The 288,358-nt window shown below is 41.6% G+C and overlaps 3 protein-coding genes and 2 long non-coding RNA genes across 24 annotated transcripts; 2 read left to right on the top strand and 3 right to left on the bottom strand.

Annotated features, from left to right (window-relative positions):
* Positions 1-47,749: 47,749 nt before the first annotated feature.
* CD44 (CD44 molecule (IN blood group)) lies at positions 47,750-119,925 on the top strand. Of its 17 annotated transcripts, none has more exons than XM_079950933.1 (24): positions 47,750-48,008; positions 79,481-79,646; positions 84,896-85,032; positions 88,116-88,187; positions 89,956-90,126; positions 90,419-90,544; positions 94,020-94,124; positions 94,522-94,650; positions 97,338-97,424; positions 98,363-98,539; positions 100,790-100,933; positions 102,663-102,851; positions 104,084-104,257; positions 105,618-105,788; positions 108,306-108,485; positions 108,966-109,139; positions 110,502-110,666; positions 111,901-112,083; positions 112,341-112,493; positions 113,643-113,789; positions 115,268-115,453; positions 116,356-116,454; positions 117,664-117,742; positions 119,060-119,925. In XM_079950933.1, the coding sequence occupies exons 1-24, from the start codon at positions 47,942-47,944 to the stop codon at positions 119,265-119,267; spliced, it is 3,489 nt and encodes a 1,162-aa protein (XP_079807059.1). In that variant the 5' UTR covers positions 47,750-47,941; the 3' UTR covers positions 119,268-119,925. The 17 variants fall into 17 exon arrangements, with proteins under 17 accessions (XP_079807059.1, XP_079807058.1, XP_079807056.1 ...); XM_079950932.1 differs by having other exon boundaries at positions 47,751-48,008; positions 100,790-100,963; positions 105,621-105,788; XM_079950930.1 differs by having other exon boundaries at positions 47,751-48,008; positions 100,790-100,963; positions 108,309-108,485.
* Positions 48,019-71,769, bottom strand: LOC307202867. The gene is made up of 3 exons (XR_013833038.1): positions 71,193-71,769; positions 67,980-68,152; positions 48,019-48,675 (listed from the first exon to the last, which is right to left on the bottom strand). It is a non-coding gene; the product is annotated as an uncharacterized lncRNA (long non-coding RNA).
* An 843-nt stretch (positions 119,926-120,768) lies between the features above and the next one.
* LOC307202772 lies at positions 120,769-127,589 on the top strand. The gene is made up of 2 exons (XR_013832991.1): positions 120,769-122,983; positions 123,301-127,589. It is a non-coding gene; the product is annotated as an uncharacterized lncRNA (long non-coding RNA).
* Positions 127,590-129,655: 2,066 nt separating this feature from the next.
* Positions 129,656-221,955, bottom strand: SLC1A2 (solute carrier family 1 member 2). Of its 3 annotated transcripts, none has more exons than XM_079951664.1 (12): positions 221,836-221,955; positions 220,603-220,883; positions 159,893-160,032; positions 154,298-154,450; positions 153,354-153,604; positions 145,006-145,168; positions 143,952-144,078; positions 141,512-141,745; positions 139,724-139,918; positions 138,974-139,108; positions 136,110-136,341; positions 129,656-132,389 (listed from the first exon to the last, which is right to left on the bottom strand). In XM_079951664.1, exons 2-12 carry the CDS (start codon positions 220,617-220,619, stop codon positions 132,315-132,317), a joined length of 1,722 nt encoding a protein of 573 aa, XP_079807790.1. In that variant the 5' UTR covers positions 220,620-220,883; positions 221,836-221,955; the 3' UTR covers positions 129,656-132,314. The 3 variants fall into 3 exon arrangements, with proteins under 3 accessions (XP_079807790.1, XP_079807789.1, XP_079807791.1); XM_079951663.1 differs by lacking the exon at positions 221,836-221,955 and adding an exon at positions 221,562-221,717; XM_079951665.1 differs by lacking the exon at positions 221,836-221,955 and adding an exon at positions 132,518-132,567 and having other exon boundaries at positions 220,603-221,361.
* A 12,615-nt stretch (positions 221,956-234,570) lies between these two features.
* PAMR1 (peptidase domain containing associated with muscle regeneration 1) lies at positions 234,571-279,336 on the bottom strand. Of its 2 annotated transcripts, none has more exons than XM_079951308.1 (12): positions 278,927-279,336; positions 268,461-268,637; positions 266,603-266,731; positions 261,264-261,378; positions 259,942-260,159; positions 257,037-257,144; positions 244,374-244,544; positions 241,576-241,788; positions 239,784-239,850; positions 238,368-238,600; positions 237,987-238,279; positions 234,571-236,004 (listed from the first exon to the last, which is right to left on the bottom strand). In XM_079951308.1, exons 1-12 carry the CDS (start codon positions 279,000-279,002, stop codon positions 235,468-235,470), a joined length of 2,337 nt encoding a protein of 778 aa, XP_079807434.1. In that variant the 5' UTR covers positions 279,003-279,336; the 3' UTR covers positions 234,571-235,467. The 2 variants fall into 2 exon arrangements, with proteins under 2 accessions (XP_079807434.1, XP_079807435.1); XM_079951309.1 differs by having other exon boundaries at positions 278,922-279,335.
* Positions 279,337-288,358: the final 9,022 nt, after the last annotated feature.

Here is a 288,358-nt window from a genome sequence, read left to right as displayed (position 1 = left end):
TTGCTTTGGATGCTAGCCTATAGAATTCCAGCTAGCCATCCCTGTTAGGATATATAGCAGCCTTCCCCAACCTGGTGCCCTTCAGATGTTTGGGGCTACAACTCTCATCAGCCTCAGCAAGCATGGCCAATGGCCAGGGGTGATAGGCATTTTAGACTAAAACATTTGAAAGGCAACAGGTCGTGGAAGATTGGTATACAATATGCAAGTGCAATAATTTTAATAATCAGAAATTGTGAAAGAAGCTGTGTCATCATTGAAGTAGGCAATGAGTGGGCCTGGCAGCTGAATGGTCCCAACTCCCTGAGCTTTAAGAAAATTGTTAACTTGCTACGGCACATTTATGCAGTTAATGCCATTGCTTATAATTAATCTGGCCGACTTTTAAGCAGAGTCACTCCCCTGGCATTCAGATGGATTACGCTGCTGCTTTTGGCTTCACTCAAATATATGCAGTTGAATTTACTGTACACAAAGCTCAGGTTTCTAAGAGATGCATAATTTAAAGTGGAGCCTGTTAAAAAAAATGGTTTGCCCTTAAGGCAAGAACAAAGAAGAGAAGCAAACTCCCTGCTTCCCCCAGATTCTAGAGCGATCCTTCAGGGACTTAAAATAAAAAAATAAAATCAGCACTGCAACTTTATCAAGATTTGTGTTATGCTGGGACTGAGAAGCAACATACAGTCAAACCTCGGTTCCCAAACGCCTCCGTTTTGGAACGTTTTGGCTCCCAAATGCCAAAAACCCGGAAGTAAGTGTTCCTGTTTTCGAATGTTTTTCAGAAGCCAAACATCCAACACGGCTTCCACTTGAGTGTAGGAAGCTCCTGCAGCCAATTGGAAGCCACACCTTGGTTGTTGAACATTTTGGAAACTGAACGGGCTTCCAGAACAGATTACGTTCGACAACTGAAGTTTGACTGTACAGTGGTACCTCGGGTTACAGACGCTTCAGGTTACAGACTCCACTAACCCAGAAATAGTACCTCGGGTTGAGAACTTTGCTTCAGGATGGGAACAGAAATCACACAGCGGCAGTGGGAGGCCCAATTAGCTAAAGTGGTGCTTCAGGTTAAGAACAGTTTCAGGTAAAGAACGGACCTCTGGAACGAATTGAGTTCTTAACCAGAGGTACCACAGTATACTAAACGGTGCTTCCAGTTTTATAGTAGTCATTTCTTAGCTGCCGATAGTTCTATTTTTTCTAGAAAAAGAGGTGCTCACCATGAACACCTCCCTTGTTCTCTTAGAATGGCAATGGCTCCCACGTGAGAGGTGCTGGAACTGAGTTCTGGCTGAACAAAAGCTCTGCCTGCCGCTAACGAATATAAATGAATTTATTTTGCCAAACTTATTGGAATTTTGTGTGACCAGATACAAAGGACAGGATTCCTGCTCCTTCAATAATTACAGAGCAGCACTTTCCACTGAGATTTCTTTTGCAACAGTTCAGGCACCTGGTTCTTTGTATCTGGTCACCCTACTGAACAGGAAGCAGATAGTCATGGACAGTCTTACAATGAAGAGATATGGAAAGTAGAGTCCCCCCTAGGCTCAATATTAGCACCTGTGCTTTTTGACTTGATCATTAGTGATCTAGAGAAGAGTGAGCAGTGACATGGCCAAGTTTGCTGATGACGCTAAATTGTTCAGTGTTATCAAAACAGGAGGAACTGCAAAACAGTATATCCAAACTGGGTGGATGGGCAGTAAAATGGTAAATGTAATTCAGTGCAAGCAAGTGTAAAGTGATGCATATTGAGGTAAAAAAAAAAAAGAAGAAGTCTTAATTTCACTTATACATTCAATGGTGTGGTTGAGAACTTGTGGTTGTTGTGGATGGCTCAGCTGTAAAGAATGTGAATTTGAATGTTAGTATCATTATGAAAGGGATAGGAAATAAAACAGCCAATGTTATAAAGCTGTAATGAAACAACGGTGTGATTAGTTCTGGTTACCTCACCTCACCTCAGAAAGGAGATTGTAGAGAAGGTTCAGAAAAGGACAACCAAAATGATCAAGGGAGTGGGGCAACTGCCCCATGAGGGAAAGCTAAACAGGCTAAGCTTTTTAGCTTAGAAAAATGCTGAGTCGGAGAGGTCATGACAGAGACATATAAGATTATGCAGTGTGAATAAAGAAAATGTTTCTCTATCTCTCACAACCCTAGATCTCAGGAACATACAACAAAGCTGAATGTTGGAACATGGGGAATTCAGGACAGAGCAGTACTTTGCCACACATAGTTGGGTTCCTGAGATGTAGCAATGGCCACCAACTTGAAGGGGTAAAAGATAATACAAATTTATGAAGGAGGTGGCTTTCAAAGGCTACTAGCCATGATAATGATATTCTGCCTGTACTTTAGGAGCCAATGGGAAGAGTGCTCAAGTCTTGTCTGCGGGCTTCTCATAGACTGCTGGTTGGCCACTGTGAGAACAGGATGTTGGATTAGATGGGCCTTTAGCCAGATCCAGGAGGGCTCTTACGTGCTTAAAGGAGAGAAATTGAATCAACCATATCTGGTTCTTAGATTCATCAGCATTGGATCCATTAGCTTCCTTCTTCCTTCTACAACAGTGCCTTATTCATTCATTCATTTATTCATTTCATGAAATTTATACAGTGGTACCTTGGGTTAAGTACTTAATTCGTTCCGCAGGTCTGTTCTTAACCTGAAACTGTTCTTAACCTGAAGCACCACTTTAGCTAATGACGCCTCTTGCTGCCGCTGCGCCGCAGGAGAATGATTTCTGTTCCCATCCTGAAGCAAAGTTCTTAACCTGAGGTACTATTTCTGGGTTAGCGGAGTCTGTAACCTGAAGTGTATGTAACCTGAAGCGTATGTAACCCGAGGTACCACTGTATACACGAAATAATGTAGGGAAGACAGAGAAAGTCAGAGAGATGCATGTGATTTAATCCATGAGAATTAAATGAATGAGGAAATGTTTCCACAATTCAGGTGCCTGGGTAATTTATTAATGGGCGGTCTAACAGCTGTGCTTTCTGCAAGATTGCTCTGTCTGGTAGTGGAGAGAAAGAGGTGGAAGCCCTCTGACTGTCTAACCCAGAGAATATGTTTCTTAAGAAAAACTCTAGGTTTTGAAAGTGGCCCACGCTTTCTTTATTTGAAAACAACGGGAAATACCTTGCAGAAATAAAAGGCGCTGCTGGTACAAGAATACAATGCTATTTCTGCTCTAAACATCTGAGGAACAGAGTCTGCTCTGAGCATGTGATTTCTGCTTTAACAGCATGTGGGGCTATGCACTGCATCTCTGCATGTTAACTTTTAACAAGAGCCATATTTTAAATTGAGCCAAGGTCGAAGGGTCAGCTAGAGCACCTGAGATTTCATGTGAAACCAGGCCCGTTCAAAGGGCTCCTCTTTCCTGACACGAGAAAAGCTTTTGCACAGACCTATCTTATTCTGCACTTGAGCCAATCACTTGTACAAAATGGGTTCTTTACTCTCCTCTCCCCCAGCAGCACTTGAATTGGCCCGTAGACATCATAGCAACAGGCTCCCATTTTGTATATCCTATTTTGTATATCTTGGTTTGTGATGGGAGTCTACATACAGTGGGAAGGGAGAAGCAGTCAGGCAGAAAACAGCCATGTACTCTATCCTGAATGCCTTAGAGGAACAGCGGTCTAAAAGTACCACAAGTAAATAAGGGGAGAGTATTATTATTATTATTATTATTATTATTATTATTATTCGGTATTATCACTGTACATTACATAATTCTTCCAAAGCTCTGTTCCTATTCACACTAGGGGGAAATGAAGCTAAAATGAGTCCTTTGCCTGTGTCTCTGCCCAATAAAGGCGGATTTGGGATTGGTTCTACATGAGGCAAGAGAGAGAGGCGCTGGACCGGGCTGAAATAAGCCCCCATGCCAGGAGTTGTTTGTTCCTGTTTTATGAGAAACAACACAGGCCAAATTAGTGTACTGGCATGTTACCCGGTAGTTTTTTTGGGCCATCAGAGACCAAAGAGTTAATCCTATTTACAATAACAACTGCTATGGGACTTGGATAGCCTGCCTGGAGTTGGTCCAGCCAGCTAATTAAAGCCCAGGCTAGAGGAAAGATGGAGAACCTTAATTATTGCTCATAAAACCAGAAGGAAGGAAATCAGGGGAAGAAAATACGTTACTGAGGAGGTGGGCATTGCCTTGTCAAAGTGCACCGTTTAATCTGCTCTCGTTTTTCTTTTCTTTCTCTTGCTCTCCTCTGTCTTCGCCATGTACATTTCTCTTTGAGGTTCTTGTTTATTTCTCTCCCCCCCCCCTTTCTCCTTATTGTTTCTTTCATTGTTGGGCATTCATTTTTCTTCCTCTTTTATTTTAGGTATTTCTTACATTATTGCTTTCATTTTCTCTTTTCCCTTGAGTAAAACATTCTTTTCTTTCATTTATGGGTAACCAGCATGTGAGCTTCAGTTAAAGCTCGCAAGCTTTCACCGCTTGACGCCTCTAATTATGGCTTTCAGGGAGTTTTTTTGTTCATTTGATAATGGCATTTTCCTTCCTGGGCCTCCATGAGTGATTGGGCCAGTCAACATGGATGTTTTTCTTATGTGCTATCCAAGAGAAACATCTGAACTAAATTTTCTTTCCAGGTTTGCAGAGTCCAAGCAGTAGCCAGAGGACTTCCCAAGCCTCCACAATATACAACAAAAATTGGCAACACATCCTGTCCCAGGTTCCAGCCAGAAAAACAGCAAGCACAATGAGCACACTAGCGGAATGGGAAGGGAAATATACACTGAGCCCAGTGGTGGGAGAAATAACTCCCACAATAATGACCCAATTATTCTTATGCCTGATCTATAAAGTGGTTTAAGTCCCACCTTCTTTTGTGACTCAGGTTGCATACACAGCATACATTTAATGCACATGTAAAGTATGTTCCCCAAAGAATCCTGGGAACTGTAGTTTGTTAAGGGTGCTGAGAATGGTTGCTTTGTGGTGGGTGAACAACAGTTCCCAAGATTCTTTGGGGGGGAAATGATGTTCTTTAAATGTATGGTGTGTACGCAGCTTCAGAAGGGCCCAGCAGAAGGTTAACACAGTTTGGGATTAATACAGTTTTGCACGTTGTATATATGGAACAAGCTCTCAAAAGTGCATCTTAAGGGTACCTCATGACTCCTAAGGGATGGATTCAAATAAATAGTTGCACTAGTGGGAACCTACACAATGAGTCCCACTAGCGCCATGGGACTTGGCAAACCTTTTCCTCCCCACATGCCTCCACAAATCAGCATGGCTGGGGCAAGGTATTGGGAAAACCCTAAGAAGAGCGCATGAGGGTAGAAGGGGGAAGATCATTCCATCCAGCAAGGAGAAATGCTTGTGCTGATGAAACAATCCTATCAGCATGACGTTGAATTCTACCCCATGTGTTTATTTAATGTAAACATTTATATTCCGCTTTTAGAAGAATTTCCTCCACAAAGAGGCTTGTGATCTCAATTAAAAAGCAACACCATCTGGAAATGAGGATACAAAACTACGAAATACAATGTTGTTGTTGTTTAGTCGTTTAGTCGTGTCCGACTCTTCGTGACCCCATGGACCAGAGCACGCCAGGCCCTCCTGTCTTCCACTGCCTCCCGCAGTTTGGTCAGACTCATGTTTGTAGCTTCGAAGACACTATCCAACCATCTCGTCCTCTGTCGTCCCCTTCTCCTTGTGCCCTCCATCTTTCCCAACATCAGGGTCTTTTCCAGGGAGTCTTCTCTTCTCATGAGGTGGCCAAAGTATTGGAGCCTCAGCTTCACGATCTGTCCTTCCAATGAGCACTCAGGGCTGATTTCCTTAAGAATGGATCGGTTTGTTCTTCTTGCAGTCCAATAAACCACAATAAAAACTGGAGTACAGAAATAGATTATAAAGCATAATATACATAATAAAAAACGGATTAAGACATTTAAAAAAACACCAATCTAGGGCAGTCCTGCCATGCAAACAGATCAAGGTATGGAGGATTTGTCTTCCAAGAAATGGAATGCACTCTCTGGATTGTAAGCCTTCACCAGAAGCCTTCAGTGGGCATTCAGTTTCTGTTGAGTATCTTCCTCTGGCTGTTAGCTGTTGCTTCAGGAGATATCTGATGAAATTGTTTCCCCACCCCCGTAACTAGCAGGATCAAGTAGAAAGAAGGGCATAGGGAATGATTTAAAGGGGAGGGAGGGAGGGAGAGAGAATGAAGTAGTATTAAGACAGACTTTACATTGCTCATAAGCTACCCACGTATCTTTGGGGTTTTCCTTCTTTTTAAATCATGATCATTTTGCATGTTTGACCAGTTAGCTATTCCACCACGTTATGTGCTATTGGTCACCCTTAGATACTGTTGCTAGCTGTATTGTTTATTTTAAACAAACAGTCTCTGAGTTCTGTGACTAGAAAAAGGAAGTGATATGTTATCTGTTTGACTTCATTGGTTCATTGATACTCGTGGGCCACTGGAAAGCAGAACTTGGTTCTTTGAAACCAGTGATGTGATGATTAATCAGCAGCTGTTCTTAGGACATCTTGTGACTTGATGTTTTAGCTAGGCTTGCCATACGCCAGGAAAATTTCTGACATGTCCTGGTTTTCAGGTGTAAAAATGGCGTTGGGAGGGTTTCTTTAAAAAAAGCTCAACTGCTAAAGATCTGGGGTAACAGAATTTTGGGGTGCAAGGGCACACATATCTACTGGAGTTAGCAAATGTTAGAAATAAATAAACAGTAGAATTTATTGAAGGGAAGATGCCAGGCCAGGGCCTCACCTGGGATGGAAGTTGCTAAGAATGACAAAAGGTGCTAGAAGCAAGTCATTAACACATCCATGAAAAACATCAAGAGGGCACGAGATTCCTTGTGTGGACAGAGTGGGAGGTTGACAAGGTTCTGGGGAGGGTGCATGATGTCACACACACAAAAACCTGTGTCCTTTTGAAATCTAGAGGTGGGGTGAGAAGGGAGAGAACTTGAAAAGCTCCTGTAAAGGCCAGAATCATCTTGGTGCACTGGCTGAAGGCAGGATGAGAAAGAAGCACAGAGAGGTCTGGGAATCCAAGGCTGGGCTGTTGTGAAAGTGCTCCTCTTCCTGAGATGTAAACGCTGTGAAATCCATTTTCTCAAAAGGAACAAGGTCCCTGGTGAATCTTGTGCACCGCTTGGCAAAGACTGGGTGGCAAGTAACAGGACTTTATGGCATGAATCATGTTGTCAGAATGGGTGCCCTTTATGAGTAATGGGCTGTAGAATGCATGACTGAATGCTATTCCTTAACAAAAACAAAAGTCTCTCTACCACACTGAGGCCTAGATTTCAGGGGAAAGAATTCCTACCCATTCTTCTTCAATGGCTACTAGCCATGATGGCTCTGGTCTGCTTCCACAGTCAAGAGGCAGTAATGCTTCTGAGTATCAGTTGGTGGCAAACCAGAGGGGGAAATGCTGCTGTGCTTGAGTATCTTCATAAAAGGGGAGCGGGAGGGAAGAGAAGGGAGATAAACGATCAGGCTGAATTCAAATTAAAGGCCAGGTGGAATAGCTCTGTCTTACAGGCCTGATGGAATGAGGTTAAATCCTGAAGGGCCCTAGTCTCATAGGACAGAGCATTCCACCAGGTTGGAGCCATCACTGAAAAGGCCCTGGCCCTGATGGAGGATAGTCTGACTTCCTTAGGGCCCAGGACCTCTAAACTATGGTTATTCATGGACCTTAAGGTCCTCTGTGGAGCATACCAGGAGAGACGGTCCTGTAAATACTGAGAGACACTTCCACACGGCCAATGATCTGTAGATGGGATTCAATCGCATAGCAGCAAACTCAGATGGAGCAATTAAAGTGGATCTGTGTTCTTGCACAAGAAGCTGCTTTCCACTCAGCCCCCAAATTGACCTTTTTGCAATACAGAAAGTGACAGGGAAATGCACCAGAGACGGTGGCATAACCATTTCTTGACGCAACGCATTGTAACCTCCTGGAAAACAACTCAGAATAACTGCTCACTGAAATCCTGGTGACATATAGAGTTTGCGAAATGTGTAGCAACAAATAGTGATGAATGCTCAGTAAATAGTCTGGAAGCGACATGGGGAAACAGGAGGGGAAGGCAAGGCAAGAGGACTTATCCCCACCCACCTGCCAGCAAGGTGGGTTTTAAGGAGGGATTTGAGAGGCGTGGCATCAAGAAGATGCTTGAGAAGGCGGGTCCCAGAATTCAGAGCACCAAGGAAGAAAGGCTTATTCATCTTCAGATGGTTGAAAGTGGTGGAGATGGAACTGCAGAGGCAACTGGCAGTGATTTAAGGAGCTGGGTGGGGGGTGGGCAGGGAGCCAAGTGCATGGAGGAATTTGAAGATAACGCCCAAGGAGACTGTATCCAGGACCAGACAGGAAGTCAGTGTATGGATTTAAGGAGGGAAATGAGGTGACTGGTGACAAGAGAAATGGATGATTTTGGCAGGAGAGAATCAAGGGAGGCGTTGGGAATGATGGTGCATGTGCTCATGCGTATCTTGTTTCATAAGAACCCAAGTCAGGTTCAAAATCTGAAAAGGAAGAGAAGGACATGAGTTATCTCAGCAGCCTTAATTCAGCAATGACTTTACAAGCCAGTGATACCCTGTTTGCTTCCCATACATACACAGACGATTTATAGCTCAGGGATGTCATGCTAGACTAGCATAACAAGTAATCCAAGGTTGCTCTAGCCGTACGTAGTTATTTTTAATTAATTAATACATTTTAACCCTGCACTTTAGCCAACAAGGCTCTCAAACCAGCTCATAAGATCTGTGGAAATATAGTTCTGTCTTCAGGCTTACAATCTAAGACATGACATACAAGGAAAGTGGGGTGGGGAGGGAGGAGGGGGGGAAAAGTTCAGGCACCCACAGTTCTTATAATGACCAGCTGCAATGGAGACAACTCAGCAAGCCTGATTGAATGCCTGCTGGTGGCGATAGTTGAGGGGAGGGCGAATGGCAGCCGGTCTCTTAGCAGGGGTGACAGAACAGCCCTGATTTCCTTCTGCTTCTCTGCTCTGTAGCTTGATGGAATGGCTGCCACTAGGTGTTTACTATGGAGAGGTCATTCGCAGGTTAGTTGTGTTTGCATGAAACTCTGGCTGGATCCAGACACATCAAAGAAGCGTTTTGGTTAAATGCGCTGTAAACTTTGTATGAGAAATCGGGTAGGCAGAAACGGAACTCCACAGCGACATCTGGTGTCGCAGTGTTAGAATGCATAAACAATGTGTATAAAGCGCTTTTTCTTTGCCAGTGTAGCTGAGTCCTCTCTATCGCAGAATTGTAGAAATAACTACAGTATCTTGCATTTCCACAATCACTTAGAATACAGCAAAGGTGAATTGAAACCATCTACACTACAGCAGTCCTTTCCCATTCTTTTAGCACATAGCAACTTCCATGTATATTTAAAAGAAGAAGAAGAAGAAAAGGTGGTTTAATGCAAGCTAAGCGGTTGTTATTGAAGGATAACTGACTGTGTGACGAAATCATAAATGTGTGGCTCCTTATGTTCGTTCATCAGAACTATCACAGCTAACTTCATTAGACTATCGTGCACGACAGAGCAATGTAGCCAGCACATCTAAATATATCTAATGGATCTTGTGCCCAATTTACAGCTAGGAAAATTGGAAATGACTGGCCAATCCCGCAGCAAGAGAGATCTGAATAACTCAAATGCAGTTAAGTATTGTTGTGACTACTTAGACACTTCTCTGTTATTACGGATGCTGAAATAATAATTACATTTGCAGACATTATGTTTGATGGTCTTGCATGTGTATAATCAGTCTGCTCAAGGCAACATGCAAGCATCTTATAACACTTCGTGAATGTACTCTCGTCACTTATGAAACCTGACACAGGAAACTACAGCAAGGCCTATTTTGCATGTGGGCAAGCAGTCATTGATCTGGGACAGAGAATTAGAATCAAAGCCAGTTCCGCAGCTGGTCTGGTAGCTTATGCTAAATGGCTTTTTTTCTCTACACCAGAAGAAGGAAGAAACAAAGTTTTTGATTCTAAATATACATACCTGGAAGGAAATCTTGATCTATTGGCTTGTGAGCCTGCATCAACTCAATGCCAAAATGCTTCCTCCGGAAACTGCATATGCGGGGAAACCAAGAATATTATTGACCGACAAAGGTGATTACATCATGACATCTGGAGTTTGTCTTGTACGTTATCATAGGTGGTGCCATTCTCCTTTAGAGTAATTCCTGCCTCATTTGTGGGGGAAGTGCTACTTCTCCCCATGGCAGAGAACTCCTAACCTTATTTCTTTCTTTGGGTGAATTACATCAGCTTAAATGTCTCCACACACAGCTGGGTCTGGCAAATGAATTCCATATGGAGGCAATATGATATTGGATTTCCTACTGTAAACTTCTGTACGTTTACCCCTGATGAGGAGGTAGTGGGCCTCTTTCCAGGGTTGCCCCCCCCCCATATATGTTATCAACTCACACTTCATATGTATGTAATTATCTTTCTGAATGTACTTATTTATAAGAGGCCCTTCTGTGAGTGACATTTTATACTGTTGCTTTTAGATTTGAATTAATTTTGATAAATGTCTGGTAGTCAGCAATTTGCAATGAGATAGAAATGGCGTAATTGTTGGTTGAAGTGTAGCAGATAAAATGTTTTCACATTTGGCTTTGTACAAAGTCTCTCGCTCTCGCTCTCTCTTGGCCAAGATTAATGCAAATACCCCTGATTTCATTCTTAATTGAAATTCTGAATTTTCTACCCAGGACAGGTTAGACTGCTTTCCACAAAGGCTGATAGTTTTGCTAGCACATTATCAGCAGCTTTTTGTACAGTAGATAATCGTTTATTAGAGCAATCTCAAGATCTTCAACTACCAGAGGCAATACTGATGTTTATATAGACCATTGGTATAAGAATCATAGAATCATAGTTGGAAGTCATCTAGTCCAACCCCCTGCATTGCAGCACTCCCAACCTGGGTCCCCATCCAATTTGAAACCATATTGGTCCCTGCTTAGCTTTACAAATGTGCTAGTAGTTTTACTGATACCCCACTAGGAGGCTGCTTCCTATTTTTCCCAAGTGGTGGGGAATACGGGCTAAATCAATTCTTCCTGCTTCTGGGCCTGCAAGACATCTACCCAGTAACATCTGCATAGAGCTTAATTCATAAACGCCTATGTGTACTGCTCTGAACAGTGTCATCATCAACCCACAAAGTCTTATAATTCAGGCCAAGAAACTTCAGGCTTTATATACATTGATCTATCCAAACAATAGAGGCAATTTGTACAGTGGATCTCAAGGTGGGGTAGGCACACAATCTCTGTATATTTATTCAGAATTGTCACAGTTTGGGCCAGTCACAAGTATCCAAATCAGGATTTTAGTCATTAAACCCCATCTTCTTTCAAAATTGAGAGAACAAACAACTTTGCAGAAACTATTGGACATTTCCAGTGTAAACATTAATTTAAATGTATATTTGGGGATATGTTACTAAAATAGTTACATATTACATATTGCATATTACGGCAAGCCCTAAACCACAGAGCCTAGGGCTTGCCGATTGGAAGGTCGGCAGTTTGAATCCCTGCAATGGGGTGAGTGCCCGTTGCTTGGTCCCTGCTCCTGCCAACCTAGCAGTTCGGAAGCACGTCAAAGTGCAAGTAGATAAATAGGTACCGCTCCGGCAGGAAGGTAAATGGCATTTCCGTGTGCTGCTCTGGTTCACCAGAAGCGGCTTAGTCATGCTGGCCACATGACCCGGAAGCTGTATGCTGTAAACCTTTTTAAAGTAAAATAGATAAATAATATATTAGCATAGGCTGTAGACATTATCTGAAGAAATTATAACTTTAAAAAATGAATGAAAAGGTTTTTGTTCAGAATTGTTGCCACCTCATGAGCTACTAGAGCATAGAATATAAGGTTTTAAGAGATACAGAGGGAAGCTTCCTTTGCTGGTTTCTGGAATGACCTAGTATCACAAACTTGATGTCTTTTTGTTCTACAATGAGTTAATTTCAGGAGACCCAAAATACAAAGCTGTGTTTACATAGGACCTTCTGAAAAGGGAGGCCTGGTGCCTACAGAGAACAAAACTGAAAATGAAGGTAAACCAAATAAAAAGCCATGAAGTTCCTCCAAGCCTGCAGCAAAGAAAGCAAAAACTGTTAAAACATTTTTCCATGCTTTCCGCTGGAAGAAATTATTTTAACGCACATCAGAAATGCTAATTTAACACTGGTGCAAAATAAACGAAAGGAAGATTCTTTGGCTTATTTACATTCCGTTCCGGATTGCTGGATGGGCAGCCTCAGCCTGCTTAGCTACATCAGCTGATGCCAAGGAACTCTTCCCTTTATCCCTACACTTTTCACATGTGGCTGATGCAGGGCTAAGTTTTTATCTGGATCTTCCATTGTTCAAGGAAGGGTCGGAACCAAGGTGGGGCTGCCTGAAATGTTGCTAATGGGAGAAATCATGCAACACAGGCTTAGAGATGAGGTCTTCCCTGTGGTGGCCCCATATCCAAGGAGTCCCCTCTCTGGGTATGTATGCTTAGAATCCATCAGTTCTTTTAAACGCACACTAAGTGTTGTGACGTGGGGTTTGTTATTTCAGTTCTCTTGACATAATATGCTGGAGACAGTTCTCTAGTAACACTTCTTTATTAAAGCAACAAGACTGAAGACTGAGGAGGGGAGAGCTACATTTATAGGGACAGGGAACTAGCTAGAAAGGATACATTTTGGAGGGAACAATATCAGGCAATCACAGTCCTGCCTTTTGGAGGAAACCAATAAGACAGAGGATCCAAATACAGCAGCTTAAATGAACCAATAGTAGCTGTACCCTCTGGAACCAAAAGGCAGTTACTTTACCCTAATGCAAATACAGACAATAATAATACAGATATAAAATCCTTTGACTCAATACACAACAAACAGGTCTTGGCTTTTGAGTTGCTTTGACCTGTAATTTTAAGCATTTAATGTTTTTATTACTGCTGATTTTGAGTTGTTTTAGTTTTATATGGCTGTTGCACTTGGGTCGAAAATGTTTTAAATCTTTAGAATGAGACTGCCATTTTGTTTTATTCTCATACGTTAAGCATCCTTGGGAAATATTTGAAACGAATAAGCATTCAAATCACTACTGCTGCCCTTTCCTGAGAGCATACAGAACTTGCAGAGTTCTTTTGCATATGGGAAGCAGATGTTTTCAAATTCAAAAATTATTTACTTAAACCCGCAGAGTACAGAGAAAGAATGCTGACTTATGAGAGGAACACAAACAGTAAAAATCAGGACATCGTTCATTATTTAAGTTGTTGATCTCAGTCAAAATTGACCAGACTTTTTTTTGGGGGGGGGGGCCATATTTAGCAAGCCTAATCTCTCTCCCTCAAGCTTTACACCTGAAAGTGAAAGCATTATCTTCTGTTCCTGTCACATGGCCTGTTAGTCGAGGACCTTCCTGGCTTGTCTCTTAAAGAGACAGCACACAACATCCCTTATCCACTGAGCAGTTGTCCATCTCAGCTGGAGGACTCTGCACTCACTGGGGCCTTCCAAATAGGACCTGACTCCATACTGGCCCTGGCAGAGGAAGTCTGGAGCTTTTCTGCATGTTACATTTGGATTTTTGGGGTTTTTTAAATTTGGCACCAAATGTCCCAACTTCCCAAAACTCCAGTGTGTTTCTGCAATCAATCAATCAGCAATATTTTTAATGACCTTATGATTTGTTTTGCTCTTTTTGAATTCAACAAGTGACCTAAACAGATGTTATTTAGAAAATGCAAATAATCAATATATTATTATTATTATTATTATTATTATTATTATTAAAATTTCTATACTGCGCAGATCACAGGGCAATTTACAATATAAAAATACAAAAACAAATACCCTAAAAACAAATAAAAACAATACTACCACCCGCTCACAATTTAAAAGGCCATAGATTGTTTAATTAGCCAAAGACCTGGGATGTAAAGATTCCAAATTAGCCTTTATTTACAGCGTCAGATCATTCTTTTGGTTTTGGTGTTTGTATTCTGATACAAACAATAAATCTTTCTTATTTTTGTGGTTTGTGTGCTCTGGTTCCCACACAGCTGAAGCAGCTGTATTGTCTCTATATCAATTCTACCAGTAATCATATTTATTTATAATAAATTAAAAGTTGCATAGCCCTGTCTGAAGCAAACTTTGCTGCCATTAGCTGAGCTGCTATGAAAACTTGTCTGTGAACTTCTAGTGATACCACTTCAGGGAAAATATGCCATCGGTTGCTGACAAACAGTGTAGCATCTGTGAGGGAAGTGAAAGTTCAGTTTGTCTGGGAAAGAGTTGTGTGGGCAGCGAAACGAAGTAAAGAGAGGCCACCGGAAAGACGCTCAAGATGATGGCTGCATTCAGCCACAACATGACTCGTTGCTAGGGGAACTCATCGAGGTACGACTCTAGTCCTCTGAGTGTGCACTCCCTCGTCCGAGCACAGGGAATGTGAAGCCTCAGTCCGTAGTTTGTACTGAAACTACAGTTTCAGTCATGCTGCAGAACGAAAAAAAATACATTAGCCCCATGCAGGCATTCTAAAGGTAAAAGGTAAAGGACCCATGCATGGTTAAGTCCAGTCAAAGGCGACTATGGGGCTGTGGTGCTCATCTTGCTTTAAGGCCAAGGGAGACGGCGTTTGTCCACAGACAGCTTTCCGGGTCATGTGGCCAGCATGACTAAACCACTTCTGGTGCATGGAACACCATAAAGAGTGCCAGAGCGCACAGAAGTTGGATCCTCCTAACAGAGGGTCCATGTTGTGCTCGGCCCTGAAACTCTTCCCTAACCGACTTGTGGGCGGGGCTTGCCCCGCTTCAAGCTGGTGGTCTCACAGTTATGCCAATGGCCTTTAGCCAATCAGCAGCGTGGCAAGGTTGGGGGCATCTATTTGGCAGCGCGACATAGGGATCTCCTTTTGCTTTGCACTGCCGAACACCCACCCGCCCACCCGTTAATTAGGTTGTGTTTGGCCTTGCTTTGGACTTCGGTTGGTCGCCTGTTTTTGGAATGGGGGCCAGGTAGGAATTTTTTCCAATGTGGCAGATTGGCTGTGGCCACTTGGTTTTTGCCTACCTCTTAGCAATCGTCACAACTTTGTAAGGTTTGGTGGTTAGGCATTGGTTTAGGGGAATGTGGGGAGGGGAGGTGCGGCCATCACCTGCCCCTCCAATGAATAGGGTATTCTGTTAAAGGAATCTGGGGGGTCTGGATCTCGTCTGAAGCCCGGAGAGGGGCTAGGGCCATGCCAGCACCCCCGGGAACCCCAGGGGTGAGCACCAGTCTATATACACTGATGGAGATCCCCCTGCTGGTTATTTACCCTTCTAGACTTCCTGCAGGGTGGGGCAGGAGTCAGATATAGTTTGATACCAAAGCCAATACCAGTCACATTTGTGAATTTTAATAAAGTTGTGGCCAAAATTTGCCCATTAACATTTAAACTAAATTCTGTCCCCACTGTCTTTATTTCCATTCGGGATGGGTTTGAGGGCTCGAAGCACAAAAACCGTTTACATCCTTACCACAGCGGTATCTATTTATCTACTTGCACTGGCATGCTTTTGAACTGCTAAGTTGGCAGGAGCTGGGACAGAGCAACGGGGAGCTCCCCCCATCACAGGGATTCAAACCACCGACCTTCTGATCGGCAAGCCCAAGAGGCTCAGTGGTTTAGACCATAGCACCACCCGCGTCCAAATGGGTATTTGACTACAGGCATGCTGTGTCTGGAATGGGGCCTGTATTCTTTTGCCTTGTTCCCTTGCCATACCTCACTCTCACACATTGCATCTGCACAAAAGTCCCACATGCACAATGCTTCCAAACAGCAGTTGCTGGAAACCCCAGGAGGGGAGAGTGCTCTTGTGCTCATGCTCTGCTCCCTTGTTTCCCAGAGGCATCTGGTTTGGCCACCGTGAGAACAGGGTACCAGACTGGATGGGCCACTGGCCTAGTCCAGCAGGCCATTCTTAGGCCCTTCCACCATATCTTCACTGTAGCTCTTTTGAACATCTCTCCCCAGATTGGATTAGGATTCCTTAAGAGGGAAAATGGATGCTTAAGGGAGATGGATAATGGAAGATTAGGAAGGAAGTACAGGGCCAGCTCTACTGTTAGACAGAGTGATGTGACAGTAGATACAGGGGCAGTGGGACAGCAGTTTCTCTGGCTGTTTGGCCTGATCATTCCCATAGCTGAAGCTGGTCCCCTGGCAGCCACAATGCTTGCTTGTTGTTGCTCTGGGCATCCTGCCTAGTTGCTTTCTCTCAATGTATCACTGACAGTGCTATTGGGGAAACCCCTGACCAGGCACTCCCCACATTCCCAGACTATCTTCCAGTCATTTCCCCATTGATGAAATCACTTTTTAAAGGTTCTACAGTATGTGATTTTATTCCCAGATAGGAAAATCACAAATAGTCACTGCATCTCCAGTTCTGCTCCTTCCATTCGCTTAATGCAGAACCTGTATTCTAGGAGGTAGCAGAGGAAGAAAGAAAATTGTGGGTTGTGGAAGAGGAGGATATGAAGTGCAACATTTCTGTGCTAGAAAAAAGAACATTGGTTTCAGTGCATGGATAACCAGACAGTGCACTGTGTCCTGTTTAAACTGGATCTAGTCACAAGTTCATTTGGTGTGCTGCCATGTACAAAGTCATAAAAGTCATAATGATGACATGTGAATAATGTTATAATTTGGGTGTCCTTGTTTTTCAATTTGATTCTTTTACATGGTTTTGTATGTTTCTGGTATTTTATTGCTTTGTGATTTGCTGTTATTTTTGTTGATTATACATTGGTAATTCTTTATTGTAATTGATAAGTGTAAGTGTTTAATTATTATGTGCTGATGTTTACTGTTTACTATTGGATTCTAATGGGTTATTGAATATTGCTTTATTTGATATAAGTTGTTCATATAAAGTTATTGTGACCTTTTATATAGGATCTGATTGTTACTATTAATATTTGATGTTTTATTATTATTTTTATGTATGTTGGGAGCTGTCCAGAGTGACTGGGGTAACCCAACCAGATGGGCAGGGTATAAATTATTATCATCATCATCATCATCATCATCATCATCATAATTATGTAGATCTGATATGCCATACAGGGTCAAATAATGCAGCAGTCTATGAATTTCATTGCAGAAACAGCATCTGGCACAGAATCCCATGCATTATGCAGGCTATTGGGATTGTAAAACCCTTTAACATTTTGTTCTGATTTTTAAAAGATGGAATACCAGAACCCAGCAACTGATAGCAGTACAATAATGTATTATAACTAGCAAAGGAGGGCTCAGGGCTGTGCAGGAATTGTTGAAACCAAAAGCAGTATTTTTAAATGATAGTGTGACTTGAGAATTTTGATCTGGCTTGCCAAAAGTCACAGCAAAGTCTCATATTGGTCCACCATATTGATTCAAAATGGCACCTGGCTCCAAAACATCAACAAAGGCTGCTGCCCCCTCCTCAGCAACCCTCATGCCAAATCTCAAGAGAATCATAGAATTGTAGAGTTGGAAGGGACCCCAAGGGTCATCTAGTCTAACCCCTGCAATGCAGGACTCTCAGCTAGAGCATCCATGACAGATGGCCATCCAACCTCTGCTTAAACCCACATTTACTTACTTACTTACTTACTTAACTTTGTATAGAATCCCGTGGCTACCCAATTTCTTCCTTTGTGTTTTTCAGAATGAACAGATAAATTCTATAGAAGTTCCAAGGGATCTGTACCTCTCCAAATGATAGGAACTGCCAGTTCCTCTCTAATTGCTTTAATTAGTAGAAGCTCTCAGAAGCTAACAATAAAGGCTCTTGTTTTTGCAATACATCTTTCTTTTGGGAAATGTACAGAAACTTCCTCTTTCATTAAGCTTCACAGCTGGTAAATGAGATATTTTATTGTAAATCCTCTGCATTTTTGTTTACCAGTCCGTCCGTCCCCATTGTATTTGTTGGTTTCTACACTACTGAAATGTAAGAGAGCCCTGCTGGAGAGCCCTGCTAATCTAGTCCATCATCCTGTTCACACATGTAGCCTATGGGAAGCCTGCAAGCGGAGCACGAGGGCAACAGCACTCTAGCAACTGGTTTTTAAAGTCATACTGGTTCAACACTGCAGATGGTACACAACCATCACGATTAGTATTTTGTTCCATTAGCAGACCTTCCAATTGTCCCTATTTTCCTGGGATGTCCCTGATTTAGAGAAATTGTCCCGGTTTCTGATTTGATCCCAGAATGTCCCACTTTTCCTTAGGATGTCCCTATTTTCATTGGGAAAATGTTGTAGGGTATGGAGATATCCAACCCCTGAGCCGTCTGAAGACAATCCTGTATAGGGCAGTTTTTTAAAAATGTTTAATGTTTTATTTTGTTTTTATATATCTTGGAAGCTGCCCAGAGTGGCTGGGGCAACCCAGTTAGATGTGTGGGGTATAAATAGCATCCCAATTTTCATCAGAGAAATGTTGGATGCTATGCATTAGTACACTATTCCATTAGAATACTATTCTATTATATTAGTATACTATTCCATTAATTTGTCTAATCCCCTTTAAGCCATTTACAGTATTTGTATAATGGCATTATTATATTGACAGTTTTATTTTCAATCTCTTTCCTAATGATCCCTAAAATGGAATTTGCCTTTCTCATAACTGACACACACTGGGGCTGACATTTTCATAAAAACTATTGACTAGGTAAAGGGCAAAGGGACCCCTGACAGTTAAGTCCAGTCGCAGATGACTCTGGGGTTGCGGCGCTCATCTCGCTTTACAGGCCGAGGGAGCCGATGTTTGTCTGCAGACAGTTTTTCCGGGTCATGTGGCCAGCATCACTAAGCCACTTCTGGCGAAACCAGAGCAGTGCACGGAAATGCCTTTTACCTCCCCGCTGGAGTGGTACCTATTTATCTACTTGCACTTTGACGTGCTTTCGAACTGCTAGGTTGGCAGGAGCTGGGACTGAGCAACAGGAGCTGACCTCGTCACGGGGATTTGAACTGCCGACCTTCTGATCGGCAAGCCCAAGGCTCAGTGGTTTAGACCACAGCGCCACCCACATCCCCTAGGATCCCAGAAAACATTGCTTTTCTGGTCAGTCACCTCCATTTCAGATATCACTAGCATGCATGTAAAGTGATAATGTTTTGCCCTAATGTGCATCAGTTTCAACTTGCTTACATTGAACCACAATTTAATGCCCATGCTCCTTCCGTGGAGAGATCAGTTTGTAGCTCATGGAAAGCCCTTTTTTGTTTTTACCACAATGAACACTTTGTGTCATCAGCATCACCACACTGCAGCTGAGTGCTGTGGCCAAGTGGTGCTGCCTTACCTCTGGCCCTCTGGTGTCCTGCGTCGTCATGACTTCATGATGTTAGGTGGGATACACAGCACCCACAGTGCAGGGCCCAAGTCAGCGCCCCTGTTTGAAGCAGTATCCTACCACTTTAAACATTCATGGCTTTATCAAAGACTCCGAGAAGTGTCATTTATTAAGGTTGCTGAGAATGTTGGGAGACCCCTATTCCGGGTATAGAGCTACCATTGCTAGCATTCCCAGAGATGGCAACTGACTTGTAATCTATTCTATGGCTACAGTCAATTAACAATGTCATTTTATTGTGTTTTTTGGTATTCAGTTGGGAGCCTCCCAGAGTGGGTGGGAAAGCCCAGCCAGATGGGCGGGGTATAAATGGTAATAATAATAATAATAATAATAATAATAATAATAATAATAATAATAATAAATTGTTCCAAGTCTTAAAAATTTGAAAAAGCTGCTAAGGGCCATAATGTTGCCATCCAATCGTTGTGTGGCGCAAATGACCAAATTACCTCAGAATCTACTCCCATGTCTAAAAACAGTGAATTTCTTCTCATGTCCAGTTGATATACTCAAAACAACTCTAAAAGGGTTAGTTAGATGGGATTTACCTTTGAAGAAGCATGCTGGTTCTTTTTTAGATTTGTTTCTCAAGTGTTGAATAGTGGGTAGACATAGCAGACGACACAGCAATTCTTCCAAAGCAGCTCTTTATTTGTAACTGGAACAGAACAGAACAGCAAACAGCTCAGCCGGCCTGCTTTTATAGGCAGCCAGCTGTCAACATTACAACAACCCAGGGTTTCCCGCCTAAAATAACTGACGTGGACCTGAGTGAAAACTACATACACAATACTCCTGGTGGCCAGGGTGAGAACTTCAATACATAACATCCAGAGTCTTGGTAACTTGGTATCTGTAACAACATTTCCTATGAGTTTCACCAGAAGAAACAATAAAATAATAGGCCTATTAGAAATTTTCCATTTCTCCACTCTCCAACCTATTTTTTCATTTAAAAAAATTGTGTTACATTGACCCCTTTCCAGTCCTCAGGTACAGAAGCCAATTTTTGGTATGTTACATCTTTATGTTTGAAGATTACCCATTTCACATTTTTAGAACCCTTGGGTTGGTGTCATCGAAACCCAGTGATTTGTCAATTTCTAATTCATCTGTAAATTGTGAAACTTCATTTCTGGTCACCAGTATTTGTCTCAGTGTAGTGGAAACTAGAGAAAAGCAAATTAGTTTTAAATGAAGTTTGTACATTCTTGCTGTCTAATCACTTATGGTACCTATGACATTTTTGCTATATGTTTGGATTGTTTCCTATGTTCTCATAGAAATATTAAGAGAAAGGATGAACATGTGAGTTATATTCACTCTCATATTAAGCTTGTTATCTTAATCTCTCATTTTTGCCTTTTTTATCCTGTCCTTTTCAATCTGTTGTTTCTTCTTAGCTATCTATCAACATGGCCAGCAACCTGTTTGCAGTTCATCTGTTACATTCCTGTCTCCAGAAGAGTGAGAATGACTAAGGAGCTGAACTTGGTGAAGCTAATACTGTTAATATCTCCTGTTGATATAACAAGATGAACATATAGTGGAAATCTTTTTGTAGCATCAAAGCACTTATATTGGGGATCACATAGGGAAGGATGTCCTATCTGACCTGGAATCAAGTGTTTTCTTTTAAACCTTAGTGACCTACAGACAGTTCATTACTGGAGAATAATGATCCAAGACAATTTCCAATTTCTGCTGATCTATATTAGTTTAAGGCTCTCAATATTAGAGCAGGTTCAGATAAAATCTACAGAGGCTTTCCACACTTTAGCTCCTCACATCAGCATGGCTTCCCTTCTCCTCCTCCTCTGGGAAAAGCTTAGAGGAATCATTTGGGTAAGACTTTGAAAGAAAGTGATACTCCTTAGAATTCTAAGAAAACTTTTGAAATCTGTTCTTGCTTATTAGAACCATCACTACTACAATTTTTAAATTAAGTTCTATGCAGTCATACCATATGTTGTTATCCTTTAACAGTATCCTTTAAATACTGTTTGATCTTTTAAAGTAAATTACTTTTCGTAACACCATTCTCTCAATTTGATTCATATTTATTGTTTTACAAAAGGGTTTCCCAAACTTGGGTCTCCAGTAGCGTTTTGACTACAACTCCCATCATTCCTAGCTAGCAGGACCAGTGATCAGGGATGATGGGAATTGTAGTCCAAAAACAGCTGAGGACTCAAGTTTGAGAAACCCTGTTTCACAATGTCACCAGCTCACATCTGAACACAGTGGACTGAAAATGTCAAGCAATGAAAAAAAAACAACCCTCCTCAAAGTCTCAAAGCCACACTCTTTCCTGCCTCACATACATTTTGTACTTTCTTGAATTTACAGAGGCATTTCTGCCAATCTCCTGTTCTCTGACCAATCAGCTCTCTACACTACACAGATATTCCTAATCCAAAAGATAGGTGTGGCAACGAGGTCCCTCCCATGTGTCTCTAAGCAGAAAAACCATGTGACTGATTGGGCTGCTGGAAAGTCAACAATTGTAGGAAAGCTCCTGCTCCATCTGTTGCTTTGAGTACTGTCCAGCACAGATTATATTCCAGTGGGCTCAAGATAGTTTTAAACCTTTCATTGGTTACTCAGTGGCTGGAATCTTATTGTCCCATCTCAATAGAAGCTATTCCCCTCTGATTTGTACTGTTTTAAAAGCCATGAATCCAGTTCTGCTGGCATCATTTCAAGAGAACAGAGATGACACATGGAACAAACATATTTTAACAGTTAGCAAAGAAAACTATTTATACATTTTTCCATTCCTTTTTAACAACCCTTCAGAGTTTTCTGGCTTAAAAAACATCACCTAAAATATTTAACGAGAAATGGGAATAGATTTATGGCTAAAGAATAGAGAATAAAATGCTCTTCTTGGGGTCTGGAATGTTTAAAGGGGGACTTGAACCAGACTTTCTATCCTGCTGTAGATTTTGTTTTCAAATGGCAGAGGAAAAATACCCTTGGTAGTTAGCCAGATTGCTAAATTAGCTGCCAGTGTTGCCTTCTGAATTGTGTGGAGTAATTTTAACAGACACATACTCTTTAAAACTGGGAAAGTCCAACAGTAGCACCAGAAAGCTGGTGTTTATTGTACAGCTAGTTTAAAAACTCCCATTTCCTAGTAATTATTTCAGACTTCTTTATCTTTCTTTCTGCTTTTTCCCTTTCTTCAGTTTCTTTTCCACCTTGCAGTTCTAACATCACTCTCCACATTTTAAAAGTGCATTGCAAGAATTAAAAAGAATTAAAAGTGTCATTGGAAGAATTGCATCTTGTGGTAAGATGACAATCTTCAAATAAATAAACCAGATAAAGGCTGCAATCCTTAGCCCAAGAGTTAGTCTGATTGAAATCAACAAGACTTACTTCTGAGCGGTCATGCCTAGGATTGCATTGTAAAGGATCTACTGTATATTTCATATCACTTTCATAACAAATAAGCATATGTCAAATCTCCTGCTTATGAATGAGAAAAATGAACTTGAGGGCAGGAGACTCTTAAGACTTCTGTTTTCACAGCTGAGGACCACACACTTCATAAAGGCCATCTCAGGATTTGCTTTGTTAAGGACTGAGCATCTAATAATAAAACTGTAAGGAAATTCAAAGGTTCAAGTGCCACAAGAGAAACAGAGAGGCAAAGATACGGTTTTAAACATGCTTCAAATCTATGTCTCAAGGCTGTGAGAATACTCGGTTTTTGTAATGTAATTGTAACAGAACGCCCCAGAGGGCTAAAATGGCTGTTCTTTGTATTATTGGACAGAGCCATGCATTATTTAAACTTAGGCCACCTATTGCTCAACAGTATTATGAAAAGCTCACTAATGTATGGTTAGGAAAAGTGAGAAATAAGTGTTTGAAAAGTGTCTTTTCTACAATACGTTGAGTTTATCAGAGGGAGCTGGACAGGCTTTGGGAGATGTGGCAATAGTCCTCATCTTCAAACTTTTGGAAGGCAAGGACCACCAATAGCTAAGATGTCCCCCAAGCAACCTGTTTTCCATGCCACTCATCTCTGTGGGCTGTGCCATCTTTTCCATGCGATTCTCCCAAATGCTGGATGTTGAATTGACAGGGTCCACAGAATGCAGAAACCCTCAGGATGTCCTGCTACACCACATGATGTGGCCCAGATGTATGTGTGTGATTGAAGCGTGACTGAGGCATCTGTATGTTTAACTGAATGGGAAGAAAGGTCTGTAGATGTGCTAATGTAATGAGAAGTGAACGAGTGTGTGTGAACTGAGATGAGGTGTGCATAACAATGTGGAGGATGTATGTGTGCGTTGCTTGGGAAGGGAAGGAAAGGGAAGGATGTGCTCTATGAGAGTAGAGTGAATTGTGTGCAATGAAAACCATACAGTTGGGGATGTTCATTTGTGTGCTGTGAATATAAAATAGTAAAGAACAGAAGTACTGTACGTCATTTAGAGGTCATCTTGCTTGGAATCCAGTTATCCTGTGTATATTCCATTACTGTTTATCTTGTACAAGATCTTAATCAGCTAGATCTTGGACAACAATATTCTCAATATAAAGTGTTATCTTTGGTAACATTGTTATGAGGAATATATACTATTTGGTGGCAAATGAAAAGAACAAAGAGTATTGTGGCCCTAGGCAGTGTTGTTTTTCACATATTATTTTTCTTCATATCTTAAGTCCAAGACATGAAGGAGGAACTGAGCCATTACACCTAGTTTCAGGCTGGGTATTTGTTTTAATCGCTTTGTAGTTACATTTGGTGATACATAACTATACAGCAAGGATCTGTGTGCCCTGGTTGTACATAAATGCTGCAGTTTATTTCATGGACAAGTGCTACATACTGAAGGCATTGGGTGTTTGGGGGTGGAATTCTTTTCTTTTGGGATAATGTTTTCAGTTAAGCAGTATCATGCTGCCAGAAAGGATGGACAAATCGAAGGGAGTCACAACAACCCAGGAACTGGAACTTTTGACTAATAGAGAAGATAAAGTTATAGCTGTATATGACTTGGCTAAGGGATGACTAAGAGGGAGTCATCCTTCTTTGAAGGGTGTTAACATTAAGGAGGGCAACTAATTCTATATTTTGATATTCAAGGCTATTTCTAGAAGAAATGATATGAAATCAATTGAATAAAAAATGGGTGAATCTTGGGACTCCTTCCAAGGAATTAGATACATTAGATGTAAAATATCTGATTTTGCAAAGTAATTGAAACATTGGCCCTCTAGGCTTTCATAGTGGATTGGACAAATATCTCAAAATATTAGAGGAATGGATATTATGCTTGGCCAGTTGACAGATGATGCTAGCCATTCCATCCTCAAATTATTCTCTACTTGTTTTATTACTAGTTATTACATATACCAGATTTTGACTCCCCGTTTCCTGAAGCTCGGTAACATTTTAAAACATCAAGATTGGTTTTGTATCAATGATAAGAAATGGAGACCTAAATGGAAAAAAACAGAAAACTGGGAAGCAGGACCAAGGAGAAAATAATTAGAAGAACTCCCAGTGAGGAAACTGGGCAAGTGAGATGAGAGTTTTTATGTTGGTAGCAGGACAATTATGGCTGGTGAAAGAGATATCTGTGGTGGTTGGGCCATTATAATATAATAATAATTTAATACTTATACCTCACCCATCTGACTGCATTGCCACAGCCACTCTGGGAAGAGTGAGTAACAGACTGATGTGATAGAGAACCTAAGTACAAAACTTCAGTTAGCCTGGTGAAACAGAAAGTCAGTAGTGGTGTTCAAAAAGCAAGATGTCAGGGCCCATATTAAACACTACTGTTGCAGGTGAAGATATGAAGCTGAAAAATGGTTTGAAAAAGGCTTGCCTTATATTTTTTTGACCCAGTCGGTGTAACAGAAAGACACATTAAACCACATACACAGGAAGTCAGTATCGCAAACAAGAAGACAAGCCATATAAACAGGATTTCCATTAGCTGTGACATTTCCTTCGATGATAGGAGAGTTCTTTGTCAAGTCACATGAAACCATTCACAAAAGAATAAAGCTGTTCCTCAGAACTATGTTCCCAGAGCATGATGCACATTAGACTTGGCATTTCTCGTGCAATATTTTAATGGATACAACAACAAAAAGGGAACAAGGAAGAAAAGGACAAAATAGTAGGAAAAGGGGAAAACCACATCTGAACATAAATGAGTCAAGTTTCGCAAAAGCTCCCACTCAGGCTGAATTTTTCAAGTCACAAGTGGTTCATTGTATAGGTTCATATTAACAGTAGACAGTAGTGAATCCAGATTACTTGAATTTAAAAGACGAAAAGGGTCTGAGGGAGGAATTCAATGTCACACTAAGGAGATTGTTCCATCAGGGCAAGCATTTTGGCTTATATCCTCTGTTCTGGGGGTTCTTCAGACATACACACCCTGAGCCAATGTTGGGGTGTGTGAGGAGGAGAGTGGGGAAATCCCTGTTGCACAAGCAGAAGTCCCTGCACAGGGCTTCTGCTTATGGGATTTATTAGCTAAAAACCATCCAGAGTCATTAAACACAGTGCTTAGTAGAGCCTTTGGACATAAATATAAATACATAGTACAAGTAACACTTGTTTACCAGGTGTGCTAACAGGATTTTCTGGGCCCAGTACACTGTATGCATCAGGAACTGGACTGAGGAGGTGTGATGGCCTGGGAATCTGATTCAGAGGCTGAACCGGAGGAATCCCAGCCTGCCCAGGAGGCCCTGCCTCCAGGGCCAGCTGAACTGGGGCAGGGCCTTGATTCTGAAGCGCCTGCACCTGTGCCGGATCCTCAGGAGCAGGCACCAGGTGAATCCACTCTGGCTCCGGAGGTGGTTGAGGACTCAGTGCCTACAGGTGAGTCTCCCCCTGGGTCCAGTAACCCTTCAGCCTCTCCTGAACTGCAGAGGCTCAGGGCAGAGAGGCGAAGGGAACTGGTTTCTCCCAGGAGGAGTGCTCGCCTTAAGGCCAGGAGAGGCGGGTCTCCTGGGGGCCGGGACCACCCCTGGCCTCAGAGAAGATAAAGGCCAGTCAGCCCGGTCCCAGGTTGCGGGAGCAACGTCGTTGATGAGCTGTTTCAGCCAGCATGCAGTCCTGTTCCCCCAGAGTTCCTGTCCTTGCCCGGCTTCTCGCTGTGAACCCCGCTTCGCCCAAGGAGGACTGTCTGCCGACTCTCAACTCAGGCCCTGGACCTCGCCCCATGGTATCCTCCCCCCTGGACCAGCACAGGAGGAATGGTGGAGACCGCCTCCCCCTTCTCCTGAACCTTCCCAAATATAGGAGGACAGTATAGATTTACAACAGTGGTTTGCAGAGGATCACAGCTCAGAGATAGAAGAGGGGCAAAGCTGGGAAATAATGGGAGAAGCAGAGCAGGAACAGCTGGCTGACACTTTATCACTAGAGAGCATTCCAGACTCCCCTTCTCCCAGAACACAGTGAGCAATGAAAGTAGGAGAGCAGAGAGCCCAGAGACAATTGTCCCTAAGCAGACACCGTAAGCATAAGGGAGGTGGGGCTTTTGACGACTGAGAAGGGAAGTGGGGAGGAGATTACTCGGAGCAACACCATTATGCTAGAGACGGCATCCTGCGTCTCCATCTGTGAATACTGAATAAAATACCTTGGTAAGAGCTTCTTGTCTTTCCAATTACTAGCAGCCCGCTGTGATGGAGGGGGATCGGATTCCCTGAAGCCTATATGTGGTATGTTGATTGGGCCCTCTGACCCACTTGCAAAAAAATACACAAATTTGCATAACATATGCACATGCTTTCTGTCATATGAAAAATTATGTTCTTTTTTGTAATATGGAGTAGCCACACCCATACTGACAGACAGACAGAATGTGAACAAGTGATGGTATTCCCATATTTGTATTCCCACACTAGAAAAGGATTAACCTGCCTACCACACAGCTGTTAAAGAAACAAGAAGACTACTTCCCCATAATGCCAACCCTAAACTGAAGCCTAGTCTCTGCATACCTGGGAGTAAAGACACTTCCTTCTTGGTAGACATGTATACTTTTGCACTGCAGGTTAACTATACAGTGAATTCTTATTGAGTGCCTAGAATTCAGCTGTTGCACAGCAAGGGACATGTCCTTACCTTTATGTACAAATTTTTCATAAATTGCATTGGCCATTGGGAGTGGGGAAATTCTTTAACATCCACCCACACATACTGTGCATTAGTATTTTCAGAAAATAACTTCTAAGGAATGCCTCATTCTTTTATGGTTAGAATTTTAAATTGCTGGAATTTTAAATTCTTAGAAACCCAAAACTCTGTCATGATTTAAAGAGTTGAAAGAGTTGAAAATATGTATAAATAAGAAATATAAATTTTGCATTCACCAATTCACACATATTTCACCTTAAGTATGTCTCAAAGGAACAATTGCAATTTTGTTTTATTTTTTACAGAACAAGTTATATAGCTAGGAAAAAAATGCAAGGGAAGATCAGATATAATGTGGGGAAGAAATTATGATACTCTAGATTGGCAAAAGGGTAGCCTTTGCCACCCTAGATGCTCCCAGACTATTGTCTGTGTTGGATGGGAATCCAACAACTTCTGAAAAGGTGGAGGTTAGCCACTCCTTCCCAAAAATAAATTGGGGCTCTTATTTTTTATATTTGAGTCATCTCAGCATCTGTCACTTGTCTTAATGCATCTCCGAATCATGAGTTGGCATGCCCTTTCCTAACCAACACTGAAGTCAGGATTGGACAAAGTGACTCATGATTTGGAAATTAGATCCACTCCACTCCCTTTCTGCCAACTTGGAATATATTTTTCCCCCTAAATAAGAGAGAAAGAATCCATCTGGACTCAGTTAGGACTACCAACGTTTGAGTCCTATAATACTCATTATAATAATAATAATGGCTCCAGGGTGGGGCCAAGAGATGAAGCCAGTGTGGGCAGAACTAAGAATCTGCTGGGTTTGGGATAGAGCCAGAGAATCCGATGAGCCATCATCAGATCCTGGCAAAACTGCCTGCACTGGTTACCTGATATAACATGGTTTTACTGGGGAAGGGCTTTACCATAGATCAGTATCTGCTTCCCAGGTTCAATTCTTGGTATCTCCAGGTTGGGCTGGGAACAATTCCCAGCCTGAAACCCTGGAGATGCACTGCCAGTTAGTGTAGATAATACTGAGCTACATGGACCAATGGTCCTTCTCAGTATAAGACAGCATACTGAAAAATACTGGTATGCCAGCAATTCTAGGAGCAGGGCAAAGTGTGCTGGGGAAAGCTGGCTTTTTGGTTGCTGACAGCACAAACAGCTATGGCAAGCAGTATGAAAATGAAGATCCCGTGCTCAAGCGGAGTGGTTGCTTTATAATCTCAAAAGATAATTGGCTTGGCTACTGTGAGTCTTTGGAGCCATGCCGCTTCTTCTTAGTATATAACCTAAAAAAAAGCATGAAGCAATATGAAGATTAAGAAACAGACTGATGTGGTGAAATTTTCTAATCCACCACAGGCTAACTCCCAAACACACACACATACACACACCTCATGTGTGTATGTACCTAATTCAATGATATTTTGCTTGAACAGAGAAGGCTAGCAACTAGTCCTGTGGTTAACTTGTAGCTGCCTTGGATATCCAAAGGTGTACTCTTAATTGCCTTAATTTGGGAAGGAAAGCATGGCAGGGTTCTTTATTCTTAACTAAATGTAAATCATCTAACAGCAACTCTACATCTAACTGTTGAGAGCACAGTAGACTAGTGCAATGTTTCCATGGAAGGAAGCTGGGTTTTTTTAAAAAAAACAAACAAACAGAAAAATATATTTTGGTGGATGGGAAGCAAGGCGGGAATGTGGTCCAAATCTCCATTAATACATTATTTTCTGCCTACCACAGGTTGAGTGAACTTTTACTTCAATTCAGAGACATTGAGTAGACTATTCTCTGACCTATGATGAAATTGCCTCCTTTCTTATATTCTGGAAGTTCAGTCATAGCTTCTTTCCCCCGCAAAAAAAGATGGCTGTTCTGTCTGGAGGGTAGGAATTATCTCATATCGGAGCTTGTGCATGCATGTATAGTATCCTGAGTTTTTAAGACAGAGGATGAATAAGACCAATGATGCCTTCCAGTCAGAGTCAAGTCACTTCTGACTAGCAATCTGTTCTTTTACCTTGCAAAGTCCCCTGGAGTCAAGTTGCTCTGAAACTTTGAATTTTAAAATTATATAACACAATTTGAAATTAATAGATTAGACTTGTTTACAGCCTTTTTCAATGTTATAGAGGTGCATTGAAGCATTCTCAAAATATTCTCCGTTACAAATATAGCCATAAGTGTTTAAATTCAAAAACATTTCAAAGGAATGTTGAAGTGCTTCCTGTTCCCTTAATCATAACTAGACGTTTCCTCTTCATGACATGAATCTTATCTTGTCTTGTTGTACACCGAATAGTAACTGTCCCAACTTGAATTCATTCAGATTGTGCATTGCTTGTTGGTTGCCATGTCATTTTTCCTTCATGATGTATCGTCATATGATATCTTAAGCCATCTACTGTTCAGAACTGCTATCTCCAACTGAACAAATCTCTCTTTCAAATCTACATTTTGCAAGAGCTTCCTTTTGACTGGTGATTAGATTGCTAACCTACATGCCATTTTCGGATAACTGAGTGTGTGACTATCATGATAACATTAGCGAAAACACTGTCTGATTAAAGGTAAAGGTACCCCTGCCCGTACGGGCCAGTCTTGACAGACTCTGGGGTTGTGCGCCCATCTCACTTAAGAGGCCAGGGGCCAGCGCTGTCCGGAGACACTTCCGGGTCACGTGGCCAGCGTGACATCGCTGCTCTGGCGAGCCAGAGCCGCACACGGAAACGCCGTTTACCTTCCCGCTGGTAAGCGGTCCCTATTTATCTACTTGCACCCGGAGGTGTTTTCGAACTGCTAAGTTGGCAGGTGCTGGGACCAAGCAGCGGGAGCGCACCCCGCCGCAGGGATTCGAACTGCCGACCTTTCGATCGGCAAGTCCTAGGCGCTGAGGCTTTAACCAACAGCGCCACCTGCGTCCCCTACTGTCTGATTAAAGGTAAAGGTACCCCTGCCCGTATGGGCCAGTCTTGACAGACTCTGGGGTTGTGCGCCCATCTCACTTAAGAGGCCAGGGGCCAGCGCTGTCCAGAGACACTTCCGGGTCACGTGGCCAGCGTGACATCGCTGCTCTGGCGAGCCAGAGCCGCACACGGAAACGCCGTTTACCTTCCCGCCGGTAAGCGGTCCCTATTTATCTACTTGCACCCGGAGGTGCTTTCGAACTGCTAGGTTGGCAGGCGCTGGGACCGAGCAGCGGGAGCGCACCCCGCCGCAGGGATTCGAACCGCCGACCTTTCGATCGGCAAGCCCTAGGCGCTGAGGCTTTAACCCACAGCGCCACCTGCGTCCCACTGTCTGATTAGGAGAACATAAAACACAATACAGTGGTACCTCGGGTTACAGACACTTCAGGTTACAGATGCTTCAGGTTACAGACTCTGCAAACCCAGAAAGAGTACCTCGGGTTAAGAACTTTGCTTCAGGATGAGAAATCGTGCTGTGGCGGCAGCGGGAGGCCCCATTAGCTAAAGTGGTACCTCTGGTTAAGAACGGTTTCAGGTTAAGAACGGACCTTCAGAATGAATTAAGTTCTTAACCGAGGTACCACTGTATATGGATAGGGTATTTCCCAAAGGAAGCAATTATCTTCTCTCTCCTGATTTAGGGCAAGTAGGGGATAATCCTGTGTAGAAATGAACACAGAAATATACATGATAACTTTTTTTTTAAAAGTAGCTTCATTTTTTCTTGATTTTGCTCTGCTAAACTCATTTCTTCTATGACAGCTCCCCAGCACAACCATTCGGAAGATGTGATTGCATTATGCCTCCTCTTTTCTTACACTGCCTCCATTACGTGTTTAAAATGCAATTAGAAGTCCCTTTCAGACCTTCCTGCTAAAAACTGGAAAACCAGGAGCAGGCAGCACAGAGTCAGTGCGTGTCACACACATTCTTTTGAATGCAGAAAGAGGGCTATTATGTTGCATTTTCCTCCTCTTGAAATCGAGCTCAGATGTGTGTGTCAAGCTCAGATTTGAACTTGAAATGTAGACTGTAGTATGAATGTGTGTACTAGACTCCATACCAATATTTCAGTCTTCAGTAGAGTTGTTTTTGTGTAGGCAGAAAGCTAAAAACAGGCTAGATGACTCTCTTCCTGGCCAATGTTCTGCTCTTGGTCTTCTGTATGCATTGAAGTGCTTATTGTAGTCAGAAAGGAGTCCTTTTCCATAATCATAAGTTAAAGATTTTTTGTATTAATTGGATAAAATTGGTATTGTTATAATGAGGCTGCTATTGGAATGATATTGGAAAATCAATAAAAATGTATTATTATTATTTTTTTTTTAAAAAAAACCAATTAAAGATCTTGTGCCAAATTGTTATTTGCTCCCTCTGTCTATCAGACGGCCTATTTGTACAGTGGTGCCTCAGGTTACATTCGCTTCAGGTTACATACGCTTTAGGTTACAGACTCCGCTAACCCAGAAATAGTGCTTCAGGTTAAGAACTTTGCTTCAGGATGAAAACAGTAATTGTATTCCAGCGGCACGGCAGCAGCAGGAGGCCCCATTAGCTAAAGTGGTGCTTCAGGTTAAGAACAGTTTCAGGTTAAGTACAGACCTCCGGAACGAATTAAGTATTTAACCCGAGGTACCACTGTACAACTTTAGTACAGTAAATAGTTCCTTTACCTAGTATTAAGCTGTATAATGCATGCTAGGTTTTCCAGTGTGGCACAAGATCCAAACATCATTTAGCAATCATTATGTTGCCTGAAGTTAATAAAATTGCTCCCCCTTCTAGAGACAACTCTTTAAAGTCTTGCTGCACTGTTTCAGTTCCTGCCTTCCTCTATCACCTCAACACACCGTGGTGCCACTGAAGGCAGGTCGCTTCACTCTGCTATCCTTACACAATGATCATCATAGTGATTTCTTGGGGGTAGTAAATGCAATATATTATTCATAATGCCAAGTCATTAACAATCTCCTTGTAGCTTCCCAGAATAGCTGGCAGATTAAATTTCACAATAGGGACTTTACTGAACAGAAGTGGAAGCAAGAAACTAACTCAATTTTGAAGCTGAACTTGGTGTAGACATTAAGGATATTGAATGATTCATTTTTACTGAGAGCCTAAGCAGCTGCCTGCTGTGTCTGTGATTTCATGGCTGTTACACTATGCAAGTGCAGATGGAAATTCTAATCCTGAGAGATTTCCAGTTTTCACCATTTTCACCAATTTAAATGGGTGGGCCTATCTTTCCATGGTAAAGCTGTGGGACTTTAGTGCAGAATTTGTTCTGCACGAAATAATGTGCTGTGGTTGTTCTATATCAGAACAGTCCCCTTTCAAAGTCGCTAACCGTTCACCATCCATACAATATTAATATTTGTAATCTGTCTCATTCTTTTGTCTTGGCCCAAAGCTTATTTCTGTTTCAAAAATCAGGATACATACTTATGACTGAACATATTTTCACCTTTAAAAGGAGGGGTGGGGAACCACAGGCCCAGGGCCTGAATGTGGCCCTCCTGGCCTTCCTATCTGGCCCTTGGACTATCCTCAGACTATATCCCCCCTCTAGAAAGCTTGGTTTGTATGTGGAAACATTTATTTCAGTTCCTACTTAGCTATGTAACAAAACTCAGCGTGGAAGGTACTGTCATAGACTAACTTAGTTCACTTGGTTGGGAACTAAATGCTGTTCTGGGTTTCTCAAAGGAAGAGTGAGATGGAAATGTAACAAACACAACAAATAACTACACCGTAGCCCTGTGAAATCTGTTTAATTGAATCAGCTAATTGTGCCGAATGTACCATTCAGTAGCACTTCCTGTGTTCTTAGTTATGTTAAATCCTCCGATCGCATTCCAGGCTCAGGTGTGCATTGGCCTTTAGTGCAGGTGCTTCTAGCAATTTAGGATTATCATAACATATATTATTAACCTCCTTATAAATTAATTTAAGACAAAGCCACTTCCAAATTACCCACTGAAATTAAGGAACTTGTGCCCACACGTTGCTGGTCTGACTTTGCATGTTCCAGTAAAGCTTTACATCAAAGCAAATCTTGGTTCAGTTTTACAAGTAGATAAATTCAGAAGGTTTTGTTAGTTTATTTATTTAAAGGAATGTTTCTGTTGTTAGCATGTTATCAGAAGCACTACAGAATATAAATGCATGCCCATGAAGGATGTATTTTAAACTGTGTATCAGTATGCGTGCAAAATAGCAGATATAAAGGCACATACAATCTCACGGTTCTGGGTAAATTTAACCACATGTAGATTTCTTCCTTCCTTTTTCTGACTTAAAATTTGAGCATCAACAGGAAAAGAAACCCAAGATGACTAATGCTGTTGACTTGATAGTCCTTAAATTATACCTTTAAAAGAAAAAAAAAAAAAAAAAGGCCTGGGAAGCAACAGCTGAAATGGAATTTGAAATATAGTTGCTCTATTTTAGCACACATTGCCCCATGAACAACAATGACCCAACCAGAATTACGTGTTTACCTGTCTCCTTCTGTTCATTTTCAAATGCTGGATGTTGCTTAAGGGATATTTAATTACACTACAGTCCTATGCATCTTTAGTTAGAAGGAAGTCCCACACAGTTCAATGAGCCCTCCTCTCATTTTGAATATCCCATGTTTTGTAATTTGAATCACATTTGAATACATTATATTGCATTATTTATTGCAGACCCTCCACATGTCCCTATTTTCCAGGGGCAGTCCTGGATTTACAGAAGCCATCCCAGTTTCTGATTTGATTCCAGAATGTCCTGCTTTTCCTTAGGACGTCTCTATTTTCATTGGATAAATATTGGAGGGTATGAAGTTATGCGACCCCGGAGCCTAGGAGATAAGTAACTATACAACCTTTAAAAGACATCTGAAAGCAACTCTGTATAGGGAAGTTTTTTAATGTTTAATGATTTATTATGTTTTTATATATGTTTATATAAGTCACCCAGAGTGGCTGGGGCAACGTAGACAGAATAATAATAATAATAATAATAATAATAATAGCAACAACAACAACAAAACAACAACAACAATCTACAGCATTGAAACTTAAACAGTATTTAATATAAGCCATCAAAAATATTACATCCATAGGTTTTTAATTACAATTCATTTCAGTTTAAAATGTTTCCTTTCCTGCATCGATAGCATTCACAAGAAACGAACTCCTGATTTTTGCCTTTGCTAAAATAATGCTATTTATCGGATATTTAAAAGAAACTTCCAACTACTTAAAATCTCACATTCACCATAAATTTCTAATCATTTGGAATAAGGCATTGCAAAACAAATTGTGTAACCTTGCCCTCTCTTTGTTTCTGTTTAATTAAAGCTCTGCTGTTCTCATCTGATGTGCAATAAGTTGACTATAATAGAACAGTTTGACTTTCAAACCCTCGGCAAGGTTATTTCTTTCTTTTCCTGACTTGTCATGTAGTTACATGAATCTGAAAGACAGGATTGGACTAGGAGGAGATGTGAAACGTGTGTTGTTCATTTGGAAATAAAATTGCTTGTAAACCCTGAAGCTAATTTAGATTCAGTTTCAAAGGTCTTTATCTCATATGTAAATAGGTGCTTCTTTTATGTAGCAAGTAAAGACCTGTACAATTTCATAGAATGGAAGGGGGGGGGGGAGGTTTCAGAGCCTAGCACACCACGATTGGTGGTTGACTGTGAAACATGTTGGGCCCATCTTTCGACTTTGGTGGCAGATGTTACTTTTACGTGGCCTCGTTTTGCCCCTAGAAGTCAATACATGCCCCCAACAGAGCAGGGTGGGTATGTATCAACTACTTATCCGTGTATTTTCATGACTGAGAATCACTAAAGCAGCTGTTTGGTGTGATGCTGGCACCAGATCTCGTTTTTAAAGATGATTGAGCTTGACACTACCTCCATGAATTAAGTTTTTTTTAGTTTAGTTTAGTAGTAGTTGTTATGGTTCTTATTTAGCGGTTTGGTGTGTGGCTGTCATGCTTCAGCAGGCGTTCTCCAGGGAAGTAGAAGCCTCTTACCAAGACACTCAAAGAGAAAGCCATGATGATGCATAGGGTTACCATATTTCAAAAAGTGAAAATTCTAACCAAAATGAAGTTATTAAGCCCCCCCCCCCTTTTGGAAAATTTCCAAAAAACAAAAACCCAATAGTTCTTAAATGGACTGCCATACGCTTGGAATTTCCTGGACATTTTAGCTGATTCACGGAAATTCTTCCCAGATGCTATTTTCGACAGACAAATCCCAGATATGTCTGGGAAATTCTGGACATATGGTAGCCCTAATGATGCAGAACTGTCCAGACAAACTTGGTCAAGCACAGGGAATCAGTTAAGGTGCAAAGTGTATCCAAAGGCCAGGCCAGAAGGCCAAAGGTAATTCAACACCAGAGTTCATCCAGTCAAGGTGCAGCACAGCAAGGAGGTGCAACCTGTGTTGTTTTCAGCAGCTGGAAGACTCAAATAGGAGACCTGATGTACTTTGACTTTTCAGAACCACAGTTCAGAGCCCAACCACAGCTGCTGCTGGTGGTGAAGGTGTTTGAGAGATTTCTTGCTCTTGAGGAGATCCCTGACTCTCAACAAGTCCTCTTCTCCAGAGTCGTACAACTAGTCTGGGCCTGTACAGTACTATGTCGTAGCTCAGACCTAGTGACACCAGTGTTCTTGAGGGCCAGAGGGTGGCTCAGTCTCTTCTGACAATACCCATGATTTTTCCGCAATTCTCTCTCCTGCCCAACGGCCCCTCAAGGTGTTATCAGCACTGGCCCTAGGAGGCCCTGTGTGCTTCCCAAGGTCCTTGGCCTGTGAGATCTCTGGTTTGTCCCCTCACAACTTTGTGTCCATTACAAGTCAGGGCTAGCAAAGGTACTTTAATTTAGTGGCAACTCCTTGTATGCTGAGTAAAGTTGGCTGGGGGAGAGAGAGAGAGGTTCAGGTGGTGAGGAGGGAGAGGTCTTCCACCTCTGAAGGGAAAGAGCCACTTCATGACAATTTGGTTGTGGGTCTAGAACAGTGCTTCACAAACTTTTCCCCCATGGACCACTTGAAAATTGCTTGAAGGTCTTAATGTTTTTGGGTGTGTTTTTTTTGCCTGTTAGAACAATTGTAATGTACTGTGTTCGCTGCTATATGACTTTTAATTTTATTTTTACAAACATGCCACAGACCACCTGAATGAAGCTCATGGAGCACTAGTGGTTTGGACACTCCACAGTTTGGGAACTCCTGAGTTTATGAATTTTACCTTAAAGGTGTGCATGGTTTCTGTACTCCCCCAGTTCCCATTCTTGTTGTACTTTCTTTGGTTGAATCAATTTCCTTCTTCTTTAATTAACCTTTCTTTTAACACTGTGACTGCTTGGGGCATCTTGACAATGCATTTGCATTTGTCTTCCCTCCAATACCTCTCTAGGTGTTCTTTCACAGTTTACATTCTGAAAAATACTGATTTCTGCCTGGAGAGATCACATATCAAGAACAGCATTTTCTAAAGGAGAGGTTTGCAGCTACCCGACATGATTCATTTTAACAGCAACATCTCTAATATAAAACATAAGGTAAATGTTTGTTTAGCTAGAATGCAATTACCTGGACTGGCACATGGCCAGTATTCCAGCATTTATAAGTACACCTACCTCATTCCTCCCAAATGTACTCATTTAGAAAGGAAAGCATTTTGATAGATATGGTGCCAATTTTTAATGAGAGCTACCTGCTGCTCATGTTTACTCAATTTGTGTACCAGTGGTAGTGCAAGTAACCATCAGGCAATATAACATGGGCCCACAGTTCCTGCCTTAGTTGACTAGCAATACATGCTGTATGCAAAGGAGATCCTTCACCACAAAGGATGTGAGTTTGTTTCAAAAATGTATACCCCATCTTTCCACCATATTGGTGTCCAAGATGGCTCCTCCAAGGTGTTTCTTCTTTCGGTCCCCAAATGATGATGATGCTGATTTATTAAAGTTATGTACTGCCTTTTATCCAAGGATCCCAGGGCAGTTTGTAGATGGGGAATACACTTCTCTCCTGAAATCCAAAGGCAAGAGGTGTTTTACGCCATCTAGATGTAAAAATGTACCTTGTCTGTTTCTGAAAACAGCTGATTTTGATAATAAAATTTACCAAGCACCACTACTTTCCCTAGCCTCTCAAAAGGATAGTGTCAGGCCCCACGGTCGTAGTGATAAACATGTTGCTCGGTAACAGAACACTTGATTTGTCTCCAGAAGGTTAGAAAATTAGGTTTGCAGAGATTACCATAGAAATTAGGATGGGAGAGTTATCTGTCAATGTATGGACATCTAGGGTGATTAAAAGCAATACATACCTTGAATAGTGCCTAGTTTCTCTTCTGGTTTCTTCCAGACTCTGTTTGTTTCTTCCAGCTTTTGTGTTTGTTTTTGTTTTTGCCCCCTGACTAGACCTTGATCCCCTGAGACGTCTTGACCCTGAATTACAGCTCTTGGCCATACATTAGGTTTGATTTATTCTCATAGGTGCCTGTTCTGTTTCTGAACACCTGGTGCTGCCGCTGACTCAGCTGACCTTTAACCAACCTTGTCTACACCATTCATATTGACATTATACATACACGCAGAGCTAAGATGCAGACTCTGTACATAAATAGCAGAATTCTTTCCATGTAAATTTGCTGTTGCGAAATCAATGACAATTCACAACGTATCTGTGGTATTGCTGGGTATCAATGAACATTTCAGACAATTCATTATCTCTCTAAATTTTGGCTTACAGGTTTCAATAAAACAATATAAAGTAGTAGTCATGAAAGCATATATTCGAATAGTAACAAAGAAACAGTACATAAAAAACAACTTGTCAAGAGAAGCATCAAAATGAATCATATTCGGCACAGCAGCAAAATGCTGAACTGAAATAAACATGTCTTAACTGCCCTGTGAAAGGAGCAGTGATTGAACCAGGAAATCTCCCTAATGGAGAGCAGTTCATTGTCTGAACACCACAACCCAAAATTGTATACAAGGATTTAGGATTTAGAAGCTGATGCTAGCGATTCAGTCCCAATTCATAAGCTCCTTTGCATGGTTCACCTCCTTGTATACTACTAAAAAGGTAAAGGTAAAGGACCCCTGGATGGTTAAGTTCAGCCAAAGGTGACTATGGGGTTGTGGCGCTCATCTCGCTTTCAGGCTGAGGGATCCAGCATTTGTCCACAGACAGCTTTCTGGGTCATGTGGCCAGTATGAATAAACCGCTTCTGGCGCAACAGAACACTGTGACAGAAGCCAGAGAGCACGGAAACACCTTTTACCTTTCCGCCACAGTGGTACCGATTTATCTACTTGCACTGGTGTGCTTTCGAACTGCTAGGTTGGCAGGAGCTGGGACAGAGCAACGGGAGCTCACTCAGTCACGAGGATTTGAACCACCAACCTCCCGATCAGCAAGCCCAAGAGGCTCAGCGGTTTAGACCACAGCATCTGCTTCCCTTGTATACTACTATGCTAGTGATGTCACATGATTTATGTGAAGGGCCAATTGCACAGAAGCCCTGTTTTATCTTATATCTTTCAAATAGAGGGAACGGAAGAACAATGGTGTCAACAGGTCTTTGCATGATCAGGTGTGTGGAAGCTTCAGCTCGTATATTAGGTCATCTACATGGTGGACAAAAGGTAAACACATTCCTTCCATTACCTGAAAGATCAGGTAATGTACAGTAACCTGAGATTCTGTGTTTCTGTCACCAGTTATAACATTTATTTTCTAGCCAGGGATTCAGAAGTTTGGTGTTGGCTTTGTTTTCACTATCTTGAAATGTTGGTGCTGGCCGAGTGCTTGACTGTTTTTCAGAACAAAGAATGTAATAATAATTTTTCTGGGTTATGAGCTTTTGTATTTGTAGGGTGTTTATGTGTGTGCATATATGTGCATTAACAGTTTGCTTTGAATTCATCATGGGAAAGGGATATAAGTGAAAGGGCCTTTTCAGCTGTGGCTCCTTGTTATGGGACACCCTCCCTAGTGAGGTCTACCTGGCACCTTTGTTGACATCTTTTCAGCCAGGTAGAAATTTACCCTTTTCCCAGGCTTTTGGTGGACTATAATGCTGTTATCTGCTCTTAGTGGGCTGTTGAAGTTTTCTGCTGCTGCTGCTGCTGCTGCTATGAAAGATTGCCTTGTGTATTTTTTATGACCTGCGTGTGTTTTGTGTCAATGTGTTTCTATTATAATGTGTTTTTATTTCTATTTATGTTAAAAATCTCTTGGAGATGTTTTTTGTAATAAGTAACCGAAAACACTTATTATTAATAATAATTATTCCAATTCATGTTATATTTCCTTGTCAGTGCATAACTTAAAATTTAGATTTGCCTGTATAGAAAAGGCAGACTTTTGATTTTTATTCTGGGAAAGAATGGTGTATTTATTAAAAAATATTGTATTGATTTTTCAAAATAACATGGCATAGCGATCTCCCCCTGCAATCCCTTCCCACATGCTCTAAACAAAGGATGATGGTGCATTTCTGAAATCTTTTGCAGATTTCAGAAATGCAGATCAATAGAGAGATGATAGATAGATAGAAGATAGATAGACACACACAAGCATGAACAAAAAAGGGCTAGTTGTTTTCCTTGTACCAACATTCTTAGAAAAAAAATTACATATTCAAATTCTTTTTTAAAATCTTATTCTGTCCATCACATGAGTCACTTGTGTTTTATTTAACTCAACACTGCATGTAACCAGTTATTACCTGAGTCAGTGGAAACAAGTGGATGTCTATTATTTTCTCTAAACATACAATGTTATTCGTTTGCTTTCCTCCTACACTGGGGTCACATGCTGGAGATCTGATACAGTGCCTGTTTCTACACAACCTGTGTATAGTCTAGCGAAGTGTTATAACAAAAACAAGGGGGTTGAATTATCATTCTTGCATTTTTTGGCACGTGGCATAAACAAAGCTGTAATGGTTAATGGAGTTGCACCCAGTCATACTGTATAATCAGTAAAAGACACACATGGATCTAAGAAGAATTTACTTCCTCTGGCTTTGTTTTTTGTACGAATATACTTCAGCTTCAGGTTGCTTTGGATTTCAGCAGGTAACCAAAAGTCTTTTCTTTGTCTCCAGAATCCAACAACACCCCCCCCCCCAAGCATTAAAGTCCATTTCTCCTGTGGAGCTTTTTGGTTTTAACCCCTTTTTCTACTTACCAACTGAAACAAAGCTTAACGCTGCAATCCTTTGCACACTTTCTTGAGAGTAAGGCTGTTTAAACGGCCCTGTTTACTCTGTATGCAGTGTGCTTCAACCACTGGTTCAAAAAGTGGTGTACACATGAAGTTAGCCACAATCCTTATCTCACCGGTTCTCGCCCACTCTCAGCGGTTATGTGGTCCCCAAGAGATGATGAATGTGTTCCTTGAGGAAGGGGGAGGGGGAACTTGCCCACTGCAAAATTTTAGATTTTTCTGTGGCAGGTTCAAAGCAATTGCTGGGGGAAAGAGGGATAAGTCAGGGGCTTCTCTGAGGACCTACAGTGGAAAACATATTTTATTTCTGCACTATATAGTAACCTAGTCAGTTTCTCCATAACAGATTTTGGATTGCTTCATGTATTACCATTTTGTTCTTTGGCTGGGAGCCAATGCTTGTGTACAAAATAAAAGTACACAGTGCCATTCATGAATGATGTTTACAAGAGGAAATAATGACTTTGTTTCCAAAATGCATATAACATCCAACTATCCAACTATGAGTCCAACTACAGTGGAACCTCGGGTTAAGTACTTAATTCGTTCCAGAGGTCCGTTCTTAACCTGAAACTGTTCTTAACCTGAAGCACCACTTTAGCTAATGGGGCCTCCTGCTGCTGCCACACCGCTGGAGCACGATTTCTGTTCTCATCCTGAAGCAAAGTTCTTAACCTGAAGCACTATTTCTGGGTTAGCGGAGTCTGTAACCTGAAGCGTATGTAACCTGAAGCGTATGTAACCCGAGGTACCACTGTATTGGTTCTTTTAACCCAGTTCTGTGTACTGTGACTGGCAGTCTCTCTGAAGGCTCTCCAGCAGTTTCCTTGCCTTTCTGGTATTGATTGATTGATTGATGTTTCTATACTGCTTTTCATTCAAATGAATCCCAAAGTGGCTTACAAAAAACAATTAACATTAGTGTAACAGAACATCACAAATACAGCATAAATCATATAGTATAATTAGCAAATTGTCTGTAAAGCAATTACAAACCATGAATAAAACAATTACCATCTGTGAAACACTATTAACAAAAAACCTAAAAATAAGCTGAACATCAGAATGACACCAAAAATCATATTATAGGATTCACAAAGTACTATATCATGCATGATCTTGAAAACAATATTAACAACACTAAGAAAATATCAACCAGGAAACTAAGCCCTGTTGAATTTGTACACATACTCTCCCTGCCGCCATGACTCACGAATGTTTCATGGGAGCAATTACTCTACATGTAAAGCACAAGCTCTGCTTGGCAAGTAGAAGGTACTAAATGCTGGCTTCAGCAAATAACATGAAAGCAGCATGTGAAAAAGGATGTCGTTGACAGGCAACGATAATAAGTTACAGTTACAATGCAATCCTCTGTGCGTTTGGAGGTAAGTACAATTGTGTTGAACAGACTTACATTCCAGAGAAATGTGTCCAGGATTATCGTATTGCTGTGAAAGCCTATATGTGTTTTCAGGAATTTAATGGGATTTACTCCCTGGTAACAATTGCAGCCTGATACACGGGTGTCATTTATCAGTTGTGCTGTGCCTGCATGCTTAATAATTTCTTGAGAACACCATTTACAAACACAAAGTAGTCCAGCGTAAGGGATGCAACAATAGGTGATTGAGGCAGTGGCAAAATGCCTTTGCATATGTGCTGAGTTTGTAAGCTGCGTGAGATGGCCAGAGAACCATCCTTTGGCCCACACTTCATTACATTGAAAGGAAATTTAAAGGGGTGGTATAAGAACAGCTGTTGAAATGGTTTCCTCCAGTATTAATTGCAAACCCAGTAAAGAAAGGAAACTGGAAGATGTGGAGGTTGTGCAGGATTATTGCTTGTTTCCCTTTTTGAACATAAACTACTGGAGGCCATTGTTCACCTCCTTGCTGCTCTGCAGGACACAGCCCATAAATTACACGTGGGAACAAAGTGGTTGGCAGGAGTAGAAATGGATGCCTGGCTTTCCAATAGACTTCTCTGCCTTCAAGCAAACAAAACGGACTGTCTGGCTCAAAGCAGCTCAGAGCACACATTCTGTTATGGAAGGCTTTTGGCGCCACAAAGAAAGGGCATTTTTGCTGTGCCATGCAAACCGTTAGTGGAGAAAATAAAATCTAGGCACAGAGAAAAACAACAAAAGAAGCATCAATCTGGGCTCATTTGCAGATGTGAACAAACCTAATATAGGAAGCAGGCCAGACACTCATGAAATTGGCAAGCAGTGCCATGGCAGTGTAATCTAGTGAGAGTTACTTGCACAAAACTACCCTCTTCCCATATGCTAAGCCTATATTTTAGGACAGCCACATTTGCCAAAAAGGAGGAACAGCACCACCAAAAAAAGAGGGTGAAAGAGAACACAGATTTGCATAGAATTTGCATATTATATGTATAGATGCTGATTTAGAAGAAATGCTGTCATTTAGATGGAACTACAATACATCTTCTCACTATATTGAGGAAGATTTTTGACTAGTTGACTGTGTACCTCCTGTCAAGGTGCGAACTCTTGTTGAGTAACATCAATCTTCTGACTGGCCTTTATTTTTAAACTGAACTTGCACCAAGCAACCCTTCAAATGGGGGCAAATGTCCATCCTAGTATATCTACGCTGCATATCTCAGGTGCTTCTCTGAGTTCGTGTTTTATTATTTTCACCAACATGATGAAGTTTTACATAGATATAAATCTAAACAAATTTGAAATAAAAAAACATTCAGGAATCAATAAAAATGGATGCCACCTAGAAGCTACTGGACAAAATTTATTATCAAAACCATTGCATTCTTTATTTTCTAGGGAGTTATAAACATTTATATGTTCTGGGCCTTGGTGAGGGGGGGATGAAGTCATATCTGGTACGATCATTATTAATGCATCCTTTTTAGTCACAGAGAGCCAGTGTGGTGTAGTGGTTAAGAGCGGTAGTCTCGTAATCCTGGGGAACCGGGTTCGCGTCTCCACTCCTCCACTTGCAGCTGCTGGGTGACCTTGGGCCAGTCACACTTCTGTGAAGTCTCTCAGCCCCACTTACCTCACAGAGTGTTTGTTGTGGGGGAGGAAGGGAAAGGAGAATGTTAGCCGCTTTGAGACTCCTTAAAGGGAGTGAAAGGCGGGATATCAAATCCAAACTCTTCTTCTTCTTCTCTTCTCAGTAAAATTCTTAGATACACTTAGGTCCTGAAAGGTGATCTTTAGAAACAAAAACAAAATCCCACCTTGTACCCCCCCCCTTTTGTAATTGTTATGTATTGGAAATCAATAAAACTGTATATATGTATTTACATTTACATTTTACATTTTACATTTATTGAATTTACATACCGCCCTATACCTGGAGATCTCAGGGTGGTTCACAGAACAAAACTATATGTAAAAAAAACCTACATGTTTTTTTTAAAAAGTGGTATTTGGGTCCCTTTTAAACCTGCTTGCATATAGGCAGTCCAATTGTCAACAACCTGATGAATGCTAGGTCAGTTCCCTCTCAAGTTTGACATGTTCCATGCAAGAGAGTCAAGCTAAGTGCAGACAGGACTTTGAGTTTCTAATAACTAGAGTGCATTTCTTCTTTCAGTAATTATTTGCCTGAAACAGAATTTATACCAGGACTGGATTTTTACACCATAACTCACAAATTCCAGGTTTATCAAGATCATTGTCTGAGGAATCTGTCCATGCACGGCACTTGGATGCTTCCCCTGCATATATAAAGGTAAAGGGACCCCTGACCGTTAGGTCCAGTCATGGACGACTCTGGGGTTGCGGTGCTCATCTTGCTTTATTGGCCGAGGGGGCCAGCGTACAGCTTCCGGGTCATGTGGCCAGCATGACTAAGCTGCTCCTGGCGAACCAGAGCAGTGCACGGAAATGCTGTTTACCTTCCCGCCGGAGCGATACCTATTTATCTACTTGCACTTCATGCTTTCGAACTGCTAGGTTGGCAGGAGCTGGGACTGAGCAACGGGAGCTCACCCTGTTGCAGGGATTCGAACCACTGACCTTCTGATCAGCAAGTCCTAGGCTCTGTGGTTTAACCCACAGTGCCACCCATGTATATAGTGCATATATAGTGAGAGGTAAATTTTATGTGAACCACCGACCTTCTGATCAGCAAGTCCTAGGCTCTGTGGTTTAACCCACAGTGCCACCCATGTATATAGTGCATATATAGTGAGAGGTAAATTTTATGTTTGGGAGCATTTATTATTATTATTATTATTATTATTATTATTATTATTATTATTATTAATTCAACTTATACACCGCCCTATACCTGGAGGTCTTAATTTTAATTGAGAAAACAGCACAAATGAGCTTTATATGTGTCAGATTCTTCCGCAGCTTTATTTTTAAAAATTTAAACACCCCAAAACATGGGCTATGTGATCACAGATCTTTCACATCATGTTTACTTTTGCCTTGATAAGAATTCACATCTGAACTCGCCTTGAACCTTCCAATGATTTCAAGGATAAAGCAGCCCCAACTCTTGTCCTTAGCCTAGGTCAATAGTAATTGAAGAAGTACAGAAATTCTGATTTATGCTGTCTGGATCAATTGTTCTCAGCTTGAGGGTAGCTTCAGACATGATGAAAATTAGGCTAGAGGATGCATGAGTAACTAACATTTGCTCTTTGGGGAGGGCTCTTTCAGGTGTAACATCTGTAGTGGATTATGGCACATATCTACCTAAAAAAAAAATGTGGCTGTGTACACACTAGCCAGGTTTGTAACACCATTTATTTCATTTTATTTTTATTTTTGCTGAGTCTGGAATTGCTTGTGCTTGTCCTCAACATGTTGCTTTCAATCTAGATTGATGTTAGATTGTACTATCTACAAGGGTGGCTGTGGTTACTTGGTGTGGATTTGAAACCTGCCCCTTGATTGGATGATCCATGCCTTTTCGTCTCTGCGCATGCCCTGGGTGAATGAAGACAGCAATCTTGGTATCCGCCCACCCACAATGTTGTTGCAGTCTGAAGCCACATACATGTCCAAGCACTCATATACACACTGCTGAGAGGTTTAGGATCTTTGACTGGAGTTATGAAGTGTGTTTGTTATGAATATGCGGTAACCCTAAACCTTATGCCAAAAGAACTTCTCACACCAAAGGAATAAAAAAAGCTTGGCTTCTTATATGAAATACAAGAGACAGAATATAGAAATGCTTCTTCAGACTGCACAATTACAATTTAAGGAGGCAGCAACTCCTACAACACACACACACACCCTTGATCTGAAGGGTGAAAGATTCCCTATGCTGAAGAGCCTACAGAAATGTGGGTGTGGCAATTTTGCCAGCAGGGCCCACGCTAAGAGCAAGAAACGAGAAGGAAGAATATATCTGTCCTTAAAGTGAAGCAGGTGTGTGTGCTGTTACCCTGGAGCTAGGATTGTTAGCTAACTACTGGGAATGCTGGGGTTCTTAGCTCATGCCTCCAAGGGGGAAGGTAGGGGCTTTGAGATGAGCAATTGCTGCCCCCCCCCATTTCCTGCCCGTTTCTCACCTTGCTCATCCTAGTGAGAAATGGCTAAAAACTGTCTGCTATCCTGTTTGCTTCTCACTCTCTGTGTTTTGCTTAACAAAAGGGCGGAAGAAGTGAGCAGTTAACTGAACCTGGCCATCTCTTTTTCTGCCTCCCATTAACTTGAAGGTCTTGTCAGGAATTTGAACTGCTAGCAACTGGATTTGCATGTACTGACCTTCTCAAGGTGTGAAGTGTTTTCCAGAGAGGAGTCCAGTACCAGGTTTGTACCAAGTCAGGATGAAGAACCACATGTCATGTTTAAGTTATGTCAATCTTATTCTTATGCCATGATCTACAGAGATAAACCATGTCGTAAGTTCAGATTCACACACTTCTGTTCACAGTTTTATTGGGCAGGTGTGGATACACCCCCAGCACTCCCAATGGAATGTTTTCAAATGGACACACTGTAGGCTAATGCAAACTCAATGCAATGCAATCAGTTTTTAATTTCAGAATGAAGCTATTTGCTCAAGAAGCCTTTTCAGAGAGTCTAGATCGGGCATTCCCAAACTTGGCCCTCCAGCTGTTTTAGGACTACAACTCCCATCATCCCTAGCTAACAGGACCAGTGGTCAGGGATGATGGGAACTGTAGTCTCAAAACTGCTGGAAGGCCAAGTTTGGGGATGCCTGGTCTAGATTGTGTGTGAACCACATAGGGGAGGGTACTCAGTATCCATCAATTCTAGAATAACATGTGTGAGAGGTACCCACCTCTGGAGCATGCACATTTCACCATGGGTTTGATGCACTGATGTTCACTTTGGATTTTAGCCTCCACAGAGCACAAAAGTATTAATGATCGAAAAGTGGCCTCCCTCTCCCCTTGCTCACTTCTGTGAAATGTGCAAGCAGCTCTTAGCAGAACATTAAAAATAAAATAAAATTATATGCTCTTATGTCTTATGCAGAAGTGACTGGATCGGGATTACTGGGAAACCTACAGAGAAATGTCGTTCTTTGTTTTAACTCTCTACCTTGTGCTGTCAATTCACAAGGAAAAATATATATATTAAAACGGACGTACTTCTAAAGCCTCAGTTATTCCGGATCTTTTGTACAGACTTTAGGTCTTTGAGGGCAGCTTCTCTCCTCCTTGCTAAGTATGAAGAATTGCAGACAATTCCCAGCACAGCTGCTCCAGTAAGGCTTCCCTGTGATGAGTAAAAGACATTTGGAGCCTCCACTAATTGCTGCTGGTAACTGCTTACTCATAAGTAGTAGCCTTCTCCCCTCCCCTTTTTTGCCTAGTCACTTTTGTTTCAAGATGGGTGTGACTTTTGATTCCGCTCCCCTCCCTGTTGTGTCACTCCTTCAGTTACTTTGAATTGGAATAAAAACTGCAGCAAACTTCCGACGCTGCCTCTCCGTGCAGTCTTAACAAGACCTGGGACCTTTTTTCTCCTTCCTTTTGCTTCCTGCCCCTCCTTTGTGCAGGCAGGGAGAGAGGAGCTCCTTGACTTTTACACATTAACTCGAAGAGAGGAAACAATGGCCAAGGTCTGGTTGGGTGCAGCTGTTGGATTTTACTTGTTGCAGCTTTCTTTAGCCCGGATAGGTAAGTGGCTTATGAATGAAATCCCTTATACTAGCCGATGAGCGTATGAGATACTTCGGAGAGCAAAAACTTCCTCCGGCTTGCCAGCTGGACTGTTCAACTTCATTGACATTTTACCGTGCGTTTCCCGCGTGACAAAGACACTGAAAGGGAACCTGTGAAATTTTTTATTACAAGAGGGATGCATGGGTGTGTTTTGTGTGGAGGCAGGATAGAGAAGTATAGAAGGTTCTTTTAGCTTGAAACACTGAGGTTTAAAGCTAACAATGTTTGCTGGACAGAGAAATGAGCTTCTGCACATCTGGCCATATTCAGCCTTGCGAACCACAGTTATGTATTTATTTTTGCTCCGTTCCTTCTGTGAAGCAGACATCGGAGGGAGGGAGGGAGGGAAAGGAAACCTTACAATAGCTGTATTCTTGAGCTGCAGGAGAAGCAAGCGCTTGCATGCTTGCAAGATGCAGAAGCCATAACGACTTCTCTTCTCCACGCTGGGAATGAAATTTGGAGAGTTTTCAGGGCAGAAAGTGAAAAGTGCTCGCTGGCTTGCAGAACTTTAATTTGAGCATGACTAGTGAGGAGGTTTAGAAGCAAACTTTAAGCCAGTCTGGCAGGAATGGGCAGCTCATTTCCCTCCTTGCCCCCCAGCTAGCTTTCCGAAGTCTGCCTGTGAATAATAAAACGAAATGCCTGTTTGGCAATGAAAGTGCTCATGCATATAAGAAAATCACATGCCCCGAATGACAAAATAAGTCTTTAAAAGTTTGATGTGATACAGAACCACAAGTATTTGCGAAGAAATAACTGTGCCTTCAACAGAGACCCATTGTAATAGAAATTGCCATGAGCTGTTTTGAAGGGAATCTATTATCCTTATCCACCCCCCTCCCCCAGATCATTGGAAGCTTACAAAATACTTTTTTTAAAAAAGTCTTTGGCGCCTTAGTGTTTTTAATACTTATTTGAGCATAAAGAAGTAAATTGGATAATAGGTTGCTGTACTGATTCCTAAATGGGTGTGTCAGAGTGCACAGTTCTAACCACGTTTTCGGAATTTCCAGAATTTTTTGAAAAAAATTGCAGCAGAACTACTTCTTCGGTGATCAGGGTTTTACTTTATAACACACACACATGTTACCAGGTACCCAAGTATGCACTTTTCAAACATAAGGAGGTGTTCTTGGTTTGTGATATATGAGGTGTGGCTAACATTTTGGATTAGATATAACATGTGTATGTACATATGTATACTTTAGAATGGCTATGTTTCTTATTTAGTAATTCCTTGCTCAGCTAATATTCCCTTTTATGAACTGCCAAACCTTCTATAAATAAGCGCAGCCTGCAATTACTCTGGGTTGTGTTGCATTTTAGCTGTAGAAAAGAGAGAAGGATCTCCCCTTCCCATCTAATCCTCGATGTGGTTAGGAAAAAACATGTCAAGCCGCATGTATGTCTTGCAGGAGAGTTTCTTTAGGGGTTTAGCAAGGTATTAGATTATAGCTACATTATATTTTGGTCGGTATGCGGTACATTCCAGGCAAGCTTTATAGTGACAAATGGCTTTGCAACTGCACTTGGTTCCCTCCTCCACCAGCACCACCCTGAGCTAGAGACGGGCAATACAGTAGTTGGTCTTTTTCAGTGAGAAGATTTTATATGAGTAGAAGCAATGAAAACAGTTGGGGAGGCAGACAATGCATGGCATGTAACATCTCAAACTGTTTTCAACTCTCTTCAAAAAAGACAGAACTGTATCTTCCTATCTCGGTGTATCTGAATACAGACAATCCTACAGGACTAGATGGAATTCTCTTTAGCATTTCTGTCGCTTTTCTGACAGGTCGTGTAGTGGGATATCGGATTCTAGTCCACAGCCAGAGACATGCTCAGCTATAAAGCCTTGTGGATGTCCTGGGGCCCACTACTGTCTCTTAGTTTAACCTGTAGCTTGCCAGATTCCTCTTTGATAATGCCGTATATGCTGCCATGAGATTTGAGAAACAGGAGCAGGATTAGGATGTGACAAATGAGTTACAAAGTACTTTATAGTCCTTGTTACCTTGCATTGATTCAGACCATTTGTCCAGCTAGGTCAGTATTGTCTAGACTGAGTGACAACGACTCTTGCATTTTCCAGCTCCGACTGAAGACGTCAAAGCTTGGAAAGCTTTGACTTTCCCCCTTAAAATAGCTATACAATTATTTCCATTTTGCTGAGGCCAAGTGGAGACTTGGTCACTGAGCAGCCATCCTGATTTGTTTGCAAGGAGATTAGATGACACTTGCTTTGTAATGAGCATTCCTTCCGATTTGTTTGCAGAGAAGTTAGATGATGGCTGCATCAAAACAAATGCCCTTTTCCAGGGCATTTCCCCATCACTTTCCTTATTGCATAAGGTCCGGTCTTTTGGGAGAACAGGTTTGTTGCACAAGGGGCTATCCTTTTAACAACCTGAGTTTGTGTGTATGTGACTGAAATAATGACGGTCTGTAAGTACCCTAAGAAACAGCAGATTGCACAAAGCCACCCATTCAAGTAATTTAAACCCAGATCTCCCAGTTCCCAGCTGCCAAAGGCTACAGATCCAAATTGCCTCTCATTCCTATGCCTGGGGCGATTGACTCTTCAATAGTGCAATCTATTTAATCTAGAACCTTTCTGATACTCAGTTTATATGCTCCTGGAAGTTGATGCAGCATGGCTCCTCAACCACTACTCCTGGAAACATTCTATGGAACCAAATCTGGGTCAGCAGAGCTAGTGACACATCATTGCTTCCCATATTAATGTTTCTGTACCATGAGGCATGGAGAGGAACCATGTGCTGGCCTTGCTTTCTTGAATTCCTTCCTTCAAATGTTAGGCGCAGCATGGGAGTGGTTGTGCCTCTATCGGTAGTGTATAGGTTGGGCCTTGCAATGAAAGTGAAAACCAGCCTCATTTGGGTGTATCCAGATATCTCCAGGGTTTGGTAATAGAAGACTTGGGAGTGCCAAGAAATAGCAAGGGACACACAGGAAGGCAAAGTCTTTGTGCTGAAGAGGCAGTCTAAGTAAGGTGAGGTGATGAAACCAGAAACGTTACCTGTAGAAGAGAATGGGATTCTGTCTACTGTTCTTAAAGAGGGTTCTGTTTTTCTGCCTTCTGAACAGAAGGCTGTATTTTATACGGTATGCCCTTTATTCACATTTGTAGTGAATCTAATATCCTTTCTTTATGCTGGTTTTCATGTGCTGTTATTTTGGCCATTTCATGAACAGACTAAGGTAATTAGGTGTATTAAGTGATATGCCTGAGCTGGAACTTCGCAAAACCACACCTTGTCAGGTCTGTGTTTCCCTTTGCATTCTCATGTGTCCATTTCTGGGCCCAGTTCAGAATTCTGGTTTTGATCTTTAAAGTCTTGATTGGTGTGGGACCAAAGTTCCTGGAAGATTGCCTTTGTCCACATGTATGTACTCTCACCTTAAGAGCTTCTTCCCAGTTCCTTCCTTTGGTGCACCCACCAGGTGAGGTCCTACTGAGACAAGGGGCATCTCAGTGGTGGTAGCCAGGATATGGAATACCTTTGTCACAGAGAAAGCCCAGTGCCTACCTTGATGCCATTTGGTGCCAAGCAAAAATGTTATTGTTTTCCTAGGGTTTTAAATCATTTTGCTTCTGCTTCTTGTTCTTATACTGCTTTTATATGCTTTATTGTTGGCCTGCCTTCTTGTGCATTTGAATTTTTTTCTTGTTGTAAGCTGCCCAGGAGAACTTGTTGACACATACCCAGCTAAAAGAATCATAGAATCATAGAGTTGGAAGAGACCACAAGGGCCATCGAGTCCAACCCCCTTCCAAGCAGGAAACACCATCAGAGCACTCCTGACATAGTACATGAATAGAAATAGTACATGAATGTTGTCGGAGAACAGTTATGGATTTTTTCCTTCCTTATAGGCACTGTTGGATTTGGGGGGGGGGGCAGTCACTCTTTTTTGGGTAGGGTTGAGAGACTCTAAGTATTTAAGTTACCTTTGGGAATTTCCTCCCATTAAATATTAGGCTCCTTCTCTGCTGTCTCTTTTTGTGCCTACTGAAAGCCTGCCTCTTCCAACAAGTTTTCTTTTATGTAGAGATCTCTTATAGTCTGCATATGTATTGGGATTTTTCAGATGTTTTATTGTTTGTGGGTTTGCCATCCTGGGCTTCTTTGTAAGAAAGGGCAGGGTATAAAATAAATAAATAGCTATGAAAAGCTTCCCGCATACTGGGGATGCCCCAGATATGATAATAGCATGACCTGCTACCACAAAATGTCAAAGTTGTATTCTGGTTTTCGCAACTGGCCGAGGGAATAATCCTAGCAGCATGAATGAGAGTGCAGCAAAAATGCAATCCAAGCAAGAAGTGTGAGGTCATTACAGCTGCAGTTGTGGATTCCTGGATCTGCTTGAGAGAGGGACTGGAAGATGATACTTTCTGGAAGCAAGAGGGGTAGAGAAGGGGGGGGGGAGGAGCAGCAAAGGAAGAATTGAAGATGGTTACAACACAGTCCCAAGCAATGCTGGAATGGGTTTAGTCATGCTGGCCACATCACCTGGAAAGTTGTCTGTGGACAAACGCAGGCTCTTTTGGCATGAAGTGAGATGAGCATCACAATCCCATAGTCGCCTTTGACTGGATTAAACCATCCAGGGGTCCCTTACCTTTTACACCAAAGTTATGGTTAAATAAATTTTAAATTGCAAACCAACTAATAAAAAACCCTCATGCCTCATTTGAAAATTAAAGGGTCTCTTCTGGCTGTATCATGAGAGTGATCATAATATCACAAAAGTTAAAAACACTGGAACTAAAAACAAAAACTTTATCAAAAATTAAAGCCTGAAATATTTCAAAGCCTTTATTTATTTATGTTACCCCGCCTTTTGTTGTAATGACAAAATGGTTGCAGTTCAGCAAATAAGTCACAACATGGAAATAATCTGCTTTTGTTAGGAAACAATACCTTTCAGGTTGAACCTGCTGTCTGTGAGCTATTAAATAACAAGCATCAGCAAAACTGGCAAAACTGGAGGGAAGGATGGGAAGGACAGATGTATCTTAATGAGAAAAAGTTTATGAAACATTGGATAATTTTACTTCTATTAAGACCTTTCCAGTGTGTTCAGCTTTTTTCCTTAGGATACATGTCCACAGGATACCTCCAGTGAGCAGAAATCTAGGTGAAGAATGCTACAAAGAGTTAATGAGAATTGGTTTATGCATTGTCGTAACTGAATTCAAATACTTCTCTGAGGTAGAATTTCATAAGGAGGGCAATTATAGAATCATGTGGCTTGTTCCCTTTTCCACCCCTTTTCTCTCTTAAACTGGGTACAAGGTTTTCAGCAGGAAAATATGGCTCATGGCTCTCTCTTCTCTGTTTCATTTTTTCTAAATATAACCTCTCAGATACAAGTGGTGCAGCCTTAAAATTTAAAAGAGTCTTTTAACATCTAACCTGCAAATGAAAAAGCCACCTAGTCTTCTGAACATTCAACTACTCAAGAGCAAGACACAAATGTGTGGCATAAACAGTTTAAACTTAAGTTTAACAACACTTGCTCTGAATAGATGTTGTGGTTTGACTGTTTCCTGCAGAGGATGGCCAAAACAATGATTTTTTCCCCCTTCAAAAGCCATGGAAACAGTTACCTTACAGTGTACACAATCGCAACTCTCTTTTTCTCATTCAGCAGTTACAATTACAATGCCTACAATTCAAAATAGAATGGTGTTCCAGTTTATTCTAGTTCCAACCTGGTCCATGTTGTTTGCATGACTCCAGCAAGGGCAGAACACAAAGTGTGGGGCTGGATTCACAGATTAGTGTAGTATTTTATTAGTATTTTCCTGAGAAGCTTTATATTTATTGAGTCATTTTAAATATTTACCCTCCACTTTTTAGGGCAATGTTCTAATGAGGTGGCTTTTCACCAATAAATAAAGAATAATTACAGTAAAAATAGACAATGTAAATTAATGGAAACTAGACACCAACCAAAAACAACACAAATCCAGAATGACAGAGTTCCAATCATGAAGTCTTAAGCATAAGGATCCAGAGAGACCTCATTATTAAAAGTAGTAAAAATTAATCAGAGAAGTCTTAAGTAAAACAAATGAGTCATTAGAGCTGATTAAAAAGCAACCAAAAGGGGTCTGTCAATGATGGGGGGAGGCAGTTCTAAAGATTCAAAGCTAACTAAAGCTCTGACTTTGTTGTTGTCAACCTGTTTTTTCCTGGCAGACCAAGAAACTCTGAGGTGAATGATCCTAAGGTTCAAGCAGGTTAATATGGGCATAGGCAGGGTACAGGAATGTGTGGTAGCATCTCAGCTCCAGGGGTTTCTGGATGAGTCAGATTATCTAGATCCATTCCAGTTTCAGGCCTAATTATGGGATAGAGACGGTTTTGATCACCTCGGTAGATGACATCTGCCAGCAGTTGGATAGGGAGAGTTGTCCCAGTTGGTTCTGTGGGACCTTTCAGCAGCTTTTTATACTCTTGACCATGGTATCCTTCTGGGCTCCCTTGTTTCTGATCTGGCCTCCGCACCAGCATGCTGATGGCACCTAACTATTACAACAAATAGCACCAGGTCCAGAAGGCCATCCAAGATGTGTACCTGATTCATCAAGGGCAGTGCAACTCTATCCAGAACGGGTTGCAAACCTCCATCCAGATGGGAACTTTCTACGCAAACAGTACTCTCCACCCCCTTGTATTTCAGCTTATTTGCCTTCCTCCAACCACAGTCAGAGTTTAGTGCTGCAGCTGGAGCCATGATACATCTTTGGGGTCCACACAACAATGCACAGAGTGGATTTTGACAGTCTTTTCTCCCCGCTTTTCATCCGTTTTCTTCTGGAGGCCATCACTAGCATAATGGTGAAGACATGCATTGCACCTTGGATTCCTAGGTTATCTGGGGAGTTCAAGATGGGAGTTCAACACTGCACAGCCACTAGCTCTTAGCAAGCTAGCTGATTACAGCTTGTCCAAAACATGGAATTTCAACGGCAGCCGTAAGTTGCTTTAAGTAGAACACATTTGATGCTTGGAAGTCACTTACACGTGGAGAAAAGTACAAAATCTGAAAAGTACCTCACTGAAGATTCCTGAATAAGCTTAGCAGTCATGGAATAAGAGGAAATGTCCTCTTGAGGATCAGGAACTAGTTAAGTATTAGGAAGCAGAGAGGAATAAATGGACAGTTATCCAGATGGAGGAATGTAGAAAGTGGACTTCACCAAGGATTTCTATTGGGAATATACTTTTAAACTTGTTTATGAATGACCCAGAGTTAAGGGTGAGCAGTGAAGTTGCCAAGTTTTTTATGATATTAAGTTGCTCAAACAAAAAAGGTTGTGAAGAGCTCCAAAAGGGCACCTCCAAACTTAGTGAATATGGGGTAAAATGGCAGGTGCAAGTCTGTGCAAACAAATGTAAGGTGGTGTATGTGTTGGGGGGCCGCGTAATTTCACATACAAGCTCAAGCGGTCTGAACTGTCAGTGACTGACTGGGAACAAGACCTTGGGATAGGATCGGACAAATTACTTGAAGATAAAGGCTATCATAGGCTGCTAGGGTTGCCATACATCTGGAATTTCCCAGACATACCCAGAATACTGCATTCGGAAGCAGTGTCCGGGCGGAAATCAGCAAAATGTCTGGGAAAATTCCATGTGTATGGCAACCTAGGTTGGTAGTGTCGTTTTTGCTGATTTCCCTTAAAAATAGCTCAAAACTGTCCATTTTTGTTGCGATTTTCACTTTTTGAAATATGGCGACCCTATTGGCTACTATCCATGATAGCTATGTTCTGCCCCCATGGTCTGATGCAGTACGCTTCTGAATATTAGTTGCTGAAAACTGCAGGAGGCGAGAGTGTTCTTGTGCATGTGTCCTGTTTGTGGGTTTTCCACAGGCATCTGGTTGGCAACTGGGAGAACCAGATGCCGGGCTAGGTGGTCCATTGGTCTGTTTTTATCCATTACAGTTTATAATACACCATAAAGCTTATGAATTTGTTGCATTTTAGCTTGGACAAGATGACCCTCATGGTCCCTTCCAACTCTACAATTCTATGATGGTATGAGCAGTGGAATAGTGCAGTCAAGCACACATAGTGGTGCATGCATGTACTAGCCTTTTTTTAGACAAAGCGAAATGTTTTCAGTTTATGAAATTCATATATCAAGCACTCTTGACATTCCCTTAACCAACATCCAGCCCTTCAGAGTTATAAGATAACTTTTCTAATTTCAGTCACCCATTGTGGGATTTCAGTTGAAACCACCCAACTTTTTTTAGTGTGGTTGCACGATAAATTTCAAGTAAACTTTCACAGGGCTATAAAAACATGTTGAATAATATATATTTGACAGTTGATGCTGCAGATAGAATCCCGGCTGGAAAGAGGAGAATGCCAAATCTGACAGCTTGTCAGTTCCCCGATCTTCAAACCACAAGCAGTCACTCTGGTAGTGTTGCCTCTACTGTATCATCAGCTGTTGCTGGCTGCGATTTTCCTGCTCCTGGCTTTTGCTGACCCCACCCACAGCATGAAGGGGATGTTTGGATGTGAATTAAATAATGTAGAAGAAGAAGCTTGAAAAGATCAGAAAAGAAATAAGAAAGCGGGTGCCTTAAATGGCTTTCTTTTAATTCCATTTAATGAATGTGCAGTTTTACACAACTCTCTCCCTTTTGCTTCTTAAGCCTTTATTGGTATACACAATGTGGACAAATATCCACGTGCACATTTCCCTCGAAGTAAACTGAGAGAATTTTTTTGTTTAAATATGTGTTGTAAGTTCTAAGCACTTTGCAAACATCCTCTTAACTAACTTGCCAAGCCATGGAACGCTTCTGAGGAATTCTGCTCTAATCCTGAGCTCAGCTGTTGCATGCTTATTTTGTGTATAATTTTTATTTGATTTAAAAAAAAACTATTAATTGCACAGGTAATTATGCTGCCAAAGATAACTCTTTGGGGTGACCTTGATTTGGGGGGAAGGTTAAGCTCATGATTCAGTTTTCCCCACGGAAATATGTTGGGCTTAAAAGTGCTGAACAATGGCTGGCTTATGTCATGCTCATTCCTAGGAAACTTCAATAATTACTGGTATATGCAAGCTTGAAACAAAAAAACACAAGTGGTGATACGCAAGACATGAATGATCTAGTTGAGATTCCTGCATTGCAGCGCGTGGACTAGATGACCCTTGGGATCCCTTCCAACCCGACAGTTGTATGATTCTATGATTCTGTATTTGTCTACGCAGAAGTAAGGCTCATTGTGTTTAATGGGTTTTATTCCCAGTTAAGTGTCTAAGACTGTAGGCTAAAGGGATAGCACTGTCCAAATAGATAGACTTCGTAGTATACTAATCTGTAGTATCCATAAGTAAGTAACTACGTTAAAACTCAATAAGGATTTAAACTCGCTCAAAAGATGAACCAAAACTTTTGAGCTTGCAGAAAATAACTATCAGGCATGCTGTGCTAAAAAGGCTGCCTTGTTTGCTAGGGATGGCACTATTCTCAAGTGATTCCCGCGTTGGCACTTAATTTGGAGAAGGGTATGGAACGGAAGGGTGGTGCTGTGGGTTAAACCACAGAGCCTAGGGCTTGCCGATCAAAGGTCGGCTGTTCGAATCCCTGCAACAGGGTGAGCTCCCGTTGCTCGGTCCCTGCTCCTGCCAACCTAGCAGTTCGAAAGCACGAAGTGCAAGTAGATAAATAGGTACCGCTCTGGCAGGAAGGTAAACGGCGTTTCCATGCGCTGCTCTGGTTCTCCAGAAGCGGCTTAGTCATGCTGGCCACATGACCCGGAAGCTGTACGCCGGCTCCCTCGGCCAATAAAGTGAGATGAGTGTTGCAACCCCAGAATCATCCGCGACTGGACCTAATGGTCGAGGTCCCTTTACCTTTACCTATGGAAAGGAAATGGTTGATTCTGGCATTAACAAACTCCCCAAAAAGGAAAAGGGTCTGCAGTATACTTACTGCAAGTCATGACATGATGCTTTGATTTTGGAGAACTGCTGTGCAAGGCATTGCCAAAGGGAAGTGAGTACGTGATGTCGATTTTCACTTTGTGGGGTTTTTTTTTGTTTGCTTGCTTCTGGGTGTGGACCTAAGCAATCGGATGCAGCATGCATGGGCAAATATCCTAAGCATTACAACTTCGTTTTTCATGCCTCAGCTTCCCATACTGAAATGTGTGTGACTTCCACGTGCCTGGAAAACTTTCTGTATTATTTAGAAAATGCCAACATGACTGGGCAGGGCTTTTTTTTAATTTTAAGGATGGCTAAACCCAGAGCTGTCAATCAGGCTTAGTCTCTAACTTCTGCATCTGTAGGCACAGATGTGCTGGTGCTAGGAGGACCTTTGGCAGTACTCTTTGGCACTAAATGAATAATGGTGAAAGTAGTTAACAGTGAGCTAGTGGCATTATCTCAAAAAAAAAAAAATCCATAAAATTTTATTAATGTTTTTTCATAATACAATTAAAACACGTATCTAAATAAAAACAAAAAGAGAAAGAGGAAAAGAAAATGCACATAGCTGTCAAAGATAGCTCTTAACCCTTGTCTCACACAAAAAGAGGTGGATGCTTTCAGATTTCACGTGGGAGCTTTTCAATAGATATATATTTTCAGTAGGAGCACCTTCTAGCCTACCAGAACCTTGTGATCTTCATCAGAAGTCCTTGTCTGGGCCACACTAGGTTTGGGATTAGGTGGCTAGTGACTGGAAGGCTAGTGACCTTCTCACTCGTGCATTTGTAATATCCTCACCAGAGAAGCTCACCTTCCCCCTAGTTTAATGAATTTCTGGTACCTGGTGATAACTTTAATTTTCAGGCATTTTAGTAATTTGGATTGGTTGACATATGGCAACCTGACAGATTAGGTGGCCGAGTTGGGGAAACTGCAGGGGTCCCCACACCTGGAATGCAGTGGATGAGCCTACCCTAGAAAAACCTTCATGATCAAGGTATCTCCTGTGCCAGATAACCCAACTACTTCTAAAGGCTGTTGCCCTAAAATACAAGAATTTTGCACCAGCAGCAAAAAGCCTGCTGCACTGCACTTAAATGTTCTGCTAACAGAATCTGTGATGCTGCATGGGAATTATCAAGAACCAGAAGTTCTCAAAAGAAGATAACCAGAAGTTATCAAAAGTTAAGAAGAAAATTCAAACCATCAATTTCAGGTATCTGGAGTCTGCAATGTTCAGCAACAGATAAATCATGTGAGATGTCCACTTATCTGTTTCAGCTCTAATGAAGAGTTTGCTTAGATCAATGGCAAACTCCTAAATCATATCACCACGACAATAATCAAATGTCACCCATGTGTGTGGACTGTCTCACCAAGAGATTTGTCTGTACCAATAGTACAGCTTTTATTGTCACCTTGAAAAAGTCATTCTCCTAAATCTGAGGGAAGTCGGGAAGCGTCTTGAAACTTAGATCTGATTTTTGCCGACAGCAAGTTCCAGCCCTGACGTAACGATAGCTGCTGCCAAACAGCTTTTAACTTGCACAATCTTTTAGGACCCTTAGAGGACCCTTTGCTAGTTAAATAGCTATAACAGAAGAATTGCAGGTCTGACTCCTTGTATATCCAGTTTTAAACACATTCTTTCATTCTTTCAAATATATTTCTGAGAATGGTGAAGTAATAATACAGCTTATTTGGAAAGCAGTGTTAACATGTTTCATACACCATCCTTTGGTAGGGAATATGGAATGGGGTCCAAGCAATGTTATCAGCATTAAATATTTGATCACAAGAGATAACTGGTTGGAGTGTAATTAAGAAGGCAAAGTGGGTTCTACTTCATAGAGAGCATGTGTTGCGGTGGGAGCGACCATGACATCCCCTATTGCTGGGCGGGTTAGTTTGGCCACAAATTTGATTGGCCACCTTCAATTGTTGCTGGGGGAAATTTATTGTTGCAATTTTATTTGATTGATGGGGGTGCTATATATGTTCCCTGTGCGCAGCGTTGAGCTTCCTCTTTTTGCTGCGCTCATCGGATTACCCGCCCACCCTCCCTTTATTTAGGGTTTGTTCGCGCTGACCTTGCTATGCCTGTCATGGGGTCGTCTGCTTTGGAGCAGGGGCCTGGTAGGAATTTTACCATTTGGCTGATTGGCTGGTACCATTTGGGTTTTGCCTACTGTGTAGCAAATTGTCACAACTTGTAAGGTTGCCGTTAGGCATCGGTTAACTTTTGGTTGGTGGAGGGGCATGGATTGGCTGTGCCTGCCCCTCCAATGCTGCTGCTGCAAGGGTATTCTGTTAAAGGAATCCATGGGATCGCCATTCTTTTGTCCGAATCCCTGTCAAGGGACTAGGGCCACGCAAGACCCCTGGGAGCATTTGGTGAGAGGTGTGAGCCTGGCACCCAGCTTTATTCTCTCCCCAAAATTGTTTACCCTTACTGATTTCCACAGGGGTGTGGTTGTCAGTTCTGTTCCTACCTCCAAATGGGAACAGATAGTCGCTAACCAATGCCTAAGCAACCACTCACATACTGTAATTCAATAAAGTTGTGGCCAAAATTATGCCAAAAACCAAAACAAAAATGATGTGTGAAATGTGTTGTTATTCGGGGGTGTCTTGGGGGTCCTCGACACGCAACAATCCTTGGTGCTTTGATCTTTTCCCCGCAGGCCGTTGCAGATTTATCTGGTGGTTTTTAAGATGGTTTATGTTGTAAATCGCCCTGAGATCTGCGGCTGAAGGGCAGTATACAAATTCAGTAAATGAAATAAAAATAAAATAAGAATCTAACTAAACGTTATGTAAACTTGTGTATTGAAACCCATCTCTCCCCCCCCCCCCCATTTCAATGTAGTTTTTAAGAAACCCACTTTTTTGGGTCAGGAAGCTTCTTAGTGACAGGTTGAGTCAGGGTATGTACACATCATAGTATTCTAATCATATTCTTTCTCTCATTAATTCTGGGCACTGTCTTTTATCCTGTACAGAGTTATAACCTTTAACAAACTACAGTGCCCAGAATTATTTAAGTGAAAAGATATGCTTTGAATGTGCATTAAAGGTATAGTGCATGCCCAGCCTCAGAGTGGAGAACTGACAGGCAGAGGTATACTACATCCCTTCCCTGTCCCTTATTTTCTTCCTCAAACTGCTCTTCCTAGGAGTCAATGAATCTGTCAGTTTTGGCACCTTTCAGTTTCTCATGTTTCCAATTTTAAGTTCAGTTCATCCCACATTCAAATAAGTTCACGTAGAAAGAAAATCAAAAGGCTTGTATGAAAATTTGTATATTTTTCATATGCATTTCTCCCCATATATGCATTTTTTGCATGCAATTTTGCCAAGTATGTGCAACTTTGCAAGCAATTTCCCCCTAACGCAATGCGACATCACCCCCTGCAACAGCCCAGTAGGCAAGCTGAATCACAAGTAAGATAGCTTTCATTCAGGAAAGTACTAATGCAAATTAGGGTCTACATGCTCTAACTTAATAAAGAGCACTAGGGTCACATCAGCAGCCAAACTTTTGTTTCACTGACATATAAAGGAGTTGAAAGATATAATGCTTTATGCTGAATCATATTACAGGGTCTCTTGCATCTCTGGCATGCAATGTGCACTCCTCTGCCAAGATTCATCTGTAGAGATAGGGGCACACATAAACAAGCAATGCAAATCAGAATTGTGGGTGTTTCTTTTTTCTGGCACTTCCAGCACAATACAGAAGCCTATGAAATTCAAAGAAACACTTTTATGCCTGCAGCATAATCTGTGACAGTGGGTAGACTGTTGTTCTGTTTATATTAACAGTGTATTCCATCTGACTCAATATATAGTGAAAAGTTGCCTATAGTTTGAAATGCCCAAAGCATTGATTTTGAGCTTTCCAAGTGAATATCTGGGAGATATGCATGTATAGAAAATGTCCCAACAAAGGAGATACACAGTATAAGATGAAATCGGGAGGAAAAACTAGGATGAAGGTGTTACTGGACTGAGGAGATTTCTGAAGTAAGGATATTAAATGGGAACATAGAAATTAAGGAGGGAAATGCCATGGAAAAGTCAATAAAAGTCTGCTTGATTGTAAAATGGTGACAAAATCAATGGCAGAATTTGAAATGGGAAAGAGGATAACTTGACTGATGTTTTGAAGTCAGTGCAAAGTTCTTTAGAGAGATTGGAAACATCCCTTAGCAACCACAGAGAAGATTTATTTCAAATTGGAATAACCCCCTCCTGAAATATCTGAGACAATTCACCAACTAAGGAGAACACATCACTGCCAGGGATTGGCAGAAAGACGTGTTTATGTCTGCCAAATGATAATAACGTTATCTAGTAAATTCTCAGACACATTTCACTCCGAGGGTGTAGGATATAGATGACTTCACCCATGCAAGGTTTTCACAGCACCCTCCTCATGTTGTTGGTATCAAAATGCCAGCCTGTGTTTGTTCCCCATTTACTCCAGATCTACCCTTTCTGCTGTTCTGCAAGGTGTTCTGCTGAACTGGGCCAGTGAACAGGTAGTCATGTGGAATCTATGAAACTATTGCGTGTCAAGGTACACAAGCCACCCCAATAAAACACAATTCACACAAAATTTTTGTTTAAGGTTTTTGGCATAATTTTGGCCACAGCTTTATTAAAATACAAAAAAAGTGAGTGGTTTGCTTAGGCATTGGTTGCGACTATCTGTCCCCACCCGGGGACAGACTGACATTCACATGCCTGTGAAAGGGATTTTGGGGAGAAAGATGGAGCTGGGAACCATGCCCTCACCTCTCCCCAAATGCTCCTTGGGGCTCTTGCGTGGCCCTAGCCCCTTGACAGGGGTTCGGACAAAAGCATGGCGAGCCCCTGGATTTCTTTAATGGAATACTCTTGCAGCAGCAGCATTGGAGGGTCAGGCACAGCCAATCCATGCCCTCCACCAACCAATTCATAAAACCAATGCCTAACTGCAACCTTACAAGTTGTGACGATTTGCTAAATGGCACCAGCCAATCAGCCAAATGGACAAAATTCCTACCAGGCCCCTGCCCCAAAAGCAATCACCCCAGTTACAATCACCCCAAAAGCAATCACCACAGTTACAAATTTAGAGATTGAAGGAAGAAACATTCAGAACCCTGTGGATATTAGAAAGTGCTTCCAGAGATATTTCAAAAAATTATATACCCAAGGGCCGCAAGATGAGAATGAGATTAAACAATTTTTGGAAAAAAATGGACTGCCAAAATTGTCACAAGAAAATAGATCAATCCTGAACTGTAAAATAACACGACAAGAGATGGAGCAAGCCATTCAAAATATGAAATTGGGCAAATCTCCAGGACCAGATGGGCTGACCTCCAAGTATTATAAGACATTAAAAGACTATTTGATACAACCACTGATGGAGGTTAGCAATGAAATTATGGAGGGGAGGAGGGCGCCAGAATCGTGGAAGGAAGCTTTTATCACATTGATACCAAAATCGGAAGCTGAAAAGACACAACTTAAGAACTATCGTCCCATCTCTCTTCTAAATGTGGATTACAAAATTTTTGCAGATATTATGGCAAGTAGATTTAAAAAAGTTTTAAATGAAGTAATTCACAAGGACCAGGCGGGCTTTCTCCCAGGTAGACACCTGTTTGCTAACACAAGGAATATTATTGACATTTTGGAACTTTTGCAAACAGACATAAATACAAAAGCAGTGTTAATTTTCATAGATGCGGAGAAGGCCTTTGACAATATCTCCTGGAAATTTATGAAGGGAAACTTAAAAGAAATCGGAGTGGGACGGGGTTTTGAGAATGGGATTGATGCAATATATTCAGAACAAAAGGCTAAACTGATAGTTAACAATGTGGTTACAGAAGAGTTTAAAATTGAAAAAGGAACACGACAAGGCTGCCCTATTTCCCCTTTGCTATTCATTTCGGTTCTGGAAGTGCTCCTGAATATGATTAGAGGGGACAGGTTGGTGGAAGGAATTCAGGTCGGAGCGAAACAATATAAACTTAAAGCTTTTGCAGATGACCTAGTTTTGACCCTGCAGGAGCCAGAATCTAGTACGAAAAGAGTATTACAATTGATTCAAGACTTTGGTCGGGTGGCGGGATTTAAACTAAACAAACAGAAAACCAAGGTATTGGAAAAAAATTTGACAGTTACAGAGTCGGAACGGTTTCAGAGAGAGACAGAATTAAATGTGGTTAAAAAAGTAAAGTACCTAGGGGTAAACATAACAGCAAAAAATCTGAGTCTATTTAAGGATAATTATGAAAAATGTTGGTCAGAAATTAAGAGAGACTTAGATAGTTGGACAAAATTGAAACTTTCTTTGCTAGGCCGAATTGCTGCTATCAAGATGAATGTATTGCCAAAAATGTTGTTTTTGTTCCAAACACTACAGATTGTGGACAAGACGGAGTGCTTCCGGAAGTGGCAGAGAGATATCTCTAATTTTGTCTGGCAGGGCAAAAAGCCCAGAATTAAGTTTAAGATATTAACTGATGCGAAAGAGAGAGGGGGCTTCGCCCTGCCGGACTTAAAGTTGTACTATGAGGCCACAGCTTTCTGCTGGCTAAAAGACTGGCTACTTCTCGAAGACACTGATGTATTGGATTTGGAAGGTTTTAACAATGCTTTTGGTTGGCATGCATACTTATGGTATGATAAGGTTAAAATCAATAAGGCCTTTAAAAACCATATTGTCAGAAAAGCAGTGTTTAATGTCTGGACAAAATATAAAGACTTATTGGAAAATAAAACTCCAAGGTGGCTATCACCTCTGGAAGCTAAGGCCCGAAAAAGACCCAATATGGAGGCCAAATGGCCAAAATATTGGGAAATTTTAGAAAAAGATGGAGACAATTGGAAATTGCAGAGTTTGGAGAAAATGAAGGATAAAGTGCGAGACTGGCTACATTACGCTCAGATTAAAGAAGTTTTCAAAAATGACAAAAAGTTAGGGTTCCAGGTGGAGAAATCGAAATTGGAATCAGAACTGTTAGAACCTAAGACTAAGGTACTTTCAAGAATGTATAACTTGCTGTTAAAATGGAATACACAAGATGAAATGGTTAAATCGGCTATGATAAAGTGGGCACAGGACATTGGGTACAATATCATGTTTGAGGACTGGGAAAGGTTGTGGACCACTGGGTTGAACTTCACTGCATGTAATGCTTTGAAGGAAAATGTAATGAAAATGATATATAGATGGTACATGACCCCAGTTAAACTTGCCAAAATATACCATTTGTCTGATAACAAATGCTGGAAATGTAAAGGGAATGAAGGAACATTCTTTCACCTCTGGTGGACGTGCCCTAGAGTGAAGGCCTTCTGGGAAATGATATATAATGAGTTGAAAAAGGTATTTAAGTATACTTTCCCTAAGAAACCAGAAGCTTTTCTCCTGGGTATTGTCGGCCAGAGGGTGATAAAGAAGGACAGAACTTTTTTCCTGTATGCAACAACAGCAGCAAGGATACTCAGCGCCAAGCATTGGAAAACTCGAGATCTACCCACACTGGAAGAATGGCAGATGCAACTGATAGACTATATGGAACTGGCTGAGATGACCGGCAGAATCCGAGACCTGGGAGAGGAAAGGGTTGAAGAAGACTGGAAGAAATTTAGAATTTATTTACAAAAATATTGTAATTTGGTTGAATGTTAAGAAGGATGCCAGACTATAAATAATTGAGCACCACTAAAATAGATGTAATCTGGATGACAAGTGTGATGGAGGGAAACATAAACCTTTGGGAGAACTATTAGACTAAATTAAATGAACGGGATTTAAGAATGTAAACAAGATGATAAATTGCTGGTAAAAGTTTATAATGATGTAAGTGGGAGCGGGAGACGTGAGGGAGTCCAAAGAAGCTTTGAAAATATGTTATGATACATGTTATATTGTTTATTATTTTTGCATTTTGTATTTAAAAAACCTTAATAAATATTTTTTTAAAAAAACCAAAAGCAATCACCCCATGATAGGCATAGCAAGGTCAATGCGAACAACCCTAAATATAGGGAGGGTGGGTGGGTAATCCAATGCACGCAGCGAAAAGAGGAAGCTCAACACTGCGCGCCGGGAATATAAAACTTCTTGGCTGTCAGTCAAAAAATAGCAACAACAAATTCTCCCCAATGACATGAGGAGCCCAATCGCAATGGTGGCCAACTACCTTTACCCGCCCAGCAACAATGGGATGTCTTGTAAGACCCCACTGCAACACGTGCTCTCCATGAAGGAGAACATGCTCTAACAAACAGTGTATGTAGCTTATAACTGATCTCCCTAGCATTGCTAAGAAGCCAGCTGGGTGGTGCCTGTGAAACCTTAGGCACTATGTAGGTAAAAAAATAAGCCTGTCTTGTACTAGTCGTCCCTTGCATTACTTCACTATACTAACAGTGTTATGCTACTCCTTCTTCCGCTAGGTTATGATATACTGATACTGATTCACACAATAAAGAATGAGCAAAGCCCTTACACTGGCAATGCATGATCTCTGACATAAGAAAACAGCTGCATCACCAGTTATTACTACCTAATGTGTAATACATGAATCATAACAGAGCTCCTTCACCAGATTTGTTAAGGCAGGTTTGAAACACCATCCTTCAAGACAAGGTTCAAATGTGCTGTTGAAAGTCTAAAATGGCAATAAGATGTTACCCTCTTGCTTAATGTTACCCCCTTCTATATATAAATAGATAAAAGTTTTTATTCGTTGAAATAGGACTTTGTTTCAGCTATCTTTGTCAGACAACTGCCTTTTTAGTTACTATGCCCCCTCCTTAATGGGTTGCGTAACAATACACCCACACTTGGAAAATGATGAAACTTGAAGCTCCCAGATGTCTGCATGCTAGAAATATATACCTACAAGATGTCTCCAAATTTCTATTGCTTCACAATTTCCCTTCCAGCGAAGATTAAAGGACAGCTGCCACAGACCAAACAAGCAAGCATCCACAATAAATGGAAACACTCCATAGCTGACTGCAGTGTTGGCTATGTTGCAAAACCGTGTTGCCACCCTCTTCTGGCATATGTAAAAGTGAATGTTAATGCTGAACATCTATTTCTATTTGAATCATAAACGAACTGTTTGTAAGCTGCAGCTGGTCTGGAACATTGATGCTTGTTTGAATTAAGGTGTATTTCTATATAGCTGTTTTCTCTAGAACCGGCATTCATTTGTTCACCCAATTATTATGGATCATTTGGATGACATCATTGCCATCCTGTTGCATTGCAGTATTTATGGTGGTGCTCTTGTCTTTAGTCAGACCTGGTTCCTGCTTATTGCAGTTCCAGGAAAGGCTGACAAAGTGTTATTAAGGTGCCTGGTGAAGGAACAAGCACAGGAGAAGATGATGTTCCTGGTGATGCCCCACCTTTTCCTGGTTGTATTGCTAATGGGCTATGTGGAGAAATACATTTACTGGGACAGGGTTTGTTTTATATACAACATAGAAGAGTTGCTGTGTATGTGGAGTTATGTAAAGGGTTAAGCTTGTAATATTAAGTAGGTGGTTGGCAGCTGGCAGTTAGTTGTGTAAGACCAGACTGCGAAGAGATGGGTTCTTCTTATACAGAAGTAGTGGGCTGTAAAAAAATTCTTCTGATTGGCTTGCTAGGTGAAATTTTTGGGAACTTACTGGATTGGAAAAGTGGTCTGATGAGAGGGAGAATGCTATGCCATTCAAATTTGATTGTTAGAAGGGCAGGTTGGCAAATAAAAAGGCCAGTTCTACCACGGTTCAGGGAAAATGAGACTAGGAAATGCAGTGGAATAGAAGAAGGAGCTGGGTGAAAAGGCTAAATATGAAGAATACAGGAGAAAAGGCAGAATATGATGGAAGGCAGGAGGCTACTGAAGTTGGAAAATACCTGGCAGTATAGTCTGAGAGAGCTGAATTTCTTAAGCTGAAGATTGTCAGAGAGGTCATTGAAGGACTGTGAGCATGGAGGAAGAGTTCAGCCAGGAGCTTCTGGAGCTGACCAAAGAGAGAAAAGTCTAGTCTGCAGATTCCTCTGTACCTGGTGGTGTTGAGATTGACTGACTGGGGAGAAGAGACCAAATGTATCTGGTATATACATGTAGGAGAAGGAGCTAAGATTTTACCAGCCGTTTTATATAAGCTTCTCCAATTTCAGACAATTACAGGTCTATAGATGAAGGTAAACAGCATAGTACAGGTATATGGTGGCAGTGGTTAAAAAGTGTGAGAAGTAAGTGCCATGGTAGGAGTAAAGTAGAAACTCTTGTACACACTTGGTGAATCCGCAGTGTTAAATAGAAGCTGGTTCTCTAATATGAAGTGGAGACTGCCCATGTTTTTTTAACAACACTTAATTGTTGTTCCAGAATGAGTGAGGTATACACTACTGGGAATAAGCAGAGTATGGTTTTTTAAAAAAAGTATTTTCTGTTCCTGTGGGTTTGCAACAACACAACTGCAGTTTACCCTGCAGGTCTGGGTTTGGTGCAGCCACTCCTTGACTTTGTCTTGACAAGGGGAAAGACTTGACAAATGGGTGGTAGTGGTCAGGTATTGGTCAGGTATAGGCAAGTGCAGCTAAAACGATGCTTGGCTAGTTCAGGGGTGAAGGTGCAAATTTGAAGGTTCTGTGACAATCCTAGATCTAACAAGAAAGAGAATGAGGAAAGACCTAACTGTAAAACTAACCAAGTGAAGGAAGAAGAGTAACTGAAGCAGTCTGAGTAACCAAAAGACTAAACTGAGAAGGAAACAAAATTAACAGGAAACACACCTAACCACAAACTTTGCTGTGGATGTTATTTGGAATGAATCATTTGTTCTCATCATCTTCAAAGTAACATTTTCCCTTCGATTCTTCCAATTAACTGTGTTCTATCAAAAGCTCATAAACAATTCCATGTAAAAATTCTGTTGAGTCCCAAGAAATATGGTTTGAGTCTTTCCAAGCATAGGGTACCTTTACAATTAATGTGAAAAGGGCTGAATGGGAGTGAGCTTGAAGTCCGTTATGGCTGTGCCATAGTTTGGTCTTTTTGACTGAACCAAGCTTTCACATACACCTAACTGTTCTCTCACTATTTTCAGATTCTCCACAGCTCTCTTTTCTCTTTACATGCCCTCCAGGGAGGTTTGATGGTCCTATGCAAACATTGCTATGAAAGTGAGCAGCTTATCAGGACACGTGGAGGCACCGTGAATTCTTCCACAAATTTGTTTAATCCAGATTTATTTTTAAACCACATTCTCCTCCCGTCAGTAGTTTCTGGGGCTTGACTTCTCTTTCCTTTTTCAGGCATAGTCTAGTCTGTTTCATCCTTTTTGTCAAGGTTGCTAGTGGACGTAATGTGCGTTTGTATTAACTGGCTGGTATTCAAGATGTTTAAAAGTCATCTAAAGCTAAAACCTCCCCTTTGCTCCTGTTTCTGATACAAAAGCTTTTAGTGAAGTCAACAGATGGTTTAGCGTTCAGTGAGTGCTTTTTCTTTCCTCGTACTTTGCTACTGTCTGTTTTTTCTTCTCTAATGAACTTTCCATTTAAGACTGTTTAGAAACAAAACAGTCCGTATTGGATAGCTCTGTGGAACTCTGATGGAAGCATTTAACAAAGCATTTTACTTCTGAATATGAATGAGTGTTGCCTTTTATTTCAGTTAAAAGTTATTTATAGTTTTTCACAGTGCTTTTTAAATCGATTGTGCAAAGATGCTTGGCCAATAGCATGAACAGTAATTGCATCATGGACATTTTGAATGCAAAAAAGGCTGCTCACTTCACATTGTCTGCTTTTGGCAGAAGGCTATGCTATGGCTTTATATGATTATTCATGGACTTCCTTCTGGCTACATAGCCCAAATGAGTATGCTTTGTTTTGCTTTTGTTTTGTTTTAATCTAAAACAATTGTTCACATATAAATTTCGGTATTCTCCCAGCTTGCATTTCCCTTAAGTGGCTTCAGCTGAATTCTTAGAAGAGTGCCAGAAGAGGTTAAAATCTGTGACCCCCCCCCCTTGCATAGTAACTGGGATTACACCAAAGGTTCTCTGTGCTGTGAGTTGCTTTCCAGTAAGGTCATTGGTGCTTGGCTATGCTTTTAATGATCTCTACTTCTCCAGAGGCCATGCCTGATCATTGTCTAAATTGACAAACAGTGACTTCACTGCCTGAGCTCTTCAGTTTTCCTTTGCAACATCTGCTGCAACTGCACAGCTGTGCCATATTCTGATGCAGCTCAAAGACTCTTGTTCTATTTTGAGGTGAAGCTATTGTAAATCGCATAATGTTTAGCATAGCAAGGAAGGGAGCTTGGCCAGCGTTTTGACACCGTATGGACGATGGCGGTGTGTTTACCCCAACAACGGTTGTCATACAGATTAAGCATATTTGAAACTCCTGTTAGCAGCATTAAAAAAAGAGAGAAGGGAAGAAAAAGAGAAAGCGGTTGTTGCTTAGGAAATGAAAGCAATGTCTTGTTCCTACTTGTACCTACACAATGTGTCTCCATTTGCTTGGCTCAATGTTCCTTACTTCATCTCCATAAAGCTGATTTAATGTAGTTATTTAATGTGCCAGATTAGATTCTGTGGCAGTCTAATCCACGGGCAGCCAGTATGGTTTTGAACCACAACGCCCTTCGCCCCAGGCTATTGGCCATGCTGGCTGAGTTGTAGTGTACAGTATCTGGAGAGAACCACTTTGTCTGTTCTCTGCTCTACTCATTATGAATGCACATACATATACAAGGTAAGCCATTGTGGTTTGGTGGTCAGAGTATTGAATTAGGAATGGGGAGACCTGGGTTCAAATCCTTACTCAGCCTTGAAGCTCAGTGGGTGAATTTGAGCTCATCGCTGTCTCCTAACTTCTGAAAATAAAATGGGGTGTGGTGGAGGGAGAAGAACAATGTATGCCACTCTAAACTTAGAGGAAATATAGGGTGACAAAGTAGAAAGGATAAAATCTAAGGCCTTCATAGGATGGCTTATCTTACTTTCAGAATTAAATATGACTCACTTTTTCTGCACTACAAAGTGCTAAGCATGATATAAATAACTTGCTTGGAAACTGCTTGGGAGACTCTGGATTTCATCAGAAACTTACCTGGTTCCTCATTGAAAAGGTCAGTCAGGGTTCACAAGTTGCACTGGAATAGATTGCTGGCCCATTTCTGCTGAGCATAGCTGCTAGGAGGTATGGTGCTCACCCTCCTAGAATATTGTCCCTAGCATTCCGGAATGCACCTGGGGTTCCATTGCCGACAAACTGATATCAAAAGGGTTCCCTAAAAGTAAGAACAAAAACAACAAAACTTTAGAATGGTGTTGGAGACATGTCCAAAAATCCACAAATGTTTTTTATTAGTGACACCTCAGTGGCAAGTAATGGCAGGCAGACAAGTTTTTCTGAAAGGCAAGTCGGCCATCTTGTTATCCAGTGTACAACTGCTGGGAATTTGGTACATTCTCAGGCACAGGCTCAAGCCTCACCAGCAACCAGAAAACAAATTAAACATGCCCCAGAATACTTTGCAGTGCACAGAATGTTCTGTGGTAGATACAGCTAAGTAGCACTTTTTAGAAGTATGAAGCTTTGAGGAACCAACATAGCATGATCAGCAGTTTTGATGCCATTTTTGTAAGGTTTTTTCCATTGCTCATTCCATGTTCCCAGTGCTCAGCAACTATGTCTCCATATGTTGTGGCAAGAGCTTCCTTTCCCAAGAAAATGGCTTGGGTCATTGACACAATCGCCCCTGAGCGCCCTCTCCTGCTTTGTGGAGCCTGCTTGGCTCCCTGGTATTCTCCAGAGCTTTGGGCGAGGACACAAGCTCTCTGTGACTTGTTTGCAAAGCATTTTGAAGATAAAATCACTTGTATCAATCAGGATCTTGACTGCTGTTACAGCAGATGAATCTCCACTCCCTGTCTCTCCCATTTCCTTATTTGTCATTCTCATCATTTCCTCTATGGGTGCCCTCTGTCTTTGAGCTCTTTGCTCTCCTACTTTCAAGGCTCGTCGGGTTTTGGGAGATGGAGGGGCTGGGATGCTTTCTAATGACACCGTGTTAGTCAGCTGCCGCTCCACTTCTGCCTCCTCCTGTCCCATTATTTCCCAAATTTTCCTCTCACCTGCCTCTGAGCTGTGACCTCCCTCAAACCACTGTTGTGAATCTATACTGTCTTCCTCTTCCCTGGAAGGGTTAAGTTGGGGAGGTGGTCTCCACCATTCTTGCTGCCCAGTGCCTGACAGTGGGTGGCATCACTTTGCGGTGGTTCTGGTCCTACTTGGATGGTCGTTTCCAGAGGGTGATGTTTGGGGAGTGCTCTTTGGCCCCGTGGACTCTTCAGTGTGGGGTTCATCAGTGTTTGATTTTTATGGAAATAATGCTGATTTTCTATGACCTTTTAGATCATTTTTGTGGGAGAGGAGTTATTGGTTCGTTTTGGTTTTGTGTATTTTGTGTTCTCATTTTGTATTTTTCTGTTGTGACCTGCCCTGTGATCTTTGGATGAAGGGCAATGTGCAAATTTAATAAATCGTCATTGCCATCAAGGTGGCATACATCAGCTTTTGCTAACTTGGTGCTCTATAGATGTTTTAAAGTACAACTCCATAAACCCCAGCCTGCAAGGGTTACTGGATGTTACTGGTGAGAGTTGGTACCATGTTGGTCAAGGCTAGCACATGTAGTTTCTCCATTCTTTAGGTTAGCCTGAGTCACAAGTGTGTGACCCAGTGTCATACAGTGAGTTTCATGGCCTGGTGGTGATTTGTCTCTGAGCATATATTGCCACTCTAACTGCTACACTGTGCTGGCACGTACATCACTCTGTGGTTTGATTCATGACGCCATTCTCTTTGAAATTGCTAGTGGACAAAGAATTGAACGTTGCTTACAGGAAATAGAGCTTGCTGGTGCCCTTCAGCAAATCAGTCTCTCTTAGCCTAAGTCTGCTGCCTAAGTCTTCACTGATATCTTCTTCTTTGGCGATCACTCATACCAGAGTAAGATTGTCTTCCATAAACTCGGTCTTAACAGTGACTCCATAAATGACTGTGGAGGCCAATTCTGGATCCACACGTCCTTCCACAGTGGGGACATAGGTTTCTGGGTGGGAGTTGATCACGGTGAGGGTTTGCCAAATATGCCTTCCTCTTAGCATGTTTCTCCCTTTCATCCTGAGTTTGCGTGTCTTCAAAGCTCATGATACCTTTGGTAAAGGCTGTTCTCCAATTGGAGCGCTCGCAGGCCCAGTGTTTCCCAGTTATCAGTGTTTATACTTAATTTTTAAAGATTTGCTATGAGAGATACTTTAAACCTCTTTTGTTGACCACCAGCATTATGCTTTCCATTTTTAAGTTCGGAATAGAGTAGTTGCTTTGGAAGACGATAATCGGGCATCTGAACAACGTGACCAGTCCAACGAAGTTGATGTTGAAGAATCATTGCTTCAACACTGGTGATCTTTGCTTCTTCCAGTACACTGGCATTAGTTCGTCTGTCTTCCCAAGCGATGTGTAAAAAATCTTGGAGACACTTCAGCATATACTTCAGCATTGGTCTAGGCATGGGGCAAAATGTGGATATTAATGCTTTAATATTTAAATGCCATGGTTTATACCACTCGTGCTTATTGTCCATGGATAATAAATCATCCCCCATGTAGATGGAAAATCATCCTCAACTTAAACAAACCACAATGGGCGACAAACAAAGCAGATATACTCAAGAAATGCAAGTCACTTGAGGTGACTTTCTCAACAAGCTAAGAAGCTAAATGGGAAGACTGCACCCCACGCAACACCCTGTGGAATTTTACTCAGACATATCTCCATGTCACCAATCATCCTGTCTGTGGTACTATTTTATTACTCATAGTTGTCTGTAGCCATTATCCAGTGGAACATCTAATCCTAAATACGCTTGCCAATTCATATGTCTGTGACATTTGTGGAATCTCTCTACGGTATCTTATTATCTTAAGTTTTAAATACCACACTTGTTGCTAGCCAACCTTTTTTTGTAAAGAGATGCTGTCACCCTCTTGAAACAAACAATACGGTTGAAAACAAAATATATCTTCCAAAAGTAAAATACAAAGTAATACAATGGTCTCAAGCTGGTTCATGGATGATGTCTTTTGGGACAGGCTCACCTTTAGGAACCCAATTCTCTGTTCAGCTTCAATAGAACAACTGAAATATTGGGAAATAGTTATTCTTTAGTCACCATGGGACGTTTGTTTTAATTGCTATGCATTGCCAGAAGTAGTTGTGAAGCTCAGCTTGCATTGTAAAGAGCAATCCTGTTTTGTGTTTAGAGTGCTTTATTGAGAACCAGGAGGAAAAGTAAAAAACCTGGAATGGTATTGCTCAGTATTGTGTATAATGCTGAATTTCTATTTTGATGTCTTTCAACAGTGGGGTGTCAATAAATTAAAAAGATGTGACCTTCCTTTTGCCAATTCTTTGTAAAAAGGGGGGGGGGGAATGGTCCCGGTTGTTCATATATTAAGAATGCCAGAAAGAAATTTTTTACTAGGTTGTGTAGGCCTGGCCACTGTAGTCACTGGAACTAAAGCATGCAGTTCCACCCACTTTAAAGCACAATAATTTTATTTCAATGAAATTTGGGGTTGGTAAACTTCCTTTGTGTTGCACCCAATGACTTTTCTCCTGATAGTGATTATATTAAACCATCTGGCATATCTGAGTCAGGAAACGGAAACCAGATTAGAGAAAAATGTAAACATTAATCAAAGTTGGATCTGAGATGAATTTCATACTACTCAATGCATATTTTCCTTGTATTTATGTGCTGTGAAATCAGACATAATTCATCAAGAAGCCATTGGGTTTTTCAAAGCTTCACACTGCAGCTTGGTTTTATCTGTAGCCCAAATAAATGGTAATGAAGAAAACACAATTATTGTAATGAATCTGATTTAACAGATACATACTGCACATACAAATATGAGCGACCAAACTAAGGTTCGTGAACAAGGTGTGTTTGAAAAGCAGTTGTGTGGGTGTGATAAATACTTTCAAGGAGCCTGAAGTTTGGGACAGGAAGGTTAATGAGAGGCCAGAATTACTATAAATGTTCCAAGTTGCCAGGCACATCTGTTGTTAAAGACACTGGTAAATGGCCTAAAATGGCTAGGAAATAGATACCTCTCTGAAATGTGAGAGCCAGTTTTAGCAGAAAGCAAGTCTTTCTCCCCCACTCTCCCTGAAACAGAAACACAAATTGCAGTTTTGAGTGGGGCAGAGAGAGAGGACCAGCCTTGAACTCTGGAAAGCACCCTTTTGGGGACTGCCTCATTCTGCAGAACCGACAAAGGGCAATAGATTTTGCTGTTTGTGGTAGATAAGCTGCGCCTCCACCAAAGCTCAACCTCTGAAAGGAAAGAAAAACCAGTCAAACTTAGTACAATTGAGAGAGGCGAAGCACATGTAACAATACAATTTAACAGTTTGTGGGAGATGTGTCTAGTGGGCATGCTGTAATTTGACATAGGAACTGCAATGGGAACTTAGCCATGCTGTCTGATAAGGAAACAACCTGTGGAACTCCATTTTAACCTGGTTCCATTTCCAGATATATAAAGATTCAGAAAGCAGCATAACTAAATGCAAATGGTTTAGAACAGAGGTGGATGTTATTTTTCTCCAACCATATCTTCTTTGATTATTTGCCATATTGGCTGAGGTTCATGGGAGTTCTCAACAGCACCTGGGAGGGCTACATGTTCCCCACCTCAGAATTCAACAGACTGAAAAGATAATTTAGCTCATGCTTGGCTGTACAGAAGCTTTACAAGATACTAATCCATAAAATGCCTATTGGTGCTCATATTCAGGGACAAATAACACAGCACAACAGCTTAAATCTGAATTCATGTCAAACATATAGAAGAACTATGCTTTGCGGCATCAGAACCCTAATATTATTGGAGCTTACAGGCTCCACTTCTCACATCCTGCCCATGTCTCAAACATTCTGCTCTGAACCGCAGAAACCAGAAACGAAAATCCCAAAGTTAGATGAGCACTTCCTGGTCCCCATGGCAACCATCTGCAGTTTTGCATGCTTAAATACTAGTTCTCTTTGCCTTTTTTTTCCATGAAGCAAAGCAATATTTCTGCAAATACTTTGCTGCTGCAGTCACTTTGATGTGCCTACACATCTCTTAATTACATGGTGCACTAAGTTTTAAAATATAAAATGGTAGCCTGTCTGAGTGTGAAACCTGCTGGTTCTGTACTTAAAAAGGAAAGAAAACACAGAGGGAAAAATAACCCTCATTATTATTAACATTCAACATTTGTCATAGAGAAGCAATGTTTGCATATACTTATTTCAAGTAACGGATGCAAAGCCAGGCTGTTGTGAATGATTAGCTCTGTGTGGTTATGTTAGCAGGGATGAAAAAGACTCTTCGGCTCTTACATTTGAGCCCTTGGTTTCTGAAAGCCTCATGGCAATTTCCTAAACAAATATCACTTCTTTGTGGGAAAGTTGGGTGTACTGTATCTGTTCCCCCACGTCTGCATTCACTGTATGCAGTGGCTTCAGGCCATTGTGCCTTACCCATGATGAAAAGGAGGCCTTAAACATGTTGCTTTACACAAACTAGACACCATTTTCCCACATGGAAGGTGATATCCATTTAGAGTATCATCATATGGGAAGTGTCTTTAAAACAAGGCACAGAAATCTCTCTGAAAGAGAGATAGTCACTTGGAAAGGATTCAAATGTGTACTGTATAATTCAGCCTAAACTGCAGCTTTTCCTGAAGAAAAATAATGGCCAAGTGACAAAGAACAGAAAATCATCAGAGGTGTTGACAGAAGTCTAAAATATTGTATAAGATGAGAAGATATGTTGTATGACTGTTGGAATTGATATGTTTTTTAAAAAATCGATAAAAATGTATAATAATAATAATAATAAAATAATGGCCATTGGGAAGCTTATTGTAGTAGCATTTATAGGGTTGCTTAACAATCCCCCCAGCAGCCATTTTTCCTATTCAGCTTGCAATTTCAAGCCATTGGAGATGTGGTTGGAAGCGGGTCAGGTGGAAACAAAGACCCAATTGTTTCCTGGTTCTGCCAGGAGTGGGGCTTTTCAAATCTGTGTAGGGAAGGAGCTAATGGAAGGCAGGTTCCTTCTTTAGGTGAGGGCAGAATCACTGATAATTCTCCATCTTGCTTCTGTCATATCCTGCCACAGTAGTTGCCAGCAGGAATCAGAAACACGGAGGGAGAAGAACAAGGAATGTGGCTCATGGAGGCCAGAGGGATAATTGTTCCTGAGAAAAACTAGAGTTGTGGCCTGACTTCAACCATCTGGTGGACGTAGAGTTTTGTTGCTACTGTCCTCAGAGCTAAAAGCTTTTGCTCTGTGTTAGGACTGAAATGTGAATCCATTGCAAATTTCACTTCCAATTCAGATGGACCCTCAGTAGGAAGTGCAGCAAAATCCCTGCTTCATTCTTTGTAAGGGATTGTTGCCACCACTTTGCCCAGTTCCCCTTCTTTATCAGCCGTGGGGCCTACAGCTGACTAGCAATGATCTTACAGGGCGTTCTGCTGCAGAGGTTACAGGATACAAGGCAGATAGAAGAAAAAGAAGACAGGCAAAGGCTTGGCTACGAAGGCTTGTGCTTGTGGGTTAACGATCTCCATGCTCTTTAAAATCTGAAACATGCTCAGGGGCATTTCATGGTTTCATGTTGAATCACCAAAGTCTTATGGGCTGGCCGAGATTAATGATTAGGACAATTACAGCTTGTTGTGCGAGTTTTGCCTCTCTTAAGAGCCATTATTAAACAATATTGGCTTCCAGCTATGGAACATCACATGGTGTCAGGAAAACAACATTGCCATGCCAGTGCCTGCCAACTACGAAGGACAAAGGAAGAAGAAAATAGCTGAGGCCCAATTTCTGATTGCATTGCAAATGGGATGGAACACTTAGGCAACATGAGTCCATCATGCTTAATGGATCAGCAACGGACACCATTTAAGGGCACTTCTCTCAGATCACATTTGAGAGGACTTCCCTTAGGATTTCCACTGGCCCCTACTCTTATCTCCTTAACAGCAGCTTTCTCTGCAGACATTAGCAGGTAATATTTCCATGCTGTGAGAAGCATTACCTGCTCCCTACCTCTGCTATAGTCAGTCTTTCTTATTAGGGAAGGAGAATATTTAGGACGGTGCTAAGGGCCTTAGAAGGACACCATTTACCTCCTATATGTTTGGTTGCACTATATTTTCTGACACAATGGTTTATTTGATATAAAGCCAAATTATTGGAGAAAGGCTGTAGTATTAATACTGAGAATGTAGTCAGGAATTAAGTCATGATTTTAAAAAACCTTCCAGAGAGAGGGAGAGGGAAACTGTGTGTGTGTGTGTGTGTGTGTGTGTGTGTGTGTGAATCTGAGTTCCTCTCCCTCATACTATGACTGGTTTATGCCACTTGCAACTTGTGCAGTAACACTTTGCAGAATTCCAGTTAAAGGAATGCTTGACAAAAGTTGTGGACAACTGCAAATTTGGCACATGGACTAGTCTTTACTAATTGTGACTTTACTAATTGGTGAAGCACAAGTAGAGATTTATGCATTTATTTATTCCTTGGTACGCTTGACAAGGCCAGTGTTGCCTTGGAAAGGGGAAAAAATAAACTTAAAGAATGTTGGGTAAGAATGCCCCACTTGCTCCCATGTTGGAATCCAAGCACAGTTGAGATTCTGCTTGTGGAAAATCCTTTGCACTTGCAAGTGCTAGTTCTCCTCATTAAATAGTGAGCATTCCATGCTTACAAAATCCTCAAAACCCACCTTTGCATTTCAAACTAATACTTATTTCAAACTTGAATGAGGATACAAACCTTGAACATTTCCTCTCCTCTTGACATGTTCTGTTCAGAAAATTTTTCTGACGCAAAAAAAAAAAAAGCATTTTGAACCAATGCCAGTCCTTAGAGAAGGTTTATGCTAATGTAAATAGATATGTTTCAGATTATATAGAAGGTATTATCAAGAGGAAACTAACTCCAACATGCTCCTGTCATGGAAAACTTCATTTGTAACTTGAAAGAACTACTTAATATTTCCAAGGCCCTTTTGTGCAGTGCTGCCCACCAAATTCTCAGATACGTCTTGAGTGTAAGGTCAAAAACGTAAAATCTCCTCTGCTCCTTCCAGAATTGTATGGTTTGCTTAAAGTGGTTTTGGTTAAATAAATGGTTCGGTAATGCCAATAAATTTTTTACTAGGATTTTGAAACAGCCAAACATCTGATATGGTATTTAAAATGTAATGGCCAGTGTCATTGTGTAATCAGTTCTTTGTTTTTCTCTAATTCACAGATTTGAATATAAGTTGCAGATATGCAGGTGTTTTCCACGTTGAGAAAAACCGCCGTTATAGCCTTTCAAGAGAAGAGGCCATTGAGCTTTGTAAAGCTCTCAACAGCACCCTTCCAACATGGGACCAGATGCAGAAAGCTTATGACCAAGGATTTGAAACCTGCAGGTAGGAAATCTACAGGTGTACTTTCAAAAAGTTTTGGATAGTTTGTTTTTAGGAATTGAAGTCCAGTAACATCTGAAGCGACACCGGTTCCCCACCCCCTGCCTTAGAACAAGCCTGTAAAATAGAACAGCATAGTAATCCCACATCTTTCATTCAGCCCCAAGGGTTACATGTACTGGCATATGCGAAAATTGTGTGTAGTCAAACGCTTGGAGCTGCCCCACGGCAAGCAGGTGAGGGGGAGAGAGAATATCCCCAGCACTCTCAGAGCTGGTGTGCTGAAGGGGCCTTGCCCAGCAAGCCAGGTGGAACACTTAAAAGTTCTCTTTGCAACAGGTCCGCTTGGCTTACCCAGCATGAAAAGAGATTTTAAGCACTTGGCTGTGCTTGTGGGACAATGCCTGGTCAGTGCAATGGTTCTAGAAGGCTAGGGATGCTCCTGCGAGATCTTGCTGAGCATCCCATAGCGTGCTGAGCAGGTGTAGCCCAGCAAGCAAGGTGGAGAGCTTAAAAGCTCTTTTTGCACTCCGTAACTCCAAGCAGACTCAGCATGAAAATAGCTTTTAAGCTCTCTTCTGCCTTGCTTGGGGACTTGTGCAATTTCAATCAGCCTGCCTTCAACTGCATATGGCTGAAATTGCACAGGTCATATGCATGTAAGATGCGGGATTAATGTAGCATTACCCCATGTCAGATGGAGAGACTGAGAGAATAATGTTTTGTTTGCCTTAAGGCCACCTAGGCAGTACCCAGCCAAGGCAAGATTTGTGCGAGACTTCCCATCTCCTGCTGCTAATTACCCTGTTAGTCACTTTGCTGTGCCAAATATCATCATCAGCATTGCGTATAATTACAACAAATATTTACCAGCATTCCTGCCCACCTGCAGAGATGTACGTGCCACAGGGCAGCTTCCACATTGATCTGGCAGTTGGGTTGTCTGGAAGGGATTGTTACTTACCTTGGGCAACTACATGGAAGCAGAACCACAGCCTAAGGACAACATATGCCTCATTAACTTAACATATTAAATTAGCTTAGGCCGTGTGTGTGGCACCATTACTAATAATTAAATTTTATGAACATGCAACTGAGGGAAAGCAAATTGATAAAGCACCACCTTCTTGTCTATAACACAACCACCTAAGTACTCCTAAGTCCATTCTGTCAAAAGGTTTAACTGCGTTGCTTTTGCATCTTTATGATGTGAATTTTATTGCTGGTTTGTGAGCTACACGGTGGTTGGACTTGAGTAAGAGTTCAAAATACGCGGAGTAAAGGCAAATTCATTGGTATGGAAAGTAATCAGACTAATTAGCATGGTAAGTAATTAGATTAGTTAGTTTCTGATGGTGCAATTGTTCAAAAATATTTAACTGTGTATGGAATAAATGTCAAGCAGAGTTATTAATAGTTGCATAGTCTCCAGGAAGCATTAGCAAAAGGTTTTCACAGTCTTGTTTTCCTTAAGGGCCTGAGTTGCATTATTATTCCTTTTTGCAGGGTATGGGATATAAATTAATGGGATAAACAGAATTATAGTAGAAAAATATGAAGGAACCATCTTATCCAAAATAATGGTCAATGAAGTTATAGAAAAGTCTCTTCAGGCACAATTGGCAAAATTCTTCTTTTTTTTTAATGCTGTGTTCTGGCTTTTTCCTACCCACCACCCCAAGCTGGGAGGTGTGGGGGAAAGCCCTGTTGTGTAAGTCCTCGTGCAGACTTCCGCTAGCAGGACTCATTAGTTGAATCCTGCCCAAGGAGCAAAAATGATTTAACTAATTCCTTTTTATTTTTAGCCCATCCTTCCTAAGGGGCTCTGGAAAGGTTATTGCAACTCTAGATAGGGCCGGGATTGTGTGCCTTCTTGCAGTAATGGCAGTGGTGAGACTATCTACCCAGTAGATCTTTTTTCCTATATTTAAAGTATTCGAACAGAACACATGTTCTCTTAGATCACAGCCACATGTAGTAAGGATGAGATGGAACCTTAAAGATCCTTCTAAATTTCAAAACTTTCAAAACGGAGAGATTCTTTCCATAATGGACAGCTGAATATCCCATATTATGATGTATTTTCTTATGCAAGGGGTTTAAAAGATTAGTATGGTGCCTAGGCTTGTTACAGAGGATGAGACGGTTCAGGGTTCCTTTGCACATACCATGTTAACAACCCTGGCAACTCTGTCACATCAGACATGCATTGGCTCTGAAGTAACAGGTTCTGGCTTGGTAGATAGTGTTGTTGGACTCACATTGGCAACAGCATGTTTTGCCAATGTTTTGCAATGCAGTGACCTTAATAGTACAGTGGAAATAGTTATGATCAAGAATTACTCATGTTTCTAAGGCCCGGACTGTGGCTCAGTGAGGAAACTGGGACCTAACTGTTGTGTTCAAGTTCCACAACTGGAAGGGAAAAGGCTCCCGAAACTGTGTGTTGCATGATATTACCTTTAAGCCTTGCTAGTTTATGGGAGATGATTTCTGAATATTTAATGCAATGAGTGCCTAAGGAAGATCCTAATTCAGGTCATAATGAAAGGGTGTAGGGTGAAACAAGAAGAGACTGGTCAGGTGGGCGGGGGGAATCAGAGCTTCTGCACCTTTTGTGGGGCAGGGAATTTCTACAGGTTTTAAGGCAAGCCATTAAAGAAGCCCTGTCATATTTTGCAGGAAACTAGTGCCACAATGCCAGTGTCCCTGTGCATTCATCTGAAAAGGGCTTCACTTTCTGCTTAAGTTGATCTGTTACTAAAAAGCCATTGCTATAGCACAGTGGCTTTACTGTACACGTCGGGAAAAAAGAAGTAACACTTTAACAGCCTGATTCTACACACATTTACTTGGAAATCAGTCCCAGGTTGACAGGGATCACATTAATGGAGTATAATTTTCTGCACCTCAATCCTGAACCAGAGGATTGTATCCAGCACTGCATGAACAGCATTCCACTCATGAAATAAGACGTTTTATTCTTCTCCTGTCTCTGCACACCCCTCAAAATCAGTGCTAGCTGCTACACAACCTCTCTTTGAGGTTGTGCAGTGGACTAGTTGCACTAGTGGGTGATAGTTGCACAAATGGAACAGCAGCATTCTATACAAGCCAGAGTTTCAGCAGTGGCTGCCTTAGAGCCTGTCCAAATTTCTGCTTGTGCCTCTGCTTTCCCACAAGGAAAATCCACTCTTTACCACTGAACTGGATCAAATGCTGATTGGGTTTTACGCAGATTGATGCTTGCCTACAATTCAGCAGGTTTCGAATGGAAAACCTTTAGGACCTGTGCTTTCTATACAGAGAGTAAGCGGAACCGTAGATGAGTCCTTACCTGTCTCTCCCCAATCAAAAGACATTTTTTAAAAGGGGAGGGGGGTACAGAGATGTTGATTAACTTTTAATAAACCTTTTCGGCAAAGAAGATTTAAAGGAAATCGGTACTAAATGTACTAGAAACTCAGGATAGTATTGCAAAATAACCTTCATTTGTTACATAATTTTATTAACCACATGTTCCACTGAAACGTTCATTGAATCAGTTTATGGAGTTCCATATATGCTGGAAAGCCCTATGCTCAGTATAGAACAGCAAGGGGGACGTTACTTATTTTAGCCAGCATTCCATGTGTAGATTATTGCTACATTTCAACATTTTATTGAAGCTTTGCAAGTTTAGAGCATGGTATGTTTTTCATCATCCTTGCTTCTCCTTCATTTTTGTGCTCTGCCCTTTCTTGCAATAACCCCGTCAGTTTCTTCTGCTGGTAAGTTAGGAAAATATAGAGACTGGGTTAATGGAACACAGACCGGAAAGAAATCGCATATAGTATCCCTAGTATAACCCTTTGTGTAAATATGGGGCCATTCACCCTTTACTATTTTATCCCCACCCACCACAGTGACATCTGGAATTCAGAACACAGCAGCTTACACAGCAAATAGCTTCAGATGCCCCAAGACAGTGGGCCTGCCAATTGTGCTGCAGGAAAATTCCTTCCCTTTCCAAATCCAATGTCCTAATGTCATTCCTAATGACCAGTACACACCTGACAAATCATTTATATTATTGTTACCTCCAATTAGTCAATGACGCCACCTAATAATGAATCAAGCCTTTAGTACTTTCAGTAGCACCTTAGAGACCAACTAAGTTTGTTATGGGTATGGAGCTTTCGTATGCATGCACACTTCTTCAGATACAATGTGCATGCACACGAAAGCTCATACCCATAACAAACTTAGTCTCTAAGGTGCTACTGGAAGGAATTTTTTTATTTTGTTTCAACTACGGCAGACCAACACGGCTACCTACCTATGACTAGCTCAGTACTGTCTAAGCTGTGTGCAGTTGCTTTCTAGAATTTCAGATAGCACTGTTTCTCAACCCTGCTACCTGGGATTTTTATTTTAAACAAGAGATATCAGAAGTACATGGAGTCAGATGCCTGCATGTTCTTTCTTACTTAAATATTGTCCCTTCCATTTCCTACAATGAGCATTTCTATTTAAAAAATAAAACAAAAGCAAAACATCTGGAACCCATTTTAGTGTACACATATTCAATACAGCAATATTAAGAATAACAATAAAATGTCCCATCTGCTGCTCCACCTGCTGTCTCTAGAAGAGCAGAGTTTCTGGGACTCTAACTTGGACCTTCCAAAGCATTTTCCCAAATGGTTGAATCCACTGCAGTACTATAGTGCCATAATTGTTCTATAATTCGTTTAAAAGATCTAGTAGAGTGCAGGATGGATCATGGCTTGAAAGATACACACATCAATTATGTGGACAGAATCAGAGTCAGTCTACAGTAGTAGTAGTAGTTGCTGCCCATCTGACTGAGTTGCCCCAGCTACTCTGAGCGCCTTCCAACAAATTATAAAACCACAGTAAAGCATCAAGCTTTAAAAACTTCCCTAAACAGGGCTGCCTTCAGATGTCTTCTAAACATCAGATAGTTGTTTATTTCCTTGACATCTGACGGGAGGTCATTCCACAGGGTGGGCACCACTACTGAGAAGGCCCTCTATCTGGTTCCGTGTAGTTTCACTTCTCGCAGTGAAGGAATTGTCAGAATGTCTTCAGAGCTAGATCTTAGTGTCTGGGCTGAATGATGGGGGGAAAGATGCTCCTTCAGTTTGGTTGATGTGGTTCCTTCACAGATGCTTTGTGGTAGTATACAATTCTGTATTCATTGGTTATATACCTAGATGCAACAATATGTTTATGCCTCTTTTTCCTAGATATGGTTATATAGAAGAAAAAATTGTAGTTCCTCGACACACCCCTTATGCGCTCTGTGCAGCAAACCACACTGGGATATACGTACTTTCATCAAATATATCCGACAAATATGATACATATTGCTTCAATTCATCAGGTATGTTTGGGTTTGTTCACATGCTACCTAAGAGAGATATTTTGCCGCCGCACATGCTATGTTTCAGTTTGTTGAAATAAATGTTATATCTTACAAAGCAGAATATGCAGGAGACATATGCTAAAAACAGATTTTTTGGCAAGCCTGCATAACTGCTGACACACCAAGTTGAACATATTCAACCAGGGGACTTCCGGGTTAGCGCCATCGGAGAGTGCTGACTTTTTCCTGAAGATAATTGTACTCAAAAAATACCCGTGAGTAAAAACAGAAGATTTGATTGAGAAAACTACAAAATCTACGAATTAGGCACGAAGCGGGAAGGTCTAAACAGGAAGTCCGCCTTCCGCTTTTTGTAGATAGATTGAAGCAAAGACCTTATAAGCTAACTAGCCTGGAAAATTGATTTAAAGACTGAAATTTCCTGCATTCATAAACAACAAAACCCCCCTTGACAGCAGGGGAAAAGGGGAAAAAAATTCTGATTTTCTAAGCCTGCAGGGAGAGAGTAAAGGAACATAAGTCTCCGTCATCCCAAACCTGGGGACGGGGTGTCAAGACAGAAAGTTTTGGAGATGCCCATCGATTGAAAGTGGTTTACTCTTGACAGATAGTAAAAAGAAGAGAAATAAATTAACTTTAATGCCGCTTTCTGCATTTTGCATGTTAAGGAAACAAAGTATTTGAAAACCAAAAGTAAATTTTCCTTTGTTGGATACATTTTAAAGATGGATGTGAACTGAAACTGTGTCCCCTAGAGGGAGCTTGTCAATTTGTTGCTGCAGTTTATAGTGAAAGTCTACAATTCTGGGAATTAGACCGTGGGACCAGCCGCCTGACCTTGAACAGCAATGTGCCGGGAAGAAACCTTGTTGTCTGACCTTGGCAGAATAAATGCTAAGCTACAGCAGCTGCATGAGAAAATGGACTTAATGAATGAAAAGCTAGACTCTATGTCTGTTATAGCCAGTAAATATGAACTAACAGAAAAAGCTCCACAACAACTAACTCAGGAAACTCGCTTGACAGGGCAAGCTCAAGGGCAGATGATGACAGAAGAGGTTGTGATTGCACTTCAAAAGATACAGATGGAGAAACCTAAAGTCCTGCATGACCAAAAGTCACAGTACTGCAAGATTGAATATGATGTGTCTCTGGAAGTGTTTGGAGTTAAGGAAGCTTTCAGCTCTGGCGGGACTTTGGAACGGGTCGACAACTATTTTTGGAACAACTACCTTTTGGATTACAAAATTAACCTGGGGGAGTGGGACTCTGGGGAATGGGCTGGCCTGATGAAAGAAAATGGAGACTATTACTGGTTGGAGTTCCTCGGAAGCCCACCTCCCAAGGAGAAAGGGAAGAAATTACGAAAGAAACCAACAAGGGACAGGGAAGGGTGTAAGAATAAACAGGAACAAGAAAATCTGCAGAGGGGGCATGGAAGTGACTTAAGGGTCTCGGATATCAGAACACCAGATTGATGGACTGGACGTGAGACTGAAAGGACTGACATAACCCGAAACCAGGAAGAAGGGACGTTGGATAAAAACTTGAGAACTTCTTTTTATTTTTGGAATTAGTTTGGTATTAATGAAATAACAGGGAATTTGTTGGAAAGGAAACAATTGGCATTAGTAGAAAGGTTTGAAGAAGTTAAGTATAAATATGGTTTAAATTTTGAAATTCTATGGGAAGAAATTTAAGGACTATTTGCAGAAACAGTGTAAAATCAATGGATGTTAAAATGAAGTAGGAATGAAATGAAGTGATCTCTAACAATAAGGTTAAAAAGGAATATGCAAAAAATGGCTTGATAATTTGATGAGAAATAGAATGATATAATATGTTTAAGATAAAGAACGAAGAGGGGAAAAACAAGGAGGGAAAAATTTGCTGAATTAACTATTTGAATTGGAATACAAAGAAGGGAGGTGTGAGGAATTCATGGAAATAAGTAAATGAATTATAGGACAGAGAAAGAGGGATTTGTTTTTAATCTGTTTTTATTTTCCTTTTGTTTTTTATTCTGTACTTTGTATTTTTTTCCCTTTCTTTTGGACTATGTAATTTCTTTCTTTTTTGTACTTTTTATTTTTTCTCTTTTTCTTGGAAATATCAATAAATATTAATTTTTTTTTTAAAAAAAGAACATATTCAACCAGTCATCATATATTGTGGTCCAACCCCTCCCCACTTGTTTGCAATTTCTAGCAGGCAACAAAAAAACCCAGTTTGCAGATCAGAAATGTAGAGGCCTCCTCATGCATTTGGTGTACTTCTCCACAAAAATTGCTCCAAAACTTGGACTCTACCCACTGTTTAATATATACTGTGGCAAACCTCAATAAATGGCTAAGGCCTCAGTGTACAGCAGTTGCAATCATATCCCGTTTGGCTAATGAAGTCTGGTGGATTTAGGCAACTGAGGCAGGATCTCAGTGTCCTGAGAAATAAACATTTGCATTGCGGTCCAGATGGGGCTGATATGTCCTAAGAAGCTGACATGTGGCTGAACGGTGAGAGTCCTCTCCCTCCGTCCCTCCCCACAAAATTAAATTTTCGTATGATGCTGGCTTAAAAAGCAGGAAAGGTCTAACTACAACATTCTTGAGTGTGTGGGGCAGTTAGGAAGGAGATGATGCTTCTGATACACACAAACAGTTACAGACCATGCAAATTTTGAAGTGCTGTCAAGGTTTTAAGGATTTATCTGCTTTACGTTCTAATTATGCATCTCAGCTTCTATTTTTTAACAGAAACTCACACTTAGCATGATTACAATCTGCATTTGTATTGGCATTGTTTTAAATACGTTTTATTACTTGTTTGTCAGCTTCTGTGGTAGGAAAAGTGGGATATAAATTTAGTAAGTGAATGAATGAATGAATGAATGATTGTAGTATGTATGCCAATTCCAAATTCAAGACCCTAAACCTACAAGTGTGGAAGACTTACTTTTGTCCATGGGATGGTTGAGTTCTCGGCTGAAACTTGTTGCATAGCCACTGCTTTAGTGTCAGTTCTCATTTCCTTTGTTGCTTCTAACAAAAATTAGAAATAATATTTTGCTCTCCCCTTTGTAGAATCAAGGGACAAAGTTTGTGACCCCATCATAAAGTTATACTCCTTTTGGCCTGATGAAGATAGCAAAATAGGTAAGAAGTGAATTTCATACATCTTTGTGTTGAGCTATATTTTGCAGGCTCTGAAACAAACCTTTGCAAACTTTTAATGTGCCATAAGAAAGCATATTCAGAAAATGTATAGAGTTTTGTATACATTTTAGAATAGAATAACCTCCTATAGGTATTTAGTATAATCTAGTACAACTTCATGGTATAATCATCTGCCTGATTTTTAAACTATTTGTTTTCCATTTATCTGCTAGAATTAGGCCTTATAAGATCATTCGGAGGTGATAAAAAATCAGCCATATTATTATCAAATTAAATAAGTGAGACCCTGCAGCAAAATTTTGTGTGTATAGGTGTTTCTGCCCTCTGACCTCTCTCCCACTGAGTATTTCTTGGCTTAGAGCCTTTGAAGCACATGCATTCATCTCCATGTTCTTTTTGGTACATTACATGAAGCATTTGTGCATCTTCTTCCTTGATGGATGTTTATTTTAACACGCACTGCCTGCCTTGGTTGAATCCAGAACACATTGTCAGACTTGAATAAGTCACTGTATTGGATAGTTTATCAAACATACTGATTATCCTGTCAAGGATACAATGAAGTTGATTGTTACAGGCGGCAGACAGTTCTTGAATGTAATATTCACGAGACACAATAATTGTTTTAATATATCTAAATAACTATCAAACTGTTTTAATATATCTAAATAACTATCAAACTGTCTATCAAAAGCACTGAAGATTAGAAAGAAATAGTTTCAAGCTGTAGCAAAGCACATTTAGATTGGCCATTGTACAACGAGCAGAACAACTGGAAAATGAAGGAGCATGTAACACCTCTTCCCCTACGATCCTTTAAATGATAATCTGTCATGGATAGTTCAAGCCTAGCAAATTGTTCTCCAAAGGATTTTTGCTACATACTCCTTCTAACTGATTGGGTTTATGAGTCTCCTTCAAAAAGTAAGCACCATAGGGAAGTCTGCAGGTGCATGGCCTTCTGTATTGTACTTTGTTGGAAAACATTTTACTATCCTAGCAGCATATGCCATTGCATAGACAGTGCATGCCACAATTCAGAGTACAAAAAAGTTCCCACAGGGCAGAGTGTGCACGATAACCACAAAATGGCTACGTTTTACGAAGAAGAGATGACTTGTACAATGTGCATCTAACTACTTTGTACATAAAACATTCTAAAAGTGGTCAGGAGAGTATAACCACTTGTTTTCTTATACGTATGCATATGTGGAAAGGTTTTCCTCATCATTTGGCAGGATCTTGACATTAGCCCAGTTTGGGCACAATGCTAAGCACAGTTTAGGACTATGCAAACAATCCTTAGGCTTGTACACTCCAGCTTTCTCTCTCCTCCTGTATCATGCCCATGAGGAGATTGGAAACACCCATTGCTTCTTTTTAATTAACTGCAGTTTATCATTAAGCCTAAGAAGCATAAACTGTGGTTAGTCTAAACTTAAATTGTTTTTTAAAAACAAACCAGAATCAAATCATAGTTTATCATCCTGGCTTGTTTAAAAAACCATATTTTAGTTTGAACTAATCAGAGTTCCCGATTCAGATGTAACAATAAACACTGGTTGCCTCTTCGTAGAACAGATGGGAGTATGTAAGTGTGACACTCACTGTTGCTTAAAACAAGGTTTGAACTTGGCTCTAAGTAGTTGAAGGCACAGGTGAGATAGTACTGCAACAGGACAGCTATCTTGCTAGAAATGTTCCTCTGTTCAGCTATGTTTAATTCTTTACTTCCTCTTTCCGACAGAAATATACAATCCTGATGGATCACACTATATTGATGGAGAGAGATTCACAAAACAGCCACCCATTACTGAAGATGAAAATATTGGTGGCAGTGGTTCTGCAAATGACAGATCAACGACAGATCCCAATGTTATCAGTCCGGGTATCTCGTCACGTTTTCCTCATCATACAGGTATCACTGGGATTTACTATTTAAGTCATGATGTGAAAAAGTAGCAACTATCAATGAGGATAATTTCCTTCTGCCATAAACAAAATAATATTGTAAATGATTCATCTAACATAGTGCCGATAAATTCTAGAGTAGTGCCCTTGCTAGTCTATTATAGCAGAAACTAGAGTACTGCTCCAGTAATATAATGAAACAATGCACAAAGTTGTTCGAAGAATTCATAATGAAAACAGTATGGGTGGTAGGTCACTCATTTATCCATTATGCAACTCATTTATCTATTATTACACAGATGATGGTACTTTTACCTCAAAAGAGCCTTTTGCGGAGAAGGATGAAGATGCAACTGATGTTCCAAATACACATGATGGCCACCATGAAGGAGGACATTCTAAAGACCAGCAGCCCCAAAGTCCTAGTAAGTGTAACAATTGTATTAGGTACATTTTATGTAAACTTTCCTGTGCTTCTGGAATAGACAAGAAGGGAAATCTGATGTGTGGTAGAAATAAGATTGAATAAGGATTAGTTTGCACAATCCTTATGTTGTGTAGTTGTGTACATTGTTGCAGTGGTGAGCTCACGATCAGTGTTGCTCTTTGTCCCTAGTGTGGCATGTCTGATTGGTCCAGAGGCATGATATGTCTCCCTCAAAAAAGGGAAGACTGATCTCATGGTTAGTGTATGTATGCTGATCACAAATAAATTCTACTTGTAGTGGTGGACTGTACATGGGCCTGATACCCACTCCATGAAGCAGTGCTATGTAGAATGTACAAGTTTGCCAAATCTAGCCTCTACAAGTCTGTGTTTAAAGTTGTGATTAATTAAACTATTGCATTAATATCTCCAGTGTGCTATTGTGTCAGATGTCCAAGAGTTCTGGAAATATGCAATTAGGCTCTTCAGAAAGCTGTCTTTCATTTGTGAAAGGCATTTTTCCTTTTGATACATACTGCATGAGTATGTGGTTTTCAGTTAATTGAGGCCATACTGACAGAATGGTGCTTGAGGATCCCTTTTTTCTCAGTTGGACAATATAGAAAAACTAAAAAATATTCATTGAAAATCTGAAGGGTAGTTCTATGGCTATTTGTTTGAATTAGAAGAAGTCTAGATTCATCTGGTCATTATTATCTCTGAGGAATGGAGAGAAGCCTCAGTTTGAGATTTTGTGATCCAGGTTTTCTTGATAGGAGTTAAAAATGTTGCTTTTATCTTGGGGTTCTTTGTATGCACTTAATTTTGTGTCTCCTGAAATATATGTGTGTGTGTGTGTGAGAGAGAGAGAGAGAGAGAGAGACAGAGAGAGAGAGACAGAGAGACTGAATTCTCTGACCAAAGCCCAGATGATTTTGATCTCTCTCTGGATCACCACTTTTCACATGAACTACTATTAAGGTATCATTTTCCTTTATTTGTATGATCATCTCAATACATGCAAGTTGGCCAGCACTGCCATTTAAATGGGCTTCTTTTGATCATTCACTGAAATGTACTTTTTAGCTGCTGAACGATGTGGTTGACATTGCAACTTTCTAGATAAACCTGTATAGGTTTACTTTGGGACTTCTTGAAGAAATAATGAGCAAGAAGGAAATTAGCTGCAAGCTAGCAATAAAAATGTATTTTAATGGTCTCACACAGTAGTGTCACTAGTTATTTCCTGCTTCTTAAAATAATGTTAATTCTCCCCCCCCCCTCAGTGCAAGGTAACTCCTGATGTTGAGTAAAATGTAAAATTTGCACTGGTGGTGGTGACTTCCCTTCATGTAGCAATGCATAACATGGAGAAAGGCTTCACTAACAGCTGATGCTTCGGAAGCAGGGGCAGGGCATAAAGGTGCTGGAAGGAAGATTGGTATGTGTGAAATATGTCCTGCATGCTGGGACAGCAAGAATTTGAGGCCAATACCTGCAAAAGCAATGTGTTTGAATCACCAGCTTTACACTGCATGTGTATTGTCATTCATAACTGCACAATTTAAATGTTTGCATCAAAACGTAGACAGCAGTACAGATTTGAACCAGTTTTGCACATCACTTGTATAGTTGCCTTCACTGGAAAATCTTGTGCAATTCACACCACAGCTATTTCTTTTCACAGATAATAGTTGTGGGTCTGCTGCTTACATGTCATTCTAACTTGCAACAGTAGAGTTGTGGAATTGGCAGCGGAGCAGAAACTTGTGAATACGTGTGCGTTTCTAATCTTGATCTCAGCTTTCTCGCTTCAAGGGTGGTCTAAGGAATTATAGCGATTGGAGATTCAAACCAGCTTTTTGAGAAATGATGGCAAGTTCATAAGCTAGATACTCCCAAACTATATAAGTTCATGAAAAGGGCAAGCTGATATAAGGAGTATTAAAGAGCCAGCCAATAAAACCACTTAGCACTAATCTAATTAGTCCACTAGCACGGACCAAACCAACTTCTTGATTTTATAAATGTATAATTAATGGTACTTTAAAATTGCTGCAGCTGTTTGATCTAGAATTGGTTATTTATTTATTTATTTATTTATTTATTTATTTATTTATTTATTTATTTATTTGGTCTCTTGTTACAGTTGTCCGTGTTGCACATTATCACCAGGACATCATCTGTAAAATAAATAATTGTTTTAAGTTGTTCTGAATTTTGAGGCTGAATTAAACAGTGGTCTTTTCTCTGCAGTTCTGCTCTATAACTAGATCAAAGGTCATCCTGAGCCTGTTGATCTTTGCACTGGTGCAGCCAGGGGTTGGGGATCTTCCTCTTAGCTGCTTCATCCTCTTGATGCACCCCTGTTGTTTCTGGGGGGGTTTGTGTTTGCGAAACAATTTCTCCTGCCTAAGATTTCTATTTTGTCAACCAAATTGCATTCCAACCAAGCACAGAATACATTCTGTTGTATGCTTAGTATGTATTTATACCATACATTTCTGTACACTAAACTTTGGTTAGATGAAACCTTAAGTTTGGGAAGAGGCTTCAGTTGACTGCTAATCCTGCTATGCTTGTGTTGCTTCTTGGGGAATGAACCCATCTGAAGTCTAGTTCCATGCTTCATTTAAGAAGAGGCTGGATGGCCATCTCTCATGGATGCCATGGTTGCAGCCTGCACTGAGCAGTGGGCTGGGCTATATTGCCTGCAATACCCCTTCCAATTTTGTCTGATTCTGTGAACCTAATAGATAATTGCTGATTGCCAGATGATAATGAATGTCGCTGTACTGGAAATCATCCAAGAAAATGGGCAATGTTACACTCTGGGTGAAGGATAAATGCCATTCCTTGCACATGTTTTGGGAACTCAAAGCTGAAAACTAAGAATTGCCATTCTTAGAATAAACATGAAAGCAACAAGCTGTCATTTGGGGAAAAAATACATGAAAGAATTTCCAGCATGAACATCTTTGCTGTATTCACTCATATTTTCCATTGTGCTGAAATGGAAAGATACCGCTTGGTTTGTCTTCTCACCAGTGAGATTTTTCTTTCTTCTCATTGATCTCTTCCTCTTCACCAAGGCTTTCCCCCCTTTGGATTGCTGCTGCTTTCCCTCTTATCATTGAGAATGCTCTCCATCAGGTTTACATCTCCTCATCTCACAGAGTGATGTAAATGAATGGATGAGGAAATGATAGCGCTCTTCTCTTTCTCTGCACTGCCACAAGGAAAATACCAAGACTCAGCACTGGAACAGAAGTAAATAACGATGGAAAATGTTCAGCAAGTAACTCCTTAAACCATCCTTATAGCAGAAGAGGGAAAATCCCACGATGGGTCCATTTGTGCTCTAGCACAAGAGTACTAAATTCCAGTTTTGCTTTTCCAGTTATGGCTAAATATTCAAATGTGTTGTGGATAAAAATGAAAATCTTTACAACCCTTTAACTTCATCACGGCAGATTTAGACTCACATGAGAAGCAAGAAGATCCAACAGAAGAATACAAAACACCTGGACAAGAAGGGGATAAGTATGGCAGAAAAACTCAGCTTTCTCCTAGTATCAGTAAGCATAATTCTTTTTACTGGGAAAATGGCCTTGTAGATATTTTCTGAAGCTTACTCATACTTGCTTATTCTCCCAACATACACTTAGCCTTCACATCTTTAATTTGCACTCACATTATTCATACCATTTAGTGTGTTATTCTGGCTTCTTTTCTCTCTGTTGGTGCCCCTTTATATATTTCCCTTATTTTGGATTGTGGCCAAGCTGAGGACTATTTGCCTGTGTTGTATAAACAAACAAACAAAATCAACATTAACGCCATTCAAGAACACAGGACGTGATCCTTCATTCTCCATTAAGAGGAAGTCCTGGTGATGGTGATGGAAGACAGATTAATGGAGTTAATCTGCCACAGCATATATCCAACCTGTTAGTTACTCTGCCATCATTACAGCTGGTGAAGTGTCAAACAGTGAGAAGCACCCTGAAAACTCTACTCAAGTTCGACAGGTTCCTGAAGAATTCCCTTTATGGTGGCAGTCGGAGGAACACAAAGAAGTGCGCAACACAACTTCCAGGAAGGGTAACGCCTTACAAATGTTCTAGTCAGTTTGCCACCTCCCGCTCTTAAAAATGCTTGGGCAAGAAACTCATCTTCTCAATGAGAAGTTGCTGCTAGTCTTTTGTCTGCTGTGACTGAAACCAGCATTGCAGCCGCCTCCAGCACAGTGACTATTGTGCGTGAGCACTGGCAATATGAGAGGATGCAGTCATGTGGTGGCCAGACATGTAGAACAGTGCACAAGTTGACCACAGGTCCTCTTTTCTCCAACCACTTGTACCACTGTGCGGAAGCACAAATCAGCATACTGTACTGCATGTAGCCACAGGAGAACTGCCAGTGGAAGCGCACAGCAATTACTATGCTGGAAGTGGTCATGTGGATTGACCTAGCAGGTTCATTGTTGTTACCTGGTTGTAGCACAATGCAACAATTCCCTCTGGCCAAGAAGGTATTAAATGCCTCAGCTTCGCATATGTGCCTGTGAAAAGGGTACGCGCATACTGAGCACACACATGCATCTTTCCTTGCAATGTGCAATATGGGAGGCCTTCTGCAGAACTGTGCTCAATTCAAATATTTCTAAATAATATGGATCATTTTGAAATTGTTTTAGATATACGCAATAATGGATAAAAGTTAGTTGTGAAAATAAGAATTAGGGTAAAATCTTTGCTGTGTAAACTAGCTTTATCAGGTATCTTCCCCATGTAACTGTAGAAGAGGAACTAGTTCCATAGTCTTGCATTGTACTCTCTTCCATTTGCTTTGCCATTATTTTCAATAATTATAATTTAGTCATGGCTTTCTCCTTTCCACTTCTCCTCTTTTAGGCATCAATTAAAACTTCATAGCTATATTTTTCTGAGAACTGTCACAAAAGCCCGTTGACATGAAATCATTATCTTGTCAAAACATTCACCGCTGTAATTGCCAGTCATATTCTGAATCCAGAAAGGCACTGTTTTGGCTTTCTTCATTACTCTTAACAATTTTATTACACTGTGATACCTTAGCCTGGTATTATACTGTAGTCTGGTATAACCTAGATGATTTTCACATTCACTGCATTTGCACATAACGATAAGCCATGGTTTAGGTGCACAAACCATGCACGAAGTGAAGGAAGCTTCTGTGAGCCTTGGGCATGCTTGTTTTCTACTCTCCTTCCATGTGGCAGGGAGAAGGCTTCTGGAGCATTTAGTTCCAGTTTCAAAGAATCTTAACTGATAACATATGAACCAGAGATTGTTGTAAACCAAACTCTGATCAGTTTCTGAACAAGCCAACTTCAAACCTTGAGTTATGAACCAGGCTTGTTTAAATATCCACAGCTTCTCTTAAACCACTGTCCCTGGTTCCTACATAATGGCAAACCAGGTTTCTCAGAAAATGAAAATAAATATTCTCCCTGTGATCAGAAGGAATGCACAAGTGCAAGTCTCATGGCAGCTCTTTCTTGCTCATGAATGTAGGACTAAACCATAGTCCAGCGTTATTAGATAGTTCTGGCGTTACCATGGTCCAGAAAACAGTCATTATAACTGATCTTTCTGTAGCCTTTAACAAACACATAAAGCCTTGTATTTACTTCTCCCTATTTAAGGATTCTTGACCACATCAGCTTGACATTTCTCTTTAAACCAAATCAAAGTGCAAACAGGAATAAAAAAATAACAGCTTACTGTGGCCAATTAGCAATGGGAAACAAGAGAGACAGAAAATGGGCAAATGACTTTATGGGATCCAGTTCTCTTAGTGATCTTTTGAGGACAGTATTGTGAGCAGTGCTTCTTGGCCTGACACTTTGTCCTATTTTTCTCTTGTGCAAGGTTTTAACAGAGGAAACTCTAAAATCAGAAAAAAATAATATAGTCAATAACGGGCAACCTTTTGCATACATACATACATACATACATACAGAAAGGAATTCTCGTTCTTACCCTTCCCTGAGCTCATGGAAGGGCTTTTGATCCAGTGGTTGAGAGGAGGAAACATTTGCTGATCTCTTCCACAGTGCCCCTGAAAAACAGCTCCAGAAACTTGGGGTACCTTCCAAATCACAGTATAAGCTATTGTGGGGAATGGATTGCAGGACAAAGAGTGAATTGGGAAAAATCTTTTGCCCTCCCTGTCCATTAGCAGAGGCACCTGCTGAATCAAAAGCCTTCTGTTATCATAAGTGCCCTGATTGGATTCCAGCCATTGTAAGCACAAAAATACATATGGTAAAACTTTGGTGGGTGGGTGTGAGTAAGGGCTTTGGGATTCACTAAAATGGCTTGTAGATGCACCACAATTTAAATAAAGGGATTCAATACCCTCACTTAATTTTTCCTTCACTTTATTTTGCTTCCTTATTGGTTAATATTATATTTGGCTTTATTTTATCAATGTCCTGCTCTTTTTCTGTGCCCTAAGCTAACTTCTCTCTAGTGTATAAATAAACACTTCTGATTTTGATAAATACTACAAGGTTTTCAATTCCTGTGAGAAGTCAATGCAAGAACTATAGGAACAGACCCCTCTTTCTTGAATTAAGCACCAAACGCCTAACTGTTAAGCCTCTTTCTCCCTTCCTCTTATTAATCTTATTGTTGGCAGGCAAGTTGTTTATTCAGGAAGGTGTTGATGGATAGTAGCTTAGCTGGGAAATGTTGGCGTAACAAATAAAAATATCATATCTCATTCCTCTGTTGTCTGAACAGCTGTCAGCCCTCATCACAACTCACATGAGAAAATGTCCACCAGTATTGATTTTAAGGAGGTGCATCAACCCATTGAAGGAACTTGGGGTAAAAAAATTAACTGTTAACAATCGTTTATAATTGTCTAGAATACAAACTTAATGGTAGCATCAGAAGTAGTGTGTTGATTGTAGAAAACAGCCCCTAATTCCGTAAGGATTTTTCTATTCAATAAAGCCCCACTTAGACAGAAATCTTTGGATCTGAATATACAGTTCAGACTGAATATGCATGAATATTCATTTGGACTGAATATGTATCCTCTATTGCTACATCTATGTATTGCTGAGATCCCCTGCTCTTTTAATAACTCCTCAAAGCATCCTAATATTGGGTTGCTTTGTCAATAACTTTATTTCTTCTTATCCACTGGTTGTTCTTAATGCCAGCTCCATTATTTGTGGTGGCAGTGGGATGCATAAACTGAAAATTCTCTTGTGCTGTCTCTAACTTCTGTGTAACTGTCTCTTTTCTTATGGTAGCAAATTATACAGCAAGAATATAGCATTTCCACTGAGATTCTTGTCAAATCACCCATATTCAGAGCTCCAACTTTTCTCTAGTGGGATCCAAAGGATCTTGTAGTGCCTCCCAGGAGCATATCCTGGTGTATTGAGTACCTTGTAAATGCTCTCTCTTCTCTTTATTATATCACTCCCAATGCCTTGTGTGGTGTTACAGTGATACAAGGCAACTGTAACCAATTCAGCCATCTTCTTGTCATGCACTGGATCACAGACAGTCTTATTGATTTGATGCCCACTGTACATTGTTGCACCGCCACCACTGGTTGATTTAGTTCCACCCAATAAATCTATTACGCATTATTAATCTCTTACTCATTATTCATCTCTAACGAGGAGCTCTGAAAACACTGCCACAAATAAGAAAGACAAGGATAAGGATGGATAATACTTACTTTGGTGATTGGGAAATGGATAATGATATTAAAAGCTTATCGTAGATTTACATAATCAAATCACTAGATAAGAGTTCTGAAGAACATCATGATGTTGTTGGTGATGATGATGATGGTGGCGATGATGATGATGGTAGCGATGATGATGATGATCATAATGGAGAAGGGTCTGGGCACTTAAATCCTGAAACCGTTTTTGAATGGAACAGCAGTGGTGATAACGAACCTCGGCCATCAAAAACCAGTAAGCATTAATTCCTGTAATGTATGCACTGCGCTATAATGAAAGTCATTAGATGTGTCTCAGTAAACAATGGGATTTGGATGTATGTGTACATATTAAGCACTCTAGAAGTAATCAATGATAATCTATAAGGAATAATTTAATTTGTACCATACATAATTCAGAAATACAACAGCATTGAATTGAAAATTAATTTATAATGTTATAATGAAATTCTGGATATAGTGGAAGATTACTGCTTAATAATAGACATCACAAAGCAAAGAAGGTTTAATTGAGTACCATGAATTATATTACTCTGCCATTTTTTCTATGCATATCCTACACTGGTATAATCCTATTGGCTTATTCTGGAAATGGAAACTTGGATGCATACTTACAAACAAAAGTCTCATGTTGTGTTTTATGCTTGAACTTCGTTTAGCTCTGAGTTGCCTTACCTCCTCTCATTGGTGTCTGTTAGGCATTTGTCCTAGGAATGCATATTATGAAACTACACTTTCCTTGGTAAACATCCTTAAACTACTTTGGTTTCTTTTGCATTGGATTAGCTCTATGATGGGGACATTGCAAAGTGTGCTGGTGCCTTCAGTTGTATTTGGAAAAGTACCATTCCTATCAGTACATTTAATCTCTAGGCTCTGACTTTTATCATTCATGTTATTTGTGCACAGGTGGTCTATGAGGTCAAATTTATTTTGCTATGGTGAGATGGTGGTTGTTTTGTGGTGGTGGTAAAAGCTATTCTTTGGGTTTAGCAACAAGCATCAAGTTATATGCTAAACTAACATATGTTGTGCATATCTTCCTGGATTATTCTTTCTCTAATTGTGGAAAATGCAATTTAGTGAAATCAGTCAAGCGGCTTGTAGTCATTTGTATCCATCAGAAGTGTAGTGGGTCTCATTGTATTGCATGGATCATGCATTTTGCTATAGTTCTTCCATAGTGAAGCAAAGCAAATCGTAAGTCAAAGAGTGCATTTCAAAGAAAAAAATTCTGTGGATCAAAACTTTATTTTACTGTTTTCCAACATAATTTTATACAGTAGTTGGAGACATATATTTTTGTGCCTTTAGCAACAGCCTTACTTGCTTGCTTGCTTGCTTACTTACTATTTTTATTTAATAAAGCCATTGTTATCCCACACTTTACAACCTTTCCATTGCATTTAAGACTGATTTTTAGGAGAAGCAGATTTGTTGCACAAAACTTGCTTTAATTGTATAACCTGAGTTTGCTGGTACATGACTGAGCAGCACCCAGGAGTAGGGACAGTGTAGAAGTACCCTTGCTTTTCTGTATCAAGTTGCTGTTCAAAGCACAGAACCAATCCCAGTTTTTGTTTTAATGACAACCTTTGGTTATAAGTGGAAAGGTTAGTATGCATAGCACTTGATGGTAACAGAAGGGTTGAGTTTGGATTTTTGTAATGATCTCTGAAACTCATCAGTGGCCATGATTGCAATTTTCTTCAGCAGTAGTACAAAACTAGTGGCACTATTGTGCGATTGCCCACCTGAACTTAAAATAAACGCAGAATTTGTCTCTGCCACTCTGATGAAAAGTAAAATGTTAAGTTTCCAAAATTCTATTTTTCCAAGACATTTGAGGGCAATGATCCTGACATTTGCCCATTGATGTGGGTTTTCCAGAAGTGTTTGCATCAGAAAATTTTCTAACCTAGCATATTTATTGTACTTGTGTTTAAGTAAATAGAACAAAACCTTTGAAACGTCCAAACTTTCCCAATATTACATTTGCAATTGGCAGCCATTCATTGCCACTTAGGAAACAGAAACTAGAAAAATTTTCATTTGGGAAAATTTTCTATCCTGTATCATGGGTTTTGCTTGCAGATCTACTACTCTTGCAACAATTTTCAGCCAGAGTGAATATTTGCAATATAAAGAGGACATACTCCTGATTCATGGTTGTTTATTTATTCAGTATTTGATGGCATTCAGTGGACATGTGTGAACTGTCCACTGTAAAGTATTGCATTTGATTTCAAATTGTTGTGCCTGCGATGGTGAATTTCAGAGGGTTCTCTCACACATGTAAGTTTCCACTTGATGCTAAAGACGAAACGACATGGATATGTGAGCTGTGCATTAAAAATACCTGTACAATATAGATGGCTTGTGTTATACCCATGTGTTATACCCAAGAAATAATACCAATGTTAATTGGTTGGTGGTAGTGTGGAATATAGTCAAATAAATATCAATTCAACTATTGTCACAACAGCTGTGGTCTCCACCAAAGATGTCAAGCATGATGACTCGGCCCATGATTCATTTCTGCATGGTGTACACTCTGAAAAAGACAGTGAAGTCAGATATTCAACAAATGGCACAAGGGAGGATGTGCTACCCCGAATTGTTCCTCTAGGTGATGATGAACATTATCCAACAGCTACTGGTATGACTACTAAAGCATGATCTTGACACTACCTCTTTCTTGTCAGCATCAACTCTCACAGTATCAAAGTCTAGAAGTTAGTTAATAACTAGAATCATGGTGCAGTGCTACATCTGTAGTATATCTGCTACTACATCTGCAGATAATATGCTGTGATTACTTTAAAAAAAGAAAGCAGAGCCACACATTTGAAGGCATTCCCCCCCAGATGTGTTCTGTTAAATCTTAACAAAACCATGAAACCAAAAGCTCACGTGTTATTTGGCTTTGACTAAGCAAGAGTGAGTCACAAATCCCAAATCTGAATTTATTTTAGACTCCAAAGTTCCCTGAAATTTGCAGAAGTTCCAAACCAACATGTCATCCCTGTCTAACCATATCTTAAAGCAGTATTTTTTAAAGTGCTGTCATATGTAACCACGTTGGCCTCAGTTCAGTGCTACACAAAGGAAGTTTGGCAGTGCTAAAGTACACATAGATCAGACACGCAGCCAGTAAAAGTCAGTACAGAAACATGATGAGATTGGCCCATACAAAATCAAGTTGCTGCTGTGTTTTTCAAGTAGCCAGTGCTTATAGACTTCACAAAATTGGCTCAAATCAGTTCCTTGCTTAGAAAGTTGGGAGCTAACATGAGCTCATTTTGTGATGCTTCACTTTGTTTTAAAGAAAGAACTATATAAACTGCTATTCAAACACATGAAAACAGAGTTCTTTTGAACCAAAGGGCATAGATTCGCCAACATTAGAGGATGATTGCAATATTAGGGAATGAAAGATGAATAAATGGCATTTATACAAACACATATGCAACTTGCATTGCAATTTTGGTTTGGTTTATTATGGAAATGTATTAGCATTTTCTCTTGCAGATGGGGTCTACCTTGCTTTCCTATTCCATAAGGCTTTCTGTGGGCTTGGTGTTATTTCTCAAAATCTAAAGCATGTTCTCTTGGGCTCATCTCAGGCAGTCATCATAATGTTCAACACATTATGCTTCCTGCTGAATGCTGGGAAAAGGTTTGACTCTGAAGGAAAAATCTGGTGGTGTGGTGGTGGTACCTCAAGACGCTTCTGACAGTTTCCTTGGATTTAAACAGCAGCACCTTTAGAACTGTATAAGGCTATGCTGAAATGGTTCAACTACATCTCACTCAGAATGCCAGCCAAAATATTTTTCCCCAAGTTGAATGTGTGAACCAACATTATCTATCTGCAGCATTTGGCCTTAGTGCCTGGAACAAATGTCTAAACATATTCCAAAAAGTACAATTTCAAAGAAAAAGGAAGAAGATAAAGAAGGCAAGAAAGAGAAAGTTTATGGACTTACGTCGGTGCTGTGATTTCAGTTATACAAAGCCTTGGCATCTATCAAAGATGTTTGATAGATCAGTTAAAGGTGCAAGCTGTTGTCACATCTTTTCTGCCTATAATACTGTTACACGCCTTTCCGCTATTCCTACTAGTCTCTGGGGCACTGTCTGGAAAATCAGCAACTTCTGATAATCGAGGTGATGACACTGGGTGGCTGTGAATTCAACAATACTTTCCAAAAAAATTATCTACTTTCCTCCTCCTCTTGCTTATGCACATAATTGAAAAAGCAAGCCATGTCTAGTTTAACAAGATAAAGTGAACAATCTGGATGGTTGTTCAGCAAGCATAACACTGCAACTGATTCAAAACATCATCATAACAGCTGGGTCCTCCAGTGATGATTTCTTCAAGCAGGAAGACTCAACTCAGAATCCACTAGATGGCGCTCTCTCTGGATTAGAAACTGAAGACACATTACCTACAACCACAGATTCAGATGTATTGCATCCTGTGCTTGTTTCATCAAGTGAAAGAGAAAGAACTCTGGAGGAAGAATCTTCCCACCATACAGGTATCAGAACCAATAGTGAACTGTAGAATTAGATTTTCATTTGGATTGTTTGCTTTCATTTCCTGATCCGGGTTTCTGGAGAAATGATGTTTAACCATACTTAAAAATAGAACTTTTAGTCACTGGGGGAGGGGGGGGCGTTGTGAGTTTCCTTTAGTTATTCTTCCATATGTTGGAGATGTGAGTTCCAAACTGTTGAGAGTTTTGCTTTTCGCAGCCATTCTTCTCCCATTATTTTTAGTTACATTTTAAATAGATAGGTACAATCTATTATCAGTGTCAAACGTACCCCAGATATGTCATACCGATAAAATTTATGTTTATACCATTTGCTAGTAAACCTATATAAATATCTAAAAGTAGACTGTACTGGGCTTGATGGGCCAGTGGTTTGACTGAATATTAAGGATGTGCCGTGTGTGAGAATACAGAGGTATAAATCAAGACCACTTTGCTGTTTGGTTATTCTGAAGTTATCTGTGTGTTATCCCTGTTGTGGCAATGCAGCAGCTTGAGTTGTATTGGTTGCCAGACTTATTGCTACAGTATGCAAATTGAAGAATCTGGGTTTAAGCTGATGTAAGCCTACTGAACTCAGTGGAAGTAGCTGATTCTGTAAGAAGACTGAATTTTCATCCAAGCATTTTGGCCGAATTGGTTTGTGCATTAGTCATTCTATCCATGTCCACACAGAAAGAAAAATTATATAAAATGATAAAATTATACCTCTTCTTGCACTAACTAGTGATTAGCATGCCATCTTAAACATAGGAAGCTGCCTTATACTGAGTCACGCCACTGGTCCATCTAGCTCAAGATGGACAGTCTACACTGACTAGCAGCAGCTCTGCCAGGTTTCAGACAGAGTCTTTCCCAGTCCTATGTGGAGATCCTAGAGACTGAACCCTTCTGCATGCAAAGCAGATTCTCTGCCACTGAGTCAAGCTTCTTCCCCATGGAAGGTTTGAACTATACTGATTCAAATAACCACCTCAGTACAGTGACTCCTTGTTGAGGTGAGAGTTCTGACAGGCAGAATGGGCTTCCCTATTAACTTCTGTTGAGGTGGTGATTCTACTGCATAAATAAGGTCTCCATCCTTTGGTGAAACAATTGGGGAAGCCTGCTTCCATTGGAGTTCACACACAGAACTTTCTAAGTCTCTCACTAACACATGGAAATCCAAAATATTGAGTTACTGATTCCTGCATTATTTATCATTGCTACAATAGTTCTAGCCTTCAATGAAAGTGCTGAACATGAAGAATCACATCAAGATCAGTTATCAGCAGTGGGCAAACCTGGGCGGAGAAGTGATTCTGCCACAAACAGAACGATCCTTGGTGTCCTAGAAACACTTATTCCTCAAAGTGAGAAGGTTCATGACAATGAATCTTCTCAGACAGGTACTGCCTGCAGGATGTTAATGTAATCTTCCTATGTTCAGTTCTATTTCTCTTTTATGTCAGCGAATAGGAAGGCTTTTATGTCTCAGCGAGAAGTCCAGCCTTTATTAGAACTGGAGTCTGATGCTTCTCCATTTGGGGTGAAACATGGCTTCAAAAACGGAAGCCATTTTTATTGTGGTAATTGCACAGGAGGAAAGCAGCAGCCCCTCCTATGTCACGGTTCCGATCCAGTTCACGTGCCCCTTACATGACAGCTACATTCACAGACCTGCATCTCACATATATTTTGGCCTTCTTACTACCCTTTAAAGTAAATTCCTAGTATTCCAGTATTAGGGCACTAAGATAATCATGGCAGTCTGACAAAACCTTCCATTAATAATGGATTGTTAGCATTCCCAATAATGGATGGCATTACCGCCAGTCCATGGAGGCCCAGCCTCCAAACGGTGCCATCCCTTCTGTAGGCTCCTACGCACATTTCTCTGTCTTGCTACCTCAGTCAGTGTTAAGAATGGTGGACCTATGTTCTTTTGCCTCAGAGGCACCTAAGTTTTAAAAAGAGGTAGCTTTGAGAAGAGCCACTATTCCATTCAAACAGATAAGTCACATTTCATCATCTGAGTAGGGCTTTATATCATATTAGTTTTATTTCATCTTGACACCACCACCCCAATATAATTCAATCTCTGACACCAAGAATATTAGTGTCATAGTGCTTTACACACAGTTATTTTGCTTGGGCCTCTGTTGAGTAGATGCAGCCCATTATGGTTGTTTTAGCGTTTCTTCAAGTAGAAAATACTCCACATCACTAAAATTATCTACAGTATTTACTAATTTGTATTTCTGTTGCCTGCTTTACCATCACAACATTGAAAGAACAAATTTGTTTTTACAAATACTTGGTAGTTGTGCCATAAACAGCATGTGTCTATGAGGAAGTCAAAATACCTCATGTGCAAGCTTATTTCTTTCTTTTTTTAGAAACCTAGCTGTCTGCAAATAAGAAATGAACAAAATATGTTGTCTTCAAACCAAAATCATTTTATAGCTGTGAAATACAAAATGCTTGCTTCACATGTACATAATAATGGCTCGATAAGATATTGTTTCAAAGGATTTAACTAAAATGAATTAACTGAAATATGAACTGGGTTTTTTTTTATTGAAAAGTGCTTATACAAAAAGTGGTAATAGAGAATCTTGACTTAGTGACAGATAAACAGACCCCTAAAAGGCACCCTTTTTCCTTGAGTGCCACCAGTGTAGTTGGATTCATATTGAACTGCAAGATGCATGTACAATAGACAGTGGTTCTGCATATATTAAATTAACAAATACTTCACCACAAAAGCAGATAATGGGATGAAAGTTGAAGAATCCACTCAAGGCCCACCATCTCATGGCATATATCCTGAATGGTCCAATGAAGAAAGATACCCTACAAACTCATCGAGCAAAGAGACACTACCTGAAATTATTCATCCAAGTGAAAATGAGCAAAAAAATGAATCCATTTATACAGGTATATCTCAGAAAAGTTCTATTCAGCCCCAATCATTAATTATTATTTCCTACGAAGGGTGTAATCCTGACTCCTATGAAGTCAGCATGAATCAGGATTGCAGCCTTAACTACTGATACATCCTAAGAAAATTATTTAATCTACATAACATGGGCCTGATAGTGAAAATGTGGTATTGATTCAGTCATCATTGTAGCAGTTGTGGTCTCCACAGGTAAGATTAACCGCGAAGACTGATAATCATGGTATATAGATTAATGAGATCCATCTTGGTGGGAACAATGAAAATTGATATCCTACAAAAACATCTAAAAATGGAATTATGCCTGGTCTCATTTCAAGTGTAAACAAGCATGAAGAGGATTTGGAAATATCTCATTCAAGTACTAGGAAGAAAAAGAAAATTCAGCATTGTTAAACTTTTCTACACTTTTAAAATTCATTTAATAAATGTATAGTCACCTTTCAAAACAACAACGACAAAACTTCCACAAGATGACTGACAAATATGTAAACTCAAGATCAAACAATAAATTAAAAAACAATTTAAAGGTAAAGGTACCCCTGCCCGTACGGGCCAGTCGTGACCGACTCTGGGGTTGCGCGCCCATCTCGCTTAAGAGGCCGGGGGCCAACGCTGTCCGGAGACACTTCCGGGTCACGTGGCCAGCGTGACGAAGCTGCAGCTGGTGAGCCAGCACCAGCGCAGCACACGGAAACGCCGTTTACCTTCCCGCTATAAAGCGGTCCCTATTTATCTACTTGCACTTAAGAGTGCTTTCGAACTGCTAGGTGGGCAGGAGCTGGGACCGAACGACGGGAGCTCACCCCGCCGCGGGGATTCGAACCGCCGACCATACGATCGGCAAGTCCTAGGCGCTGAGGTTTTACCCACAGCGCCACCCGCGTCCCTCCCAAAAAAAACCAACAAAAAACAACAAAAAATTTTTTTAGAAAACCCCAAATCCACAAGAAAATAGTAGCAAGCTTGCATAGCACATCAGTAAATTTCTAAGCAAAACAGAAATGTTTTTGAAGTCTTCTTGGGTTGAAGTCCTCTTAAAGATGAAGCCATGCATACTTCTTTGGGAAAAGAATTTGAGAAATGTGGCATGTTAGATTGGAGGTTATTGTTTCCCCAGATGGAATTTATTACTTTGACAATGCATATGGAGTTCAGTCTTAACCTAATAATTAATACTGCTTAAGCCTTAACCTAATATTTTAATTGACTTCACCTAAAATTCTGATAGTGCCCGTAAAGCTAGATAAGATGGGCATCAAATAATTATGAGGAGGAAACTGCTAACATAGGGTATTGTCTAACTAAATCAAGAGCTGATCCACTGAAATGAATGGAGTCATGTTATTCCAGTCCACTGATTTTAATGGGTCTATTCTTTATCAGGCTACCATTCGCTACCATTTGTTGTCTTTAAAACAGATTCAGACATTATTATAGCAGCTGTTGGAATGAACTACAAAGATTCCTCTCATGATTCACACATGTAGGCTAGTTTATATCCTCTTGGGCAGTGAAGGCAAATTTATTGCAGCTAGAGAAAAAAAACATGAAAAGGTTTTTTTTTAAAAAACCCACCTATTCTTGCCTTTTCCTTTTTTAGACTGGGTTACTTTAGTCTTCCATTGAGGTTGATGACCAAAGGCCTATGTTGACTTGATCTGGACAAGTATTTATAAATACTCCAGAGTCCGGCAAAATGAGTGCTATGGCAGAAAGATTTGCTTTCCCAGACAAGAGGCTTCAAAAGATTCATGAAGCAGAGATGGTTGTATATGATCTTGTCTGGGACAGTGATAATAAATACCTTGCAAATGCATCTAAATTTAATTAGCCACCTAGAATCATTCCTCAGAATAAAAAGCGAGTAAAAAGGAAATGCCACATACAGGTACAGGCAGTGATTCATTATCATTAAATCTTTTAGCTAAATTAGAAATAATAATAATAATAATAATAATAATAATAATAATAATAATTAACCCCCCATCTGGTTGTGTTTCCCCAGCCACTCTGGGCAGCTTCCAACAAAAGATTAAAAATACATTAAAACATCAGTCATTAAAAACGTCCCTAAACAGGGCTGCCTTCTGATGCCTTCTAAACGTCAGATAGTTGTTTATTCTTTGACATCTGGTGGGAGGGCATTCCACAGGGCGCATGCCACTACTGAGAAGGCCCTCTGCCTGGTTCCCTGTAACTTTGCTTCTCGCAGTGAGGGAACTGCCAGAAGGCCCTCGGCGCTGGACCTCAGTGTCCGGGCAGAATGATGGGGGGGGGGGGGAGACGCTCGTTCAGGTATACTGGCCCTGTTTTCTGTGTAGATTTTATAGCCATAGAATACGTTTTGGATAGAGCTATAGTTCTGTCTCATCTAAAACGGCTATTGTGGTTACTGATTTCCACTTTCCATGTTAGGGTTAAGTAGAATTGCACTTAGTGAAGCGCATGTGAAAGCAGAGAATTCAAAACTGACCCAGCCATCTTTGTAACAGCAGTAGTCTCCAGTGATAGCACTGACTATGAAGATTCCGGTCGGGATACAATGTTGCACAGTGAGCATTCTGGACAGGATAATGAAGAAAAACATCTCACAAACACATCTGGAAATCATTTGCTGCCTGGAATTCTTCATGCAGCTGAAAGTGAGCATGAAAATGAACGTTCAGACACAGGTATTGACTGGAAAAATAGTAAAAACATTTTACTTCTTTTTTCAGTAATCTCTCTAGATAAATTAGAAGCTATCTCAAACTATGTAAAGATCTAATCCTGACTCCATTTAAATAAATGGACTTTCACTAAACACAGGAAGCATGGTGTGATGAAAAAGTATGCAAAATTTGTTTGCTGCTTGAGATTATCTTCTGCCTGAAATAACTCTTCCAAGTTGAAGCAGTCTTGAAATGGAAACACCTCCTTGGGTGTCTTCCAAGTACAGGAATTCTAATGGCTTTTAATTCTTCTGGTGTTGGATGAAAGGTACTTGAACTGTAAATCATAGTAGGTAAATGCCATCAGGCTAAACGTAATTATACTTAAAAACCTGATACGATATTGATTCAATTCAACAAAACATAGCACTTAGTAAGAACTGATGAAAAGAACGATACCTATGTAACATTTGAAAAATATTCAAACCATCATTACAACAGCTGTTGCCTCCAGTGATAATGGCAAGCAGGAAGACACCACACAAAAACCACATGCAATGCATCCTGGGTGGGAAAGTGAAGATGAAGATACCACAAACACAACTATGGATAATATCCCACCTATAATTATTCTTTCAAGTGAAGGAAAGCATGAAAAGGAGACGCATCATACAGGTACCTCCCAGGAAATAGAACTTTAATAAATTTGCAGTTCTTTGTATTATTTTTCAAATGTACTGCATTGTCACCGTACTCCATTTGAAGAGCTATCCCAACTACTCTCATTCTCTCTGCCAGTTGATAATAAAGTTCCATTCATTTGCAACAAAATAATGGTATTCATAACCCACTTAAAAGCAGAGTCAGTAATTACAGGAGACGACTCTCCATACTTAGCCTTCAAACCCAGGTGTGTGTTTTTTATGAGTCACTGTTAGAAGGTGGGTGTATAAATGCAGAAAGTACAGAAATAAATTGCCATAACTACGACTTTCAGGGATGACAGTGACCACTGACTTATGAATGGAGTAATTTAGTGGTGGAGTAGTAAGGACAGGTAAAATACAAATAAATCTAGGGCTGAAGGGCTACTTGGCATTATGCCTCCAAGTTACAAAAACAAAACAAAACTGTACATGAATAGTCTTGTAGAGATACAATTTTTTTTTGTTAAACCAATCTGTTTCATTGAAATCTTTTGAAGGAAATTCTGCCATCAACATGCCCTTTAGGGATGCTGATGGGCTAACATATGCATTATTTAGAAAGAGTCAGAAGCCTCCCAATACATAACCATAGAACTATAGAGTTGGAGGGGACCTCCAAAGGCCATCTGGTCCAAGCCCCTGCAATGCAGGAATCTCAACAAAAGTTTCCACAACAGTTGACCATCTAATCTCTGCTTAAAAACTTGAATGCTAATGACGTTGGAATGAAATGAAGTTCTAGCAATAAGGAAAAATAAGAATATGTATGAAGGGATTGATATAAGATGAAAATTTGAAATTTGAATATGTGAAGATAATAATTAAGGTTAAATTAAGAGGGTATGAATTTGCTGAATAAATTTTTAAATGGAATACAAAAAAGGGAGGTGTGAGGAAGTCAGGAAAATAAGTAAATGATTGGAAGACATCAGAAAGAGGGATTTTTTCTTTTTTCTTTTTTCTTTTTATGTTAAATCTTGTTTTTTGTATTGAATTTAGATTTTCTTTATGTGATTTTTGTTAATTGTTTATGCTTTTTCTTCTGTTTGTTAAAAAACTTAATAAATATTATTTTAAAAAATAAAATAATTGCTTAAAAACCTCCAGTGAAGGAGAGTCCCTCACCTACTAAGGGAGTCCGTTCCACTGTTAGGCTACTCCTATTGTCAGAAGGTTCTTCCTAATGTTTAGCTGGAATCTCCTTTCTTGTAACTTGAATCTATGTGCAGTAGAAGGCCAGGTAATGTGCCTCTCAGTAAACAATTTTGTAATAGATTACATAAGCATTGTAATAAATGAATGAATGAATGATCTAACTATATTGTGACAGCTGTGGTCTCTGGTGGTGGTAGTGACCATGAAGATTCTACTCAAGAAGCACATCCTGGCCAGAACAATGAACACAGGCATTCTTCAAACACGTCAACAGATTATTTTGTACCTGGAATTATTTCTTCAGTTGAATACGTGCATGGAAATGAAACTTCACATATAGGTACAAGCAAGAAGAAGAAAATTCAGATATTCTCTTTGTTACGTTCTAGATGAATTAGGCTGCTGTATTGAGCTAGATAACAGGTTGCAATTTTAATCTTACTGAAATCAATTACAGTGGTACCTCGGGTTACGAACTTAATTCGTTCCGGAGGTCTGTTCTTAACTTGAAACCTTTCTTAACCTGAGGTACCACCTTAGCTAATGGAGCCTGCTGCACTGCTTCTGCACAATTTCTGTTCTCAACCTGGGGCAAAGTTCTTAACCCGAGGTACTACTTCCAGGTTAGCAGAGTCTGCAACCTGAAGTACCACTGTATAGAAATTCATTGACATTAAACAAAACAAGGAAGATGCTCGTGTCATGATAGGGCACAATGGTCTGTAATTGATATGAGAACTGGCCATGCAATCATAATATTTAAACTTGATTCCAGCATCATTGGAATAGCAGTGGTCTATAGTTAAGGTGGGACGCGGGTGGCGCTGTGGGTTAAACCACAGAGCCTAGGGCTTGCCGATCAGAAGGTTGGTAGTTTGAATCCCCGCGATGGGGTGAGCTCCCGTTGCTTGGTCCCTGCTCCTGCCAACCTAGCAGTTCAAAAGCACATCAAAGTGCAAGTAGATAAATTGGTACCACTCTGGCGGGAAGGTAAATGGCGTTTCCGTGCGCTGCTCTGGTTCGCCAGAAGTGGCTTAGTCATGCTGGCCACATGACCCAGAAGCTGTACGCCGGCTCCCTCGGCCGATAAAGCGAGATGAGCGCCACAACCCCAGAGTCGGCCACAACTAGACCTAACTTTACCTTTACCTATAGTTATGGTATAAGCCTTGAACATCCATTTTTCATTCATGCACACAGTAAAACTTTTAAGTAACAATAAAATACACTGCAAATATCTAGAGATAACTTGCTACTTAGTAGTATTCCTCTATCAGAAAGTTAGAATAAAAAGAAAACATTTCATGTAACTATAAAGAGGAAGTGTGCATTTTTGTTTTGTTTTTGTTTTTTCATTCTGTTGATATATTCCAAATGAATTATATTCCTTTTGTGTCCTGGTTTGTAAGGAAACTAAATTTGCATTGAGATCCACTAAAATGTGGTAATGGATATCCATTAGCAATACTAATTTTAAAAAATTAAATGCGATGCTAAGCAAATCATGTGGGATGTAGTTCTGCAAATGTTACAGAACACTTAACATTAACCCAACCCAACCATCATTATCATAGTTGTGGGTTCCAGTGATGATATCAAACATGAAGTTGCTACTCGTGATCCAACGGTACATGATATACATCATGAATCGGGTAGAGAAGATGATTATTCTACAAACAGCACTAAGGATGAAGTACCCATAGAAGTTATTCCTCCAGCTGGAAACAATAACATAGATAATTTCTATCATACAGGTAGTTGTGGCAGATCCATTCTTAATTATGTGGTGACTGGTGATGGTGTGGGGAATCACATTGCTCACAACTGGATTCTTATTTTCAGTCAGTAAATATAGTTGAACATGTAAGGTGCACAAGAAATGTAATTGCATGTAAATATGAGTAAAGCTGAGAATATTGCACAGTGAGTTATTGGGAGGGGAGTGGCTTGCAAAAGCCATCATTTTGTATTTTAACATGTCCAAACCTAAGTTCATCATTGATTCACCAAACAGCTGTCATACACAACGATCATGAAGACTCAACTCAACAACCATTACCTCCCATTCATCAGCCAGGCTGGGATGCTGAAGAAATATATCCCACAAATACTTCTAGAGATGGTATACCGATGGGAGTTGATTCAGATAGTGAAAGCAAACAAACAGGTATTGCGCTGAATAATCTATTCATTTCATCACAATGTATGAAATGAAGCACTGCTTTTGAAACAAAGAATTTGTCGTTCTTTAAATCTGTACCCCGCCTTTCCACCAAATGGAAATGTTGATTAATGTCTAGATTTTAAGGTTGGAATTCTAACCTAAGAATATTATTTGTTCCTTTTAACATAAGGTTTCTGTTTTCGGGCAATTTGAGAGGGACTGATTCTTTGGGATCGATGTCTCATGCTCTAGGAAATCCTCTGATTTTAACTTTTGTATTCCTTAATAATAATAAGGAACAACTCCTGTTCTAAGAGTTGATTTTATGCAAACCCCATTTAAAGGAGATGTTCCTCCCATCAAGTTTATATAGCAGGCTCCAGAAAAAACAGGCCTGGCAATATAGACAATAGCATTCATTCCATGACACAAGAACTTGATAGTACCTGACCAGATATTTCTATGCTGATGTTTTGTTTTGTTCTCAAGCTAGTCTGTAGGGCATAATGTCCTTTGGTTTAAATGTCTGATCATGTGTAGAGCTTGTAGAACATAAACAAACAAGATATACAAATATGGTTCTGAAACTAAGTCTTACATTTTAATTCTTTATATCTCATTCATTATGATTATTATTTGCATATGCCAATCACCCAGAGTCAATTAATGATGTTTGCTGTGATGATCATTTAATTATGACATGATTTATAATAAAATTAGCCCAAGTTAAAACCTGTAGAAGAGTTGAAATGAGTGTGTGAGAAAGGGAGTGGTGAGTAGAGAGCAGGTTGAAGAACGTGGGCTCTCATCCACAACTGACAAGTACTTGGCTGTAGCTCATGAATAATTTTCTCTTCCATCAAAAGTATATAACACAAATGTCATTGTCAAGTTGATGAAATTTTCTGCATGCCTAATCAACTGTCAGTGTCAGCTGGTGATGTCAGATGTTGGGTCAGAAAATAAAACCAAGGGGGAAGCCAGATCACTGTCAGTCTTTTGGAATTTCTGAATTGTAGCAAATCTGGCATCCCAGCATATTGTTCGGATAGAAATATTCTGCTGGTAGAGTAAGAAGTCAGTGGATCAGAGTGAAAAGCAGCTAATAGTTTTGCTATTTTTACAATCTCAATTCATTTACCATTGCCATAGATGTGGCCAAAGAAGATTCAACCCCAGAACCAGTGAGGCAATGGGGTCATGAAGACAAATACACGACGAAATCAACAGCAGATGTCTTAGTTCCTGGAATTGTTCCTCGAAGAGGAATAAGTCAAAAAAATAATACTGATCATACAGGTATTCAGTAGAATGGTGGTGGGATTCCTTTTAACCCTGTCTATCTTAGGTGAGATAATCTCATGTTGTTAATTTTCATGTCTATTTTAAAACAGACACCGAAAATTAAATTGCATGTAACCTGAACTTATATAAGGTCGAGGAACAGAAACTAAATTGTTACCTTGGCCAGGACCTTATTGGTAAAATGAATGTGTTGAAGTTGCTACTTGGGGACTGTACCATGTGGAGATCACCTCATAAAATAATGTCATAAAATCATTTGTAAGCAGTTGCAGTCTAATGACATTTCCATATCTTTGAACTTCAGTTTTGAAATTTCCCTGTCAAAATTCCTTGCTTAATATTCTTTAATTGTGGCTAAGGGAGCACATGTGATTGTGATAGCCATGACCATTTTGATAGCCACCAAGATTGTGAGTAGTACTTGTCTGTTTGCCAGGCACTGCAGGTTTACACAACGTAAATTTGTTGAAGGAGTATTGCATTTTGAGTTGTGATCAAATTGACTGTTTCCCAAACATATGTTATTTTTTTTGCGGGGGCGGGGGGGGGCGGGAGAGTATGATATGTACAGGGGAATAATTTTCTAAAACAATTTAGGTCATGATTTCTCTATTCCGTTCTGCAAATATTTGCATTTATTGTTTCAATTATGTCATTTTGCTATCATGTGAAGCTAATGATCCTTCACAAAATGTATCTATTATGCTGTCTGCTGTTACATCTCCTACTTGAGAGCCTAGTGATGTCTTTAAATACTGTCTTTATGTCAGTATTAATGCCAAGATGTAAGGTTTTGCAGGATCCTTGCTTAAACATGGCAGTGTGTTGAAGTTTTTTGTGTACTTTAGAGACTCGTTTCCTTCCTAGTTTCAGTGGCTAGTGTTTCTTTTTAGGTAGACAATTAGAGCATCTCTTAATATCTGTAGTAAGAACTGATATATTGATTATTCATTTCACTTTGTTGTTCCTGGCATATTCTTGGGCTTTCCAAACTGCTGGTGTGTTTTACATTTCTTGAATATTTATCTCTGTAGAGATAAAAATCGGACTGAATTTGAGCCAGTGGGTTTGTTTAAGTTTTGAAAAAGGGAAGGAAATGACAACACCTTACTTCCCAAGCGTGGTGCGGGTTAATGGGCTTGTTAGCAGGAGCCATGCATGAATTTTATTATTAGACAATATTTCCATGTGTATGCACACTCTAATGTGGCATCTTTTGCCAAATGGTCCTTGGATCCAATGTTACTTTGATCGGAGCTGCTTCTGGCTGTTGATCACTTGAGTCTCTGTCCATTACTACTGGAAGGTTTCATGAGCAGATCAGAAACATTGCAACCTTCCCTATTTTGTTCTTTTTAAACTTTCAGTATAGTAGGAATTTTGTAAAACAAAAAACAAACAAACAGGTTTTAATTCTGCAAATTTCAAGGTTAATTGATAGTTAATAGTTAATTCAACCATCATTACAACAGCAGTAGTCTCAAAGGATGGAACCAAAACTGAAGAATCAACACAAGATCCACAGTTACATGGATTGCATCCTGAATGGAGCACTGAAGATGAGCCTGTTGTAAATGGCACTCAAGATTATGTATTACCTGGAGTTTTTCCTGAAATTGACAGTGGTTCTGACAGACATCCATCATCGCCTACTGCCAGTAAGAGTTATAATTTCCAGGAACTTCAGCTAACCTTTACTTTTCCATACATCAAAATCCTGGGGAAATGTGGTGTGGAAACAAATAGCTATTAGATGGAAATCCTACTGTGATTACATTCTGTTTATTTCATGGCTTCTTGCAAAGATGCATGATCAAACTCTGATTTTAATGAATGCGTTTGCACTAGTCGAAGGAAGGTGTGTGATCGTTTCTCAACAATCTTTCTGTCTCTTCAGTTTTGGAGATTAGTTGATTTTTCTCTCTTTTCTCACTTATGGGAACTATTTTCAAATTAGTAACAGATTAATACATATTTCTATAAGTATCACTACAAACAATTACACATAGCAATATTAGCTAATGTATGCGGTGTTTGCATGCATTTGATAAGTGTATGTGGTGTTATGGAAAGACAGTTTCACCCTGATTGCTACAGGGATACACTTCACAGAAGAACTCAAAATACAGGGCTAAAGAATACAATAAATATAAACTAGCTGGAAATTTAAAAGAAGAAAGCATTTTATCATGGTTTGGAAAACTGATTTTAATTTTCATAGAGTAATGGATCCCCCTTTTCCCTTTCCTTAGCATAGCCTGCCAGTATTTTACAAAAGAAGGCTTTTTGAAATGGTTGGCAAACAAGGTGTGATAGGGAGAAACCCAAATGAAAGCTCTGAGGAAACTATGGTTTATATGGAGCTTAAGCACTGCTGTATCCTTGTACTTTACCATTCCCGTGTCAAGGAATAGGGCCTTGCTATGAAACTCAACGCACCTGTGTTTCCTTTGACAATATCATGTATTTTTTTTGTCTGTGAAAACTCAAGGGCTCCAGATTTATATAACACAGCTCTAATGTTTTGTGAGCAATGCATGTTTGTTTGTTTTTTATCTAGGTGATAACCCAAATGACCCGAAGGGGTCCGGAAGAGGGACACACATTGACCAGACAGGGGAATCGCCAAAAAGCGAGCCACGAATGGCTATCATACCAGGTTGGTGTCTTTACTTTTACCATTTATGTTTATTATAAAGTCCTAGTGGTTTGTGATTGCTCCTCTCACTGCCACCACTGGAAGTGGTGAGCCTCTAGGTCAGTGGTTCCCAATCTTTTTATGGTGATGCCCCACCTCAGCATCTCTAAAATCCTAATTCCCCACCCCGGTGACATATAATTCTTATTATTTAAGAAGTGAACTCCTATTCACGTGGAGGAAGTTTAAAAGGCCATTCACTGTTAATAACTCGTTCTCAAATTGCCCCCGTGTGGGGCATGTGCCCCACTTTGGGAACCACAGCTCCAGATGCTTTGCGTGTAGAACTTCTTAGGTTAAATACTGAGAAATTAAGTTAAAGGTTCAGTCTAGGCAAGACCGTCACCTTACATTTCAGGATCTTCTGCCAGGCAGACAAGGAAAACACTTGGTTACATTGGCCACCAGATTCATTATAAAGTGGCTTCATTTTTGTCATGTATTTGCAAGGTCCGTGTAGCAGGAAACAGGAGGGAAAGTCTCAGGAACTTAGTTATCAGTTCTTGGGGAGCCCGGGGGCAAGTCGCTCTCACTGGTCTCCCTCAGTGTCATTGTTGCTAGTTGCCACTGCCAGACAGAGCCTGTGAGGAAGCAGGAGGCAGCAGCTATTACTGTTTCTTTTCAGCACCATCGTTGTTTGCTAGCTTATCCTATCTGGGTCAGAGATGGGGAGTCCAGGGGCGGGGGCAGGCACCTGGCTGAACCCATCTTTATAAATAATATTGCAGCACCATGCTAGTTCCTTGCACGTATTTACTTCATGCAGCCTTGTATGTGGATACACAGCCTTGTGGAGAAATATTAGCACAACAAAGGAAGAACCTGGAAACAACCAGCAGCCATTTTCTTAGTCACAGCAGTGCTGTGTACCAGCTGTTATGATCAGGTTTCTGTATGCTTCCCACTTCTCACAAAAGAGTCTCCATACAGTTATTTTTGCCATTTATATGGGCATGCAGGGGAGGAAAGAATATTTGTGAGCCAGACCTGAGAGGAAACCTCACTCTGTTGCTTCATACATTGAAAGAGAACAATAAGCATGGGTCCTTTAAGGAAATAAAGTGGGGTTATTAATGATACTATGTCAACTACTGTGTCAACTCTCTATCCAGATGACTAGCCAGTAAAAGTTTCCATGTTTTTTTCCCTCCCTTGAACTTCCACCCACAGATTGGCTTATTGTAGTTGCTTCTCTCTTGGCACTGGCATTGATACTTGGTGTTTGCATTGCTGTGAACAGTCGAAGGAGGTAAGGAATGGCTTTTGTAAATTTCCACTGGTTAGTGCCAGAACTTTCTTTTAGTCTTGTTGCTGGGAAATTCCAAGATCTGACATCTTTAAATAATACAAAGGAGAAAGCAGCTCCTTCTTTCAAGAGATGTCCATTGAAAAGCACACGTCAAGGCACACAATAGTGCATTTATACAAAAGTGTGGCTGGTAAATATTTAAATAAGTAAGCAATGAAGGAACTTCTTTATGCTTCTGAATATCTTTTAACCTTGCAACTGTAATAGTTAGCTGGTAATCAGTAAGTTTAATTTTTTCTTGTTTTTATAGTGGGTGTGTGGATGGATAGATAGATAGATGAGAGGGAGAGAGAGGTTGTCAACTATGTATTTTTAATGTGTTTTTTTCCCTTTGACATGAAATTGCACTATACAAGTATTTTCCTAAAGGATGCTCAGTCCTGCATGTGGGCATCCCATAGGCATCTAGGTGGCCACTGTGAGAGCAGGCAGGCACAGGAGGGATGGAGCTCTCCTTTCGTCCTATGCAACCAGCATAGAAACCAAGTAGGCTGCCAAAGCAAGGAAGCCCTGTATAGAAATGCAGTAGGTTAGAGGAGAGATGGAGCTCCTTGTCATCCTCCTTCCAGCTCTCAGCACGATAGTAAAAATTGCAGGCTTGTAACTTTCGTGGGCTTCTTTGCCACGCAGCAAAGCACCCACCTGCCTGTAACTGTAGATGATCCTATACTGTTAACCCATTTTAAGTCATGAGCGGACAGCTCTCCACTGACTGTGGACTGAGAATTACTACCTTGGCTGCAATCTGCATTCCAGTCCTATCAAAGTCATGTTACTTCATTGTTGTTGTTTTTATCTTATCTACCACACAGAAGGTACTTTTCAGAAGTATTTCCTGCTAGTTTGTAAGTTGATGCATGGATCTAAGTGTGGACATAAACATTTACTAATTAATGATAGTCTCTGACCTTTCATAGCTGCTGTTTTCTTCCTTTGTCTTGAAAGAAGCAGACAAGCACAGACCAACCATGATCAAATGCAGATAACATTTCCTTTAAAATGGTTCAGTCTGGAAGCTATAAATCAAAATGGCATCCTAACTGAAAACATAGTTTTTCTTTGAATATCGTGAGATAAAATACTACATGCATACTTGCAGGTTTCCCATGGGCATCTTGTTGGCCAAAGTGAGGACAGGATGCTGGACTTTTCTTATGTTTTAAAGCTTTGATTAACCCAGATAGAATCAGTGAGTTTTACTTCACTTTTTAATGTGATTGTATGCTTTGACATCCCATGTTTTTCCCTTTCCATTAGATGTGGGCAGAAGCAAAAACTTATTATCAACAATGGCAAAGGAGGCATAAATGAGAAAAACAAGGGTGGTTTGAATGGAGAAGCCAGTAGATCTCGGGAAATGGTTCATTTGGTGCATGATGAGAAGCCAGAAAACCAAACAGATGAATTCCAGGCAATTGATGAAACACAGAACCAACAAGAAGTGGCCTTGAAGAGTGGCGTGTAAGAGAGCTGCGCCAATCCAATTTCATCAGAGGTGAAGAAGCAAAAAAACAATGCACGGAACTGGGACTAGAACTCACAAATGCAATGAGCTACTGATGTCTTTGAAGCATAATTAAGCATACATTTTCTTCTTTCTCTATTTTTAATGGTCAGGTACAAGATAAAAATGTCGTGTTTCCTCTGCTCAAGATTGCTTAATTTTGCCCGGTTCAGATGGGCGACCACCAACATCACCCGTCTCCCAATTGTGGTCTACTGTTTGATAAGGCAGAATACCAACTTCAACTTATTTTCCCTAACTTGTGCAGCTTTCCCCTCATTATATTGTAATGGAGTCACCAGGCTCTCTAGCTAGTGCCTTTAAGGCATTAAGGTACTGAGCATAACCTTGAGGCCTAGAACGTCAATATTAATTGCAATGGGAGACTTCAGAACAGAATTCTTATTTGTCACTTAGCCCTGAAGGATTTGTCATCTTTTTGAATCTCACTCACTTCTTGATATTTGGAATTGTGTGCTGAAGTAATTGAATACAGAAAGACAAATTTGTCCAAAAATTCCAGGAATGTCCAATAACAATTTTTAATAGGGTGGAAAGGCGAGTAAGAATAAAATTGATTTTATAGCAAATAAATTTTTATTCTCTATAATCTAAATAATCTGTGATGTTGTTTTTGCATTTCAAAGTTGCATATCTGTTGCATGGTTCATAGTTGGAATATTTGTTAAAAGTATTAATTCAGCTCCATTTGACTACACCACATTTAGATATAATGGATGTACAACAGTAGATTTTCTATGGGATCCTTTGTATGTTTCCAATGAATTGGGGGTCTGAATCGAAACCCTATATGTCTGGGTGTTGTGTCTACTTCAAATAACTCTTTCCATTTTGGAGTTCCATGCATGGTTGCCAGCCTAATGTCAGAAACAGCACATGTAACTCCTAGTTAGATGGTTGGGTGGGGTGATGGCACTCATAAGTTGTATCACAGCTGCTTACTAGGAAGAAGGGGAGGCTGGTGCAGTGCCGACACACTAGCAGAGGTGCCAGATTGGCTCTGCTGGTACATTTGCACCACACTTAACTCTCCTTTCCTGAAAGCAGCAGCAATGTGGCTGATCAGAGGTCAGGTGAGTGCCATTGCTGCAACACACTGTCTGCTACTGGTAGCTCCAAGAACCATTCAGAGGTCCAAGAACCACACATGTGCAGCATTCCTTTGCATACACATTTCCCATCCTAGCAGGCCATGTGTGGGCAATAAGTTGCTTTTGTGCATAGCAGCACTATGGTGGTGGTTGCACTCTGCTGAGAATATGTTCCTTCTTAGGAAACTAGCATGTACACAGTCCATTCGTCTCATATTACCTGAATCATATTTGCAACATATTACCTGAATCATATTTGCAACCAACTGCTGTGGTTATTTTTATGTGCCCGGTGCAATCAAATGAAGTGTCTGAAGGAAAGGTTAAAACCCGTCTCCAACATCGAGAGGGGTTTTAACCTTTCCTTCAGACACTTCATTTGATTGCACCGGGCACATAAAAATAACCACAGCAGTCTCCATATGCCACAGAGATGAATAGCAAATGATCGCTTCCTTTCCAGTAGAAAGCTATAAATGGCCTGTTGGTTACACATGTCAAATGCTATGAGAAATACAACTCACCTGTAGGACTAAGAAGAAACTAACATAAAAATCTCTGAGAAAATCAAACACAAATATTATGAAGCTGAATAACAGTAAATAGTTGCAAATATATCACCACAGTTCCTTGTTCTTCTTATGTCCAATTTTCTTAAAAGACATATTTTTTAAAAAACCTAAAAACTCCTAATTACTTCCTAATTAACACCATGCACATTATCATACCAATGCAGAAATGTAGGCCTGTTTGTGGAAGGAGTGTTCCATGCATCAATGCTACAGCTTGGGGTAAGCATTGACATCTGTACCACATTGTTAATCTGGATCATACTACACTGTGTAGACGAACATCAGCCCTCCACCCTGCTCTGGCTGTTTAAACATGTTTGCACCTTGTCAGGTAATAACACTATGAATTGTTTCTTATTTTATTCACCATTGCCACTGCAAAATCCTAGTTTTCTTTACAGTCAGAAATGCTATGGATTCCTAGCAGCATACCCTCTTTTTGAACCCACCTTTTAAAAGCCCCCCCTCCTGTGGATTCTTTCCAAGTGGAGAGAACCATTTTTACTGTTTTAGTGTCATGTGGGAACAATTAGAATGTCATTCATTCACTCCCTTTCCAAGGCACAGTGGTGTCAGCAGACGTCTTTTAGATGTCCTTGAGTCACTGGCAGAGGATTTTCTTCTAGCCAGCATATTCAAACAGCTGTGGCTTATTTATTTCATTGCTCTCCCCCCCCCCCCATTTGTATCAGGGACACTGGTGGTCTCCAAAAGTTATAAACACTTACTGAAGCTTGGCAGTTTTCTTCTACAGAAAATAATCTCCATTGTTTTCTAAGTTGAAGCCAGATGATATATCCTTTAAACAAAAACACCCAATATCCCTGGTCCTGACATGAATAAAATAATAGAAGTAGTTTTCCAGCCCTTTTTTGTTCACCAACTCCCTAACTGAAGCATCACTGCTTAGGAGTTTAAAAATTGGTTTTCCGCTTCTGTGCTGGACATAATTAGCTGCTTAAGAGACAAGTCTGCTACCCAAGTGCAATGTCCTTCAGCTGCCATTGGTTCACCTGCTTTGATGTAACAGTCTGTGGTGCATGGACAGCATTGGCCCAGAAAGCACGTTGCACTGGGACAACTGGAAACCTTTGATTTTAGATTATTTATTCTCTGATCAACTATGGCATATCGAAACCACAAAATTTAAGTAACATGGCAAGCTTGGTTGTGTCAGACGTATGGTTTCAGACCTCTTTGCCAGAAAAGGACAGACTTCCTAAGCTGATTCATACTCAAAAAACTCCCCATGTATAAGTAATTTAAAATAGAGATTTACATATACTAAGTAGAAATAGTGTTGGGGAATAAAATACTTTGCACAAACACATCACATATTCTTTTCAGAGTTGAAAAGTAATAATTGACACTCGCTCTAACCGTTAAAATTATGAATCCACATTTATTGATGATATGTACATAAAAAGTACAACACTTAGTGAAATATTGTCTTTGCTGATTATTTCCAGTATATAAAGAATGTCCAGTTTTGTTTTATACATAAGTTACGGAAATCAGTTCACACAGTAAGAAAGTATTAAAAGCAAATACTGTAGTTACTAAAGGAGGTATAGATAAAGATTAGAAGAATTAGAACTATAAACTACAAAAAAAATATATACTCAGTAAATGAGGCATTCCCATTACAATATACAAGAAAGTAACCAGAGTTAATAGAAAGTTTTCGCATCTGCATTCATTAGTCTTTACACAAAATGTGGTACAGGAACTGTACAAGTACATCATTTCGATTCCCAGATGAACACTTCCAATCAATGTCAAAGACCAGGCTTATGGTTTCTTTTGGATGTATTCTAAATGGATCACATCACATTTCAAGGGAAGAACTGCAAATTGATCATATACACAATGGCCATGATCTCAAAGGCCCTGAGCACAATAATTTCCCTAAACAGCACAGTCCTATACATTTCTACTTGGAAGTAAGTTCCATTGAGTTTAATGTAACTTACTCCCACATGAATGCTTTGATGTCACATAGAGGAGGGAGAAAGGTTGTTTTCTGCTGCTCCAGAGAAGCGGACACGGAGCAATGGATCCAAACTACAAGAAAGAAGATTCCACCTAAACATTAGGAAGAACTTCCTGACAGTAAGAGCTGTTCGACAGTGGAATTTGCTGCCAAGGAGTGTGGTGGAGTCTCCTTCTTTGGAGGTCTTTAAGCAGAGGCTTGACAACCATATGTCAGGAGTGCTCTGATGGTGTTTTCTGCTTGGCAGGGGGTTGGACTCGATGGCCCTTGTGGTCTCTTCCAACTCTATGATTCTATGATTCTATGAATGTGTATAGGATTTCGCCCATAGTTGCATATGAAAAAGAACACATGCACAGATCTTGAAATTTTGTGGCTTTCCCCTTTTGTTGTCTCACACACTTGCGGTCATCAGGTTCAGAGTGATTTGCCACTTCAGCAATTGCTAAAGGCAATTCACAATAGGTAAGCCGGAATCGAAAAAAGGAATAGTTATAGAGTACTTTTAAGGCAGATGACAACTAGCTTCCGTATGGGATATTTTATCCCATGGAATATGCCACATTAAAGGTGCTACATTTATTGAGTGAAAGCAACAGTGAATCCTGCCAGCCTTTCCACTAGTAGCTCTTTTTCAGAGAGCTTCTTTATTATCAGAGACATTCAAATTCTTAATATATAAAAAGTATGATTACTGGTGCATGGAAATTCTGAGATACAACACAACAGGTAAAGCACACCTCAAAAACACAGTTGTTTGTCTGTTTCCAAAACTGGCATGAATGGGATTTGTTATAATTTTTCATATGCTTACTTTTGAAAAATGGAAGCAGTATTTGCCTCTGTTCTTCTGGCTAGCTGGTGTAACACAAATCTTAAGAATGATAATGATAGGCTTGCATCCAGCATTAGATAAACCCAGAGTAGATCCATTGAAATTAATGGATTTGGCCAATTTGGGTCCATTAATTTCAGTGTGTATATTCTGAGTAAACTTAGCTGGAAACAGTCCAGTGTCTATAGTTAACAGGCATGTCTGTGCCTTGATTTAAAGCAAAATGACAGGCTCAGGTTATGCAGATTCTTCAGTGGATACTGTTGTCAGTGAACAAGTGAAAGCAAATGAACATCAGAGGAATCTTGAAATGTTGTTGGATGACAGCAGGAGTCCATGTTGCAAAGCAGAAACAGACATTGCAATTGCAAACGATAAGCATGGCATCCAAAGTAAAGAGTACAGCAAGGTTTGTTTTTACTTCTGACCAATGAGCTAACTGATGCAGCGACTTACTAATAATCATGTCTCTACATTTCCAACATATCAGGTATACAGACGAAAATATATTAATATTATAAACTCAGAATAATATGCCTACATTAATTCTTTAATGTAGCAGTGATATTGCATTCACAGTGCAGCAAAATGAGACGGCCAGTCACATTCACTAAGTGCCAGGGATTTACAAACATACACACACACTCGCATGCTGCTGGTTAGATATATAAAAACAAAGACTAACATATGTACAATGAGTCGGCTGCAATAAAAGGTTCCAACAATTATTCAGACTTTGACATGCACCAACATGTTTATATTATCAACATATAAAACCAGTTATCTGCCTATGGAGATTATTCTGATAAATACCTGGGGATGGAAATACTGACAAGCAGCCAACCCAACCCAAATTCTTTTCGGAACATATTATAAAGTTTCTACTCCAGCATAACTGATGTTAAATTAAAAACCAAATGGCAACTATTAATACTGTATACACAATTTCACTGAAATTACACGAAGATAAGCTACATTATCTACACAAAGTGCGGAGAGGCACTGTTCTTCATGCGGAAAACAACGCACCAAGACTGGTATTCATAAGAGTGTCATGCTTTGACAGCTATCATTAGTACTTTTATCTTACCACTAGAACACATTTGGCTCTAATTACGAGAGTATTTGAAAACTCTGCTTTTAAAATAGAAGAGGATTACAAAATAAGTTTACATTGACAACATTCTAGATCTACTGTACAGTTTGCTCACCCAAACGCAAGGCATGTACAACAGGTTTCTCTAGTTAAATATACCTGTTTCATGGATCGTTGATGGTTTCAGTACATATCCTCTGCTCTGTGTGCTATGCAGTTGGTGTGCCAAGAGACAACATCTACATTGTATTTAAGCTGTTCCTCAGGTTTTAATAACTCTTATTTGCTCATTCAATGTGCTTGGGTAATAGCAAGGCCATAGGACTAGAGATACTTTATAATTAACTGCTAAGGAAATAAAAGAAAAACAGATCTCATTCATCCTGGTGAAAAATATACCGCTTGCTTTCTTATAAATGTCTTAAAAATCAGGAGGTATTTCTATATGTGCAAGTCGATTGACATGGTCCCATAAGAATGTTGTTTGGTCCTTTTGTACAAAGGCAAAGACATGAAACACAGTTCTGCAGTTCCTTACATTGTCTGAACTTGTATAAATATCATTTTACGTGACAGACCCTGCAACCCTATGATCACTGAGGTGTTCCATGGCCATAAAACCGATTCAATTTCACACTATAAGGGCAAAGCTCTGCCCTCCAGAGGAAGATCCAACTTCGTTGATACTCTCCCTGTGGAAACCTTTGTGTCCTAGCCTAAAATAAATTCTTGGTCAGGAAGAAGACAAGGAAAAACAAAAGATCCATTCCAACCTCACTTCTGACTACACCAACAGGCCATTGAATGTGGCCATTTGCCTGTCTTCTGTTCCCTTCCCCCTGCATAAGAACCCACATACCCGGGAATAACCCCCCTTGAATTCAACAGGACTCACTTCTGAGTACACATGGCTAAGTTTGGGCTGTTATTCATTAAATAACTATGACCCCTTATTGGCTTTGCTGCCGCCTCCTTTCTTGTATAGTATTTGTCGAGCAGCAAAACTTGTGATCTGGCTTTGAAGTGAACTGGCAAAGCCTGTTACTTTAGCCAGTCTAGAAAAGACTGTGGAGGAACTGCAGGCCTGGTCTCTGAAGGCTTCTGGCCAATCCAGCAAACAACGTCTGTGCACATAAATAAATACAGATGCTCATCTCCTTCCACGTTCTGATTCTCACCCAAGCCACTTTGAACTAGCTGGATGCATCACTTGATGCCAATTACGGGACACCAGTTCTTATGCCTGATGGCCCATGACTACAGCTGGATCAGGGCCTTATTCAGAAGCTGCAATCCTAAAGTACACAGACTTTGTAATTGATTCCATTGGAAACATTGGGGACAACAGGAAAATGCAGGCAGGAGAAGGGTTGGGGGACAAAATATACTGGTGAATAAATTATTTTGGATCAGACTCTTTGTATATTGCAGGGTGGAGACCCTTCCTAATTCTCCTGGTAAAGACACCAGGTTAAGGCTGTGATTCTAAACACACTTACTAGGGAGTAAGCACTGTTTAACACAGTGGGTCTTTTGTCTGAGTAAACATGCATAGGATTACACTGTAAGTATCAAAAATAACAGATCAATCATTTGTTCATCTGATCAATCTTAAGATTATTATAACAACATAGTGTTCCATAATGAACTGCAGCATTTAAAGACACCTTTATTTCCTATTTGTGCTTTGCTTAGAGGTTATAAATAAAGTTTACAGGCTTACGTTAATTTAATATAACACAGATAATTTTTACTAATCTATATATGTTATAAGAAAATTTTCCATTTCCCCTTTAATATGGATTCCCTGTAAATATTGTAGCTTTCTCTCTCTGTCTTATAAGGTTGTATAACAAAATATTGGTATGTCTGTAAACAGTATAAGAAAATATCAGTATGTCTGCAAATTACAGATACTAAATTTGTTAATTCAGTCTACACTGTAGTTTGTGGCTGCTGGACAAAAGGTATGAATAAATGCCTACATTAGAATTGAAGATGTATTTAGCAGTAGAAATACATATTTTCCTCATGCATTCCATAAATTACAGTTCACACTAGGAAGGACAGGAAAGAAGGGGATTTTTGTTGTTGCAGTATTCAAAAGGAAGCTTGAAGAAGAAGCTTGGAAGAAGTTAAAAAATGGAATGTTGGAATCTACAGCACTGACTGAAAAATATCAACTGGTAATCAAGATTTGCAAATAAGCTTTCAAAGCTGTAGAAAATCAATGAAAAAATCCCTGTGAAGCATTATGTGTTATGTACAAAATACTGTTAATGTGAAAGACTCACGGTATTAAATTGTGCCCATGTCTTGAATAAATGTGCACAAACCCTGGTTTTAAAGACAATAGTTGAGGGATCTGTGTGCCACTGACTGAAAAGGAACTTAATTTCAAATAATCTTCTTGTTCCAGCAATAGATAAGTTTTGAAGGAATAAATCAGATCCCTCCAGTTAATGGAATGGGGATCCCTGAATATGTAGAGGTCCTATGTGCACATATTTGCTTTTTGCCTTTTAGGAAATACTGTAATAAACCCAGCAAAGACTGGGTTGGATAATGAATTCTCTTTACCTGCTGGTTAAGGCTGTTCCAAGACAACTGAGAGAGTGTTGGGTGGCTTAGAGGCTGCTTCCAGTCAGCTGAAATGTAGGTAGGTTGACTTGTGTTATAACCCAACATCCAAGCAAGTGTGTGATGCCATTCAGTGCATATTAGGCAAACTTGCAGCAACACAAAGCTTGGTCTGGCTAAGAGCTTGGCTTAGTCACATAATCAGAATGAATGTAATACTGGTGACTAGATAACTACACATGTATTATGCCGAACTCAAGCCATTTTAACCCAAATTAGTGACATAAAATGCTACCCCACTGAAGTTGTGTGGACAATAAATGGAAAACAATACGATTAATTGTGACAAATGTTGACCAGTAACACTGGAGGACTGTCATCATTCCGTTTCATTGCTTCATACCTCCATTACATATTACATATCATTACATATTTCATACCTCCATTACATTACATATCTCAATGAACCTCTGCCCAGCCCACTGATTTTCAGGCATCATAAAGTTCTCTCTCCATGTAGAGAAAATAAGAGCATTAGAGATGGAGTTACATGGCTAGAGTGGCTGCTTGAAAAAATGTTAGTAGCTGCAAGATAACAGGTATCACAATGATGAGCAAGAGAAAGATAGAAGGAGCTCCAGGCCCAGGGTCATGTCTGGGCAGGAAGAGAGGGGGGGGGGCTTTTTGTTTGTTTGTTTGTTTTGTTTTGAGAAACTAGAGAAGTACAGGTAAGACATTTGGTAGAAGAAAAGATTAGAGGAGATACAAACGAGAGGGGAGGAGAGCCAAGGAGCTATGGGAAGAAGAGGAGAAACTCCAGTTTCTTGGGAAGAGGAGGGTTAAAGTAAATAGGAATAGGGCACAAGAGTTTGGATCCTTCCCCACACTCAATAGATTTACTTATACAAGTATGAATTACTGATTGTGTCCTATGGAAATCCACTGAAAGCAGAACATCAATGGAATTGCCACCAGCAAAGACCAAACCTCAGCCTGCTGTCCTTGAAATCTAAGGAAGATACCCACCCAGGGGTGTATCTAGGGGTTGGTCAAGTTAAGTAGGAGCCCACCTGCCTGTCCACACACTCCCCAGGCTGCTTCTTCCCTGGTCAGGGAGACCAGGCGACATGTGCAGGATCCTCTTGCAAGGGTGCAAGATAAGAGGAGGATGTGTCTCCTTGCCAAGGGTGCAAGGGAGCCTAAGTACACCTGTGTACCCACCCATTAGTTATAGTCCGAGCAGACCCATGCAAATCAATGTACTCAGGTCTGCTCTGAGTATGACTCATGTTGGATGTCACCTTATGCCATTAATTATTTTTTGAAGTCCTTAAATGGTACTAGCCAAAGAACAAAGCCAAGCCACCCAAGAGCAATACAAAATTACAAGCTGGTCACCTTTTTTCAAGCGAATGGGATGCTACAGAAGGTCTAATGCAAAGTGCTCAACATCCTTCATTTCCCTTGATGACAATGTGAGGCAGATTATCAGCATTCTGAAATCTTAGATCCCTTTTATAAAGAATCTACAAAGAGGTAAAAGCAAGGTCCTCTTAATTATGCAGACTAGCAAGCGAGACCTGAGCAAAGAAATCATTTCATCCAAAGTGCTGGTGCAAAATTAGTCGAGAGAAGCAAATGAAGTGGAAATTGTTTCTCACCTGCTACTTACTTAAGCATTCACCTGCCCAAGAATGACTGAAACAAAAAGGGAAAGGTTTTGAGCCTAAGCAGGGAAAGCACTAAAACACACACATGCTCTTACTACACACACTCATGCTGGAAAGAGCTTGAAGTGTTGGTGAAATGTCAGGGTCTTCCGTATAACTTCCTACAAATTATACTTTTAATTGTTTCCTGTCACTGATTCTGTCTAGATTACTATCACAAGTCTGGGCAGAAGGGACAGTTGGAGATGGGAGATTAGGTTGCACAGATGATTACAGTTGATTTTACATGCCCCTTGGTAGAAGCTGCTTCCTAATAAGAGAGGAATGGAACATAGTATTGAAAGATGGCATGCCTCAGGCTAGTAGGAAAAAGCATAGTGTGCAAATTCATGTTGAAAATATAGAACATTTGCAAGTTGAAAGAAGTGTCTATTAAAAAAAGGAATGTGCGTTAGTGTTGTGACCACTTACAAGGTTCATTCCCCCCCCCCCCTAGTTTAGCAACCTAGATTCATATTGGCTAAGCAAACTATGAAATGGCAGCTAAGGATATTTAGACTTCATAATTAAATAGAAATACTTGTGGACAGTCAGTTGACCAGTTAGAACAACAGAATTATGTAATAGCATCTAGAAGATAAAATATGCAGGCCTCCAATATAATAGTTGCTTCCTTCTCCCTGTTTTATATTGTTGGGAAAGGAGTATCGTAAGATTGAAATTCCCTGAGTTATAAAACATACAAAAATCCCTCCCCCCCGCCCAGTTTTGTAAAAGGTATTCTTTCTGTTGATATCCATTCAAAAAATTTTAACTCTGCACACATGCGGAATTTATCCCCATTTCAATTTGAGAACGTCTTCCTAGTTTATAAAATAAAATAAAAGCAATGGGGTATTTTTTTATTAGTGTTGCTCAAACCATTACCCTAGACAGGGGTCTGGAAATCACATTGCTTGCTCAGTACCTTGTTTGCTCATTCTAATTGTGCACTGAACAGCTGCCAAGTATAAAGTGATGTGGGGAAGAATAGAAATACGTATGTAAGCAATCCCCATGGTACCTCATTGATGTTAACATGAACATGTGCACAAAAGATGGGGTAGGGCCTTCAATTCTACAAAATGTATGTATTCCATGAAAAGTATAATATCAGAATATAAAAATCCACGGGTAGATTCCTTCCCTACAAGAGCACACTGCCTTTATGTCAAGGAATCAGCAGAGCTGTTTCTCCTCTCTCCCTTCAGTGTGTCAAATTAGTTGGGAATTGAAAGATATGAGCACAGCTCTCCCACACAGCCTACCCCACCCCATCTCTGGCCACTTAGTTAAATTATATGACCTCCAGAATTCAAGGTGATCAAGAAGAATGGGTGCGCAGGCTGGTTTAATGGGAGACAAAGCCAGTCCTCCTATGACCCAGCCTGCGAAGTTATGTTCATGTATGAACAGAGCAAAAGGGAGAAACATGATTCTGTTGAAACCTATGGGAAATCCTTCATGCCTGTTTGGCGAAGGATAATACTCTGTATAAGTCTGCAGGAAGGCAAACATGTTCAGAGTGGCTCAGTTAGTAGAGCATGAGACACTTTATCTCAATATTTTTGGCTCTAGAACCATGTTGGGCAAAGATTCCTGCATTGTAGATGGTTGGACTAAATGACCCTCATTGACCCTTCCAACTCTGCAATTCTATGATCTGTCAACAAGAGATTAAATCTTTCCTGCTCCAACTTACAGATATTTGCTGTGGCAGTGTGTCCTGTTATGATGGGTTGTCAAGGAATTATTGCAGTTTGGGCATCACAACAATTACTAAATATAATTCTGTTACAATTCTGAATGGATATTCTTTACCCAAACCCATTTGTACAAACCAAGATATAACTGACAAGATTATTACCATATCTTACGTTTCAGTTCTCTGTTCACAAGGACCAAACATATAAAACATTTTCGCCAGTGTATAAACAGCTTCCAGCTGTTAAACAATATTAAACTTGCTAAGTTTGTTTTTAGCAAAATGAATGCAAAAGATGTGATTTATTAGCAGACATTTTATCCCTAAAGAATAGCACCTTGTTCCATCCCAGGTCTCAGCGAAAGGGTGACAAGATATTACTTGCTGCAGATTTTCCTGCTGAAATACCAGTGATATGCATCTATATGGTACTTTGACGTTGCTGGATTGAGACAGTCACATATTGCAGTCTATGTTTCTCCTTGTATGGATAATCAGAATTGTGCTAGTTGCTAGTATGAATAGCATACAATCTGGGATGGTTTATTAGCTCTGAATACTACATATTTCACACCTAAATTTATATACTGGCAATACAGTCCATTGAACTCAATTGGAGAAAAAATCATGGTCAAGCCATGTATACATGCTGCCCAGGGATTAATTCATTTTTGGGGACCATGCACACAGGCATTCACACCCATCCACCACTATAAACTGCAAATCATTTTTCCTATACCTTCAAGTTTTGGGTGACCAAAATGACGATATCCCCTGGGATCTGGCATGCATGGGGCTCTGGATGGTTAAAAGAACTGGGATATGACCATCGATGTGAGGATGGCATGAATAATAGGGAACTGAGAATATCATATGCCACGTATTAATAAAGCACATATAAAACATTTACAGTGATCCTATATTACAGTCCACAGTGCTAACTGTATTTGATATGCACCAAGGTGCTGGTTGACATCTACAGCAGGAGAAGAGGCATTGCAAAAGACTGCACCCTTTACATTATACTTAATGCTTATTAGCCAGTCTCACCAGCCATTGGGGCTTTCTGATCTTTCCTCTTTTGCAGCATCTACATTCTCTACGTCTTGAGTTGAACAGAGGAAGCCCAGCAAAAATACATCTCTTGAACTGACAGGGTGTCCTTCAGCCACATCCATTCAAATGGTGACACAATTGAGAGAGATGGTTATGAATTATTTGGCAAAGATGCTAAAGGAGCAATGACTTTATGAGACTGTTTCTAAGTTTCCGTTAAGAGCATTAAATAAGTGAATAGTTTTTATACTAAATGAAGACAGTGAAAAATCTTCTTGAATCTTGATACCAGCTTTTACCACAAGACAACTTCTGGGGCTTATTAGAGGTGGACCTGGATTGTTCCTTCCTTATTTCTCATGTTTCCAAGGTTCTTCTTCAACAGCATTGAAGTCTGCAGATTTGCCGTTTGTTGCCAGGGTGACCTGTAAATAATTGTCATCAACACCTAACTTAAAGTTCAAGGCACTTTTGCGAGAAATGTCAAGAATTAAACAGCAAAACTGAATATTTACAAGATTTACATTAAATCTATGTGTGAAAATATACATACGTGTTTTTATTTTGTACTGAATCAGTTCTGCCCTTTCAATGTTTCTCAATCTGCAGGAAGAACTCAAAATTACAACAGTGCTCTGTCCGCAAAGCAGAATGTTGAGAAATCAGGTCTATAGGCCTGATGTGCACAGAGATACACATACATATGTGAATCATACACACATACATATGCACATATGTTACAAAAAGCTAAACAGTAAACGGCAGAATTGATCCTCCACAAGGACCTGCTGGGAAACATCACTGTTCACTACTGTGTCCGATCGTGTAATGTTGAAGGTGCAGTTACAACTGAGTCAAACCATACTTAACAAGGCTGCATTTTACATACAAAACCACAAACAACCATATCAGAGTCTCAGCTAAAGGTTCACACTTCAATGTTAACTTGATAACAATTGTGGAAGACCAAGAATGGTAAATCATTCCATGGGAAATACTGGCTTGTAAGCAACATCTCAGCAGTCAATATTTTTTCTAAAGGAAAAAAACAACAACCCCACAGCCAGCCAAGCGCCATCTTTTTTCCCCAGTGGAGATGTGCTATGCATGGCTAGATAAGCCAAAATGGCCAATGTGCTTGTTTGACTGGGCAGAAATGAACTGGACCTTTACATAGTAAGGGAGTCTTTCATCTAATTCTAAACAGAACCCCATTATTTCCTAGCTTACCTTTCATGTTACTGTCCTCAGCTTCGCATGAAAACTTAAAGACAGGACTGATATTCCACATGATGGACAAACTGGACGCATGGGAGCATTGGGACATGAAATCATGACAATGTACCCATGTTTGAAACAAAGCCAGCCTCTTTCTTAGATAATTAAAAGGGAAACACATGCATTATAAAGAACAGAATACACCACATATTTGGAACTGAAATTATAGGTTAGTTTGCAAAGGAAGTAATGTGAATTGTGATTTTAAAAAATAATACAGAAAAACAGCCCATGCAACAACAATCGACATAGCTTGCTAATAAAGCATATATTAGCTGTGCAAAGCAATCAAACTAGGAAGCTGTTTAGAATATTAAGTAGAAATGACATGTCATTATATTAATACTTGAGACAAAGAAACAACAACAACAACCACTGACCAGAGTTGCAGCAAACTTTTCTCTTGCAGGGCATTTTCTACAATTTCATTCACTTACTTTTCTGCGCTGCTTGTAATTTTTTAAACTTATCAAGAATAATCCAGACAAATTTAATAGGGTTGCCACACATCTGGAATTTCCTGTACATAGCTGGCAATCAGCAATTGGAAACTGAGTCTGAGCAGGAATCGCTGAAATGTCTGGGGAAATCCGGACATATGGCAACCCCTGTTGGCATTGTCGTTTTCAGTGATGTTTGATGAGACTTTGCATGCAAAAAGACTCAAAAAGTTTGGTCAAAACTTAAAATAATAATTTTAAAAAGGCTCAACAACTTTTCTGTCCAGATTTTCAATATGCAGTATTTAAATGAGCATGACTGAACTATGTGCTTAACTCAAAGGGGCTCAATTTTTTAACCATGGGATTCTTCTACACTTTATTATTATACATAACTATGTGATCTGAGAAATGTTTAAAACAGTAGATGCCTACTTCAGAGAAATAAACTCAGGTCCTAGGCATAATGTCAGAGCAATGGTGCCTTTCTTTAGAACTGGCATATTTATAAAGCCTTTCTGTCAGATTGTTTTTAGTTACAGGCAAAGCTTTGTTATTTTTAAATTACTTGTGTGATTTTAGAAACCTGATGTTGTACGCAGCCATCAATGGTTTCTCTCCCCTGTTCTCCCTACTGGGACTTAGAAATATCAGTATCAAGTAAGTGAGCTTGATGACTATCCAGCTGAAACATTAATCAAAATCTGAAATGGCTATGGAAATCCTTTAATGACAGCACATTAGGGAAAACTGTAGATCTACCTAAAGAAAAACGTTTGTTCAGTTCAATTCTCCAGCCAGGCCCAGTCTCGTCAATGGCTGCATTCAGACAACATGCTAAACAACAGTGATGTATCCACAAGGATGAGTTTGGAAGCAAGATGCAATGCATCCAAATTAGTTTCTCATTCAGCCATGGAGTTTTCTCAAGTTCATGTAACTCTTGGTCAGGACAATTCTTGTTATAATCTCTTCTTATACCAAGTAATTTACAAACAGCAATAGACAGAAATCACAAAAATGGCATTGGAATGGCCCACAATGAAAATGAAAATAAAGCATAAATATTACGGCGAGCACAAGAGCTCTCAGTTGCTGAGGACGAGGTACAGTGCATGTGTCTCTACAGTGTGTCATGGAAAGCATCGATCCACAAAAGGACAGGCTTTGCATTTATTTGGGTGTCAGGGGAAGCATGAGAATGTGCTTCTTTCTTGTGCTTATCTTTGCTTCCCCTAACTGTATATAAATAGAAACAGCTTCATATTTTCTCCTCCAGGTTCCTTACAGCCTGATCTTAATTACGTTCACTTGGAAGTATCTGCCGTTGATTTCAAAAGAAGCAAGGAAGTGTGCTTCCAATTTCTGCCTTTTTCTACTTGGGAAAATGGCAGGCTCCTGGAACATAACCCACTGAAACAAATGACTTTTGTGTTGCTTCTGCTCCTCCCTGTGGGATGCACAAGAAAAATCTCTGGATTTGACTGAACTTCTGTTTCCAAACAGTTAACTATCTTGCGCTCTGAACTGTCACTTTTAAATATCATTTAAAAGGCCAAAATCACATTTGGTTGGCCGAGGGATGAGAAGAAGTGGAGGAAGTGCCATTCCACCAGTGGAAAGAGAAGGCCTCCAGCAGAGTCACACTTACGATGCTGGAGATCCTCTGGTATGGCCTGTCAGTTGTGTTCCATCGGTGGTGTGGTCTGAATCATGGAGTTCAGGAGGCATGTTGGGGGAGGTCATGGACCTACAGGATTTCAAGTCCCCTCGTTCCCCTGACACACTTCCCCAAAAGCCCCCAAACTATGTCACCCCTGGAATTGGTGTTGTTGACCCCCTTCCCCACCTGCGGTCCATGAGAGGGGAAGGAAAGAAACAGAAGATGCCAACAGAGAGGAAAAGCCTCCTGTTCAGGCTATAGCTACTCAGCAGGGCTTTAAATGTGGTAGCTGGTCCATCATGGATTCTCCAAACACACAAAGGCAACAGAATTGCTCTGATCTGGAGGAGAAAATGGTGGAGACTTTTTTTGTTTTTAGGCAGTTTTAACCGTTCTCATTGCCACAGCATCAATTCTCCTATTTATCTATAGGCCTTATTAACTGGATTTGCAACCTTTCTTGTAATGGAAAGCTGTAAGAATGCTTAACTGGACAATATTCCCCCATTGCATTGCACTGCCTTCCAAAACACCCTGTAGAACGCAATGTTATTTGTAAACATGGCATGCATTAGCAATTTAAATACTCAAAGAAAGCAAACAATATATGTACCCACGTCTTTAAACTGATCAACATAGCATGCAGCATTGTCCCATTATTAGTGATACATTTTTTAAAAAAATACATGCAGGTTAAAAAACAAAGGAAGATGAGGTATGATTGACTAGATGCAAGTCTCAATATCCATAAATGTGAAAGGTACCTTGCACTCATCTATTATGACAGAGTTGTGGGCTGTATAAACACACTGATTTGAGTTGTTTTCCCTGTGGTTTTTCATGTCATCATAAATGGACTGTGTCTTGGTCATTTCAATATCTTCGTGTCCTTTGTGATGGGCATCAATGTTTTCCAACTCTGCCTTGGAGAGGTGATAGACAATGCCAGCTCCAAAGGAATCGCCCACAACATTGACAGAGGTTCTCATTCGATCTCTGCAATAGCAAAACACCAGCAGGATGTTAAAGTAGACCTGAGTGTCATATCTTACACCTAAAGTGGTTCCTTTAACCTTTACTAGCTTTATGTTCTTTTGAACATTTGAAAAAGAATTATAGTCAAGAGATCTCGTAATTTGCATCACCCTGATGCTGCAAAGGAAAAACTGGGTAGTTCCCACAGTCTCTTGGGATTTTTGAGAAGCTGCACATGCTCATTTTGTACAGAGAAATCCAATCATGAAGTGAAAACAATGTGGCAACTCTTTTTCTTTTAAAGGTTCGTCTATGTAATCAAATAGTGACATGACTGTAGATTTTGTCCTACTGAAAAAAAATAGGTAGATGACCAATGCCGAACCTTCTATAAACAGGTGCCAAAATAGCGTTCAGCAGCAGGTCAGTTATAAATTTCAGTTAGATTGCATGAAACAATCCACTTGCAGCACCCAATCCTTGATGTGTGGATATGAAGTATACATTGTGAAACACTTGCCCCAAACAAGCCTGGCATCTGTAGGTGTGGCGGTTCACTTACTACCAGCCCAGTTTTAATAGGGGTCAGAGAACCTTTAATTCAACTGCTTCCCATGACGACTGTATCTGTGTATCATGGCAGCCAGTCATTGTGCCAATCAGGTGGTTTTCTTCAATCCACAACAATCATTTTGTAAGTTTGCAGTGAGATGGAGAAACATCCCCCTTCTGTGAGGTGCTGCACTGCATACTGAAACCTTCCTATGTGGAGAAAGCTACCATAGAAAGTAATTTCAGACAACCTTCATGGTATGTCCATTTCATTTACATAGGCCCTCATTGTTTCTCAATTTATTATTTAGCACCAGGCCTAAGTACTAAAAATTAAAATGTGATTCCCCCAGGCGTTTTTCAGACATAAATCATGGTTTTTTTGGCTTGGTTTCACAGAACTCTAAAAGGGAAGAAAAATCAGGTGTTCGTGCTAAATTTGCAGTGGTAGCTCTACATTTCAGCAAGCATTTTAGAAGCTGAACATGAACCATTTACACAAGAAGGCCCTTTCTAATTCTCCATTTCTTTGGGCATAGCATCTCTGTGCTGGAGACCTTTCTGTGACATTTGCTAAGCTTGTCAATTTCCCCTTTGGAAACTTGCAGTTCTTGGCTACCACTAATGACTCTGGATTAATTCCAGCTGTGGACAAATAACAATGTTCTTTAAAATGCCATTTTTGTTCACTTTGGAGTGGAGGAACAGCAGGAGATCAGAACACTTAAAAAAAGATTTCCTTGTGAAGTCTGTATATATATCTTCCCTACACTAAACAGAGCAAAAGAAATAAAATAAAATCCAGCAATCTAGACATAACATGCATAACAGCAATACTCTTACTGGGGACATGTTCTTACTATTTCTTCTCTCTTTTTTCTGTTTCGGTGGCCTAATCCAGCCTGCCAGTCGATTTAATTCAGCCCCCATGGCAGTAAATGCCCTGGGATAAAATCCAATAAAAAGCTCAACAACTTTGGGGTAAACTTCAATCCTCAAAAAAGCTTAAGAACATTTCACAAAAAAAATTCAATTTCAATTCAATTTCATTTCAATTTCAATTTCAATTTCATTTCACAAAAAAGCTCAACAACTTTGGTCGGCCCTCACACTTGGTCGGCCTTCACATCAAATCTGGTCCTCTTTGAAAAAAGTTTGGGCACCCCTGATCTAAGTAGACTAATCATGGGCCACTTCACGTTTAAAACCGGTGCACAGAAGACCTGTCTCAGAAGAATTATTTTTAGGGTGAAATAGCCTTTACAAGAAAAAGAAGAGAGGAAGGTCTGTATATTACATGACCATACTATAAAGCTGCAATTATTTCTAACAGTATTTTATTGAGTATTTTGTACAGTGCACTCTTAACACACACAAACACATAGTAAAGTGAAACTAATTTGAAAGAAGGCCTAGGGAAGATTGTGTGAATCAGTGTGAAATCTCTCAATTATTTCTCAGGAGATGCCTAGGACTGTGCTGTGAAAAGCCCAGATACTCCCATCAATTCCTCTATGGCATTAATTCCACTATGGAAGGTTTGAGCTCCTTTTCCTTTGCGCTGCCATGATATTGTCTTGCTCAATCTGACCTTTTCTAAAGAAGCAAATGTCAGCAGCACAATTCGCCACAGGGCTTACTTCAGGGGACAGGGATTTTTTACCACATGAGAATGATCAGAAACACAATGGTAAGCCCTTAGCCCTACCCCCTCGTTAACACCTTGCCTCTGCAGCTGAATTATGGCTTTGTCCATTCAGGAGGCAGGACGTCTCCATCAAGTGAAATGTTTTTACTTCAATGACATTTCCTTGAAACAGCAAACAACCACATGCTTTAAGTTAACATCCTCCTACTGTCTGCAAACAATGCTTGCCGATTTCTGCTCCGCTCCAATTTCGCTACAGTTGGGTATCAGAAACAATCTGAGTGCATTTCCTTTAAATGCTTTGTTGCATAAACATTAGTCAGCTGCTGCACATGCAGGAGTGCTTCTTGCAGCAAGCATTATTGATCATGAAGGAGTTGACACCTGAGTGGGTAGTTAAGCCACAACATCACTGTCTGGAGAAAGGTAACAAGTTTCTTTAATGTTACTTACAAAAGCCAATCTACAGCAACAAGTAAGCTGATGTCCTGTGTGGGAAGGCCCACTGCAGTGAGGATGAGAAGCATGGTCACCAATCCTGCACTGGGTATACTCGCAGCTCCAACACTCGCAAGCGTAGCTGTCAGACTGTGAAATTAAACACATCCACTTGTTTAGCTGGGCCTTCTTTTAGTTAGTGTTTCTCTTACAAATATGGGAACTGCTTGATCACTCCAAGTTCTGTAGGAACACATTCCCTGTTATTTCAGTGCAGCCTCTAATATCATAATTTAGAAGATTTTGACTGAGTTTAGTTTTATTAACACACCAGTCTTTTGATTTTGCAAAATAATAATAATAATAATAATCATTTGTTTTCCATAATGATTTTTGATTAAAGCAATATGTGATTCATTTAACTCATGCTAACTTGAGTATATTTATTTTCCATTATTTATAATCAAGTACAATGAAAATCTCTACACAACACATTAACACTGCCTCTGAAACCAGGTTATAGACAGAAATCAAGGTCTGCTTTCATGTCTTACAAATCCCTACACAGAAATTACTTCATGTAGAAAACTGTGTAATTCCCATGTAGGCTGCAATACGTGATGCTCTACTTGGGAACTGGCAAAAGCAGCCAAGGCTTTTCACTGTTTATTACAATGGAGGCTCACAACTTTAAACTGCTTTGCAATAGGCAAGGTCTGTAATGTTCATGTTTTCACCATCTCCAGTGTAGGGCAAGAAACCCACCTGACAGTGACTATCTGTCCGCCATCCAGCGCAATTCCATTCATCTGTGCTATGAAGATAGCTGCCACAGCTTCATATAGGGCAGTCCCATCCATGTTAATAGTGGCCCCGACAGGCAAGACAAATCTTGTCACACGCTTATCAATGCCCAAGTTTTCTTCAAGGCAGCGAAAGGTAACAGGCAGTGTACCAGCACTGAAGGAGAAAGCAAAATGAAAGGTTACAGGTAAAATTCAGACTTCCAGGGACAGATAGCTCTATTGACACTCTGGGCGAGCAACCAGGCATCTTACACACACATTCATCAGGTCTCTGTCTGTCCACAGTTCAACGTCTGCCTCTTCCGTCCTGGAACTGATGTAAGCATGTAAATTCTATGGTTGTAAAACTGCTTATGCACAGTGTTTTGATCAAAGCTTGTGCATGCCCCTGAAGATGTATATATTTTGACAGTTGTTGAATGAGGGTAAAACCAGATGTGACAACATGTGCCATTAGAAACCAAGGCAGATAATTTATTTAAACAACCCAAAATTGATAGCAGGCATGATGGAATATTTCATCTGAAGCACAGGAACCCTTACCTCCTTAGTTACAATTCCAACAAAAACCATACCCCTCGCATATGGCAATGAGCCACAAAGTAAAATCTCACTTTGGCTCCAATAAGGTCTTTAGTTTTTAAGTTGCAGGACGATTTTTTGTTGGGAATGACAATCTTTAGTTGCAGGACAATTTTTTGTTGGGAATGCAGCTGGGGAAGAAAAAATTAAACCTCACTCCCCCATGTTCAGAAGAAAATCCCTCCCCCAATGCATGATATTGTACAATATTTTAAAAAACTCTGATATGATTTCTAATAACATAACTACTCCTGGTTGTCATAGGGACTAAAGAACTCAGCGAAGAAAAGGTCAGTTGGCAGAAGTGCCTTGGGAAGAGAGGGAGATGACAGCTTCCTGTTAGCTATAGTGGGGAGTGGGGGCATATGTCTGAAACCTGAGAAGGTTCTGTTGGAAAAGCAGAGAAGATCATGACTAAAAGTCAAAGTGGAAAGCCTTGCCTGATTGGAGAGAGATCTCAGACTTCTAAAGAGGAAAACTAGAAAAGCCCCAGCAGTTATTGGTGCTAAAGACAAGTCTAGGACTGGATTTAGGGCAGGTGATCTAGGCCTGGGGTGCTGGGCTTATGGAAGGATTTCTGTCATGAATGATCTCCATTCACCTTTGTAATCGTATATGAGATGAATCCCTCATCATACGAATTGTCCATCCAAGTTGTGAATGGACTAACAAGGCATTTAGATGTTATATAGTAAAATGACCAGTGCTATTTTTCTAGAAAAAGAGGTGCCAGAACTCACCATGAATACCTCCCTCGTTCTCTTAGAGTGGCAATGGCACCACCTGAGGGGTTCCAGAACTCAGTTCAGGACTGGGGAAAAAGCCCTGAAAATGATACTTCCAATGCAGTATTTTATGGTCTAGGACAGCCCTGGAGAAGACTTTCACCCAGCCCCCAGTTCCTGCAGGCAATCCCTGAGGGAACAGATGTCACCTGAACCAAGTAGCTGGAATCACAGCAGTTAATGCTATGAACCAGGTTTGAGTTTGTGGGCACATGAAATCCAGTTTACACCTTTTCTTCATTTTTAGGTTAATTGATCAGCTCACAGGTATTGCTAATCCACACAATAAGTGTTCACACATTCAGCTGAGTAAGTCTTGTTAGCAAAGTATTTATAATGGCCCTGAACGTGTTGCTAACTCTGCATTTCATATCAAATACCTCGAAGCAGTGCCTAGCGCAGTAATCCATGCCTGAAAGATGCCCACAAAGAATGAGAAGGGATTTTTCCTTGTTACCACGAAGTACAGCAAAGGCAAGAAGATCCCTCCATGGATGATAAGGCCTATGATCACAGTTACCATGTACATTCCAAGTTGCCTAGCAACTACTTCCAGGTCCTTGATTGCAATGATTTTTCCACAGATGAGGCAGGCAATGCCCAGTGGCGAGTACCTAGAAGAAAACGCGGCATTAAACAAGAATGCAGTTGCAGAAGTCTGTGTCTCAAAACAGAAATGGCATCATAAAGGCAGTTGATAAAGCTATACCATGCAGCTTGAAATTACCACCTTTTGATGGAAAACCTTTCAGCCCCAAACACCCCCACTATTGAATGATGGGACCAGGGGCTGCATGGCCCTATGCTGCAGAAACTGACACTATCCTGTTGGCTGGATTCAGTCCACAATCTTGAGGACAGCTTTGAAAGTGGCTGACTGATAGGGGACCAGATCCACTTTTACCTTTTAAGAAGCAGATGGGGGTGGCTATCAGCCACCGGAGCATCTTCAGAGCTCTTCTGCCTGAGGATTGGCACGTTTGAAAACTGATCTGTGCCTTCAGAGGTGAAAGTGCAAATAGGCTGGCTTTCCGTCAGCACAAACTGCCAAATTTTAAAGCCCTTTTGAGACAGGACTGATGCATTTTCCCCTTTGTGTGCAGGGGGTGCTGGTAGCAGTACTTGATTTATTCTGTGTGTCAAGGGCTCTTGATAGAAGAAGAAAAAATTATCCACGCCTAATAGATAAGCACTGTGAGAGTGGCTACAACAGAAGCAGTACTGAATTATTAGAGCCCTGATAATTTCTTGGACCAGAGAAAGCCATTCCCTTACAGTTCCTAAAAGTCTAGTGGTGGCTTTTGCCAGACAGTTAGGATGGTTAACTGACTCAGCTGAGCTTTTCATTGCTTGTGCCAGTACACGGCTTGTGCCCAGACATTAAAATGTTTTGCAGACCAGCCGAAAGCTTGCTTGCTGAGAAACCTAATACATGCTGATAATATCGTAGAAGCAAGCCTTTTGTTTGATTGTTTTCTTTCCTATGATCCATCCCCTCCAGCAGTTCATAATGACACCACTTAATGAATGGGTGCTTGCCAGACCTCCCACAAAGAGACTCACTGGCCCTGCCCATACCCAGGACTCAAGCTACTGAGAAGCTTCCAGCTGGGATTCCATGCAGACAGGAATAGAGGTGAAGGTTTCAACAATGGCCTTGAAGCAGGAGTGGCTACCCCATGTCCTGTGGGCTATATCCAGGCTCCCAAGCAATTTCTGGTGCCTACCCACCAACCAGGGTTACTGTGTCAGAGAGCTTTATTTATTGTTGATGGTGATTAATTTTGCTGAGCAGCAGGTGGCTTAAAGCAATCTCCACTCTTATGCTCTATATTAACTTACTGAAACTTACTTTTTAATAGAGAGATAGATTTAGGAAGCAAAACTGGAACTGGGCTTTTTAAAAAAAGGAATGTCTGCTCTCCATCTGACCTTCTCATGAACCATCCAAGCATTGCCCAGAAGCAGCAAATCAATCAGAAGCTTCTATGAGCTTCACACAATCCCCATTTTGCACAGTTTTCTCAGGTGCCAGGCAGTCTGCTTCCTGAAATGGTCACTGAGGATAATCCTTAAATAAGGGTTATGAAACATCCTTAGCAGATGCCCAATTTTGTTTTATGTCATTATGGTGTGCACAAGAGTTTCATAAATCACCAAAGCTGCTGGAGGGGGTGGATCTTTTCCTAAGAGAGTAGCCATAAATAATAGGAAAGAATGTCCCTTTGGATATGAAATAAAGGAATGTGTCTCCATAGACTAAATGTTCTCTTCTATGCAAATGAACAAGAGTCATGGGTTGAAGGTAAGCCTTCTGTTGATGCATCATATTAGGAATCGGTCCCAGCAGTGATGCAGGGACAGTGGCTGTGTGAAGATGAAGTTCTTCTGGGGCCAATCCCATGTGTTCTGATAGAAGAAAGCCCTGAGCATCTGCAGTAAATTAAATATGCAAAAACATAGCAACAGCCTCATTTGATTCTCTGACCAAATGTGGTGTGGTGTGGCACTTCTGAACTTGAACTGATGAGACCTCAGCTCAAGCATCCCATTAACTCCCCAGGTTGAGTTTGGTCCAACCTCACACATTCTGTTCTGGCTGCCTAGCTGTTGGGGGGGGGGGACTCTTGTTTATGCCATTCTGAGCTTTGTGGGCTAAGGGCAGGATACAACTGTGAAAAGCAAACAATTGAAATAATTGCTGTAGCTTCAGACCAATATAGTGAGGTAGGTCATGCAGAAATTACAGAAAAGCTACAAAATGATGTCCAGAATACAACTGGATTTAGTGTGTCTTGGCAGATGATGACTTTGACTCACCACATAATCATGGTCACCAGCTTCATTACAATCTCATTCAAGATATTGAAGAAGTCCACCATCATCTTGGCTTGTTCTCCCATCTTGCCCATTGCAATACCAAAAGCAATGAAGAACCCAATGAGTCCTGTTGAAAGAATGCTAAAATATTAAACGCTACTGAGGCTCTGTCAAAACGAAGCACCCACACTCCTGCAATCCTATTAATTAATTAATCAAAATATAAATAAATAAATAAACCTTGCTAAATCAGGCTTCAAGTCAGCTCAGACTATTTTTGTGTCATGAACATGTTGCAGAATACACCCCCAGTAAAACACTGGTCTGGAAGGGCCCTAAGTGTTCCTCTACTCTCAGGAGAAGCTTTGGGGGGGGGGCACAAGGAACAGAGTGGGGAAAAGATAATGGCAAATTTCCCTTGCACAAGTGATGCATGTGATACAACCCACTGCTATTAATATCTTGCTGTAACCTGTTATATGATGACTTGGTGCTCTTCAGGTGTTTTGGCCCATAAGTCCCATCAGTCCTGCCCCATGCTAGGAAGAACAGTGTTCCTAGGAAAACTCAAGCATGCACTGTTCTTATTTTATCTCCTAACAAATCTATCATAATATAAAAGATTGCCACGATGACCAAATGATATAAACATATGCCGCTTGTAGATGGATAACCATTCATCTGTATATGTGTGTAAATGCTCAATGATTGGCAGTTCTATTTTCCTGAACAGATTTGGATTCTCCTGCCACCATACAGATAAACAGAGGAGGATACGCAAAAATGAATATGTAAATGTGAGTATATGTAAAGGATATGTGATATGATTTATTGGACTTGAATATTGCTTTACATATATTTTAAATTTAAAAGTCTGAAGGCATTTTACAGCATATATAATATGAATGAAATAAAACATTTAATCATTTAGTTAGCGTTCTTACCTTAATGTCCCAGGGTGGGTTATGACAAGATAGCAATATATTCAAAACAATGCACAATATTGCTACAAGAATAACTGTGAAGCACACATACACTAAAAGTGTTTCCATACCTAAGACATTCATGCCATCCTTAAATTCGAGGCCTTTCTTAATGATTAGCTGAGGTTCAGGCGTCACTTCTGTTTCATTCAACATGTCAAAGATGGAGTCTGTTGCATTGGCTGGTTCATCGATCTCTTGAGGGACAAGCACTTTCTTGGTTACCGTTTGAATCTGAAAGAATCAAAATACAGGGCTTCAAATTCAGGTGTAAAGTTGCCTGCTACATAAGCAGTGCAAAGTCTGAGCTTGAAATCTCCCTTCTAAATTTCTTCTGGCACCTGCCCTTGCAAATCACCAGTGCAACTAGGTAAATTTAGACCCTGGACTTTATTGTCTTCAGCAACCTTGCACAAACACATTTACATAGCTCTATGTTACTGCAGTACACAATTACACCATTTGCTTCTTCCCCCATCTCCATTCCATGCTTTACAAGAGCTTTTGTATCCTTGTTATGTTAGAGCAAAAATTAAACAAAAAGCAGTTTGTCAGCCCTAATAAAAAAAGAAGTACTTTGAACATGTGCCGTTTCCCATTTTAAAGAACTCATTTAATTAGCATCGTCATGACTACAGAAGGAAAATGTACTGTGCTTCAGCTGCCCTGATGATAAACTCGAGATTCAGCACGATTTTGTTGTAGACAAAGAATAATATATATTTAAAGTAAAAATAACATGAGCATCTGTAACCATGGACATGCTTGGCTGCTGCCTAACTATAAAAGGATGTTAAATTAAAGAAGGAAAGGATGCCGTGGTGGTGGCGAGTGAGAGTCCCAGCATGCCCTTGTTGGCCGAGATGCTGATGCAAGGCCTGTCTGCTACTGCCTCCATCACCTGCTGCTCTCTGGGTGGTCAGTCAGGGCTATTGTGGTTTGGGGAGCCCTGGACATTGCCAGTTTTGTGTATGCACCTTGCTGCTCTGTGCTAAGGTCTGTGGACTGAGACACAAATCCAACTCTGCCATTAGAAAGCACAACAACACAAGACATCTCTGATCCTTCCTAAAAACCACCCTTGGGGAAACATCACTATAATAAAGCAATAACTCTACCCAAATCAGGAGGGAATTATATGGGAGCAAATCCAAATGCAGGTACAAAGACTCCCACAATGTTTACTTTCATCTTTGGATGTACAGTGGTACCTCAGGTTAAGTACTTAATTTGTTCTGGAGGTCCGTTCTTAACCTGAAACTGTTCTTAACCTGAAGCACCACTTTAGCTAATGGGGTCTCCTGATGCTGCTGCGCCGCCGGAGCACGATTTCTGTTCTCAACCTGAAGCAAAGTTCTTAACCTGAAGCACTATTTCTGGGTTAGCAGAGTCTGTAACCTGAAGCGTATGTAACCTGAAGCGTATGCAACCCAAGGTACCACTGTACTAATATTTTTATCTATCGTTTCTGTGAGAAGTAGATAAATAGTTTGGGTTGTATCAAAGAAAGTAATCCCATTCACACAAGGATGAGCACATGTACGATGGTATCTCCCATGCCTGTCATCCCTCTGTGCTCCCCAAAATCTCTTCTGAGGCCCCCCCAAGCTTCCAGAGCATATTTAGTGGGGCACATAGGGAGAGGAGAGGAGGAGAGGGAGGGAAAGTTTCATTGAGCAAGCAGGAGTCTTTGTGCAAACAGGACAACTTTGTTGTATACAAGCCATAATCTACGAAGTCCATTCGAAGAATGACTTAAAAGGTCTAGCTGGCAATGGAACAGAGGCAGAACTTCTAATTCTAGTGGATATTCAAAAATAGGCTACCAGTCATTTAAAAATGCTGTGTGTCCTTCTTAATATGCAGTGGGAATGCAAGGCATTCAAGTCTGCAGGAGGTACTTCCTAAAGCGTCTGTGCAAAGTTGATTTTGTCTTGCTGAAATCACACATGCAGTTTGCTCAATGAAAGGGGAAGAGTTAATTCCCCAGACAATTTAGTCAGATAGCAAAGTTAGCAAAATCAGCCAACAGTTATATTTGTTCTTTCTGCTAAGCTGCCAGTCATAGCGGCATCATGAATGATTAAGGGAACAATGCAGATTACGCTAACCATTTTACTACATTCACATCTTATTAATAATCTAAAAAAATGTGCTTGAGCACCCTGCGGAAATGTGTGGCTTTGAAATGCAGCGAGCAAAAGCAGAAGCTCTTAAGCAAGCCAAAATTCCTACATATTTTCATGGAGCTGATTATTATCTTGAGAATTCTGTCATCTTTAAAACATTACAAAGGCTCTGAGAAAAGGAGAATTTCCTGCAACTGAAGGAAGACCTTCTTGGAAACAAAGCAAAATTATGAAGTTTTTGCAGCCTTGGTGAGACCAGGCCTGTCGTTATCAGGGACTGTCACATCAGGATTTATTCTCATCACTAAGGCACTGTATGCAGCTGTGGGAAAAGCTTTAGTCACACTGACTTCCACCTGTTCTAGTACGCGCTGAGTCAGTCATGCATGCCCAGTGCAGGCTGGTTTTAATTCCTGGTATACTGACAGGAACCATAATAAAAATTCAGTGGCTACAAGTGCAATGTCCCAGAATGTGCAAAAATGTCTGGGAGTCAACACAAGTTAGGCTTTCCTCCCCTGTAACTACAATACAGGCCCTTGTCTTAAACTTCTCTTAACAACACTAAGGCTTTGATACGCAGCTTGAAATTCCATTAATTTGTATTAGATACAGGGCGCTCTAGTTCGTCTCCTCGTCAACCAGTCCCTTCCATTTGATATTCTGGACAAAAGTAGACAAAATGTTAAATTACTTATTGGACTCAGTAACATACGAAGAGCCCTGCTGGATCAAAACAAGAGTCCTCGGTCCCATGTCCCATATCATGTTCTCACATAAGCCAACCAGATGCCTACAGGAAGCCCACAAACAAGCAGGACATGGAGATATTTTGATCTTTCTGGAATAAAAAAGCCCAGCCTCAAATTTCTCTTGCTGTATATTTGGGGATGGGAAATGTATCTCCTGAATTTCTAATTAACTTGCACCTGTTAAAGTCACAGGAAATGGAAGAAAGTGCTAGTTCAAAGCAAATGAAGGCACTCTGAAAACTCTTGCAAGCTGTGCAGATTTGTTAGGAATGAGTCAAACTCACCCTGTTGAATTTTCAAAAGCTGATAGGCAGAAGCAGCTGATAAAGTGGCTTGCTAGGTAAAACTGCTAGCAGAAATCATGTGGGAAGAGAGGAAAAGGTAAATTCCTGACCTTGAACCTGGAACCCTTTGAAGGCAAAGTTCTAACACTCAGCTACAGCCCTTCCCCTAGAGGTGCATTGCCATTTAACTGTTTACCCAGTACCTATGCTAGGCAGGTGATGAAAATCATTGAGACAAGGGCTTCTATTGAGTTCCCTGTAAGCCTATTTGGAAAACATTTATTCTTGAAACAGAAGGCTGTATATTATGATTATGGTTATGATTATGATCACTACTACTACTACCACAATGTGTGGGATCCAACAGATGGCGAGTGCAAAGTTTAACTCTTGCACAGTACAGTGGTACCTCGGGTTACAAACACCTCAGGTTACAGACTCTGCTATCCCAGAAGTAGTACCTCGGGTTCAGAACTTTACCTCAGGATGAGAACAGAAATCATGCAGCGGCGGTGTGGTGGCAGCAGGAGGTCCCATTAGCTAAAATGGTACCTCAGGTTAAGAACAGTTTCAGGTTAAGAACGGACCTCCAGAACGAATTAAGTTCGTCACCAGAGGTACCAGTGTATAAAATTAAAAGTTGTGCTAGAGCCTTACCATTAGGCACCAGAGGAGGTGGGAAGTCCCACTGTCAGTCATATGCAAGTGCAGAGTTGAAGAGTGGAGTTACCCCTGCTGATGTCAACACCCTGCACTCAAATCTGAGGGATTATCCATTCAGAAATTGCACCATCTGGCCCTAACATTAGACAGAGTAAACACCTGTCCCTCATGAAATGGCAACAAGTGGTTAGCTATTTCATTATTTTTTTTAATTGTATTTCTGCAGTCAGAAAGGGAGAGATGCTTGTAGAATATTCAGTCTCACATGTCAAAATATCTTAATAATGAATATTATGTAACCCAGCTTGCCAGGGCATTTCCAGTTCCCTCAGGCAACCAAATGTCTAGGGCCCAGACCAATCCCTACCTCCAGTTCCTGGTGCCAAAAGGTGAAAGTGGAAATTCCCTTTCTCCCTCTACTGCTTTGCAACCACCAGCAATAGTATTTCCCCCCCTAACAAACGACCTCACTGGCTGCCACTGTTGACAGGTATGTCTACCTGCAGGAGGCAAGTACTGTTATTCTTGGATTTTTCTAAAACCACAATTCTCAACTTTTTGAGCTTCAAGGAGGGTTTCGTGCTGACACAGGATTCTTGGAAGAGTTCAAGGGTGACACTCAGTTCATACAGAATACTGAGCCTGTTGTACATCACTGTCCCTGCAGGTGAACTGATAAGGCAAGGAAGTTGTTTTTCTTGTTGAGGGACCCTAGAAAGTACTCCAGGATTCTGCAGCCACCACTATGAAAACTAATGTAAGAAATGAAAGCTATTGTGCAGACAGGCAGTAAGAGTGCACATGATGGGCCTCTGTTGGCCACCAAGCTGAATCTAACATCTTTCCTAGAAAGGATCCAATAAGCCTTTTCCTTACATACAGGTAAAATTGTATACATGATCAGATAAAACAGGAAACATGGTTGTATAGATTGGCAAATTCATAGGCCCAGAAGAAAGAAATTTAGCCATTTGGCCTAATGTCTGTCTTAAGAAGGTTCATAAGATGGTACGTACGGCAAGGGATTCTTTTATTTAAATAAGTAAAATTCTGGAGTTAAAAAAGGGTCGAAATGCAAATTTTATTTGTTGGGCTGCCACTTGCTTAGGGCTGCAAACACGCTGACCTGTGAGTAAATGCCAATGAAAGCTAACGGCTCAACTCTAACCCTTACCACAGACGCAACCCAATAGAAGGGGTTGTGACAACCATCATATCCAGAGCCCAGCCAAGCATGCAGGCTGGAGCTGGAGCTGGGGAAACAGGTAGTTGTCTACAGTTGTCTACAGAGGCGGAGCATCCTGCTCTGGTACCCGGATCGGCGCTCGTCCCAGGGGGCATGGCACACCACCCGTGGGAGGCATGGTGCACGTCTCAGGGGTGTGTTGAGCTGCCCGGGGGGCGTGGTGCACGCCTGGGGGGCGTGCGGTGAGCGGCGCACGCCCTGGGAGGTGCTGCCAATCAGAGGTCGGCATTCTGTCTCCCCCCCTTTGGAATGACACCCGGGGCATGCTGCCCCCGCCTCAGAATGCCCCTGGCTGCTGCAGCAATCACAACCAATGACACCACATGACAGAACCTGGATCCGAGGCCAAGCCTGTCTTTCCCCACTTCTGTAGATCGTGGCTGACACACAGTGTGGGCAGGGAGTAGTATTCTGCTAGCTTTTACTCTGAGTAGACCCATTGACATTAATAAACATGTCTAAGTTAGGTCCATGACTATGGTCTTTTGCCCAACTTGGGGCTCCCGCTCACGACCTTGAGACTAAGAGTGTCGTGCTTAACCAGCTGAGCTATCCATCTTAACCTTAACAAATACTTGACCGAAGTGACTGTCGACGAACAAAGAAAGCTCAAAAAAATAGTGAAGTAATTGAAAGGAGCTGCTTGCCAGAAGACATTAACATTACAATCACCCTGAGATTTATAAAAGGAGTGAGAGTGCCAATATAAGAAGTTAGTAGCTTGCTTCCCAGTCGGCCCATTTAGCCAGTCTTTCAGCTTTCTACCAGTCAAGGGGGCGATTCCCACATCCTGTTAAGCACAATTAACTGGAAAGGGAGAGACCAGTGCAACAGAACACACATTGTTCTACTTTTTGGAACACACTGTCTACCCATGTGACTCTCCTTTTGATGATACCGTGAATAAACATGTCTTTCAATATTATAAGCACCGGGAGGGTGATAAAAGGACTGATGGGGCTAATGTAAGTTAGCTACTTGCACCCCTTTCAGCCCACTATCCTATTCCTCAGCTTTCTACCCATTGAGGGGCCCAGTTATCACTTTCAGTAAAATACAATTAGCTGGAAAGGAAGAGTTCATTTCAGCGTTTAATGCATGCTGTTCTAATTTTGGGAACGTACTGCCTCATATTTGACTCTTCTTTTGATGGTATATCGAATAAACATGCCCTTTAAAGCTACTCAGATTTGATTACAATTCTAAGCACGTTTACATGGAAGGTAGCCCCACTATAATCTGTTAACTTTACTTCTTGGTAAACATAGTTTAGGACCAGGCTTTTAGGTGGTCCTGGGTGCAAGGAAAGAGAGAGGGAAAATGCAGCTAGCTTAGTTCTGCAGCAGTTTGCATCTGTCTCCCTATGTGGTCCTGTCCTTCCTCTGCTCCCCACCCACACGGTACAGCCTAGAGCTACGACCTCAGATAACATAGCACTTAAAATCCTTTAAATGGTGCCATTCAGGCATACTTAGCAAAGGTTTGGCAGTGGATCTTGTTGGATCATAAAAAAAAAAAGTCTGTGTAACTGTCAAATAATTTAGCTTCAGGAAAAAGGCTGCTCATACATGTGTGTAGAGCTGAAAGCATGAACAACATGGCTAACATTCATACCACCCTTTAAAAAATCATGTTAATATACTTTTCTGATGAAATATGACTACAGCCTGAAATGTTTATCTACTTAGTAAGAGTAGAATAGGCAACTGCAGGAAAAACTTCCTTCCCTCCCCAGCAATCACCCTGTGACATGCCTCACCCCTAAGTAGGTGAATACACCCACCATAGGTTTGCTCAGTGCCAAGAACTTTTGACTGCTTGGGCACTTTTCTTCCATTTCCCCCCGTGCAACAGTGGCCACGGTGGCATTGTATTCTCTAAGCAATGTGCTGAAGAATAGAAACAGCCTTCAATGCATCAGATTTTACAGATATTTCTGTATGAATAATTATAATATATCCCCAGCCCTAAAGTAGTTATTTGCTGGAGATGAAATAAGGATAATGCCTCTTTATGTCTTTACAGTGTTCTATAATTACTAACTTCTGGACTATATAAATATGATTGTACGGAAAAAGTTAAAAAAATTCAGAGAACATTCTTTTAAATTATATTCCTATTACATGGAAGCAGAGAATGGGACAACAAAAATGGATTCCATGTGCCCTAATGCTGGCTAAGGGACTGATAGTGATGAATTGGAAGAATAAAGATATGATCCCTTTTAATCAATGGATTGACAACCTGACAACACTCACAATTTATGAACGGATTGCTTATAGACACAGGCTTTGTGTGGATGAACATATTGACATTTGTTATGAGTTTATACAGAATGCAGTAGGCTATTAATAACCACATATGTAGTAAGATAATAATATTGTTTATATCTATATACCAATATGTGGAAATGTAATTGATTTTACTAATTGTATTACACTGTACTTTCTGCAGTTTTATTTTCCAAACCCTTCTTTTCTTTTTCTCTTATCACTTTATTTCTTTATAAATGAAATTATTATTTTTTAAAAAAAATAAAAATAAAAAATAAGAATATACCGTATTCCCAGCCCTGTTAACTGAAATACATGAAAAATAAATGTCTGGGTGGAGTAAGATATAAAGCATGCTCTGGTCAGATATGTATGGCCCAAGACATTTTGCTTCCTGGGAAGCAACTGGGCCTGCCTGCCCTCCAAGTACACCAGACCTGTGAAGTTATTTAGCTACCTAAGGCAGAAAAAAACCCTCACAAACACTTCACCTCCAGTCTGGCAATACAAACACAATAATAACAAATTAGATCATTAGCAATATGCTGCCCTTCCACGATGCTCAGAATTGGCTGCCTCACTCTGCCTAGTGATAGGGCAGGTCTGGATCCAATCAAAGCTAATCATATTAAGCTTAACTGACTTTAATTAAAACCAGGCAAATTAGTTCAGAGCGCATGTTCATTGAGGGAAAATCTTTAATTGAAAAGCTCGGCAAATGGCATGGAAATCAAAAGTATTTCTGTGCTTCTCCTCTCCTTCCACACAAAAGACAGACTTTTAAAGCTGCAGGGAAACAAAAATAAATTCTGAAGCTATATGGAGTAGTAAAGAAAAAACTGAAGAATGTTTTTATCAAGAATGAAGCACTAAAATAAACTACAATGCAAACTGAACAGTGCAAAGAATGAGGAACTCAGTAGAAGCACTGATATTTGTTATTTTGTACTGATAAGTATAAAACAAGCTAAATTTACAGCTGCAAATCTAGTTTTAGTTTCTTCAGTTCTTTTTTTAGTGTCATGGTTTTCACACACAGGATATTAGTGGGAGGCAAAGGTTTGACATTCACCTGCTGAAAGCATGCTTGTACGAGGTTTTCTGGGAACAAATTTCGGATAAGATCCAAGAAAGCATCAAGGCTGGACACTTCGTCATTCTTCTTTCCTTCTCCCAGCTGTTTCTTGAGCTTTGGATTGCCTGGGTGAATGGCTAAGACCAGAATAACTCCCAATATAGCAGCAATGATCGTCGTGGACATATAGTAAACCATAGCTCTTGTACCTAACCGACCGCTAGCCTTGGCATCCAAGCCAGACAGACCTGTATAAAAATGCATTGTGGTGAGTTAAAGATGTTGTTCTGCAGTTTGGACGCATATGAAAACATCAGGCAGGGAGCGATGGGAAGAGGAAAACAACAACAAAGTAGAACAATTACTCTGGCTATTAAAACCATGAGGTCAGCTTGCACACAGTTCTAAGATGGAGATCACAAGCTGAGTAAGTCCCGCACAGGTACTATATCCATAAGGTTACACACTGAAGATTCTGGGATAAAGAATCAATGGCTGCTTTCACTCTTCTTGAGAAAATAAATCCCGACTTATAACCCTGATGTCTAGATGTAACATATTTGTGTAACATCTTGCCTGATGAAGTGTTCCGGCAAACTCAAAAGCTTGCCAAAATTTTGCAATCCTTTCAATTGATCTTAATAAAGGTAGTACACAACTGCGGACTTTGGAGTTTTTTCCAACTCTGGAGATCAGAAAAGATTTAGCAAGTGCACAGAGTGAGGGGAAGGAGAAAGTCCAGTTGCACAAGCAGAAGTTGTTCCTCTTGCACAAGGAGTTACTTAGTGGTGCTTTGGAGACAATTTTCAAGGCTAATGCCGGTACATTAATATGAAGAACACACACACTGTTATGAGAGTGTATAAAGCTGTGAACATGACTCTATAGGTCTTAATCTCTCACAAAAGATTAACCTTCTAATTGTTTAGAACAGATCTTACCTGTGATTAAGCTTGAGATAATTAAAGGAAGAATCAACATTTTTAGCATCCGCATCAGGATATCTCCTGGGAAGGCTATCAACATGATGACATCAGGATTAATAGGTGCTGCCATGCGAAGAAGTGCCCCACACAATGCGCCCATGATGACACCTGGATAAGAAAGGGAGGGCACAGAAGAAAGGATTTGAGTAATTGAGTTTCAATTCACCACATAATAGAATAATCCTGTCAAAACACAGTTTTGGACCAGAGCTAGCTATGCCAATAATGGCCGCTTACCGATCCTCCTTGGTGAGCGGTGGTTGCAGCCTTCCCTCCCTTGCTGCCCGGATGCAACGGTCCATTTTGTGTGCAGCACGTCCCCCTCGGCCTCTGCAGAGGCTCACGGGTCCCCGTCAAGCCCACTGATTCAAATGAGCTAATCCGCAGTGGCCTCAAGGGGGCATGGCTTGGCGGGCGGACCTGAGGGAGGCAGGCTTCACTCACCAACAATAAATCCTGGCTAACCCTGAATGTTGTGGACTCTCACTATCCCTCTCCAATGGCCATTTTGGTTGAGGCTGATGTTTTGTAGTCCAACTTTGGCTAACCCTGCTTTCTCCTCCAGAAATTCGCAGTGAGGAGTATAGGGATAAAATTACAATCAGTTGACTGTCTTTTATTGGTTCTGGCTCCACCTACTATTGGTCTCCCTGCCTTCCATCCTAACAGTCCCAAGGACTGACACCAGTCACTTCTGACCACCTCAGAGAAATCACCTCCAGATACTTGAGGATAAAGCAATCCTATATACAGCTGGAAAACTGAACACAGTGGAGCTTATTTCTGGGTGGACATATAGGATTGCACTGCGTGACTGGGTAGGTGTTCAGCCTTCAGTGTCCTCCTAAAATTACCAATTCCATCTTCCTCCTAATAGCTATTTATATTATTCTGTCCAACCATAATGGCAAGCATTCCAATGTGGCTAAACCAGAAGGTTGTATAGCAACCAGCAGTGTCTATTTATATGAGCTGAGGAAAAAGGGAGCTATCTGAGATGAAAGGTCACATGAACAGCTTTTTCTTTTCCAGCCAGGGAGACCCTGGCTTCCTGCTTTCACTTACCTCTACAGGAAGCTCCCTCTTCAATTACTTCCCCTTGACCCAGGAACTAACTATATACACAGAGGACTTCCAGAAAATGTATATTTTCTAGGGATTTTACACAGCAGTAGGGAAAATGACGGTCATAAATAAAAGCAATACCCATTCCTAGGCCATGGTTCCAATAGGGGTGAATGAGAAAATACCAGATGGGAAGAGCCTTAGCTCAGTGGCAGGGTATCTTTGCATTCAAAAGGTCTCAGTTTAAGTCCCTGCTGTCTCCAGATAGGAACTGGGAGAGACTCCACCTGACATCTTGAAGAGCTGCTGCCTGTTAGTATAAACAATATTGAGCTAGATGGACCAATGGCCCGGCTCATTCCCAGCCTCCTGTGTTATTGCTCAGAGGACATTGAAATGAAGAGGAGATGAGTGGGGGTGCCATGGCCCCAGAGTCTAGCAGTGACCAGAACATTGAGTTGGAGAAAGAATTGTAGCTCAGTGGAAGATCATTGTCCCAAGTTCAATCCCTAACATTTCCAGGTAGGGCTGGGAATGGTGGAGAGCCACTGTCAGCCAGAGTAGTTGGTAAAGGGACCCCTGACCATTAGGTCCAGTCATGGCAGACTCTGGGGTTGTGGCGCTCATCTTGCTTTAATGGCCGAGGGAGCCGGTGTACAGCTTCCGGGTCATGTGGCCAGCATGACTAAGCCGCTTCTGGTGAACCAGAGCAGCGCACGGAAACGCCGTTTACCTTCCCACCGGAGTGGTACCTATTTATCTACTTGCACTTTGACGTGCTTTCAAACTGCTAGGTTGGCAGGAGCAGGGACCGAGCAACAGGAGCTCACCCCGTCGTGGGGATTCGAACCACTGACCTTCTGATTGGCAAGTCCTAGGCTCTGTGGTTTAACCCACAGTGCCACCCGCATCCCCAAGTTGACAGTACTGAGTTATATAGATCAATTGTCAGACTTGGTATGAGGCAAGCTCCCTCGAATATTATTGGATTTTGTATAGAGAAGATGGTTAAATCTGAATGAAATGAGGAAAAACATGGGCTGTCATTGTGATATCAGATTCAGGTAGGTAGCCATTTGGTCTGATGCAGTCAGAATTTTTTTTTGTCCAGTAGCACCTTAGAGACCAACTAAGTTTGTTCTGGGTATGGAGCTTTCATGTGTATGCACCCACACAAAAGCTTATACCCAGAACAAACTTACTTGGTCTCTAAGGTGCTATTGGACAATTTTTAAATTTTTTATTGTGATATCAGTAACTCATGCATGCATGAGGAGCACTGATCTCACATATACAGTCACAACTCCACCTGGCAGCACCCTTAGCTTCAATAAGGTAGCAAACTCATGCACCCTCAGTCAATTTCTGAAAAACTGAATTTTGTGCCTGTTATTTCTATACCCCTCCTTCACAGGCTCAAAATGTAGCAGCCTCCACAACAGGGCTATCCATCATTAGAGTGGTGTGTAGATTTCCCAGGGTGCAGCTTTAATCTAACCAAAAATAATTGTTGTGGGATCCTGCTGGGAAAGGCTCACAGATATCTCACAACTATCAATCTGAGCCAAGAGCTGATGTCAAAATAAATACACCATTTCAAAATCTTTCAGGACAGGAATATATTTAGTTCAGGCTATCTACATAGCCTTCTCTTCTAACAGCACAGCTGTCCATTCAAGCTGAAGTGAATAAAGGCAGGCTCTGTGAAGGCCATGCATTTGGCTGTTAGACTCACTGTACTGTAACATTAAAAGAAAAAAGAAAAAACAATCTAGTAAGCCTGGGCATGAAGCCAGTGAACCACACTAAAATGTCAAACTGCTCCATATTTGGAAGCTGCGATACCCAGAAGGCAATTGAGAAAACTAGATCACTGTATCACTGGCCTAGTCCCTAGTGCACAGCAAAAGAGTGAGCTAAAAAGTATCAGAGGCTTGTAAGGGGAGGAAAGACCAGGGATAAATTTCTTTTCTTCCTCCTTTCTCCTGACAGGAGAGAGATCTCTCCCTTGCCTCCATATTCAGCCCTGGTGAAACGAACTAAATTGAATTTCCTAGAGAACAGTAAAATTATTTGAATTTTGATGCCCAGCATGGCCTGTTCCACTATAGGATTCCTCTGAAACAAGGACAGGGATTTACATTTCTATCAATGGGCCAAATTCAACTAAGTTGTTGGGCTAGCAAAAGCCAGCACCATGAGTTCCCCTGTACCCACCCCAAATCTGCTTAGGAGGGTTAGAAGAATGCTTTGATCAACATGCAGAGGGAGGAGAGGGCAGATAACTCCATTGGGCAAGTAAAAATGTTTGTGTTGATCTCCTTAGCACAATGCTGAATTCCACCCTGTATTTCCAGGGCTGCTCATCTAGGCTGTGATGTTAAGCTGGTGGCCTATGAGAGTGAGAAGGCAGCCAATCTCCAATCCTGTCTTGGCCCTGGGACACTTAATCATCACCATCACTGGTCTTACTGTATGCCACTTTCCTACAAAATTGTTCCCAATGTGGCTCACAAGATATCAGATGAACAAATGTAACAATTTTTTTAAACAGAAATAATTAGAAAACAATGATTCAGGAACTAATAATAAGTAACAGTAATAAATAAATCAGTCTTTGCATAAACAATACAAATAAACTACCCTAATTTAACAGCTTAAAACTGAACAGCAGGGAGAATAATACCTAACACAGTGATAAAATGGGGTGTAGGGGAGATTGCCATTAAAAAAAAAAGCATTCCACAGAGGTCCACCATAATTAACTTGAATGCATTGGATGGTAACCAAATCTCTTGCTTGTGGCAGGCTACCCTCCCAGCAATCATCTGCATCTCCTCTCCATCTCTTACTAACGGAGGTAAAGATTGACATCCTTCTTTCATACCCCATATACACTCAGTTTCGATAGTATTCATTCTCTCTCCACCAAACATCCCTTCCAGCCATGTCCATGAGGCACTTAGAAACCATGGTATGGATTCAACTAAATTGTTGAGCTAGCAACTCAACAGCTCCTGCTACCATAACAGGTGGGGATTCTTTTTCAGAGTCTGGCCTTCTGGGCAAAAGCCTTCTAATGCCATCCTAGTCTGCTGCAGCAGGTAGCGTTGTAACCTCTGAATTTGTGTTTTTATATGTATATATATTAAGGAAATCTACCAAACTATGGTAGCAGTGCAAACATTCCCCTAGCCATCTCACCCAGAATGCCTCAGTTCTGAAGAAGGACCTATTCTCTGTCCTTTCGCAAAGTGATGTGAGGCAGGAAGGAGAATATGGAATTGACAGTGTTGGAGGAGAGCCTTGTCTTGTGTTGCGGGTAATAATATGGGAAGCAAGCATCCCAGAGAAACCCACCACTGGAGAAAATTGTCTTATTCTGCCTTATGACTGGAATAGTCCTGATTTTCTACCACAAAATGATGTTTATTCCCAAATAAATGCATCAGAAGTACAGTAAATCTCATTTTATTTCATTAGTCACAATGGTGCTAAGATTTATGTGAATTAAAAAACTGAAACTGCACACACTCAGAATATTTCTTTCTTTCTTTCTTTTTACCAGGCTTGCCAACTTTTTCTTTTTTCTTTCTTTTTCTTTTTTTTGCTCCCTCCCCCCAATTATTTTTGGCTCTAATGTAACTGCTTCTACATCTGTTACAAGCATGGACCAGAGGTGTGGGAGTAGAGAGGAAAAGAGAAATGCTAATGGTGTGCTTCACAACTGAAGTAATACACATAGCCATCTAAAGCTCCCACCCTGAAAGACCATAACATCCAGGGTCCAAAATTAACTAGCTGCGCCCAGGGGCAGAGGAAGGGGGTGCGGTGGAGGTGGTCTGCCCCAAGTGTCACCACTAAGGGCGGTGACAAAATGCCGGGTGGCACTCACCGTGGGGCCTGCAGCGTGCCCGAGCCACGCATCTCCCCTGGGAGAGACATGGTGGCTTGGGCATGCGCAGGCTCCAACGCTGCTCAAACGGTCCACCCACTGCCTCCCCCTCAGCTATAGGGCGGCTGAGTGGGAGGAGGCAGGCAGACTCCAGAGGCCCCGCAGAGCGTCCTGCCCCGGCTTGCCCTGCCCCACAGGCAGCTGGCCATGCCCCTGGGTGCAGGATACATGTGCAGCCCCAGACACTCAATCGCCTTGCTCCGCTGCTGGCTGCACCACTGTAACGATAACAGAAAGGGAGGTACAGTGGTACCTCTAGTTACGAACTTAATTCATTCCACAGGTCCGTTCTTAACCTGAGGTACCACTTTAGCTAATGGGGCCTCCTGCTGCCGCCACACGATTTCTGTTCTCATCCTGGGGCAAAGTTCTTAATCTGAGATACTACTTCTGGGTAAGCGGAGTCTGTAACCTGAACTGTTTGTAACCTGAAGCATCTGTAACCCGAGGTACCACTGTATAGGATTATAAGAGGAAACAATCCAGCTGCAAAAAAGAATTACCTTCATGAACCAGAGAATTTTACTTACCAAATACAGTAAGTGAAAGGAGCAGATTTTTTCTGAGCGAAAGGCAGAGCCGCACACATATGTTCTTCTTCCGAGCCTCCACTGGACTCAGGTGGCTTTCATGCATTCGCACTTCTACCTGCTTTGGCATGTTGTTGGCACTAAATAAAAGAAGCAGGGGAAATTAAGACACTGTAAGGTTGGAGTATGCAAGACTTTATGTTGTCACAAAGGAGAAATCAACCAGTTTACTATCATGTTGTTCACCATGACTTCTTAGTGTTACAAAATTATTTGTAGGTTTCCTTCCTTGGAAGCTAAAATAGTAAATACAGGAGCTAAAATATTCTTACTTATTATATGCCTAACACAACTATATTCTGCACAGAAACTGAAAACTAAGGTCTTCTCCATGTGTTTAAAATCTAAATAGGAGTGTTGAACCTCTGGCCCAGAAGATGTTCTTAGATTACAACTCTCATCATTGGCCATTCTGGCTGGAGGGACTTAGAGGACACTGATATCTGAGGACAGTGGCAGACACCACTTGCCACTGATCTAAAAAAATCAAATACAAGAAATCGGGGGAAATTTCTTAAAATGAGAAAAATTGGAGGGGGGAAATGAACATGCCTATATAAACACTGACAGAAATCAGTTTGGAAAAGCAAATGGAAACATTGGAGGGACTGAACAAATCGGATCTCCACAGCAAACAACCAGAGATAATGTTCACTGAAGAAAAGAAAAAGGAACTACTGTTCAGAAAGCCAGAAAGAATCAGAAGAATGTATAGAGTTGGGCGAGAGCAGTGCTTCTCTTCCGGAGTTCTCCCAATTCCTAAGTCTTTCAATTCAGCTACTGCATTGAAGCTAAAGACTTCCTGCTTGAGTGATGTGGAGCCAGCTTGGCATGATTCAAAGTAGCTCTTTAACCACGTTCTTCAGAATCTGAGGTATAGCCTTCTCTTCTCTTTTTTCTTTTTATGGTGCCATCTGCCTCATCACAGCTGCCAGCCCCAAACGTTAACTTTTTAATGAGATTGAAATATGTACTTTAATGAGACCAAAAACTTTTAATGAGCCTCAAAATCAAGCATAAGGCTTGCGCTCCCAACAATTCTACTTTATGTGATAACTGAAGTATTTCACGAGTTGTTTACAGCTCAGGCTTAACTTATTATAGATTGCATCTCTGTGTCTCTGTCGGCCAACACATCTGAACATTGCTGCGTCAGAGCTGCTTCACATTAACTGAGGTTCAACAGAAAACGTGTTGCCTAAATACCAATTCCCAAGGATGAACATGGATGGGAAAGAGACTGCTTCATACTACCCACAAAGACAAGGATTGTGGTTCCTGACTTTTCCAGCATTCAGCTTCCAGATCTAGAACTATGAAAGAAAGAGAACAACTTTTCTCTAGCCACCTTCTCCACACCATACATAAGAAAACAAAACACCTTGAATACAAGAAATGTCTGCATAAAAGGAAGGAGATGAAGCATAAGTCGACATCAAAGACAAATCAGTTTTTGTTTGTATATTCATGTCAAGGTTGTTATTTTCCATTGTGCAACTCATGAGATAAGAATCACCAGGATTTGAGCAGGATAATGATGACTGTCTGCCCTCCACGAAACAGCTTGGACGTGAAGAAAAACATGCTTTCACACAAAAGAAGTTTGCATTTGGAAAATGTGAAGACTATCTTGTGACTTTATTTCTATGATGTTCAACTCCCTAAAGCCTAGCAACTTGACCCTTTCTGCAGAAGTTTATTGAGAATCAGAAAATCCATATTCAGATCTCTGTTCTAATTCAAGGGGCACTGAATCACTTCTCCATGAGTGTCCAGCAACATGGCTTGGTGGGAAGTTTATCATCATGGAAATAAAGTCACACAGTACACTCTTCACAATTTCCAAATGCATATGTGACAACATTTAGCCTAAGCAAGCTGCCCCCCCCCATATGCTTTGTAAAATGTGGATTCATTTCTGTCAGCGCCATCTTCATTTTGTATGTACTGTTGCACAATTAACACATCATTGTTTTCCTGGACATCTGTCTTGTTTTAATCAGCCTGCATTTTGAAAGAGGATTCTTTGATTTTAGAACCATTGTATCAAAATTCTTTCGTTCAGAATCTTGTATTAGTTGCAACTGCACTGTGACCTTTTATTATTATTAGGGGTTCAATGTCCAATTCTCCAAAGAAACTGTATTAAGTCCATGAATTGCAGAAAAGATACAGAAACACTGTGGCTGCTTTTCTGGGCATTTCAGCTGGACTAATGTGCCCCACGGGGCTAAAAAAACCCAAAACTTCTTTCAAGTAAGTATGCACAATATACGTGGGGGGGGGACCCAGGGTAGAATAGCAACCCTGAAGTGTTCATAATTAAAACAATATTTGGTTTAATAAATTTGTCAGGGGCAATAAATAATGGCATCTTTTTCTTTCAAAGAAGACTTTTTCTTAATAACCTTTCTAGATGGTTGCTTCTCAGGAACACCAATCGGTTGCTAAATGGTTGTCTATATTTACCCAGAATCTGATGAAGCATTGAGCTCTAGTTCAGCTGCAACAGGCATGTTTATGAACATTTTGGACATTTTGTTACATGTGGTGGATTGTAGGTCAATGGCTGGTTGCTATAAGGCAATTCTAGCCACTGAGGCTACCTGGGCCTCCAGTGACAGAGAAGAATCCAAAACCACTACCAAACTGCATATCTGCTCCTTCAGGGCAATTGCAACCGTGTTCAGGGCACACAACTGATCAATTTCTTGAACATGGGACCCCTCACCCACCCATCTCACCAGGATTCAAGCCCTGCCAATTTCCCCTCATCCATCCCAACATTGCACCCTGTCTCTCCTGATCCAGAAGTTGTGATGAAATAGAGTGGAGTGTCATCACCATACTGATGGCACCTTGCTCCAAACTCCTGATGACAATTCTCAGCACCTTCATGCAGATACTAAACAGAATTGGGGGTAGTAACTGCCTGGGGCCCAAAAAGCACTCCCCTAGTGCTACTCTCTGGACTTGGTCCCTTAGATAGGAACAGAACTACTGTAACACAAGGGCCACAATTTCCATTCCATGGGGTCAGGAGGATAACATAGTCAATGGTAACAGAAGCCACAGAGATCAAGAAACAAAAGCAAGGTTGTGCTCCACTATGTTGATTTTAATATAAATCAACATGGAAGGAAATAAAGATAAAAAGCGTAACTTCTATGAGTGCACTCATTGCTATTGCCAACAAAAAAGAAGAAATGGCCATTATCCCATCTTAATACTGATGGGGAAAACATACATTGGAGACGAGGGTTGCAATCTGCAAAGCAAATGAACTCTAAGCCTGTTCCTTCTTCATTTCACCACATCTCCTATGCCAGATATGTTTATATCATAGTTAGAAGAAACTTGTCTGCTGTAAATTGTCTCCAGTTAAATGGTAAGGTTTCACAAGGAAACTGATACACTTTGGGTAAAATAGTGGACTTTGAGCATATGCCTTGGAGAAGATGAATAAACTAATGAGAAAAGGTTTTTCATCCCTAAGACTGACCATCATGGACAGATGAGTTAAAACTATTTGTGCAACATGAAAAACACAATTGTTTATCTATCCTTTTATCATCAGTATCAAAAACAATGCAGCTATTTTATACAATTTTGGAACGAGAATGTGCTCCAATGTGGAATATGTGATGCGATGTGAAAGTTGAAAATGCTGATCAAGTTCAAGTCTTGATTAGGAACTTGGTGAGGTCCACTGCATTGAGTATGTGAGCTGTAGCACCAGATGGCTCAAGTATTGAAGTTCTGCCTTGGCCTACCAAGAAAAAGACAAATACAGTACTGTATTTGCCCAAATGACCTTGACTTCTAGCACTCCAGCATTCTGGTGAATCTTAGATCCATGTGTGAACAGTTCAGATCCATTAATAAGGACAGCAAAACATAAGAGGAAGGCCTCATTTCCAGGGGTAGCCATTCCTTGCAGTGACTTGGAATAAATATGAACTATGAAGTAACGACTGCTCAAGATTCTTCTCATACATCTGCATTTTATTACATGGGATTTAAGCATGTTTCCACTGTTCTTTCCTTGGCTGCTGTTGTCTGTGCTTCTCATAGATGCTGCCAGGAGATTCTTAGCTGCAGAATAGAAACTTATCCAAATGCTCCCCCCTCTGCTAGCTCAACTAAAGCCAAGATAAATACTGAGATTACTTGTTTAGCCCATTCACTTACTCCACGAGAGCTTCTGTGTTTCAAATGACATATATGTCTAGTGAAACATGCATAGGTTAAACTACTGGACTTTAGAGGGATCTGCACACAAGGTATATATTATTGACTTTCTATCTAATGATCGATCGATTGATTGGATAGAGATCTTATAATACATAGATATATAGCAAGTGGGGAGTGAGCCAGGACCTATGAATTCAGGGTGGGTATCTATACTTGCTGGGTACCCAGCACTGGGAAACTGCTAAGACCCCAGTGCTCCAGCAGGGCCTACTGCTGCCACTTGCCCTGAGCCCCACATATATATATATATATTTTTTTAAAAAAAATAGCTTGACGCTCTTTGCATCATGGATGGTTGTATTTCACTGACATATTAATTTCCTACAATGGCACTTGACCCTGCTTCCAGTACTGACCAGAGTGCTGCAGCCACCAAGCAGGCCTGATAGGGCTGACCGACTGAGGAGAATCTAGATGCCACTTTGCGTACAGCCTTCTCATCCCCGGAGCTATCCCTGTATGAAATGCTAGGCTGTGTGGTCCAGACATGGCGGAGAAGATACAATGATGGCCAGCCTACCAGCACGGTTGTTGTGGTGCTGAATTGCTAGTCAGCTTATCAGAGCTTGCAGGGGATCAGAACTTTCAGGGCAGCAGCTGAAGAAGGAGCAAAAAGGGTTTTCTTGTGTGTGTGTTTCTTTGTGGCTGATTAGCTACTCTCCCTGTGCAAAGGTCAGAGGGGGCAGGGTTTCGGTTGAGGCAGGTGATTAGCTGTGGGAGGAGCTTATCAGAGCTTGCAGGGCAGTGGCGCGTGCCTAGTGGCGCGTACAGTTTGATCCATCTTTTAGATTTAGGGGAGCTAGTCTCAAACATTTGTTGGGGAGACCTAGGTTTTTTGGGGGGGGAGTTATTTGTCCTGTCTTCACGCTTTTTATGATGGAGGACTGCCGTAGCCATCCCCAACGACACGTTCTCAAGATGGAGGGTGAGGGAACAGCTGCAGTCGCCTGTGGTTCCTGCGCAATGTTTGCCATCTTGCCTAAGGTTGCAGGCAGCTTTACCTGCAGCAATTGCATGTTGATTGCCCTCTTAGAAGACAAGTCCAGCAACTGGAGGAACATGTAGCTACGCTCCAAAGAATTAGAGAGCTGGAGCTCTTCTTGGAAGCAACAGAGCACACCGTCTCCACCAAGGAGGAGACAGGGACTCCCCTGAGAAGGAGGCTAGTTCACCAACACAGGAGCCAGATATATGGAGAAACGTGACTCAAAGAAGTAGGAGGCTCAGGGTTCGCTCTGATTGTTTAGAAATACACAATCGCTTTGAGGTCCTCTCCCCTAGCATGGAAGATGAAGAACAGACTCCATTTGAGGATCTCTCCCTCATTACAGTCGATCAGGTATATGAAGACGAGCAGCAAAGTCAATCCTCAGGAAATGTGCAGGTGACCTTGGAACGGACAGCTCACGGAAGAACCCCGACCAGACCTAAGAGGAGGCGTGTAGTGGTGATAGGGGATTCCCTACTGAGGGGAACAGAAGCAGTGATCTGTGAGCCTGACAAGATGTCTCGGGAAGTGTGCTGTCTCCCCGGGGCTAAGATCCAAGATGTAACTGAACGACTGCAAGGAATCATAAAACCCACTGACAAATACCCCTTCCTCTTGGTTCATGTGGGAACCAATGACACTGCAAGCAATAGCCTCCAGAAGATCAAAAAAGACTACGACTGCTCTGGGCAGGAAATTGAAGCAATTAAATGCACAAATTGTCATCTCATCCCAGTTGAACGACGTGGCCCAGGGAGAGAGGGAAAAATAGTGGAAGTGAACAGCTGGCTTCGCAAATGGTGTAAACAGGAACGGTTTGGATTCTTAGATCACGGACTGCAGTTTCTTGAAGATGGACTTCTGGCAAGCGATGCGCTGCACCTCACAACGGCTGGGAGGAATGTTTTTGCCAAAAATCTTAGAAACCTCATCAGGAGGGCTTTAAACTAACTAATATGGGGGAGGGAGACAGTGCTCCTGAAGGTAGGAGTCTATCAATTGATGAAGATGATCATCCAAATGTCATAGACCAAATGGAGCAAACATCACGCAGACCTAGTGGTGGGAGGAAAAAATCCTTAAATAAGAGACACGGGGGGATGATTAATGGACTTCAATGTCTGTACACTAATGCACAAAGCATGGGAAATAAACAAGATGAGCTTGAGCTCTTGGTACAGCAAACTAAATATGACATAATAGGCATCACTGAAACCTGGTGGGATAAGTCCCACAATTGGAATGTAATAATGGAGGGATACAATCTATTTCAGAGAAACAGACCAGACAAGAAAGGAGGAGGAGTTGCGTTATATGTCAGGGATGTGTATACCTGTGAAGAGATCCAAGATTTAGAACCTCAAAGCCAAAGTGAGAGCATTTGGGTCAAAATTAAGGGAGAGAAGAATAACAGGGACCTCATTGTGGGAGTTTACTATAGATCCCCAAGCCAAACAGAGGACATAGATGATGCCTTCCTGGAACAGATGGCCAAGCATGCAAAAGGAAGGGAGATAGTAGTAATTACCCGGATATTTGTTGGATGTCAAACTCAGCCAAGAGCATAAGGTTAAACAGATTCCTCACTGGCCTTGCAGACAACTTCATTGTCCAGAAAGTGGGAGAAGCAACAAGAGGAACAGCCATTTTAGATCTGGTCCTAACCAATGTTGATGACCTGGTTAGTGGGGTAGAAGTGGAAGGATCATTAGGCGCGAGTGATCATGCTCTTCTGAAGTTTACTATACAGCGGAAAGGAGCAGCCAAGCATACTAGGACTCAATTTCTTGACTTTAAGAAAGCCGACTTCATAAAACTTAGGGAAGTGCTGGGTGAGATCCCATGGACAGTAATACTAAAAGGAAAGGGAGTTCATGATGGCTGGGAGTTTGTTAAGAGGGAGATAGTAAAAGCACAACTTCAGGCAATACCAATGAGACGGATACATGGAAGGTGCCTAAAGAAGCCAGGGTGGCTATCTAAAGAACTTTTAACTGAGTTAAGATTAAAAAAGGATGTGTACAAAAAATGGAAAAGGGGGGAAAGCACCAAAGAGGAATTCAAACAAATAGCCAGCACGTGTAGACACAAAGTCAGAAAAGCTAAAGCACAGAATGAACTCAGGCTTGCTAGAGAGGTTAAAAGCAACAAAAAAGGCTTTTATGGGTATGTTCGTAGCAAAAGGAAGAACAAAGAAACAGTGGGGTCACTCAGAGGAGAAGATGGTGAAATGCAAACAGGGGACACAGAAAGGGCTGAACTCCTCAATGCCTTCTTTGCCTCAGTCTTCTCCGATAAAGAAAACAATGCCCGACCTGAAGAATTTGGAGCAAATGATTCAGCAGAGGAAACACAGCCCAGAATAACTAAGGAGATAGTACAAGAATACTTGGCTAGTTTAGATGTATTCAAGTCTCCAGGGCCAGATGAACTGCATCCAAGAGTATTAAAAGAACTGGCAGATGTGATCTCAGAACCACTGGCAGTCATCTTTGAGAATTCCTGGAGAACAGGCGAAGTCCCGACAGACTGGAGGAGGGCAAATGTTGTCCCTATTTTCAAAAAGGGGAAAAGAGAGGACCCAAATAATTACCACCCAGTCAGTCTGACATCAATACCAGGGAAGATTCTGGAGCAGATCATTAAGCAAACAGTCTGTGAGCACCTAGAAAGGAATGCTGTGATCACCAATAGTCAGCATGGATTTCTGAAAAATAAGTCATGTCAGACTAACCTGATCTCGTTTTTTGACAGAATTACAAGCCTGGTAGATGAAGGGAACGTAGTGGATGTAGCCTACCTTGATTTCAGCAAGGCATTTGACAAGGTGCCCCATGATATTCTTGTAAAGAAGCTGGTAAAATGGGGTCTTGACTATGCTACCACTCAGTGGATTTGTAACTGGTTGACTGACCGAACCCAAAGGGTGCTCATCAATGGTTCCTCTTCATCCTGGAGAAGAGTGACTAGTGGGGTGCCACAGGGTTCTGTCTTGGGCCCGGTCTTATTCAACATATTTATCAACGACTTGGATGATGGACTCAAGGGCATCCTGATCAAATTTGCACATGACACCAAACTAGGAGGGGTGGCTAACACCCCAGAGGACAGGATCACACTTCAAAATGACCTTGACAGATTAGAGAACTGGGCCAAAACAAACAAGATGAATTTTAACAGGGAGAGGGAGACTTCCGGCGGAACGCAAGCTCGTTGCAGGAGGGGATTTGCTGCGAGGAAAAATCCCGAACTATTTTGGGGAGAGAAGGGGTGCCTAAGGGCGTTGAGGCCCCCCAAACTACCTCTGGAGGGTGTCCAGAAGGCGAGGATCCCAGCAAGACCAACAGCAGCTCGCCCAGCCGTCAGGTTACTTCAAAAAGAAGCGAAGAGCACGGCGGAGCAGAGCAGCAGGTCAAGGGAAGCCATTTCCTACCCCCCGAGTAGCGAAGCCCCGACCCTGCCGAGAGAAGCGCACCGCTCTCCAACAAAAGAAACTCCGGATTAAACTAAAGTTCATGAATAATTTAAGAATAAGAGTAATACGGGGTGAGAAACAAGAGAACTTAGGAGTTCAGCCTTCGCCCGGAATCAGCACGGACGCAAGGTAATTCACGGAGCGGGGGAAAAAAGGAGTGAAAATACCCTAGCGATGTTTCTTTGTTTCCCTGAAGGACCTTAACTTTCAATCTTCAAAGTATCCAAAGGGAAAGACACTTAACATTAACATTAAGAGACTGATTGACTTAAACAGGGGACAGAAAGGATAGTTTGTAAGCGAGAAGCACTCAGTGAACTGAAGGGGGGAAGAGAGAAAGCTCCCCCTCTAAGCAACTAAAGAGCAAAGAGCAAAGTCAGCGAAAGCGGAAGAGAAGGTTCCGACGCCATTATAGAAACCGAAGCGTGGTGACTAATAACTTATAACAAACAACGCACTCTGATAGTCTGTATTGAAGTACGTTATCTTTACTCACCAGCCTATGAAGGATATCTTTGAAATGGGGTCTTAGTAATATTTAACAGAGATAAAGTGGAAATTTGGACATACCCGCTAGAAGCCTCTCTTCTCTTTTACAAACCTTACAAATTCTGCTACCATAACAGACGACATCTAGTGGAGAGAATACAACACTGCAATTTGCTTTTTTCTTTTTGTTTTCTCTCCTTCTTTCTCATTGACTTTATTTAAAGTCTCTCATAGACTTTATCTCTGTGACCTTTCGTGACCCCCCTATACCTTCATATGACGTTCAACTAACAGGAATACACCTTATAGCCAACAGATAGACTTTATTTGGACATCAGCGTTTTTTTATGATTACTTCAAGTTTCTTTTTTTTTGGAAGGGGAGGAGGAAGAAGACTGAGTTAATACGTGGAATAGCCTGAATAGAGGCAAGAAGAGGAGCAAGAAGATTGCTGACCTACTGAAACTATTACTGGACTATATTGGCTATAGTGGTATTATTTGGGGTCGGTGTAAATTTGGGGTGTCTGCAAATTTGGTTAGGGTATCCAACAGTCAATTAGGCGAGGTGTGCTGATTTCATAATTGCAACTGGGCGATAATGTCGAATACAGCAAAGAGGGGGGAGGGGGGACACCTTCCAAAAGCAAGGGATCTAAGCAAGAACAAGACTTCAAGGCAGATATACTAAGAATGTTTGCGGAAATCAAACAAAGCGAAAAAAATTTAGAAGTAAAATTAGAACAAGTAGACAATAAGATAGGGAAAATGGATAAAAAGATGGACGAAACAGTTAATGAACTAAAAGGTCAAATAAAGGAAGTGTTTAGGAGAACACAGGTAACAGAAGAGGGGTTGAAAAAGACGAGAACAGAACTGAAGGAGGTAAGACGAGAGGAAGAGAGGATCAAAGTAGAGGTAACAGAACTAAGCAAAGCGCAAGAAGATTTGAAAGATATAATTGCTATGAATGAACTTAGACAGAGGGAGGTTAACTTAAGACTTAGAGCAGTGCCAGAAATACAAGGAGAAAACATCAAAGAGAATTTGATAGTAGAATTAGCTCAATGGATGGAAATACCAATAGAAGAGATGGCAAAATCAGTACAAACGGCATTCAGATTAAAAATAAAAACAACTAGAGCTAAAAAATTTGTAGGAGACTGCCTGATTACATTTAAAGAAAAGGAAATGAGAAATATGATCTTGCAAAGAAACAGAGAAAAAAGATTGTGTATTAATGGGAATTATATAATAATTTTCAAAGACATACCAATCAGAATTCTGAAACGTAGAGAGCCGTATAAAGCACTGGTACAGACGCTGAAGAAAAATAATATAGAGTTTAAATGGGAGTACCCGGAGGGCATCTCATTCATGTATAGAAGTAAGAGGCATAGATTGGTAAGTCCAGAAGAAACTAGCAAATTCTTAAGAAAATACAAAGAACTGAGACTAGAAAAAGAGGAAGATAAAACAGGAGAAGCAGCAGGAGGTGCAGAGGAAGAGACAGAGGAGGTAGCAGAAGGGTCACGAGGGGAAGAAGAAGAACAGGACGAAGAGGAATTAGCTGAAATATATAAAAAAAGAGGTAAACTAGGTAGGCTTAAACACTATGGTATTAAAGATTTGGAGTTGGAATATTAATGGGATAAATGAGAAGAAAAAAAGGAATAAAATTGAACAAATCCTGAAAAAAGAAAGTGTAGACATTATTTGCTTACAGGAGACTCACATAGCAAGAAGACATAAAAGAATTTTGATAAATAAAAGACTGGGAAACGAGTTCATATCATCTGACAAAGTCAAAAAAAGAGGTGTGGTCATTTATGTCAAAAAACAAATTGAGGCTCAGCAAATCTTTAAAGACGAAAACGGAAGGATAATAATGGTACAAATTAAATGGCATGGACAAAACTTAATTATAGTGGGGTTATATGCCCCAAATGATAATAAATCTGAGTTTTATAAAATCCTGGAAGAAAAACTAGCTGATTACGCAGACCAAAAAATGATCATACTGGGGGATATGAATGGGGTGGTCTCATTAGAAATGGGCAGACTTAGAGATGGAGGGGGTAAGGAAGGGAAGCTGCCCAGAACCTTTTTCTCATTGGTTAAAAAATGCAACCTAATAGATGCCTGGAGACTTAGACATCCACTCGTAAAGCAATTTACGTACTACTCTGAGCCCAATCAATCATTGTCCCTAATAGATCAGATCTGGGTCTCGAATGAATTAACACCAAGAATCATACGGGTAGAGATCCAGGCTAAAACAATATCCGACCATAACCCAATAAAGATGGAACTGAAAGGCTTAGAAGAAGGTACTTTTAGATGGAGACTGAATGATTATCTTTTAGATGATCAAGAAATAGTCGAAAAAGCGCAGAAAAGGATGAAAGAATTCTTCAAGGATAATATGAATAAAGGCACCAAAACTAAAGTGGTATGGGATGCAGGTAAGGCAGTGATGAGGGGCTTTTTCATTCAGCAGAATGCCATTAAAAATAAAGGAAGAGAAAAAGGGGAAAAGGACATTCTGAAACAGATAATGGACTTTGAGGGGAAGTTAGTTAAAAAGCCTAATAATAAGAGAATAAAGGAAAATATCAAAGTATTGCAAGCCCAGTATGCAACATTAATAAATAGGGAAGTGGAATGGAACATAAAAAAACTAAGACAAAGTACGTTTGAGTTTGCGAATAAGCCAGGGAAACTTCTAGCGTGGCAGACCAAGAAAAGAAAGGAACAAAGCACAATAAATAAAATTGCAGCGAACGGAGAAGAAATAACTAATCCCAAGGAAATAAGGAAAGTTTTTCTGGACTATTACAGAGGATTATATAAAAATAGAGAGAGAAATAACCAGAGAAAAATAGAAAGATTTTTGAAAGATAAGCAGGTACAGAAGATCCCAATAGAGAAAAAAGAGCAATTAAATATCCCAATAGAGGCAGAAGAAATAAAATCAGTAATAAAAGAATTAAAAAGAGGGAAAGCCCCGGGTCCAGATGGCTTTACGGCAAGCTACTATAAAGAAATGGAAAATATTTTATCGACACCACTGAGAGAAGTAATGAATAATATTTTGAAAGAAAAAGAAATACCAGACACATGGAAGGACGCATTCATCACTTTAATCCCAAAACAAGATTCGGATCTGCTGCAAGTTAAGAACTACAGGCCAATTTCGTTGCTACATGTTGATTATAAAATCTTCGCAGGAATACTGGCAAGTAGAGTTAAAAAGATATGGCTAGAATATATCCATGGAGATCAGGCGGGCTTTCTGCCGGGCAGGCGAATGAAAGATAATATTAGAAATATAATAAATACTATAGAATATCTGTCTGCCAGGTATGATAAGCAAGCCATATTGATGTTCGTGGATGCAGAGAAAGCATTCGATAATATAGTTTGGGATTTTCTATTAAAACAGTTAGAATACATGGAGGTCGGTTCGAATTTCTTTAACGGAATAAAGGCAATCTATACGGAGCAAAAGGCTAAACTGATTATAAATAACGTGGTGTCAGAAGAAATAATGGTAGCGAAAGGAACAAGACAGGGCTGCCCACTCTCCCCGCTGTTATTTATAATAGTACTGGAAGTACTTCTGAACTCAATAAGACAAAATAAGAAGATAAAAGGGATAAAAATTGGTCAAAACGAATACAAAGTCAAGGCGTTCGCAGATGATCTAGTAACAACAACAGAAGATCCTTTGAGCTCGATAAAAGAGATATTGGAAGAACTTGAACAATTTGGCAAGGTGACTGGCTTCAAGCTAAATAAAAGAAAGACTAAAATAATGGTGAAGAACTTAGACTCGAAGGTAATTGAGGAAATACAACAACAAACAGAAATGTTGTTGTTTAGTCGTTTAGTCGTGTCCGACTCTTCATGACCCCATGGACCAGAGAACGCCAGGCACTCCTGTCCTCCACTGCCCCCCGCAGAAATAGAAGTGGTCAAAAAGGTGAAATACTTAGGAATATGGATAACCCCGAAAAATATAGATTTATTTAAGAATAACTATGAGCAGGTATGGAAAGAGATAAGGAAGGACCTTGAGAGGTGGGGGAAGTTGAGATTGTTATTCTGGGGTAGAATAGCCTTAATTAAGATGAACGTGCTCCCGAGAATGTTATTTTTGTTCCAGAACTTACCGATAATTAAGGGCACTAAGATATTCAAAGAGTGGCAAAGAGAAATCTCAAAATATGTCTGGCAGGGCAAAAAACCAAGGATTAAGTTTAAATTGCTAACAGAAGCTAAAGAAAGAGGGGGATTTGCTCTGCCAGATCTGAAACTATATTATGAGGCATCGTGTCTTTGCTGGGTGAAAACGTGGATAAAATTGGAAAATAAGGAACTATTAGATCTGGAGGGATTCGACAACAGAGCAGGATGGCACGCGTACTTATGGCAGGGGAAGAGGAAACACAAGGGTTTCGAAACACACATCTTTAAAGGCCCTCTGATAGAAGTTTGGGAGAGGAATAGATTCATATTAGAACCTAAAGTACCACACTGGCTATCCCCATTGGAAGTTATGAGCGTGAAAAAAGTAAATATGAGAGGTGATTGGATAACCTATGAACAATTGTTAATAAAAATAGGGGGGACATGGAAACTGAAACCGTACGATCAGGTTAAAGAAAAATTATTTGATTGGCTACACTATTTCCAAATAAACGAAATGTTTAAACAAGACATCAAAGAGAGAGGTTATGCGGACAAAGAATCTAAATTCCAGACTGAAATAATAAATAATGACTATAAAATCCTTTCTAAAATGTACAATCTGCTACTGGAGTGTAATTTGATAGATGAGGAAGTGAAGTCGGTGATGATTCATTGGGCAAGGGACATCGGTCATAACATATATTACGAAGAATGGGAGAAACTTTGGGGAAAAAACCTCAAATTCACAGCTTGTATAACGTTAAAGGAGAACCTCATGAAGATGTTTGACCGATGGTATATAACTCCTGCAAAATTAGCAAAAATATATAAAACTTGCAACAAATGCTGGAAATGCAGGGAAAAAGAGGGATCCTTTTTCCACATGTGGTGGGACTGCAGAAAGGTCAAAGGTTTTTGGGAAAGTGTATATAATGAAATGAAGAGTATATTAAGATACAACTTTGGAAAAAACCGGAGGCCTTTTTGTTAGGACTAATAGGAAGTGACATAAAGAACAATGACGGCAAATTCTTTCAATATGCATCAACGGCCGCAAGGGTCCTATTAGCTCAAAATTGGAAACAACAGAACATACCGACGCTTGAGGAATGGAGAGTAAAATTGTTAGACTACGTGGAGATGGACAGATTGACGGGGGAAATTAGATATTTAAAAGACAAAAGGTTCATTGATGACTGGGGGAAATTTGTGGAGTATCTGGATAATATAAGTGAGGGTCAGATAACGCTAGTTGGGTTTAAAAAGGCTCTGTGAAAAGGTTGGAATATTGTCTAAAGAGAAAAAGAAAAGGAAAGAGAAAATAATGTCAATATATACTAGGATTTGTGTGAATTTGTTAAATAAGGGTATGGATGATTCAAGGGGAAGTTGAAGGAAGTCTCAAAGAAAGGAATCTGTGATAGTAAGATGTAAATTGTTTTATTTTTCGTTTGTTATGATCTAAAAACAATAAAAATCATGTATGGAAAAAAAAAGAATTTTAACAGGGAGAAATGTAAAGTATTGCACTTGGGCAAAAAAAATGAGAGGCACAAATACAAGATGGGTGACACCTGGCTTGAGAGCAGTACATGTGAAAAGGATCTAGGAGTCTTGGTTGACCACAAACTTGACATGAGCCAACAGTGTGACGCGGCAGCTAAAAAAGCCAATGCAATTCTGGGCTGCATCAATAGGAGTATAGCATCTAGATCAAGGGAAGTAATAGTGCCACTGTATTCTGCTCTGGTCAGACCTACTGCAATGAGCCTCGCTAGTGCAACTGTACCTTTCTTCCTCTTTCCCCCCTGTGCACCCCCACCCCAAATTGGCTTGGGATGCGAGTGTGTCCAGGAGAACCCCCAGAACAGTATACCAGAGGAGGTGAAAGGAGATTATCCCGTCTAGTAAGGAGAAATGCTTGCACTAATGGAATGATTGTAATAGTACAATACTGAGTTCCATACTTAAGCACACTTATCCTGCCTGATCCTACAGCTCCATGTCATTAACACATCTTATTTCCTAAATTATTTTCTCTCTCTCTCTCTCTCTCTCTCTCTCTCTCTCTCTCGCCTGCCTTCATACTTAATACCTTCCCCTCAAAAAACCCCCAACAACTCTAATTGGGGTTGTTATCATCACTGTGATTTCTTACCAGGCAGCATCTCCCTTACAGAGTCATTAGGCGTAGCCTGCTTTCATTAGTTAGAAGGAGCAATCCCATTAAGAGCCATTTGGATACTAGACGATGAAAGCAAAACAACCCCCACCCTAAATCCCTTCATTTTTGAGGATGTGCTACCTTTCTGTGAGATGTTAAAAGGATTACAGAAATCAAGTGTAGCATAATAGAATCTCTTGTGACAAATTATTTTAGGTCCTAAAGCTTAGTATGTACGGCTTTATCCTTTTTGACAGCTGTTTCTTGGAGCAAGTATATATGATCACAGTGCAGCCTGATTTGATGAGTGCATGCCATCTGGTGGAACCAAAAAGGCTTTTTGCAGAGGGAAGCTTTGAAAAAACGATCCAATTCTTCTCATCTAGAGTAAAGCATTTTTCCTAGTTCCTTCCGTAGTTTAACAGCAACCTTCTTTTTCAGGGTTCCTCTTTACCCCTCCTTCCCTGCCCCCACTCTCAACCCAATAGAATCCTATCCTTCACACACTGATAACTGAATGCACTGCTATAAAAAAGATTGAAAGGAAGCCTCAAGGCCCCCTGGTGTGTATGTGAAATGAACCGAGTGGCAAACTAAATAGGTTACCCAGGTGTGCTATTTTTATACTCAGCCTTCCTCAGATGTGTCTGAAATCAGAAATATATATATACCGTATATACACTGAACATCAACAACAAGTACCGTATATATTTGTCACATTGTCACTTGGTGGCAATACAAAAGTGATAGTACCCACTCTCTGAAATGCCTTCTCTCAGGTAATTGATGAGCTGGAGACAGTAATGGTCTTTAAACGCCTTTTTTTTAATAATATTTTTATTAGTTTTCCAATTTTAAAACAAAACAACAACAACAACATAAAAACGTCAACAAATACAAACAAACACAGAAATATAAGTTCTTAACCTCATTTTCATAAACCTCCTTTCTCGGACTTCCCCATACCTCACCCTTTTTGCATCCTTATTTTACAGTTTTTCAGCAACCCTTTTAGCCAATTAAATTTAAATTTGTTATCTTTCTCAATTTCACCTTAAATCATCAAACATTTTCAGCTGTAATTCTGCATCTTCCTTCACCTTGACATTTTAGCACTCATCAATATTATAACAGTTCTTAAGATAAGCTTTGAACTTCTTCCAGTCTTCCTCCACCGTCTCTTTCTCTTGGTCACGGATTCTGCCAGTCATTTCTGCCAGTCCCATAAAGTCAATCACTTTCGTCTGCCATTCTTCCAGTGTGGGGAGTTCTTGTGTCTTCCCTTTAAACGCCTTTTGAAGACCAATGAGTGGGATTCAACTAATGAGTGCTTGTCAACAGAAGCCCTGGACAAGGAAGTCACACGTTCCCATTCTCTGGCCCATTGGACATATAAGGTAACAACCTGGGAGCTTCCAGCTGTTATTTCAACAATGGATGGCTGGGGATATGTTTTTGCCCAACTTTTACAGAATCTTGATCAGGACTGGAATATGGAGAGAGGCATTTCTGGGGACATTAATTGTCCCCTATCTCTAGTTGCTGCCAACACTTTTGTTCCAATGGGAGATTCTTTCAATATAACCAAAGAGAAATGAACACAGAAGAGTTCAAGGCCCTGTTCCAGTCAACATGCATTTGTTCTCGCTGATTCCCACGCCCAGCCAAGTATGTTTAAAAATTTAGAAGTCTTGTGTTTACACTGAACAGCGCTTAACAGTGTTGTTGTAGATTGAAGAGTAAATTCTTTGCCCCGATTTTTAGCTGGAATTATTCTCAGTCATCTCAAAAATGACAAATTGCATAATATTCTCAACTTCAGAAATGTTCTCTGTGACTGCATGTTTTCTCTTGCAGATTCTAAAGTGCATTATATAAACATAATCTAGGATGAAATGGAGAGTCATAAGGCAGAACTTAAAGGCAATGACTAAAAGGCAGCATAGCGTGATTAAAGAACTCATGTGTTTACACAGTAGGCTTTAATTCCAATGCTGATTTTTCACAGGAACCCATCTACAATTATTATTATTATTTATTTGATTTATTACCCATCCTTCACCATAAGGCATTGCTCATGGACTTCTGCCTCACCTTGCCTTTGGATCATGAACAGGATATCTCCCCACCTCCTGGACTTGAGAACTTGGAACACATAACATCTCTCCCTTTTCAAGATTCCACCTCAGTTTATTGGCTCACATCTAGTCCGTCACTGTCTCCAAGCACCTCAGCTGTAATGTATTTCAATGTATTTATTTCTCTTTCCTCTTAGTTTTAATGTATCTGTGTGGAGTTTGTTATCTGGTTGGTTGGTTGGTTGGTTGGTTTTAAGTCACTTTAGGTTGTTGTGGGCAAGATAAAGCGACTGACAAATTTAATAATAAATAAATAAATAAATAAATAAGTACTGCCTCTCCTGACTCAGATGGAGTAAAGCTGGGTGTCATCTGTATTTCGATGACAGCTCACTCCATATCTCCTGATGACAGCTCCCTTGGTGCTCAGCAGTGCACCCTCCGAATAACTACTCTCTGGAAACTATTATTAAGGTAGTTACGGAACAACTGAAGAACAATGCCCCTGACCCTCATCTCCCTGTCACATTCCACAAGTATTGAGTGGTATTGAAAGCCACTCAAGGAGAAAGTCAATGGTACTGGAAGCCACTCATTCAAGGAGAATGAGCAAGGTTGCAGACCCCACATCTCTTGCCTAAGAAATGATCTCTCCCCCAACAAATGTCATTTACCAAGGTGACCAAGGTGGTTTCAGTGCCAAACTGGCCCTAGAGCCAGACTGGAATTTCTTTCAAGCATTCTTGAAGCTGAACCACCACCCCCTGAATGACTTGAAATTGTATTCAATGCTCCCCTTCCATTCAGAAGTAATCATTTAATCCATCAGAAAAGAGCTTTCATGAATAGAAAGGAGAGGGGAGCCCTTTTTGCTGATTCCCTGTCCCCCTTACAGTCTGCTCCCAAGGGTTGGAGTGTGAGAGATGACATGGAAGGCTGCCATTTTGGACCAGGTGTAGGGAAGCCACACAAAGAGTATCAGCCAGTAATCTAGTCTTGAAGTTACCAAATTTCTCATGTAAGGTAGACACAAAGTGTGTCATCCCAGTTTTCCCTTTAAGAGTTAGGAGCCCACACCTTTTGGGTTGAATTAAGACTCCTGCAAATATATTTATCTCATTGCAGATCACTTTAAGTTGTGACCATTTGTTAGTCCCATAACAGTCTTGGGTCTTCATCGCAGAGCATGAGTAATGTGCTCTAAAACATATCATCATCATCATCATGATTTTGAAAGAGCATTTAGAAAGCCCTTTTGCTATCTATTTATTTTGTAACACTATTTTAAAATTGCAAGCAAAAGTCTGAAATCATCATTATGAGCTGCAATTTTAAAAAGTTTTATTAAAAGGGGGTTTGCACATGTTTTAAATAATAATTTGCTTATCATTACTTAACAAAAGGTGCATTCTTTTCAAAGTCAGCCATGTGTCAGATGTAGTCTATCAAATTCAGAAGACCTTGCATTCATAGTGACTTCATGACAAAAGTTTAAGGAGCAAAATGCATCCTATTCAAAACTCTGATTCATGACTAAGGCAGTGATAGACAGATTAAAAATGTGATAATTAGGTTACATCAATAATCATGCTGTGAGCAAAAAATATCCAGAAAAGATTCAGTTCCACACTGGGAATTCTGCATTTATGCCATAGTGTTTGGGCATTGTCTCATTGAAGTTCCCTGCTTTGAAGTGCCAAATATTTCAGCTGGGGTGATTTAAATCACATTCTTAACTCCCACTGATATCAATGGCACTGCAAAATGCTTAAGCCCATTGTGTTATACTTGGGAATAAATCCAATTGAACTAAATGGGACATACCTTTGAGCAGGCCTGTTTAGGGCTGTACAGTAACCCTGGGTGGATTGTGCCCTGCTTTTCCTGTTATGGTGACTTTCAGTACTAGAGGCTTTTGAATGGGATAGTGCCCAGAATCTGGGGTTCTCAGAACCCTGCTTTTCTGCCATAAAAAGCAACTTTCTAGAAGACTGATTAGTTCTTAATAATAAAAATGCCCACGCTCTAAATATTTATTTTTAGAAAATGTCACTTTATGCACATTTTTAACACTTCTTGCCACAGCCACTTAACCTTTAAAAGGATCTAGGATGGAACACTTTGTTTCAATTTGCATTACAGAATTTTATAAGATGAAGTCTGGTGTTGTTAATGCTTACTGCTCTCTGAATATTTTAAACACTCCAGCAATTGTGTTTTATGACTAAGGCCTTGACGTTGTTAAATCATGTCTTTCCCCTCCGTAGTCATGGAAGAAACAGGGCTAGGTTTAACCATGTTTTCTCAATGTGATTGTGGGAGGGAGAGATTTCTGCCTCTCAGTTTTACAAAAGCTTCAGGTAGGGTTTAGGATTTTGTTTGGCATCACACAGGGAACAAAAAATCATGTAGATGTTTTGGGACTCTGAGATTGGAGCTCCCCACCCCTTTTAAAAAAAACTACACCAAGATTCCAGCCATCATAATTGTGTAAAGATTCCTGAAATTTATGCCAGAAACAAGAAATTGCCCAGCGGGTCTTTCAGTGCTTACACTTCTGTCAGTGCTTGAATTATGTGTGCATCACCAAGAAGAGAAAAAAAGAAGCAAAGATTTGCATTAAGTTTGTACATACGAATATATGTACATACAAATATATGTATTTATATGTAGTGGTGCAAGTTTAGAAATTATCATTACAATTTAAATAGACATGCAACATGCACCACCATGGTAGGGAAGACTATGACTTGGTAACCTGTGTGGCTATTCAGTGTGATGTCCAGATGTTTATGGGTAACTCCCTTTGTATGGTTCTTTATCTTTAAACTAGACTTGAACCAGACAGAATTTTAAAAAGAGGACTCCATCAAATAGAGGACAGCCCTTTAACTAGAGGGTTGTCCTCTGTAGGGTAGGATACATGGCCACTCTAAGCAGATGGAGATGTTATATACATGCCTTATAGCTGTGGTCCACAACAGCTTGTGACATAATAAATTTGTTTGTTTCTAAGATGCTACAAGACATTGCTATTTTTGGATTTACATTCATTGACACATAAGTCAGAGGCTCTGCCCATTTGCAGCAACAGAGAACAGGGACAGCTTAAGGTATATCCAAATATTTTTAAAACTTGTCCTTCAAGAATCCAATTCCTTTTTAAAATAAATGCCAGATCTGTCACCCCATGGCCTTTTTGTAAATTCATTATCCTTTCAATGAAAGTGGGGACAAGATTTACTTCCTACGGAACAACTGGGTAGAATCCTACCTGCATTCTCCCTCTTTGGCTCCATAAGTTTATATTCCAGCAAAGCTTTTTCATTCACATAGGTTTGGCTGAGAAAGGAACCTGGCAGCCAGACTAGCAACCGGAGGCTTTTGCAGGTCAAATTAATAGTGTGCCTGTTACACTTTGTGATATCACACTACAGTTGTAGTTGTTGAGCTTAATTTAGGAGTCCGTAATTTCTTTCAGAAATGGGTGGTGTGAGAGGAGTTGATAAAGGCCACCAAAAGTTTTCACTTAGCACAGCAGCTGCTTTTCCCTTATGGATTGCAACTGCATGTCCAAATAATAGCTACCGTACTCACTGATGACAATAAAGCTAGGGTTTGCTCATGCATTACTTTCCCCCGAAGGTGCTGAATAAACCCAGAATGTATGGAAATGATGGCAGTATTGCTTCCTCTGCACATGCACGCAAATACAACTGACCCAACTTCAAGTCAGGCATCTGTATACACTGCGGTACCACAAATGCACATTTCCCTTCATTTTTTATCCTCATGCATAAATAAAAGATTGGATTGTGAATCAAGCTAGACGCTACATGGCAGCCAATCTCTTCAGTTAACTCGGGATAAGAAGATTAATGGGGGTAATCCAGACTGTTTAAAACACCTGTTTCTTCATAAGATCATTTGCTACACCAATATCTCCTGTTTCTGATAAGCAGCACTAGAAAGGGAGCCCATCTCACCGAGTTGGACTTGTAACCGTACAACATACTTTTCTTCTTCCAAAGAAGCTTTCCAAAGTTAACCGAGGTCAATCTGTGTTCCTCTGTCTCTCACTCAATATGCCCCTTTAATCTCCTTATGTTTTTATTTCTCAGACATAAGACACACCATTTGTGTTAGTTGATTCAGAGATTTGGAGTATCACATAACTCAGCTGCTGCCTTCTGTCATTTCCATAGGTGAGGGAAGTTACTTTCAGTTATACAGACATTCTTCTTGGCCTCATGTCCCTAACATTTAAAACTTCTAACAACATAGACGGATAGATGGATAGACAGACAGACAGACAGACGGATGGATAGATAGACTTATAATGGCACAAAATAAATAGAAAAAAGGAGTTTAAAATAAAACTTCATGAAGATATAAGCCGTATTTGGGTTTCCTCCTCACAACAATCACATGGAGTGAGAGAGCAAGACTGCTAGTTCCACTCCCACAAGTCCTACTGGCCTCATCCTCCTCCATTCACCTTTTGGAGAGAGGAGGAGTTCTCTAAATGAGAGCTTGTTCTATACGTGTAGACTCTTCTGTGATGTGAAATCTGGACTGTGCAGGAGTCTACATCATGAAGGGAGCCAGAATACATGCAGCAGGTTCCTCCAGGTGGGGGTGGGGGACGGAGTGCCCCAAACTCTTCTGCTTCCACTAAATGCTGAAAGAACACATACCATCTCAGTAATCCTTACTCAGCCTTGTGGTCTTGCCACATTAGAGGTGGGAGTGGGAAAAGCTGAGGGAGAGTAAGATACCTAAACCTACTAGGGGAAACCATGATTGAGTCAAGGCCCAAGATTGGTACAGGACACTTTCCATGGCCGACCCATCTCCGTAGCCACTGGGCTACAGCCCACCCTCCTTTATTTCCTTTCCTGGTTTCTTAATTTATAATGAACAAGTTCCAAGTTGTCACAGCTATAACAAAATAAATAAAGTGGAAACATGAGTGCATGAAAAACGGGATTATTGGGGAAAGGTTAAAAAAAAGGTAGGGCAGCCTATCAGCAAAGGTAATTTGGAGGAATCCAGAGGCTGTATGGCTATCCCTACAATTCAGTGCAGACTGTCCAAGCAGAAATCCTATTACCCTAGCTGCTTGTTTTCTTTGAGTGGCCATCTGTGTTGCCCACTGCCTCAAGCAATATGGCAGAAGGAGGAATCCTTCATGGGGCCAGGAGCCCCACACTAGATTGACAGGGCCACCTTTTCTTGTATGTGCCCTTTTAACTAAGAGAGAACTAGCTAGGTGTCTTCTTCACAATGCATAAAAAAGTCCGCCTCTGTTAGCTTTGTGATATCACATACTATGGGGCATAACCCACCTAATTATATTTTATTGTATTCATGGACTTCCTGCCTTTTATTTGAATTTGAAGCATGCTTCACCTGTTTCTATTAGATCATTCAGCACACTGCTAAGGCCCTCCAAAACTTCCCGCTGGTATCTTATTATCAGTCTACAGTTCTGTCCCATCAGTTTCCATTAGCTTAGAACACCAGTGTGAGACTGTGTGCAAATTAAAAGGCAGGATCAAATTAGCTAGTGTGTTAATTACAGTAAGTGTAAGGCAGAGGAGACTCCCTAGGGTCTCTCACCTCAGTATTCCTCTTAATCCTCCATTGTCCTTTAGAAGACCATATTGCGGCCGATCCTTCCTTCTGGCATGTAGACTGGGTGTGATTAGATCTGGAATTTTCTCTTACATCAGTTGGTGTCTGATGCTAGACCTAAGTGATGAGGGTCATTCTCCGCTGGCTATTATGTAAGCCTATGAGATAAACAGGCTGCAAGAGGCCTCTCTACTTATTCAATACCTGGAGCTAAACTCCACTAAAACACACACACACACACACACACCACAACACTCAGGATATAAATGATTATCAGACACTCGGAAAATGCTCTGTAGTGCTATTATTCCCCATGGTGCACACATTTATTTTTTGTACCAACAAGTTCTTTTTAGGGGGTTGGTTTTTTTTTTGGATGACAAAATTCTTTATTGAAATACCAACAAGTTTTGAGGTTCCTCAAGCCATAGTTTAGAAAAGTTGAAAGAAACTCCATATCTTCCTCTTTGCACGACAATTAACTGAACTTTTCCTTTACATCTGCAGCTGTGGCAGTGGATGTGCTGGACTGTCATTTATGCTCTGGTAACCTCTAGGTTAGATTACTGCAATGTGGTATACGTGGGCCTGCATCTGATGGTGCTTCGGAAACTTCAGCAGGTGGAAAATCTGGTGGCCAGGTTGCTCACTGGGGCAAGACAGATTGAGCATATAACACCTAGACCAACTACACTGGCTGCCAATTAGTTTCCAGCCCAATTCAAAGTGCTGGTTTTGACCAATAAAGCCTTAAACAGCTCAGGACCGCAATACCTCAAAGACCGCCTCTCCCCATATGAACCAACCTGGACCCTATGATTATCATCTGGGGTCCTTCTTTGTGTGCCCCCTACATGAGAGGCCTAGATGGTACTGGCAAAAGAATGGGCCGTTTCAACAGGGGCTCTCCCCAGAGAAGCTCGCTTGGTGCCTTTGTCACATATCTTTAGGTGCCAGTCAAAAATATTCCTCTTCTCCCAGGCCTTTGGCTAATTAAACCATCTATGGACTTTTAAAAAAAGCATTACTGCACTATGGGAGTCATTTGTGATGCCACAGAGAAGTCTCCCTATTATGTTTGTACACTTATGAAGCTGCTGATGCTATATCAAAGCCACGGCCATTTAGTGTCAAAGTCAGACTACCGTAATTCACACCCATTTCTAAAGGCAACCACAGTCATCTTCCAATGTTTTGTGATATGCACACAGAAATGAAACACTCTAGTAGACATAGTGTCTATGATGGCTGCAATTGCATTTACCTCAATGCAGTAAAGGATGTCAGCATACAGCAGCAATTTTCCAGATGTGTCGACCGTTTAAATACAGATGTATCTCCTCATTAGCATCCTGATGCTTACCTGTGTCCCCTTTAAGTTGCTGGATCGAAGCTTTTAGGTGTGCTTCAAATAAAAGGTGGGAAATCCACGAACACAATTAGATATAATTAGAGGGGCTATGCTCCATAGCAGTGGGCAACACAGATGGGATTACTTGGGAAAGGTGTTTTTTTTTTTTTTTTTTTTAAAAAGGTACGGCAGCATTACACAGACTATGAACAAAGGTAGTCTGGAGCAAGCCAGAGCTCATATAGCTACAATCCAGTCCAAGCAGTACCCTATCTCCTTATTTTCTTTGAGTGGCAAGGTACCAGCCTGCATCCCTGACAAAGCTTCACTTGCTGGGTCGTGCAGCTGTGGAAGCGGTTTCCAGGTTCCAGCGAGATCTCATGGGCCTCTCGCATGATCTCCCCAGAATTTGGAAGACACTGCCACAGCTGCTTATCCTCACTTCTCTGCCCCCCCCCCCCCCCCCCGTCGACAGAGAGGGCTAGGGAGTTGAGGGTGAAGAGCAGCCTCTCCACTCGCCTGGCCCTGCTGCTGGGCAAGCACTCGCGTGGCAGTCAGGGATGGTGTGCAGAGGGTGATCTTCACCCTCCACTCCCCAGCCCTCGTTGCCACCAGGTGGGCGCTTGCATGCCGGGCAGGGGCGGGGCGCAGACGGGGCGCCATGGGGATCTCTGTAGGGATGCCTGGTTCATCCATCCCTGTCCCCCCATGATTGTGTGCTTGGGGCAATGGTCCCACTGCCCCCCGTATGCTACACCATTGGTTCCACCAATGTTTTGGTCAATAACTCTCCTTAGCCATGGCCAATTGCTTGGGGATGGTGGGGTTGTAGTCCCAAACATCTGGAGGACACCAGTTCAGGGAATGCTGGCAAGCCTAATGCAAACAGCAGAAGAGATGACACAATGTAAAATAGGCACTGCACAACTTGTGACCTGCAGCAATGTTTTGTGGTCTTTAGGTTACATTTTTGTCAGTTCTAGGAAGCCAGTCCACAAGAAAACTTTCCTTCAGTGCCTTATAGACTCCCTTAAACCATATGTTTTTCAGTTTTTCAGGAGTGAAGTACAACGTGAACTTCAAAGCAGTACAGTTGTTCTTTGTGGTCTTGCCCTTTCCCCATTAGAAGTTCCTCTCACAAGAGCCTGAAAAAAGTGAAAACCATCACACTAAGTTGCAAACGATTGCTCTAACCCTCCTTTGAAGATTTGCATTAACCTATGATATCATAGATTAACAGAATATAAGTGATACATTTCACCTTATTTTTAAATAGGTGTGAAAAAATGGCCACATTGTTTTCAGCAGCAGGCACATTTTGCCTGAATTTGAGAACCACACAGTTTTAAGTGGTGGAAGGGAAACATTTAAAATGACCTATTAAAAAAATAAGTGTATGCACTGCCTGTTTTATGCGCCATCTGTGCTGGAAACAGAACAACTGTAATTCCATCTCAAAATTGAATTATGCAGGAAAGAAAAGCAGTCACAAGGAAAACTAACCATTTAATTTATATTATGCTCCTTTTGTTTCAATTGCAATAAAGTCACATATGAATTACTTATACAAATATGAAGCAGGTTTATGCAATTTATTTTTACAATGCCTGTGTTTGAACCTCTTTTAAAATTTCCGGACACCCTCCATCTCACATTAAGCTTGATTGTTTTTTTAAGGGATGAGATTCAATACATATTATGGACTTCACTAAGCTCTTACTTAGCTTTATTTCATGGAACAGTTATGCCGTCCACATATAACATAGATTTTATATGTTCATTTCAGCAGCACAGATCATGTCAACCATATTCGCATCATTCCTATGACTGATCCCCTTTCCCTTTCTAGCCTTTTTCTTAGCATACAGAGAAGTATACAGTATTATGCAATCCACTTAAAGACCATACATATGAGAAGCAAGATGAGTAAGAAATTATGAGTGCAAAAAGCAAGTTTTCACAGACCAGACAAGCAGCCATGGTTGAATATGCATAGCTCTGCAAATGAAATAGGGCCAAACTTTTCAGATGTTTGATAGCAGGGTTGAAACCCCTGCTCTCCACATTCCTAGCCGGTCAAACAACCTGACTGCACCTTCATTCACAGAGTTGTACATGTCCTCTATTGGATAAAACATTAGCTATCTTCTTGTTTTAGAACTGGCAGGCAGAACAATAAACTGGGTCTGAAAATTATGAAATAGATGGGATACTCAAGGAAACCCAGGTTCATTCTCCACCTGTTTTCTGAAACATCCTCAGATAGTGCCTGTGGATTCACAGGGTTTGAGTCACATGAGGACTAGAAAACTGGGTTTTTTAAATTTACAGCTGACAGAATGTCAAATATTTGTGTTTGCCGAGTGAGTCAGAAGAACTGTACAATATGAGCAGACCAGCCAGTATCCTATTTTCTTCTTTCTAAGCGTTTTCTTTTGCTGCTGATTCCCATACCACTTCCTGTGACATCATCTTGTAAGCGCAGCACCAATTCACAGCCGAATTCTTCTTCAGAATGATCATTTGGTAATTCAAAGCAGCAGAACAAAGGAGGGCAGAAGGGCAAAACCCTGCAAGATTTTGTTGCTGCACAATCACAACAGAGCCCTTATAAATATGTAGCCAGAAAATTTACTTAAAATTATCAGTAGAGACTTATGCTGCTGTAATGCCCGAGCCCCTGGAGAGAATTCACTGTAACTTCATTCTGATTTCTGATGGATGTGATTCACACAAAGAGGAGAATATGCCAAGCCTTAATGGGATAAATCTAGGTCTCTAAATAAGCACAGACCTACAGACCTTTATATAGCGAGACAGCTGAAACGTGAAGCGTGGATTTTTGTAAAGCACGCATACCAAAGCTAAATAAAGAGGAGCTTTGCTAGTTATGTAGAACATTTTTAGGTTTGAAAGTTGAAACACGTCCCATTACAAATTTAGCAGATACTCTGTCTGTGCCCAGAATAAAACCTGACAGACTGCAAATTAGCAATCGCTTATGTCTTTTCCTCTCATTTGCCTTCAACAAGAGGTTTTTTGGTTTTGTTTTGCTTTGTGTGATGGCCCAAAATGGCATCCTATGCAGCAGAACCTGGAGCAGGGGATGGGGAGTGACAGCCTCCTACTCTTTGGTTTCAGCCATGCTTCTTTAGAGGCCAGGTAAAAACATTTCTCTATAACCAGGTCTCATTAAACAACCTACAGCCTTTTAAATGTATTTGTGGGAATGGGGGGTGGGTATTGGTTTGGCTTTGGTGTTTTTCTTTATGTATTTGTGTACTCATTTTGTATATTTACTTTGTGAACCGCCCTGCGATCTTCATAGAATTTGCAGTGTTCGCTATGTGAAACCACTGCATCCATTGGCTCTCTACGTTTCTTGTTTTATTTCCCCTACTTTTAATTCCCTTTATTTAGGCCAGTCACTGACCCATTCATATTTTGGTTGCCACATCTGCGAAGCAGCCTAGTCTTTCATTAACAACATGTGTAGCTTCTATTTTTAATTCCAGAATATTCTGAAGGTCACCAAAGAAATATTATTTTATTTGATCTAAACATAGCGGGTTTTGTGTTTTTTTAAAGGACTGGCATGGAAAGAAAATTAAGCACATTGTACTGTACTCAGGGGGACACCCATAAGCACAATTATCCAAGCTGTCTTACAAACTACATATGCACAAACAACGCATCTCTCACTGTACAGCCTACAGGCTCACTGTCATCTGCTATTCATAGAATGCCCCAAATATAGGACTCTTTCAAGCAATAGTTGCATTACAGGAAGGGAATTGAGTTGTGGGGGGAGCCTTAGGATTCCTGTGACATCTTCTTTATTCATTTAACATGGTCTGGTATGCCATTTCTGCTCATCGCTGATTATCCCTAGAGCTTTCTGTTCCTTTTTTCAACTACAGGCTAGTTGAGAGAAAATCTCACCCAACATGGCCTCAGTGGAACCCTGCTTGTCTGTTCCTTGCCATCCTGATCGTTCGTTCAAGATGACAGAATTCATATGTTGTGTTGCTGAAAAATGCATGTTGATTCAAGTCAGTTTCAGTGCCTCCCTTAATGATGCACACATTACTGTATTCTGTTGCATTTTCCCTCCCTTGTCTCCCAGAGGTCTCTAGGGAAGCAAAGACTCTGTATTTCATCTTCCTTAGTATAAGCACATAGCTGCAATTATAGGAAACAATAACAGTGTCAGCTAAGTTCATTTATCTTTTACTGTGACAGGGGAAGTAGGGAAGGAACAGTGTGGAAAAAAATCCACAATCCTATTCCTTTGGCATGCTGCAGAGAATCTCTTTCTCTCTCTCCCTCTTTGTTTGAGATCTCATTTCTCCATTACACTGGAGTGTTTATGTGAGCGTGTGGATCTAAGTGATGGTCTGTATGAATTCATTTTGCATCAGTAATATTTATCCAACATACAAAGACACTTTTTTCCCCTGCCTACGTTCCAATGCAAAGTGGAAATTAATTTCATTCATTTGAAAGGCATGTAAAATGCCCCCCGCTTCTTCTCACTTTAGCCTTATTTCAGGATCCCCCCCCCTTGGTTTAATCCACATGCAAAGCAGAGACAAGTGCACAACCTTTGCACACCACTGCAGTTCCCATCACCATCATCCACACATTGATAAATGGGTGTCTGCCTATTCATGTAGGCTCCCCACACAATGTAGTGTCCTGACTTTCCAACCCTTGGGGGGTTACAGGGGAGCAAGGGGGCCAGATCATGGAAGCATACTTGTCTTTGTTCTCTCCTCTCATGTGTTGATTCAATGCAAAAGATTTGGGTAAATGGGATCCTTGCTTAAAATACACAATATACAGTTGCATGCATCTTTCCCTCCATGTTTTATGTTAAAAGCATCAGAAAACTTATTCTCTTAACCAGAGGACCATTAGCAACTGGAGCAGGGGCTCTTTGACCTTTCTGCCCTGCTCTGCCTGCTGTTGGTGTTTTGCTGAACATTCTTGTTCAATAGCTTTCCCCCATGCAGGGAAAACCTGTTTCCCAGGGTATGGTCTGAAGGTTCACTAGGCTACCACCTTGCATGTTTGGGTCCGATTAGTCCCCGGATTAGTGACCACCTGGGACACAGGCACTGCCTTGGGTTCCATAATAGAAGAAAGGTGGAATATAAATGTAACAAAAGAAATATATTCCCATGCTATTTTGGGTACCCAAACTATTTTTCTGCCATCGCTAGGGGAAGACTTGAGTGGGAAACTGCCCCCATCCCCAGTATCTAGTACTTTGGTCATTAACCTATCTTCCTGAGGCTACCTTTGGTCTTAATAGGGAGGAGGAGACATGAGGTGAGATACATACAGCAGGTCCCATGTAGTCTTTTATGGAAGCAGTGGAGATGCTTGGCATCCTCAGAATACCATGATAACTTAGGAAGAGCTCTCACAAGCTAGTATATTTGGGAAAGTGTGGAAAGGGAAAGGAGGAAAACTGGCAGCAGGGAGATGTGATAGCATCAGAGGAATTCTCCCTGTCCAGAGCCTTCTCAGCTTTGAAGAAATCTTTGAGAAAGCCTGATCTTTTCCCTACAGCTTTCCAAGAGGAGTGAAACCATTATGAATCGAGATGAGCCACTTTTACCTATCACATCCATCTTTGGTCTATAAAAGGCCTCTCCTGTTTTTCTTGATGGGCTCGCGATCTCCACCCATTAGAACAATTCTGTTCCCTTGCTGGTGTTAACTTACACTGTCGTGAAAGAAAGTTAGCCAAGAACCAGTGGTGGTTTTCCCTTTACAACTAAGTTCAACTCTAGATTGCCAAATCATTGGTTAAAAGAATGGCCACAGGTTGTCATAGAATTAGAGATCAGGTGAACCAGCCCAAAGACAAGTAAGGTTTCCCAGACAGGAAACTACAGTGGTACCTCAGGTTAAGAACTTAATTCGTTCTGGAGGTTCGTTCTTAACCTGAAACTGTTCTTAACCTGAGGTACCACTTTAGCTAATGGGGCCTCCTGCTGCTGCCGCTGCATGATTTCTTTTTCTCATCCTGAAGCAAAGTTCGTAACCTGAGGTACTATTTCTGGGTTAGCGGAGTCTGTAACCTGAAGCATCTGTAACCCGAGGTACCACTGCATCCACAAAATGTGGTACTTTCACTCTTTATGATAAACAGGACATTCCCATAAACAGAAATATGACTACTGGACTCCTAGAAATGAGTTGGATCAAGAGGCATATATTCTGAACTATTAGTGATTTTAAAACTGCAAGTTTTCAGGCAATTAAACTACAGCTAAGCCTAATAGTTCATCTGGACCACAGATTATTCTGCAGGGCACTAATGTAAACAAAGGCAGACACATCTTAATTCTATTTCTTGGCTGTTTCACTCAAATTTTAAAGCTAATTTACAATTTAGCTCTACTGACCTAACTGGACTAGCACCAAACATCACTCAAGTCTTTGCCATCTACTCTGTTTATTTAGAAATCAGAGGTAATTTGACCATGATTCCTTTCCAGTGTTTAAGGCTCAATAACTGTTTGCGCCATTACTGCCAGCCCTGTGACAAATTTGTTCCAAAATACTAAGGTGTTTGCACGCAGATGATATATGAAGCAATATTTTGCTGCACTAATGCTTCCCAAGTGAGCTCCTTAGAAAGAGAATGTGAACTGGAATCTAATATTTCCTAGCACGTTAATTACAATCTCTAAAATGCTAATGTGGGATATTTGAAAAACAACGTTCCACTTACTTTTCCAGAGATACTTGGCACAACTTAAAATTACTCTCATTGTGCTGAACTGATGCTTTTGAAACAAGATATAGCTGAACAAATAATTAAAAGTATCTGGGTCACAGAATCAGAGTTGGGGGTACCACAAAGATCATCTCGTCCCATGTCCTGCCAATGCAAGAAACCCATAATTGAGGGGGTTTTTATCAGCCTTGGATTAAAAATGTCTTCAGAAAGACAAGCAATGCTATCATTGCAGTATGCTACCTTGTGAAGCACAGAGTAGCTTATTTATGCTGAAGTCACAGTAAGAATAAAAGTAACACTTAGATTCAAGTTACAAGAAAGAAGTTTCCAACTAAACATCAGGTAGAACTTTCTGACAGTAAGAACTGTTCAGCAGTGCAACGAACTCCTTCGGAGATTGTGGACTCTCCTTCTTTGGAATTTTTAAACCAGAGGTTGGATGCCTATCTGTCATTGATGCTTTAGTTGAAATTCCTGCTTGCACAGGGTTGGACTAGATGACTCTTGGATGTCCCTTTGAACTCTACGATTCTGATTCTATCTTTATACCGTGCTTTGTAGAGAGTAAATCCTCTGCAATTTTTGCTGTGCTTGTTAGTCTCCAGAAATGATTTTTATCTACTGTCTCTACTGTATCTTTCAAATTCAGCATTCTATATATGCCTCATACAGATATATATTTGTATGTTTCTGTGCATAAAATCAATAAGGAAGGAAGGAAGGGCCTAACAGCTTCCAAGTTCTTCCTAAAGTTCTGTTGAAATCCCCTTTATTTTAATTTGAACTCATTCATTTGGGTCCTACCCCCTAGCTAAGTCAGTATAACCCTTACAGAACTAGAATGCCACATTGCTAAAATGAAACCACAACTGATGTTTTAACAGGTTAACATCAGTAGCAGACAGAGGGGACAAATAATACCTTCACTTGCTATTCATGAGCTTGCAAAGAGTAGACCAGCTGCAGTGCAGAGCAGCTACAATATGATACAGTATGTGTATTTGCAAAAACACCTTTGCTTACTCTTCAACCACTGTTAACAATGCATACTATATATCAGGGGTTGGGACCCTTTGGCTCATTGGCCAATCTTGGTCTGCCAGAGGGTGCGATTTTGCCTGTGGGACCATTTTGCAGCCACCCCACCCTGATTATGCCCAGCTGTCAATCAGCTGGTGTCATATGTGATGCCAGCTGATTGGCAGAAGGGTGGGGTCAATTCTGCCTTGGAACAGAAGCCTACAGCCAATGAAGCAGGTTTTAACATGTTCAGGGAACATGTAGCCCAAGGAAGCCTGTCGAAAGAACTTTGCCAGCCCTATGATTATGATGATTTATTGAAGGTCTCAGGGCAGTTCACAGGATAAAATCAGAATATAAAACCACAAAGTATATAATCAAAATAAAAACAACAACAACCCAATACCCCCCCCCCCAAAAAAAACCATAGGACACCAATCAAATCAACCAAAGGCCTGGTTAAAGAGAAACATTTTTGCCTGGCACCTAAAGGTGTATAATCAAGGTGACCACCCTGGGGAGAGCATTCTACAAATGTGGAGCCACTGCAAAAAAAAAAAAAAAGGCCTGTCCTCGTGTTGCCACCCTCTGGACCTCTCATGAGCAGCATGGGGCAATGCCACTTGTGCCCAGCTGGCTGTTGGGCACTTGGGAGCCCCACACAAGATATTTTGACAGGTTGGGAGTCCCCAGCCACCTGCCAGTCATACAATGTCTTAATGATACAATGTGGTTTGCTGAGGTGGAGGGCTCAAATTCGGCCCACAAGGCCAATCCTGATGAGAATCTCACTCGTGGAGGCAAAAAGGTTCCCCATTCCTGCTATACATGCCAAACATGTGAAACATGTTTAATCAAGTTATAAGACGAATGCAAGAGAAGATACTTTAGTCCTTCTCATGGATGGCAAAATAGTGCATGCAGGATAGAGAATTTATTTCTACCTAGAAATAAAAAATTAAAATTCAAGTGCCACCAGACACAAAGCAGTTAACATTATCCATATGACATGATCAAAGGGATGACTGGGCATCTAGGCATTGTGTAGGTTCTGCAAAACCAGTTTCAGGATTGGAAAATCCCCACTGTTAATGGTTGTGGGTTTTACCTTTGCTCCATTAATATTATCTATTCTAATACCATGTAAAGTCTATAATGAAGAGCAAAACAAACACCCATGAGCTTCGATTGCCTTTAATCTTGTTAATCACCCGCCTCCAAAGAAGATATGGCAACCTAATTTGAAGATATCAAAAGGTGTTGACACTACTAAGTAAGTCAAATTTAAACCTTTGTAGTCTTCAGGCCTATTACTGCTTTCTCCTGCCACTATTCCATTTGTTAAGGAGCCCTCTAAGATTCCTAACAAACCACTTTAAATTAAGGAAAGAGGCTGTGTTTGCTTTGAGTTTTTGTGTTGTCATCTCATGTGCATTTGGGAAAGGCAAAACTGTGGCCACTGTGCAGCCTGAGGCAAATAACAAAATGGCTTCCCCTATATTCTATGTATAAAAGCTGACTGGACTGGCAATCAAATATCAATTGCAACATTCTCCACAGTCTCTTTGAGAAGCTGCACAGGGTACACACAGCTTTATCGACCAACATCTCACCACCACTCCACGACCCACAGCACCTGCCGCCTGGAGCCTCTCTGTGCCCACTGGTAGGGTCAGCCCTGTGCCCAATCTGCCACTGTTTTCAGGAAACACTTCCATTTTTTACCCCTGCACATGATGCCCACATAGCATCTGAACACTTGTGCTCCACATTCGTGAATTCCCTGTGGCCAGGAAATGACAATTCTATTCTAGAACCTGAACAACCATGAAAGGATGGATTATTCCAACACCCAAACTGGTAGCTGGATAACAGAGTGAAACCCCCACCCCACAAATACAAAAGTTGGTTATTCCTGACTTCACATACAGCTTGGAAAACCTGACCTATATGTTCATTGGAAGCCTCATTCAGCAAGACTGCACATGCACACCGCTAAGGCAGTGTAACGTAAAGCAAAGAGCAGAGCCACAACCATGTCGAACTTTTGCTTTTATCCCCCCCCCAATGTAGATCTGTGCTTTTTTCAACCACTGCATCACATAATCTATTCCGTAACCTCCCTGCGTACTCTCTGTGCCTCTCTGTGCGGATAAATGCGCAGTAGTTTATTTTTAGTGAACTTTTTCAAAGAGTTTTATTTTAAAGCCCAGCTAATCTTTGCTGGTCCACGGACAAGGCTGATCTCTTGATAAATCTTAGTGCAGATTTGTGGTGAGCTGCAAGAAGACACCGAATGCCTTTTCAATTAATCCTCCTTCATAGGCCCTCTTGCAAAACCAAAAGCATTATCTCCCCCCCCCCCCAAAAAAAAGGCCAGCTGAAAGACTGGAGTGGCGCACCTACCATTTGTGATTTCTCAGAATCTCCCAGTTAACAGGCATGCTCAGACATGCACCTGCCTTTTATCTGATGCCTTTCATTTTCTTCACGAGATATTTTTAGCATCATGGTGGAGAAACCAATTCACACTGCTGAAATTATTTAACGTGATGCTTTTTTTATCGACGCAAAATTCACATTCTTTCCTAATGTGGCTGAATAAACTAGAAAGGAGAAGATGGAAGCGCTGGGGAATAGGGTCTTCCAATATTAGATCAAGAGTCTTCTTTCTTAGGTTGTGCATGGAGCAGGGAGTTTCTGTGCTCTTTTAATTACACTTCCAGACTGTTGCTATTTTCAGGTGGGATTCCATTACATACTGGCATGTTCAGGTTGCATAATTAAAGCTAATTTGGAGCTCTTGCACAACAAACCCGCTTGCCCCCTCCCCATTTTTTCCCCAGTAAGGAAAATGCAGTAGAAAATATGGGGTAACACTTGCTGTGACACAAATCAGAGTGAATGCTCATTAAATAGCCAAGGCCGCCTAATCTGCCTGCAAAACATCAAGGTGAATTTTCAACAAACAGTTCAGTTGAAAGTGCCCTGAGAGGCACTTTAATGAGAGGTACATTCAGTGCCATTTAAAATAATAATGTAACAGCACGTTTTGTTTTCCATTATATAGGAGATGTTAATACAGAATCCATCTTTACTTTTTCTTTTCCTGATGCTAACTCCTTTATCATTCCAAATCAGATTCCGAATGAAGAAGAAAACGCAATACCAGAGCAACAATGAAAAATGCATTTGCTAACATTTCAGGCATGTGCTGCTAAGCACGTGTGGCCACTGAATTCCAGAGCAAGCACAGTGTCTCATAAACATTTGCAAAGACTCCATTACTATAAATGAGGTGGTGATCACGCTCTTTTCTCCTGTTATGGGCACACATTCCAGGCCTGTATCTCTCTCAGTTCCCTGGACTACCTCTGAAGGAGAAATGAGTGTCTTGAATGTATATGCTCTTTCAAACTTGTGTAAAAATCATAATGGACACTGGCTGAAGTTCTTAGCAGAAGGTAGGTAATTAGCAACAGTGATGAACGGGAAATGCTTTGGGGTTGTTGGTTTTTTAAAAGAAACCACAGTATGCTTGCAGCCACACACTATTGATGTATGCTTGAAGCCATACAGTATTTTTAACCTCATTCATAAACCAGTCAATGTGTACAAAAAGAAGTATTAATCACATCAGCTAAGAGACCTGATTGTTTCCGATTCAGCAACTGGATATTGTTATATTAAAAGCATTCCTCTAGTCTTTGTGAGCCAGCCAACCTTCTCATTCCCTCTGGGTCTTGAATAGAATTGAGGCAGAAGAGCACAGAGAAAATGTACTCAAACCTCAACACAGCAGGCATGCAAGGCAGTATCAAATGTGTGTTACACATATCCGGGCTTTCTTGGATGAAACCCATTTCCTAGATCCACTTTAATTAGGGTTTAGGCCTGGTTTTGTTATGGGAACTGCCTGAGTTGCCCAGTTTACCTCAGTTGAGAGAAGGGCATGGGGAGTGTGTTCCTGTGAACTTTCCTCAATCTCTCAGAGGCTTTTTATACCACCATCCAAGGTATTCTGCAGGGGCGGCTGTGAGTTGCGAGTGGCGGCTATGGTTCCAATCTTGATGGGATGGTTGTTTTCAGAGGGTGGTACTTGGGAAGTTTTGTTCAGTCCTGTGGAGACTTGAGGGTTCTTTCTTCAACATCTACATGAAACTAGTGAGTGGGGTCATCAGGTGTTTTGGAATACATTGTAAGCAACATGCTGATGACACACAGCTATACTTCTCCTTCGCAGGGGCAGCAGTGCTGGTTTGATCTACTGCCTTGGGAATTGATTCAATGAGAGCCAAGAAAGTGAAGCTTAATCCAGACAGGACTGAGGCACTGCTGGTGGGTGGTTCCCCTTTGGATGGGGTTATACTCCCTTTGATGGAGCACATAGGTAGCTTGTGGGTATTTCTGAATCCGTTACTGTCACTTGAGGCCCTAGTGGCCTTGGTGGTGCAGAGTGCCTTCCTTCAGCTTTGACTTGTGGCCTAGCTGTGCTCCTCTCTGTCCTCTATGCTTGACTATTGCAGTGCATTTTACATTGGGCTGCCTATGAATGTGGTTTGGAAACCGCAGGTGGTATGCAATTAGGCAGTGTCACGGCCGGGTTCACGGGCGATCAAAGTCCCAGTTGGGGGATGTTGGGACCGGGGGCAAGTTGGCAGGGTGGGAGCAGGAACGAGGGTCCAGAAGCCAGGAGTCAGGAAGCCAAGAGTCCAAGGCTAAGAGAGCTGGGAGTCAAGAAGCCAAGGGTCCGAGGGTCAGGAAGCAAGGAAAAATGAAGGCAGGGGTCCAAGGAGCAAGGAGTCAAGGAACCAAATACAGCAAGGCAGGGAACGTGTTGCTGTGGCAAAGAGCTGAAGGGAAATGCTGACCTTATATCCCTTCCCAGCTCTTGCCACCAGGTGCTATGAGTTACCAATCGGCCTCACCTGTGAAGCCGCGCCTCGCCACTTCAGAACAAACTTAGGAAGGCCCCAGTCCTGGTCACAGGGCCTGGCTCCTGCACGCACACCTGACAGGCAGGCAGATTGTTGACTGAGGCAGGATGGTCTGAACGTACAATACCAATTCTGGCTGAATGCATTGGCTCAATTCAAAGTGCTGGCTTTGACCTATAATGCCTTATAGACCACAGAGCTGAAGGGTTAAAAGGGACCTTGAGGGTTATCTAATGCATCCCCCTGCAATGCAAGAATATCAACTAAAGCATCCATGACAGGTGGCCACCTAACCTCTGCTTAAAAACCACAAATGAAGGAGACTCCAGCACCTTTCAAGGGAGTCTGTTCTACTGTCAAACAACTCACACCATCAGAATGTTTGTCCTGGTTATGCAGCTCAGGACCCCAGTACCTCAAAGGCCACCTTGCTGCACATGAACCGACCTGTGTCCTGTGATAATCATCCGAGGCCATCTTTGTGTGCCCCAACCATGGAAGGATCAGAGGGAGGCAACACACAATAGTTCTAAATGAAAATCAGCCCTCCTCCAACATGCTGCATGCCTGGAAACTGAGTTGCATTCCACAGTGCAACAATCCACAAAGCTTTGTAAGAGTTTTGTTCTAAAACTCCCAGACAATTCTTACTGGGGGGGGGGGGGATTGTTCAACATAACATATGATTATGTATGAGACTGACAGCCATCAAAATCCTAAGCAAAAAACCATATGGGGTTCTTCCCTCTCCTCCTTCCTCTACAGCATTTGAATGCCTCCATTGTGCCCAACTAGGAGGCTGGGGCAGGACCAAAAAACCTCACCCATTTCTGCCGCTGGGCAGCACTCAGTCTGGGTGTTGTTTCTGGCAGAAACACAATGCCACATTTTGGTGTTCTTTGGACATTGCCAGACTTACCGTACATTATTTTGCATGCCTAAAGGATGCTGGAAGGACAGAACCTGAAGCTGAGGCTCCAATACTTTGGCCACCTCATGAGAAGAGAAGACTCTCTGGAAAAGACCCTAATGTTGGGAAAGATTGAGGGCACAAGGAAAAGGGGACGGCAGAGGACGAGATGGTTGGACAGTGTTCTCGAAGCTACTAACTTGAGTTTGACCAAGCTGCGGGAGGCAGGAGTGCCTGGCATGCTCTGGTCATGGGGTCACGAAGAGTTGGACACCACTAAACGACTAAACAACAACAACAAAGCAAAAGGTGGACTGGAACCCATTGGTGTGTGTTTTTTTAATTATAAAAAATTAATTGTGAGAGCGATTGGATGCACAAAAATGGCAACCCTGTCTTTCTGAAGGCACTGCTATGAGTACACCATTGTAATGCTGGGCCTGGGAGTTAGAAGACTGAATGCTCCACAAATGGCACTCTGGTTAATGGCTCCAGGCCTAAACATTCTCCAACAAGTATTCACAGATACTGAGTTAAGAGCTGATTAGCAATCATATTGCATAAATTATTGGGGGTTGGTTGTCTTCTTGTTCTCAGGTTCATGGATTTCTTAATGTTAAAGCAGCAGTGATGGCATGATCAGGTTTGGAGAGCTGGGACCAAGGGTGGCTGCCAAGCCATTGTATGTCATTGGTTTTTTTTTTCTTTGATGAGTGATATGTTGGCAGGAAAGCAATGCATGTTACCGTTCTTCTGCCAGTATGTTGCTCGCTCGCTCTCTCTCTCTCTCTCTCTCTCTCTCTCTCTCTGTGCATTTATTAGTAACTCATTATATGCAATTTGGATATATTGTAATTCTTGGGTGGGCAAGAGGGGAAACACCACTGCTAAAAGGAAAGGAATCCTACCACTGTCATTGATGGTGGTTATGACATCCTTAATGAAATTTCACTGCTCTACTAAAATGCAAAAATGCATTGTCCTTAAATTCTACTTAAAAACACAGTCTAGTTTGCTTTTGGACCAAGCAGCAAAAGTTTTATATTATATTAACTAAAATATGTAAGTCAATAAACCTTTGAAATCTGCTTGCTGTGGATTTTCAACAGATAGCAATATGCAGATAATAAGAGATGAATTCCAAAAATAAATATTCAAGCAAGGCTTCCCCAAAAAGTCACAAAATAGTGTGCTGGATTTCTCTTCATCAACAACTCTTCATCAAGCTAGATGGCAAAAACAACAACAACAACAACAACAACAACAACAACAACAAACCAAGCCAGTTGAGGCAGGAGAAGTGGGGAGGGCCTGTTGGTCAGAGGACAGGTGTCTGTGTTTTGTAAGAGTTTTAAGACAGAGTGTGAGAGAAACTAGCAGACATTCAAGTGAGGCCTGTTCTGGTGCTTTACAGGTTTCAGGTTGCACCCAGGCCTCCTGGGGATGGGAAAACACATAATGGCTGATCCCCCATCTCTGCTGTTAACTCAGTTCTGCCTCCACCTTTGGCAAAATACACAGGTTCTTTTGGTAGGTAAAGAACAAAGAGAAGCGAGGCTGTCCTTATTAGTTTCATTACATATTATGGCTGGAACCCCAAAAGCTGAGGAGGATGTTTGTCATACAGCATAGGGGAACATAGTTTGCGCAACGCAAGTTTAAAACTCCCTTGGGCACATGAACTAATTGTATAGTTCTTTGGACCCAGGGCAAAACTATTAAAGTAGTGGGATGTCCACAGAAAAGAAGGTGGTTTTGGGCGAAGGTTCACATTTTGCACATTAAAAGACAAGTTTCAGTGTGTATGTGCATGCGTGTTTTAAAATGATGCTTGTACAAATGTGGAGGTCTGGACCATAATTTAGTTACACCACCTGCAAATATTTGCCTCCAAACAGTAACTTAAATATTTTTTATTGTTATTAAATTTTACATAACAAATTTCAATTTAAACAAATCAATCACCTTTACATTTAGAATTCTCCTCTGGTTTCCATTGTCCATCCCTTTTTAATGAACTTATCCTCCCCCCCCCCCAATTTGTTGTATCTATTAACTTTCCCAGTGTATTTTGTCTTTTACAAGTATTACTCTAATCCTGCCAAACAGTGACTTAAATCTGGGTGCTGCACATGAGAAAGAACTAACATCCAGCAATAAACCTCTGTATGTGGGGCAGTCCCACAGGCATCCAGTTTCAGGGCTGCCTCGAGGCAGACAGATTTCTGAATGGCATGCGTTTAATATACAGTATGCAATGTGAAATCTACTCATCTTACTGTATACAAATATATTTTGAGGTGAACTCTCTGCAAACACTCTTCCGTTAACAATTTAAACTGTGACTATTACAAACTGTGCCTGTTGAGTACCCACGTAGTCTGCATTTCCCAGATGAGGTGTCCAAGAAGGCAGCTGCTGTGCTGGCGCGGCCGGTTGGTGCGTGCGTGTTCGTTGCATTTTGGAAACAGGTATGTAATTTGCAAAATAACACCATGGCTCCTCACATATGCCCCAAGGGTAGGGCATGCATCCCATAAACGTGACCTTCACAAAAGCAAATCAAGCGAGGCTGGTTGTTGGGAAAACAAAAGCATCTAACAGTTTGAAGGAGAACACCTTGCCTCATGAACAACGGACCCTCAAAACCACCCATAAACACCAATGCCACAACAAATTGGGTAGGAAAAAATATGGGGAAATGTAAATGTGGTGGTCTGGAGAATTTAACAATACCTCGGTTACAAACACCTCGGGTTACAGACTCCACTAACCCAGAAGAAGTACCTAGGGTTAAGAACTTTAACTCAGGATGAGAACAGAAATCGTGTGCCAGTGGTGCGGTGGCAGTGGGAGGCCCCATTAGCTAAAGTGGTACCTCAGGTTAAGAACGGTTTCAGGTTAAGAACAGACCTCTGGAATGAATTAAGTTCGTAACCAGAGGTACTACTGTAATTGGATCACCACTGTGACCTTTATTCACTTGCAGTGAATAGTTCAACAGATATAGTATAGTTTTCTTCTTGGAGCCAAACCTGGCCTGAGCTTCCCTGCCTCACAGTGTGTCATGGATGACACCGCCATCTTCTCCTCTGTGCAGCATTCCATGTTTGCAAATATGGAGTATGCGTCGGCAACAAATTATGGCACAAGATATTATCATCCCTGTTGTAGATCAGCGGTTCCCATTTTGTTTTTAAGCCTTATGGACATGTTTGGATTTTTTATTAACTGTCATGGGTACCACTCCCATCTGGTCATCTTTCTCCCCTCCCTTCCCCCATATCAGACTCCGGCCACAGACAGAAAGGAAGGGCACACACAGGAAAAGTTCACTTTTCTATGGGATCTGGGTAGCAGTCAGCATCCGTGGGATGCAGGTGGCGCTGTGGGTAAAACCTCAGTCCCTAGGACTTGCCGATCGCATGGTCGGTGGTTCGAATCCCCACGGCGGGGTGAGCTCCTGTCGTTCAGTCCCAGCTCCTGCCCACCTAGCAGTTCGAAAGTACAATTAAGTGCAAGTAGATAAATAGGTACCGCTTTCTAGCGGGAAGGTAAACGGCGTTCCGTGTGCTGCTCTGGTGCCGGTTCGCCGGAGCAGCTTCGTCACGCTGGCCACGTGACCCGGAAGTGTCTGCGGACAGCGCTGGCTCCCAGCCTCTAGAGTGAGATGAGCGCACAACCCTAGAGTCTGTCAAGACTGGCCCGTACGGGCAGGGGTACCTTTACCTTTACCTATTAGAAGTGCATAGAGCTGAAAGAGGAAGTGGGAAAGTGTCCCTCTTCCACCTTCCGCCTTCAGCTTTGTGTACTTTTCAAGGGAGAAAAAGGTAACCACACTCACCACCTCATGACCAAGGGGACAGCGAGGCATTGGATACTTTGTGGCCATTGGGGGGAGCCCTCACGGGTGCCATTGCACATTGGCAGCCACTGACGCAGATGGGAGGAAAGGCAACCTTGTCGAGTTAATGCACAGCCTTTCCTGCCTGGCCTCCACTATAATACCAAAGCACCATGTGCAAAAAATGTGACCCATTCTTTTTCAGCATTAGGTTGCAGTTGGTGATCCAGTTATGATTCAAGCTGAGGGGAGTTTGGCCACTACTCTTTCTGAGTCATGACATTTTCCTTGACCACTGGCAGGAACCGCACCAAATAGGCACTTGTAAAAAATCTGTCTCAGTGTCCTTCCTACCTAACAGCATAACACAGAAATGGGGCGCCCATGGTTCTGCAAATGTTGCTGGACTCTAAACCCATAATCCCCCACCTTGCTGGCTGTGGTTGATGGGAGATGAATTCCATCAACCTGTGAAGTGCCACAGGTTTCCCATTCCAGCCTTATCTGGTAATCGCCATTGTTAAATACTTAATGGAGACTTAATGGAGAAGCCCATCATAGCTTAGATCTGCTGTACAGAAAGTGAACTTTCTGTGTCTTACTCATACAAAACGTCTAACTCATACATCAAGATTTCCACATCTAGTTTTAACAAGATGAGATAAGCTACTTTCAATGTGATAGTTACATATATGGAAGGAGCCATTTATTCAGAAAAGGAAAGCGTCAAAGGCGTTATCAGCCAGGATGTTGTTGTTTTAAAGAGCAAGCAATGATGTTTTAGATTTTTAAAAGACCCTGTACCATTAATCTGGGCTTTTATTTGTGGGGTATGGGAAATCCAATAGTATTTATAAGCATTCCTAATTGATGCTGAAATGACCAGGTTCCTTTAGCTGAATATCATTATCTTAATTTTCAAATGAAATGTCTGCATGCCATCTGTGAGCAATCTCCTCACAGCTTTATTCAGCTAAGGCCTTTTTGGCTGGGATCAGTTTCTCAGTTCCTCTTCTAAATGTGTTCCTTATCTCCACCACTTCCATATGTTGCAATTCTGCTGAGTTTATGAGGATATATGTATTTATTTTAATTTTTGCAGAAGGAAATATGATGGTGAAACCCAGAAAATATGAGATACCGGTAATTCTCTTCTCTTCAGGGCTGCCAATCTCTAACTTCTCACCTAGCTCCTTCCTGCTTCCCCACATTCCTGCGGTTATACCCTCAAATCATCACCAACTCTTTATACATTAATATTGATAGGATGAATAGTTATATGACCAATAGTTATACCACCAATAGTTTCTAAAATTAGCTCTTACCATCCACTTCCAGTGTGCCACCATTCCACTTTCTGCTGCTGCCCTCAGGTATCTGCTTCCTGCCCCCCCTTTCCCCCAGTCTCCTAACTTCCCATTTACAGTGATACCTCGGGTTAAGTACTTAATTCGTTCCAGAAACTGAAACTGTTCTTAACCTGAAGCACCACTTTAGCTAATGGGGCCTCCTGCTGCTGCCGCGCTGCCAGAGCACAATTTCTGTTCTCATCCTGAAGCAAAGTAATTAACCTGAAGCACTATTTCTGGGTTAGCGGAGTCTGTAACCTGAAGTGTATGTAACCTGAAGTGTATGTAACCCGCGGTACCACTGTATTCCTTCTGCTTGCACTCCAAAATTCTCTTGCTTACTAAAAACAGCTTCCTTCTCATATCCTGCTAGCCTAAACATCCTTGCTGGGGATTTGGTCAAGGGCTCAAACTGTAAATAAGAGTAACATTTCTCATGCATTGTCTTTCTGCTAACTATATACAACTAAGAAAGCATGACGGAAGCTGAGCTGCAGAGTTAATTACTATACCCAGGCTCAGAAAGCTGATACATTCCTAGTTTTTTTAGAAAACCTTTCCTGAAAGTGCCTTTCCTGCCTCTCCAATTATAATGATCTAGTAAAGCTAATTACACGGAACACATCTCTGACAAACCAGCACTGAAATTTGGAGGTTCGCTGTGCCTATATCTTACTCCTCATGACACACATTTTTCTGTGCCAGTTTCTTCCGGCTCCTAAAGGCCTGTTCTCACAAACAGCTTGGCCCATAGCAGGCTTAGAGGAAAAGATAACCTATGCTGACTCCTCCCATGTCAAACTGTAGCCAGGTAGCCATGTGGGTCTGACGCAGCCAAAATATATATAAAAATTTCTCCAGTAGCACCTTAGAGACCATCTAAGTTTGTTCTTGGTATAAGCTTTCGTGTGCATGCACACAAAAGCTTATACCAAGAACAAACTTAGTTGGTGTCTAATGTGCTACTGGACAATTTTTAAATTTGTTTTCTATATTTTGACTGCAGCCAGGCAGTTTCAAGAAACTAGTGGTGGCATGCACAAGATTTACCCTGGATTTGGCTTTTAGCATACCTTACTTTTGGGTTGAGGTATATGGTGGTGGCTGCAGCAGCAGCATGCCAAATCTAAATCCTGCAGATTGCACAGGCTGGTCACCATGAACTAGTGTGGCTAAAGGTCAGCATCGACTGCTTCTTCTCCATTACTGCCATGGAATCCATCGACCACACTGTACAAAGAATTATAATTTTCTCATAGTACATGCTTGCACCATGACAATAACCAGTGTGGTTAGCAGAGGGCATTGGCCAAATCACTCTCTCAGTCCAACTTGCTCACAGGTTTCTTGTCCACACAAAAAATGAAAAATTCTGTAACCAATGCTGAACCCTTAAAGCAGAGGAACTCAAATGAAAATGAAAATATCAATAAAAAGTGTGTGTGTGTGTATGAAGCCGCATATAAATTTTGTGAAATATATAAAGAAATTATTTTTATTTATGTTTTTCAACATGACCTGGGCAGCTCCTAGTTTACGGATTGATGATTAAGTATGCCTCTTCAAGAAATGGATAGAAGGGCCTTTGTTTCCTGCTTTACTGCCCTGCTAGACAAGACTTCATATTGTATTAGGAATTACTGCAAGATAATATGCATGTTGAAACGCAGATCACCACACCCATCCTCTTTCTTTCTTTCAGACAGGATGATTTATGTTCCCAGCATATTACTAGGTCATATCTTTAACATTATTGTGACTAGGAGTCAAATTAGTATTTTATTAGTTATCGTTCCCAATAAACCATTTGAGGAAAATGCCATTTTTCTCAGAAGTCAGATTAATTTCAGTGGAGATTACTCCCAAGTCAGCTTTTTGATTCTGGGAGTGGTTGGACAGATTTGGGGGGGGGGGAGTCTACTGGGTGCTTTTTTGTGGTGTGAGTGAGTGAGGGGAATCTACTGGGACAGAGCTTGTATTACAGCTAAAACCCAATTTAAAACCAGCCATACTGTTTCTCTTTCTGCATACAGCACACAGGTGTACACCTATGTGTCTCTATCTACCTGCAAACCTTCTGTGTGTATAATCCTATATATTGCATGGTTTGTTTTTTAATAGGTTTCTTAGCTGCGTGGGCTTTTCTAGTGACAGAATGGCAGACCTATAAATATTTCCTGTCTTCCTTGTTTTGGTGTTCTTGCATCCCACTTTTCATCAGGCATGACCTCCAATGGTTTACATAAAACAAACATAAAAAACCCTCACCTATAAAGTTCAATTGAAAAAGCCAACAGTAAAACCAATGATAATCAATATAAAACACACAAAAAGAAGACTGGAGACTGAAAACACTTCATTTTGAATTAATAAATAAAATAGCCCTTAGTGATCTTTTATTATCAGTTGCACCGTAACAGCCATTTAGTAAAATTAAACATTATGGATGCAAAGCCATCTTTTACAGTTATTTTGAAATACATAGCTACATTTTCATGTCATTCATTCTCTGGGGCTAACAGGGGTGAAAAGGGGAGGAGGGTGATCTTTCTGTGTTCCACTATCATTCAGAACCTTTAAAAAACTAAAAATATAGAGAAATATCATTTCAGAAGATAGATAGATATAGCTGCAGCTTGGCCACTTAGTATGGGGGAAGAAAACCCTTGACATGTACTGCCACCTGTTGGGAATCATATGAAATTTCTCCTGGTCATAACTATACAACAGAAATATTTATAACAGATTTTCTCTCATCTATATAACACCATCCCCTAAGTAATATTCTAAGGTAAGGAACTGATCCATTTGCTGTGGGGTGGAGGGTGCAGAAGTGGGTATAATTACCTCACCCAATTATCAGGGTGGGAGAGGGAATGTATTTATGAACAGATGAACAAGGAGAAACATGTTAGCTTTGTCCAATTAATACATCAATATCAGATATTTAAAATCTCTCTAGAATACGGCTATTTGAATGCAATAATATGCAAATTAGGCTTAGGCTCAGTGAAATCTTTACATTGCTTAAATTAAATATATAGTGTTGGATCCTAACTTCAATTGGTTCAAAGGTTAAAACCTCGCATTCCCGATCCTTGGCCACAGTGGCTGGGGCTGAAGAGAGTCAAAGTCAAAACAACACCTTGAAGCCCAAAGAAGATCGCTAACTAAGATGGGATACTATAATTATAGATTTTGAGAGGGCACCCTCCCAAACCCTGGATTTTGATTATTTTGAAGGGAAGATTGCAGGCCAGTGGAAAAATACAGGCTAAGCTTCCTTTCCAAGCCTGGGATACAGGCATTAACATGACAAAAGGTGTTGATGGCCCTTCTAAGTGGAATCATGGGCCTGGGCAGACAGAGGGTTGCCAAGGTAACTGGGTGGGAAGTGACAAGGAAAGAGCATCTTAAGCAAGGTGTGCTGGGAAGAAGAAGGGAGAAGAAAAAGACTAAGATCCATCTTGGGCAGGCTGGCTGGGAGAGATGCCTTTGACTCCAGTGCTGCATGGAAATGAAATGACCATGCTGTAAGATCTGGACTCCCTCCATGCAGACTGAAGGTGTAAATAGGTGGATAAATCATATTTCTTAAACCTACAACAGTCTCTACCACGTCACCAGTTCTCCAAAAGAACACAGACCCTGGGTGAGTGCCCAGAATCTTGCTACCACTTGGCAGAGAGTGGGGGCAGCACCCAACTTTTGTGACAGTATGATCATATGATGCCAGTTCTTTGTTCACCTGAGCTTGTTTCTGTTCTGATTCTAGGCCCAATTCAAAGTGCTGGTCTTAACTTAACCCTTAACTTCTTTGGGCTTCAAGGTGTTGTTTTGACTTTGACTCTCTTCAGCCCCAGCCACTGTGGCCAAGGATCGGGAATGCGAGGTTTTAAGTCCATCAACACCTAGAGGTGCAACTGTTCCCCAGGCCTGCTTGAAATCCCTAAAATGGCTTGTTACCAAGTCAGCTAAAGGATTGCCTTCTCTCACAGAAACCTAGCCAAGCCCATATGATCTTTCTGAGTTGCCCTTCTCCAGCCCCCCCCCCCCAATTACATGCAGCAAGTGACCACCAGGGAAAGATGTGGCTTCTGTGATGCTTTTCCAAACTGGTTGGCCTTTTCAGTAGCAGATGAAGACCCATTTTCACTTTCCTTGGCATTTGCATCTTAAAATCTTCCAGTGATCAATAGAACGTCTGGTAGCTTTGGACTTTTAAGATCTATTAATTTTTCGTTCCTATTAGTGTTGTTGCCTTGGTTTTTATCCCCTGGTACTGTTTCATGGTATATCTTTCTAGGTAGCTATTTTATGTATATGGTTAGCCATTATTCAGTGGCATATAAAGGTAAATTAGCCAGTAAGCTGAATAGATAAGCAATATGTGCTGTTGCAGAAAGGTTTTTTATCCATGTAGTACAAATGAGACACAAGACTTTGTTATGTGCAAAGACTTCAAGATCAGGGCCCTAGGGAACAATTAACAACTGTTCTGTATAATATTATCATTCCTCCGGAAAAGGTTTCCTTTCCCATCAAATATTGCCCTTTATTAGTCTGATGCATTGTCAACCCATATGTATGAACAGCCTTCAACAGTCTCTCCTGCTGGTCCATGCATAGATAGATGAATCATATGTGAATTGCTTTCCACGGTCTCTCTCTTTCACAAACCATGACACATTTTGGAGTTTCTGCAATTATGGAATTGTGGTGGGACTGAAAGTCTACAGTGCTAATTTATCTAATAAGAGGTGTTCCACTTTGTGAAAATTCAAGTTACCTGTGTGCATATTACACTAGTTGCAACTGTTACGTTAGAAATCATTTAATGCTAGGGTAGCCATGGGCCCTGTGTTGCAGAGGACAATCTTCTATTTGAAAGTGTTCTTCCTGAAGGCTATCTTGTCCAAGTCCAGATTAAAGATACAAAACCATAAGAAAGAAGAGCGGGAAGTTTTAAGTTCCACTTCTGAAAGTTAGCATTTGGATAGCAGCTACATAGGCCACCTAGTCTTCCCCACTATGGAGAGAAATGTTGGATGCTACAGTAATTATTTCTAAATTTGCATCAATAGGCATGAATTAGCACTAATAATAATAATAATAATAATAATAATAATAATATACTCCGCCCTCCCTGGCCAGAGCCGAGCTCAGGGCGGCTAACACCAGTAAAATTACAATAAAAACATAATGGGGGGGGGGGCAATTTAAAATACAGGTTAAAACACAATTTAAAATGCAGTCTCATTTTAAAAGTAGCCCATAGATCAAAACCATAAGGGGAGGGAAACATAAGGGTCAGACTGAGTCCAAACCAAAGGCCAGGAGGAACAGCTCTGTCTTGCAGGCCCTGCGGAAAGATGTCAAATCCCTCAGGGCCCTAGTCTCTTGTGACAGAGCATTCCACCAAGAAGAAGAAGACAACACAAGTCATCTTTTCCTTTCCCTTTTTGGTAGTTACTTGTGGTAGTGGGGAGAACTGGGAGGCCACAAAAGTTACCCTCTCCTAAGGATATACCCACCAGCTTTACACTGAAAAACATTGCCTGAGCTTCCTTGTCGTTGCACCACCATAATGGCGGTGGCAGAGGGTGGGTACATTTTGTGAACACTCTCTCCGTTCTGCTTCACCCACACACCCTGTGTAATGATGCTTTTTAAAAGGCAAGCCCCAAAAGGTGGGGGAAGTGTGTGTGCAGCTGCAGCACCAGCACCAAGGCCTTCCATATCACCACTCCAGTATTTCATATACAGGCAGGACTTCACCAAGTGGTGACGCTACTACACTGGGCTGCTGTCGCTTACTGCATTTGCATCACCCTGGCTTCCCTGCTGCCCCATCCCCTTTCCTTCCCAGGGGAGCAATAGTGGCCCATCGGCCTGGAAGCCAGCATAGCAGCTTTCACCCACCTAGCAAGCTGCTCCTGGTCTTCATAGACAAGATCAGCTGGAACTTCAGCACCATCTTTTGTTGTTCTTGGTAATGTGGGGCGTCATTGTTACTACGATCACGGTCTCTTTACAACAAGAAGAAAACATGGTACCAAAGCTGCAGCTTATGCGGACTACAAGCAGCAGCAGTTTTGAATCCCCACTGTTAGGGTTTTTTTGTACTACTTGAAATCTTGAGGTCCTCCCCAAGCATGCAGATACTTCCCTATTGGGCACAGGTACTGCTGTTTAGGCTCTATACTTGGAGAATGAGAAGCTCCCAGCCCCTTTTTCGCATCATACATTTGGCAAAGCCCTTGTAATGGCACATAGTAATCTGGTTTAGTTGTTTTCTGACACAGTGTTACACACACACACCTGAGAATAATAAGATTTGTCAAGATAGTTTGGTTTACAATGACGGTAATGAATTGCCGGTTCCTTGGGGGTGCTTTCTTTTTTTCGTGAAGCCACCACTGTATCCCCTTAAAAACTTTGCACAAAACTACCCCAACCTCTGTTTTGCTTCTGCTATTTGTTCTTTTTCAGGGGGCAGGAGAACACCACCATATTTTTTTAAAGTGGCAAGAAGTTTTAAATTGACGTTGTATGAATATGCACCTGCTGGTAAAAATAGATGCACCCACATGCACGCTCTGAGTACAAATATATGTGGGAGGTGAGGAGATGAATGGTTATTTTTAAACCAGACTCTCAGCACGATAGGAATTATTTTTTCAAAATGAATGCCTCCTAATTGGAGGATAAGTTAACTGAGCTAATAACTGTGTACGCTACACCTAACATTTTAAAATCTTCATCTAAACCAGGGATTTTCAACTTCCATGTTTCCAGAAGCCACACACTTCTCCAGGCAACTTTTTTTGGGTGGGGGAGGAGGAAGGAATTCAATGTCTAAACTAATAGTCACACAAGTTGTTATTCGGCAAGAAAGCTGGTACCATCTGGCAATCAGAGGAGTGGGCCATTGCATAAGAATGTATCCTACATATTACATACGATGCATTACATAAGAAAATATACAACATGCCAAATCTAAAAGAAATACAGAACATTAAGGAACTGAATATATGTTTCTTAAAATGTGAAATTATTGTTCAAGAAAATGTAGATTGTTTTATTTTTTATTACAACTCTATGAAAAATGTGACAGGGTACCAAGAAACAGATAAACTTTTGGTGGGACCAGTCTGTCGACTAACCTATACAAAGGATTACCATTTTGTCGCTAAATCAGAATAATTTCTGGATTCAGGTTAGATATCCTATTGCGAGACTGCAGGATTTAAAACTATGGCAGGATTCAATGATATTACATCCTAGATCTCAAGATTCACCACGTGAACTTCAAAACTGTCATAGTATGAATACCTCCACCCCACCCTACAGTCATGTAAAAACAGCAGCTGTTTGAAAGCTGCTCAGAGATTTGCAGCCTAAGGAGCAGTCCCTGCTGAAAGATTAGTGAGCAAAGTGGAGGTGAAGAGGTCAGGTGGGTAAAAAAGATGCAGCTAATTCTCCTGTTGTGTGGCTTATTTCATGCCCAACGAAACAAAAACATTCTTCTAGCGCTTCCTAAAAAACCTAGGCAGGTGATTCCCCAGAGAACACCTTGAAACCCAATATATATGTGCATAATTTGCATAGTTCAATGATTAGCCTGCCTGTACCACTGCCACAAAGCTTAGAGACCAGCACCTCAAGGCATAGTTCTGCAATCCAGATGCAGAGTTCTGATGCACATACATGCAATGGCACCCCGTTATTTCAGTAGAAGGTGCTGGTTTGGATGCACACAGGAATGCATGGGTGGATCTGCTCCTCTGTTGGAATGAACAAGAAAGCAGCTGTAGGAACAGACATGCCATACTTGCATAAGAGTTCCCACACCTGGCAAGAATCGCTGGACTGGGTTGTATAGGTGCATGCAATTAAGCAGGGCTTTTTAGAGATGCTATTTGAGAGGAAGGCAGGGATGGGGAGTCAGGAAAGAGCTGCGGCTCAGTTGTAGAGCATTTGCCTTACATGCAGAAGGTCCCGAGATCAATCCCTCTGTATCTCCAGATGGGCTGCCCCAAACCCTGGACAGTTGCTGCTGCTCAGTGTAAACAATACTAAGCTAGGTAGGCCAACTGTCTGACTCAATATAAGGCAGCTTCCTTTGGTTATGTGTGCAAAGGCTGTGCACATAAAAGGTGTATAAGAACAGGGTGTGTTCATATAGTGGCACCTGCCCCTTCCCTATGTATGCATACCCCCATAGGCATTAGAAGAGCCCTGCTGGATCAAACCAAAGGCCTATCTTGTAGAGGCAGCATCCTGTTTCTCACAGTGCCCAACCAGGTGCCTACAGGAAGCCCACTGGCAAGACACGAAGGCAACAGCCCGCCTTCACTGTTGTTCCCAGCAACTGCCTCTGATCCTGGATAGTTTACTCTCCCTGCGTTTGTCCATGACTGAAATTGAATCGGGGATGTTTCTAGCTGGAATGAAACACAATTTGGAGTAACTGTTTCTACAGTTCTGCCACGGTAGGCTAAAGCAGGTTCCAACCTCTAGCAACTGTAGCATTCCATAACTTTTTGTTCTGCTTTCCAAGGCTCATCCTTCAAGTCTTACTAGGTGATGAGCCTGTTGGTCTTCTTGCCCCAGGTTATGGGGAACATGGGGGTGCAAGGGAGGAAAGAGGGAGACTCATGGGACTCATTAAGTGATTCTTGCCCATAGAATTTAGATTGCTTGCATTATGAACTAAACTTTTGTGGGGAGGGCGTGTTAAGGTTTGTAATCCAAATAAAATATGATACAAGTTATAATATCACTGTTATATACTGTTTCCAGAGGAGGTACTGTGTTAGCCTGATGTTGCAGAAAATATAACAAAGTTATATTTGTGGAGTTTTAAATACACTTAAATACAAATGTATTTATGGACTAGAGCCCACTTCATCAAATGGATTAATTGCTATCCCCAGCTGGCATGTATTTCTAAAGGGGGAATCAGAAAAAGCCAAGAAAGAATATGAGTTAATATGACAGGTCCTATATACTATGTGTGTTTCACTTCAGCTGAATTCTCCTGGTGCCATATTTTATTTGTGTTGCTTAGGAAACAAGTTAGGTTAGCCAAGGTATAGCCAATTAACTAAGCCCAGAAACATAATGAAAAGCAATTTGAAAACTACAGTATGGCAAATCATAAAAGTGATTTCAGAACTCCTACAAATAGAAGCTGGAATGATAATGCAGAAATGAATACATGCAAAATATGGATTAATGCAGTGGTAGCTCATATAGTGGCTTTTTTGGGTGGGGCACTACCAGATTTGTTTTGTCTGAAACCCTGGAGAACTGCTACTGGTGTCAGTGTTGGTGCCATTAAGCCAGATAAACCAATGGTCTGGCTGAGTATAAGGACGTGTTCCTATGGACCATTGGTATGAATTTACTGTGCTCTATTGTAGAGGAGACCCCATCCTTAATGGAAGCCTAGCAGAGGCTCAGATGCTGCTACTTCGGCACTATGTAGGAGGCATTGAGCAAGCTCTGAGGTCACCAGCCAACATCAAGCACTATTATTCACCCAGTGACTATGGGCAGTATCCAACAAACTTCCCGCTTGCACAAGGCAGCTTTCCCCCAAATGAGATTTAGGGGAACATGGGAGCGGGGAAGTGGAAATCCTTGCATTGATGGAACAAGTTAATTGGATACTGCCATATGTATGGTGCTGAAGCAGTCCCTCCTCTGCCTGCAACATTCTCCTGACAACATCCATCATTAAAGGCATTGGGTCCCGCTTTCTCTCGCAGGGATGCTGAGCAATGGAAGCTGGTGGGCCACCAGCAAACTGCCATGTGAACCATTACTGGTGTGGTACTCTAAGCATTTCATGGCAGGTTTTGCTGATAGCCAAACAGAGAGAGTTTATTGGTCCACTGTTTAATGATGTCATGGGCTCCATTGCATTGACCAGCTCAAGTACAAAGATTAGAAGGGGGTGGGAAGAAAGAAATCACAGTGGAATCCTGAAACTTCTTTTATCCCTATGGCAATTTTATAGTGTTTCAATGTAAATGACTGAGGAGTTACATATTGCTGTTCTTTCCTCCCCCTTTTGGCCCCTTTTATACTTTACAGATCCTGGACTTAAATCCTAAATTTAGTACAAAAGAGTCTGGCTGGTATAAAGGGCTTGTACACAGTATCCAGAGGGAATAAATCAATGAAACCGAGTAGCAAAGCAGTTTGGGTAGAGATGCTTAAGACTTTGGAGACATTCATTGTGTAGTATAAGGATGTGGAACTTCTATCATCCCTGACTATTAGTCATGCTTGCTGGGGCTGATGAGACTTGGAATTCAACATCAGGTGGAGAATCTCAGGTTCCCCAACAAAAGGTTGTATCCAACCAAGTCAGTGCATTTATTTGTTTATTTTTAAATACGGAAGTAAAATAAGTAAAATAACTCAGCATAGAGACATTGAAATCGATAGACCTGAGCTGGTCATGTTGATGGATTTCAATGGATCTGTTCCAAGTATGACTTAGACTCAATCCACATACGTAAGATGGCATTTGCAAAGATGCCCTGTTGTTGCCAAAGGTCAGTACCACCGCCCTGTAACAGCAACCTGCTACTTTCATGAACCCATGAACTGTGACCCCTGTAAACACATAGAAGGGTCTGGTGACTTCTGTTTCAGTGTATCTGAAGAAGTGTGCATGCACACGAAAGCTCATACCAAGAACTAACTTAGTTGGTCTTTAAGGTGCTACTGGAAGGAATTTTTTTATTTTGTTTTCCCTGTAAACACAGTCAGTTTAGAAGCTTACTAAGAAGCTAGAAATGGGATACAGACATGACACTGCAATGGGTGTGTAATGACACCTACTCAGTAGACAGTACCCCTCTTCTTCAGACGTTACGCCTTGCTTTCAGAGGATGTGTGGAGGGAGGTGCAGGGCTGTTTAACCCCAGATGTGAACATCTCAGAACTCCACATGTTGAGTGCAATGTCTGAAGAGGGAACTTAAGATGTTTTTAGCTGAATGTCCACAGGCTCAGCATGCTTTGAAGCATTGTGTGGTTGGAGGCACCCATTGCTTGGAGGAACCTGTTCCATCAGGGTCCAAATCAAAGGGAAGCAGAACTATTCTATCACCTCTGCAGATATACCAGCTGCCTTTGGACTTATCTCAAGAAGCCATTCCACCAGACAACCCATGACAGCTGTTATAAATACTGTTACATTAATAGCTGGTGCCTGAGCTTGCTTTTTTTCCTTTACCCTTACCCTCTCTTTTTCTTTGTGTGTCATATTGCCTTACTTACATTCATGCCTTACTAAGGATTTTTGTATCCCACTCCAGGATTCCTTTGCAGCAGAAGAGCAGGACAAAAATGCTTCAAATAAAAAAATCTGAAAGTGCTTCAGAGTGCTTTCTTATTATCACAGTTGCATCTGTACACAGCAGCTCACCTTCCTGCTTAGCATTTTCAAACATGATTAACATTTTAAGAGAGGGTGTGGATTTGACATTCCATTGAATATTTTATTGTTTACAGCTAGAAGCAACAGCACAGGTAAGTCCAATGCCTCAAATGACCATCCAGAGGGTGGCAAATGATGAAGGCTGTGACAAACAGGCCTCTATTGTACATAGTGGGATTTATGTCTTAAGTAAATATGCACTGGACTATGCTGCACACAGATAAGCAATGCAATGTGTATACTTGAGGACATCAATCTCACTATATGGCATAGTCATTAAGCCCTGCACGTTCCCTCTTTTGCTTTTGTGCTCAAGGTCCCATTTCTAACTAACTGAACATGCTTCTCCATGTATCACAAGATTGCTCAAGATCTCCTGTGGATAATCTCACTCTTGTCTCTGTACTAATATCCAAAGAATTTGGATGTTGCCAATTTTAGAAGTCAGTTTATAGAGGTTCAGACTCTCACTTCCCAGATCAGGTTTGCTATCATGAGTTAAACTTTGGAATATAGAAAGCTACCTTTCACAGAGTCAGACTTTTGGCCAGGGATGCGGGTGGCGCTGTGGTCTAAACCACTGAGCCCTGGGCTTGCCGATCAAAAGGTCGGTGGTTCAAATCCCTGTGACGGGGTGAGTTCCCGTTGCTCAGTCCCTGCTCCTGCCCACCTAGCAGTTCGAAAGTACATCAAAGTGCAAGTAGATAAATAGGTACCACTCCGGCGGGAAGATAAACGGCATTTCTGTGTGCTGCTCTGGTTTCGCCAGAAGCGGCTTAGTCATGCTGGCCACATGACCCAGAAAAACTGTCTGTGGACAAACGTCGGCTCCCTTGGCCAGTAAAGCAAGATGAGCGCCGCAATCCCAGAGTCATTCGCAACTGGACTTAACTCTCAGGGGTCCTTTACCTTTACCTTTTTAGTTCAGTATTGTCTCCAGTGCTCCAGACCTTCAGTTTAGACCTTCTACATATAGAGCATGTGCTCAGCCACTGAGAAACAGTCCTTTCCCTTGCTCATGCCAGAAGAACAAATCCAAAACAATGGTTTCCCAGTGCCAAGATGTTCTGTTTTCATCAACACTGCTTTGTGAAGGGGGTCGCTATAATTATAATAATAATAATTTATTATTTGTACCCCGCCCATCTGGCTGGGTTTCCCCAGCCACTCTGGGCGGCTTCCATAGAAACCAAAAATACACTAAAATATCACAGATTAAAAACTTCCCTGAACAGGGCTGCCTTAAGATGTCTTCTGAATGTCAGGTAGTTATTTATCACTTTGACATCTGATGGGAGGGCGTTCCACAGGGCAGGTGCCACTACCGAGAAGGCCCTCTGCCTGGTTCCCTGTAGCTTTGCTTCTCACAATGAGGGAACCGCCAGAAGGCCCTCGGCGTTGGACCTCAGCGTCCGGGCAGAATGATGGGGGTGGAGACGCTCCTTCAGGTATACTGGGCCGAGGCCGTTTAGGGCTTTAAAGGTCAACACCAGCACTTTGAATTGTGCTCGGAAACGTACTGGGAGCCAATGTAGGTCTTTCAAGACCAGTGTTATGTGGTCTCGGCGGCCGCCCCCAGTCACCAGCCTAGCTGCCGCATTCTGGATTAGTTGTAGTTTCTGAGTCACCTTCAAAGGCAGCCCCACGTAGAGCTCATTGCAGTAGTCCAAGCAGGAGATAACTAGATAATTATGTTACATAATAAAAGCTTTAAAGTTAGCACAGTCAGTATTTCTTGCACTCTATTTCTCTCTCATTTCACTTGCTAACATTCTTTCTCTTTCTCTTGGTAAAAAGGTAAAGGACCCCTGGACGGTTAAGTCCAGTGAAAGGCAACTATGGGGTTGCAACCCTCATCTCGCTTTTCAGGCCGAGGGAGCTGGTGTTTGTCCACACACAGATGAGCTTTCTGGCTCATCTGGCCAGCATGACTAAACTGCTTCTGGCACAACGGAACACCGTGACGGAAACCAGAGTGCATGGAAACACCATTTACCTTCCTGCCTCAGCAGTACTTATTTATCTACTTGCACTGGTGTGCTTTCAAACTGCTAGATTGGCAGAAGCTGGGACAGAGCAACGGGAGCTCACCCCATCATGCAGATTTGAACCGCCGACCTTCCAATCGGCAAGCCCAAGAGGCTCAGTGGTTTAGACTACAGTGCCACCAGCTCTCTCTCTCACACACACACACACACCACATCAGATATATCATTCCCTGCTTCTAATGAAGTCAACTCTAGCCCATCAACACTTTTGTCAAATCAATGTTACTCTTTGAGCTGCCACAAAACTCTTTGGCGGCCAACCTAAACATATGTATTAGGAGGTACACCCCATTAGACACAGTAATACTTACTGGTACTTCTGGGTAAGCATGCATAGGATGACAATGTGGTTTGGGTTTTTGGGTGGTTTTTTTGCAGCAATAGACTAACATGGCTGGAAATTGCTCAAAAAATATAGATTACAGCTTATGGCACAGAAATATTAATATTTCTTCATCAGTGACTTTAAAGTAATACTAATATTTCCAGAGCAGTACTTATGCTAGTCTGTATTCCAAAGTCACAGACTTTGAATTCCCTTGAATAAGTGAGCTGGTTTACACTTTTGAATCACACCATTTGATGACTGCAGCATCAAATGATGACTTGAAGATGCGAACAGCCATTACAGATCAAAACACAACAGGTAGAAGTTGCATGTCAGCCTCATACCACTTCAAAAAGAATGCTTTTCAGTTTACATGTTCAACCAAGTCATAAACTATTGAGAACTCCAGGAAGGTTCATTAATGTTTATGTATAAACTGGCCCAATGTCTACATTACTTTTACTATTAAAATAGAATGAACATATGCACTTCTCTGAAGAAACTGAGAAATATAGATGGGGGGGGAGAGAGACAGAAATGAATACTACATACTATCTATATGCAAGTATGAGTTGATTTGTTGTTGTTTAGTCGTTTAGTTGTGTTCGACTCTTCGTGACCCCATGGACCAGAGCACGGCAGGTACTCCTGTCTTCCACTGCCTCCCGCAGTTTGGTCAAACTCATGCTGGTAGCTTCGAGAACACTATCCATCCATCTCATCCTCTGCCGTTCCCTTCTCCTTGTGCCCTCCATCTTTCCCAACATCAGGGTCTTTTCCAGGGAGTCTTCTCTTCTCATGAAGTGGCCAAAGTAAAACCCCAATGGTTGTATTGTAAGGGGTCTCAGGCAAAAGACATGTTAATATATTGGTCTTTCCAGTAGTTTAGGGTTTTAAAAATTGATGTATGTTTATGGAATGACCTGAGGCATGTCTAATCAGAACAGCCAATGGCCAGGGAGAATGGGAACTGTAGCTGGCCCAACAGCTGGAGAGTTATAGGTTCACCATCCCTGAATAGTGTTTATGAGCCAGGAGCTAGATATCCTTACTTCAAATGTCAGGTGAGCAATGAAGGCACTTATATTCATGTTCTCCATCCAGTACATACATGGATGATGATACTGCTGTACCTTTACAGAACTGTTATAAGAACTACTGAGATACAGAGATGAAATGCTAGGCAAATTATAGTAAAACAACAACAGCATGTATCTATTATTATTAAACAATCACTAGAGGAAATGCAAACCTTTGGAAAAGCATTTCACAATGAAAACAATCTAGCCAAAATTAGGCACTCTGAACTAGGATGTCACCTAGTTCAAGAAATGGAAGTTTAGTATATTCATTGGTTAATCAATTTGTTAAATCCGCATACAAAATCAATAGCATTGAAGAAAATATACATTGTTGGGAGATGATGCACATATGCTTCACAGTGGACATAATCTTAGGAGAAGCATCACCCCTCACTTTCCTCCTCTCATGCATAGGTGGGCTTTGCTCTTTTAATATGACACTTGCCACCTGCTGTTTGTATAATTAATCTCACGGGTTAAAAGATACAGCCCTACGTTCAGGCTCCAATGACCTCAAAAGGAAAGAGTTCAGCAGAAGCTTAAATATCTAACTGAAGTCAATGGGGACTTTATAGCATTTAGTGCTGTAGCCATCCTAAAACAAGAAGTATCTATACTGATAGGTTGCACAGAGTAAACTAGCAAATGGGCAGTTCCTCTTCCAATGAGATCTAGGTCAATGTCCACTTGCATCCCCCAACCACTACCTTTCCTCTAATCCCTCTTCATTTACCTTTGAGCAGGACGGCTGCAAAGAGGAAAATGCCAGCAGTGCTAACACAGGACTGTGCCAACATGAGATTCGCATTTACTGCAGTTACATCATTAAGTGTGCAATTTAGTGGGGCTTACTTTTGAGTAGACACGAATAGATAGGGTGGCGCTAAAAGAGCTTCACCTTATTTCTCGGTCTGCAGAGATTTCCTATGGACCAGGGTCCCTGCACCCAGGAAAGCAGAGAGCTTGCAGCTGCTGAGTGCTTGCAGTTTTCGAACAACCTCCTGCCGGGTAACCTGTCTTGGTCCAGGTACTGGGCATATATTTCCCTTCCCACCAGGAGTGCGAACAATTGGTGAGCGCGCGCCTTCCAGCAATGTGCAGCTGAAGCAGCAGCAGGTTGATTTAAATCCCCTTTTCGCGTTGGAAGAGCGCGCACGCCCACACCTGCAACCGACATAAACAGAGCTGCTTCTTTTTTACACCCTGTCCTCACAAGGTCCCGTCCAGAGCAGATCACGCTGATCCAAGCTGACAAGCAGCCCCGCGCGGATCAAGAGGAGATCGCCCTCCCCAGACGCCGGAGAACGCGAGACAAACCCGCGGGAGCCCCAGACATTAACTTGCAAACAAACGCGAGCAAGGCGGCCAATCGCCAGCGCCGCCCGCCGCCTGACTTGGGCCCCGGGGAAACCTTTCGCAAGAGGCGCGCTTCCAACAAGATTCCCGCGCGGCAGGAATACTACCCAGAAACTTGTGTTTACTTGCTTGCTCCACAATGCATAACTCTTGAGTAACCCGCAAAAACCCCTCCAGCGTAATATTCCGGGTTGTTTTCCCTTGTGGGCATTGGAAACGGCATTTGAGACGAGTCTCTCTCTCTCTTGCAAAACCCCTTAAGAATTTGGAAGCAGCAGCGTGCTCTTGCTGCTGTTTTACAAATGTTTGGTCGGCAGGAAGTCCCACTCGGTTCAGCGGGACTTGCATCTTGAATATGTTTAGGATTGCAGCCGGGTTCGTGTCTATTCAGAAGTAAGTTTCAAGTGCACCTAGGAGAGCAGCCTTGCAGTGCAATGCCTGCTCAGGAGTAAGTCCCATTAAATGCAATGGGGCTTACTCTCAGGCAAGCGGATATAGGATTGCAGCCCGATCCTATGTGTACGCCCACTCTGAAGTAAGCCCCGCTGATTTTTAATGAGGCTTGTGATGCACATAACACCAAGCTTGAGTTTTTTATTATTATTAAAGCGGTTTGCTAGCGCTCAGCCCTTGCAAGGGTTAAAGCCGGTAGGGAAGAGGAAAAGCTCTTTCCTTCTCCCAAGGGAGATTCATATTTGAAATGCCATTCTCCAGCCTTGAGCTGCAGCTGGATGCTTCTTTCATCCTGTAGGGTCGGCAGGAAGGACGCGGAGAATCTCGCTGCCTGATAAGCCCACACGCAACAACGGAACGGAACAGCCACGCGCGAGCAAAGCAACCCACTCGAGACCCAACCCGATCTTCTCACCCCACCCCTGCCGGCAAACCAAGGAAGGGGGAAAAGAACAGAAAAGCCGGTTTCCTCCTCACCCTTCTGTCGATGCCATGGTGCCGCGGAAGCCCCCCTGTCTTGCCTTCCCAAGAAATCCAAGGGTTTAAACCACGCGCGGTGGGGAAACTTCTTCTCCTTTTATCTTTGGGTGTCGCAGAACCCCTTTAGTTCCTGCCCAGTATAATCCTCCCGGCTCCGAAAGGCGATCATCCAAGAAGCTTGACTGGTCTCGAGATCTAAGCCCCGACGCCGCCACCTCCTCTTGCTCCTGCTACTCGGAGGGAGGTTTCTCAACGTCTCCTTCCAGAGGCTTGAATGTCTTCAGGAGAGAAGGGTAGTAGTGGAAAGAGAGAGAGAGAGAGAAGATGAAATAGGGGAGGGAGGGAGGGGGGCGAAGAGAGAAGATGGTCAATGGCAAACGACAGGCAAGGGCTCCGAGGCTGTGTGCTGGTGGGCACCTGCGCTACGATCCTTTGCTTTCTGCGCTTATTCGGAGGGCTGCCTGGCGAGGGAGTGCAGTGTGTGTTTGTTTGTGTGTGTGTGTGTGTGTGTGAGAGAGAGAGAGAGAGCGAGGGAGGGAGGTAGGCAACGGGGGTTGTGTGTATGTAGAAGAGGCGGTGGGTGACTTCACATTGCCATGGTGTTTGTTGGCTGAGGCTGGATTGGAAGGCTTTAACGGTGGATTTGCAGTCTATCCCTCTCTATTTTAGGCGAGAGCTGACATCACCCGGTGTGGTTGCAAATCCCCCTCCCCGAGTCTCTTTATAAAGGGAGGGGGCAGCCTTCCGGGGGGGGGGAAGACGCGTGGATCTATAGGAATGAAGGCGATCCCGGGCTGAGATCGGCAGCTGGGGAACTCCGAGGCCGAGCACAACTCTACGCCCCCTCCCTCGCTCCCTCCTCATGCTCGCTCGCTTGCATTGCTATTATTATTTCGACGCTTTTCCTCGATGGCTTGGATTAGCTGACGGGGAGGGAGGCGTCTCCACTGTCTCACCAGCCTGCACAGACGATCGATTCCTTTTGTGCTCGTTGTCTGATCCCAGTGGCAACAGCAGCAGCAGCAGCAGCAGCAAGCCTCTGTCGGTTCCCCCACCACCCTGCTAGCGAGGGAATATATTGCCCCCTCGTCCCTAGTAGCAGCTCCGCGCCGGGCTTGCAATGTGTGTGCGGCTCTCTCCGCTGCCTCCCACACCCTTTCCGCCGTTTACCGTGGAGGTGCGGGGCCACATGGCGCGCGCGCGCGCACCCCTCCCCACCCAGCCACTCACTCGCTATCAGCTCCGGAGCCTCCCGGCGGCCTGGAAGAGCTAATTGGGAAGTCGGACTAATTAGTAGTGCAAGCGCTCGCATTGCTGGAATTCTGTCGGCAAGTGACGCTTGTGATCATATGTGTAGAAAGAGCACACAGACAGAGAGCATCCTCTGGGCCGGCAGAGAAGGAGTTAACCTCCCCCCCCCCCCCGCATCCGCACTCCAGCGCTGTCACATTTATTGTCCTTTAAAACCTGCCTGGATATCCGATTGGAACTCGGGCGGGAGGGGGCGGGGCTACTGTACACTAATGAATTAATACTCGCGACACGAGACAAAGGGCGGCTTTACCGAACGCTGCGCAGACAGAGGAGGACGGGAAGCCAAATAAGCTTCTCAGCCAGTCAGACCGCTCTCTTTCTCTAAGTTGCCTTATAGAATTAACATGGCTCGATACGATTCCCTATCGTTGAAGGCTGCTCTTAACCGCTAGCGTTAGGGAGATTTCCAAAGAACCAGGGAGGTTTCTGGAAACTCCAAAGGGAGAGAAACTATGGGACTCTGATGCAATCCTAACGTTTCTTTTAAAAGAAATCCTTCTGGAGAGATGAGGGTGATTTGTGTGGAATGGATGTTGGGTAATATAAGCTTGCCTGCTTTCTTCAGTGGCTGAGCCATTATTTCTTCTTTCCACTACCAGATATCTGTTGGAAAGTCCCAAGAGGCATCTTTGGCCTGCAGCTCAATACCTCCTTACCTGGGAGTAAGCCTAAATGGACTCAATGGAACTTACTTCTCAGTAGTTATGTGTTGGGTTGTGCATGTTCCTGCGTGCAGTTCTATTAAAGTGTTGGTGTAAGCAAGGAAGGAGAACAGACCAACTCTATTTCCCATCTCCCTGCAGTTTTTCCTAGAGAAAAGGAAAGGCAGCAGTATAATTCTACTGTATTTTGTATTTAAGGGATGCAATAGTAGCAGACTTGACACCTCTTATTGGGTCTAATGTCTGATTTATATGTATGCAATCTTTTGAGGAACGGAATGATGAAATGAACAAAAGAAGGCAGGCTCACTAGATAGGATGAGATCCAACCACCACCACCTCAACAAATTCCCCCACCTGTACCCTTGGCAACTAAACTTCTGTAAATCTCATTTACTCCCAGAAACCAGCTATGAAGATACACCATGTGTTAGCATCGTTTTAGCCCATTAAGAAATATGAGCAGCTTCTCTGCATCTATAAACTTCAATGACTGATAAAGAGTCAGTCCTCCAAGGCTCTGCTGACCTCTGTTGGAGATGTGGTAAATCAGTGCTACTTGAAAAAGGCAGGGGAAAGAGCTGGGGAAGAGAGGGCTTTCCTGGGAAATTGAGAGCATTTTGTGAGCTTGCTTTTCTCTTCCTCAAAACAATTTCTTCTTAGTTGGCATCCTTAGTAGTCAGTAGATTTTAACTTCCTTAGAAGACAGCAAAGGAGAATATAAACTGGTATTTTTCTGAAGTGGAACGCTGGCTGCTAGAGTACTCGGAATCATTGTTGTAGGGCAGGGTTGTCCAACTCCCAATAGACTGCAATCTACTCACAGTATAAAAAAACTGGCAATGATCTACCCATTGTTGTTGAGCTTTGTTAGGAAAGGCAGAGTTATTGAGCTTTTTTTAGGAAGCCACTGTTGTTGTTTTCACCTTTTTTTTTGGGGGGGGGGAGATCACCGAGGGGCAAGAGATCTACCAGGAACACCCTGCGATCTACCAGTAGACCATGATCTACCTGTTGGACATGCCTGTTCTAGAGGAATAGTCAAGTTGCAGTTGTACATTTGCTTTCCTTGCAGGATGAAAAGAGACGGCTGTGCTGTAATTCAAGGAAGGAGTGCAGAAGCAAAGAAGCAGTTTGGCAATATTGACCTCCTCTGTTGCTTGCTAGTGAAATGCCTCCTTTATCTCTAACGACTTCATCTTTGCAGACTGGGTTATTTGACAAATAGTACTTAGCCTAGGAATATGCAAACAGCATGTGCTGTGTGGACCCAGGTCAACTCTTACCAACATTACTGCAGTGATCTCCTTCTTCTCTTTACTTCCTGTTTTTCTGTCCTCTCCACATCACACATGTCTAAACAGAGGTGGGAATTTGGGGGTCCTGCAGATGTTGCTGGACATACCATCATCTCTGACTCTTGGCTTTGCTGGTTGGTGCTGATGAGAGATGCCTCCAGCTAGCTCCCTCGCCTTTTATCATTCCTAAGCCACTTCCTGACTCTAAATATTTTTGCAGGCTTCATCTGATTCCTTATCAAACAGAACCTTTCCCCTTAATCTTTTCCCTTAGTTCTAAGCTTCTAATCATGAGAGGACTCCTGCACCTTCTAGACAGGAAAATTCCACTAGCTGTGGTTTCTCAACGTTTTGCAATAAAAAAAGGCACACAGGCAAAAATATTTCTCCTTCTGATCAACTCTTAAAGGTACAGGATGTCAAGCAATTTTATTTCTGTCCAGCCTGTTACATATGTGTGTGTATGCAGTATTCAAAAACAGGAGCATCAAAGTAATGCTAACACAATCAAACAACAAAAAATACTTCACTTGAGCCAGTCCACGTGTTCAGTTCCCAGAATTCCAATCCAGGAATCAAATGATGAGAGATCAGGTAAAAGCATGGGTGGATCATGCACTCAGTGGAGTGTCCCTTCAGTATCTTCCAAGGATGCAATCATATGGAGAACATTTCACATCAGTTCTCATGGGCAAGTTACTTTGGAAATGTGTGCTATGGTTGTAGAAATTACTGCAGAGAAGTGATAGCTGTATCTCTAGACCTCCACGTTTTTGAGATATTTTCTTACTGGGAAGGGTAACAATGATACAAGGGTGACCATATAAATGAGCCAGTATATGGAGGTGTGACCTGACCTTTAGGTTTTAAACTCTCCGAAGGCCCTTCATCCCTTCTGTACAATGTTTAGGTCCCAAGATGCAATATAAATATTATGTTCTAGTACTAATGATCAACAGAGTACTAGGGGGTGGTCAGAATATATAAATCTGTTGTTGGCAAAGCCATTTCCGCCTGTGAGGAGAGAGGGTTGTGGGCAAAACCCTCCACCCACACACGCGGGGGCAGGGTGTTGCCCCCGCGTGGTCAGGGAATCCCCGGGCGTGCCTTCCACCCCATCTGCCAATCAGCGGACCGGGGAGGCGGGGTCTAGCCCATTTAAGGCCAGGCACGCCCGGGGACCGCCCTCTTTTCCCTTTCCCAGCTGAGCGGTTTTCCCATCCCACCCACCCTTTAGGTTTAGCTAGGTATGACCTTGCTATGGACTTCGGTTGGTCGCCGCAAGGGGCCTGGTAGGAATTTTTCCAAGTTGGCACACTTCAAGCCTTTTGGTTTTTTCGCCTACCTTGTAGCAAACGTCACTACTTCCTTGGTATTGGCGGTTAGGCATTGGCAGGGGTTTATTGTTATGCAAATGAATGGGGGGAAGGAAGCTCCATCACCTTCCCCAATGGAAAGGGTAGTCCGGTAAAGGACTCCGGGGGGCGTGGCCTTGTCCGAAACCTAGGGAGGTAAGGGCCTCCGGCACGCCCCCGAGCGGTGACACCTATGGGATCCTAGTTGGCGTACTTCAACAGGTCTCCCACGGCTTGTGGACAACCCATCCCGGTCACCATGCCGGGTAGACGGTAGGAGCCAATGCCTAAGGCCAATACCTTTCAATTCTGTAATCAATAAAGTTTTGGCCTTTTTATGCCCATTAACCTTAAATAATGTGTCCAGTGTCTTCATTTCTCTTGGGAGGAGGGTACTTGCCACGCAATATATAATGTTGCTGTTGCAGCTGGCTCAGATGAAGGCGTCTGGTTGTGCTGCTGCAGATGCACCAAGGCATTTCTTCTCTCCTCCCAGCGGTCATCCCTCCTCTGGCCACTGCTATGGATACACAACCTGTCTCCAGGCATTATGGTTGTCTGCAAGGAATGATCACATGGCAGGGCTGATGTTGCCAACCTTCATGTCATGTTTGCAGACAACTTTATAATGCAGAATACCTGAAGCCAGCTCCCTGTTGAGCATGTCCCTGGGGATCCTGCCATCTTCTATTCTGTGGACATGACCAACTCCGTGTAGACAGAAATGGTACTTCTTCTTTTTTAAAAAAGAAGCCTTGGTCATGGTACTGGCCACAAAATTTAACCAGTCATCAGTGCACTTACACGAAAATATCAGTTTTATCTTTCATTTACATGTGCTATTCTATGCATGTCCTCTCAAAAGATATGGTGCTCACCTATACTAAGGTTAAGGAGGCATAAGGTTGCAGTCTTGATATTTTCATTAGGAAGTGCTGCAGCTCATCAATCTCCAAAAAAGGAAGTGTGAAACAAGATCAAATAGAGAGATCCAAGAGTTAGTTTTAGATGTTTGGGAGCGGTGTATTCATTCAGCGATAAAGAAATGACACTCTGCTCTTGCTCAGAAGCATCACTTTGTTATGACTTCTGCTGTCTCGGGGCGAGAATTACCAGTTCACAGATTCTATTCAGAGTGACTATAACTATAAACAATCGAGCCTGGGAACATCTGAAGGTGGCTTATTCTGAGTCAGACTGTTGGTCTATGTATCTCAATACTATCCCATTCTAAAGCAAATCTTCTTAAATTTTACTGGGTTTTTTCCTTTTAGTTTAACCTTGAATATATGGGACCTTTCAGCTTTTCTCAGAACTGTATTGTATAGCTTGCATAGCAAGCTGAAATTGCATCTTCTACCCAACTGTTAAAGATACAGGAGTTATGTCGTCTTTTCTACTGAGCCAGCCCTCCTCACCCTTCCTCTGGCAGAGGCCAACTTAAGAAAACCCTGAAAACTTTTTTTAAAAAAATGAGCAGGAACTCGGGGAGGGGACACAATTTGGAATGGACAAGGGGGCTTTTGGAAATTTATTGATGGAAACACAGTTTGGGAAATAATTTAGAGTAAGACAGCTGTAAATAGAGAAGAGATGAAGCGTCTCATTTCTCTACTCCAAGCCATGCTCCTCTTGAAACCTCCCAAATTTTTATAATGACAATTTAGATTCTGTTTCATTCATATTTGTATAACAGAGAATCATAGAATTGTAGAGTTGGAAGGAACCCCAAAGGTTATCTAGTAGTAAGGCCCCAAGTCCTATCTTAAAAGGTATGGTTAAATATAAGATATAGATATAGATATAGATATAGATACAGACACACACACACACACACACACACACAAATGAATAGTGAGATGCTAGATTTGCAGCAGGAATAACCTTAGCATGCCTTTTAGACACTTCAGATGCACTCTCTGTGGAATACTAGGTTCTACACCAAAGCCTGCTTTCATTGAAAGATTTTGTTTTATGAGCCAGCAAAAGACTCTCAAGAATCAAATCAAACTGTGCAGATCAGCAAAGGGTATGAAGCTGCTCTCTCTACACTTTCTTCAAATGGCACAATTCTTTTTCCCTTGTCAAACACCATTATCAATCTCAGCACTTCTCTTAAGGGGATCTAGACTTCTAACATGGTTTTTGTAATACAAACGGGCTTTTCCCTTGCTTTGGGTTTAACTTGAACCCTGTGTCGAAATACACCCTGACCCAGCACTAAGTTAATCAGGTGCATTTGACACAGCCCCTGTACTTCTAACAGCTGCATGGCAGCTTACAATGCAATTATTGAAGATAATTAAATCCTATTCTCTTTTTTCAGGGTTGGGTAATCTGTGAGCCTCTAGTTATTGTTGCTGGACTCTGACTCCCATCAGCCCCAGCCAGCATGGCCAGTGGTCAAGCATGATGAGACTTGTAGCCCAACATCTGGTGAAATGCCCATGCACTTCAGTTTCCATTGAACAAGATGAGAGGTGGGAAACTCACGAAAGGAGCCTTAAGTTAGGTAACTACGGTAATTCATCTACAATGAACAGCAAATCATCTAATCCATTAGTCCATCTACCCAGGATAGCTGCCATAATTCAGGGACTCAGGGAGATATCCTTCCTAGCTCTGCAACCCCATATACTGGGGACTGAATTTGGAAACTTATTGCCACAAGTACATCCTCTAAGCCAGGCATAGGCAAACTCCAGCCCTCCAGATGTTTGGGACTACAATTCCCATCATCCCTGACCACTGGTCCTGTTAGCTAGGGATGATGGGAGTTGTAGTCCCAAACATCTGGAAGGCTGGAGTTTGCCTGTGCTTGCTCTAAGCAACATTATCTAGTCTTTACTTTCACGAGTTGGGTTATTATACTAGTACAGTAGAGTATTTGACATAGCCTTCAAGGAGATTGTTCAACACTAAACCGTGTTAAGTAAGTGAGAGTTTCTTATCTGCTTGAAGACATACATGCAAGTGATGCAATTTCTTTTGCAATATATATACTTTTGGAATATATATACATATTTGCACATTATTTGTGATTGGGATAACCTCTGTTTCTTGTGCCCTCTGTATCAGCCTGCCCACCTCCCAGCCCACTGATATGCCTTAAAATAAAAGTGATTCCTATAGAAAGCAGTCCATTTTTATTGTTTGATAATTGCTGTAATAATGACAAGTGACAGCAAAATAAAACAATAATTTCAATAGGACTTTCTCCCAAATAAGTGCACATGGGGTTGCTGGCTAAAGTTTCAACACTGAACATGCTTATTTGGACACAATTCCTATTGAAACAAATGAGACTTGCTTTTGAGTAAACATAGAGCAAATGAGGCCATCAAATTGCAGTGGACCATTTAGAATCACTTGAGAGGTAGATGTCTTCAGGTACTGGAAAGAACCTATTCTGTGCTGAAGCCTTGCCACATTATTTTTATTATTTATTGAATTTATACAGCAAAGGTCATCTGTCTCTCAGTTTTTCCTCTTGGAGAGTCACTTGCTTGAAGGCAATACAATCACTATGGTGAAAAGTATGTGAAGGAGACAAAGACACATTATTTATAAATGGAGGAGACTCCTGGATAAGCAAAGGCATGCCATAGTAAACAATTAAATTCCTTTCTCAAGCTGCTCTTCACTTCTGTGCCACTAAGGACCCACAAACACATTCAGATGAATTTCAAACATCTAAAAAATAATGTAAATGTAATATCTAACTAGAAAAGAGAACTTCTGATGTTTACTAGCAGTTAATTCCTAGCATATATATTCTTTTAAAATTGTCAATAAGAACATTTTTCAGGAATAATTTTCTGTTTGAAAGTGCAGTAAATTGAAATATGAGCAACCTGTAATTGATGAGGGGAAAGTAATTCAAAGCTAAAAATGGTCATGATTCTGAAAATGCTTCTGTCTATGGAAATTGAAGAGAATGCTATCTATTTATCTATCTATTTGTGTGTTTGATTTATTTAAAAAGACTTATATGCTGCCCTGAAACTAATATCTTCAGATAATCCCACTACTAATTTCCTTTCACAAGTGTAAGTTTCAGACCATGTTCAGATAAGAAACACTTTAAAAATAGGATTTCCAAACATAGAATCATAGAATCATAGAGTTGGAAGAGACCACAAGGGCCATCGAGTCCAACCCCCTGCCAAGCAGGAAACACCATCAGAGCACTCCTGACATATGGTTGTCAAGCCTCTGCTTAAAGACCTCCAAAGAAGGAGACTCCACCACACACCTTGGCAGCAAATTCCACTGTCGAACAGCTCTTACTGTCAGGAAGTTCTTCCTAATGTTTAGGTGGAATCTTTTTTCTTGTAGTTTGGAACCATTGCTCCGTGTCCGCTTCTCTGGAGCAGCAGAAAACAACCTTTCTCCCTCCTCTATGTGACATCCTTTTATATATTTGAACATGGCTATCATATCACCCCTTAACCTCCTCTTCTCCAGGCTAAACATGCCCAGCTCCCTTAGCCGTTCCTCATAAGGCATTGTTTCCAGGCCTTTGACCATTTTGGTTGCCCTCCTCTGGACACATTCCAGTTTGTCAGTGTCCTTCTTGAACTGTGGTGCCCAGAACTGGACACAGTACTCCAGGTGAGGTCTGACCAGAGCAGAATACAGTGGCACTATTACTTCCCTTGATCTAGATGCAATACTCCTATTGATGCAGCCCAGAATTGCATTGGCTTTTTTAGCTGCCACGTCACACTGTTGGCTCATGTCAAGTTTGTGGTCAACCAAGACTCCTAGATCCTTTTCACATGTACTGCTCTCAAGCCAGGTGTCACCCATCTTGTATTTGTGCCTCTCATTTTTTTGCCCAAGTGCAATACTTTACATTTCTCCCTATTAAAATTCATCTTGTTTGTTTTGGCCCAGTTCTCTAATCTGTCAAGGTCGTTTTGAAGTGTGATCCTGTCATCTGGGGTGTTAGCCACCCCTCCCAGTTTGGTGTCATCTGCAAATTTGATCAGGATGCCCTTGAGTCCATCATCCAAGTCGTTGATAAAGATGTTGAATAAGACCGGGCCCAAGACAGAACCCTGTGGCACCCCACTAGTCACTCTTCTCCAGGATGAAGAGGAACCATTGATGAGCACCCTTTGGGTTCGGTCAGTCAACCAGTTACAAATCCACTGAGTGGTAGCATAGTCAAGACCCCATTTTACCAGCTTCTTTACAAGAATATCATGGGGCACCTTGTCAAATGCCTTGCTGAAATCAAGGTAGGCTACATCCACTGCGTTCCCTTCATCTACCAGGCTTGTAATTCTGTCAAAAAACGAGATCAGGTTAGTCTGACACGACTTATTTTTCAGAAATCCATGCTGACTATTGGTGATCACAGTATTCCTTTCTAGGTGCTCACAAACTGTTTGCTTAATGATCTGCTCCAGAATCTTCCCTGGTATTGATGTCAGACTGACTGGGCGGTAATTATTTGATTCCTCTCTTTTCCCCTTTTTGAAAATAGGAACAACATTTGCCCTCCTCCAGTCTGCCGAGACTTCACCTGTTCTCCAGGAATTCTCAAAGATGACTGCCAGTGGTTCTGAGATCACATCTGCCAGTTCTTTTAATACTCTTGGATGCAGTTCATCTGGCCCTGGAGACTTGAATACATCTAAACTAGCCAAGTATTCTTGTACTATCTCCTTAGTTATTCTGGGCTGTGTTTCCTCTGCTGAATCATTTGCTCCAAATTCTTCAGGTCGGGCATTGTTTTCTTTATCGGAGAAGACTGAGGCAAAGAAGGCATTGAGGAGTTCAGCCCTTTCTGTGTCCCCTGTTTGTATTTCACCATCTTCTCCTCTGAGTGACCCCACTGTTTCTTTGTTCTTCCTTTTGCTACGAACATACCCATAAAAGCCTTTTTTGTTGCTTTTAACCTCTCTAGCAAGCCTGAGTTCATTCTGTGCTTTAGCTTTTCTGACTTTGTGTCTACACGTGCTGGCTATTTGTTTGAATTCCTCTTTGGTGCTTTCCCCCCTTTTCCATTTTTTGTACACTTCCTTTTTTAATCTTAACTCAGTTAAAAGTTCTTTAGATAGCCACCCTGGCTTCTTTAGGCACCTTCCATGTTTCCGTCTCATTGGTATTGCCTGAAGTTGTGCTTTTACTATCTCCCTCTTAACAAACTCCCAGCCATCATGAACTCCCTTTCCTTTTAGTATTACTGTCCATGGGATCTCACCCAGCACTTCCCTAAGTTTTATGAAGTCGGCTTTCTTAAAGTCAAGAAATTGAGTCCAAGTATGCTTGGCTGCTCCTTTCCGCTGTATAGTAAACTTCAGAAGAGCATGATCACTCGCGCCTAATGATCCTTCCACTTCTACCCCACTAACCAGGTCATCAACATTGGTTAGGACCAGATCTAAAATGGCTGTTCCTCGTTGCTTCTCCCACTTTCTGGACAATGAAGTTGTCTGCAAGGCCAGTGAGGAATCTGTTTGACCTTATGCTCTTGGCTGAGTTTGACATCCAGCAAATATCCGGGTAATTGAAGTCCCCCATTACTACTATCTCCCTTCCTTTTGCATGCTTGGCCATCTGTTCCAGGAAGGCATCATCAATGTCCTCCGTTTGGCTTGGGGATCTATAGTAAACTCCCACAATGAGGTCCCTGTTATTCTTCTCTCCCTTAATTTTGACCCAAATGCTCTCACTTTGGCTTTGAGGTTCTAAATCTTGGATCTCTTCACAGGTATACACATCCCTGACATATAACGCCACTCCTCCTCCTTTCTTGTCTGGTCTGTTTCTCTGAAATAGATTGTAACCCTCCATTATTACATTCCAGTCGTGGGACTTATCCCACCAGGTTTCAGTGATGCCTATTATGTCATATTTAGTTTGCTGTACCAAGAGCTCAAGCTCATCTTGTTTATTACCCATGCTTTGCGCATTAGTGTAGAGACATTGAAGTCCATTAATCATTCCCCCGTGTCTCTTATTTAAGGATTTTTTCCTCCCACCACTAGGTCTGCGTGCTGTTTGCTCCATTTGGTCTATGACATTTGGATGATCATGTTCATCAATTGATAGACTCCTACCTTCAGGAGCACTGTCTTCCTCCCCCACATTAGTCAGTTTAAAGCCCTCCTGATGAGGTTTCTGAGATTTTTGGCAAAAACATTCCTCCCAACCGTTGTGAGGTGCAGCCCATCGCTTGCCAGAAGTCCATCTTCAAGAAACTGCAGTCTGTGATCTAAGAATCCAAACCGTTCCTGTTTACACCATTTGCGAAGCCAGCTGTTCACTTCCACTATTTTTCCCTCTCTCCCTGGGCCACGTCGTTCAACTGGGAGGATGGATGAGATGACAATTTGTGCATTTAATTGCTTCAATTTCCTGCCCAGAGCCTCATAGTCTCTTTTGATCTTCTGGAGGCTATTGCTTGCAGTGTCATTGGTTCCCACATGAACCAAGAGGAAGGGGTATTTGTCAGTGGGTTTTATGATTCCTTGTAGTCGTTCAGTTACATCTTGGATCTTAGCCCCGGGGAGACAGCACACTTCCCGAGACATCTTGTCAGGCCCACAGATCACTGCTTCTGTTCCCCTCAGTAGGGAATCCCCTATCACCACTACACGCCTCCTCTTAGGTTTGGTCGGGGTTCTTCCGTGATCTGTCCGTTCCAAGGTCACCTGCACATTCCCTGAGGACTGACTTTGCTGCTCGTCTTCATATACCTGATCGACTGTAACGAGGGAGAGATCCTCAAATGGAGTCTGCTCTTCGTCTTCCATTCTAGGGGAGAGGACCTCAAAGCGATTGTGTATTTCTAAACAATCAGAGCGAACTCTGGGCCTCCTACTTCTTTGAGTCACGTTTCTCCATATATCTGGCTCCTGTGTTGGTGAACTAGCCTCCTTCTCAGGGGAGTCCCCTGTCTCCTCCTTGGTGGAGACGGTGTGCTCTGTTGCTTCCAAGAAGAGCTCCAGCTCTCTAATTCTTTGGAGCGTAGCCACACGTTCCTCCAGTTGCTGGACTTTGTCTTTTAAGAGGGCAATCAACATGCAATTGCTGCAGGTAAAGCTGCCTGCAACCTTTGGCAAGATGGCAAACATTGTGCAGGAACCGCAGGCGACTGCAGCTGTTCCCTCACTCTCCATCTTGAGAACATGTCGTTGGGGGTGGCTACAGTGGTCGTCCATCATAAGAAGCATGCAGACAGGACAAATAACTCCCCCCCAAAAAAACCCTAGGTCTCCCCCAACAAACGTTTGAGACTAGCTCCCCTAAATCTAAAGACAGATCAAATTGCGCACGCCGTCAGGTAAGCCGCTGCCCTACAAGCTCTGATAAGCTCCTCCCACAGCTAATCACCTACCTCAACAGAAACCCTGCCCCCTCTGACCTTTGCACAGGGAGAACAGCTAATCAGCCACAAGAAACACACACAGGAGAAAACCCTTTTTGCTCCTTCTTCAGCCGCTGCCCTACAAGCTCTGATAAGCTCCTCCCACAGCTAATCACCTACCTCAACAGAAACCCTGCCCCCTCTGACCTTTGCACAGGGAGAACAGCTAATCAGCCACAAGAAACACACACAGGAGAAAACCCTTTTTGCTCCTTCTTCAGCCGCTGCCCTACATGTGTTTTGTTTTCTATTGACCAGGATTGCACAGTCTTATAGTATTGGGTAACCTGCTTGGATCTCCTGAGAACCAGTGCAATATGATGTTCATGAGCAGTTTCTATGGCTGGAAGAGGAAATGTCAACCGAACAATGAAAATAAGATGCCCAAGTACAAGCACAGGCAAGGGTTAGTCCTCAGGAGCTAGTAAGGCACTATACCTGAAAAAGAGTCTATTTTAGAAGAACCCTGGTATTTGTTGGCTCATATTATTCTTTCAATGATATTGACCAAGCTCTTAGAATGCTGAGTATGGAGGACCATAATTCAGTGGATTAGATCAAAGGTTTTCAAAATGCATTCTTGCTTGGAGGTTCTCAGGGGTTCACTGCTGAGAACATTAGCACCAGCAGGGAAACTTGCCTGAAAGATACTTTGCCTACCCCTCCTCCCTGCAATGTGCAACCTCAAAGTGTGCTCAAGAGATCAGTCTCAGTGTTTGTGGGACAATGGCCAATCCTCCTCATGAACTGACTAGGGGTCCTGGAAATTGTCCAGAATCCTCTTCTATCTGCAGGCACATTAAATAAGTCAATGAGGAAGCGGATCCATCAAGACAGAACTTTTGAAAAATGATAGGATTCAGTGGTCTACATTTTTCTGGTTCTACCTGTCCAAAGAGAGAGAAACTATTTTTGATTGATCAGACTCGGAGGAATAAATGGTAAAGTGTTGGTTTTCAGGTTTAAAAGAAACCTTTGTTTATTTGAACGTGTAATGTACTCAGGAGGGCAAATAATACAACATAAAATACGGCAATATAGATAGCTTCTAAGTGACCATAACAAATTCATCCAACCTCCTAATTATCTCTTTGCAGCCTCATCTCTGTCTCAGACTCGGATGAAAATAATTCTAATTGTTTCATTCAGGTGATCGTTAAATATAGATTGAAGACCGCTACTTCTGGTCATCGTGTTTTTTTGGTACAACAACCCACCATCCATGCACGCCCTACTCCCACCAGGAGAAAAGGGGGCAACTGAGACATGCCACCCCATCTGCTGTGTGCAGAGCCTCTGGCACAGATGAAGTGGTCTGGCTTGATAGCTAAAAGTAAAGGTAAAGGGACCCCTGACCATTAGGTCCAGTTGTGGCCGACTCTGGGGTTGCGGTGCTCATCTCGCTTTACTGGCTGAGGGAGCCGGTGTACAGCTTCCGGGTCATGTGGCCAGCATGACTAAGCCACTTCTGGCGAACCAGAGCAGCACACGGAAACGCCGTTTACCTTCCCACTGGAGCGGTACCTATTTATCTACTTGCACTTTGACATGCTTTCAAACTGCTAGGTTGGCAGGAGCAGGGACCGAGCAACGGGAGCTCACCCCGTCGCGGGGATTCGAACCGCCAACCTTCTGATCGGCAAGTCCTAGGCTCTGTGGTTTAACCCACAGCGCCACCCGCGTCCCTCTTGATAGCTAAACTGTATCAAATTGCTGAGACCCCTGCTTCACCTTTATTTCACAGGTGTTCCATCAATGGGGTGACAATTCTAAAGTATCAGAGACTGTGAGAGAAATGAATATATTTAACATTAAAAAAAGAAATTGGAGGGGAGGGTGAGGGGAGTGTTTCATTTCATGTTTTTCTCAATCCAGTCTTTGAAAGGGATGGCTCGGGTGTAGCCAGCATAGAGTTCTAGGCTGCATGTTTTATCGTAGCCCCAGCTCACTAACCCCATGAGATGCCAGGTTAACTCCGGAGATGATTTTCCTGGCAAAGCTACAGCTGCAATGCCTCCAGTCTCAGCAGGGCAGATGTTGGAAAAGGCGGTGGGGTGTTGCTTGGCGCAAAACATGCTCTCGGTGACGCTGACCTGGATGCCGTTTTCCTCATACTGCTGCTCACACAACAGGGAGTCTACCATCTGAACAGTCCCCATGCGGAGGGTGTCATTCTTGTAGCTCGGATTGGCAACATCTGTCAGGATCTTCCAGCCAGTGATCATTATCTGCAAGTCATCTGCGGGTGGATCAATATCGCGTATGGATGCCAGGCATATGGGTTGGACACGGCTGCTGATTTTCCCTTTGTCCAGGAGTTTAATGAGAGCAATGTCGGAGTCGAGCAATATAGGGTCATAGTTAGGGTGAACTATGATGGCTGAAATCTAGGAAAGAGCCCAGAAATAGTCATCAAATTATAATGGCTTAATTTTCAGTTCACCATTTACTTGAAATTATTATTATTATTATTATTATTATTATTATTATTATTATTATTATTATTATTATACTTTTCCCCTGAAAGGGACTCAAGGAGGTTAAAACAGAAAGAGCTAAAATAACAAAACAGGGGAAAAGCTATCATTAAAAAATATAAATATTAATAGAATACTGTGTGCGATCTGTTAAAACATACAGATGATTACAATAAAAACATTGCAGCACCAAGCCAGCTAAAACAGTCAGTTCCCAAAAATGTGTTGGAACATAATATATACAACTGGGAAATTCTGAGGTGTCTCTAGTCATTGGGGGTTGGACTCGATGGCCCTTGTGGTCTCTTCCAACTCTATGGTTCTATGATTCTATGATTCATTGTAAGGTGGTCCCATTGCTGCTGGTGACTCATTGTCATTATTTAGAAAGATCTTTTGGTAGATTACACTATTGACTAGGAAATCAAATGGCTTTTGTTCTAACAATACTTCATTCACCAATGGAAATTAATTTGGGGAAGGTCCACATGTTTTCATTTAATCTGTAATTTCTGTAGCTAGAACTGAGTATTTTGTAGCAAGCTCATTTACACTGGACAGATCTGCATACATTTCACAGCTGAATGGCAGAATCCTTTGCAAACATACTGTGAGGTGCTTCTCAGAGACTGGCAGGGGAAGGAGGTATCACAGTATTGGAAGTGCAAAAATTCTGCATCTGCAATGACCAGGGCCAGGGGGAAGGAGAGGGAATACTCTGTAGTGCAGAACTCCTGAGTGTCTGGTCTGGGTAACTAGAAGAGAATGTGTAGAGCCTTCCGACTTAAAAAAAAAAAAAAGTTACTGATGCCAACTAGAAAATTTGGCAAATGAAGGTGAAGATTTTGCAATACCAGGCAATCCTAACAAGTAGAGTGATCATAGCAATGTATAGGCCCTCTGCCTACAAATGGGTTTCATGGTAACAAATAGCTGGCTAGGAAATTGCCTGAGATGTTATTTTATAATACTTCAAGTTGGTAAACCTACTTGATCCAAATGACAGCTGAATAAACCTTCCAGCAGAGCTGACCAGGGACAACAGATTTACAAGTTCAGCTTTAAGCTTTCAGATTTTCACTGTTTTTTCCTTCAAATGCAGTCAGCAAATGAAATGATGCACACAGCCAAGGGTATACTGGATGCCTGCCTTACTAAATATATTTTCTAATTAGCACTGGTATTAGCTGGCACTTTTTAAAAAAAGCAATCTCATCTAAGATGCCAAACATTTAATGAGGAAACTGAAATATAATCACATTGTGAGAGATTATAGAGTAAAATAGAAATATATCCCATTATATTATATTGTACTGTATTATATTATATTATATTATATTATATTATATTATATTATATTATATTAAACACACACAATGGAACACAATCATACAGCTTTTGTTGGTAAATTTGATTTAGACATCATTATTTTAAAAATACAAGTGATGTGCTAATCATAGTCATGTACTTAAAACATTTTTTATTTTTTTTATTTTTGTGATTTTAGTGGGATCTACCGCCATGTAAATACAGTCATACCTTGGTTCTTGAACGTAATCCTTCTGGAAGTCCGCTCAACTCCCGAAACTGTTCGAAAACTAAGGCGCAGCTTCCCATTGGCTGCAGAAGCTTCCTGCACTTAAGTGGAAGCCACGCTGGACGTTCGGCTTCTGAAAAATGTTCGGAAACCGGAACACTTCTGGGTTTTGAGTGTTTGGGAGCCAAAACACCAAGGCGTTTGAGAACCAAGGTACGACTGTACTTACATTTTCAGTCTCCAAATGGTCTCTCTGTTTCAACACGGAGCCCTGAATGTGCAGCAGTCCCTTTCTGTAGGCCTTTACACCTGTTTGCACATGACCAGTGTCATGGCGCCTCAAAGCCTTACTCACCCGCAAGTTCTGTATGGTCTTTTCGTCTCTATCATCATCTCTGTAGAACTTGCCGAGAACGACTTTGATGTCTGCTGCTTTGAGAACAGTGACCTTCCCCAGATTGGTGACGCAGTGGGCTGCCACCACGACTGTGCGCTCATTTAGAAGGGCCCCGCTGCAGATCAATATCCAGGCCCCTTTTCTGTGACTGGGAACCTTCACCCCATTGGGCCTCCTATAGATGGCTGCTTGCCACGGCCATCTAGTTGAGGATGTTTTTGGAACAGTGGTGTTTTCTGCCTTTCCACAGACTGCCATAAAAGAGAGATAAAAGTATTATTATTGCTGCTGTTGTCTTGGTTTTTCTCTAAGATATTATATGTTTCAGAGGCTTCTTACTTGGGATGCATGAAGGAGCTCTCCCGCTCCACTTCCCTGTTTTCAGACAGGTTCTCCGGCTGCTTCCCAAACGACGATAGAAAGGAGAAATGCAATCATACTGAAGCTGTGTGTGAAGATGCTGGAACCCTGGAGGTAGTTCTCCAAATGGTAGTAATGGCTTTTTGGTTGGGTATACGTCCAGCTTCTGCTTGTTAAATGTCGACGAATAGAGCCGATGCAAAGGAGTTTCTCTGTTTCGATGCATAAAGAACATAGGAATATCACCCAAAACCTGTCATCACAGTGTTTTATGGCACAAATAAGCAAATGTTTAATGCAGGCATAGCCAAACGTGGCCATCCAGCTGTTTTGGGACTACAATCCCCATCATCCCTGACCACTGGTCCTGTTAGCTAGAGATGATGGGAATTGTAGTCCCAAAACAGCTGGAGGGCCAAGTCTGGCCATGCCTGGTTTAATGGGTACAATTCAGATAAACTGTGCATGTACTTAAACCCTACCGAAGTGATTTAATTGCGTCCTTGTAGCCAATAGATTTCATTGCTCAGAATCCAGCTCAGAGCTGGATGTGCAGTGGGTTTAATCATTCCTAACTGGGCTAGATTGTGGCAAGTGGATCTAAAATTATTTGGAATGTGTCCAGAAGGGATCACCAACTTTTTTGGGTGAGTGGGCACATTTGGAATTTTGAGAAAGTGCCATGGACTCCAAAATGGCTGCTCAATTTAAAAGTGCAGAAAAAGAGACAGGACCACAAAATGTATGGCCATGCCCCCACTGGCGGGGTGGGGACAGATATTCAAGTGCTGGGAGTTGTGTGTGAGGATCCTTTATAAGCTTACAGCTGTGAGATGGTCCTGAGCAGGCTTCCTCAACCTCGGCCCTCCAGATGTTTTGAGAATACAATTCCCAGCATCCCTGACCACTGGTCCTGCTAGCTAGGGATCATGGGAGTTGTAGGCCAAAAACATCTGGAGGACCAAGGTTGAGGAAGCCTGGTCCAGAGCTTACCTTTAAAATAAATCAGTCAATTTATCATTATAGGTAGGATCTCGGAAGATCCTTCCTCCCCACCATTTCATCTCTTAGGTTTCACTATCAAAGCTGCAACAGATCTATCAGCAATCCATAGGAAAGTCCTGGGATGTCTCACCTGTTGCATTATTAGTTACAGTGCTTACTGATACAACTTCTGTGGCCATCTCTACCTACATATGTGTTGTCTTGTGGGTAACTTCATCAGCTTGGATGTCTATACCCAGTGTACCCCTATCCAACTAGCAACCATTATTTCTGGAACATCAGTGTTGTTTATGCAAAGCATTTGGTAGGATGCCCAAACAAGCTAGGACACATAGGAAAAAGGTATCAATATTGCTTGTTAACACTGTAGTTAAGACACTGCCATCTCACCTTGACTGAACCTGCATAGGAAGTACTTTCTGTCTCACCAGGTCAGAGATCTTTGGCTCTTTGCAAGCTAGGGGGAAAAAAATACAATGTTCCACAATGCTTTTCCATACTTGAAAGTTATGTTTCATATACCTGTCCATCCTTTCCTTTCCCTAATACCAATGCCTCAAGATGAGAGGCAATCAGTATACAAAATAGCGGCACCTGAATTTTCTTTTCAAAGCAGCTACCGTATTTTTCCGTCTATAAGACGCCCCATGTATAAGACGAGCTCTATTTTTTGAGCCCAAAATTAAGAAATAAATATTTTAAACATTCCGTGTATAAGACGACCCCCAATTTCAAACTTTAAAAAATTGGGGAAAAGCATAGTCTTATACATGGAAAAATACGGTATTTTCAGAGAGAAGCTTAGCTGTGCATTTTAAATGTATGTACATGTTAAAATACTGTAAACTAGCATGAGTTCTAGATCCGGGATGGAGAACTGGTGGCCTCCCAGATGTTACTCGACTACAACTTCCATCCGCCACAGTCAGCATGGCAAATTGTCAAGGATGATGGGAGCTGTAGTCCAATAGCAATTGGGCGGGCCACAGGTACCTCCCTTTATTTGGATAACTATATGTTAGAAATGACACATTTGGTTTTTATACTTTTCAAGTTTATACATTTCATTAGTTTCACAATCAATTTAACATTTCAAAGTTTGACTTCCTTCCCCCGCTTTCTGCGGTTCTTTAAATTTTTTTTTATCTTCTGCATATCCAAATTCATTTAATTATCTACTTTAAATATATACTTTTATGAAACTGCAGGTTGTTGTAATAATTCTACCAGTGTTCTTATCCGTAAATATTCAATCAACAATTTCCATTCTTTTATAAAAAGTTTGTTATCTTGATTTCTTATTCTTCTGGTAAGTTTTGCCATTTCTGCATATTCCATAAGTTTTTGTATCCATTTTTCTTTTGCTTCTTTCCACTTTGGGGCGAGTAGCATTCCAAATGACACATTTGGATCCAGACTAATTGTGAAATCCACTGAATGCTTACTGAGAAGTAAATCCCACTGAGCTCTATGGACCTTACTCCCTGGTAAGTGCATATAGGATTGCAGCCTAGTTACATTCAGTTCCCATTGAAATAAATGGGATTTAAATATGACTTCCTTCCAAGCACATATAATGAAGTTCACACTGATAAAGAGATGGCAGGGTGGAAAGCAAGAGGTATGAGCCTGGAGGGAAGCTTGGCAGGCAAGTGAAACTTCGGCACAAGAGTCAATGCCAGAAGGCAGACAAATACAGTAAATGCCAACAGTTGCCTAGACAATGGTCAAGGTTGATATGGAAGACACTACAACCCTACCAGTCAGTGGAAGCAAATGTTGGTGGGGTCACCGGAGAATGAGAAGATAACTGAGCCATGGAACCTCCTTACCTGCAGCCCCCCATGGCTGACCACTGAAAACCATCAAGTACAAACCAAAAGTACCCTTTCTTTAGGTTCTGGTGCAAACATTTTGCAGAAAATGAGTTTTTGTCATTTCTTGTGCATATGTGCACTTTAAAAACCTAGAAATACACATCTGCTGGAGTAGATTCTAGCTTCACTGAGAGCAGTGGAGGATGATTGGCAAAAACTGTCTGCCTCTGCAATGGGTGCCAATCCATCCTTGTATTGATATTTGCCATGAAGCAGCTTGTATCTCATTATGTCTCAGCTATAAAACTAAGCCAATGTAAAAAAACAACAAATTGTTAGTTGTCATAAAAGGGATTGTAAATTACCTTTAATGCAAATTGGCTGTTTTCCTGACCATTCTCCATTATCTTGGCAGGTCCTTTGCTCATTGCCACTGAGAACATAGGAGTTATTGCAAAAGAATGTAATAACTGCTCCAATTTTTGCATACCGGCCGTTCATCAATGCAGTACCGTCCATCATTTTCTTGTACCCATTGAGTGGAGCACCAGGATCAGAGCAGTTTCTATCTTCTGTGACTAACAGCAAGGGGATACATTTTATTTTTCCATGCAGAAAGTATTAATCCTGACCATCAGATCATTCCACAGTTTATACACCTATTGTACACTGCCATGCATATTATTAACTTTCCTTTTATGAGCATTAAAGAAGTAGTAATTGCAACTGCAAAATAACACTACAGGTATAAACAGTTTGATCTGATAAAATCTAATTCCATTGAGAATTGCAATGAAGTTACTTCAAGCTTTAGCCAAGCTAGGTGTGCTTTCCAGATGTTTCAGACTTCAACTCCCATTAGCCCCAGCCAGCACAGCTGTGTTGGGGCTGATGGGAGTTGTAGTTCAAACATTTCAAGGACAGCAGGTTGGCAAAGGTTGTTCCACTGGACCATTGCATTCCATAGTTGCATCCAGCAAGTGGTGAACCAAAAGTCAAACTGCAAAAACTAAGGATAGAAGTTGTCTTTCCACAGTTCATCCACAAAATTGCACAGTTTGCAACAACACTGCCATTTGATTTATTACTGCTTGACTGGACATAATAATAGCAGATTAATGTGGAAACAGATCAGACTTGTGAATGAACTCATGCAAAATGGACACTGGGTAGTAATCCATCCATTTTTAGAGGAGTGCTCACCATGTGATCAAGAAACTTGTTTTTTATGCACATGAATATACTGGAGCTCTTTCTAGCCTTAGCATGTGGCGTGTTCATTATCACCTGTCTCTGCTCCCCAATTACTATCTCAGTGGGGCTCTCATTTCTCTGGGTTGGCACTCAAGCCCAGAGCCCCAGAGCTTCAGTGACTCCTAAAACGTCAAAGGCAGTGCCGCATACACTGGCTGCAGCTTCTCATAAAGAGAGATTTGGAAAGGAAAGAATTAAGAAGTAAATTGCTCTTTATATTGCGCACAGGCAACTTGGGATGTGCCATATAACTGCTGGTGGCCTTGGAGGGATGTGCTTTAAAAGCAATGGGAGACTTACTAGAGTTTGAGGAAGGTGGTGGCTGATGGAGAGGAGGCAGGATAATGGCATATCCTGCTGAGCATGGAGAAACAGGGATTCACCTACACACAATATGGTCAGTGTATGCATTTTCCATCATGAAACTTAAATGGAATATTGGAAGAATCTTGAAAATGGCCTGCCAGATGTGCAGCTCAGATTTGTATCCAACTATTCAAAATGGCACTTCAGCTGTTTTCCAGCCATTTCCAAGGAATGCAGCCAGTTCTGACTTCAGAATTCCAAGTTAGCAAATAAGGGCTATGCACCTGTACATTTGGAATGGTATATTTGTTAGGCTTTTAAAGAAGTGCCACAAGCACAAAAGTCTCTTTGGCATCCAGAGTACAGCTGTCCATGGCGGCAGTGACCCAGTCCAGTTTAAGCCTTGTCCCAAGCTTGAAGAAGAGACCTCACAATACCCTTACCCAGAATCCCTTGCCAAAAAGAGCAAGGAAGTAGTTGGATGGAATGTTTTCATTTTTGTTTCTGGCAAATACCAATTTTGCCCTCAGTGGGGAAGAAGAAAAGCATCAACCACAACATACAAAAAATAGAAAATGGTTTCCTTGTATCTCTACCAAGGGCAAGTCCTTCCTTTAAGGAAGAGCAGCCGATGCCAAGTGGAGCAAGATGTTTTAGAGCACAGGCAAAAGCCTGCCAGGAGCAGGCACTCATACTCGCTGTAATACAGTGGTGTCCCGCAAGACGAATGCCTCGCAAGACGAAAAACCCGCTAGACGAAAGGGTTTTCCGTTTTGGAGGCGCTTCGCAAAACGAATTTCCCTATGGGCTTGCTTCGCAAGACGAAATGTCTTGCAAGTTTTTTCGACTTTTTCCCCCTTCCCCCCCTTTTTCTAAGCTGCTAAGCCGCTTATCCGCTTATCCGCTAAGCTGATAAGCTGCTAAAAGCCGCTAAGCCGCTAAGAGCGTTAATCCACTAAGCCGTCAATGGGCTTGCTTCGCAAGACGAAAAAACCGCTAGACGAAGAGAATCGCAGAATGGATTCTTTTCGTCTTGCAAGGCACCACTGTAATTGGAAGTCACTGTCGACATACAGAGGGCCAGGAGGCCAGCTGGCAAGCCTCCATCCATCAGCCCGTGCTCCGATGTAAATAAGCGACCTGGACTTCAAAAGCCAGGGCACGCTATTAGCAGAGTGTACTGCGCACACAGAATAGGCGTGAGGCTTGTGAAGTCATTCTACAGCTACAGATTTATTAAACATAAATCAGGACAAAGAAACATGTTGTCTCTCTCTCATGTCGTCGCAGAGACATTTTGCTAAAGCAAAAGCTATAAACAAACAGAAGTTCCCAGCATACTGTGCTGGAATGTAAACAGACATGTGAGATGTAACAATCCCATGCCTGTTCCTTAAGGTGGAATGGAATTCTCAACAGTCACTACAAGCACACTGAGGCTTCTGAAGAGGTGGCCTCTTATTAAGAGGGACCATGTGAAGGAATGTCACACTAATAATTCGTCAACCTCAAAACAGTGTTGACTTTGCTGTTAATTAGTCTTAAAGGAAAATAATAATGGAATAATGGTTGAAACTTGATAAAAAATGTAAAGCATCCTTACCACATTCAGAATGATGTTTTGACCAGCTCCCATCCAGCTGACAGTCAGCAACATGGCTGCCTTTCAATGTGTAACCTGCGTTGCATTTGAAGTAAACCTGGGACCCGTATTTAAAGTCATCTCCTTCCACAAAACCATGAGCAGGAGCACCTGGAGTCCTACACATCACCACTGACAGTTCAGATATTTCAAAAAAATCCACTTTATTACAAAAACAGGGCTGTGTTAAGTTGATTCTTTACTTAGAATGTAATAAAAATATTAATAAGGAAGAGATACAGAGACAAAAAAAATCAAAATATTGAGACTGCTATACATAATTCTTTTTTATATAAAAAAGCACACACTTCATTCCAATCTACCAAATTCCTGATGTATCTTTCATCTTCAATACTACCACCTAAGTAATCCAATTAGTTACTTGACTTAAAGCATGAGTATACAAGTACTTGCAGCACTAGGCCCTTAGGTTTTCTTTACTTATCTGTGACCAGGTTCACACGACACACTAAGCAAGACCATGGGTTAGCGTGATACCACTGGCTCCCAAGGAAATCACAGAAATTTTGCTCCATCCCAGGCTCTTTAAGTCACTGAGGTGTGGCAGCTAAGCCATGGTTTTGGCTTAGTGTGTTGTCCAAACCCAGAACCATGGTCAAGGACTCTCCTTAACCATGACTGCAACAATAGGACAAACCTTGGAAAAACTATGGCTTAGTTGCCATGTTATACTGATGTAAAAAGCCTACTTGTAACAATGCTACATAGGGCCACTGCTCCAGTGAAGAGGAACAAGGTACCTGCCCCAGTTGGTGGGTCACCATCAAAGGGCAGCAAATGCCAGCCATTTCATATGTTTATTAGCAACAGCCGTAAAGGCCATCACATGCCAGAAGTTCCTGGACTAGCCCTGTATGCTTTATGACTTTGCTACCATCAGAGTTTTCAGGTTCGTATTGGCTGCCTTGTCATTCTGCCTGATGAAAAAGCAAACGCATTCAGGACCTTTTCACCCAGTAAAATGGGGGCAACACATGCTGTCTTGTAACCTATTGTAAGCCCCTTCCTTCTCTAGAGCGTTTCCTGCAGTTTCTCTGCAGCTTGATCCTTTTTCTGTCTCATTCCTGCTTTGTGCAAGAAAAGCTCTGAAGCTGGTTTTGAAATGAGTGCTGCTACCTTGTGTGTTTTATAGGAAAGTTTTCTTTCATTGTGTGAATGGTTGCCTGTCGGGTACATGAACCTGATTGATTTTTCCCCTCTTCAGATTCCACTGTGCATTCAATAGAGTTTTAGCCAAGGACAGGATCCTTTATAAGATATATTTTTAAAATGCCTTTTAAGAGTGTCCCCCACCTTCAAGGCCAATTTAACCTTTGCAGCTGCCTATGTGGCTCTAGCTGGAAAGAGGTTTCAGAAAGAGAATGGAATAGTGGAACATTCAGTACATATCTCCACTTGTAATGACCATATTCTACTGGGGTCTGATCCAAATGGGAGAAGTCACACTCAAATCCCTTTAGAAGCACCACCAAACTCTAAGTGTTGGGTTCTCAACAATGAAAGAGTGACCTGGATGGCTGACATCTTATCCCATGCCACAAAAGAGTTACAACTGTATCATCATTTTTCAGAAAAGAATGGAAATAATCCTGTCCAAAAAGGTTGGTCCTATCCAACCACTACCAAGCACATTTAGGTCCCATTAATTCCAAAGGGAAAATATTGAGGGCATGCTTAACTGCCACATTAAAATAATGGGACTTATTTTAATGCTTTCTAGCATATAAGTCCCAGGAAGCAATAAAAGTGATACTATGTCTGTGTCACTGGTGCAGTCAGTTACATTTTGTGGAACGTTTAACTATACAAGACCTTTCAAACCAGAGTCCTTCATTATTTCTAAATATTTAGCACTGGTAGGAAGTTTCCTGTGTAATACAGATTAAAAGACAAGTTTTCAGTGCTGCAGGAGAATGAAAAGGCAACAAAAGTAAACCCAATTAGGTGAAGTTCAGGCAGCAGCTTCGTACAGAACCACCATTAAGTACAAACAAAGGCATTATTAATGTGAATGAAGAACATTCTGGCCAGTGTCGATTTTTATATTTTCACTACATGCCATAGGAACATAAGGAAGGTGCCTTTTCCTAGGCTATTAGACCGTTTATCCATCTAGACCTCCATGGTCCTCTCTGATTGGCAGTGGATCCTACACAGGCCACATTCATGCCATACATTTAAAGTGCTATGATAACACTTTAAACAGCCATAACTTCTCCCAAAGAATTTTGGGAGCTGTAGTTTGTTAAGGGTGCTGGGAGTTGTTAGGAGACCCCTATTGTCCTCAACAATTCCCAATCCTCTTTCCAGGGAACACGGTAAGACACGTGGAACCAAGCTGTATCTCTCAGGCCCCATGTCATGCACATTTTGTGCTCACAAGGGGTAAGGGACTGGGCCAAAAGAGTTGTTTTGGTCGGTCCATACAGCCCTCATCCTGATTGATGGAGGAGTGCCAAGGCAGAAAATGTGGGGGTCTTAAAACTGTACAAGTCCATGAGTGTGTGATAAGATTTAATACCATCCTCGCCTTTTTTCTACAGATATTCATTATTTCTTTTTCTTACAATGAACTATATTTAATGTTCTATGTTATATTTATGTTCTGTGGGTATTTCTAGAACTCAAAGACAGTCTAGAATAAATGAAGACAGAGTATCTGAATTTTTAAGTTAAGTATTCTGGGTTATTAATAACCAAGAGAATAATTTCATTCCTTTCTTCCTCAATTACTTATGGGCAACATTCCTCAACTTTGAATTATTTGCCATTTAGAAATAGCTTCTATACTCAATTTGCTACGGAAAAATTGGATTACCTATTTAAAACCACTTTCTTCTTTTGCTGAACATTCCCCTATTAATCCTTTCTAAATCCCGACTGTTCTTTACCCATGTTCCATTACTTCCCTGCATAAATAAAGCCTACTTTTCTTTTTCTGGTCTCTTTCCCCTCCATTATTCATTGCTAAATAATACATAGGTTAATCTCATCCACCCACATCTCATCCATAATATATCCCATAGCTAGATAGTAATTCTTTGTCTTCAGTATGACCACAGATATTGACATTTGCCACCTATACCTCTGAAATATGGCCCACAAGAGGCTATAAAGAATCTGATCTTGGTGAAGTCCAGTGTGAATTGACCTGAACCAAGCCTATCTGATTGGAATGTGGATTGGAATGTAGCTATCTGTGGGATTTTACACTTCTCCAAATGTTGTAGCACTGCTCTCGGCTCAAAAATTTCATCATAAGACAATTTCAAGTGTGTATTTTGAGAGAAAGTGTGTTTAAAACCATGCATTTGTATATGAATTCTAATGCAAGTTTTTTTCTTACAAATATTCACAGAGAAAAGCAGAAATGGTATAGAATGTACAGAATGGGTGACTTGGATTAAAAACAGAGTGATCTGTCTATCCCAAATAAAATTGTTTTCATGTTTTTAGGGGCAGACCTTGGTCTTTCAAATTTCAGTGGTGCACTGTGCAAGGCCAAAATTTGCCACCCCCGCCTCCTACCTCCCATTCTACTCAATTCACTATGTCATAGCTGTGATGCTCTGTGGCGCCCCCTTGGTGCAGCACCCAGTCTGATAGAACCGGGCACTCTGCTCTAAATCCACATGATATTTTCAAGGTATTAATATGATCTTTTAAAACATAGAATTGATTCTCGAGAAAGTTGATCTGATCACTCTGTGACTGCAGCAAAGGATAAATACTGTACATCCAGGTAGGAAATTTTGCGATAGTCTGTCTCTCTAGAACAGGCATTGGCAAACTCGGCCCTCCAGATGTTTTGTGACTACAATTCCCATCATCCCTGAACACTGGTCTTGTTAGCTAGGGATCATGGGAGTTGTAGTCCCAAAATATCTGGAGGGCTGAGTTTGCCTATGCCTGCTCTAGAACAAGCATAGGGCAAGGCTGCCTAGAAAACAAATGCTTCCACATGTGGCAAATGTGTGTTCGAGGCACTTCCACCACACTTTTGAATGTCTGTCTTCATGCACACTTGGACAGTATTCCTCACTCATGCCTCGTACACAACATGGAAGGGAATCTTGTAGTGATCACCGAGCCTCACAGTATATTTTCATCCATGGATTTAGAGTTCTGGTTTGAGCAAAACATCCTTTTCTGCAGTTATCCCAACAGCCAGGAATCACCAGAATAAAGCAATGATGTAATCCTAGCAGCAATGAAAATCTTTTCATGCCCTTCCAGCCAAGTGGAACCCACCCCAATGTCTTCCAGTTCCATGAGTCTGTGAATGAGACAGTAACCATGTGAAAGTATGCTTGGGTCAGCCACTGGGGTGTATTCATCCGGAGGCAATTTGGAGGCTGTTGCTTACAGCTAGCCACTTGATCTTTATCAGCATTGTTCGAATCCCTTAGAAATCTGTGTCTTTGGATACAACCTTTCCGGTTATTTGGTTAACCCATTTAATTATAGAACTGAACTGGTTTGCATATAAGACTGGGCTGAATGAAAACTATAAACGTCCCCATCAAACTTCACCTTCTCGCTCTATGCTTCTATCATTAATATTGTGAACAGGTTCCAGAAGGTATCTCTTGGTAAGCACATAGGAACACAACAATAAATAGCTGCTTAAAAGGAAGATTGTGGGGCTGAATAAAGGATGGTATTTTCTTTAAATAATAATAAAATAACAATAAACCAAATCTGTATCCTGCCCTTTTCCCACTTAGCTCAGGATAGCCTGGCTGAGACATTACTGGACTGTTTTGTTTTTGTTGGGGAGGGGGGTGCCTTCACTACCCCCCAAAATTGTTTTGGTACATCTACAAATATCAGGCTTTCCCCAAGCCTGCCAATCACTCCCAATCACAGCTAATCAATATTTTGTTGTTATGGAGTAAGGTTGCATGTGATTAGGAAGTATCCTGGCAATGCTATGAGTTATTATGACTTTATTGAATTGTATTCATTGTTTTGATGAAGTTGTTGTTTGCTTCAAATGCTATTGTGTTTGATATTATAAGTGACTGCAATGTGTGTGTGTGTTTTAAAGCTCTTGTGGTTATTGTAAGCTGCTTTGAGCTCAACATCTGCTGTTGGGAAAGCGGAATATAAGTATAAAATCAAATCAACCCTCTGAGATGCACAGGTGGCGTCATTTTGGTTGTGCAATGATCCACATTTGCAGAATGCATTTGTCATTAGTATAAAGGATTTAGGGTGGGGGGAGTGATTAGGAGAGGGGAGCAACATCCCTAGCTGAAATAACCCTGAGGTGACATTATTGAAACACCCCATACTAGATAGACTGCAGTTTGGCTGCTTTGTTTGGAAGCAACAGACACTTCTGAAGACATGAGCCCCTTACAACAATCCAATCAGGACATAACCTGAATAACCACGGCCAGATCCAGTTCCTTGGTTGGGGCATCAACAGAATTGCTACAAGTATGTACCTTTTCCTACCAATAATATTTAAGCCAACAGCTGAAGTTCATTAATAATCACAGCAACAATAGAAATAATGCAAATATGTGGAGGGAAGCCACCATATGCCTTAATTCAAGGTGACATGGTGAGTCAGTAGCAGAGCTGTGAAAGCTGAATTTTCCCCTCTGCATTGTTCTGCAATTCCAAATACAGAATTGGAGCCTAACCTTCCTGACCGCCAACACACACACACACATGCGCGCGCGCGCGCACACACACACACACACACACACAGAGAGAGAGAGTTTGCCTAATGACATTTCCATCAGCCTGCATGATTTGCCACAGTTTCAGTAATTCTGCCCTGCTTTCCTTTTCAACAAATTCATCTCCCAGATTGCAACGTGATATATTAAGCAATATACCTTATGCTACATTTTGCAATGCCAAGAGGTCATCAAATTTTATTTCACTCTGAAGATTTCAGGAGCAACCTTGGCTGTCATTTTCAGAGTCCACGCATCCTTGTTCTCAGCTCATGGCTGAGAAGCTCAAAAGGAAAGGGATTAAGTAGGACTTCCATTACACGTTGCTTGGTCTTTGAGGTACTGGTCTCAGGGCAGCAGTCAGGACATAGGAAGTTGTCATATACTGTACTGAGTCAAGTCAGACCACTGGCCAATCTAACTCAGTATCAGGAGTGCCAGCTTGGCCCCATGACTGTGGATGCACAGGGTCATGGGTGCCATGTAGTGCATGGCCCTGGCACCAAAATTTGTGGATGCCCGGCCCCTTCAAGGGGAATTTTGTGGGTGCTTGGGCACCCAGGGCCCCAGGGAGCTGGCACCTATGCTCAGTATTGTCAGCAATGACTGACAATGGGTCTCCAGAGTTTCAGACAGGAGTCACTACAGAGGATGATTTAGTGCAACCAGAGAGGGCGCTTTCTCAGACCCTGGTAGGCTTGTCCAGCTTTGGGAAGGAGGTGTGAGGGCTCTGACAGGGTCCTAGAGTCCTCCTTCCTCCTTCCCAAAGCCAGGCAAGCACCCCTCAGCTACCACTTCATTGATGTCAGCAGGTAGGTGGTGTGTATTGAATTTGCACTTAATGCTCCCTACTTCTCAATCCTGTTTGTAGATAAAGGGAAAGGGATCCCTGACCATTAGGTCCAGTCGTGGCCAACTCTGGGGTTGCGGTACTCATCTCGCTTTATTGGCCGAGGGAGCCAGGGTACCACTTCCAGGTCATGTGGCCAGCATGACTAAGCCGCTTCTGGCGACCAGAGCAGCGCACGGAAACGCCGTTTACCTTCCCGCCAGAGCAGTACCTATTTATCTACTTGCACTTTGACGTACCTTTGAACTGCTAGGTTGGCAGGAGCAGGGACTTAGCAACAGGAGCTCACCCTGTCACGGGGATTCGAACCGCCAACCTTCTTATTGGGAAGTCCTAGGCTCTGTGGTTTAACCCACAGCACCACATTTCTGCTCAGGTGAGTCCCATTGAGGTTTACATTCAGGTAAGTCTTGCAGTCTAATCCTATATACATCTTTTCAGAAGTAAACCCCATTGCTTTCAATAGGGCTTGTTCCCAGGTGTGTATAGGATTTCAGCCTTATTCATTTTTTTTAAACAAACAAACAAAAAGATTTTCCTCTGTCCAATATTAGGAAGGCATGTTCAATATTGGCACTCAGTCATTTCAGGTAATCACATGAACATCTCCCCTTTATCAGTGCAGCAACATCATAGCAGTAGTCTCACAATACTGGCTGTAAAGATTAATTTCTCTCTTTAAAACAAACAAACCAAAAACAACAACCATGTTCAATACCCTACAGAGAGCAGCTGTTTCTACTTCTCCTGCTGCCAGAGGCTGAGAGGGTGTCCTTTTAAACACATGAGTCAGTCGGCAAAGACAAGGAAGCCCTGAAGAACTGTCTTTCTGAAAACCTTGTGTGTGGCTGAGCAATGGCAGTGGGCAGGAGTCAAGCACAGGGGAAGGACCAAGAGAACACTTTCACAGGCCTATCCTGGAAAAAAGGGGGTGATGTTGGAACGATCGAGGAGCTGCTAGTGATAGCACAGTACGCCACAGTTTAGCTCAATGGAGCACCCTTCATTAGGATGCGGGAGAAGTGTCAAACGGCTGGCAAGGGAGACTGGGAAGCCGTAAAGAAATGGAAGTTGGATCTAAGCAATGAATTCCCCATTCAATACAAGATCCCAGCATTTACTCAAGGACTTGAGCTTGCTGGGCTTTGTTTCAGACAAAGGTGACAGGAAGTCTCAGAGCAAAAAGGGGTCAGAGTCCCTCGCTTAGAAGGCCAGCAATTCCCTGGGAGGCCCACTGAGCCAGAATGCTCTGCACCCCCTGAGAGGAACACAGTACACAACTTGAAAGGGAGGGGAGGGGAGGAGGGGAAACCATTTCTAGCCTGCTCAAAGAGAGGCTGAGCAAGGATAGGACTGTATTCCACATATACATAACAGGGGTTAATAAAGCACTGGGGTGGGGTGGGGGAAGAGAGCATTTATGCTAAAGTTTTCCAAAACTTTGGCTACTTACAGCCTAAGTGTCCAATCCGACTGTGGGTGGAGTTTGTTAAATTGCTATGAAAATACTTTGGGTTGGATTCAGACTTCGGCTGCATATACACAGCTGCTTTCCCAATGTTAGAAAAAGGCACTTCCAGAAATATACCAGAATATAGTGGAAATGTAGCTCTCATTTCTGTGTTATTTGCTTCCAGAAAAAAAATATCCATTCGTAAATAACTTTGAAATGAAAGCTAAACCTCCACTATATTCCACTATATTTCCAGAAGTGGCTTTTATGTCAGGTGAAATCTAAAAGATAATTAAGAGTTAGGAAAACAGGAAAATGGAATAAACTACCGTGTGAATGCACGCTTTGTCATACTTAAACACACTGAAATCAATGGGACTAACTTAGATCTGGAGTCAACTTTTGCTTGAGAGCCTGGCAGGTGGGTTCGTGTTAATAGTCACAGTGCAGCTGATATATCTGTGGGTGGAGGGGTCCTAATGGTAAGTTTGGCAAACAGTCCTGTACTCTACTCTTATGCTTCCTCAGGCTGTCCAGCAGGGGTTCAAGCAAAGAGCAGAACAACACAGGCCTTGTCCACACACACATTTAATGTGCATTTGCAGCTCCTTCCCCACTGCAAAGAATTTGGACCTCATCCACCTGATGCTCCCCTTCACCAGTCCCCTTACCACTTCTTCCAATTTATATTTAGAACTGTTTTGAATTTGCAGCTGCTCAGTCCACATACGGTTGCACTAGCCAACTGTGCCAGCAACTTTCCATCTTGTTGCAGCCCTTTAAGAACCAGTTTAGTGCACTTTAGTTATAAATTACAAAGCCCATTGCCTGGCTATAATGATAATGGAGACAGACGAGATCTAGCTGCAGCTTCTAATAGTTTTCTTTTACATCTAGGGATTGAGGCTGGTGGGCTAATTAGGATGAAAATTAGCCCATCCAATTTGCTCTATTAATAAAGGACTGCGCATCACTTGAATACGGGGGTGGGGAGAATTCATTGAGATCCGTCCCTAACACTAACTATTCATGCAATTTAATTTGACAGAAGTTTAGTAAGCACAGAGAAGAATCAGGGGAAACCAGTGCTTTTTTTCTGGAGGGGTACACATACCCCTAAACATTTTGTGAAACTAACAGGAGAAGAAATTATTTTTAAAAATGTTTAGCTTCTTCTCTAGCACGGTGAATCATCAGTTCTGTCGCTACCCCTGATGGCAGCCTCAGTTCCTGTCATGCTGTTTCCTGAGTCTCAGACGGAAGTGAGCGTTTAATGTGTGAAGCAGTGTGGAATGTGGATGCGTGGTGTTTTACTTATGAAAGTTTGGCCTCATTGAGGGGTAGTATTTCAATATGAGTAATGCATGTTCTTTGTACTTTTGTCCATTTGCTGTATTTATTTCCCCAATGTGAACTATAACATGGGGGTTTACTTGAGTCAAAATGAGAGTACCCCTAAACATTTTTTAAGAAAAAGCACTGGGTGAACCAATATTGCATATGCATTAGAAGAGGATGGAGATAACACCTAAAAGTGGTGGGATGATAGACAATTCCCTGATTCCTCAAATCCACAACCAGGATGATAGCACTGGAAAATTAACAATTCAAAGTTAAGCCATTTCAGTTGTATGATCTCTAGGAGAACTCTTCCATTTAGGGTGATATTGTAAAGGTGTCCTATGCATTCTGAAGCCCTATCTGCTGAGGTAATGCAAATTACCCAATCCACCTACTGCAGCAGGACCCAATCCACCTACTGCAACTCAACCACTTTGCTTGAAGGGACAACATCCCAGAAGGCTTCCCTTGCAGTCATTGTCCTACTGCCCTTCACCCCAGCTGAAGTTCGTAGGTGGGGAAATTCCTGGGTCAAATATGGGGCTGGTGTGCCATCAATAGGGTGTGTAATACTTGACTGAAGGCATATGGTAATATCCAACCTATGGATGACCTCCTCTGTGTTGCCTCTGTCCTCCTCATGTCCGTGCCCTATTTCAGTCCTCTCACTGGCAGAGGATTCCGCCAGCATATCCTGGGCCATTCTGTCAGCATGTCTGCCAGGACAGCAGTTCAGCTAGCACAGTGAGCTTCATGCAAACCCTATAGCCCCTCAGCCAATGGATCGTCAGTATATAAGATTCTGCCCTCAATTTTCTCATTCCAAAAGCACTTCTTTTTGTCTGTCAGGAAACAGTCTCTCATATCAGCAGGGTCTGCCTAGAGAAAAGCTGCAGTATATCCTCTTCTTTCAAAGACATGGAATAAAAATGTTCCTGGCTTAGTTTTGAAAGCATTAAGGCAGACAGAAATAATGTTAGGTTTATGATTCTCCTCTATGTATCAAAATAAAGTTGGGACTGTTTACCCATGTACTACCCAGGAAAAAAATGTTCAGGCTTTGTTTGGTAATACCGAAGGAAATTTTAAAAATGTGTGCCAGGAGTGAATTTTAACAAAAACTGCTATAATTCTAAGACATGGGTAGGCAAACTAAAGCCTGGGGGCCAGATCCGGCCCAATCGCCTTCTAAATCCAGCCCGCGGACAGTCTGAGAATCAGCGTGTTTTTACATGAGTAGAATGTGTCCTTTCATTTAAAAGGTCATGACATTATGTTTGCTGACTGGGAGCAGTTATGGACCACAGGTATTAAATTCACGGCATGTAATGCCTTACGAGAAAACATTATGAAAATGATTTACAGGTGGTACATGACCCCAGTCAAGCTTGCGAAGATTTATCATCTGCCCAATAACAAATGTTGGAAATGTAAAGAGACTGAAGGTACCTTTTTCCACCTTTGGTGGACCTGCCCAAAGATTAAGGCCTTCTGGGAAATGATTTATAATGAAATTAAGAAAGTGCTTAAGTGCACCTTTAACAAGAAACCAGAGGCATTTCTCTTGGGTACGGTCGGCCAGCTGGTGCCGAAGAAGGATAAGAATTTCTTTTTGTACGCTACTACGGCAGCAAGGATTCTCCTAGCAAAGTATTGGAAGACACAAGAGCTACCCACGCTGGAGGAATGGCAGGCGAAAGTGATTGACTTTATGGGACTGGCAGAAATGACCGGCAGAATCCGCGACCAAGAGAAAGAGACTGTGGAAGAAGATTGGAAGAAATTTAAGATGTATCTTAAGAACTATTATAAAATTGAGGAGTGCTAAAATGCTGAGGGAAAAGAAGATGTAGAATTGCAGCGGAAAATTGTGTTTAACTTTAGGGTGGAATTGAAAAAGAGAATGAATTTACATTTAATTGGTTAAGAAGGGTTGCTGAATAATGGTTTAAAATTAAGGATGCAAAAAGGGAAAGGTATGGGGAAGTCCGGGAAAAGAGGGTTATGGAAATAAGGTTAAGAAAATATGAGTTTTTGTGTTTATTTTTATGTTGTTTTTGTTTATGTTAAAAATTTGGAAATTAATAAAAAATTTATTAAAAAATAAAAATAAAATAAAATGTATCTCTTGGTTATTTGTGGGGCCTGCCTGGTGTTTTTACATGAGTAGAAAGTGTGTTTTTATTTAAAATGCATCTCTGGGTTATCTGTGGGGCATAGGAATTTGTTCATTCCCCCCCTCAAAAAAAATGTAGTCTGGCCCCCCACAAGGTCTGAGGGACAGTGGACTGGCCCCCTGCTGAAAAAGTTTGCTGACCCCTGTTCTAAGATCTTTAGAATTTAGATAGCTGGGGGGCACACCTCAAGTATTTTAGCATCTTATAGAAAAGGATGATCAATATATTACCCTCCCCCCCCATGTTCTTTTGTATAAGTCATGAGGTATTCATGTTCTTCATTAAAAATGCACTCCTTTATAGAGAATGGTATTATTTAAAATAATACATAGCTATACCCTATTTCAAGGGTTTCAACCTTTTTGGCCTGTTGGCACAACTGGAATTTTGAGAAGGTGTCATAGGTCCCAGTCACAAAATGGCTGCTGTGGGGAACTGGCAATGACAGTCAATCTAAAAGCAGAAAAGCAGATAAGAGCACAAAATGATGGTCCCACTCGCCTGACAGATTGGCCTGCAGGTGGCGGGGGTGTGGGGAACTGGCCTACCAGGTAGAAAAGCTTCCCTACCCCAACTTAGCATTATGTATGAACCCTGCCCAGCAGTTTACAAACTTTGGTTTGTTTTAATCAAGCACTCTTGCTTAAGCATGGTTTGTTGGGCAACCCCATCTCAGTTGTTCACCACAGTACAAAGGTACAAGGCAAGGGCAGTTAGAAAACAAGACAAACTTTGGAGAAGCAAGCCATCTGTGGGACAACTCATGCTTAAATTGAGGTTTGTTAAGTAAACCATGGCTTAGTTTTATGTGTGGACCAGGCTATTCTTTCTTCAGCACCTTCCAAAGCATTATTCTTGTTATTGTTATTATCATTATTAGCCATTGTGTGCCAGTTATCAGACTCCATCAGCCTGCTGGCCTGTGTTCCTTTGGGAAGAAGAGCAGGATATAAATTTTAAACAAACAAACAAACAAACAAACAAATAAAATATTCTGTATAGCAATGCTAAGCATTAAGTGAAAACACAATAATTCAAATCAAGCTCATATACATTCACATTCACAGGCATAGGGATGTATGTACTCACAGCTTTCACAGCGGTTCCCAGTATAGCCAGCAAGGCAAGCACATTTGTAGCCACCAATTTTATCTAGGATGCAGGTTCCGTCATTCAGGCATGGAGAGGAAGAACAAGCTGGAAAAAAGTATAAGGAGGACCATGAAACAGCTTCCTTCACCTCTTTCATCTCTTATATGCACAGCCATCCCGGTGTGAAAAACTTTTGTAAGAGAACGTACTTTCAGTGAATGTTCCTGTTTTTAAGTGATAATATAGACCTGTGCTGTGAAGAAAATCATTTTAAAAGTTCTTCCATTTACCAGAACTTCTGACCTGACTAAGCCTTATTCTTCATGGTGAACAATATTTTTCTCAAAGACAGGGCATAGGCAGAGTGGCCTTATCTTCGCAAATAATCTAAACCTGGAACTAAAAAAGCGCAATAGACACCCCTGTGGTTTTCATATAGATCACCTGAACTTCCTTTGCCACCTGGCCCCCAAGGAACTTAGGACACAGCCAAGACTTGACCCATTATGATTTCGGAAGACTAGAAATAAATGGGCAGGAAAGAAGCCATGGCGAAGGAAAACTGTACAACCCACAGAGTTGCAATTACAGCAGAAGACCCTGCGGAGACCAAAGGATTATGAAATGTCAGTGAAGAGATCTACATGGGCAGCGAGAGATCTGAGCAGGGGCTTAATGAAGCTGATGTAAGCAGGCAGTTCCCAGCAACAGAAGTGCCAAAAGTTGAAAAACAAATCTCCCCAAATGAAACTATATAACAGCATACTTTATAGTTTCTACAATGATTAATAAAACCACCCCTTTTTATTTTCCTTAGTTGCAAAGACCCTCAGGCAGCCTGATCCTAAACATGAAGCCTCATATGTTAGCTCCATTCACTTCAATGGGACTCCTGGTAAGAATGCTTAGGATTGTGGTCCTAGCCAAGGATATCACCTGATCCCTTCTGGGCCACTGCACAGTCTTTAAGTGCTACAACCTGTTCTTAGCAAAAAACAGGAGGACATCCAAGGAAACTCTGTTCATCTTGTTACACCGATCTCGGCTACCCCTTGAGGTTTTTGTCCAGAGAAGGATTTCACACTGCTATATCTTGTTAAATTTGTGCTGCCAGAGGTCTCCATCCCACAGTCCCCCCCCCCCAAGCCTCTTCACTCCCCATGCAAATCACATTCTTTCCCATAAACAGTGTCAGCGGCCTTGCAAAAGAGAGCGTTTTAAAAGCTTTTCATTTCAGCTGCACATTAGGCCAGGACAGACTCACAATAAGGCACACAATAAAGCTTCCTTCTAAAAACTGTAAGCCCTCCATATCCCACTCTGCATAGATTACCACTGTAGCAACCACCCAATCTCTAAATAATTGCTGCTAAAAATGGGGCGGAAAGAAAAGTAGATGGCAGCAGCAGAATACTAAAAGGCTCCCGCTGAGCGGAGGAAACAAGATCCATTCATTCTGCCCCGTATGGAATACGTTAGTCCCATGAGTGTGGGAGGCCTTGCTGCAACATACCCCACACCAAGTTCAATTTCACAGAGCCGACTCTTGTTTTTCCTTTTTTTATAGGCTGCTTAATTAACACAGTGCTACTTATAGCAACTCCTGTGATGGTACTCTTTGCACTTCATGCAATAACGAAAAGAGAAATCATGATACAGAAGATCAACCAGTAAGTAAGGTGTCCAGTCTGAAGTGATAACCCCCAGTGGACTCAGAGTCAGACTTGGGAAGGTAGAAGCCCATGGTGAAAGCCATATGCAACATTCCAACTCTAACATCCAACATTCCAACTCTACAGTTCTATGATCCTTACCAAGAACTTAGTCTCTGGGCTCTTCAAGATGACCTGTTTATTGAACATTCATCCTGATTTGCTCACATAATGCTTATATGGAAGCTAGACTATGTCTGGTCTTTATTGAGCATCCTTTTTGATTGGTTTATGAGGTAGTTGTCCTATTTGCTTGTGGGATATTTTGGTGTCTCCCCATTAATCATCCATACCTTAAAGTGCATTTCCCCATCACTTTCCTAACTGCAGAAAGTCTGTTATTTTTAAGTGGATTTGTTGTGCCAAGGCAACAGAGCACTTTGTTCCACTGTAATGCTGCCAACCTAAATTTCCGGCACGTGCTTGAATCCCTTGCACAAAGTCTGGACACACCCTTCGACAAGTAGCTATTCCTCAGGCTCAATTTCCCTCCAACCTACCCTTCCCCTCCATGAAATGAAATGGTCAGGCAAGCAGACCCACAAACCTTAGAGCTGGAAGGGGAAAAAAAGAGGGCAGGGACTTGGAACAGCCTGGCATAGCTTTATGCACCATATATAGAGGGGAGAAATCTCAGAGGCAATCAGAATCATCTAATCCCCCCTTTGTTATTTCACTGTTTTATGGCCCCATAGCAGTAAGGTTCTAACTCCTGAGATCAATTTTCAAAGGATTCTACAGCTACATACATATGGAGAGTTAAGGATTCAGAAAGGGCTTATCCACACTTACTTTTGCTCCACATTTCTAGACACAGGTCTGGGCTTTCCAGGTCCATGCCTGCATGCTTTTTCTTTTGCTCCAAATTGCCATTTACTCTGATTCAACAGTAAATATTGGGTTTTCCTAGGGAAAGCAGCAGGGCAAAATAAAAAGCACAGACCTGTGCCTAGAAAGCACAGGGCAAAAGGTAACCGTGGATGAGCCCTAAATTAGTCACATGAACAGCAAGGGGCAATCTTGCGAGTAGAATGAAACAGGACCACACTCATTGGATTTTTTTCCTTCCAAATCATGTGGCTAAACCACTGCAAGGGATATAGTCACACGATTAGTTCAATAACTCAAGACTTTTCTTTTCACCCCGGTAGCTGTTGGGCATGCATTTTATACTTTTTCATCCTACTTACCTGTAATTTCTTCAAAGACAGCATGAAACCCATCAAAGTTCTTGGAACCATCTGAATGGAAGAGAACATGGAGAGAAGGCCCTGTGCTTCGGATTGGGAGAGGCCTGTCATTCCCACAGAAACGCTTAATTATCCTGCTATCAATGCTGTCCCCGTCTCGGATCTCCACATAATCATACTGGCACATGTAGTCAAACTCCAGACTCAGCATAGCAAACCTTGGACACAAAAGGGGTGGAGTTTTTTTTGACAAATTCAGATGCCAAAATTTGTCTGTATTTCTAAATTACTTCTGTGCTCCTAAATGAGAGAAACAAGCCTCCCACCAAAGCGCTTCCTTTACACCTTCAGTTTCACAAGATAGCCTTCAAAGATAGCCTTTGCTACTGGCGAAGGCTTCCCACATGACTTAGGCAAGTAAGCAGACACTCCTCTGGGTGGGCTGAGTTTGTAACCAGTCCTGTGGCCCCAATGCTATGCCACTGCCCTGTCCTATCTCCATCCAAGCAATGCCAATGTTGGGAGGGTGGCTGCACCCCATCAACCACACCACTACAGTTGAAAACCCCTGCACTGCTGTAGTAAGGTTTCCCACTTACTCTGCCCCATGCTCCTATGTGGGACCCTTTAAAGGCCAAGATAAATTGTGATGCTTTGAGCATTCAGTCAGGAATGCTCATAAACCCCAGTGCTCCTGGTGGGACACATAACAGCAGGATCAAGGTGGACACAATCTTCCATGCAACCTGACCCTGACCTCATGCATCCCACACAAGTGATATAGCATCACATTCTTGCTGGAGATGCGGAGACTTGAATCCCCAGTCTATTCCTCAGTGGGAAAAGGATTCTGAGAGGATGCACAGTTGCTGCCTCCCTCTTTGCTTCTTCACAGGTAAGTTTTCTTGGGGCCAGACACAGGGAATCACTTATCTCCTTAAAGACAACCTAACACCATATGCAAACAGCATGCTCACTGCATCATTTCTGACACAGAAAAAGAAATACAGCCAGGGTTTTATTTATGCAGCCAGAACTAGCTGGAATTCAGTTCCGGCACCTCTCAGGTAGTCACCATTGCCATTCTAAAAGAATGAGGGAGGCATTCCAACACCTACTTTTCTAGAAAAATAGCACTGAATACAGCCATTTTTAGTCCATTAATTATGATTAATGTTAATGGTTGGGGGAGCAGAAAAACTCCACTGGAAATCCCAATAGGTTCCAGGGTTGAAATACTAGCCTGATGGCTGAACACGCCTTAAATATGTACATAAACTTGAAAAGAAGGATCTGTATGCTGAAATGCATCTCCCACCTACCTTAACTCAACAACAAAACCAGGTTTAGCATGAATAGTCCACTCACAGCGGGCATTCAGTGGATAACTCTCCAACAAGATCTGACCCTTGGAAGCCTGCAGAACCTGACCACATCCTGAAGGGCAGGGAAAGAAGAAGAAGATTTATATTAGGCTCTGTGAGGGAATACAGACTCAGAAATAGCTCAGAGCTAAATGGACCAGTGGTGCAACTCAAGATAAGGCAGCTTCATATGCTCATATGTCCTAATCTGTGAGACTGAGGTGTGTTCAAACCAGGATCTGAAACTACAGCTTGTTGAGCTGACTGAGTTAAAAGCAGCTTCCTATGTCCACCTGGACAGCCACAATATATAGATGGTGAGCCTTCTGCTCAATGTGATGGGTCAGAAGCGGTGTCTGCACCACCTCCTAACATATAGGAAACTACACTGGGAAATCAAAAACGATTGCCCAAGGTAGAATTTAAATCTATTATTTTAGCACTGGTTGGTAATAGAATACAGTTGTGCTCTTCCACAGCTCCTGGTTATTTCAGCTTCCTGGGCAGATTGTCCCCATTGGTAAATAGTGGGATTCATTGCCATTTTGACTTTATGTCTAGGTATCAGGCATCAAAGTCATATTACTAGCCTCTACAACATCTTCCATGTTGCTGCTGGAGAAACATTTGGCATGCACCCAAGTATTAGGACTTTGATGTGTGGCATGACAATCTCACAACTGTACCCCCATAGGTTCAGACTCAGGTAAACTATCAGTACACATTAGATTTGTTCAGAACTTCTCATCTGTGTGTTCCCTGGATGAACAGAAGGAGAGGGTTTGCTCAGTCACCCCATTTCCATACCCTCTATGTCAGCAAACTTTTTGAGCAAGGGGGCCGGTCCACTGTCCCTCAGACCTTATGGGGGGCAGGACTATATTTTTTTTGGGGGGGGGATGAACGAATTCCTATGCCCCACAAATAACCCAGAGATGCATTTTAAATAAAAGGACACATTCTACTCATGTAAAAACATGCTGATTCCCGGACCATCCATGGGCTGGATTTAGAAGGCGACTGGGCTGGATCCTGCCCCTGGGCCTTAGTTTGCCTACCCATGTTCTATGTGTTCAGAGAAGATATTGCAAGGGAGATCTGAACAAACCACAGTTTTTAGGGTTGTAGGCAGGCTCACTATATTTCCCATGTGTGTGGGAGATGAGCAGTGGCCTGAAAAAGCTCAGCCCATGAATGGTGCAGCTTTGTCACATCCAGCAACATGCCATGTGCCGTAGCATGATATTTCCTCTTTCCTGCAAAACTCTACAGTGTTAAGACTTGTCCGTTCTAATAAAAGAAAAAAATCTCCTTTTGTCAGTTTACCCTCAATTACCCTCAATTAAGTGCACTCTGATGAAACGGAAAACAAGCTCAGAAGGGTTCATCATAAGTGTTTCGTTCCACACCAGGGCTTGTTGGTTCCTGATGTGAAAGGCTGGAGAATTAATTACTTTGCCCCCATGGCTGTCATTAAGATGCTATTGGGATATGCCAGGATCTGCCACAACGTACATGATAATGCAGCTTCCCACAGTGGAGAGAGGAAACCTTGCCCTGTTGCTGGCTCCTACCTCAAAACAACCTGAGACAAAGCTGCAGGAAACCTTCTTCAGAAGGATTGACAAGGTCCTTGAATCACCTCAGAGAACATTCCCCTTTCGTTACAAGGGGGCTTTTGAGTTGCCTTTGTTGCTCTTGCCTTTTGACGAGAAAGAACTGGTGCAAAGAGATGTTGGCGTGCCGGGAATACTGAGTGCACCTTTCTCGGGAGAACATTACGGTCTGAACTTGCAGAAATTCCTGCCAAGGAAATAGGACTGGCCAACAAAGCAGGTGGTCCAGAGGCTAAAGAGAGAGCCATTCAAAGAGTGGCCCCAAAGAAACAGGCTCATATTTGCCACAAACTTTTGCATGAAGCATAGCTGTGGTGAGATGTGGATCTTCCATTTCCCTCTGCCATCTCAAGCTCTCTCAGGAGAGGTTTATGTAATGCCCTGCCACCTCTCTCCCTACAAATGATTGAGCAACCAGCTCCACCATTTCCACTCAAAGGGATCTTTTCTTTCTTGCCAAAGCCTGAAGAAGAAGAGAAAGACCTGGAAAGTTCTCAAGAATAATTTACACCCACAATGGCAAATCCTGGCAAATCCTTCCTTGCTTCTGAGGAGCGGAGAGGGAGGGAAGAGTGAGAAAAGAATCCATTTTGGAAGACTGTCAGCACCACTGTGCCATCTGAAAAGGAGGCAAAACTGTTTTGTGGGACACACAAAAATTCTTGCTTGAGGCAAAAAAAAAAAGAGAGCGAGAAAGAAAGAATGACCGTTTAATCCTTTCAATAATTGTAATTTACATTCTATGTTTATTTAAGGTCACCTGAGAAAATTCATGGGCAGATAGATATCAATAGGGGTGAAGGGTATTATTACTTTATGGGGTCCACTGCCTCAAAATGACTTAGGTGACTTAAAAAAAAAACCCCTATCAATGTGTATTATCCTTTACAGCTATATGGGAACTCTTGTTAAGAGGTAAAAATGCCTTATTTTCCACTGTGTCCACTAGGACTTTGCTCTTCCACCCGACCATATGCATTTGATTCATTTGTATAGTCTTACATAGAATATGTAAGCCAATCGCACTGCCGATGGTCTTCTCCCACTTTTGATGGGTCCAGAGCCAAGTCTCACCCAGTCTATTGCCTGGCATCATTCAGGGTGCCCCTATAGGTACTTAAAGAATGGGATCAGAGTTGGAAGGGACGCCACATATCATCTAGTTTAACCCCCTGCAATGCAGGAATCTCAACTAAAGCATCCATAACAGATGGCCATCCAACCTCTGCTAAAAACCACCAAGGAAGGAGAGTCCACAACCTCCTGAGGGAGTCTGTTCGAACAGCCCTTACCGTAAAAAAGTTCTTCTGTAAAAAAGCTCTCTGCACTGTTGTGAGGAACATAAAATGCTGCCTTACACAGACTGCTGATCCAGCTGTAGACACTGTCTTGCCTACAATGACAAGCACTGGCTCTCTGGCGTTTCAGACAGAAAACCTTTCCCAGCCCTACCTGCAGATGCTGGGGATTAAACTGCAAACCACTGAGCTACAGCCCTTCTAGATAGTGCTGAACTACAACTCCCATCTGTGACCATTGGCCCAGAGCTGAGGCCTAACCACCCATGTTCCCTAAATATCCCTAAATCTGTTTTGGGGGGTTGGAGGGAACCCACAGAAGAGATTTACCTACCCTGAGACCTGTGGGTATAGGGTGGCATATAAATTCAATGAAATAATAATAATAATAATAATAATAATAATAATAGGTGCACAGAGGTAGGAGCAGGGAAAGTCCTGTTGAAAAGCAGACCTTGTTTCCTGTGCACATACCCCCATATATTGCTACACTGAATTTCACTCATATTTCTAAGAACTGTGCTTCTCTCTCCCCCTGTCCCCGTTTCAGCCATAGCCACTGCAGTGGTACCTCGGGTTACAGACGCTTCAGGTTACAGACTCCGTTAGCCCAGAAATAGTACCTCGGGTTAAGAACTTTGCTTCAGGATGAGAACAGAAATCGGGTGGCGGCAGCGTGGTGGCAGCAGGAGGCCCCATTAGCTAAAGTGGTACCTCAGGTTAAGAACAGTTTCAGGTTAAGAATGGACCTCCAGAATGAATTAAGTTCTTAACCTGAGGTACCACTGTACTAACCAACACAGACTGCTATGTCCGCAAAAGCAGGATGTCCATTAATGTGGTGTGAACTACACTCAGGCTGTGAAACTCATAAAAAACTGCAGCAAAGCACACATCACAAACAAATGCTGGTGGAAGAAGGAGGAGGAGGAGAAGAAGAAACACACACACACACACACACACACACACACACACACACCTGGCTGGGTTTCCCCAGCCACTCTGGGCAGCTCCGAACAGAATATTAAAAACACGATAAAACACCAAACATTAAAAATTTCCCAAACATTAAAAATTTCCCTAAACAGGGCTGCCTTCAGATGTCTTCTAAAAGTTAGGTAGTTTATTTCCTTGACATCTGATGGGTTGGCATTCCACAGAGCCACTACCGAGAAGACCCTCTGCCTGGTTCCCTCTCTTCTTGCAGGGAGGGAACCGCCAGAAGGCCCTCGGCGCTGGACCTCAGTGTCCAGGCTGAATGATGGGGGTGGAGACGCTCCTTCAGGTACACTGGGCCGAGGCTGTTTAGAGCTTTAAAGGTCAGCACCAACATTGTGTTCAGAAATGTACTGGAAGCCAATGTAGGTCTTTCAGGACCGGCGTTATGTGGTCTCGGTGGCCGCTCCCAGTCACCAGTCTAGCTGCCGCATTATGAGATGGCACATAGTTGATGGCCATCACTGCCTTGTGTGGCAGCAAACCCCACAGTTTAGCTATGCGCTGTGTGAAGAAGGGCTTTCTATTGCTTGTCCAGAGTCTTCCAATATTCAACTTCATAAGAACTCAATGAGTTCTGGTGTTACGAGGGGGAGGGAGAAAACTTTTCTCCATTGCATGCATAATATTATACTTTTCTATCATGTCACCTCTTACTCACCTTTTCTCTAAATTAAAAAAACAAACACTGTCATGTTTTGTTTCCTCATACATTTAGCTTAATGATGAGTTTTCCTATTAATCCATAATAGTGAATATGCCTGGGTGGAAATGAATCACTCTTTTTATATATTAATAATGCCTTTTTCATGGAAGAGCTTCTGAGCACCACCTTCTGGATAGATTGAGGTACTACAGTGATTTGTACACTGGAAATCTTTTTTTAAAAAGCAAGGTTACCTAGTCTCCCCTATAGCCTTGAAGATATTTAAAGAACTTGACCCCTCACAACCTCTATTCCACATTGTGTCATTTCCTGCAAATATGATACAAACAAGCAAAGTACTGCCAGGCAGTGACTACTGGTTTTTGACACATGGTTGCAATGGAATGTTTATTGCATTTGCCATTAACTGTTTTATATTGATGGCTTGCTTTGCTGTGACCTTAAATGTTGCAATATTCATATAACTAAACTGGATTATTTGTTGAATTGTTGCAGGTGGGATTCAACTAAATCGTTGCATTACCCATTCACGGCTCCCACCTTATCCAATATTCTGAACTGTGTCGGCCATGGCAAGGATCTGCATCCTGTCCTGGATAAGTAGCTCTTTGGACCTAGCCATGCATCTCCTTGATTTCCACTCTATTCAATCTTCCCTCCGCCATATTTGAAGCAGTACCCTTTCCCCTATTGGGGAACATGTCTCTTAACAATACTCACTCATGCAATCTCCTCCATACCAGCCTGCTCTGCATTCTGCGCAGTAGATGCCCTTGATGTAGAAGTTGTCTAGCGTTCCTCCCCAGGATCCATTGCGACAGGACTTACAGTTTTCAAAAATCATACAGCCTAAAAAGAAGAGAAAAACCATCTGGTGGGTGGAAGGCTATGTTCAGTTTTTTTCTGGATGGGGAATGACATTCAGAGAACATTTCTGGTCTGATTGAACAGACCTTGGTTTGGAAAGTGCTCTGAACCACATATATGTGATTTGTTTGTGTCCCCCTGAACCCTCCTAAACCGGTTCTGGTCTTATCCCCAAGCCTTCAGTGTGGATTATGGGACACAGCAGGATGCATGTGGGGAAAGGAGAGGGAAATCCCTTTATTCTAGCACAAGAATTAACTGAATACTGCCCAGTATCTCTGAACATTTAGCACTGTGTTTGAACATTCATAATCTGTATCTCAGTCTCACAGAACAGTTGGAATCTCACAAACACACCTGGCTTTTATATCAAAAATACAACACTGCACAAATTTCAAACACTTAAAAAAATTTAGACCTAGTACGAATTGAAACTGCTGGGCATGTACATTGGGCTACAAAGGAGCAGATGAAAGTGGATGGCAGAGATAATACACTACAGCATACAAGCTGTCACATCCTGTGTTTGCTCTGGACAGCCAGAACAAGTGATAAAAAAGACTGGCAGCCTGGTTAGATTGTAGCTGGAAATGTATAATATATCTAAATCTACTTATAGTTCCTTGGCTTCAAGATAGAGGAGCCGGAGGACTTGGGCAAAGCTGTTGGCCTATATAGTACATCCTTTACTAAACACTATCTAGGGAATTTGACTATTTCCTTGGGATAATGTCAAGTAGCAGGAACTATATGGTTATATGGTGCTCTAAGAAAAGACAAAATTTGCCCTCCCCCAAATATTTCTTATTTTCACAATAATTTCTTTTGGTACAGTTGCTTTTTAATGGATCTTCTCAGTAGGTACCCATATAGACAGTGCTTTTTTCTAAAATAAAAAATAAAAAATGTTTAGGGGTATTCTCATTTTCCTACTCATATTGAAATACTGTCACTCAAAGAGGCCAAACTTAGATTCACAAAATGTTTAGGGGTATGTGTACCCCTCTGTACGCCCAGAAAAAGCACTGCATATAAATATAGGTTTTATTATTGGTACTGTAGTATTAGTAATAGTGTTATTTTGTGCCCCCTCAGCTCAGCACCCTGTGTGAGGGAACCGCCCGCACTGCCCTAATCTGGCATTGCAAGTAGACTAATGACCCAGGGTAAACAATTTGGATCAATTCCTAATAGAACTATTATCTTCTTGGTTCTACTGGCTGTTGCTTCCTTATCCCTTTGTCTTTATTGTTTTCTTATTCCTTTTGCGGAGTCTGAGCTCAGCAACTTTGTTCCTATCTTTTTAAGTAAGGCAATGTGCAAGCCAGGCCTGGGAGACTCAGGAATTAAAAATCTTCATCTGGTGCTGAAGCCAACAATGACTTTACTCTCTGGAGGGCTTCCAGGCATACACGGTGAAATCCTGGAAACTTTCGACTCTCAGCGTGAGTTTAAATTATTAGAAAAGGGGACATACTAACAGCAATATGCTAAATGCATTAACTTTCATCAACTCAGTAAACCATTTGTATTGGCACCCATCCATCTCTGAAGAGAGAGAGAGAGAGAACCTATTCATCATCAATGTCTGGCAGACAAAACAGGCTGCACACTCCACCTAGCTACAAACAGGGTCATTGAATAAAGATTTATGTCTGGTGAGAACACCCAAAAGGTGATGGGGTTCAGATAAGCCAATAAATCAACATACCTGGGTGGATTAGACAGGAGTCACACTCGTTGTCCTCATTCCTGCAGCACGGAATAGTGTAACCTACCACTTCTTTTCGCCCGGGGCACACACATTTTATCTGATCGTACTCACAACACTCCCGACACATGATATTCCATTCGGCTCCTGGACAATTTTCATTGATCACCGTATATCCTGCAGAAAAGCAAAGGGAAGGGGTGTGTGGGAGGGAATAATTCATTACTGAAAGAATGTCATCCATTCCATTACAGCCAAACAACGTGTCAGGCAGGAGATCTGTGGTTTGATGTCCTGACTCGAAGGACTGTCATTTAGCTGCTATTCCTTGTTGTGGGAGACTCAGCAAAATGTATCTTGACTATCACAGAATCCAGGGATGAAAAGAGAGCACCTCAACCCCATTTCTGCACAATGCCATCAACAGGATGCTAGAGATATTAAGAGGCAAACCATAGGCTTGACCTGACTTCTGCTTTATTTAACATTTTTCCCTCAGCTTGGAGTATCTAATCTAAGAAGAGGGTTCCAATTCACATTTCCTTCCAGCTTATGGTGTTTTCTGGAGAAAATAGCTGCTGCGATGCATTTGTTTCATATGACATACATTATTGTTGTCAGATGACAGATTGGGAAATTGTATAAACACTGAATTATATTTTTGCTGTTGCATCCTTATCATCTTTTTAATGGTTTACCTGTTTAGCACTGTAGCTGAAATAGAATTGCTATTACTGTTGCTACTACCTATCTGAGTATTGCAGAATATTTGTATAACCGTTATTTTTTAAACAGTACCGAAGGTTTTCAACTTGGCAGACGCTGCCAACTCCTCTTTAAGAAACGCCAGACTGAAACTGCAAAAATTGTGACTGTTGGCTAAGAAAGTAATTCTGCAGATTCCATCTTCCTTCCATTGGCATGCTGTCTGCATCCAGCAAATTGAAATTTAATGAGCTGACAATTCTATCAGGGTGTCCCTCAACCAAAAGACAGACCTGAGGGCTGTTACTGTGGAGCCTGGAGATAAGAGGAGGTTGCAGAGATGAATAGAGGAAGGAATGTAACAAGACCATCCTTCATTTTTGTCAGCAGCAGAGCCTTAAATTTCCTGTTTTATGTTCATTTCAACAAAACTGCTTCAATCTGGATTACGCCTTCCACACACAAAGAGACTTAGAAAAAAAGTACAAGTTTCTAGCAAAATTAGGCACACTGAAGTCACTATGAATAGAAACATAGGAAGCTGCTATATACTGAATCGGACCATTGGTCCATCTAGGCCAGTATCATCGACACTGACTGGCAACAGCTCTCCATAGTTTCAGACAAGGAATCTTACCTTGAAATGCTGAGGGTTGAATCTGGGACCTTCCCCCTGCAAAACAGATGCTCTACCACTGAGCACTATTTTTCTAGAAAAAGAAGTGCCAGAGCTTACCATGAATTTCTCCCTTGTTCTCTTAAAATGGCAATGGTGCCCATCTGAGAGGTGCTGGAGCTAAGCTCCTGCATTTGAATAAAGCCCTTGGTAGGATTCTTCCCTAAATACAATCAGATACATGTCTAATTAGAAGTAAGCCCCATTGATTTCAGTGGGACTTACTTCCAAGTAAATGTCCATTGTGCTTTTATGAGCTAACTGATTCCCATGGAATCTTCATACATTATTATTATTATTAGTAGTAGTAGTAGTAGTAGAATTTACCCATCCTAAGGCATAACCTCCAAGTGTACCTATTTTCCAGGGACAGTCCTGGAATTACAAAAGCCATTCTACCTTCTGATTTGATTCCATAATGTCTCCATTTCCCCTACCAGGGCCGCCACTGAGCTCAGAGAAGGGGATGAGCCAGCATTATGCAGCTGTTCTATAATGCTGTATAATAAACTCTACACAAAGGATATGTTGGTATTCATGGAGACAGATAGTCAGAATGTATGGGCTGTTTATTACACCAATGGCTATTAAAAGTTAGATTGGAATTTTAGACCCATCCTGGTTTATAAGTCAGGTGGGTCCATTTTTATTAATAACGGCTATAAAATCTGGGTGACAGGCTGAGCCCTGTGATGTGGCTTGCAACAACTAATTGGAGGGTTTATTCATAGTATGGATCACAAATATGAACCAGGTGAGGCTTTGTGACACAGAATCGGTTTGGATGCAGTCTTCCAATTATGAATGAACACTAGGGGGCTGCTAAAGCAGAGCCTCTTTAAACAAAGCAAAGAAATAATGCAGAGCTTGTTTTTTGCACTGGATGTCTTGGCCTCAGAATTCTATTGAGGAAAAGTCCCATGGCAGCTTGAACTCTGGTGAAAGTACAGAGGGGGGAAAACATACCACAAAGGGTTTCAGAATGTCATAAAGTACACAACTGACTTCAAGCTATAATGCTTCCTTTCTTCATAGGAAATTGTTTCATTTTATCTGAACACACAAGTTTCACATTCATTCCCAGAAATCTTTTTATTTGCAGCAAACAGCACTTTCGGAGGGAAATAGACACTTTGGAGGGCAGTATTTGGCCAGAAAACAAGACAAAGAGGGAAAATAACCCCTTCCCAGACTGCAATCCCAATTGGTATCGCAGGCCCCAGGCCTGTTCCCCTCTATTCCAAAGAAAAAGCCATGGCCAGTTCTAAGCACAATAGCAAAAAACACCTCAGTGAAACATGGAACATTTAGTGCTATTAAGAACAACCCTATTGGATAATGCCAAAGGCCCGTCTAGTCCAGTATCCTATTCTAACTCTGGTGGACCACATGTTTTAGGGATGCTTGTAAGCAGGACCTGGATGCAATAGCCCTCTGCCCTAACTTATGATTCCAGGCAACTGCCACCCTGAGGGATCCTGCCTTCAACAGTCAAGGTAGAAGCTAGCTGTCATGAAGTACACATTTGTTGGAAGAGAAGAACAACAGAAAGGACTCACTGACAGATTTATTGTGTTTATACTCAGCATAATTCTCTCAACTACGTGGAAAGGTATTTGCTGAGGGGAGGTGGGGAGGAATGCATGTTTTCTTCTGGCTCCGTGGTTTAATTATCCTAAAAAATGATTAAAAGTCTAGATGAAGTGCCAGCTTCCTTAATATTAATCTCAATCTTATTACACCAGTAAGGTAAGAAGGAGCGACTGGCTAATTTATTGGGATGGAACAAAGGGAGAAATGTCATTAAGCGCTGACATAAACATTTGCAAATTCAGTGAGCCAGGAAATAGCCATGTCCTTAATATGTGTGTGAGAGAAGCGATTCGATTTCCCATTGCTAGGCTCAGGCATTCTTAAACAGATAGGCACCCTTGTCTGTATATCACTGGCTTGAATCAGACTCAGCTATGATTTTTTCGTTGAGAGAGACGGAGAAAGAGAGAGATGACTTGAGGAGAGGATAGAGGTTTGTAACATTATTCATAGAATGGAGAAAGTGGATAGGAAGACACACATCTTTTCTCTCAACACTACAGCCACTCAGTGAAGTTTATGGGCAGTAGATTCAGCACCAGCAAGAGGAACCTTTTCACACAGTGGATAAACAACTTATGGGATTCACCAGCAAAAGATGTGGTGATGGTCACTATCTTAGATGGTTTTAAAGAAGGGCCTAAACAAATCTACAAAGTTGCTGGAAACCACAGCAGGGGAGCGGGCTTTTGTGCTCATGTCTTGTTTGTGGGCTTCCCACAGGGATCTGGTTGATATTGTGAGGACAAGATGCAGGATTAGACTGGCCCGTGGCCTGATCTAGCAGGCTCTTCTTATGTTCCTAAGACCTGTGTGATGTGAATTCCTGTTACACATGAACTGGCTTTATGCCTCTGAATATCAGAGACCTTCCAGAAGCTCCCTCTTTTTTTATTGAGCATTCATCATGATTTAACCTCATGATGTCACCAGGACGGTCACACATGATCATGCTTTCAATAACATTTCCACCTGCAAATGTTTTTGGGTGGTCATACGGCTTCACTGCCAGTTGGTGCATCTCCTGTAGTTTCCTACTAAAATCCTGTAACATTTCATACCACAAATATTCCGTGTGCATGTCCCTCTTTCTTTGCACCATAGTATAAGAGTGCCCTCTCACGGCAATAATGTTTATAACACTAGGGAAGTATCACAGAACAACTAATAAAATGGAATGATGTGTATAAATTTACCACTATTGTACAATTATTGCATCAATGGCATGTTGTAGAATGCACCCCCCCCCCACAAAAGACTAGTTTGGAGGGGATCATAATGTCTGGAAATCCACAGCAGATCCTTTTCACTCTGTCTGTGGGATCCAGTCTAGCCACTGGCTAAAAGTCTAGCCCTCCCTCTCCTCCTCTTGTACACCCTGACATCCATGCCACCCCCTCAATCTGCTCCAGGGGGTTGGGGGAAGCCCCAGAGCAGATTTTTTGATGGGGCCAACAAACTTACACAATGACTTCATTGGATACAGTCTAAAACACGGGAGAACCTCTGCCAGCCAGTAGATAATGCTGGTTTGGACGTAACACTAAACCACAGTAACTCTGGTAAGATACAAATGTGCCATGTTTTTTGTGAAATACTTCTTCCCTGGTTCTAGTATGTTTACCACAAACCCTCATATTTCCCTTTTAGCTATTTGAGGTGTTTGTTTCTTCTAATGGAGCAAAGCATTTAGGTTAGTGAATGTAGTATGTCATAAATGAACTGGAACCATTGGTAATGTTTCCATCAGTCTTATTTGACAGAAAAGTGTCTGTTTTTCTCATCATGGTCTGGGCACATGTAATGACTTCACCCACTGTTCCCTGTGCCAAACCACCAATGCAACTCTATCCCAAACTGCAGGCTCATGGAGCATGTGGCCATAGAATAGGCCCTCACAAAATGCTTTTTACAGCAATTTAAAGAAGTTAGGAACCAGTGGCTTTGAACAAACACTGTATTTCACAGCCATAGCTGTCAACTTTTCCCTTTTCTTGCGAGCAATCCTATTTGGAATAAGGGAATTTCCCTTTAAAAGGGGGAAACGTTGACAGCTATGCTCACAGCTCTGACAATGCAAGTGTTCCAGTGTCTAGATTTGCATCTCAGTGCTTTTCAGCTGCTGTGCTAGAAGGATTGTTGGAGCCCTCTGCTGTATATGTTCTTATAAGGACCAAACTAGTTGTGCAAATATGATTACTGTAATGTGAACAAGCTTTGTTATGTAAACAGCATCACAGGGAAGCCTGGCACCTATGGGAATTTCCCTTGAAATGCAAAAAGCAGCTTTGGAGAGGCAGTTTTTGCTGGGACTGTGGCAGGGAGAAAAAGCTTTCCAGTCCTGAGGTTGCTCAGGCTTCTCTGTGCCTGGTAATTATACACACACACACACACACACACACACACACACAAGTCTTATGGTGCTTTCTGGTTAAGTAAGAGCAGTTGGAGTCTTCAAAAGACACAAATATTCTCATCACTATGCTCCCTCTTATGACTTCAATAAAAACATAGGAGGGTTTTTTAATTATGGCCATACTGTATAGGGAACATGAAGGTTTTTCTTGGCAGATAGAAGATGTGACATAAACTGTTACAGGGTTTTGTGTTTTGCTTTTTTTTACACATGACACAGCTTTTTGACCTCTGAGCAAATCAGTTTGCAAGAGATTTTTCATGAGTTTGGTGGGTGTCCAATGTGTGGAATGTGATCCCTTAATCATCGGTGCATTATTTTTCTACCTGATATATTTATATATATACATACATACATACATATATCACTGATTTTTGACACCCCACCCCCCCAAATTCAGGCCCTTATGAAGAATTTATGTAATACATTTCCTGCATTGGAAGACCTGACCATTGTGTTCTGCTTTGTGAGTGTGACTCATTTTCAGGGGATGGGGGGGGGGGATGGACAGGATTGGCAGGAATATTGCACATACACAGATAATGCTTGACCCCATGGTACAAAACTATTTGTTTGGAATGCATCCTGGTGAATCATCTTTCCAAACCTCCCAAGAATCCCCAAGCAAGCTGAGCACATAAGGGTGTGATCAACATGCAGAGAATTTGTTTACTTCTGATGGAACTTTCCTTATATTAAATAGTCTGCACGCTCATGGAAGACAAGGGTAGCAAAGGCTGCTAACTACAATAGCTATGTTTCACCTCCACTGTTAGAGGTGTTGCACTTCTGAATACCAGTTGCAGGTGGGCAGAGTGTGACTGCACTCATGTCCAGTTTGTAGGCTTCACAGGGGCATCTGGTTGGCCACTGTGAGAACAGCATGCTGGACTAGGTGGGCCATTGGCTTGATCCAGCAGGCTCATTTTATGTCCTTATGTTGCATGCATGCAGACATGCTATTGAGACTGCATCTACTTCTAAAAAGTGAACTGCCTTCAGTGCTGTTAACTAGTTGTCACAATACATAGGCTAGGGTCACACCCTGCCATGTAGCATCACATACATTCCAAAGGGAACCTTGCCTTTTGGGAGGCTATATATACGGGTAAAATAATAGCATAGAACAGAAATGAGGAGCTTGTGGCTTTCCATGTCTTAGAATCATAGAAATGTAGTGCTGGAAGAGACCACGAGGGTGATCTAATCCAAACCCCTGCAATGCGGGAATCACTTTGCTTCATGTGGGCTTGAACCCACGATCCTGAGATTAAGAGTCTTGTGCTCTACCAACTGAGCTATCCCTCCCATCATCCCTGAGCATCGGCCATGCTTGCTGGGGCTTATAGGAGTCTGGAGGGCCATGACTTCACCATCCCTGGCACAGAAGGTGTCAACCCTATATCACTGAAAGGCAAGGTATCATGTTTTGAAGAAGGAAGATGAAGGAATCTTGTCGCCCACAGTGCTCCCTGCCCCTGCTGTTCTGCAGTGGCCCTCTTCAGACATTTTATCTAAGGTGATGCAGGCCAGCGGCACAGCCTGCAGCTGTGATCCTATCCCCACTCCACCCCCCCCCCAATTCTACATAGATCGAATTTTTTTAATCTCCCTGGGTCAGAAAAGCATCAGTCACTCTCTTCAGAAGTGCCGCTTGCTTACATCATGTTTGCCTCAAACTCCCTTCGATGCCTTTGATTCGATCAAAGAATTCTGCTGCACCTGCCAATCTTCTCTCTCCTGGCTCTAGGGAGATAAAATGGGACTGCCTCTGTGTTTTTTGCCGTCTCCCTGCCACCCACTCTGTCTCAAGTAAGTCAAAGGCGTCCCATGTATTCTCATAAGGAAGTGTGGGATGGACGTCTCAGGGGTCTCCACACCTTTTTTCTCCAGGATAAACTGGCTCTGGGACGCGGGTGGTGCTGTGGGTTAAACCACAGAGCCTAGGACTTGCTGATCAGAAGGTCGGCGGTTCGAATCCCCGTGACGGGGTGAGCTCCTGTTGCTTGGGCCCAGATCCTGCCAACCTAGCAGTTCAAAAGCACGTCAAAGTGCAAGTAGATAAACAGGTACCACTCTGGTGGGAAGGTAAATGGCATTTCCGTGCACTGCTCTGGTCTGCCAGAAGTGGCTTAGTCATGCTGGCCACATAACCTGGAAGCTGTATGCCGGCTCCCTTGGCCAATAAAGCAAGATGAGCGCCGCAACCCCAGAGTCAGTCACGACTGGACCTAATGGTCAGGGGTCACTTTACCTTTACCTTTAAACTGGCTCTGCTTTGCATCCTTTGTAGTGTTTTTGCCTGGGTGAAATGCCATTGATCTCCGGTAATGGCTCTTGTTTGTCTGGATGGGGAACGGAATGTGTAGCCTATGGTGCAAAGATAAAACTCACAGCTGTTGCTCTGCTCACTTTTGCCTCTGGCCCTGCCCACCACTGTGTGGCCCCCAGATGAGAAGGAGGCCCCTGGGCTGAGAATCGTTCTTCAGTGGTGACAGGTGTGTCCTTGAGAGAGGGTGTGGTGGAGGGAGAGTCACTAGGGCCAGATGTAGAAGCTTTGAGGGCCACATTTGGTCCCTGGCCCCAAGATTCTTCACTCCTGTCCTAAAGAATTCTGAGAATTATAGATTGGTGAGAGCAAGTGTGCTGGAATAGATTCCTCCCCATTCCTTACAAAACTATGGGGTCCAGGTGAGAAGGAATGACTGTTACATAGTTTGTGACAAAGATGGAGACAAAGACCAGCATTGCAGCATTCTCCTGCCCCTGGCCCATCCCTCAACAGGGCTGAAACTGGACTTTATTTCACCTGGGTCAGGCTCAGTTTGGCACACACACCCATGCACATTTGCATACACACACACATACAGACTGGGAACCTCAATGGTGCCCCTCTGGAGGTTTCACCTGGAGCAAAAAACCTGGCTAGCCCCCTGCCCCCACCCCCTGTAGCTACAGCTCTGCCCTCAGACATACACATGTAGAGGGGAGAGAAATGAAAACAGGAATGCCCTTACAGATTGAGGCCCTTTTTCTGTTTCTCCACACCTATCCATCACTATCCTGCAGTGTTTACTGTACAGCAATTAGGTAGAATCGGGGAGCAAAAAAATTAAAAGAGGGTAAAGGCAAGGAAGCCACAGCTGAATATCAGAGGAAACATTGACTATCATGCATTATAAAGTGACTCAGCAGGTAAAACTAATTGCTGACTCTGCTAGAGAGTCTGTCACTGTTAGGCTGCAGGGCAGCTTTGGCAATAGGAAATTAACCCAACAGACGAAGCTTATCCTATGGAAGGAATGTGGATTACTATCTGAGGAAATTAAATACAGGGGTATCCCACAAGAATGTTCTTATCCAGGGATCTTTGCTTTCATCGCTGAGGTGGAAAAAGTTAGGGCTTATCTATGTTCCATGTTCACAGTGCCAGAGTGCTGTTGATGTAGCCTGAATTGCAGTATCTACATTGAAAACATCTGGGAGCTGGTATTAAATACTCCCAGAAGCTGCATTTTTAAACTGCTTTGAGGAGGGCAAATGTCCCTGCTAAAAGAACAGTAGACCTAATAGCAGAGCAGGAAGTCCCAAGAACAGACCTGTCCTAGTAAGGTATTGGTCTATTTCTCCCTTGCCCCCCATTCCCCAGTCTCCATCATCATCGCCTTTGTCTGCACAAAAAACTCACTGTGTATTCTCACAACCTTACTTTCTTCCTGGTTCATAGCACACAGCACTGGGGAGGTGGGAGGGGAATACTTTATTGTTCCTTAAATCAACTGTGTAACCGGACAGCTACACTTGTGCTATTATTGGATTGCTTCAGCACTGAAGGCACAAGCTTTGGCAGTAATAAACTGCAGCGTAACTAAGCCCTTAAGAGGGAGCTGCTCAACTACTTTCCGGAGGCAAATACAGAGACTACCTGAATTCTCTTGTATGCTTACCACAACCAGAGCTTCTAGACTTCTGAAAGGCCCCAAAGCAGAATCTGCTGGCCCTGGGGAATTGCCCAGGAAATCCATTTCATTTGACTTTAAATGCATTCAAGTGGAGCGCAAGACCTGATGCATAACTTTACATATGGAGTTATTTATACACACTATGAGCTTCGGTGTTTGGAATGCTGCAGTGTTTACTTGGTACATGTGATTTTACCATCATTCTTTTCTTTAATGAGGCAGCAATCGGCAGGCTTCCTTACCCGGAGAATGGATGCTTATGTTCCTTATTTCAAAAGGCCACTGCTTACTCTAAAAGCCTAAGGGTCCCACAGAATGCCACAACGTGCCTTTTTATGTCAACATACTGTCCAAGGGATGTTGCGGATTTCCTCCTTTCAGATTCCAGAGTTTCCTGTTGCCCATTAGTTATTAAAAAGTTGATCTGGCCTTCCCACCCATTGCTCAGAAGGGTAACCTGCGAGGGACTGCAAAGGACTCTGGGAGCAACAAAAGGAATGTGAGAGGTGCCTGGGCTTCCATGGCAAAACAAGGTGGCATGAAAGCAGCGCGCTTTGGATACAGTTCCGGCAAACATATATTGAAAGAAGAACTATTTTGGCACTATGCATGCCAGCTTGGCAGGCCAACATGCGAATGACAACCATGCAATAAAATAAAATAGCCCCTTTTAACTTCCACACTATTTTCCCTTTGAAGTAAAAAAAAAAAAAAGTTGAACAGTACTGGCAAAAGTAAAGCACAGGTCGGAACTCAAATCTGGCTTTTGTTTTACTTGTCTTCCCCTCCTTTCTTCGGAGTCAGGCTGAAAAGGAAAATCTGCCTTTTGGCAAGCTAAACAAATTACACTTTGCTAAAAGAAAAAGGGGTGGTGTTTTTCTTTTCTACTATTTCAGGGAAACCTAGCAAGAAGTAGATTTCCAGCAGTGTGGCTCAGTCAGATCCTATTGTTTTCCTCCAAATTCCCAGGAAACTCGTCCCAGAAGGTTACAGGATTAATCCCACCACACGGTGGGAGACCAAAAATGCACCGGTCTTTCTAGAAGGGGCGGGGGCCCCGCAGAGACCCGTCCTGTTAAGCATGCCTAGAAAGCGAGTCGCCTACTTACAGTACCTCTTGGCAAGCAGGAAATGAACAGCAGCTGCAAGAGGACTGCGAGTCCCAGGTGGGTCCAGGGTGCTCTCTCCATGCTGCTCAGAGTCAGGCCGCCCAGGGCAAGCGGGTGGCTGCTGCTCAGGGAAAGGCAAGCCAAGGCAAGGGAGGCAGGCAGGCGAGCAGCTTTTGCTGGGACCTCTGCAAGTGGTGCTTCTGTGAAGGCTCTCAGATTTCAGACCTCGGCTCGGCTCCCCTCATCATCAGAAGGGGGAACTACCTTCAAGAGACTCCTCAGACGGCCAGAAGCAAGACGACGTCACCCCCCAAAAAACCTCTCAGCTGCTCCTTTTAACTCTTTCTGCGCGGGAGGGGAGCGAGAGGAAGGGACCCGCGGGACGCCCAGCAGCACACGCGTCGCGCTTCTCGAGTGCAAGGGACACGAGGTCATCGCGGAGGGGCGGGGAAACGGGCGGACAATGTGCTTGGGGCAGCTCCTTGCGTATCTTGTGAAAGATACCTGGAGCGGGGCTGCATCAGAGCCAGCAGGGATCCCTCGAACCTCTTTTCTGTGCCGAGGTTTAACTCTTGACATATGTGGGCTGCTCTGCATCTGAACATGTGCAGAATTCCAGAGAGACACAGCAGTCAGGAACCTTACTGGGTGCTTCCGGGCTGCTGTTTGATTGAGGTGTGATTCAATCACAATGCGGCAAATTTAAGTTGGAAGTTGAAGCTGATTTGGCGCTTTTGTGCAACAAACTCATCTCCCTCAATCGCTATAAGAAAAGTGACCTGAAAGAGAGGGATGAGCTTTGCATGATGCACCCGGATATAACAGCTGGCAAATCAGAATGAATGCTCAATAAATGCCCAATGTCATCTAACTTCCCCACAAACTTTATGCACACAAATTGGGGTGAAGAATCAATAAACACATGGCCTGGAAGCAGCCATTGTCTTTCTTATGCTGGAGCAGAACAGCAACAGGAATCTCCTGACTCCACACAGCTACAAGTAAGTTCAGCACCAACTAATAACTAAACTATTCAATAGGAACATAAGAAGAGGCTGCTGGATCATGCCACTTGCCCATCTAGTCCAGCATCCTGCTCTCACAATGGCCAATCCGGTGCCTGCCTATGGGAAACCCAAAAGCAGGACTTTAGTACAACAACACTTTTCCCTCCTGAAGTTTCCAGCAACTGGGATTCAGAAGCATAACTGCCCCCAAACGTGGAGGTAGAACATTGCCATCATAGCCCCACAAATAATGCCTCCTGCTGCCACCGCTCCACCAGAGCACAATTTCTGTTCTTATCCTGAAGCAAAGTTCTTAACCTGAAGCACTATTTCTAGGTAAGCAGAGTCTGAAGCGTATGTAACCCAAGGTACCACTGTATATATTTATCAGCCCCTTTGGGCCCTGCATTTTATGTGCAGCTTTTATGATTCCACTGCACTCTGTAGATGAGATGCAAGCTTTTTCTTTGAAGTGCTGAATGTAAACAAAGCGTTATGACAGATACCAAGATGAAAGAATTATGGGTTTGGGAGATTCTCAAAAGGTTATGTCATTCAGCTGACACTGAGGCAGGCTTTTCTAATACATTAATTCTTGTAACAACCATTTCTAAAACAAAAAAGAAACTCCACAGCTCTTCTTTTAAAGCTGATCTGATGGGAAGCTAAGATGGCTAGGGATTGAAGGGCAGGATACAAATCTGCTTAAAGAAAGAAATGTGTGTGCTAAATATATGATGTGAGAGTTTTCCCCGCATAGTAATTCCCCCCTCCTGTATCCAAACATGCAACACCCACCACTGCCATGTGCTATCCGAAGTGACATAGAACGGAGAGAATTTTGCTTAAATTAGAAAGTAGTTAAACATAGAACCACAGCTAGTCTCATAAACTGCAACAATGGAAAACCTTCTGGATGATGCAATGCCATATTCTACTCCAATGTAATGAAGTCAATAAAGGGATGCAAAATGATTTCAGAAGATTCTGAGTTTGGTTGATTCTGAAGCTTGCAGAACTCAGTTCCGGTGCCTCTCAGGAACGCACCACTGCCATTTTGAGAGAGAGAGAAATAGTACTACTTTTCTAGGGGGTGAGGGAAGGTGCAGGTACTCACCATGAATGCCTCCCTCATTCTTTTAGAATGGCAATGGTCCCCACCTGAGAGGTGCCAGAACTGAGTTCTGGCAGGTTCTGACTGGAAAAAAGCCCTGTTCCTGCCTGTGTTCATTAAGCTGCTTCTCACTCCCTTTTAAATTCTCCTCTTCCTCAGGATCTTCCTCATCTTTTTCTTTTTAAACCCAAGCCATTCCAGAACCATCTTACTTCCTCCTTTCATGCAATAGGGTATTCCCACAAGCTGTAGAAATGGCTAGCTACTCAAACACAAGAAGAGCCTGTTAGAGCAGGCCAAAGGACCATGCAAGTCAGCATCCCATTGTCAATGGCCAACCAGATGCCTTTGAGAAACCCCCAGGCAGGACCTGAGCACAAGAGCACTCTCCCTTTGGATGGCTTTCAAAAACAGCCTTAGACAAATTCATGGAGGATAAGACTATCCATGGCTATTAGTGTGCCGGGAAATTCAAGCTGCCTACATAACAAACCCAGTCCCACCCACCCACCCACCAAGCCCAAATTTTGACTTTTTGTCATAAGGCAAGTGACAGGGAAGTGTTTGGATAACAAGCACTAGAACTAGGATACCAGGGTTCATCTATTCCACTTGAGTACTTAGACAGGACTAGTGAACAGGATAGCAAAACCAGGAGCATCAGGAATGGCCATGGTATTCCCTGCAGGGTGTGGGCCTCATAGATGCCTCGCAATGCCTGTCCCTGATACCAGTCCTTGTCGGAAGCAACACAGTTATGCATACACACTACAGACCCTCCAAGTATCCCTATTTTCCAGGGACGTCCCTGATTGAGAGAAGCCGTCCTGGTTTCCGATTTGATCCCGGAATGTCCCATTTTTTACCTTTCACAGAGCTAGAGTTCCCTGCACCCTTAACAAGTTACACTTCCCAGGTCCTTTGAGGCAAGTAATATGCTTAAAATGCAGACAGTCATAGTCCCACCTGATGAAACCATTTAGAGAGGTGTAGGGTGGGAAATGTAAGCACACTGAGAGCCCGAAGCATATCTGTATCTCTGAACACAAATTAAATTCAAATGGAATGCAGCCCTGAGGCTTGAGCAGAAGCAGCAGTTTAATGAAAGATTATCACTAATTTTTATTTCCCCCTTCAGCACATAATTGCTGACTTCAGGCACCCTTTCGGTAAAGAGGTAGCAAAACACATGTCTGTAAAATACGGCTTTTAAAGGAAATGCCAGACTACATTGTAGCATCAGATGTGAACATTTTTATAACTTACTTGGAGGACTGAACAATAACTAGAAATGCACCGCCCTTCATGGAAAATCAATGCAAATCAATGCAAATCTGAGGTTCTGCCCCCCCCCCAACAAAAGCCTGCCCCCTCTAACAAAAATCCTGGCTATGCCCATGCTGCCCTTTAACTGTAGGTTCAACAACATGGGCAGGCAGTGCAATATCTAGCCCTGTGTTCATATTCCTCCAGGAGCACTTAAAAGCCAGAATAGTGTGCTGGGCTTCCCATGCACTCACCTCTGTGCAGCTGATTTATTCCTTTCTTTTAAAAGGTACACACAATGTGGTCATCATGCAGATACTGCTTTAAATTAATACCCCACAAATGCCTGTGCCTGAGTTTATGTAGCATTATTTGTAGCGTTAATTATGTAGCAAATATTTGTAGTGTTAATTGTGGTTTCCAGCAAGATATTGTTATTGCTAATACAGTGGTACCTCTGGTTAAGAACTTAATTCGTTCTGGAGGTCTGTTCTTAACCTGAAACTGTTCTTAACCTGAGGTACCACTTTAGCTAATGGGGCCTCCTGCCACTGCGGTGCGATTTCAGTTCTCACCCTGAAGCAAAGTTCTTAACCCGAGGTACTATTTCTGGGTTAGCAGAGTCTGTAACCTGAAGCGTATGTAACCTGAAGCGTCTGTAACCCAAGGTACCACTGTAATAATAATTGTAATGATAGTAATGTTGGTGCTTTATTTGTATTTCTTTGGACAATATGGGAGCTTTCGAACTGCTAGGTTGGGAGGAGCTGGGACCAAGCAATGGGAGCTCACCCCATTGTGGGCATTCAAACCACCAACCTTCCAATTGGCAAGCCCTAGGCTCAGTGGTTTAGATCATAGCGCCACCTGCGTCCCAAACTAAAATTAAGAATACACTTATTTAGGCAATTTATATACCATGCAATAAGTAAGTATCCAAGTCATTTTACAGAGTTACAAAAATAACTATGTAAATACAAGTTGTTGTTTTTTCAATCCACATTTTAAAACAGCAGTGGTTTGTGCAGGCTTGTATTCCCAGATGGTTATTTATTTATGCTGCTTGGCTGTCTAAGGGTTAAGTTACAGAGATGGCTTCCTGGAGAGGAGATAATTTTTGGTGGGGGAGGAGGGGCTTGGTCCTCCAAGACAGAGGCACCTCCCCATCCTGCCTTTGGTATATGTGCTACTTGGAAGCTTGGTGCCTAGACGGAGTGAAGAGGCTCCACTCACTTGGAAGCCAAACCACTAAATTTCCAGATAAATTTCTACCCATGAAGTTATCCCAAGGATACAACTGTAACATTATTTTTAAAAATGTGCATCTTGTTAAAATGTAAAGATGTATAGCATCACATCTACTTTGGCCCTGAGGGATGTAGCCCACGCAGGTGCAAAATAGGCACTTAGTATTCTCAGGTTCAATTACAAGCAGAAAACCATTTCTAGAGGCCAGGAGGCTCTCCTCAAAATACATCTAGCTCCCCACAGTGGCTGGGCATGGGAGGGGTATAAATAATAAATTACTACTACCACCACCACCACCACCACTACTACTACAAGCTCAGTAAAGTTGTATTGGCCTAACCATTGTTTAGCACAAATGTGTGAGAGGGGATTGTGACTGCTTTTCTCCTCAGCCATTTTGCTGCAGTACTGCAGTAGCCTAAGCCATGGACTGGCTTAGCTTGTCATCCGAACTCTGACTCATAATTGGCTCTCCCAGAGAAACCACAAGAAGCTGTACACCAAGAACAAACCTTGGTTACTGCTTGGGATAGCTTGGAGAGAGTTGAATCACAAGCCCAGGTTTGGAGAACAAACTGGGTCAAACCATGGTTTACCTCAACAAAAAAAAAACCAAGGAGTGAAGTGGCTTCCATGTCCTCCCCAGAATTCACATTACACCATGGCTTGGCTTAACATGATGTGCGAACCAGACCATTGTGAGCACACTATTTTTGAACTCTAGTGAATTCACACATAACATAGTTCCAGTGTAAACTGGTAAATTATCAGTGGTGAAATAGTTCTGAACTATTGTGTTAAATTGCAAAGTACCTCTAACTCCTGACTAAATCGACAGAGGTTTTCCCCCTTCATTATTTCAGTGTAAAACAAACATTTGTCTGCTGAAGATTCTTTCAGTAAGGTTACATAGTTCACCATGATTTAAAACATGAACATTGGCAGACAATAATCTCATAGCATGATCTAATCATGTTTGGTATTTCAAAGTCAGGGTGCAAGAGGGGAGAGAGCAAGAAAGCTGGCAGAAATATATTGATTTCAAATTTGGCAACCCTGTAGATGTTGTAACTATCTCTATGGAAATATTGTCAGAAAGTTGTTGCTTTTCTTCGAAAGCAGCTTTCCAGATTCCTCCCACCTCCCCAAAATATATTTTAGTAGATAACATTGTTTGACAAACTATGGTAGCTAGATCTAGACCAGCCTTTTCCCTAACCTGGTGTTATCCAGATGTTTTGGAAAACAGTTGCCATCGACACCAGCCAGCAAAGCCAATGGTAATTTTAATGTTCCAGTGCTGTGTGATGATTCCAAAACAGCTTTAGGCTCCATTTGCACCATAAATTTTAAAACAATATCATACCACTTTAAACAGTCATGGCTTCTCCCAAAGAATTCTGGGAACTATAGTTAGCTGGGAATTGTTAGGAGACCTCCTATTCCCCTCACAGAGCTATCATTCCCAGAGTTCCCTGGGAAGAGTGATTGATTGTTAAACCACTCCAGGAACTGTAGGCCTGCGAAGGAAATATGGGATGGGAAGTAGGGGAAATCCTGTTCGGTGCACTAGACAACTTAGATGAATCCTGCCCTTTGTTAAAAAAAAAAATGAGGATCCATAAAGATTCATAGCTTGGATCTGTGTTTTAGAATCATTGCAGTGCTTGAAAGATCCACAATTTTTACAATTCAATCAACTGAGACAGGGAGTGATACTCATTTTAGTTTTACACAGAGTAGACCCACTGAAGTTAATGAACATAACATAGGGCTTGTCCACACTTCTGCTTGTCCCATGCCTAGAAAGCATGGGTCTGATTTGTTTCCCGCTTGCCCTGTGCTTTCTAGAAAGGGGTATAAGCTGCTTTCCCCTGGAAAACACGCTCTTTACTGCTGAATTGGAACAAACAGCAATCCACAGAAAACACAATTGCTGTTTGTTCTGGTTCAGTGGTAAAGAGTGGGTTTCCCTGGGGAAAGTGGCAGGGGAAAGGGAGGTGTGGGAGAGCCCTAAGTTAGATACATTAATTCCAGTGGGTCTCCTCCTTGTAAAACATAATTAAATACCACCTAAAGGATGTGGGTGTGCATGCCATCTCTCCTTCCATCCTCCTTCTCACCCTTGACTCCTCTGGTTTTCCCCCTCCTAGTCTTCAAGACTGCTCTCCTTTCTTTCCTACCATTTTGGTCACTCCATTTTCTGTTCAGCTTCTCTGTTAACTTCAGCCAAACACAGACTTCAAAAGCACTTAGAACTGAAAGAGGAAGTGGGGCGCAGTGTCATCCTTCCAGCTATATGTACTTTTGGTGAGGGGAGGGAACCACCATTTCCACCTCCTGATGGAGGGGGCAGTGGGGGAAAGACTCATTGCGGGTACCTTGGTACACAATTTTATAAGAATGAATGAATGCCACTGTATTACTGCTAAGCGTTGTGTTATTAATAATAACCTTAGAGATCAAGGCCGGAATTCAGATTGTTCCTTTCCATATACCCAATAGCTTGCATGAAGGCTAGTGTGAAAACATCCAAGTAACTACACATAAATATTGTTACTGTAGAAACACATATTCTTCCCCTCTTATTCCTTGCCTTCTCTTTCTTCCCCTGCTGCTGTTGTCTCCCTGTGTTGAATTATTGATCATAAGCCCTCTGATCAGAAACCTGTCCTCTTCAGTGGTATCAAATTGTATGGGAAACGACCTTACTAGAAAAGCTAACCAATAAACTGAAACTGACATGGGGACAAATAGAAGAGGGCGCCTTCACCCCGGTATGGCTGTCCTTTATCACATACACAGCCCAACAAGACAACAAGAATCCACCGACAGCATAGCAATCAATCTGGCTTACCTGACCCAACAAGCCCTCCCCCCCACAAATGCAAACAAACCTCACTACAGCCAATCACAGACAAGCAACCACACCCTGCCCCTCAATACCACTCACTACCAAGGAATGTAATAAATGAATAGAAAGAGAACCTATCCAGTTGACGCTGACACAAAACCCCACACGTACACTATATGAAAGAATGTAAGCCTCCTCACCCCTCCTCTCACCCCTCTTCTTCCCCAACCTTAGACTGTACCCAACTCTAATGTCTCACAACAAATGTAACTGATTTGTAAGAAAGACTGTACAACCTGAAAAAAAGAGACAAGGTGTGTACTTTTGTAAACCAAGAAAATCTTTAATAAAAATAAATTTAAAAAGAAACCAGTGCTATGCACACTGATGGCAGGTTGTTGATGATGGTGATGCCCCTTTGAGTTGGGGGAGCATATTGTGAGGCCCTCTGGACAAGATATCAGCTTCTGCCCTATAATATGAATAGTCAAAAAGATCAAAAGCAGCTTCTTCACTTGCACAGAAGGCGGCAGGATGCCAGAGCAGACCCAGGAAAAGGAGTGTATCACTGTGAGAAAGCAGTCATCAAAGGCAGTACCACAGAGAGCATCCAGCATTAAGAAAGATATGAATGACCAAAATCAGAAGGAAAAGAAGGGTCACAACTTTCTCATCAAATGAAGTTAGTACAGCTGGTCGTTGCCATGACCTGATTTTTCAGAAGAACTTGGTTCCCATGGATCTATGCAAGAAACTAATTGTGGGCCTTGGAATGGGGTGGGGGAGCAGAATCAGTTAATTTGTGGCAATGATTCATCTTGACCCTCAAACACTGAAATCTCAGTAAGAGCAAACATATGTAGCACATTTTCCATTAATGAAATTTTCACTCTGTAGAAGCCAATGGCTATTGTGTGGATTGAAGGGAAGCTATTTCAGATTTAGCAGCTGCTTCGAGAGGAAAAAAAAGTGTGAAATTACCTGATGTATCTCATCAGTGAATTCCAACACATGTCACTTGTTTGTCTGTAACAAGCTGATCAAATGATTAGGGTTCAAAGCCTAACTGCAAATACTAAAACATTGAGTCTTTGGGTGGGACTCAGTGAATAAATGAGTCACACTAGAGGAAGCCTATGCAAGGATTCTCACTAGCACGATAGGGCTTTCCCCTCCCTGCAGCTCCCTTGTCCCCTGAAATTGGGTCTGGGAGGGTCAGGAGAATCCCCAAGAATACAGGAGGTGGGGAGAAGAAGACCCTTCCTTCTGACAAGCTGACAACCTTGCACTGATGAAACAATTTTTCATTGCACTACACTGAATTCCTCCCATAATCTCTTTATTGGCATGAATTTGTTCTTCCAGGTCTGTTTCAGCCATATCTAAATCTTCTTAGCCCTATTATGACATTATCATGCATACATAGTCATGCTGTTCTCCAGATGGATCCTTGCCAACTCCACCCCCTGCAGCCCATGTTTTGTGGGGTCATGCCTGAAAAGGCTTTCTCCTTCAAAGCTATTTCTTTTCTAGAAGAAGAGGCAGCTTAGAAACTATTTGTTGTTTTCCATTATTTACAGATTTGGACAACTACAAATTGACGCTACCATTCCTTGCTTAACTGATAGCTGTTGTTTATCTTCTCTTGTTACTGTAAGCCATTTTTGATATATTAAAAACCACAAGCATGTGAAAAATGGAGTCATGAAGAATCACAGCTGTGAAGTGAAGCTCCAAAACTCAATGGTTCATGCTCAGTTTGAGGCTGGAGAAGTTCCACTGAAGTCTTAGGCCAATTTTCAAAATTTGGGGAAGAAGAGAGAATTAGCTCACTTCCATCTACACTGGGGATTCTCATCACTGCATGCCTTCCTTACATACTTTGCCAAGCCCCTTCCTTTCCCCCTAGTTTACAGATTATGCACGTAACTCCCTCCCCACCTGCAAA

Source organism: Podarcis cretensis (assembly GCF_951804945.1).
Source record: "Podarcis cretensis genome assembly, chromosome: 1".
Classification (NCBI taxonomy): Eukaryota; Metazoa; Chordata; class Lepidosauria; order Squamata; family Lacertidae; genus Podarcis; species Podarcis cretensis.
This window is presented reverse-complemented; position numbering and strand designations above follow the sequence as displayed.

Bases quoted from the DNA above. Each gene is read 5' to 3' on its own strand.
- PAMR1 (XM_079951308.1), bottom strand. From the start codon at position 279,002: ATGGAGAGAGCACCCTGGACCCACCTGGGACTCGCAGTCCTCTTGCAG. The intron at 260,160-261,263 runs GTAGGTGGGAGA...TTTGTGTCCAAG, and splicing joins GGTTTTGTTGTTGAGTTAAG to GTTTGCTATGCTGAGTCTGG. The intron at 238,601-239,783 runs GTGAGATGGCAG...GCATCGAAACAG, and splicing joins CCTATGCAGGTTCAGTCAAG to AGAAACTCCTTTGCATCGGC.
- CD44 (XM_079950920.1), top strand. From the start codon at position 47,942: ATGGCCAAGGTCTGGTTGGGTGCAGCTGTTGGATTTTACTTGTTGCAG. The intron at 100,964-102,662 runs GTATGACTACTA...TCATCATAACAG, and splicing joins ACATTATCCAACAGCTACTG to CTGGGTCCTCCAGTGATGAT. The intron at 105,789-108,305 runs GTATATCTCAGA...TCTTTGTAACAG, and splicing joins AAATGAATCCATTTATACAG to CAGTAGTCTCCAGTGATAGC.
- SLC1A2 (XM_079951664.1), bottom strand. The intron at 154,451-159,892 runs GTAAGTAAAATT...TTTCTTATCCAG, and splicing joins CCTTTCACTTACTGTATTTG to GTGTCATCATGGGCGCATTG. The intron at 153,605-154,297 runs GTAAGATCTGTT...ATTTTTATACAG, and splicing joins TATCTCAAGCTTAATCACAG to GTCTGTCTGGCTTGGATGCC.